We start from the raw sequence: 273226 nt of genomic DNA, 5'->3' as shown, positions 1-273226 counted from the left end.
GTGAACAAAAAGTTTCGAACGAAAACAGGAAAAAGAAAGGGGAAAAAAAACCATTTTCAACCTTCTCCTACTCACAGCCTCTTCTTGACTCTCTCGTACACAGTTAACATCTGCCAAAACTCAAAATCCATACAAAAAATATATAGGATAAGCATCTTTCAAAATAGAAACATAACAAAGTGGATGAAACAAATTAATTAAGGGATATAATTAACTGCAATCATTAAGTTTTACTAAAGGTTTGGCAAAATCTGGAAATCAGGAGATTGCAGTCGACAAAAGTCTCTCTTCCAAAAGCATAAGCAAATATCATTTAGCCTTCAAAAAGGATAGAAGAAGTTTCATAATATTAGAAAATCAAAAAGAGAATTTAACAATTTGTCGATTGTTACAATGGTTTTCATGGTCACAGGCTGCATGTAGAATTGGGACAAAAAAAACTTTTGAGAAATTAGACAGAACCTTTAAGAATTGGCAAGACAACTTGTCATACTTTATACCAATTACGAAATTTATACTAAAAGTGCAATTACTACTAAGTAATTATAAAGGCAAAAGTAATAGAAATGTTCTTTCAGTACATGGTGTACAACCCTCACAGATGCAAAAACCATAATAAGTCTATAATCTCAAGCTAATGTCAACCTATTTATCCCTACAATTAAGGCTGAAGCAGAAATCATCCTTAATAGATAGCACGTATAGACTCAACAGAAAATAAAATCTCATATGCCAACAACCATATGAGAGTTTAGGTCATGAGATATAAATCAAATTCAATTCTTATTTTAGGTCATGAAAATGAAAGCATGCGTACATTATTTTGGAGCAAAACTGTCTTCAATATTTTTATTTTTTTTATAAGAGAAACGATATATTGAAAAGGTGGATAAGGCATCCACAGCCAAACAAACAAAACACAGAAACAGCCCTAAAAAGGCCAAAAGAAAGAAAGAGAAAAGAAGGGAAATGTGATGAAGGCTGCATGTATAATTGGGACAAAAAAAACTTTTGAGAAATTAGACAGAACCTTTAAGAATTGGCAAGACAACTTGTCATACTTTATACCAATTACGAAATTTATACTAAAAGTGCAATTACTACTAAGTAATTATAAATGCAAAAGTAATAGAAATGTTCTTTCAGTACATGGTGTACAACCCTCACAGATGCAAAAACCATAATAAGTCTATAATCTCAAGCTAATGTCAACCTATTTATCCCTACAATTAAGGCTGAAGCAGAAATCATCCTTAATAGATAGCACGTATAGACTCAACAGAAAATAAAATCTCATATGCCAACAACCATATGAGAGTTTAGGTCATGAGATATAAATCAAATTCAATTCTTATTTTAGGTCATGAAAATGAAAGCATGCGTACATTATTTTGGAGCAAAACTGTCTTCAATATTTTTATTTTTTTTATAAGAGAAACGATATATTGAAAAGGTGGATAAGGCATCCACAGCCAAACAAACAAAACACAGAAACAGCCCTAAAAAGGCCAAAAGAAAGAAAAAGAAAAGAAGGAAATGTGATGGAGGGACACATCCTCGGTTCAGCCATCACCAAATCCAACATAATGATAGAAGGGAATAATCTTAAAAAGCTGAAGTAACTGAAGCCCAGAATCTAGCCACAAATAAACAACAACAAAAATCCTTCAAACAATCTAAATCTAAAGCAAAATCATCAACCAGTCCAATCAAAAGCATCAATCAAAGGCTGAGATAATCCTACAATACCTTAGTTCTCGATGCCAATTTCGCACCTAGGGTTGAAAGCAAGTTGGGCTCCCTTGCAAAATTCAACAACAATCTTCAAGACACTTCAATTGTTAAATCAACATTTTCAATCCTAATTGTATATATCCTGGCCTACAAAAGATATTTTCAACATTTTCGTTCCAATTTAAGGCAGAGATGTAATCGACTTATTGAGGGAAAAAAAAAAGGAGGATGAGAGAACGATTGACAAACCTCTTTGCTAGACCAAATGCGGAACCCTACGTTTTTTGTAGCACCTTCAAAGTCAGTCAACATTCTGTGTTGTTCTACAAAAGATATTACAAACACAGAACGTCATAGAACACCTTTATTGTAAATTTCTTCAACAAAAAAATCCAGAACCAAAATATTTGATGAAATTCTATTAAAGAAAAAAAAAACTGAAATTAAAGAGAGGGAGATAGAACAATGCATACCGTAACTTATATATATATATATATATATATATATGCTGGCTCTCCACAACAGCAGTAAGGGCAATGGCAAGCCTTTGTTCAAGCACAAAGAGTCACCTCCCATTACCAATTCAAAAGCCTGTTCAATCCCATCACAGGGGAGAAATACAATCAAAATTAATAAAAGGGAAAGAAATTGAAATATAGTGGAGGCGATGAAAAGATGCAAACCTTGTTTCTATTTCAAGGTCCACGAATAGATGTAATTGCGCCATTTAAAAACACTGTAAAGGCACAGGAAGACGGCTGTTTAAATGATCCTAGATGCATTTGAAACAAAGAGTATACGATCAAAAGTTACTGGCCTAAACAATCAAAAGTTACCTATGCAAAATCCCAAAACAATCAAAATCCCAAAACAACTATCTCTGCATTGTCGTTGTCATCAAAGATTGGAAAATTCTCTCTCATAACCCTACACCACCAAAAACTCAGAATCAGTGCTAAACTCAAAGAATAAAAACTAAAATTAATAGAGAAAATTGAACCTGATTTGAAGCTTACCAATATGTTGTAATCTAGCTATAAATACCTCAGCTCTTATATAGCATTAGTGATTACCCAAGAACCTGAAATCAAATTAACCAAATAAATGAAGCAAAATTTGTAAAAAAATAAATCAAAAATAAAAATACCCAAAGCGAGACAGCGAGACAGAGAATGAGAGAGACACAAAGATGGAAGATGCATGACACCAACGCTCTACATTATAATCAATTTCTTTTCGAACTTGATTTAATCTCTACTTCATAGTTGTTGCCTACCTTCACTCTCACTCTCTCTCTGTCCCAATAAATTTATAAGTTTTTCAGAAAGTGCCAAGAGGTGCAATTTAAAATAGCAAAACATACAAAATTAAGACTAAGAACTTGTTGACTGTAAAGGAAGGGAACATAAATGTAGCCTTAAAGCTCGTAACTTGCCTATATAGATGTGAAATAGATGCAGATACTTGACTGAGCTCATTTCTCTGCTAGGGTGTTAGGACTCTTTCTTGCCATTTTAGGTTAAGTAAATGGCTCTTAGAATTATAGTTGTTCACTCTCTCCCCAAGTCTTTGATTAATATAGGCCATACAAAATTCAAAGAAACATATAAGTTCACCTGCTTCAAAACAAACAACCGTCGATCAGAAAGAGTTGGTGGTATGATATCACCATATACACGTTTTGCCTCCTCAGCATACAACTCAATAAACCCAGCCCCGTAACTCACCTGTAATATGAGTTTGAAATTTGAATCACATGATGAAAGTAAGATGCAAAGCTACAGCTAATTGCTTAAATCTCTTAAATAGAAGTCTGAAATAGGATACCTCACCAATGGCTTCTTTTAGAGGTTTCCCTTGCTCCAAGGTAATGAGTTGTCCAAGCTCTTCTTTGTGGGAAATTAGTAGATCATACCTTGAGAGATGGGAAGGAATATAAATATCAAGAACAAATAAATTTTTTTACAAAACCAGATATAGAATCACAGGACAGCAATTATACCATTTCCTTAGACATTTGATTACTCCAATTCTTTTTCCTTCGATCTTCCTCTGTAAGAACAAACCAAACTCAATTTTTGATTTACTTCTCAATTTTCAACATGACAAATGAATAAACCAACCTAGAAAACCAAATGAACGTTAAAACCAACCTTTTTTTACGAAACCTAGAAATAGCTAAACCCGTGCGATGAGGATGAAGGGCAGCTGGAACGGCAACACTCGAATGCAACAAACAAAAGAAGCAAAGAGATAAAGCCAAGAAGCAGAAATAAAATTTCAGCCTTCTCCAATATTAAATTAAAAAGACTAAATTTAATGAAGGACTTACGGATCAAATCCCCTATACTCAATGTCGCCACCATCATCTTGCACTGCTGGTCGGATGTGAGTCTCCAACAATTCTTTGATCATTGCAACGATTTCTGAATCATCCTGCAACAGAAACCGCCAACATGGTTGTATATTTGAGATTTATGCACAAAAGAATTGATAAAACAAACACTAAAGAATGGTTAAATATATTCTCCAAAGTTCCAGTTCTAATTTCTGATCTTTCAACTTGACCAGCTTTGTCCATCAGAGCCACATACTTGTATACAGCATGCCTCATCACTGAGGTTTCCACAGAATTTTAAAAAGTGTTATCCATTTTGATGACTCAGCCCATATTTCTCTAATTACACCAAAAAGAATCAAAGGCCTTTGACATTCAGTAAGTGCATATGAAGTTATTGTAGTTAAGCTTAATTAGTGGCTCTGTTTTATGTGGGGTTCAAAATAGAAAAATAAGCATAGGAAGCTGGATATTATTTACTTTGGCTTGCTTATGAAGTATACGATTTAGTATGCAGTCCCAGCCATTTTTGGGGTGAGAAAACAAATGGATCAACCAATCATTCTTTAAAAAACAGGTGATATCCAGTGTATGTTGATTCTTTTGTCTCTCTTTTCCTTATCTATCAGTTTCTTGATTACTTCAACCACATAATTACATAGCCTCAAAATACAACCAACCAACCAACTTTAAGCAAAAACTTAAATTTCAGGATTCTAACAGTGTAACTACAAATGAATTCTAACATTACACATCACGAAGCATGAAACTTAAATTGAATCCATACAACCAAAAACTAATATGAAATGCACAGTGAAATCCAAGTACAAAGGAAAACATGATTAGACATTCATGAAACCCAGAACTGAAATCAAAGCGTTACCTAAGAAAAAAAAAGGAAGTGCAGGGTTTCTTGCAAGTCATATTCATCATGTTCATGCTTTAAAAAATCATAAACTAAAGTGAAACAATATGCAGATGCCATAAAAATAAATGCAATTTAGGTAAGAGAAAACTGAGATGGAGAGAAAAGGAAATTTGTTAATTTATTTTGCTTTGCTAACAATATCCAGAAGACATACAACTAAATTAATAAAATTTCAGATGGCAGTTCAACTATTTTGAGCTTAAATATTCAAGGAGAATAAGCACGTAAAATAATAATGAAAAAAAAAACTCGAGGAGCATGCCACTGATTTGTGACATGAAAATAAGAAAGAATCAATATCTTCATAAAGACAGTTAGAAATCCAAAATGGTTGAAACTGCAAAACAAAGATATAGTTCTTTTTCTTCAAAAATCCCAACTTCAGTGGTATTTAAAAAAGAATTTATTGCACCCTTAATCTTCGTATCAGAACAATCAATTGACAGGCATGATTAGAAAAAGGAAATGCCAAGCCAACAAAATTATGCATACATGCCATATGAATAAACACATGGTGGCACATCAGCACTTTGAAAAAGGTCTGTTGCATCTTAACTTTTCCCACTCGAATATTCAATCGGTATTTGAAAAGGCAAGTCCCCAATTTTTAGATGATCATTAAATAGATTGAAAAGAATACTTCTAGCCATCAAAATTCTGCATCTTTAACCGAATAATTGACTATAACTTGTCATCCTCACTTATATTACAATATACCAGAAGCAATGGCAGTAATAATTGAACCAACTCAGTAGTCAATGTTTTCCCTAAAACAAATCATTAGCAACGCATTCAATGAGTGGAGTATGAGACCCTCAGTGTAGCCAGAATTGGCTGCAGAGAGATTGTGAAATCAAAGCAACAGATGGAAAAGCCCCTTTTCTAAAGGTGGCTAATAATCAAAAGGTATTAAAAACTTAAAACGAAGGTTTGGTTTGAACATTTCATATCAACTATGGTATTTCATCAAGAAACATATATAAAAGAATTGCCAAAAACCATCACTATATCAATCAACAAAACGATTCAAAAGGAAGATCAAAAGAGAAACCAAAGAATTTCAATACTGTGCTAAACTCAAAAAATTCCAATTCTCAGCATATGTCTGTTAATTGATAAAATCAAGACCAAAAAATAGGCTAAAAAGGTGAGGAGATACATACCCGATGACAAAGGACGCAAGAACTCGTAGAAAGGTGCCTGAGATGAAGGTTGCAGAAACAATGGAAGATATCACAACGAACAGACACAATTTCATAAACCAAAGGGCCGCTGGATTCGCATCTCGACTCCCAAACGAAAATCAACGGCCGCCAAAGCATCTCCAAGAGGGAACGAAAATCTTCCATCGCTGCCCCCCAACCAGCTAGTTCGAAATCAACGATGAACTCTCTGCTCACTGGGAACAAACACAAGGAGAAGGGGCAAAAAGGGAAGAGCAGAAAAGGTATAGTGGAGGGCATTTTTGGAAATTTACTGTGCTGAAGAGAAAATAGAACGTATTTCCACAGTTAAATGAGGGGTATTTCCGTCATTTCACTGTGCTTAGGAATAGTGTTTAGTTGGATTGCGCTTTAGTATATATATAATTTCTCCACTATCATCAAGGGAAACGGATGCACTCTTGATACCTTGTCAGGAAAACAAAATTTAGAAAACATTGATCTCCTCTTTCTTCTTTTTCGTTTGTTTATAGGTGCTTAGCTATTACATGAGATATTTAGCAGTCTTAGCATTGACTGCATGGAACTTCCAAACAGAAAGAGAGAGAATTGGTGTTCCTTTCCATCCAACAATAAGGCCTTTCCCATTAGTATCCAATGTGCAACAACTCCCACAAGCAAACTGTTTAGCCACAAGGTCTGCTTGGTACAAGGATGACAAGCTGAGCTCTGCTTCTACCATTCCACATTCTGCAAACAAAGTCCTCCAGGCATCAATTTTCATGCACCGGATTATCCTCTCTTTGCCTTCGCTCGCAATGATATTTTTTATCTCAAGGCTCAAATATGTTTCCTCCAATTCCATCCTGTAGGCGCTGCCCCTGTCCATGCAGACATCAAGGCACTCAAAATAAGCACTATAGTACAAGAGTGCTTCATTGAAACGATTTGTGAAAGTTGGTGAGTTGTGATTTGCTTCGATTTCGGTGATCACCATCAGACGGGGATTGAGGTATCTGAGTACTTTTATTAGAGATTCTGAGCAATTGGGTTGTCTCATTGTGCTGCATAGCAGTAGAGGGCAGTAAACTGCAGCAGCTTCACCATCCTCTAACTCAAAGGTGTCTTCATTGACATCTTTGATATCTTTCACCATGGCTACTTTGAAGGAAAATGGTAATTTCAATGCCTCGGCAAACTGAGCCAACCTTCTGCCAGTGTCCTCAATCTTTTCTCTTGATGTCACTCCAACAGCAGTAACTTTTAGCAGCTCAATCGGGCATTCGTATCGAGTTGCAAGAGCTTGCATCAACACTATGCAATGCCCCCCAGTTCTGATTGCAAGGTCAATGAAGTGAATCTTTTTGGCTGATGCTACACTTTCAACAATTGCTTGGATCCCTGCAAACTCAGTTATTTGATAAAAGGGAACTTCTAAGAAGCATGCCATTAAAGCAGGAGTCGAACTCGCCATTGCTTCTTGGAAATACATTGCAAGTACATCTCTGCTTTCTGAGCCCTCAGATGCGTTTCTGCCAGTTTCTCTATCAGTCTTCTCCTGAAGAGCTTTGGTAAAATAGTAAACAACTCTTTGAACTGAATTTCCACAGCTGGAAGAAAGAAATGGCATAGGTTCTGTAGTTTTCTTGCACAACCATATTGCTGCTTCGCAACCTTTTCAGCAAAAGCTAAAAGAAGGTGTGCAAGCTCAACATCTTTGGTTTCCTGGTCTGAGAGGCCAAGCGGAGCACTGCCTAAAACACGAGCAGGCATGCAGTCATCAGCGTATCTCCAGGAAGAGAACTGGATGAAGCTTGCTCTTGCTATTCTCATTACTTCAACAGTTGACAAGCCAGGTACACAACTCATGGTTCAAAGTGTATAAAGCTGGGGGTTTTTCTTAATGTTTAAGTGTAAGAGTTCTCAATTCTCATCCTGTGTATAAACAAGCTGACCTCTTGGTTGTCGAAAGCTAAGCTATGACTTTTGACATGGTTTGAAAAAATTTGTAGGATATTCTAGGCTTGGCCTTCCATGAAATTTCAAGGAAAAAACTGTCAACAGCTGTATGGAAAACTGAAATGGTTAAGTAACTTGGTTGGATTGGACAGGTTTACTAAATAAAAAATTAGTACAATACAAATTATTCTGGTTTTCACCAAATGATTCTTGTTGATCCACAATAGCCTGGCCACAGTTTAATACATCCAAAAGCTACAGACAATATTATTTTTGCAAGGAATATGGGACGACATGATCCAAGCGGATAGCTAAATTATTCCTTTTGCTGATATAGGTTTCTCCATTACAAGGATCTGGTATATCTTTAAATAAATTTTCTTAGAATGTCAGCCGGCTTATTATGCAGCAAAAGAATAAGGGAATAAAGATAAAGAATAAGACAAGCTAGAAGACCACACAACAGAGGGAAGAAAGTACAAACTGGAAGCATGTTTTCATGAAGCACCACAGCATGGCATCAAGTTGATGGAAGGGAAATAAAAAAGAAATAGTAGAATTGTAATAGTAATAATACAAATCGAGAGCAAATCGACACCATCTAGTTTGAGTAATATGCACAGCACAATACACTCAATACTAGTTTGACACAGAAGACATCAAGAACAAGACTGACGTTCACAATTCTTGCAGGGTAGCTTTCATGATAGTTGAATTTAGATATTAAGTTGTGCAAAAATTTATAGAGCAAGTGTGTTATGAACTTATGATCCATGGCTGGAGAGACATGTTTTGTGGTTGCCCTTCTACAGCTTCAGTGTGATGAGGACATATGTCTATAGTTGAAATCTTTCACTAACAGTTGCCTCTCTTAATGGCTTAGTTTTCTTCACACAGGAATCCATCAGTAGATAAATAAAGCAAAGTGATCATCTCCTTGCACAAGGAAGAAAATTCAGAGAGTGTCATAATTTGGACTTAATCTTAACATATCAAAGTGAAGTTCCTTTTTAGATCATGACCTGATATCATTGAGGCAGGAATTCACTCATGAGAACTTGTGAGACAACATAAACTTCAAAAGAGTAAATGTGGAAGCAAACTATCTCAAATCCTAGGTCAAATAATTAAGCCAATCAATTTGGGAATTATTTGACATAATTGGGAGTTACTCAATTTAATTGGGAGGTTATTTGATTTAAATGGGATTATTTGATTTAAATGGGATTTATTTGATTCTTGCCTTAATTAGGGATTTGATTCAAATCAAATCCCTAATTACATCGATCTTGCCAAATCAGGGAAGAATAATTCCTTTCCATATGTGGAATTATACTTCCGAAACCCTAGCCTCCGAGGCTCCAATAAATACTTGGCTATTCACAAGGGTGAGTTACGTCTAAATTTCTATTTGAAACTCTGCAGAAATTCTCTCTCACAAACCCTAGCTGCCATACTCTTTCTCTCTCACACACAAGGCTCCGGCCACCCGGTTCTCACCCTAGAGATATCTCCACCATATTGTTAGCTATTGTTTTCCTACAAACACTTGACCTAACTTAGGTATCGGAGGGCCTTTGGCCAACACCTTTCGGGTGTGGTCCTCTTATTTCCATTTGTTTTGCATGGAGAAAGAGAAGCGAAGAAGAGGACAGAATCTTAGACGAATATTCTTGTGGGACGAAAATCGCTCCCACAGTAAACAAAACAGCATGAGAACTTGTGAAACAATATAATCATCACTCATCATTATGCATCATATGTGCCAATCAATCATTTCAGTTGAATAAAGCAGAAGGTTAGCAATGGAAATGTGAGGTGGGCTATGCATGAAGCATGCTTCAATCAGAAACTGGGTTGTGATGAACGCATCGATGATGATTAAAAAATTAATAATAATAATAACCTATAAAGATCCTGATCATAGTTATAAAACAGAAACTAAAGTTTGAAGCTCAACCAAGAAAAGAATTATATATGAGGGATATAAAACCACATGCCAACTCCATTTCTTATTATTATCAAAGAAATTTCCAAAGAGAAAGAGACTGGAGAGGTGTGCCCTTCCACCCAACAACAAGGCATTTCCCATCCATATTGACTGTACAAGAACTCCCACAAGAAAAATTCTTAAGCACCAGGTCTACTTGATACAAGGATGATGGGCTCAAATCTATTTCCTCCATTCCATACCGTGCGAAAAATGCCCTCCAAACGTCAATCTTCACATTTCGAATCTTCCTTTCCTCTCCTTCAGCTGCCACAATGTTTCTAAGTCCATTCCCAAAGTACTGTGATTCTAAAATCATTCTGTTTGGATCATTTTGTTCCATACAAGTTTCCACGCAGTCGAAGTATGCGCCAAAGAAGAAAAGGGCCTCAATAAAACGGGTCACAAAGACTGGAGAGTTGTGATTTCCCTCAACTTCAGTGACCACTGTTACACATGGACGGATTTTTTTGATTACTCTCATTGCAGATTCCAGTCGATCTGGCTGTGCAACCATGGTTCTCATTGCGAACTCAGAATAGACAGCAACTGTTTCTTCAGAATCTAGCTCAAACATATCTTCTTTGAGATCTAGCATGTCTGGTACCATCACTAATTTGAAAGAAAAGGGTAAGTTCATGCTTTCGGCAAAACTCTCCAACCTCTTACCTGTTTCCTCAATTAATTTTCTGGAACTAGTTCCTATAGCACTTATCTTGAGAAGCTCAACTGGACAATCAGAACGAGATACTAAGGCTTGCATCAGACCTGTCCATTGCACCCCATTCCTGATTTCCAGATCAATTACATGTACCTTCTTAGCCTCAGCCACATTTTCCACAATGGCTTGAATTCCAGCAAATTGTGCAACTTGGCCGAAAGGAATCTTGATTTGACATGCAAGGGAGGTCTCATTTGGTCTCTTCATTGCCTTATTAACATCAAATGAAGGCTGTTCCCCAAACCCTTTGGTGTGACTCTTCCAGTTTCGCGATCAATCTTCTCTCGAAGAGCTTCAGAAAAATAGTAAACTACTCGTTCAACTGAATTCCCGGTACTGGAAGACAACAAATCACATCGATTAAGCAATTTGCCTGCACGCTCATACTGCTGATATCCTACTTTCTCAGCAGAAGCCAGAAGGAACTCAACAAGCTCCACATCTCTAGTCTCCTCAACTGAGAGGCCAGAAAAGGAGAATTCATAAGGATGGCTAAGCATGGAAGCAACACCAGACGCTTGGGAAGAAGTCCGAATGAACCTTGCTCCTGCCACCCTCATGATTTCTTCAGTTGATAACTTCCTGCCTGTCACCTGATCTGTGTAATTGCTAGACTCAAAAATCCTTTCCCCATTCAACCGTTTAAACCCGCTGCCGTAGTTGTTCAAGAGATCAAGCCCTGCTAAGGAGGAGAAATCTCGCTTCTCTTTCTTGGGTTCAACATGTGGAACCAAAGTTGGGATATCTTCAAGCTTTGCAATCTCCTCTAAGCATGCTTGAAATGGTGGAGAGAGAGCATCAAACTGCATGGCATCAAATAATCCATAGTCTGAAACCAATGGTTGCTGCTCTTCTTGTTGTTGGAACTTGGGGAAAAGGAGCTCTGAGGAGTAGTGATTATTGCCATAAAATCCATAATCAGAACCAAGGGAACCAAATCCCCCTGAGTCCCCCCAATTGTCAGCTTCATAAGAATGAACTTGTTTCCCAATTTTTTTCACCTCTTCCATTATAGTATCAGAACCTTTATCAGTGGAGCTAAGTTTATCCTGAACTCCACCAAAATTGAACTCCCCGAAAGAAAACATAGCATTCGTCATCTCGAAAGGGAAACTAACACACACACAATTTGTTCTCCAGGTTCAGATATTAAGCAATAATTCAAGATAGACATGAACAAATTAAACATCTTCTGAGTTTCTTATTCCAAGTCGGTTATATATGAAAATCACTTTGTAAATAGAATAATATTTCCCTTTTTGACACAGTCGCACATGGCTCATCATCAAGTACAGAACAACGATATTGATGTTTTTGATGCTATGAAGATGGCCTGCATCCCATAATCCAAATATATGAATGCCATTTGGCCCAATTAACAACAATAAAAGTATAATATAATTCCTTTCAGGATCCAAACGAGGTGTCAATGACAGCCCCCAATCATCAAAACAATTATTATACGAAGTTCCCAAACAATGCATCTCCTAAGAAGTTCAGCCAAGAGAAATGAAACAAAAGGAAGACAATATAGAATGTTGTTATAATCAAGGAGCGAAGAAGATAATGCAATACAGGTAAGTTAGTTGGGTGCTTACAAAGCAGCCTGCCATGTACAAAGCTTGTTATGCTTTCAATCCAAAGAGCTGAGGAGGCTCTGAGAGCGACAGCCGACAGAAGTTGGACGTTATTGTGTGTATATTTCACCTGTCATTAGCTTGTAACAGTACCTTGTCGGATTCGAGAGCAACAGCGACAGATTGTACACATCATAGACCTAATAGCTGGTGCAGACCGTGGCCGGCAGGCATGCACGCCTTGATAAGCGCCAGCGGCTGACCAAGATCAAGCAAAGCAACCCCAGCTGGGTGCAGGCGAATATATATATATATATAGCATGGAACACAAGTAGCCCTTCAAATTTGTATGTGTATATATACAAGGACCATCAAATATATATTTATATGTCAAAGGTGGAGAAAGAGAGAACGTACTCTGTATCTTCAAAATGTTCAAAATCAACCACCAATTCTCTATGAATGGAAAGCTTAACAAAAGAAAGAAAGAAAAGAAGAAAGAAAGAAAAAAAGGAACATTAACCAACATGAGCATCAAGTATGAGTGAGAAGCAGTTTGTCTTGTGATATAGTCGATTATAGGTAAGATTCTATAATCAAGTTCTTTTACTTTTTGTTTGGAAGGGGGAATTTAAGGGCTAAGAAAATTTAATAATGATGGAATTTATAATGTTGGGCTTAAACTTCTTGATTTCGGAGTGTTAAAATCATCACCCTAAATAAATTGAAAGGGAAAAAAATTTAGCAATGCCCCTTAACCCTGGACCAACTTTTAATTTGATTTTGAGTCTCCTTAAACTTGCATTACGTACCAATGTCCGTCCCAACCTGTGAGAATTGTCATTCACAATAAATAACTTAAGCCCTAACTTTAAGGGCATGTACATCAATTGACGCCTCAACTAGGCATTGACCCCCAATTTTGAGCCTTGGGATCTAGTTGAGCGAGGATAAGATTTTAGGATCTGATAACAAGCAGGCTTAGGACTTGAATATATCTGAAGTTAAGGCCCTGTATGGTATTAGGCCGAGTGGTGTGCCATTGATTTAATTTACCCAATTAATCCATCAAGTCACTTTAACATAAAACAAAGTTAGTTCCACGGTATCCAGTAATATTATGACACGTAAGCAAACGCACATCGGATGACGTGGCGAAGAACGAACAAAAATCAACGAGTGTATCTTAATCACACCTATAAACACCGGCAGGTCTCATTCCTCTCTCCGCTTCGTATAATAATTGTAAATTTAAAGTTTTGTTAACCGGAAGAGGTGGTTGTGGATCGGGTCGGATCTGTGCAGATCGAACAAAATCGAATCGGATCGGTTCGGAGGGTGATGGCGGAGGACAAGTACAACCTGAAGAACCCAGCGGTGAAGCGGATTCTACAGGAGGTTAAGGAGATGCAATCCAATCCCTCCGACGATTTCATGAGCCTCCCCCTCGAGGTTACATTTACTTTTCCCATGCCCTTCCGTTTTTATTTTATGTAATTGATCTTTGACTTTTGGTTTAATTTCACATTGATGGGTAAGTTAAGATTTTGATAGGTGAATTTCAATTCTATTTAAATTTTGAGTATTGGGTTCGAGCTGAATTGGGATTTTTAGCATTCGAATTTGTTCTAAGATAATTTTTTGTGGTTTTTTGAAGAAGATATTGGGCATAATTGGTCACTTAGTTTTTTCGCTTTTCCGCTATTGGAATTGGGCATGTTTTTTGGTCAAAATGCTAATTATCAATCTGTCGATATCTGTAGTTAGCTCATTGGTATTTGTTTTCAGGAGAACATATTTGACTGGCAATTTGCAATCAGAGGCCCTAGTGAAACCGAATTCGAGGGTGGGATTTATCATGGGCGGATCCAGTTGCCGGCGGAATACCCATTCAAGCCTCCTTCATTTATGTTGTTGACGGTAATATGTTCTTGCTTTTTGAGGTTTATGGGCTCTTTTGCTGATTGGGTTAGTTTTCAATTTTGTTTTTATTTTTGTTTTTTTTAAAAGATCACTCATGATGTGTTGGCTTATTTACTTTACTTGCAGCCAAATGGTCGCTTTGAAACCCAAACCAAGATTTGCTTAAGCATATCGAATCATCATCCCGAGCACTGGCAGCCATCATGGAGCGGTGAGTTTCATTCTTTCTGAGAGATTGTGTATTCTAGTAGTATTGTATAATGCTGACAAAATTTCATATGATGTTTAAATTTGGAAGCTGATTACTAGGTAGCTAAATATGGTTCACTCATGCTGGATAGGTTTAGCAATTTTCCAATATGCATTAGGAAGGGCATCCATATTGATTAGCCCAATCGTGCACACCTGAACTCATAACATTTTAATAGATAGATACACCACTAAACCATGATTGGCTTGAAATGGAGTTGGAACTGGACTGCTTAGTCCAATGACCAAATCACTCTAAGTCCATGCTGCAACCTGAACTAATTGTCTTGGCTGCATCCATTGTTTTCTATAATGTGACGTGTTTTGATCTTTTCCTATTTTTATTCTTAATGTGTATTTATTTAGTTATTGACATTTTAAATCGGGATTGGGAATATGGTCAGTGTGCTAATTGGAAAGACAGCTGAAATTTGAGTTGTGACATTTTATTTTCATCTTGCTAACGTACTGTTGCTGTTTGCAGTGCGAACTGCTTTAGTTGCACTTATTGCATTTATGCCTACCAACCCAAATGGTGCATTGGGTTCAGTAGAATACAAGAAGGAAGAAAGGCGTTCCCTGGCCATCAAATCTCGTGCAGCAGCCCCAAGATATGGCACTGCTGAACGTCAGAAGCTAATTGATGAGGTACCTTACCTACTAAAAGTTTCATTGCAATCAACACAGACTAGCATTTCATGACAAAAACTTGCTAACGGATATGTTAATTTCACAGATTCATGAATGTATGCTAAGCAAGGTACCACCTGTTCCTCAACTGAGCCCCTCACAGGATTCCAAAGAGCATCCTTCAAACAGGGAAGGCGATGTTCAGGTGAGTTCCCAAAATGATGGAGCCACACCTGCTGGGGAAGCTGCTGCAGAAGGGTCTCCAAACCCAGCAGTAGGAGACAGGATTGTTGAAGAAGTACAGAAGCCCCTTTGAATGGTAACCCAGGCCCTGAAGTAGCGAGGCCATTGAATGCAGCTCCTTCCGGTGGATCAAGTCAACTGCTACAAAGGCCAGAAATGAAAGTACAAAAACCGGCCGATGATCGCTTGTTCACATGGGCTGCTGTTGGACTTACCATTGCAATTATGGTTCTTCTATTTAAGAAGTTTATGAAATCTAGCGGACATGGTGCTGTTTTCATGGATGGATCTTAGATTTAGAGATGATTGGTACTGCCTTGGTTACAGAAGATGCCTTTGCCTTATAGTAGCTAAAAGACATCTGTTTAAAGTTTTACATCTATTTGGAGAATTTGTGATCTATTATGATCGTCTTATTGTATACAATTGTAAGTATACTTAACCTGTTTTGCATTTGTAAGCTTGGTCATCCCAGAAACATATTCATGTCACAGAAATTGACAAATCTTTGATATATGAAAATTCTGGTGACCAGTGACCACCTTTATGCGTATGATGCATTTATTCATTTTGGCCAGACCTTGTAGTTGAGGTTACTTTTGTTTTCTTCAAGTCTCAAATTACTATAATGCGTCCCCGCCTACGGATCAATCCAAATTTTTCATCTTATTTATTTTCAATTAACGTACTCATTTTCTCCAGTAACAAAACAACCATCACAAAAGACTTTGTTATATGGGCATAGGAAGTCAAAACGTGAACACGGTGGCCATGTTTTTGTTTGGCAACAGAGGTCCACGTGGATTTTTAGTGGTGCATATGCAGTCAGAAAATAGTATTATTTGATTCAAACATGTTTCCCTCGCGCCAAAATTAGCACAAGCCACTAATTATAATGCAGCATTGAAACACATCCGTTTTTCATATAACTATTCTAATTAATTGCACTTACAGCATAATTTGCTTATCCTAACAAAACATTAGTGGTTAGTAGACAATTTGAAGGGGATGATCTAGCGCAATTCCAGCATGACTTCAAAATGATGAGTTTCCATTATCCGTCTGCCTACATCAAACATTTCAATTGGTTCAAAATGATGTGCAAGGGGAGATGATATCAGCAAGCAATTAGAGGCTGCATCATTTCTTGTATTGCCCTGTAACAATGAAGACTGCATAGAGGAAGCTTCGACTTGGAATCCCGATACTTGTATGCATTCGTGCAATTTGGACCCGCACATTTTTCACGTGGGGGAGGATAGCTAAATAACACAAATCATCAAATTTACGCGCCAGTTACATGAAGCAAAAGCAACATTTAAAGATTAAAAACAAAAATTGGGAATGGTAAGAAGGAAGCAAATGCCGTACCTGCAGGGCACTGGACTGAATATACCTGGCAGACCAATATCATCAGAAAATGTAACGATCGTTCCGTTAGGACCAATGACCCATCGGACAGTGTTCGGTGCCAGTGTGACAGCACTGCCAGTCCTTCCCTGCATAATATTATAGTCAACACTGCATCATAACAAATTCAAACAGCCATGAGAAAGAAGAAAAATATTCTATAATTTCTCAAATACCTGAATCAATTCATCCCTCTGCTGCTTCAGTTTTTCTTCCTTTTTCTTCTTCTTCGAATCTTGACCAAGTATCTTTCTGATTGCCTCAGCCTAAAAATTAGAAGTGAGACTGTTTCTACATTTGTCACCTGAGATAATATTATAAAACCTGATATAAAGGCCAAACCTCAGCTTCCCTAGCTGCCTTCTCTGACTGTACTTTACGTCTCTGTGTAGCCTCAGCTTTCTTTAATTGTCGTTCCACTTCAGAGACTTTTTCCTTTCCTGCGGTCAACCAGCCAACAGAAAAACTGAAAACAAGTTTAGCAAACATATGCATATAAATATAACCATAATTACGCGATAAACAAAGAGAGAAGAAGCGCACTTTTAGATGGGGCAGGAAGCAAATCAGTTGCAAGTTCATGAAAACCTGAACCAGAACCAGTTAAAATATCTTTTCCAGACTGGAGGGCACGGTTACGTGTAGTGGGGGGTGATTCTTTCCACCCTTGTAGAGGTAAACAAAGAGATTTCTTTTTCAGCTTCTTCCCATTTGGTTCAGGCTCATCATCAGATGCCAGTTCCTCTTCTTCCAAATAGTCTTTGTCCTTGTACTTTTTCTCTGATCTTGACTTGTTTATTCTATCTTTTCCCAATCTTGATGATTTATATTCTCCATTAGCATCTCCATGAAAGTCATCATTCATTTGAATTCTCTCTGAACGAGCAACGTTAGAAGCACTTAGTCCTCCAAGGAACCGGATTTCCTCATCTTCATCATCATCTTCATTCGCATCTAAGATACATCTCTTAGGAACCCGCTTGCTCTTACGAACTGGTTCATTATCCATTGGAGCACTTTCCCTAAAGATTTTTCCTTTTGAAGAATACTCCTTTCTAGAACTAGAATCAACTTTCAAGTGGTCTTTGCGTTTAACTCCAAAGCCATTTCCCCCATCAGAACAGAAGGGACCCCCACCTACATCATCCTGCATCAACAATATTACTAAACAAGCTCTCATCTAGGTGAAAAGTAAAATGACAAGGCATCCATATATTGGAAACATGAAAAACGGAACAAGTCACATACAATTTTTTCTAAAAATGGGATTTCTTTCTCTAAAGTAACTTGTGAAATCAAAATAGCCATCATTGGACTACAAACGTTTTAAAGAGTTCCTTGTCATTACAGTTGTGATTACACAGAAGAAAAATCAAATTCATTGGAAAATCAGACAGGTTGAAAAAATAAATTCCACTTATACAGGTGGTCCAGAATGAGACATATTAACAGTTGCAATAATTACAAGAATCAGAGTGAGGTACCTGAGGAAGGGGCTTCAGTTGGGGTGTGAAGGCATCGATCGAGCTTGAAGATTTAGTGACGGAAGAGCCACTACCACAGCCAAAATCTGCTGTATACTTGGTGTGGATTGTATGAGTTACACCTCCAAGCTTAAGCTTTAACTTCTTCAGCTTGTTCCCCCTTCCCAATCCATCAAAAATAACTACTTTCTCCTTATTATTCTGATCCTTATCAATATTTCCAAAGGGTGGAAAAATATTAGAGCTCTGTGAAAATATGGGGGGATCTAAGCGAGGTTTTTGTGCTACAACACTCCTCTTCTTCCTCACAATGCAACCTCCAGGTGAAAGCCCAGCTCCAACGAAACTTTCCATTTACGCGAAAATAGCTGCAGTGCTCTTATGCTTCTACCTCAAATATAAAAATAAATAAATAAAACAAATCCCTGGGTAAGAAATAAATAAATATGACAGCACAAATCTAATGGCACCAACAAGTGGTTTATGACAGAAAACGAAAAGCAGCAACATACTGAAGCTTAAATATTTTCATTGCCGTGGTTTCGCCATGGATTTTTAAGTTCTCTGAGACAACATTTTCGTTTCTAAGCAACCAAACGGAAAATTAAGGCCGCACCAACGTCCACTCTTACTCTACTTTCAAGCTAAGAAGAAGAAAAAAAAAAAAAGTACCTCCTTACAATTTAGCTTCTTTTCTTGAGTTGGTGCTTCAGATTTTCTGTCAAACCATTCTCCGTGGAAACGAATAGAGAATTGAAAAAGAAATGTGGAAACTGGAAACGAAGACGACATGAAAAGCACTTACTTACATTGAAGAAGGCAGGGAGTAGCACGAAGCATGAGCGATGAAGCGAATAGAAACCCTAGGTTGCTGCAAAGGAAGACTCCAGGAGTTAATGCTCAGAGTGTGAGAGAGTGGAGTTTCGCCATTTTGGGACTAGTTTTGGTAAAGCATGAAAATGGAACTCCATTATCTGCTTCATTTTCCTCCATTTTTGTTTTTCCTTCATTTAGTTAGCACAGTTTTTTAAGCAGGTCATATGTGCATGAACCAGTCATGGGCTTGTGGACAGGCCTCAAGCCCAAACAGAAAAGGTTGTTGAAGATAATGACCACCAAAGGCTTGAGACACCATTTCTTCTTGATTATTTGAAGTCCATATTATCTTAAATTTATTAAGTGGTGAGATATATGTGGATTTGATTAAGCGATTAGTATTTCAAAAATCTCATAACACAATCTTATAATAAGGGAAACCGTTATTCGCCACTCCAGAAAATTCATCATGCATTCTTTTAAATATAATTTCTTCCTTATATTTTCACAAGAGACTTTTTTAAAGTGCCGATAAAAACTCCCTAATGCAAATTCAAATATTCAAAATCCTTAGTTTGAATGCAAAGATGCAAATTTATGTGTATATTTTGCATAACATTCTTTCATAACCAAGAATATATATGTCTATACAAGTAATTCAAAATGATACATGCTGGTACTTGTTTAACATATTCCTACATCTACTCTTCCCAATTTGCTAGCTATATATATTTGATGTTTCTCTTTTACAAATTAAAAGAGACAGCACAAAAGCAAAATGGAAGCAATTGAAGATTTATATATCATGATCACTTGATCAAGGAAGCAATGGCAAGGCAATTGCTGGCCATCTTGTGAAGCTTGTCATCATAATCCCCTAATGGAGAATTCTCTCCTTCAAACCCATCCCCGCATGTCACAGCATCTGTTACCACCCCGCTGAGCATGCTATTGATCGTGCCAATGTCACGGCTCTGGATTGCATCCATTGCACTCTGAAGGCCATCCAAGGCATCACCGTACATGTCCTTGCAATCGCTTAGCGCAGCGGCTGTGCCACGGGCAATGTTATTCATCAGCACAAGTTTTGAGGCCGCGGCTAGCGACAACTTGGCATGCGTCGTGGCTGCCTTGATTGTCATCTCAAGCACAGCTACAGGGTCCAGCTTGGGTACTAATGGTAGGAAAGGGGCCACAGATGAGACGCAAATATCAGGGTAGTCAGTGTTTTTGCATATTTGTTGGATTGCTGGGTTAGGTGGGACAAAAGATGAAGCTGATTTGGGATATGTAGACTGTGTAAAGAGGTTGCTGCGCGGGCTGTCTTTGGGATTATCAGAAGGGTGGCGAAGAAAGGATGTGGAGGAAGATGAAGGAGAAATAGAATTGCCAGCAGGAGGTGGTTTTTCTGGAGGCTGTGAAGAAGGGTATGGGGCTGATGCAGTACGGCTTGGTGGAGGACCTGTTGGGCGCCATGAAGGGAAGAATTGACCCGGCTGTGGCTTAGTAGGGGACATAGCCGGCTGCGAGTTTGAAGGAGAATTTGGTGATGTCGAGGGAATAGTTAGGTACCTCAAGTTTAAATTCCGAGGCTTGCAAACGGCTTGTGCAAAGTTGAAGCAAAAGAGGAAGAAAAATAAGATGAAAAGAGGTGATTGAGTGTGGTACTTTGGCTCCATTGTTGTTTCTGAATTGTTTGCAGGGTGGGAGAAACTAAAAGAGAAGAACATGAAGGAATGAGAGCTTTTGAAAGAAGATTTATGTTGGGAGTTGGTTTGGTTGGTCATTCATGCAGAGGACTACCATTAGCTTGGTTTGCGGATTTTTTGGCTATGAATGGGATTCACTTCTTTTAGCTCATTCCTTTTTCCTTTTTCCTTTTTTCACCATTAGCTTTAGAATGAGAGGACTGCAATTCAATCTCCTATAATAGGTGGATGGTCTCTACTCTCTCTCTCTCTCTCTCTCTCTTCTGCATACTGCAAAACCTGTTAAAGGCTAATCTTCTAAATGATCTACAGTTTAAGCTCTTCAAATAAAAATAGAAAGTGGACATTCTAAAATAAAGGGAGAAATTAATGTTCACGGTTAAGCAAACATGGATTGGTCATCTTTGGCCTTTCTTGGTATTGCTTAGTATTAATCAGAGCATGGAATGGATTGTCAATCCAAAAGCTTTAGTTTTTTTTTTAATGTTTTTTTTTATACAAGGGATATCGGGGTAGGGGAGAATCAAACCTAGGACCTATAATTCAGAGTAAATGCTCTTGGTCACTTGAGCTACAAGCCCATAGGTAAATACCCTCTCTTCCAAAAGCAAAAGACTCTTAGCCTGAAGTTCCAACCCAGGTGCATGGCAATGGAGAAACCTTGTATACAAGTTAATTAGCCCTTGAATTCTAAGAACAAAATCACCATCATCGGCCACAAGCTGAACTCACATATATACGTTATACGCATACACAAACTCCAGCACATACGTACATGAAATCTGTCCAACTTCAAGATACAGTAACAAAACAGTTGAAAACATAATTTTAACTAAATCTTATGCAAACTAAAAACGGCTTGCAGTTGCAGGAAAGGAAGCAATTGAACCAGAGGCAGCATTGCACTTATTTGCCAAGCAAGGCATTGGGGGACAAAGGATTTAGCTTTCCTGGTCCGCATTGTTCTTCACTACAGTAACTGGACAGGAAGCATTATTTACCACAAAGTTGCTGACACTGCCCATGATGACTCTGCAAAACAACAAACACATCCAGATCCAATCAAAACACAAAGAAATTAGATGAGGATTTTTTTAATTTTAATTATCCAAAGTGGTTTGATTCACAAACCCGCGTTTCATAACAGTACAAACAGTATAACAGTGAAGAAAAGTCTATGGTAGCCATTAGATTATTATTGCCGTCATTGGCCCCAAGAAGTCAATAGGAACTTGGTGATAACCAAAGAAAGCAGCCAACCACGAACTGGAAAACAATGGCAGCCTCCCTCAACCAAACTCAAAAATTCCAAAACAACAAACATGTTGTTGTAACACAAACTCAAATTCATGCATCAAAAAATAATTGATTTGAGTTTGTGATTGGTACCTCTTGAGCTTGCCAAGGCCTCTGTTTCCAATAACAAGGAGGCTCAAGGGAACCTTGTCAATAGCCTCAATGATCTTCTCACGGGCATCGCCCCAGTAGATCTTCATCACCACCGTAATCTGCTCCAAATCACAAGGTCACAAAACACCACTTCATTATTCAATTGTGCAAGAACATCATTGAAACAGAGCTCAAGTAGTATGATGAGCTGAATAATTAATAAAACCAAGTTGCAGCCAACCTCTTTCTGCTTAGCCGCAGTGTTGGCGATGTCCAAGGTTTCAGGGTCAGGATTCACTTTATACTTCTTCATAACGTTGGCATCAGAGAACTCAACCACAGGGATCAAAGCTGCAAAGTGAGTCAATTTATCACGTATCCACTCATAACAAACAAAATCCAGAAAAAAAAAACTAAAACTTTAAACCAAATAAGCAAAAAAAAAAACAGAAAAGTTTCGAACTTTAACCAGAAAATCTTGATCGGAGCTGACAATTAACAGAGGAGAGAGAGTTAATTATAAAAGATCTATAAATTTATATGACACGGAGAGAGAGAGAGATAGAGAGAGAGAGCATACGGGAACCGGTGACTCCCCAGAGCTGCATCTCGCCTTGCTCATAGTTCTCTTCAGGACGAACGACGACCAGGATGAGGAAATCGCCCTGCCGGGCAACGTTGTCCACTGCCCATTTCAGGGCTGCCCGGCTGCCCGCCGAGAAATCCACCGCCACTCCAATTCTCCTTTCTCCCATCTCTCTCCGTGTTTGTGGGATTTTTTTGATCTGAAAACTTGGTCAGAAGAAAGAACACCGAAAGTTCAAAGGGTGAGAAAGAAGAGCTCTTTATGCAATTGGCTATGGCCACCAACATAATAGAAAGTTCAAAGGGTGTGTAGTTGATGTGATGTGCCACTTGTTGTGATATTTTGTTAGTTATGTGAACCGTTGGATGGTTCTCTGGGTGGGGTCCTGAGGCTTGTGATGACCATCCGACGGTGGATGTTTAGGAGATGCAGTGCTCATGTGATGGATAGGAGGTTTAAGTCTTCGCTTTGAATAATGAGCACAAGACACGACAGAGTAATGCCCGAGTCAAATATGCAAAGGGTACGTGTAATTGTCTGCGTGTCACTCTGTCTGTCGGTCTGTTGGCCCCAAAATGCGTGCAAAAAAATAAATGAAAATCCAGACAGTTGAAAAGTAAAACGCTTCATTAGATGGGATGGCTTGATTGCTTTCATAAGATTGAGCTTGAAGACAAGATACAACTTGATCTAAAGGCTTTACAGACGGCTTTTTTTTTTTTTTTTTTTTTGGTTGCCAAATTTGATGTTTGATTATAATGTGTATAGCCAAATTTATTTTGGAAACCACTTGCATCATCGCGTTTATTTATTTTATTTGTGAGAGGCGTTATTAATAATGTGATTATTAAATACGATACATTTACATTGTATTTTTTGTAAATGCTATGTTGTTTAAAGTTATAATGCATTATTTATTGTTCAAGCTATATTAAAGAAATATTGAACCCAAAATCAATCATTGTGAAATCATATTATTAATTAATTATTGAACAATCGTATAATATATAAATGAGGTTTCGTCAAGTGTGTATAGATAGGGGTTGTTTGTTCTAAACATGGTGGAGAGCAAAGGAGAGTATGGAAAAGCAAGCTCCAACAAAGGTGAGAAGAAGAAGCAAAATTGCAACAACGAACACCATAACTGAAGTTGGAGTTTTGAGATGTGTGTCCAAATTCTGCCGCTTTTCATGCCAACTTTTGCTTTTGTATTCAGCCACTTCTTGAAAAAGCCTCTCATAGTAGAAATCAGTCGGCTTGATCTCCTTGCAAAGCTTCTCGAACATTTGAAAAACCTCTTTATCCTTCTTCTCATCGTGGATGAGAATCTGTCTCCGCCGAAGTAATTTCACATCCTTCTCGGAGGTGATGAGGCACCCCATGAGGAAGGCATAAGATGTGACATGCTGTATGGTATCATCAAGCTGACGCTGCTCAAGTGCAATGAGGTTCCTAAGAAGTGTTTCTGTGCAATGATGGACTTCAAGAGGTGGGATTTTGAAAACACCATGAGCGAACTTGATGTCCAAGAAACTATGGCTTGTAGCCGTCTTGAATTTAATGCCTGCACTTTTAAGCTTTTTGGCACAATCCAAATTTTTAGGAGGCACATCTTCTTTTAGATGCAATTTCGGATATGTTGGGAGGATACAATGCCGAATTAGATCAAGTAAATGATACCCTTCTTGATTGAATTTGTCTTTGATAACATGCTCATCATCTCCTGGTATTATTCTTCTGTAGAACCTGGACGCGAGCTCATTGAGTGGCTCGTTGCATTTTGGAGGAAGTGGTACTAATTGAAATAGCCTTTGAACAACAAAGAAAGGAATTTGGTTTTCTAGTAATGCCATGTCACATCTCAGTTCGAAAAGCATCCCAGGCTTGGTGAATATAGGGTCTCTCCGGGACCTAAGGCTCTTGTAGGCAAACTTCAGAAATAGCTCAATGATGAAGCAGCCATCAATTAGCAACACTTGAACAAAGTCATCACTGCTGCTGATATCAATCTCTCCCTCATAGCATCTTCTTGCTTTGTGCTCCAACTCTCGAAGAGCTTTCACGCAGATGCTCAAGGTTGCTTCTAAATTCGGTTTTCGATTGAGGAGTGCGTAACAATAGCGCCACTTATCATCTTGCGGCACTCTAGTCTGTTTTGCACGATGCAAAGGACCAATGGAAACATGATCAGGAGTATATTTCTTTTCGTTATGCTCGCGAAGTTCCTTGGGGACTCTGAAGATACAGACTGATACAGCAATGTTTTCCATCTTTTCCTTGATAGAAGATACAAGTTCATCATGCTCAGGAGTGATTTCAATCGAGACATGGTCTCCTAATTGTGGCTGTCTCCCTGATATCTTGTTGTTTTCCATCTTTCAAAGAGAAGTTGTGGTTTGCTCTATGCAAAAAAGAAAAGCCCTCAATTTGAGTATTGGGAATTCTCAACAGAAAATGCATTATGCCATTCTTCTCTAGATGAATACAAGCATGATACAGAACTAGAGTCTCATATGTGCACTATTCATATTAACTTTTCTCTTTCTCCGGGGAGAAAAAGGTTTTTAACAAATTCCTTTACTTTGGTTTCACGATGTTGGTATAAAACCTTGAAATAGCACAACAATTAGGCAACAATGGGTAAGGAGGGTCTGGTATTGTTTATCAGATAAGCAGCAAACATAAGATATCTTAATTTAAATGTAACGGACGTAGTGTCAGTTTAGCATTGCTTATTTATAGTGATAAATGATTTTTAAAAAATTTGGGAAGCTCAGCTCGTTTGGTAAACTATAAGAAAATTACTTATTGTTAAAAATTGATGTGAGAGAAAGCTATAATGAAAGCAGCTAATAAGGTGCTTTCATTTTTTGATTATGCAGGAATCAGTTTTGAAGAGGCAATGAGTTTAATGATTATGCAACAATCATTTTCTGATTATGCGGAAATCAGTACCAATAACATTTTTAACAAAAAGTTTACCAAACACAAACTGGTTTCTCTCACAAAGAATCTGATGATTATTTTCAAAGCACAACAATGTCAAACTGGCCTATAGTAAATGTGGTAAAGTCTTGGATTTGTTCTTCGAAATATTTCGTTATATACTCATTCTTAGCGCTAGTGATATAGATAAACATTACACCATTTAATTTCTATAAATAAACCCGAAAAATTACATCTAACCCTATTGAATTTAATTTTGGTTATTAAATTACTTTGATGTCTTATTGAGTATTTTGGGTTTATGATGTTTTTGGTTTGGGGTTGTTTTAAGAAATTGATGACAGTTTTGTAATTTTTAGGAAGTTCGAAGCCTCTTTGTTATGTTGTAAATGACCTTTTGGTGTGTTTCTAAAACCCATTTTATGTAGTTTTTATTAAAAAAAATTTAGACGCTATATTAGATATAATATTTAATGTGAGCTGATTTTCTCACTTCTTTTTTCTCCACTTACACTCCTTTTTGCTTTTTAATACTTTTTAAATCAATTTTATTCTTTTTTGTTTTTTCTCTTTCCTATTCTACCCTTACCCTACATTTTCTTCTGCTCCCATATCCCAATATGCCTAAATTAGCCATGGAAACCACACCTTAAACAACTCCTAATTTTCACTCACTCTGACCCAATTGCAAAAAAAATTTCCCTTTGTTTCTTTATTCATTTCAATAGCAGCTTGCCACATTTTTTCCATGGCCACCTATGCTTCCAACATGATTTGCTATCCACACCCATAAAACCCAGTAATCAATGGATTGAGAAAAATCCATCACCTCAATTTCTTTTACTTCACTCTTATATTATTTCTTTTTACTGAACAGTATCTTTAATACGGATGAGATTGCTGAAATATCAAAATTTTTAATGTCAAGGTAATGGTATATTGATATTCACCCAAAATTGATATTTGTTCTATTATAAGTGAAGAAGATATGATGACTGGTTATTGGGGGAAAAAAATTGGTGTAAAAAATCAAGCAATTAAGCATAAAGTACTCATGCCATATCCAATATTACATTTTTTTAAAAAGAAAAAAAAAACACATTCGAAATTACCCTTCTGAGATGCTTTCGATGATAATAAATCAACATCTCAACATAATGTACGTGTTCATATAGATTTACAACCTAAGCATGGAAAATCACAACATTTTTTTATACAGTAAATTGAGTGAGACCAACTTGAAAAGCTAAAGTCAGGAAAACCCATTTTCTTGATATACAAAATGAGTGTTTCTCTGACCTGCAGGCAGAACAAACAGATGCCACAGCAGAAACTATTATATTTGGCTCTTACCACTTGGATGGAATAATTCCAATATAATGTACCTTGTTCATATAGATATACATTCATGGCAAACATTTCTAAGACAGAATATACAGAGAAAATAATAGCAGAATGGTTCAGGAATCAGTGTACCTTGCTGTAATCAACAGGAAAATGTAGCTGAGCTGCTTAGATGGGGCTATTTTGCCCAGTCATTAGCATTTCCATTGTTTTCACAACAAAACTTGATGAGCATTTCATGGTTGCAGGAAACCAAGGAGCTATTTATATGTAAGCCCAAAACTTTCACCACAATCTGGGTGGAAATTTTTGGTCTGACGGTACAGGAATCAATGTTAACTTGAGCAGTTTGTCATACAGACCCAAAACAGAATGCAATTAATTACAAGGAACTGCAGTCTGCAGAGCAGTATTCCTTTTGAAAAAAGAAATGTGAACACCAAAGCATAGCTTTGTCCAAAGATAAAGCTAAATATAATTGCTTAAGAGTAAATTTAGGTATTAGTTTATAGTAAATTCACTGTGGCTTTAAATATGAACGCATCAACAAGGTCTCTCTCTACTTCGTTAGCTTTTTGTTTTGGCTTAATGTCATTAGCCTATTGAGGGGAAACACCGGTATGAATCGGAGATAACAATATTTTCTATTTCCAACCAATTATGGCATGCTATGTTTTAACATGATAATCTGTAAGAAGATGATTAATTAATAAATAATTCTTGTAATATGATGAATTTCCGTTCACTTTACTTATAAAAATTTTAGTGGTATTTTTATGTGTGAAAGAAGATATCCAAAACTTTAGGAATGAAAATAAATGTAGTATGCATAGAATTCAATTCCCGTATATAGATTCTTACCCTTAAAAAAACAAAAAACCAGTATGTGGATTTTAGATATCACGTGCCATGCCAAGGGATGTCACGTGATTGATCGGATATACACGAGAAGTTGTCTAAAACTAAACTAACCACCCCTCGTTTCTCTCCCTCACTTCAGTTCAGTCTCAGTCTTCACTTGTAAATTTACATCATTATCTGAGGAGATCAAGTCTTCAAGACGCCATCTTGGCCGTCCATATTAAATTTCTCGACGAAGAAAGTGGAATACCCAATAAAAAAGGTAAAGTCCGATCCAAAGCCAAGTCCGAGAATCTGTTTCCATTGCTTTTGTTTTTGTTCTGTTTTCATTTTTGTTTTCTTTGAAAACAGAAGAAAGAAACAAAAAACGCAACTTTACTCATCTGTCTTCTCTTGAGCGTTGTCTCTGATTCTCATTTGCAAGAACACTATAGGGGTTCAGCAGAAAAAGGTTTTGATTTGTGTTCTGCTTCGAAACGATGGCGTTTTGGTGGCCTCTGCTCGTCCTCGGATTCGCTTACGCCATTTGCAAATTCCTCTTTATGCTCATTCCCCCTAATGTGCCTTCCATCGAAGTCGATGCTTCTGATGGTACCTCTCTCTCTCTCTCTCTCTCTCTCTCTCGCCATTTATATGTTTCTTTTGTATTGGTGATTGATTGGCGCGGTTTAATCAATGGCAGTGTTGGATGATGGGAACCAGACGCAGGAGAATGGTTTCATATATGTGAGTTTTTCTCAAAGCTTTTGTCTTTTGACTGTAATTTTTATTAAAATCTGTATCTTTTTGTAAGCATTTCTCTTCAATTCTTGATTGTAGTTAAATTCTTTGCATTTGTCGATGTTACTTACTTTCTTATCAGTTAAACTTAGGTAATTATAGTTGTGGGTGTACTTAAATTGCTTATAATTAGATTCAAATTTGCTTTTCACTTTGTACTGTTTCTTGCTAGTTTATGGGTGCTTAAGGTTATTACATTGTTTGAGTTGTATGAATGTGATCATGTGCAGCATCCAGTTGGCTGCCTCTCATTGGTGTTTAATGTGCAGGTACCTCCGAGGGGAAGGACGCCGCAAGCTGATACAAAGGTTCAGTGCTATGAACCTGCAACCATGAAATACTTGGGATATTTCCCTGCACTGACACCAGATGAGGTTAGTCATGTTATGCATGTTTGGATTTGGGGATTGGTGAATTGAATGTGTAAGAAACTGTTATATTGTACTCCTCTTTGCTGTTTGGCATTAAAGTGATGAACTTGATTTTGTGCCTACATAGCGCCTGGTTTGGCATTTTGGCACAGAGCTTAAATGATATATCACAACTACTGGGAAATTCGCTTTGTACATGTGTATTCTCAGGTCAAGGAGCGGGTAGCACAAGCAAGGAAGGCACAGAAAATATGGGCAAAGAGTAGCTTCAAGCAAAGACGCCAGTTTCTCCGGATTCTTCTAAAGTATATAATTGAACACCAAGAGCTTATATGTGAGTAAGTACTCTATTCCTCTCTCTCTCTCTCTCTCTCTCTCTCTCTCTCTCTATGCATGAGCCTGTGCATGCTAATTTGAAATCTATTTTTCATCCTTACTGTGACCTGAAGTATTATGTAGGGTTTATCTTTTGTTAAAAAAATTAGTAATCTATTTACATGGATTCCACCTTTATTGTCTTTTTCTATATTATTTTGTGTACTTACATATACCATTTTCGTTAGAATATCTTCACGTGATACGGGGAAGACAATGGTAGATGCCTCTCTAGGGGAAATAATGACAACATGTGAGAAGATCACTTGGCTCCTTTCAGAGGGTGAGCGTTGGCTAAAGCCTGAATACAGGTATTTGCTTGTTCCTTATTGCATTTTCTATATCTTATTTAATCACTATTAATTCAACTGACATAACAAGGTGTTGTGACGTATATCTTGTTGTCTTGATACATCTCAGTGGCAATCTACATTTTAATATTTGCATTGCTTGAGCTCTTTTACTGTACTCTTTTCTGGATATGCACCATCATTAAATAAGTTTTACCGTTTCCTATCCAATTTTTGGTTTTCTTTCCCGATAAAGAGTGTTTACCTTTCCTTACTTTTCTCAATACTGTATTGTGATTATTTTGTTCATGAACAAAATTTCAGATGTTCTGGAAGGTCAATGCTTCACAAGAAATCCAAAGTGGAATTCCACCCTCTTGGCGTCATTGGTGCCATTGTGTCATGGAATTATCCTTTTCATAATATCTTTAATCCAATGCTGGCAGCAGTTTTTTCTGGAAATAGTATTGTGATTAAGGTAGTTATTGTTGGAATGTCACTGTTGTTTACTTTAATCACTATCTGTACTTTGTGTCTTTCGTCAGAATTAGTCACCATTGCACCTGTTTTATATCCGTTGTAACTCATTCCTTCCAGTTTTGGTAGCTGTTGTTGGTTGTGTGGTTTGAGGCTATGTATCATTAAAAAACTGGCTTCTAAGGATTTGTTGTAAAGCTTGTTTTGTTAATTTGTCAGAAAACCGTAAACTTCTAATTGTAGGTTTCAGAACATGCAAGTTGGTCTGGTTGTTTCTACTTCCGAATAATCCAATCAGCCCTTGCTGCTGTAGGAGCACCTGAAAATCTAGTTGACGTCATAACTGGGTATTTTATTATTTATTTTTTATTCTTTTTTGGGTGGGATTTCTCTCTAGTCTTGTTTATTTTTCTCCCTATAATCAAACCTTTTTCCTCACTAGGTTCGCTGAAACTGGAGAAGCGCTGGTGTCTTCTGTTGACAAGATAATATTTGTCGGATCACCTGGTGTGGGTAAGATGGTATGGTCTTCTTTTGGCTGATTGGTTAGATTTCTTGTTTTTGTTTAATTCCTGAAACATGCTTCTTACTTCCAAACTTCTAATCCTTCTTTCACTCTAATAGCTCTCAAATTATTAGTTAATTTGTTTCCTTTGCTCCAAATATTCTGAAAGTTAAACCGTAAACTTAAGCCCTAAAACCCGACTGTGCAGCCCTAGATTAATAGCCCCGGCCTAATAGGGAAAAAAAACTTAAGAAAACAAAAAAATATATAGGCCATTTGATCTAAGCTCTCACTTTCCTCGTAAAATTTTGATAAGTTTTGAAGAATTTATAAAATTCTGGTTAAATCATACATTAGAAATGATTTCTAACTGAATTTTTCTGTTTTTCATCTATTACACAAGTTTTATTTCAGTAGTAAATTCGGATACATCATGTCATTTTTGAAATTATTATGTCTGCAGATAATGAGAAATGCTGCTGAGATGCTTATACCAGTTACACTAGAACTTGGTGGAAAAGATGCATTTATTGTTTGTGAAGATGCAGATGTGGAACATGTATGAATTTTTCCCACCTTTACTAGTGTTTTATGATGTCTACCATGCTTGGACATTCAATTGGAGAATGACATTTTGAATTAGATTTTTTTTTGTATTCTTTAACACTATGTGACCTAATAGGAGACTAAACTACTCAATTTAGGTTGCCCAAATTGCTGTGAGAGCTGTTCTTCAGTCAAGTGGACAGAACTGTGCTGGGGCTGAGAGATTTTATGTTCATGAGGACATTTATTCTTCATTTGTCAGCCAAGTTTCCAAGATTGTAAAATCTGTTACTGCTGTAAGTATGCCCCTTCATCATGTTTTTTATTATAAGGAAGATGAATCTAACTGCTTAATATTTAAAATTCATGATTCTTTCATTTATCTTATTTTCTAGGGTCCACCACTTGCTGGAAAGTATGATATGGGAGCTATATGTTTGCAAGAGCACTCTGAAAGGCTTCAAAACCTTGTAAATGATGCCTTAGACAAAGGAGCAAAATTTGTTGTTCGGGGAAGTGTTGGCCATATAGGTGAAGGTGCAGTTGATCAGTTTTTCCCACCTACTGTAATAGAAAATGTAAATCACACGATGAAGTTGATGCAAGAGGAGGTAGCGAAAGTCGTATAGTTTGTTCAACATAGCATTTTCACATGTACCTTTAATCTTCAATTAGTTACATGGAGAAATTCTTTCTACATTTTTGCAGGCATTTGGACCAATCATGCCAATAATGAAATTTAGCACTGATGAAGAGGCTGTCAAGCTTGCTAATGACTCAAAATATGGACTTGGCTGTGCTGTTTTTTCTGGCAGCCAGCGTCGTGCAAAAGAGATAGCTTCCCAGATACATTGTGGAGTTGCTGCAATCAATGATTTCGCATCAACATACATGTGTCAGGTAATAATTTTTTCAAGTGGTCGGCAGCTGATAATGTGTATTGTTTCTCCTTTTTTTTTTCCCTCTTTCTCTGGGTCCTTTTAAAGTCTTATTGGGCCTGTGGGGTATAGAACTGGAGGTAACCCTCCCCGATCTCATAAAACCCCTCGAACATTGGGGAAGGTGGGAGTCTATCTCAGGGCTCATGCAAGAGACTTTACTGATATTTTTTGGATAGACAAGAGACTTTACTGACTTAACTAGATGATACATTGTTTCTTCTTTTAATAATGAACTATAATTTCCTGCTTTAGAGATAGCAGAAAGACTGGATGTGAACTTATAATAAAAAATTAATGTGATCATTGATTTGTTTTTCTTTTTATGAAGAGAAAGAAAATGCTTTCATTGATTAGATTAGACAGTTTTTCTTTTCTGAGGTCTGAGTTAGACAATTCAGCGACACAATATGAAGCTGATATCATATATCTCAAAGAAATGCTTTCCATTCATGAATATTCTTCAGAACACAAAAGAATTTTACTGCCATATTAATCAGAGATCGCTTTAGTTCAAGCGTATCCTCGTTGAAACATCACTCATTATTATTTCTTTTAATGAAAGATTTTATATCATGGTGACATTGTTAATCCAATGAACTAAAGATGTCTCATGAATTTCCAGTCCCTGCCATTTGGCGGTGTAAAAGACAGTGGATTTGGAAGATTTGCTGGTGTAGAAGGATTGCGAGCTTGTTGTCTTGTAAAGTCAGTTGTTGAGGATAGATGGTGGCCGTACATTAAAACCAAGATACCAAAGCCTATTCAGGTCAGATTTCAAAACTAAACTGTAATGTCATCTCATCTCTCTCTGTGTCTCAGAAATTCTACAAATCTGGCTGATTTTCTTGCTTGATCAACTGTAGTATCCTATTGGGGAGAATGGTTTTGAGTTCCAGGAGTCACTTGTTGAAGCACTCTATGGCATGAACATTTGGGACCGTTTGCGAGCATTGGTTAATGTTCTAAAGATTCTTACAGAGCAAAACTCTCCTGCTAACAGTAAGAGAAGAGATGACTGAGTGGGGCACATGAGGATTGGAACATTTCATCAGTTAACCGAGTTCTAATATATTGTGGATTTTGAGTTCCCATAGATCTCAGAATCATGGCTATTGTTGAGCATCAACCTAATGGCGTCTGTTTTTCCTTCTGGTTATTTTTTAGTTACAGAATGCTTCTGCGTCGAATGTCTTGTCAAATCCTTTCAAGGAAATTCTGATTTTGAATATAGAACAGAGTTTTGTTTGAAGCAACGATCGCGGCTGGTATTTTGGGTCTCTCTAAGACTTGTAGAAATACTGATTTTGTAGATTCTTTTGAACAACTATCGGGTCTCCGGGTTCCCCGGTTGGTATTTTGCTGTTTGGGATTAGACGTTTTAGTTTGGGGTTTGGGTCTTGTGGAGAGTTTTGTGTTGGCCAAAACCCGAACCTCAAACTGGTAAACCTCGAAGTCAAGCCGTGAAACTCGAAAACGCAAACCCCAAATGTCAAATCCCAAAACCTCTAATGCTTAACTCGAAACTCCAAATTCCAAACCCAAAATCTAGAGATGTTTGCTCTCTTGAATAAATTAACAACATTCCAAGCAACCAAAATAAGAATATACGAGTACAATGATAATAGCATTGATATGTTGATTAGCCAGGGCTGTTTTTGGAACATTGGCCTAGTAATGAACCCTAGAATTCTCTTGGATCAACAAACACATTACCTAGTTGTCCCTTCAGCAGCAGTTCATCTTTTTCATCAGCGTGGCTAATCAAGCTTTTCACATACCAGACATCATTGATACATGACATATTGGAATCCTTGGGGACATGCTTTATGAGAGGATCACACAACCCCAGCTCAGTTAAAATCAACTTGCTGTCCTTCACATTTTGTCCCAACCGTGATGCGAAGTTCCACACAGATTTCATGAGCTCCCCGAGCTTCTCTCCCTCTCCATGAATCCCGTAGAGAAACAGAAACCCGAAGGAGCTCTGCATGGAGACACGGACAGGCAATTTTAGGCAGGACAATATTTTCTCCCTTGCATGGCTTAGGGAAGCATGAAAAGACCTTAGTGGATGAGACTTTCTTATATGAAGCTTGTAAGCTTCACATGTATTCCATATGCTAAAGATTACCCAAGAGCTTTGAGTTTTACTGGTGATGTCCTTACCATTTTCCTCGGTGTTTAAGTTGATCCAACCCTGTTCTTCGAAATAGCAGACCCAAGTGCCGAGGCTCAGCTTCTCCTTCAAGATCACATCGATGTCTGTCGGATACATGTCTTTGCCTCTTAGCTTATTTTTGTACAAGAAAATTGCCTGGTCTATGTGCAGCTTCTCTATTTTTATCTCTTGGGGAAGCAGATCATCAATAGGGGAACAAATAGGCTGAACAAATATGACTAGTGAGCTGAGGTTCACAAAATTGCATTTGAAAGTGAAGAGATTTGTAGAGGCGATGTTGCTCTTTTCGGTTGCCAGGAATGTGTACTGTGCTCCCTTCCTCAGCAGCCACTCCTCCACCGAGTTCATGAGTTTCAATCCAATTCCCATCCGCCTAAACCAGACACATATAAAAGTTAATCCATCATAAAAAAAAATTATGTATATTTATACTTGAGATCTGCTAGAACTTATTAATCTTATTCTTATTTAGATCATTTAGCTTTTCCAATATGCTGCAACTCAGTTCAGAAAGAGTCAGAGCTTTTACACTCAATTTCAGCAGATTGTATTGGCAATTCAGAAATGAAAACTTGTTGCTTAGAGAAGAAGATTTCTTCCAAACTCCATTCTATCTGATAAACAAAGTGGAGAAATACCTGTGTGTAGGAGAGACGCGAAGGCCTAGTACGCAACCTATCTCATAGCTTGCCCCAAAACCAGTGCCTACATGCTTCATGCATCCTCGAACCACTCCAACAAGCTCCCCGTTTTCGAGCAGCTCTGCTACCTGTAGGCCATTTTAATGCAATGATCATTTTACATTAATAAAGTCCAGAGGGGGACAGGGGTTTCCATATAGAAAAGCAGTACAAAATAATATAGAAATCATGCAAATGTTATTGCTTATTGGAGGAGACATAAAAATGATTATGAGATATGAAAAAGTGACCCTAACCCACCAACATAACATGAAGGGGATAGAACCTAATCCTACAACAAGGGTCACCCATCATGTTAGTGAAAATGGAGACCCCCCTTTTAGACCCTAGGTCACAGTTCCTCTCTAGCTTCCCCACCACTTCACTATCTGTGTCTGCATTGAATTCCCTTATAAGAACCTTGTTCTCTGCACTGTCAACCATGTCTTTTTTTTTCTTTCTTGATAAAAGAAGCAAAGTTATAAGATTTGAAGTGGAGAACAATCTTCAATTTGGTTTGCTGCCACAAGTGCCTCTTATTGCATTCTTATATGCTAGGCTAGGTTAGCTACCTATGTTATAATTTGTTTTTTCTTTTCTTTCTCTTTTTTCTTTTTTTGTGGCTGGTTACTTCTGTCAGCAGTCTCAGTACCATAAATCACATTGGACCAGAACTTGAGGCATTCATAATTCACAAATAAAAAAAATACCTGCTATCTACATGAGCTGCACCAGAAAAATGGAACAATGATATTGCAAAGCGATTCAGGGAATATTTGTAATCATTTCTGTATTCTGTGTTTTTTGCTGTACATTTTGTGTGCTCATTTATTAGTTTCAGATCAGGTGCTAGCTGTTGTTTGAAACTAGTCTTCCCATTCATTATTGTGGGTTCAGTGTCCTTTAACCTTTGCTTCAACAATTACAGCATGCATTATGTATGCATATATATATCTAACATGGGACAGTTCCTGGTAACTGGTGGTTCCAGTTTGAAAGTAAAAGAAGAAATTAACTGTCTGACAGGACCTCTAGGACTAAAAACAGCAAGTGCAAGAATTATTACTTGAGCTTTCAACATGATAATGAGTAGGGGGTCAGGTTTCCTTTAACTGTGCACCACAATCACAAACCCAAGTGTGAATCGGTGCCAGAAGGGTTCCAGAAATATGTGTTTGAAGTTGTGAATGAGCTTGTTTTCAGTAAAAGTGTACATGACCAAGCCTCACTTAGTGTCACATGGTCACACTCTTGGTTTTGGTGGCTTCCCATTATTGATTACACCGCAACATTCTCATGTTTTAGTGCAACCCCACCTCTACTTTCACCACCACCTAGCTTACAAGTTTTTTTTTTTTGGTTCGAAGGGTTTAGCAACATTTTCGTCTTGTTTAGTTTTACACTGTTAAATTGTTAACTCCAACTATATGTCAAATTCATGTAAGATTTGACTATTCAGTTGCAATAATTTTATCTTCAATTCTTATCATTTCATGTTCACATACTAATTTGACATATCAGTTAAAGATGCTTTAACACATCTCTAAACTTATGCCAATTTGAAACACCACCTAGGATTTGACAACTCAATTTAAATAATTTTATCTTTAATTCTTGTCATTTCATGTTCACATGTCAATTTCACATATCAATTAAAGATGCTTTAACACATCTCTAATCTTATGCCAATTTGAAACACCATTTTCTATACGTTTGAGAGATTCATGAGCACAAAAGCTTATAAACTTTTTTATTCACATGTTCAAATAATTTGTGATGCATAAACATAAGTAAATGGATTAATGTAAAAATAAATTAAAGTAAAAAGATAAGACATTTACTTAAAGGGTTATTTACTCAAATGGTGCTCACACTTAAACCCAAGTTGCATTTTGGTCCCTCAATGTGTATTCAATGTAGATTTTAAACATCTCTGGGGAAACAAAGATTTTTCATGGCCTAAAATTATTCTATAATCAAACGAAATCCACTACTTTCTGTATTTCCTTTGAAATTAATGAGTTTTTTTTAATACAATCAAACTTTTATGAAGTCTTTTAAAGTCATGATTGAATACATCCAAATTTGAATGAAGTTTAAAAAATTCAATTGAATACACCCAGAATTATATAGACTTCTATAAAATCGTGATTGAATACACCTGAACTTTTAAACTTCTTCAAATTATGATAGATTGAGATCTGATTTCACCACTTCTATTACCACCATCTTATTATGGCTATCACCACCGCCGCCACCGCCATAGTCATCTTCATCGCAGCCACCACCCCCAGCACCACCATCGCCACCTCCACTACCACCCACCGCCCTCACTACCACCCCAACCACCCACCCCACCGTCACCACCACCACCCTTACCCCACCTCCACCACTACTACCTCCCTACTATCAGCTCCACCATCACCCCACTATCACCACCACTACAGCCACAGACAACATCATCACCATCACTGCCATTGTCGCCACAGCCACTCCCACCGCCACCACCTCACTCCTACCACTACCACCCCTACCTTCTCCACCACTACCTCCCCCACCATCACCCACAAACCACCATCGCCACTGCCATCGCCATCACGACCTCCTAAACTAGATTTTTAGTGCTATAAACTCCATTAAAATCAATAATAAAACTATAACTTAAAATCTATACACGAATTTAGTTAAACTCAATTAAATTCAATTAAACTCCATCAACTTTATAACTCTTTAAAATCATTTAAAATCTAAATTGAATACAACTTCCTAAATTATTCATTCAAATAGTCCACCAACTTTTTATTAATCAGCACATTGGTCCTACCATTACACTCAATCAATATTGCCATTAATTTGAGGGTTAAAATCGTCAATTTATACTAAAATATTAATTAATTAATTAAAGCAGAGATAGAGGGAGGACTTAGAGGGGTGGGCAGTGGGTGTAGGCTGGGCCTAGTGGTGGGGGTGACTCTGCCTTCTTCTATTCTCCCATCAATTTCTTCATTCTCTTAATTAAGAACATATAAAATAACAAGTGATAAGTAAAGCAAAAAATATCCCCTTCATCTCATCCCATATATATCCTACAGAGCAACAAAAGAGAAACTACTTTTTTCTTTTTCCATTTTTGCAACTCCAGCGAGAGGAATCCAATACCATAAATTGATTAAGGCACCCATGTGCCTTCTCTCTCAATCCTCTGCTCCCATTTCTTACGATTTAGTGGTGCAACAAGCTCGCTCCACCATTGTAACCTATCACGGAGCTCAACACATGCTGCCACTTTGGCTATCGAAGTCGGACAAGTCATGTCTTGTAACACCCCAACTCCAAATTTATCCCATGTTTTAATTAATTTGAGTGAAATTAAGAATTTACCCGTGGGATAGGGATATTTTAGTTCATTTTCTTATCCGGAAGGAATTTGGGAATTCCGGATATACCATTGCGTAGAGCACGGCGAGATAAGTTCGTAGAGACGTAGTGGGCTTAAATCGGAGCTGTAACGAAGAAGTTACGGGCAAAACATCACCAATGGCAAAATCATAAATATTTTGAAATGAGTTTTGGTTAAAAGACAGAAAAGCCCTCAGCTCTCTCTCTCCCAACGGCAGCTCCTCCTCTCTCTCTTCAAAACTCCGCCACCGTCCATGGCAGCGGACGGACCGGTGCAAAAGGACCGGCTCACCCGCCGTCAAGACTGCCCTTCCCGACATCGCCGCCGCTCGGTCGTCGAAAAATGCGTGTTTTGGCGGTTTCGCTCAAACTTCGCCGGCTCGATCTCCCTTCTCCGGCCACCGTTTCTGGTGATTGAGGTATGGATTTCTACCTATTTTTCAATGATCTAGCTGATGGTTGGTTAGGATTGCATCAATTTTGAGTGTAGGTAGCTCGATTTTCGAGTTGGATTTCGGCCGGATTTCGGGATGAAATTCCGGCCACTTCCGGTCAGTTTTTGGGGTATGCCCAAGAACAAAAGTGACTCCAAATAGGGTGTTTTACCTAGGGTAGGAGTCTTGAGCCATGATTTTGGGTTGTTCCGGCTATGGGTGATCGCTTTGGACACCCACGCTGCCGGCGTGTGGCGGCGTGGGCAAAAAGGGCTTTGGGTCCCGATGTGATCTCCTGGTTTTCATGAGCGCGTGGTTCTTTCGGATCCCAATTCGGTTGACGTTTGAACCCCGAACGGATTACGCATATTGTGGGTTATCCGGATTCGATAGGTTTGGACCGTTGGATTGACTCCAATTTAATATATGTTGATCTAGGTATTCCTAGGATCGTGTAGGATTCGACGGATCGAGAAACGGAGTCCCGGATACTCGAAAATGCCAACCCTAGGGCTAGGGTTTCAGTGACCGTCCGATCGTGAGCGATCCGACCGTCCGATCTGGACCAAACTTGCAGGACATGTGTCTTAGACCCTGTAGAACCTATAGGAACTTTCAGAATGGAATTTAGAGGTCGTGGGCCCCACGGGCTTGTTTGACATGGGGTGGGTAGTTTGACCCCGGGATTGACCGTTAGACTTCCTAGGTAGTGATACCTTCCTAGGAAGATTAAAATGACCGTAGTGACAGGTCATGACCATTAGTCGAGTTATGTGGATATTGTGGGTTTAGGATATAAATTGATGAATTTAAATGGGGGAGTTTATGGAATGCTTTATTGGTTGAGGTTTATATAAGATTAGAAATTAGAAATTATATATTTAATTGTGTGGATGTATAAAGGCATATAAAGGGATCGAATGTTAGTTTACAGTGCTATACGCACTACCCCACGTACCCCCTATATTGTGATTATGTTGAGGCCTTTAAACCTGTGCGGCTGGTGAGAATGTAGCCAGCCCAAAGCGAAAGATGATGGTGGTGAGAATGTAGCCGAGCCCAGTGTTGAGGTCGACGTGTCGTAGGAGTAGCCGGCGTGTTGACAGACTCCGTACATGGCCGGGTGCGTCCCGACGTATGAGGAGATATGATTATGTGTGGGCTAGTGAGAACGTAGCCAAGCCCGATGTTGAGGTCGCACGTGTCGTAAGAGTAGGCGGCATGTTGAGACCCCATACGAGGCCGGGTGCGTCCCGTCGTATGAGGGGAGCTATGTGATTGTGTTTGGTGTGTTGTGATGGATAAATCTTAGAGTGTATGAAATTGTATGGCTGTAATGGTTTAGTTGATATTAGGAGCCAGGATTAATACGAAAGAACTACGTGTGGCTTGATCCCTTAGTAGGGCGTAGGCAGCCTGAAGTTACTAGGTGCAGCCACAGATTAGACTCCACTTAGGTGGTCTTATTGAGATTGGTTCGGACCTCATTGTTGGTCCCGAAACTTGGTTGAATTGAGGCTTGTCCTGGGGACTAAGTGAGTGAAGGTGTGCATAAATAGATTTTGAATTTGTTATATGCATGTTTGATGCATTAAGTTATTTTAAAAACACTGTGGGTAGTTCTGCTAGAATCATTTGAAGGCCGGAGGCCATTTATGTAAATTACATGAGATTATATTGTGCGTGCTGCCAGTTAGGTTATAAAATGTGTTTTATGCATGTGGAAATTTTGGGAAATGTTAAATTTACATGGGAGACTCACAAATTTCTGCAGAAAGTCTCGTGCCCTTAATCCTCTCTGGTAAATGAGGACATAGTTTTAAGGAGTGAACCCGATGTGGGTGTGATGCCGGGTCTCCGCAGGTTCGCCTCGCATTCGGGAAATTGGGCGGGTCTGTCATGTCCGAACGACGCCGCCGTTGATGTCATCTCTCTCGCACCGATGGTTGTCTTCCGGCGCCGCTGTCATTTGGTTGTACATGAAGGGAATAAGAAGAAAAAAAAATGGAAACGATAACTCCACTATGAATAAGTCGCATTTACCCTTCCTATTTTCCTCACATGTAGTTCACATGACTAAAACTCATGGAAAATGTAATGATGGACCAATTCACCGAATAATAAAGAGTTGGTGGACCATTTGAACGAATAATTTAGTTGAGTAACCAAAATGCAACTTGGGTATAAGTTTGAGGACTATTGTAGTAAATAACCCTTTACTTAAATGTTTATAGTGGAAATAAGGCTATAAGGGGAAACAAAAAACAAGGCAATGAGCAAGCCTATTCAAGCTAGGCCGGATCATGGGTGGGCCTTGTTAGACAAGAGGTTCAAAACCTAAACCCAATCCCTACCCAACCTTAGAACGAGCCGGGACAAACGGGCCTAACTATTAGAGTGGGCCGAACTTTGACCCATCAAACCTCGAGCTACATACTTTGGCCCTCGCGGACAGTGGGCCAAATGATGACCCTTAGTCCGAAGGGTACCAAACAAATTTTCAAATATTTTAGCCATTTTTTATTGTTTCATTTTTTTTTTACATCTAAGTAAGCATCATCATATCTTTGGTGCTTACAATTTGTATGATCGTAAAACTCTTTGCATTGCAACATGAATACATGATGATGTGAGTGTGACGGGTAAATGTCATGCCACTACACCTCGGAAGGATGACATGATCAACTCATGACAATAGCCTAAAAAAAGATATGAACTCTTTATATGCTATCCAATTCACATTGATGTATGTACTCAAAATGTTCTAATTTGCTTGTTTGATTTGTGTTGGTTAGCTGATTTGTTTATGGGGCCTTACTGCCCCTTCATGAAAAAGAAAAGAAAAGAATGTTCTGATTTGTATAAAATGGGAAATTTTAGAATATGCATGAGACTACCAAGAGTTGCATGTACTTAAAGTGTTCCTATTTGTAAAGTATAAATAGATTTATGTTGCTTCCAAGGGCAAAGAAACTGGTGGGAATGGGAATTTTACTTTAACAAATTTTAGTTCTTACCAATGATCAGGGGCTTCTAAGTTGTTGCAGCCTATTCGGTCCACTGAGAGAAGGCTCTGTGAATTCTACTTCCGCTTGTGTGATTTCTTGAAGCCCAATGCATGTACGCAAATTACGATTTTGAACATCATACTCTTTCTCTTGGGATGTCTAAATTTCTATGATACACACATTCAACCTAAACACTACAAGTTCCTAAGATAAGTCAATGCATACTTAAGTTGAACCTAAACAAATAAGATAAGTCAATGCATACTTAAGTTGAACCTAAACAAAACAACAAACCAACCCACCACAACCATCATCCCAAATGCCAACCCAAGCACTATAATTAGCTCCCAAATTTAGTCTCTTTTTTTCCAACCATCTCAATATCTCTCACCCATTCCCACCATATTCTGGTACTTTTCTCTCTCTCCTTCTTTGTTTTTCGTTGGCAAGGTAGGTGGCCCAAACACAGAAAGTAACCAAATGCGGCCAAGTCACGGCCTTTTGAGTCGCAAAAATAGCAATTTGCATAGGACTCTCCTGCGATCACATCCTTCCATGATTCCATTTCCTTCTGTATAAATAAATCCCTTTCCAATTCTGTCACGCAATTCCAACCCCGTAAGTTTTTCATTTTCAACAAAAGTCTTCTCTCTTTTTCTTCGCAACCCCCAAAGTCTCTATCTTTCTATATCGCTCGCTCCATCTCTCTCGTGGCAATCCAACCACTCTGGTCTATGGTGGTTGGCTTTCAGATGACGATCCATTGCAAATTAGTGTCTGGGTGGGATTCTGAAACGTCATTCTCACACTGATCTGGGTAAGAGAAAAATAAATCATAAACAGAGAGGGAGGGAGAGAGAGACAGCGAGCGAGTGATTGTGCATTAAAAAGAAGACAATGGAGGTTGAGAGGATTAGGCAGCTTTTACTTCTTTGGTGTAGAAAATCCTTCGTGGCCCTCGTGGGTGGTAATCACACCGCCGCTAGGTTCTGTGCCCGCTAAATCTCAAAATGTTCTTAGTTGTTTTACCTTCGATTCCTTCTTGAATACATTGCAAAATTTGCAATCTTCGGACTTTTTTCGCATCTGGGTACCCGCCAAATCGGCTCTTCGAGCTTTTCTTCTTGACCTGCAGATCGGATCTCGCGTTTTCACAGAGCTTTTATCGGATTTTTATTATTACGGAAGTGTTGAAAAGGAAACAGATAAATGGAATTGGCTGGTGGATATACAGCCAAGGACCAGAGCAAGGTGAAGCACCTTCATGGTGGAAGGATGGGATTGGATTCCGAGACTCATTTGGTGATCAAGCTTCCTGATTCCAAGGTATTGCGCATTATTTCAAGGTCTGTTTTTCTGGGTTTGGTTATTCTCACACTGCCCTGCATTGGGTCCCTTTTGAGGGGAGTAAGTGTTTCTGAATTAAAATATGATACTCAATCTGAAATTTTCAATTTTGAGCAATTGGGTCAGCTTTTCCATGATTTAGCTGGTGAGGGCCTTCGCAGAAAAAGTGACAAGGCTCTCATTGTGAGCCCTTTCAATGTTGGTATGATTCACAATCTTCATCCTTTTGATTATAATGTATTTGACATTGTTATGGATTCGGATTTGGAGCGAAAAAGCTCATTCTTGGACGAGTCTTTGGATTTTGTCTTCGCATTCAACTTGGTTGATGCTAAATTTGTAGATCGCATTTTGAAGATTGGTGGCATTGTGGCTGTTCCATTAAGCAATGACCCTTCAAATGCTTTTAGACCGAAACCCAATTACAAGATCGTGTATCTTCGTCGATATGCTTCCACGTTTGTGGCAATGAGGAAAACCAGCCCGTCTTATGATTTGGCGGTGAAGTCTAGGCGGCTTTGCCAATTCGAAACTGAGGCCAAGAAGACAGTGTTGAAGGGTCTAGAAGATGTGGTGCTTGAGCCACCGAGACGTGTGTTGGCTAAATCAAATGAGTACTTGAAGAAGATCAAGTTCCTTCCTAACTTGTTGGGTGATTCTCTTCAAGGTTATGACCGCCGAGTGTTTGTTTATGTGGACTTAAATGAGGACAACAGCGGCGTGACTGAGTGGTTTCAGCAAAACTATCCAAAAATGGATAAAGAATTTGAAGTTTACAACCTCGAAGTAGAGCCTGAAGAAGCTTCAAGCACAGCGGTGGCACCGCCACGAAATGATGTATCGGATTGGCTAAAGAAAAATGTGAGGGAAGAGGACTATGTTGTGATGAAAGCAGAAGCAGAAATGGTTGTGGAAATGATAAAGAAGAAGACAATCTGCTTGGTAGATGAATTGTTTTTGGAGTGCAATAATGGATGGTGGCAGAAAAATGGAAAGACGTATGGGAGCAAAAGGGCTTATTGGGAATGCATTGCTTTGTATGGAAGGGTGAGGGATCTAGGAGTTGCTGTGCACCAGTGGTTTCTATGAGAAAGATAAATTGATATAAGTATATAAAGTTTGCTGCTTTCTTCTGTCCGTGAATATTATTAGAGAGAGTGATATTTGGGTTGGTTTTTCAACTTGTGGTAGATTAAGTAGTTTGTTTATGTTTTTTGTTGGTCTTGTATGAAGCTTTTGTTTCTTTAGGTGTGTGTTCAAAGGGAGAAAGACTTTGATTCTCCTTTTGACCAGTGGTGTAGTCTCTATTTATTTGAATAATAATAATAATAATAATAATAATAATAATAATAATAATGCGTATTTGAATTTCCAGGTGTTGAAAATTGAGGTATTCACACACCACCGGAGATCACATATTGTCAATGCATATTGCAATGCAAAAGAAAGGAAACGTCCCACCAAGGTAATTAGGTGCATGGGTTCCAAATTGTGAGATTGTTGGCAATATGCAAAGGGATGCTAACAATGCTAAGAACTAAATGTATTAAGTGTTCAAGTGTCTCTCATTTGGTGCTTTAAAAAGGTGGAACATTTGGAATCCAGGACAAGAGTACAAGGTGAATCTACCCTTCTGTTTTAAATTTTTTTTTTTCCAAAGAACAATAATCTTAAGATTATATTCATGATTGTGAACACCAAGTTGGTTTGATGTTAAGTGAGCTAAACAACATTTTAAATATGAATAAGCGAATCTGAAAATTAAAAAGAAGACTTATAATAAGCGAATTTTAAGTTAACATTCTTCTTCTTTGTTGTATTGGAGGGAATCGAACTCTTAACCTATCTGATGATCACAAATTTCATACCACTAGGTAGGCACTAACATCAGGAGCTTGAATAACTATCTTATAAGTAATGTTTCTTGACTAATTCGCTTTCTTTTTTCTTTTTTTTTAAAGACTAATTCGCTTTCTTTGGGTTAGGAAAAAAATGGGGAAGGAAAAGGAAGAAAGAAAAATATTAATAAAAAAATTAAAAAATGACATATCCCGTCCAGGTGGGAAAATTGACGGGTTTAAAGGATAGAACCAAAACCCGCGACCGGGTGTCACAAACCGAACGCCAAGCTCCCAAAAATCAACACGCTAATCCAATCACGACCGTCCATCACGCCATTTGGGAAGAAGAGCTAGAGCTCTGCTCCGGCGTATAATCTCACGTGGGCTCCACTCCCCACCATTTTTAAAATTGAACGTTAAAATGGGTCCAAATCCAATCCAACCGAGAAGAAGATCGACCAGACTGGCGTTAAACTGAAATCACCCACCAACTGTACTCTCTCTGATCCAACTACTCAACGTCACTGAAACCATAAACCAAAACCACTCCGTCGATCTTGAATCACAGCAGATTCAGAGCCCAAAGCCCGAAGGTAGTTCCTCACCAATTTCATTTCTTTTTCTAGGGTTTCGCTTCCAATTATTTTGGGGATCGAGGCGCATCATCCAATTTTGTTCTTTTGAATTTCGTGGTTACAGTTTAAGTGGAAGGTCATGGCTCGGATAAAGCCTCAGGCGCTGTTAATTCAGAGCAAAAAGAAGAAGGGCCCAACTCGAATCAGTATTACTACTATAGTTATGTGCAATTTAATCATCGCTTTGATCGCCTTGTCCTTAGTTGCCACTTATCGCTATTGGTCTAGAAGGTAGCATTTCTTTTTTTTCTATCTGTTGTAGTTTTCATATCCTTCGTGATTTTCTTTCTCTGGAAATTTGAATTGTAGTGCTAATTTGGATAATTTCAGCCTCTTATTTTGTTGTGCGCTAATTTGCTCGTAGGTCGCTGGACCAATCTGGGTCGGACTTATCTACTCTAGAGGTATTTATTTGAAATGAGTTTTTTTTTTTTCTTTCTTTTTCATTTGTGTAATTATTAATCTTCCTGTTTTACAGTAATTATGAAAATGCATATTTGACTAAATTTATTAATCTTTGTTGTGTAGGATATTGGTGGGTTAGTAAAGAAGTACGATCTTCCCGGTTATGCTGTAAGTGTCTTTGTTGCCAACTTGCCTTTTTATGTTAATGTGAACTGCAACTGCGACTGCTAGAACTAAGAGGGTGCGCTTTTGGTTGTGGTGGTGTGGCTAAATTAGTTATGACGTGAATGTTTATCGATCAGTTTATGGCTCTAAATGAGCACATTGAGCAGTGTTTTGCTTTGTGTTTTAGATTTTATCTTGTTATATTTGGAATACACAAATAATCGAGCAACTATTACTACTGTGCAAGAAGTCACTTAATGTAATAGGAAGCAAATTTCCACGCCAGTTTTGAGAATGAATTTTCGTTTTACAGAAGGTTCATTTATGGGAAAATTTAATGCATAAGGATTGCTGCACTGGTTTCGTTTGGAGACATTTTATTCCTATTCTGCTGATGTTTATGTTTAGTGGTTTAATTCGATGTAACACTGAACACTCCTATCTGCTTCTCTATATTGTTAGTTATTCACTCTCCTTCTCCTCCCCTCCCCTGTGTTTTTTTTTTATATAGATTCTAAATACGTCAAAAGGTCCTATCACAGTGGAACTTTTCAAGGATGGTTCTCCAGAGGTTGTGGATAGATTTCTTGACTTATGGTGAGTATTCAACAGTGCATATAAATCTTACATACATACATGCTCTAGTTATCGAAAATCTCATATATATATATATATATATATATCTCTCTCTCTCTCTTTCTCTCTCTCTATTTGAGTCCTTTTTCTTAAAGATTGAGAGAATAAAGTTAAAATTAGGGGATGGGCGGATCTTAGTGCATAGCTGTTACCAAATTACCAATAGCCAAACCAACAATAAGTTTCCCATTAATTTGGGTTCTTCTTGAATTTCCTTGTAATAAAAGTTCTCTATCCTATGTGTTAATCATTTAGATATTTTATATTTTTATAAGCCATTGTCATATATTTTGTTGTAGCTCCTTTGTGAAAGGGTTCACCAACGAGTTAAAGGGTTCTGTGTTATTCTAGAAGCTTGGTGATGCAGTTACCTGGTTGACTTATATCTTGACAACATTTAGGTCCTAAATGTAGGCTTGATTAGTACAGTAATTGCAAATAAAATCAGAACTTTGACAATTGGAAAGCATCCCAGTATACTGACTAGCAGTAACATCTACAAATAGACGTGCTTGGTTTGTGTGTTTGGTAATATTGTGTTATGCTCTCAAGAAACTTCTAAGGCATTAGTTTTGCAGTCAAAAAGGGCACTTTAAGGGGATGCCCTTCAGTCATGTGATCAAACACTATGTTATTAAAGGGGGAGGTTCCCAAGGACTTGGAGCAGCTGAAGATTGGATATCAAAAGGAAAGCTTCGTAGTCAACTAGTTATGAGGTTAGCTTTAAAAAAAAAATTTGAATTGGTTGGTATTTCATCCATTGTCACAAAACTGATAGCTTTATTCCTACCTGTGAGAAACATGAAGACCAAAGCATGAAGCTTTTATGCTTGGAACTACGAAGAATAGACTAGATGACAAAGGATTTGAGCTTGTTATCACAACTGCACCAATACCAGATTTAAATGATAAGCTGATTGTGTTTGGACGGGTCATTAAGGGAGAGGATGTGGTGCAGGTATATATATTTTTGCTTCTTGAGAAATATTTTGTCATGCCTAGACTTGGATAAGATCTAATGTATAATTCTTTGCATATGATCTCCCATTCAGGAAATTGAAGAGGTTGATACAGATGAACATTATCGGCCTAAATCTTCTGTAGGGATCACTGGCGTGATTCTGAAACGTGAGATTTAAGGGCAATTCAATACAATCTAATGTGAAGTATTCCTGCATAGTATAGTTGCTGGTTTGAGTATTTTCTTGCCGGACTACCCTTGCAATGTACAACAGTACATCTTAGGTTTCAGATTTTCCCTGTCCAATTTTCTCTTCTTCTACTCTCTTGATTTGGCTTGTGATTTAGTGGGGAAGGGGGGAGTTTTGATACTCATTTTAGGTGTAGGTTCCACATCTGGGGTGGATAAAATACGACAATGAAGCTAATTTGATATGCACTTTTTTTGTCTTGTGTTATGATTATTTGATATGATTCATTTTGTTCTTTTTATGGCATTTCCACTCTTAAAATTATTCTTAGACAATGTCGTGGACTGTTGTTGCCATCACGGAATCACGGAGGTTAAGGTTTCGATTTGCACAATTTGGTAACTGAGTTGATATTTCACCTTGTTAGACGTCTGAATGGGTTACCTTATACTTCCAAACGATTGCCCAGCTTCTTGCTTTGCCCCTTTTATTTTATGTCGTCCACGTGCTGGCCTAAAACTCTTGGTTGAAATTGCTCTCATGTAATTGGATTTGGTGATCAACTTTGTTTATGCATCTATTGGGGAAAAAGAAGGGGTTTTTTTTTTCCTTTTTTAAAAATCACAATTGGTCCTTGAACTTTTTAGAAGTCTTCATTTTAGTCTTTCAAATCTCAAAGCAATTCACGACTCGTGTGAGGTCCTTCGTCTTTTGATATGCGCATCAATTTGGTTTTACTGTTTCATTCCGACAAAATTTTCACTAAAATTGATAAAGTGTCATTACGTGACCAATTTTAAACAAGAATTTTCATCAAAATATGGCTTATCATAAAACCTCATATTATTGCTCAACGAAGCCATCTGCTCTCCATTTTAGGGTTAGTCTTGTTAAGCAAAAATAGTGAGTTGTACTTTGTGTCATGGGTGGATAAGCTGTATTGTGACACAAACATACCTTTAAAGTTGGCCATGTGCTATCACATTACCCCACATTATCAATTGGGAGATTTGCTCTTATATCCAATATAAGAGCTCAAATTATTATATATAAAAAATCATATAAGAAATGTAATTTAAAAACACTCAAAATCCATTTATAACACAACAAGAAAACTCTTAACTTTTTTTAAATTATAAAACTGTCATTGATTTCTTAAAACAAACTCAACCCCAAACCTCATAAAAAATCTCAAAACACTCAATAAGGCATCAAAGTAATTAAATTAATAGGGTCAGCTGTCATTTTTTGTGGGTTTTTTTTTTGGTTTGTTTATAGAAATTAAACTGTGTATGGTTTATCTATATTATTAGTGCTAAGAATGTTAGTCATTTATCTTATCAATTTTTACAAAGATCTTCAACTAAATGCGACAAAAGGGATCAATTTGATGTGTGGACCAAAAGATTAAGGACTACATTGTCAAGTTATTCTATAGGAAGGGCCTTATATATGGTCTTTAGGTGAGGTTCTATCTCTTAACCGTTGAATCAGACTAACCATTTTGATATAATGGCTAACCAATTTAACCGAACTATTAAAAAATAAGATCTCACGTAATGGCTTCACTATAGAATTCTTGCTGCATTGCCAGGCGCATACTAATCATTAAGTACTCGGCCCAGTCCACCACCTGTGGCTCAATTTTCAAAACCCGCGCCAAAAAAGCTGTACGAGTTCTCTTCCCTCCCCTTTAAAATCCCAAAATGTGTATTATATTATTACACAGTGCAGATTGGTAGGGCTTGTGAACTCGGTGGAAATGAACTCGCTCAACTCGGTCACGGACATTGATCAGCCAAAAAATCAAGAAGATCCGTTTCTCAAATTCATTGATTACGCGAGGTCCGCTCTCTCGCCTGAACCAGACGAAAATTTGGATCCGAATGAAAACGGGGCGGAAACCAGTACTGGACCCAGCTGGAATTGGATAGCGTCTCGGATTCTCAAGACTTGTAGCGCCTACTCCAGCGGTGTCACTGCGGCGATTCTACTCTCTGATATATCTCAGGTACCGTTTTTAATCGAATTCGTCTCTGTTTGGTTGCTGAGAAAATGTGAGAAAATAAAAGAAAGGAACCTGATTTGAATTGTGTTGGTTTTTGCTAGGCGTGGAGTGAGCAACATAGGGACAGGCCTCCAAAGAAAATGCCGGAATGTGTGAAGCAGTCGAGAAAGAAGTACAAGAGAAGGAAGCTTCCGAACACCGTGACCATCGACTCCATTTATGAAAAGAATTTCTTGTCCTTGAATAGTGTTTTGGAAGCCGTAATTGTGGAAGCTTTTGTTCTCCCAGGTAGACTTTCATTTTGAAAATTTGGAGCTTTAACATAATTGTTATTTTCTTTATCGGTGATATTAATTGCTTCTCTTTTCTCAGGTACCAACATCTCTATGCTTTCCTTAGGAGATTATTGGAGCTCCAATACTATTGACATTTATCTCCACCAAAGGTATATGTTGTTCTTGGTGTGTGTTGCTTTTATGTGTATTTACAACTACATTTAAGTTTCTTCTGAAACCCATAGCATGAGATTTTGTCTGTGCAGATACTGTGACTTGACTCGTAATGGACTTCTCAAGAAAGGGAGGGAGATCTTTCTCACTGGGTGCTATCTTCGTCCTGCAACTAAAGGAGGATCCGCTTATATGCGGCTGTTACCAACAGAATATCTGACCATATTGTTAGATGAGGTAATTTTCAGATTTGACTACTGCCCAGCCTTGAGATTAGGAAAAGGATTTGGGGTGTGTCTTTTTACTTTTCTTCTTACATGTCTTTTTTGCTTTCATTAATATAGGCTGAAGATGGTGATTTAATGCTGATAGGAACTAAGTTTTGTTCAGATCCATTCTCTTCAATTTCTCTTGATGCCGCTTATAAAGATGTTTGTTATTCGTTGTACGCAAGGTAAGATAAATTTTTTCTAATAACCAATTTTAAGTATGCGAGGTATTTTATAAATATTAATTATTTTCAGATGTCCTGATGAGGTGGGGATGTGATAATCAACTGAGATCCTATAAACATGATATATCATATGGATGTGTCTCGAACTTAGAAGTTCATAACTGGAATAATGCTGATTAGTGAGGTTGAATTTTACCTGTGGTTGAAGTGGTTACCTTGCTTTCCCTATTTATGTGTAGAATTGAAATTATTGGGCCACTGGAAGTACATGGTACTTTACAGAGTAAACAAATTACTCTTGTTGACAATGATGGTGTGAAGCTACAATTTCTGCTGTGGGGTGATCAGGTTGTCTTGGCCAATCTTTTGAGGTAAACTCTACAACCATTTTTCTTTTTTTAGATACTTTCTTCCATTGTATGTTCATAATTCAATTTCTTCAGCGTGGGAAGTATGCTTGCACTGGATAGACCATATATCGCTTGTTCTGTAGACAGAGGTATTGAAACGAGTAATGAAGTTTGCCTTGAATTTGGTAGTACAACGCAATTGTTTTTGGTGCCTCTGATTCAACATGAGGAGCAAGTAAGCCATATATCACAGTTTGGATAATTGGGTTATCATTTAAGATATGGAGTTAATTTTCTGTATGAATCAGGTATCTGTAGCACTGACACCAAATCGGTATCAAGGTTCAAGACTACAGGGCACAATAGATCCCAGTCAGGCTCCACAAGTTTCTCAAGTTTCCTTGCCCTGTGATTCACATGGGTCCATTGACTTCAGTAGTTATCCTTTTCAAGTGAGTTTCCTTCCATTACACTTCCTTATTGTGTGAACACTATTTAGCAATGTCTATAATTTAATTTGTGTAAGAAGCTATGAGTACCATGATTCTAAAGGGATGCATTATCATTAATTTCTTGAATATGGTTTATTGATTGAATTTTGAAGCTTTGAGCACCAAAGAATTAACTTATGCACTGATTCCATGAACATCTGTCCAAGTCATATTATGTAGTAGGTTGTTGTCATTCTTCAGCAATCACACACTAATGCATTTATGCAATTATTTAAAAACTTATTCCGTTCTTATCTACTTGCTCTGCGAGGATCCAAGTTTGTGTGAAATGAACTGCCTGAATGATTCATACCTGAGTCTTCTGTTAGCATTTGCATAGCGTTGTTTTTATTAATATCTCTTACTCCTGTGAAGTTTGCAGTCATTTGTGACCGACCTTCATGACAAGATGACTGGTGTCAGCCTTTATGGTGTTGTTACCAATATTACCAGAGAAAGAAGTACCACAGAAGCTATCTTCTCCTTGAGAGTTGAAGATACCACTGGAGCAATTTGGGCAAAGTTGCATTTTGTGAAGTGTTGGTAAGGATAATAAGTTAATTTGGTACAATTGGTTTTATGATCCATTCCCTGACTATAAATTTCACATTTTTAATAATATAATTTTGCTTTAAAATGTGTATTTCCTAGGTCATTAAGAAGATTAAGCATTGGTCACACAGTGTACATATCAGGCCTGACATGCTCTATGACAAAGCGGAAGGGGTGAGCTTATTCAAGCATTTTCAATTAGTCATTTTCTAATGTCAATATGTCGGTGGTTAAAGCAAGTTCCAATGTTCTCGACCAGTCACTTTCAGTTATAGTTCAGACACTTTCTGGTTTGTTCCTAGTTATGTGGTTTGTAGTCTGATTTGGAATTTATAAGGGTTCCACGAAAACATTTTTTGCTTGACAGCCTGGAAGCATTATGGTTCGAGAATACTGCTGGAGCATCTTTCTTCAACCTCAGTTCCTTGCCAGCGTTGCTAAACTCATCTTGTCTTCATAAATTGTCAAGCCTCTCTGATCTATCTAGCCAGACTAGCTGTATGCAGGTATGGGTTTCCAATAGATTTTTGTTGTGACTAGTTATCATGATAATCTGCCATGATTCCTTTATCTATACTTCTGCTTTTTATGCTGTAAATCTAATATGTTCACTTGCAAAAGGGCAAAAAAAGAAAGAAGTTATCATGTTCCGCTTCTCTCTGGATGTGCAAACGTTTGCCACTTTATCATAACCTTGTTTCCAAAATATTATTTAGAATTGAGGAAGAATAGTAGGCCTGATTTTTTTTTTTTGGTGCTCCTGACAGCTTACACACACCCAATCACTCACACATACCCAGTAAAACAATAATCCTGAAATTTATGGCACAGAATTACCATGTCTTCCTTCTCTGCAAGTTTGTCTGTCATGATGTGTATTGTGGTAAAACTCTCTTTCGCATTCCTTTTGGTGGAAAGTGTGGGGGAGGGCATGAAGGAGCCATGTTTTCTATTCCTTGCAATGTTGTGCTTTTATATCAGTTATCTACTACACTGGGTATGTCTTGCATTTTATAGCCTGTAAGTTGGGATATCTGTTCTTCTATAATTATATACTATCATGTGGACAGATAGTTCAGGTTTGGCTGAAAATGAAGATGGTTCATGTCAGTAAAAGATTTTCGCATGCTATATGTGGCCATTTTGTTACCGAGCAGCCCAATGATGTTCTGGAATGCAGCTTCTGTAACACCAGTTGTGGTGCTGAAGTTATCCATACTTTCTACCTGAAAATTACTCTTGCAGACGAGAGTGGGGAAGTTTCTGCATGGTGTACTGGTCACACTGCTACAGAGTTGCTGCAAATATCTCCTGATGAATTCTTTGAACTGCCTGAGGTAATATGTGAAATCAACTTATTTTTCTAGCTACATGGAAGTAGGTCAAAATGAATGCATGTACAATTTAAACATTATCATTAACCAAATTACAATCTAATTATGAGGATCTCCATTGTGTCGCATAATTTTTTAGATCTGCAACGTTATTTTGCTGAGAAGATGCTTCTACTTGTTTGCGTATTTCATGTCCTTTTTAGTCTAACTTTTGATTTGTATTCCAGGATGATCAAGCTATGTATCCTACTTCATTAGAGAAACAGAGATTCACGGTTGCAATTGTTAATTGTAAGCAGCAGGGCTGTGGACCCAATGATGCTCTTCGTATGCTAGAGACTGAAGGGATCTCATGGGAGATAACTGGAGCATTGAAGAGTGAATAATGATGGCTTGCAAATGTAATACTGAGGAGGCAGCTCAAATTATTATTTGTGTAAAAAAAAGGTAAAATATATGATTATCAGTCAAGATACAGTAGAAATTCATATTTCATTCGAACAAAACAAATCCAGTAGTGATTTACAAATTTAAATCCTATTATTCAATGTTTTGATCACAACTCCAATCAACAGCAGCATTTGAAAAAAACAAAAATTATAAATAAAAAAACCCCCCAATCATCCACAAAAGAGTCAAAAGGACACCCCTCTCCTCGGACTCCATAACAATGATGAGATGAAATGTACTGAAAACCTTGGCAACAGTTAAAAAGGAGCAGGCTTGCCAGTCCTGAATTGAGATGAATTTGAAAAGCCAAGTCTCCAAGTTCCTTGTATTGCTTCTTAATAATTGATTTATCTGCAATCCCAATCTCCAAGCCCTATGGTCAACAGATGAACCACAGCTACCAAATCATCAGGCTTAGTACCGTCCTCAGCATAATTGGAATAACTGGGATTTGAAGAGCAACTGGATAGCAATTGGGAGTTTCCTTGGGTTTAGGGTGTAGGGTTGGTGGCGACTCGAGTGCCGGACATGACGGCGTTGAAGGCTGATGGGCGAGAGCACATGGCGGTGGCGGGATTGGGGAGAGGGAAGTCAGAAAAAGTGGTTTGAGTTTTTTGGTTATTTTTGGCGGGACAAAATTTAGGGAGTCCAGCGAGGAAAATAATGCAATAAATAAAACAAATAATAAGTGGCGGTGTGCTAGGGTTTAGGGGTTCAGGGTTTTCCGTTTTTCTTTTTTTTTTTTTTTTTTTTGTCAAAAGGGTTCAGGGTTTTTGAGGGGTTTTTGTCACATTTTTAGCATTTCAAGCTCGAGGCTTTTTCAGAGCAAAAACAAAAGCTCGAGACTTTTATACATCGGAGCCATCCAAAGCTCCTTATCATTTCGTTACCAATGGAGGTTCCCTACCACTAGCAAGAAAAACCCTAGGAGATTTTCCGCTCTTAACTTCCAGGGTTCATAGGCAATGGAGGATTTCGACGATGATTTCGGGGAGCTATATGCTGGTGTTGAACCGCAGGCCAACTCAGCCATCAATGGCGTTCCGAACTTTGCTCACCTTTATACGGAGCCAGAAGAAGATATAAATGATGATGATGATGATGATGATGATGATCACAAGGCGAAGAACGCTAGGCCTGCTTCTGAGGAGCAATTTGTCTCTGATTCTAAGAAACCCGATTCTGTCTGCCAGGAGTTAGGTGAGAAAGTTTCGGGTTTGGAGGCAAATGAAGACTACAGTGGAAGTGACAGTGAGGATGACTTGAAAATAGTTTTGAATGATGTGGACTGTGATGGTCAAATGTTTCCAGTTGCAGGCCGAGGGAGCATGAAGAATGATGAGGATGAGGATGATGATGGTTTTGTGGCTACAAAAGAGTACAAGGTATTCTAATTGTGCCAGACAAATTTAATTTTTAAATTTTCTGAACTAATTTGAAACCAGTAATTTTCATTCACTGGTTAGTTATAGAAACTTAAGTATTCAGGAGAAAGATGACAGTGCCCTGTAAAATAAATATATAATCGGAATGTTTCCGGTTACAGAACTGAATATGGATAGATGATGAATACTATGTTTGATTTTCTACGTGTTTAAGTATTTCAACTCCAACACTGATATTTTTCGATACGAAATGTTATGTTTCTTTAGCTGCTGTCTTGTTGCCTACTACTTTTCTAACTGAGGGATGATTACTGATTTGTGCAGTATGTAAGGACTCAAGGATATACTTGTCCAAGCAATGGAAAAGCCAATGAGGCTGTGGGCTTGGTGTCTTCCATGTTGATTAGAGGAGACCATGATAATAATAATATGCGCAATCAACGTAAGGGGTCAAGCTCTTACATTGCTTGTGTTCGTGATACACCCCATCCAGTGCTGACTCAAAATAGATATGGTTTCAGGCTTCCTTGGTATAGGTTAGTAAATTACAAAAAAAATTAAATCTGCACAAACCCAATTTCTGTAATGGTTAACCTGTCAATACGTCAAGTTTCCTGAAATCGAATACCAAAAAAGACAACAAAAGAATTGAGAAGAACTCTGACTCTGTAGAGAATTCTAGAATTTATCTTTTTCTCAAAAAAATGATTTTATAGTAGTACTGTCCAAAGTTTGACGCAAAGCATCCTTATTTTCTTTCTTCCAGGACCATACTTGATGTAAATGTTGAATCATTTGAGGAGAAGCCATGGAGGTATCCTGGAGTTGATTTAACAGATTACTTCAACTTTGGTTTGAATGAGGACAGTTGGAAACAGTACTGCAACTCCCTGGTAAATGAAATGGTGCCATACTTATCATCAAAAACAAATTTATCACATAAAAAAATTTCTCTAGGCTAGTCTTCTAGATCCCATTTGGATGTTATGGCAGGTTTAAATGGTCTGGCCTTATGACCAAACTGGTTCTCGATGGTTTTCTTTGACACAGCAATATGTAAATACAATCCTAATAATAATGCATTGCAGGAACAACTTCGGATGGCATCCATGCAGTTTGGGATCCCTGTCCCAGACTCCTCAAAACTCTATCAGGTTATTTATTTAAATCTTTTGGGACTCTTAATATATCACCACAACTGTTGTTCAAATTTTTGGTGTTTACATGTCCATCCGTATCTTGCTTATTAGGCTAAAGAAGCTGGATCTGAATATGATAAATTTGCTCAGGAAACTATTTCTAAAGATATGAATCATGCTGACCCAAGGAAACATGGTCCTCCATCAAGATTTTTTGATTCCAGAGTGAGACAGTTGGAACTAGTATGTCAGAATTTATTACTATTCTGTGATGATTGTATTCAGAAACTAGTTTGAGATAATTATAACTTGTTGGCTTTTGATGTTTCAGCCGAAAGGCAGAGCAATTCAGATTGAAGATAGTATTATTGAACGACAACCATCTTTTGATAGTAGGCATCCACTTAGTTTAGATTCTGATGTTGTGATACAGGTGTGTTGTCACTTTGAATTGTCTTATGGATTTTTTGCATCTACTTTATATTATGCTATTACTAATCAGTGTCACATGATTGGGTAGATTACTGTGCAGGGCCCCACTGAGGAAACCTCTGATTCTGGTGAGGGACAGGGCTGTACAAATGGCACTGTACATGAGGCATTTGCAAATGGGGAATTTGTTATTCCCTCTTCTAATATTGCCAAAGAAGACGATTTATCTGTAGGAAGTCTCAAAGGAAACTCGAGAAGATTAGACAGGTCTGTATTCTTGTTTGATGTAGGGCCCTAAATATTCCAGTTATTATACAATTTCTTATGGCACATGTAATGCATTTATCTTTCCTTGATATGATCAGGTGTTCCCAGCAGATCAGTCCCATGGTAATAGATTCTGATAATCACAGAAATAACCAGGCCTTTGATCAGGACGGGTATGACCATAAGCAAGGGAATGCTATCTCATTGGAAACCATTGAAATTGCAAATCAAACAACAGAAAGTATTGGCAGGAATGCTGTCTGTGCTGATCAAAGCATGATGGAAGCACAATTATCACTTGGTGATGATGATCAACTTAGCCCCACCTCATCCTGTTTTGTAAGTGATTCTGAAGCATCCAATAATAGTGATCATTTTGATCCAGAAGATATCCGTACTCCTGTAAAGTCAACAGTGAATCCACACATTGAACTATGCAAGTCTGTCAGATCATCTTGTAAGAACTCAAAAGACATAGTCATGAAGAGAAAAGTAGTTGATGTCAAAGATTATCCTGCACGTGGAAGTCCTGCTCCAAAGAAGCGCAAGCATCAGGATAGGAGGCTTGACAGTGTAGTTGAACCAAATGTTCACAGAAAAGATGAACATGATGCATCCCCCACCTCGGAAACAGATGACCTGTATGACAGGGATCACTATGTGAATTCTCGCAGACAGAAAAAAAGGCTGCAAGATTTCAGCTGTAGTCACAGAGAAGATATTTCAGATTATGAAGAATCAAGCCATTATGGTATTAGATATACTGATAACCATGTTCAGACAGCTAATACAAATTATTGGAATAGAAAAGGTAGACAGAAGTCCCAAGACACACTAGATCCATATGTCAGAAAAACCTGGAATGAAAGGGAGTATTCTTGTGAAGAGCGGGATGCAGATTGGCATCATTTTGGAAGAACACAATTCACTAAGGAGAGGAGTCCTCTCACCAACAGGGAGTCCAGGGGGTTGCATTCTAGGTATTCCTCCCACACTGCTGAAGAAAGGGATGCTCCATGTAGAAGGAATAGCAGCAAACTGCAGTTTAAGAAAATACCAAACCCTAGTGGTGGTTTTAATTATAAATGCGAAGATGACTTTGTGGGAGAAAAATTTGGGAGATGCGTCTCATTCACTGATCAAAAAAGGAAATTTCCCCAGGTTAGGAGAGAATTAAAAAACTCTAGGGGAAGGGGTGGACATGTTGACAGTCCCGTTTTGTATTGGGATGATTCATGCTCTGGGAAAACTAAAGATCAATATTGCAGACACAGAGAAAATCGATATTTGTCCCATCAGTCTTACACAGCTGATGAACAAAGGTGGAATGACTCCCTATCACCAAGAAATGATGTTTCTTACTCAAGAGCAACTGATGAAAGATATTGGAGGCATGCGAGCAAAATATACTCTGATGAAGCCAAAGAGAGTAACTGGTTTGATAGTCATAATACTGATGAAATTGATGATATCATTTATCCTAATGATCATTTAAGGTGGAGAAGATCTAACTGGCGATCTGAAGTGCTGCACTGGACAGAGGATCAGTTAACTGTCAGGGATCATGGTGACAAATTGTATTCTAAGAAGGGATCTGTTTCTTATCAGAAATATGTAAGGAATGAAACCTTTCATGTTAAATATGGTTCTTCTCATGATGCTATGCATATTGATGATATGCTACCAGAGCAACATAGATTGAAAATGATGAGAAAAAGAAGTAGTGCTAAGTGTATGAATAGAAGTTCTATGATGGGTAAGCATGAGCAGACGATCCCGAGGTGCAGAGATTCGACTGACTTGTTTGTTGGGGAAGGCAAGGTAAAGTTAAGGGAACAAAGGATGAAACCTATTATCACTGTACTTGTATATATGAGTGCTCGACATGAGTTCAGCAAGCCTTATTTATTTTTTTCAATTCTATCCCGTTGCATGTTTTCTGTTTCTCCTTTTCCTTTTTATATAATATTTTCACTTTCCCCTCTCCAGGTAATGTGTTTGTGAAGCTCTTTAACAATTTCTGCTTTTGTTTATATGTTCTTGAGTGTTAAGAGTTTCCATTCAGATCAACATAAGGCCTTCTTAGATCCAGGGTGTGAAGCATGTAATGAGGGGGAAAATGTTCCCTGTCGATCATTGATCCATTAATTTAAGTTCTTCTAGCAACGTCCCTAGTAGCGGAGTTGGTTCATTGACCTTCTGCCGCATGTGTTGAATCATCTACTTTACCCATTTAGTGATTGATATATTATATATGAGTGACATTTCTTCTTCTGACTATACACTGCAGTCCTCTGGAAGATGCTCCAAAGGCAGAACTTTGATGTGCAATGATAGGCGTGAAAATATGGACCCAGAGATTGGTGGGGCACGGACAACTTTAGTGGGTTCTAGTGAATCTGAGAAATGGGCAGTCCAATTTAGCATCCCAAAAGTTCGACGCAACCAAAACAATGAGAACAGGCTTGAAGCGTTTCCAGTTACAGGTCAAAATGATGATTTGGATATGGAGGATGGCCAGATTGTAACAGAAGAACTGACCACAGCACATCCCTTACAGAGAAAACATGCTTCTGAATATGCAGTACCAGCTCACAGTGTAAAAAGGAGACCGTTTAATAATGGGAGTGCTTCCCATGGGAATAAGGTTGTAGAAGGATATGACAACCAAAGGATTCTTGAGACAATGGCAAAAATGGAGAAACGTGGGGAGCGCTTTAAGGAGTCAATCACCTTGAAAAAAGAGCCAGATAAATTGTCCAAGCCTGAGGTTGATCTTCTAGCTGAAACAGCTGAAACAAAGCAACATAGGCCAGCCCGAAAGAGGCGGTGGGGCGGTGTATAGGTTGTTTAAGAGCAATGCCATGTCTTTTTTTTTTTTTTTTTCTATATATAGATTTTTATTATAGTAGTCTCAGATGTGATCTCATGGCTTGAAGTCTTCCTCAGAATGACTTAAGCTATTTGGGGCAGGTCAATAAAAGCTTAAACACAGCAGTTTGAGATACAGAATCAGGTTAGAGTTTTTGTTATTTTTCACTTCTTTCAGAGAAATTGGAGGGAAGATTTGATATTCAAGTGACCTATTACCTATTCCTACCTGCAAAAGACTTCATTACGATAGCAATCTTCAATGCAGATTCAAGTTTGAGAAATAAGGGTGCTTGTGTTGCAGCAAATGGCCAAGAATCATGCTCAAGAAGATTGGTTGAATTTGTACCACTTTTGACAGAATTCGGACTCATTTAATTCACTCATATCCTGTTGTTGCCTGTATGCATATTTTATTTTTATCCCACTTTTAAAATTAAAAAAATTATAATATTGATATAGTATACGGGTCAACTGATTTGACTGAATATTTTCTTCTGTCCAAAAATCTCCGAATTTGTTGTGAGCTACTGTCCTGATATACTGAGGCTTCGGATTGAATGGATTGTTTTTGGTCTGATAAACTATCTGATCTTGATGGACTTCCAATAAGGAGCTTCCACGTGGCATAAAAATCCGCCCTCTAGAACCACAGAAGAAAAAGAAACAAAAACAAAAACAAAAACAAAAGTGAAAACGTGGCAAAGTGTACGCCAATTATCCTCTCAATTGAAGGAAAATGCCCTTCGGTGAATGACCGTTAGTTTTGAGTACGCTCTCTGCAATTGACTAAAATATCCTCTCCAAATGAGATCATTTTCACACTAAAATAAAAAGAGAGCATGAAAAATGTCTTATTCTGTATATTAGAGTAATTTAAAATGTTGTTTTATAAAGAAGAATTTTGGTGTTTGATAAAATTTAAATAAATAGATAAAACTACATCTTACTCTAAAATAATTGGTATAAAAAAACTACTAGTTATAACTTTCATATAAAACTTAGTAATATCGTGTCTATTTAATAATTTAAAAAGAAAAGACAAAGTTAAAGGGTTTCGTCCAATGAAAAATGATCTTGATTTACGACTAGAAGTATCGATTCGAACCCCATGATATTTTAGTTGTATATGTGTAAGAAACTCCTCTATTTATACTATCGCTTGTACTAAAAAAAAAAAATAGACAAAAGCACATATTATTAAGCAAAGGAAAAAAAATTCTCTTATCATACATTAACATCTTTGGACTACTTATTATGGAGCTTTTTTCCCCCTAAAATCTCAGTTTATTTCTTTGTCATTGTTTATTACTATACTCACAAAACAAATAGTAGAGAAATTTGTCGGGTCCAAAAGTGCACACGTCGTCCTACAGCTTTTTTGTAAAATCATTGAAAAGCAAAAATGGTAGAGCTGTAAGGCTATAATGGTAATTGGACAAGCAGTGGTTCTTCCTCTACCCGCCTCACATTCGTTTCAACATGGATCATACAGTACAGTTTAATCCGTTAAACACAGAGAGAAATGCACCTTCTCTCTTCTCCTTCTCCTCCTCCCTCAAACCCCAACTTCACTGTCTTCTCCTGCACCTCCCAAAACCCTAACAACCACTCCAAGTTCGCCTTCAAAATCCCCACTTTGTCCCTCCACTCTTCCCCTTATTCCCTCTCAGCCCCTCCACGCTGCTCCTCCCGGGACTCCTCCGCACCAGTCCTCGACCAGACCCCGCTCCCAGGCTCCTCCAATGGCGCCGTTTCGAACGACCAGAGCCAAGGCAATGCCGTGCTGCTCGAGGCAGAGTCGTCAAAAAGAGTGCTCGCGGTTCGCCGGCCGGCCATGGAAGTCTCCGGCGACGGAGAAGGTGGCGAGGAGGCACCTACAGCCCTCGATGCAGGGCTTTCCGAGTTGGCGAAGAAGATGCCGATATTCGAGCCGGAACAGAAGGCTGAATCGGGTGTGAAAGAGAGGCCATTGTCGGTGAACTTGGACTTGGCGTTGTATAGAGCTAAAATCTTGACCAGAAACTATCAATATGCTGAAGCAGAGAAATTACTTGAAAAGGTATATAATCTTCCAGTATCAATTATCAATTGTGTTTGCGGTTATGCATGTCTGAATTTTTTGAAGTGTTTAAAAATTAAAATTAGTAGTGTTCTGTTTCACTGAGAGTGGCTTTGTTTGCAACAGTGTATATATTATTGGCCTGAAGATGGAAGAGCGTACGTGGCGCTGGGGAAGGCCTTAAGCAAACAATCGAAGACGGCTGAAGCTCGAGCTGTTTATGAGAAAGGCTGCCAAGCTACTCAAGGAGAAAATCCATACATTTGGCAGGTTTGGTTTTCTCTGTTTTCCAAATTGAACTTTGTGCAACTGGTTAACTGGTATGCAAAATTGAAATTTTAAAGCGTGGGGCAGGCCTTTGTTAATATGAGTGAGTGTACAAATTTCCCTACGAGAATATTCGATTGGGAAGATTCCCCTTTCTTCTTCGCCGCCTCTTTCTCCCTGCAAAATAGAACCCATAAGAGGACCACACCCTGGGGGTGTTGGCCAAAGGCCCTCCAATGCCTAAATTAGTTCAATTGAATCGTATAGAAAACAATAGCTAATAGGGTACGGAGATGTGTTTATGTTGTAAACCGGGCGGCCGGAGCCTTATGTAAAAGAGAGAGAGAAAGGAGGTTTGAGAGGAATTTTCTGCAGAGTTTCAGTAGGGATTTCCAACATACCTCAACCCTTGTGTGTGGCTATGCTTTTATAATGGTCTTGGAGGCTAGGTTTCAGAGGAATAATTCCGTAGATGGAAGGGAATTATTCCTCCCCTTTTTGGAATTAATTTGACTAATTAGGGATTTGATTTATTAGGGTAAATCAAATCCCTAATTATGGTAGGTATCAAATCAAATCCTAATTCAATTAGGTAACTCCTCATTTAATTGGGAATCGTGGTAATTAATCAAATCAATTTTCAACCCAATTAGGTAACGTTCAATTTAATTAGGTAATCCCCAATTAAATTGAGTAACTCCCAATCAAGTTAATTAATTCCCAATTAGGTCAAATAATCCCTAAATGGAATGAATTATTTGACCTAGGGTTTTGATTTAATTTGGTTACCACAATGAGTACCACTTATTTTAAGATTTGGTATTGGAAAATGAAAATATATTCTTCCATTGATGAACAAAATGGTGAATCATTAGTTCTGGTTGATGATTTTTAACCATGAACAAGTCAGAAGTCCGAAAGAAAGTACCTTGTTAGGAAGTCATATGTGGGAATAGTTCTTGTTAGGACTGATTGATTGATTGATTTAATTGAGGTGGTTGTTTACAGTGCTGGGCTGTTTTGGAAAATAAGATGGGAAATACAAGGAGAGCAAGGGAATTATTTGATGCGGCCACGGTTGCTGATAAGAGGCACATTGCTGCCTGGCATGGGTGGGGAGTTCTAGAGCTAAAGCAGGGAAATATAAAAAAGGCAAGGCATCTGCTTGCTAAAGGTCTAAAGTTTTGTGGAGGGAACGAGTACGTATACCAGACACTCGCATTGCTGGAAGCTAAAGCCAATCGCTATGAGCAGGCTCGATATTTGTTCAGGCAGGCTACCAAGTGTAATCCCAAAAGCTGTGCCAGTTGGCTTGTAAGTCATCATTCTCCTGCACGTAGGCCTCTCTGTTACAAGTTAACTTTCCATGTCTTTCTGGCTGCTGAAATGTCTTTTTCCTGGTAGTAAATTGTCCAATTCTTATGATTCAGGCGTGGGCTCAATTGGAGATGCAACAGGAGAACAATCGTGCTGCCAGGCAACTCTTTGAGGTGATTGTTTATTTTACTGTGATCATGCATGACTATCAGTTTCCATTTCCTTGTAGATTAGGACTTTGCTGCAGTTCTTCTCTTAGAATGTTTCAGTTACTAAATTGGATATGTTTAGTTTATTTTGTTTTATTTTCTGTATTTACAGCGTTGATTGTGATGTTTTCCACCTCTATTTGTAGAAAGCGATACAGGCAAGCCCCAAGAATAGGTTTGCATGGCATGTTTGGGGAATGTTTGAAGCTAATATAGGTGACGTTGACAAAGCAAGAAAGCTTTTAAAGATAGGTCACGCGCTCAATCAAAGGGATCCAGTTCTGCTTCAGTCCCTTGCTTTATTGGAATATAAAAACTCAACTGCAAATCTTGCTCGACAGTTGTTCAGGAAAGCATCTGAGTTGGATCCCAGGCATCAACCAGTGTGGACGGTAAGACTCGCTTATCCGTACAGAGATCTGAGTTGGATCATAAATCATAAACCTGATGCCATTTATTTGTTTGAGATGACGACCTGATAAATTATGTGTGTGGATGATGCTTGTATGCTGCTAATTGTTTGAAGTATGAATGCTCTTCAACAGTACTAAAAGCAGAATTGGAATTAGTCAGACTTAGCGATGATAGAGAATACGAGAACATTTATTGGGCGTTTTTTGTTGCCTACAGAAAGTGATGGACTGCACAGGCCATTACCTTTCCTTGTTGCATACCATTGATATTCTTCTTATCAAAGTTATTTCATACCACATCATCATTTCTTACACCAAAAAGAAAAGTAATTTCCATCCTTTATGCATTGGCCACTTTCTGAAATAACCTGACAGATTTATCTTCGGGAATTACAGGACTTGTTTGTGTATGCATGCATCATTGTGAATTCAACAGAAAACTAATTCTCTAAATGTGAAATATTCGGGTATTTAGGCTTGGGGATGGATGGAATGGAAAGAAGGAAACATAGAGACAGCAAGGAAATTATACCAAAAAGCATTGTCCATCAACTCAACTAGTGAAACTGCTGCTCGTTGCCTGCAGGTAATGACCGTAGTTGGGTGTCTGGTTTCTTATACTTTGAAAATGTTCAGTTATGTTATACTTGAAACAGCAACTTCCTTAAGGTCTTCTCTATCATGTTTCTTATAAAAAAAGATTCGCGACAATGGCACATAACAAGCCATATTTTTAAGGAAGAAACTTAGATCGATACCACAGCAAACATTATCCACATGTATGATTATTAAGGCTTCTTGCCAATGACCATCTGTTTCTGTGGTAGGCTTGGGGAGTTCTAGAACAGAGAAATGGTAACCTATCAGCTGCCAGGAGATTGTTTAGGTCCTCCCTTAATATAAATTCTCAGAGTTATGTCACATGGATGACATGGGCATCATTAGAGGAAAACCAAGGAAACTCTGTACGTGCAGAGGAAATTCGTGAGCTCTATTTCCAGCAGGTTAGTAATTAGCATAGTCACTGCATTTTACATGTGAGAAAGCTATCTGTTTGGGATATTTGTCTTGGAAGGCTTCAAGCCCTCAACTTTTTACACTCGTTTGTTTCTCGCAACAGCGCATTGAAATTGTGGATGATGCTTCATGGATTATGGGATTCTTAGACATTATAGACCCCGCGCTTGACCGTATAAAGAGTCTCTTGAAGTTGGACCAGAATTCACAACAAATACAACAGGATTCTCTGAGAACAATAACAGGAGCAAATGAAAATAATACCGATGAAGAGTCGGCTGGCCTTTCCTCTAAAGGAAATGACATGGAAAGTGAGACTGGTTTTGATGTGGATGCTTTTGTTACAGAAAAATTATCTCTAGACCCATCCAAGCTAGAAGTTCAGATGGAAACCTCACGGCCTTTTGTACTAAACAGAACAAGAGCGAAAGTATTATAGTGATTTGCCAAATGGAGAAGAACCTGTTACATAGTACAGAAAACATTAGAGCATTTTAATCGTATACATGACAGGGCCTCTTGTGGGTTTTGTGGTTTGTATCATGAAATTTGAGGCTGAGGGCTCGCCTTGTATATTTCATACCTCGAAGTAAGGTAACTTGATATGCAAGTAAAACTTGTAATTTACTGGACAACACAGAAAAACCATTTGCATTGGGCTTCAGCCTTCAATGATTAAAGAAAATATTTTGGAATGTAAACTCTTTTCCTGTTTTTAGTTAATCTCGTTTGCATTTCATTTGTTAGTAGCTCACGTACGGACATGATTTCGATTATGGTTTTAACTTCTAACAAACAATTTGACAACATAAATATCTAGTGTCAGATCCGATAAAACGCTACTCCAATGCTCTCAAATCTCATTAAAGTTTACTATAGTATGATAAAGTTAAAGTAAAGATAATTTATGAATTTAACTATATTATAAATTATAATCAAACCATGAATTTGGTTATGATGTTGATAAACTAAACACAACTATCACCATGCATACGAGAAATTCTTCCGTGTGACAGTCCCACTACATAACTACGTAGTAATACTAATTCACTCATATTACAATACATATATAAACTTATTAATGTTACTCTAAGATATCACACATATTATATATTAGCCTATGTGCACGCATTTCCGAGATTGCGAGAGGCTTTTAAAAAAAATTAAAATTAAAAATGTATTTTTGAATTAAAAAAGATAATGGTAGTTGTGTTTCATAAAAATAGGATCCATTATTTGATTTTTCTTTTAATTTTAATTTTTTTTAAATATGAAAAAAGTGAATTTACCATATTATCCTCATTTAATTAATAATTTCAATTCTTAATGTTTGCATTAACCAATGACATTTTCTGGTATTTTGAATATTTCACCATTCTTTGCCTTTTATTTTATATATATAGATAACACATGAATAACACCACATGATAATGTGACTGTCACACCTAAGTATTTTTTCAGTGGAAAATGATAAACTAACCCCCATGCTGTCATCTATGCAAAGGCAAAATAAATTCCTATGCTTTACCATTTGTGCATCCACGGATACCTCTTACTGGCCTCACACAACACATGCACTCAATGCCATGTTAATGTTAGCTTAGCTAGCTTCAACCAACCGGCCATAACCAAGTCGCAACGTTTGAAGAAAATCGTTACCGCCCCTCTCACTCACTGGAACAGTCGCATGAGTGATTCTGGTTCTTCATCTCTAGTCTTCAGTCTTCCCCTGGGATTATAGGGACATGCACTTACGAGCACTTAGCACCATGAAACGGAAGTACAGCTGCAGCAGCAGTAGTAGTAAAAGGAACGCAACATACCTTGCTAGCTTTAGTTTGTCAAATTTGTCCAATATAATTGTTTAAACAAACAAGTTGGTCGGCATATGCACTAGTCTACAACTGGATCCAAGCCCTTCATCTGTTAGTTTCTAGAATTTTAATGTCGGAATTTTTGTTTATTGTCCTCGACCTATGCGAGGGAGGGAGATGTCAAAATTCAAATAAGCATGTCTTTTATGTAAATTTTTAATTATCTATAGGAATTAAAGAGCCCGTTTGATAGGTGACGTGGAGCACGTATGGCCGTTGAGCTTTCATATATTGGCTAACCTATTTTGATATCATGAAGGAAGTTGAGATTTCACCCTAAAACCAATTATAAGTCCTTGATAGATTTCTCAACTTTTAATATAAGACTCTTTACCTTCATATTCTCACAGTTCAAACTATAAATCAAAATCGAAATGAAAACACGATTACCTTTTTGAAATAATCCATGTAGGATTTTCAATTTTCGTAGGATATATAGATTCTAATTTATATATCCTACGAAAGTCACGAACTTTTGTCTTTTCTCTAGATGCTGGTTCCGTCTCTAAGTCTTGAGAAGACAGAAAGAAAGAAGAAAATTTTGCTTTTTGACCGAAAAATGGTTCCATTAACTGGAGACATTAACAGAGTATGAGCTGCAGAAACTGACATAGTGAATGACTCTGATTAGATGTAACAGGCATCCCACAGAATTAACCCCTATATCATTATAATTCTCAACTGGTGTAGGTTTTTGCTTTTTGGAGACAGAAGATCAAGAATCTCAATTTCCGAATGTTAATGAAATTATTAATAAAGGCATACATGAGTTTAGTCAAATTGACCAAAACGGATGTATTTTCTACTATTCATCCGAGTTTGAATCTACTTTCTATAATTTAGAATAGATTAAAATAGAATATTGTCTGTATAAAAAAAAATGAAAATATTGATAATGAAATACCCCTAAACATCATCCAAGAGTAATATAAGGAAATTTAACCGAAGATTGTCAGTTTTTATAGAGCCGTTTAAGGGTTCGAGTTTCCAGGCTTGTATAACCAATGAGTTGTGAAGTGAAAAAATAAAATAAAAACACTATTTTGTATTTAGCCTTGTATATATGTGAAATGCTGCTCTATCATTCAGCGAGGGGGCAATATATGGGTAAAAAGTGATTTTGTTCAAAGCTGGTAATGAGTTATGGCATTGGTTTAAAAAAACAACTAAATATTTGTACTTAGGCATGGTATATCTGATTCTTGATATAGATAGTGTTTTCTTTTATTCTTTTACTCTTCTTTTTCTTCTGTTTTTGTCTGTTTTGGGAACAGTTTTGTGAAAGCTATAATATGGGATGGACCGTACGGTCATGGTAAAACAGGTCTTGCCATTGTGCATTGAATGGCTGCTGCTGCTGCTCCCTGTCATGGTAAAATATAATTTGGTTGTGGGAGGAAATATTTCGGACTTCCAATCACAAGGTGCTATGTGGACAAAAAGAATATCTTCTAGGTCAATAATCAGGCCTATTTATTGGGGATTATTTAGGCCAAAATTGGGAGATATTATCATCAATTTGGGATTTGATTCTGATTGAAATCCCTAATTTACTCAATCTCTCCATTTAAGGGAAAGAATATTTTCCTTCCAAATAGAAAATATTCTTTACAAAACCCTAACAACGAGGTGATTATAAATAGATGGCTACACCAAGCATACAAGGTAATCTGAAACTCAACTGACTTGATTGTTGGGGAAGGCAAGGTAAAGTTCAGTGAACAAAGAATGAAACCAATTATCACTGTATATATGAGTGCTCGACATGAGTTCAGCAAGCCTTATTTTTTCTTTTCAATTCTATCCGGTTGCATGTTTTCTGTTTCTCCTTTTCCTTTTTATATAATATTTTCACTTCCCCCCTTTCCAGGTAATGTGTTTTGTGAAGCTCTTTAACAATTTCTACTTTGTTTATATGTTCTTGAGTGTTAGAGTTTCCATTCGGATCAACATAAGGCCTTCTTAGGTCCAGCGTGTGAAGCATGTAATGAGGGGAAAAACATTCCCCGTCGATCATCCATCCATTAATTTAAGTTCTTCTAGCATCGCCTTATAAGGGAATCACTGCAGTCAATGCAAATCAATGTCAGGGTGTTGATGAAACCCTTTAACCACCAAACGGGCCTTAGAGCACTTCCAACAATAAGGGATGGGGGGGTGGTTTAGGCCCAAAAACAGTTTCCAGCAGCAAGGGCTGGCCAGGGCAATTGCTGGGCCCACAAAACCGGCCACTCAGGCAAGATGAGCTCGAGTTCAAGTCCGGGTACAAAAAAAACAAAATTTTCAGTTTTTTTAAAAATAAATAAATAAATACTTAGTTATAGTTTTCACTTCCCACACCAAACTCTATACAAATTTCTCTCATCATATCTCATATGAATAGTTGTTGTCATGGCAATTGGTGAAAACACCACAACATTTTGCAAGGGCAGCCACCCACTATTCACGTGAATAGTGGTTGCCCTAACCTCCCCTTTGCCATGGCAAAGAGCAAACTACTAGAAGTGCTCTTATATCGGTCAATAGCGCCATCAGGATGGCATTTGATGCGGAATACCCATTTGCACCCAATAAGATTATGATGAGGATTTAGTGATTGATATATTATATAGAGTAATGCTACACTTACCACATTATTATCCCACATTTCTATACCACATGATGTGGCATATCCATATCATATGTCACATCAATTAAATGAATGAAGTGTATTTTAATAAATAAAATTAGAAAAACAAAAACTAGTATTTTACATGATGTGGTATATACACATCAGCTGCCACATCATGTGGTATAAAATTGTGGTATAAAAAATGTGGTAAGACTAGTATTATTCTATTATATATGAGTGACATTTCCTTGTGACTATACACTACAGTCCCTCTATAATTGTCTTGTTGATTGGTTTCTATATTAAGCACTTTTGAAAAAAGCGACATCATGAGAAGCCAATTCTGTTTGCAGGCTCACTTTCTGACTAAAAAACCATCATGGCCTCTTTTCATTTGTGCTTCTCCTACATGGTGATGATGCTCATGGTTATATCCTGCAATCTATATGGAGCACATTCTGGTACTGCAAACCCTAGCTCTGCTTTCTACATCAAGATGTATAATATATATCCATGTTAATTTTCTCTTGTTTAATTGTTGCTTTTATTAATTACTCTTTCATTAAATATTAGGGGGTTGCAAAGCCAGAGACATAAGCATCTCACAAGGGAAAATTTCAGAGACTGGGATCCCAAAGTACAGCGTACAGATTGCGAACGAGTGTTCTTTTGACTGTGCTGCTTCAGACATCCACGTCCACTGTGGTCAGTTTGCCTCTACAGAAGTTATGAACCCAGCTGAGTTCAGGAGGCTCTCTTTTGATGATTGCTTGGTGAACAACGGACAGCCTTTGAAGCCCCATCAGCTCATCAGCTTTACTTACTCCAACACCTTCATGTACCCCCTTGCTTTCAAGTCCGCAAAGTTTATTTGCTAATTATATTTTAGCCCTCGCAACTATCACATTCTACTTAGGGTGATCATTTTGAGACTTAGCCACCAATAGTTTATGTTATCTCTCTCTCTCTCTCTCTCTCTCTCTCTCTCTCTCTCTGTGGCTTTGGCAACCAGAGCTCAAGTACAGATAAGTAGAAAACAGAATGAATGTTGACCTAAAAAAAAGCAGAATGAATGATTGGAGATACTCTTTTATTCTTTGCCTATAAATGGGGTATTGAATTTTGTACAAAAAAAAGGGGTTTTGAAAATGCCCTTCTTCATGCTAGTTGTGATGGAACAACAAAAAGGAAACCAAATTGTTATTTTTGTAATCATTCTGTAAATAGTATTATGCAGTTCAGAACATTTGGTGTCTGTGTTTAAATGCTTCCCCTGTGCTTACTTTATGTTTGTCTTCAACTTTATAATTTACAAGCTTACATGCTTACATGAGTTGTGTTGTCATTTTTCCCGTATCTGATTGGTATTGGCATATTTAACACATGGTACTTGAAAGCCACATTATTTTCCTTCAAATACAGAAACCAAAACAAGAATTGAACAAGAATTGACAAATTCCTTAAATAAATAAAAATAGGTATTTACCAGGTGGAGAGATGGGATCATGCCCCAAAAAATTTCTGCAATAGTTTCCATTCTGTCTTCTTGTATCTACCAAGGTGAAAAACAAAAATTTGAAGAGGCATTATATCAATAGACAGCCTACTTAAAGAAAGTTCCTAGCCAGAAAACAAAACAATATAGAAAAAGAGGTGACCGAGGCATAGTTTACATGATTGGCCTCATCTTCCTCTTGGATTCACTATTTGTGAAAAAACTGCACTTGTGTTTAAATCTTCTACAGTAGCCTCACTTGCAGTGCTTTCTTCCTCGATGGTCAATGTGGAATTGTGAATTGCATAAGCATCATTTGCTTTATCTTGAGCAACAACTGCTTCTCCATCAGGGTTTTCATGCAGTTGAAGTGCGAACTCGAGGTTCCAAAGCACGTCACCCATTGAAGGACGTTCAAGTCCATGATCAGCTAAGCACTTCTCAGCTGTCTCTGAAAACTTTTTCAGACACTCAGGATTTATAGGGGGTCCTGCCTTAAGATGTGGATCGACAATTTCGCTGAGAATTCCCTTTTTTCGACAATGTATAGCCCAATCTGCTAGACTAACTTGTTCCTTTGGCAATGTAGCATTAAGCGCTGGCCTTGCACACAGGACTTCAAACAGAACCACCCCAAAAGAGTACACATCAGATTTTTCTGTCAATTGTTGCCTGCGGAAATATTCAGGGTCCAAGTACCCAAAGCTCCCCTTCACCACTGTACTAACATGGGTTTGATTTTGATTAATATTAGGACCTGTTTTTGATAGCCCGAAATCAGACACTTTAGCTACCCAATTCTCGTCCAATAGAATGTTTGTGGTTTTCACATCTCTATGGATGATGGTGTACCTGGCACCAGTATGAAGATAATGTAATCCTCTAGCAGCTCCAATGCAAATTTCCAACCTTTGCTTCCATGACAAGGGAGGTTGGTTGCTCTTGTATAGGTGTTCCCTTAGAGTCCCATTAGCCATGTAATCATAAACAAGAACCATCTCGCCGTCTTCTTCGCAAAAACCAATCAAAGAGACTAAATGCTTGTGTCTAAGCTTTGAAAGCATCTCTATTTCAGTTTGGAATTCATTAACTCCTTGCTCCGAAGATGGATTCGATCTTTTTATAGCCACTTGGGTCCCTCCATCAATAATGCCTTTGTAAACCTTCCCAAACCCTCCAACCCCAATAACTTGAGATTCATCGAAGTTCTTGGTACCATGTTTTATCTCAGACAATGAAAAATGCCTACATAGACCAGCAGCCAGACTTGAAAGGTGGCTGCTACCAGTGTTGCTCTTGCCAGAAATAGTTGATGTGTGAGAGTTACCATAAAGGGGCAACCAAGCACCCATCCCAGACTCCATTCCATTCTTTCTCTTCTTCTTTATGTACACGACAAAGCACACTGCTGCAACTACAGCCGCACCGCCAGCAGCCCCACCAGCTATTCCAATTACTTCACCCTTGCTCTTGGATTCCGGCGGAGGAGAAAAATTACTAGCTGCAGCAGCCTCGGCTTCTTGAAGCATCTTCGAAGGCTCAGGATTTGGGCCTGCCAAGTTCCCACGTGTGTCATTGAGCTTAAAGATCTCCAAACCATTAAGAATTGAGTCATAATACTCAGGCTTCTCTGACACAGATGGATGCAATGCCACCCATATTTCCTCATCACCATCTCTATCATTAACAACAGTTGCATAATCTTTATAAACTGGCACTCCTATGGACCCTGCCCAAGCAATCGCATCCGCAGATTGCTGTGCTGTTCGGTTGTTGAGGAAAATATCAAACACCCTCTGATTAATCTTGGTAAGTTGAAGCTCACAAAAATGGAACCTAACAACATATGTAAAATTGGCATCAACAGAGAAAACCCATGTGAGATTGTAATTCTGATTGATTTTGGGGTCCGGTCCCATTGACCTAGCCGTGCTGTACACATTCAGAGGTGCAATATAGCCTGGCACTTCAGGAGGATATTTAATGCTAACATTTTTACCAGCCTCAGATGTGACCCCAAATGCTGCACCAAACAAGTATGGCGAATCATCGTACCATGTCCTTGTAAGCCCTGAATCATTGGTTGTAGGAATAAACTGTCCACCAACATTGAGCCTGAACATGGTCTGAAGGGAAGAGCTCTGGACCTCGACATTTTGGTCCTGGAACCCGATCAAGTTTGCAGGCTTGAACATATCAGCAGGCATTGAGATGACCTCAACCCCATTGACAAAAGCATAGGATTTATCATGCTGTGAAGAGGGTATGAATGTGATGTTGAGATTGCCAGACTGGGGAGGAATGAGTGAGAATTCTCTCATGATATAGGCCTGTGTGAGAGCTTGGGCTGTAATGGAGGCACTGAAATTGTGGAGGAGAGTAAACCCATTTGCAACCACGTCGAAATATGAGTTGGAAGGCTCGAGGCTGTTATAGGAAGTTGGATAAAAATGGAGCCTGACCAAAAGGCGTTGCTTGGGTGAAACAGAGAACTTGTACGACGATGCAGAGTTGAAAATTCTTGCAGACATGTATGGAACTTGAGAAGGCAGAGAAGGGTCTTGGTATTGGGCCGTTGCCGTGTTCGATTTATCGGAGGACGTAAGAAACTGGGAATCTGAGGCCCATTTGCGGCCATCGGAATCGGTGCCTCCACTTGAAGAGCCACAAGAAATGACGTAAGAATCAGAGTCTTTGCCATGAACATGAACGGTGTTTAATGAGAAAGATAACAAGATCAGAGAAAATAAGATATGGGTTTTGGAGATCATTGCTGAAAAGAGAAACCCTTTTGATGGAGAATTCAAGAGCTGAAAGGTTAAGGAAGAACAAGATCAATATATATGTATGGTACAGGGGAAAACATAGTACAGGAGAACAAGAACAATGAGAGAATGTTTTCCTGTACTTTCCTGATGTTCAATTACAATAACTGTATTAAATCCAGATGGGTTCTTCTGGTTTTCATGAAAAGTAAAGATTACAAATTTACCTGGGAATTTCAGGATGATATGCAAGAATTACGAATCAAGATGTGTTTTTGCTTTCATTTTTCTCTGTTGTTTATTTTTTTTTTTTTTGGGTCCAGGGTCTAGGGAACGTTACGATAGGAGGTAGTTACTGGTTAGAGAGTAATTGGGTTAGAGAGAGAAACGGTAAATGGTGTTTAGCATTGACTGCCTTGGCGTTTCTTTAGGTTTGATTTTGAGTGGTGATTCATTCACCGAGTGGATTGATGAATGAATCCGAATTATACTTTGGTTTTGTTTGTGATATGTATGCTTGCACTGCATGGGTCAATTGAAATCCCAATCACAAGGCATAACATCCGTCACACATTTTTTTTTTATATAGAAATTATGAAATTGCATTTATAATATAGCAAAAAAAGTCACTAACCATAAATGGCAAATACAAACTAGCCACAAAGGGTCATTATAATAATGAAACGGTCTAACATCAAAATTAAGACAATCTAAGGCTCCTGCACGCAAAATCATATCCATGACACACTAAATTCGTCTTTTTGGTAATTTTATAAGAAGCTAAGTATAATCCTTCTCTACACAAAAGAAAAAAACATGTATAATCCTTTTTTTCTTTTTTTTAATTAAGATCATATTCAAAATCAGATCATTTGGAGACCTATTGGATTTTGCGCCATTGTCTAAGTTTCTACACATATACAATATTCATAAATAAATAACTATATAAGACAAATTATATATTATACTAATTCATATTTATAATCCCTATTTGATTTGTTAAGGCACTTTATATCACATTAATTACATAGAACTTAGGTCAGATCTTGATAAAATTGTGTAAGGTAATAGCTCATCTTGGCATTATAATTATATATAAATTATAACAAAATATGATTACATAAGGTTCACCACTATAATAGTGCAAGAATAATGTTTAACAATGTATAAAAATGATTACTGTAAATCATTTTTTCTTACATAGGGGTGTAGATGAGTCGAGTCAAACCGAATATCAAGGTTCACAAGCTTAGCTCGAATGATTTTTTTCGAACTATGAGATTTTGAAATACACTTTTTTTTGTCACACACACATAGAATGTTGCATAGAGTATTAGAAACATCATAAAAGGGCTTTTCTCATAAGAATGGAAGCTAATGCCCATACTCCCATGCAGTCCACTTTTAAGTGATTGTGCTGCCTTTTTTCTTCGGTTGTTTTTATTATTTCTTGTTAACAAGTAATGTAATTGGTACTCAAAGTACCTCACAATCAAAAACTAATTAAGGAAAAACACAATTACAAGTACTCAAACTTTTTGTGTCTTTTAAAGGGTTGCAATATTGTTATTAAGATAGAAACAAAGGATGATGATGCTTGTTTCAATATATAGTTCTTTGTCACCAAAAAAAATAAATTATGGTGCAAATGAAAGAGATTTTACTATCATAGTCGACTATTGTATGCTTGTTTTTTACATGTAATGTAGCCGATAAATTGCATTAAAAAAAAGTATCACACTTATATACTTTGAAACCCTGGAAATTTGGAATCAAAATAGTTGAAGTTAAGTATATGAATCAAAAGGGGATCCATTTCCAGAAAATCCCCCAACATCAAGGTCTAGAGTAAGTTTGGCATAAAACTCCTGGCTGCAGCGTCAGCGTTAAGAAGCATCTTTGAGGGCACAATATTTGGACCTGCAAAGTTCCCATGGGTGTCATTGACCTTAAAGATCTCCAGTCCATTAAGAATTGCATCATAATACAGAGGATGCTGCTCCCGGTTTGGATGCATGGCCACCCAAAGTACCTCATCTCCCTCTTTATCATTAACATGAGTTGCATAATCCTTATAAATTGGGGTCCCTATGGACCCCGCCCACTGAATCACATCTGCAGTGTCCTCTGCTGTTTGGTTGTTGAGAAAAATTTCGAACGATCTCTCATTGGCCTTGGTGCTTTGGAGCTCACAGAAATGGAACCTAACCAGATATGTAAAATTTGCATCAACCTGGAAAACCCAAGTGAGGTTATATTTCTCATTGACTTTCGGATCGGGCCCCATGGATCTTGCTGTCCTGTACACACTGAGAGGTGCAACAAATTCTGGCACATCAGAAGTGTGTTGAACTGTGACATTATTGTCAGCCTCAATTGCAACACCAAGAAAGACCCCATCGAAAAATGAGGCCCCGAAAGCTGCGTTTAACAAGTAGGGTGAGTCATCTAGCCAAGTCCTGGCCAGCCCTGAGTCGTTTATTGGTGGAATGTAGCCTCCGCCGACATTGAGCCTGTGCATGGTCTGGAGCGAAGAGCCTTGGATGTCGATTGATTGGCCCTTGAACCCGATCAAGTCTGCGGCCTTGAACGTGTCCTCCATGGGGATTATCTCGATGGAATTGACGAAAGCGAAGAAATTTTCGTGTTTCGAAGAAGGTGTGAATGTGATGGTAAGAGAGCCGGATGGTACAGGGACGAGCGAGTACTCTCTTATGATGTAGGCCTGCGTGAGAGCCAGGGCTGTGATGAAAGGACTGAAATGGCGGAGCAGAGTGAGGCCATTCGCCTTTACGTCGAAAACTGCTTTGTTGTTTTCCAAAGACCCGTAAACAGATGGGTAAAACTGGAATCTCAAGAGAAGGCGCTGACTGGATGAAACAGAGAACTTGTATGATGTTGCAGAGTTGATGATTCTTGTTGTCATGTATGGGACTTTGGAAGGCAGAGCTGGGTCTTGGTAGTCCGTTGTTGCACTCTTCGTGTTGTCGGAGGAGGTGAGAAACTTTGAATCCGAGGCCCATTTGCGGCCATACGAATCAGTTTCGCCATCCGGGGAAGAGCCACAAGAGATGAATTGGGACTCGGAGGCTGAGGCTGGGGCTGGGGCTGAGGCTGGGGCTGTGGTTGGGGCTGGGGCTTCGCAGAGAACATGAATGGCGTTTAATGAGAAAGAGGAAAGCAAAATCAGAGAAAACAAGATTTGGGTTTTGGAGATCATAGCTGAATGGAGCAACCCTTTACAGATGGAGAGATTTCAACAACTGAGATGTCAGGGGAGGACAAGGCCAATTGTTGTCACAGGGGAAAAGCAGAGTACAGGAAAACTGGGAAACATTCCTGTACAAGAATTCAATTGCAATGGCTCTATCAAATCAAACTTTGTTTTGGTTTAAATTGAAGAAAAGATTACAAATTTACCTGAGAATTGAAGGAAGTGATGCAAGAATTAGAATTCCAACTGTGTTTTGCTTTCATTTCTCTGTAATTTTGTTTTGTTTTTCCTTTGAATTTTTGTGTCCTTTTCCGGTCCAGGGTGGAGGGTCGTTAGGACAGGAGGTCGTTATGTGGTTGGAGAGCAACGGTAAGAGAGAGGCGCTTAATTCTCTATGGCCTTGACCGAGTCGAGGAATGATCCCAAATTATCTTTTGGGTTGTAGATGTTTTGCATTGCATGGGTCTATACAATACATCTATTCCTTTTACCTTTAGTACTTTCTATTAACTTTATATATATATATATATATATATATATATATAAAAGTCGATTTTAATATAACATATTATACAAAAATTTATATAGAATCTATTTGAAGTGAAAACCCCAAAATTAGCAAACACTAAATCAAAATGGAGCCTTCATCAATATTAAATTTTAACACGTGAATTAATAATATTATGTGAGTGTGAAGTTTCCATCCCTTTTTTTATTTTTTTGTGTTTTAATAATAAACAATACTTCTTTAATGCATGTACTAAGGTAGGCACTGCCTTCATTTACCTGAAGAAAGATAAAAAGGAACACTACTTTGCCAGTGAGCTTGTAAATAATACGTGAAAAACACGTCTTATGTATAGCTCTTTAATTATTCTAGTAAGTATATAAAAATTTGGGAATTGGAACAATATTGAAGATTTAAGACCGACCACCCCCCCACCCTATTAAAAAGGAAAAACAGTTATCAACATTTCAATGTGAGCTGGTGGACGACGATGAGCAGCCATGGGTTTCTTCATATGGCTTCGGACCATCCATCACAAAGCTTCCTGATCCTTAGCATGACTCTATAACATACATGTGTCTAGTAGATTATACCAAAGGCACAAAAATTTGTTTAAACGTTTGAGAACAAATTAAGTCATAAGTTTCTAGTTTGAATTTATGAGGAGGGAGGAGAGAGAAAATGGGTTAGTTCAAGGCATATTAATCATATATAGTTGAGATGATATTGATTTCTTTTCGAATGCAATCTCAACCATTAAAAGTTTAAAACTACTTTAATATCATGTGAACCATTTACCCACGTATCAGATAACCCTAAACTCTAAAGAAGAGATACTACACTTGATCTTAGCCAAAAGGCCAAGAAAGGTATGCTTATTATTGTCTTGGGCTGATTCTTTTACACGCACACCTTTATTCATTTTCTTTCTTCAACTTGTCGATGTGGGATTGCGAACACACTCTCTTGAATCCCACCAAAAATAATTGTGGGCAGCCAAAGGCAAGTAGTTAGAGCACTTCCATTGGTTACCTTTTGGTCTGGCAAAAGGCAGCCTAGTCTTGAATTAATGCCCACAACAACAAAGGTTTGACTAGGTAAGAATGGGCCATATTTACCCACCAAAGATATTTCACATGTCCAACTTGCGCCTATAGATCCGCCAGTGAATGGGTGGGAAAGCAAAATTAAAAAGGGTAGGTGAATGGTATTTTTGTCCTTACTTGCCATTGCCTTTTGTCATGGCACAATGGGTGGAAATGCATTAGGTAGGCACGTATATATCATGTTCCCAAAACAACATCAGTTCATGTGTTTGTACTTAAAGGTTTCGTATACAAACTCATTGAAAACCAACAATGTTTCAACAATAAGTAACTAGAATTAAAGTGTCTAAATGTGAGGAGATGGTGTACTTTAAAATTCAACTTTGTAAATTGAGAATTTGTTTGTTTGGTGAGTGTGTTAGTTTTTACCAACTCTCTGAGTATGTTATAAAAAAAATACTATTGACATGCCCTTGCCAATTAAGAACATCAAATTTTCAAAGAGAAAATTTCTACTCATAAAGAGTTCTCAACACTAGCATATCATCATAAGCCCTTCAACACCGTACCAGAGGGTGCACCTCCCCCAACTACCCTATCCTCTCTCCTTTCTTCCCTCTTCTTTTCTCAACCTTTTTATTTTTTTATTTTATTCATCTTTTTCTCTCTACCCTCACCTTTTTTCCCCTAAAATTTGGGTGAATATGGAAACCCTAGATCTACAACTTCTTCCTAATCTTTCTCTTCCACCCACGACCTTTAGTTTTCACCATACACTTCTTACTTTCATCCTCTATTTTTCCTCTATATGTTATATTGTTCTCTACCCATCGCATGCAGCTGCATCTCTGCGTTAGATCTCCACCACCATCATTTGCTCCTCAACTCCACTGATGCCTCTTCCGTCATTTTGCACTTATTTTTTGGGATTGTAGTAGCACTCTTTAAAGCTTTGGTGGCTTGTTCACCACCATTCTCCGTTGGAAGCTTTGGTTTTATTTAACAGTTACTCCTTCACAGTTGTAGACGTACTTTGGTGGTACAGTAGTTTCATGTTCTTAGGTTTAGGGTTTTCTTTGTTTATGTTATTTTGGGCGGGATCTTTGTTTTTGGGACTCGCCAACACTCCCCCTCAAGTTGGGGCAAAGATATTTCACATGCCCAACTTGACAAGTGAGTCATAAAACACCATACTCGACATTAACTAATCAAATAACTGTAGAGAAGGCCTTCTCATAAACCACGAGTGAAACAACTGACAAACCCGAACAAATAAGGCACATAGAAGAACACATAAAAGCATAACACAAAAACCCTATGAGCACTTCAGTAGGTAAAGTAGAACACAGAAACCTTATGAGCACGACAGCAGGTAAGTATGAAACATATTCAACATGCTGATTTTTTTTAGAAGAAAAAACATGCTGATTTAGAATCAATTCTTTGAATTAAATAATGGATGTATTAAACAATTATATCAGAAAAATTGAGAAATTAAGCCTATTTTGCTAGCCATCAGCATAAAGTTGATATTGAATTGAGGTAGGGGCCGCGCGAACGCATGCCCCCACTGCAACAAATTATGACGTTAGCTCTCCTACGTTGAGGAGACCATAGGCAGGCACCCCTCCTAAGTGCAATGGAGGTCACCAACCTAGGCCATGAGTCTTCTTGATCACCCATAGACCCCGTCCAGGTAAGTATGTTTCAAAATGTTTCTAGTTCCTCTTTAATACATGAGTCTCGCTTTCCACTTCTTGTGCATTTCCGATGTGGTACTTGAAGCTAGATATAATCACAAGCTAAAATGATGGGAAAAGTGCCAAAGATACATGCGATTTGACAAGATTGATTAAACTAGAGAAACACTTCTAATTAAAGTATTTATTATAAGTAAAATATTAAGGAGCATATACGAAAAGTAAAACCTTAGCAGTGAAAAGTTGTACGTTTTCTCCTGGTCCGACACAAAATAATAAAGGAAATTAGTCATATATAGTCTCATAGACTAGGAGTTTTGTAGAATTAGATGTGCAACTACAGTATAATTGAAAAATACAACAGCTGCATAAGTTGTACTTTGAGAGCTCAATTGAATTTCACAATGAATGGTTTTCTGAGTCATAAGTTTCTAGTTTGAATAATGGGTTAGTTCAAGGCATATTAATCATATATAGTTGAGATGATATTGATTTCTTTTCGAATGCAATCTCAACCATTAAAAGTTTAAAACTACTTTAATCGAAAGGTTGAAAATGTGTGTATAAATTTATGGCTTTTGGGCAACACGCGAAAGCCACAGTAGCGACCTTCTCCCTAAAGAAATTAATTTAATATCATGTGAACCATTGACCCCACGTATCAGTTAACCCTAAACCTTAAAGAACAGATACTATACTTGATCTTAGCCAAAAGACCGAGAAAGGTATGCTTATTATTATATTGGGCTGATTCTTTTATACGTACACCTTTATTCATTTCCTTTCTTCAACTTGTTGATGTGGGATTGTGAACACACTCTCTTGAATCCCACCAAAAATAATTGTGGGCAGCCAAAGGCATGTAGTTAGAGCACTTCCACTGGTTGCCTTTTGGCCTGGAAAAAGGAAGCCCAGTCTTGAATTAATGCCCACAACAGCAAAAGTTTGACTAGGTAAGAATGGGCCATATTTACCCACACCTGCCCAAAGGCAAGAATTACATGGGTTGCTGCCTGGGTTTGCTAATGTCAACGTGACATCAACAACCAATTTAAATACCCAGCAAAATTTAAGAAAAAATACATAGCCTTATTCTTCACTTCCCACACCAAAACTCCATATAAATTCCTTTTCTCATATCTCATGTGCATAGTATTTGCTTTTACTTTCCATGGCAATGGGTGGAAAAGCAAAATTAAAAGGGGTAGGTGAATAGTGTGTGCCTTTACTTGCCCTTGCCTTTTGTCATGGGACAATGGGTGGAAATGCTCTAGGCAGGCACATATTTATCATGTTTCCAGAAAAACATTAGTTCACGTGTTTTTACTTGAAGGTTTCGTATACAAACTCATTGAAAACCAACAATGTTTCAACAATAAATAACTTGAATTGAAGTGTCTAAATGTGAGGAGAAGGTGTACTTTAAAATTCAACTTTGTAAATTGAGGATTTGTTTGTTTGGTGAGTATGTCAATTTTTACCAACTCTATGAGTATGTTATACCAAAATATGATTGACATGCCCTTGCCAATTAAGAACATCAAATTTTAAAAGAGAAAAATTTCTACACTGAAAGAGCTCTCAACACTAGCATATCCTTATAAGCCCTTCAACATCGTACCAAAGGGTGCACCTCCCCCACTACCCTATCCTCTCTTCATTCTTCCCTTTTCTTTTCTCAACCTTTTTTTTGTTCACATTCTTCTCTCTACTCTCACCTTTTTTCCCCTAATATTTGAGTGAATAAGGAAACCCTAGATCTACAACTTGTCCCTAATCTTTCTCCCCCACCCACCACTTTTGGTTTTCACCATACACTTCTCATTTTCATCCAACATTTTCCCCCTATATGTTATATTGTTCTCTACCCATTGCATGCCGCTGCATCTCGGCATCAGATCTCTACCACCATCATTTGCTCCTCAACTCCACAAGTGCCTCTTCCGTCGTTCTTCCTCAATGGCACTTTCTGATATGTGAATATATTTAAAGTGCATTTTGTACTTATTTTTCTGGATTGTAGTAGCGCTCTTTAAAGCTTTGGTGGCTTGCCCACCACCATTCTCGATTGGAAACTTTGGTTTTATTTAACTGTTACTCCTTCGCAGTTCTAGACGTGCTTTGGTGGTACAGTAGTTTCATGTTCTTAGGTTTAGGGTTTTCTTTGTTTGTGTTATTTTGGGAGGGATCTTTGTTTTTGGGACTCACCAACACTCCTCCTCAAGTTGGGGCAAAGATATTTCGCATGCCTAACTTGACAAGCGAGTCATAGAACACCATACTCGACATTGACCAATCGAACAGCTGTAGAGAAGGCCTTGTCATAAACCACGAGTGAAACAACTGACAAACCCGAACAAATAGGGCACATAGAAGAACACATAAAAGTAGAACACAAAAAACCTCTGAGTACAGCAGTAGGTAAGGCAGAACACAGAAACTTTGTGAGCACGATAGTAAGTAAGTATAAAACATATTCAACATGCTGATTTAGAATCAATTCTTTGAATTAAACAATGGATATATTAAACAATTATACCAAAAAGATTGAGAAATTAGGCCCATTTTGCTAGCCATTAGAATAAAGTTGATATTTAATTAAGGTAGGGGCTGCGCGAACGCATGCCCCCACTGCAACAAATTATGACGTTAGCTCTCCTACGTTAAGGAGACCATAGGCAGGCACCCCTCCTAAGTGCAATGGAGGTCACCAACCTAGGCCATGAGCCTTCTTGATTGCCCATTGACCCCGTCCAGGTAAGTATGTTTCAAAATGCCTCTAATTCCTTTTTAATACATGAGTCTCACTTTCTACTTCTTATGCATTTCCGATGTGGTACTTGAAGCTAGATATAATCACATGCTAAAATTGTAGAAAAAGTGCCAAAGACACATGCGATTTGACAAGATTGATTAAACTAGAGAAACACTTATAATTAAAATATTTATTATAAGTAAAATATTAAGGAGCACATATGAAAAGTAAAACCTTAGCAGTGAAAAGTTGCATGTTTTCTCCTCCAAGTCTGACACAAAATAATAAAGGAAATATGAAAGGAAATTGGTCATAAATAGTCTCATAGACTTGGGGTTTTGTAGAATTAGATGTGCAGCTATAGTATAATTGACCAATACAACAACTGCATAAGTTATACTTTGAGAGCTTGATTAAATTTCACAATGAATGGTTTTCTAAGTGTGATTTAGTTGCAGCTCATCAGAAGCTTTCTCTCCACTCATCATAAACACATTTAATCTCAACAATTGGACTTAACAACATCAATTATTTTTAATGGACACATAATGTCATGGTGAAGAGAGTAATAGAAAACTATATTACTTCAGTTTCTGTTGGATTCAAAATTTTCCTTTATTATAGTCGAGAACATATCCGTTTGCATTCTTTAATAGTGGACTAAGATCTCCACCACTTTCCCCCTATATATTATATTGTTCTCTACCCATCGAATGCAGTTGCATCTCAGCGTTAGATCTCCACCACCATCCTTTGCTCTTCAACTCCATAGGTGCTTCTTCCGTCATTCTTCCTCGGTGGCACTTTCTAGTATGTCAATGTATTTAAAGTACATTTTGTACTTATTTTTTGGATTGTAGTAGTGCTCTTTGAAACTTTGGTGGCTTGTCCACCATCATTCTCTGTTGGAAGCTTTGGTTTTATTTAACGGTTACTCCTCTATGGTTGTAGACATTGGTGGTGAATTAGTTTCATGTTCTTAGGTTTATGGTTTTTTTTGTTTGTTTTATTTTTTGCGGGATCATTGTTTTTGGGCCTCAACTTTGTTTTTTAATGGTTTGTTTTTAAAATGGGATTATTATCTTCTTTTTTTTTTTTTTTTTTTGCTTTTTGTTTAGGTTTTTTGCCAATGTAACGTCTTAAGTGGGTTTTATGCGTTTGATTGGCGTTATTGGCATAGTGAGTTTTATGTGGGCTTGATGTCTTTTGTGTTGCTTTTCTTGTTTTCAGTTTTCTTTTATGTAACTAGCTTTAGCTTTTTATATTAATGAAACTTGATTCCGCTTATTAGAAGAAGAAAAACATCAAATTGCATATAGAATAAGGCGGTAAAAAAATTGGCAACTTTCTGTCATCCTCCACATTCAAGGTGGATGAATAATTGGACTCCGTGAAAGTTCACATAATCTGAATACTGTACAAGTACTGGTAAATGGTACTATTGTTTTGACAACCTTAGCACCTTACAAGCAAGTTGGAGTAAATGGAAATAATGATTAAATGGTTCAATGGTAACTTAAATCACTGCTAGGTGTTCAAAAGCTGAAAGCGGAGATGGTGGCTTAGCACCAGCAGTTTGGAATCCGAATGAAAATTTGTTAAATGGGCACTGGATCATAAAAAATCCTTAATTTCCACATTAAAAGGTTAGCTTCCATTGGGGCTTAGAGTTGGCTGGGCTGTGAAAAAATTGAACTTGTTTTAGCGGGTTGCGCCAGGCCCATGCAGTAGTGCAAATACTTGGGCGACGCTCGAGAGCTGCAATAGCAAGCTACTGTGGTAGACCCTCCCCCAAAAGAAATTAATTTAATATCGTGTGAACCATTGGTCCACGTATCAGATATTAAACTGATAAGAACAGATACTACACTTGATCTTAGCCAAAAGGCCGAGAAAGGTATGATTTTAACTGTCTTGGGCTGACCTATTTATACAATCTCCGTTCTCCTACTTTCTTCAACTGGTCGATGTGGGAATGCGAAAACACTTTCTTGAACAACTCTCTCTTGCCGTCTCTGATACTTGTTTTTTTATTGTCAATTACTGCTGCATCCCTTGACACTGGGCTCTACCTGCTTTTAGTTTAATTGAACTGGGCCTGTCACAGCTCTTGGGAAAAGATGAAAGCCCAAATTGTCCCCAACAGACTAACAGGTGCTTGGGATATTTCAGTGCCAAATTCTGGTACATTTATCCATTAATGAAAGTCTCTGTGCCTTGTTCGTTGAGATGGCTTTGAGCTTTACCTGCAGTGCTTCTATTTCTACTCAGCACCAAGGTTTCTCCTTTCTCTTTCCCTTTCTGACTGCTTTTGTGTTATGAGCTTTTCCTGCAGTACTTCAATTTCTCCTTAGCATCAAAGTTTCTTCTTCTTGCTTCTCTTTCCATCTCTGACAGTTCTCTGTCTTAAAAAATTTCAGCAAGAGTGAACTTTAAAACCAACAAAGGCCTTGAAGACGTGAGGAATCTCATAAAAACTGTTGGGGTTCCATCAATAACGTGCTCACCAGTAAAATCTCTTCAAAATGGCAACTGGGTCAAGCTCATATGTGGTGCAAGCTTTGAGGTAATTACAGCAACAAGGCCCTGAAAACCCCACCAGCCGTCCATTTCATTATCACCTCCTGTCACACTAATTTAACTTTTCTCTGTCTCTCTCTAGGATGTGGTTGATATAAGGAATCTTTCTCTGGTTTACACTCTTGCAGGAGGTAATTAATTAAACACTCTTTTGAGGAGCTTCATTTTAACTCTTTTTGATTGAGTGAGTGAGTGAGCGTATATTTTGAAGTTAAATTAATTAATGTTACTGGATGAACGGTTGCAGTTGATTGCATAGACTGTGCAGCAGATGTCTCAGTTGTGAATGCAGTAAACGAGGGGATTGATGCAGCAATTGAGATTCTCCCCCTTCGAAGGCCTTGGGTCATGATCAGTGTTAATGATGATGAGGATCTTCACTTTCGCAAGGCCGGTAAGCGCCTTCTTCTTTACTTTAGTTAGCATCATAGACATTGCTCAAGTGCCTATGGAACATAACTTTTAGCTCAGATTCTTGTGTTATTTCTAATTATTAATTATCTTCGGTGAAATTTGCATACCTTCATGTTTTTGGGTAGAATTCCAAGCCTGAATTGCTCATGTTTTGTAATTTTATGTATCAATATATCAATATAACTTTGTGATCTTGAGTCTTAATGATTGGCTGCCTCAGCTGTCATGAACACAATGCTTTCTTGGATTCATCTCAGTTACCCACAATTTTTTTAAGGCTTACCGAATTGATTACCATCTTAAAAACAGAATTTGATCCAGAGGATTGTCCCCTTGACTGTTCAAAGCCTTGTGAGAGAGTTTGTCCTGCTGATGCAATATCATTGGAGGCTCAAAATTCAACAACACAACTCTCTTTTCATACCAATGCACCTGGTGCATTTAAGGTGTTTTTTTTCCTTTCTTAAAGCAATATCAATGTTATGAGGCTTCTATATCTTTGTACATGGTTTTCATCAAGGATCTCTTTCTAAAACTTTTAACTAAATATGCAGGGTGGAGTTCTAACTGAACGCTGTTATGGCTGCGGCCGTTGCATTCCAGTTTGCCCTTATGATAAAATAAGTATGAATCATTTTACTGAAAACGTAATATGCAAAAGATGCATACTTTTTAGACATCAACTTTTATCATTTCTGTGTTGGATACAAAATTATTTTATATGTTGATGTGAATATAGGAGTGACCTCATATATAAGAGAGGCTGCTACAACCTCTGAACTTCTCAAAAGAAATGATGTTGATGCTGTAGAGATTCATACAACTGGAAGGTACAGTTTCTTGATTGAGGGAAGAACGTTTACTATTTCATGGATGTTCTGTGCACTTAATCTAATTGAGTTTATATCAATTCAAGCGGAGGCAATCGCACTGTACTAAGCCTTAATTTCTGTAGGCAGATTGCTCCATTTAAAGAACTTTGGGATGGTTTGGCTGACTCGATCAAATATTTAAGATTAGCAGCAGTAAGTGTGTCACCTACTTCTTCTGTTTAATAATTCACAGGGACTATTAAGCTGTAAACTCGCTGGGTGTCTGTCTAGTAGAATTTATTGGGAGTTCTGCAATAATTTTTGCCATTTCCAGGTTAGCTTACCTGATATTGGGGAGGCAACTGTATCATCAATGAAGGATATGTACTCAGTTATGGAACCAGATCTATGTTGCTTCAATCTATGGCAGGTGCACCTCCTGTAATTTGAACCCAACATAATTGCTTAAAATATTTTCAAAATATATCATCACAACCTCACTTAGTTTTTTGGCTTTCTACCTGCATAAAAAACCTGTAAACTGAAGTTGGATGGCCGCCCCATGAGTGGAGATATTGGTCGAGGTGCCACAAGAGAATCGATTGCTTTTGCTCTTCGTTTGGCTGCAATAAAAGATAGGCCTCATGGTTTGTACATATGATCTGCTATTCACCCTTGGTACAGACTACAGAGCTTTCTTTTGATCCCTTGACAATGGCAGGTTTTCTTCAACTGGCGGGTGGCACCAATGCTCACACAGTTGATGGGTTGAAGAAAGTCGGACTTTTCCAAATGACATCCTTCCATAGTAACAGAATTCCTCCTCTCATCTGGTCAAGCACTCTCTGTTCATTTGCAAATTTTTTATTCCAATTTTTTTTACAGGAAACTCAAGGGATGAAATATTAACTGGAACGTCTAGTTCGGTGCATGCTATAATCGGAGGTGTTGCTTATGGTGGCTATGCACGAAAGGTCAAGTCTTATTCTATTCACATTGAACTCTATCCTTCCTAACACGTTCAGTTATCATTTTTTCACTGCTGTTTTGAAGTTTTTGCCCAAAAATTTGTGGCTAGGAGACACATTCTAGTTTTGGCAATGTTACTATTTTCACGGACAAAGGTTCATATTTTTTGTTCAGATTGTGGGAAGAATCCTAAGTAATATGCAATCGCAGCATGGCATTGCTAGTATGGAGGATTATCCAGACCATCTCCTTCAGGCACTTAGAGAGGCCCTTTCTATTGTCGGAACTGTCAAGTCTTTCCCCATTACAAATTCCCTCAGCAATGTCATAACAAATCAGTAATTAACATTATAAGTTCTGTTTTAGGTGGGTATTAATTTTTCCACTAAATTCTTATTATTAGGCTGGTAAAAATTTGAACTTGCTTTGGTGGGGTGCGCCAGGCCCATGCAATAGTGCAACGCTTGGGCGACGCTCGAGAGCCCCAGTAGCAAGCTACTGTGTTGGGCCCTCCCCCTAAAGAAATTAATTTAATATCGTGTGGGCCATTGGCCCACGTATCAGATATTAAACTGATAAGAACAGATACTACACTTGATCTTAGCCAAAAGGCCGAGAAAGGTATGCTTCTCCCTGTCTTGGGCTCATTATTTTATACACATCTCCGTTCTCCTCCTTCCTTCAACTGGTCGATGTGGGACAATGGGATTTCAGTTTCTTGAAGAAATCTTTGCTGAGTACATATGTATATCGCAGAACTCCCAAGAAATTCTACTAGACAGAGTACATATACTTGCTGTTTTTGTGCGTCAATGCAAGTACATCTAAAACCTCTCCACAGCCTTGTTATCATCATAGGTATAAATCATCCGGTAATTATAAAATATTTTAGAAACTGAACCAATTTATTGATTTGCTAAAAGGCCGTTTGATAATCATTTCAATTTTAGTTTTTATTTTTTATATTTTATGCTAGAGTATAAAAGAAAATGAGAGGGAAGATGAGATTGAGAGAGATGATGAGAGGCCGAGAGTAAGGAGTAACAAAGTGAAAACAAAAACTTGAAAATAAAAACAATTTCATAATAGATTTCAGTTTTTAGTTTTTATTTTCGCTTTTGTTACTATTCTCTCCCATCATTTCCTCTTATCTTCCCTCTCAATCCCATCTCCACTCTTATTCTCACTTCCATTCTCTCTCTTTTTCCTCTATACTCTAGCACGAAAAATGAGAACTAAAAACTAAAATTAAAATGGTTATCAAACGGGCCCTAAGGTGCTAAAGATGAATATTCAACCTCATTGTCAGCATCATTCATGCCTTGCTCTGCCATCTTTGAAAGCAGGACAAAGGGTTGAAAACTTTGTTGGCTATGTTCCAATGTTGTAACGCCAATGAGCTCATAGTCTTGCACACAAAACCAAACCAAACCAAAAATAAAGGAGAAAAAAATTGTTCCGCCACCAAATGTTAAGTGGATAATTGTGGATTATAAGCAAATCCGACTTGATTTTATTTTACATAATGGTTGTTTTTACTTTAGCCCAAATAGAGCACACAGGAAATTAGAATTTGTGTGTCTGTTTGCACCCCATTTCTGCACCTTCGGCCTAAGTGGTTTCAAGCTGCCGTTCGACTGAACGTCAGAGATCACAAACCTGGTGGATCAAGAAAACCCTCGCAAAGATCGTAATTTGGTGTTTTCTTGCCGTTGGGAATAAGATTATGCAATGGAATATTGGAAGGAAGGCAATTTGAATGAGAAGTATGAGTGTTAGAGATTTTAAACTCTTCATCTTTGGAAGCAGGAGGGTTTGAAAACTGATCTATATTCAATGCTGCACATATAATATGCTAAGGTTTGAGTGATTGCCATTATACATTTGGGATTAGGTGAGTAGTGCGTGTGAGACTTGGCTGGCTTATTGTGTATGGAAATATTATATTATGCCAATTTTTCCAGGTGTGTATGAGTTCATAGATTCTCAGAGAGAGAGAGAGAGAGAGAGAGAGAGCAATTCTAATATGTTCATCACTATACCTTCTATGGTCAACTATAATATTCCTATGTCTTAACATGGTTTTTGAAACACAGAAGTGGACAAATTTTCATGAGCATAGGTGTCTTGATTCAAGGCATATATCATCTGGTAGCTTAATGTCTTGTAAATTGATTGTATGTTCTATATTCTTCTCTTCTAATTACTACCCTTCTTTTCAACACAAATCTAGCTTAAATGTAAACAGATGTGTTTCAGTTTTGTGTATGTTTTAACACAGTTTTCTTTTGTAAGGGGTTTGTTAAAACATTTACCTTTGTGTCCGAGGTCTTTTAGGCTTAATTCCCAATCCAGTATCGCTTATATCAAAAACATAGTTTTGCCTTCACTTTGATAGTGCATGAATCTCATCATCATTTCTAACGTCTATCCGATAAGGATGTAAATAACCAACATGGACCCCAAAATTGACACCAAATTAATATTAGAAAAAACTGAGTGATTATGAGGACATGGGAAATTAACAAAAGAAATTGTCCAAAGGCAAGGGCTTATGACAAACCCATGACCAAATCATACAATGGTCACAAGGGCTCAAAAGCCCAAGTAAGATTACTAGTGGATCATCAAGGTGATCCAAATGGATTCACTTTCACGTTTCGTTTCGAATTTCCAAAGTAAAGTCAGTCTTTAGTATTAGTCAAGATGAAAAATAAACTTTGATATTGTCTGAGGTCTTTTATGTTCAATTCCCAATTCAATATTGCTTGTATCAAAAATATAGTTTTGCCTTCATTTTTTCGGTTAAATACCACAAGGTGTCCTCACACCCAAATGGTGAGATTAATCCCCGCTCAAGGTTCTACTTGCTCGTGGCCGCAAAATGCTTTCAACAAATTTTGAACTCCTACCATTGAGGCACCAAGTAACTCGCTAGCTGAAGGTGGTAGTTTTGCATTCACTTTGATAGTGCATGAATCTCATCTTCATTTCTAACAATTATCTGAGGATGGAAATGCTATAATGAGGGGAATTTTGGTGAGGGGTTTAATGAGGGTTTAAAAGCCAAAGCTCAAGTAAAATTATTAATGGACCATTGATCTAAATTGATCCACGTTCAAGTTTCCTTTCGAATTTTCAAAGTAAAGTCCGTCTTAGCAAGAAAACCAAAACTTCTTTCTTATGTTTGATATTTATATTTCATTTTTAGAAATAAAAAAATTTGCGATGTAGGGAAATTAAAAAGAGAAAATGTTGGTGCATTTGCTATTTATTTTTTTAATTTAATAATTATTTTTAAGGGGTTTGGGGTAGTCAATGACATAAATCATTAACAACATTTTCGGCTAGGCCGTAAAAACTTAAACTTGTTTTGGTGGGGTGCGCCAGGCCCATGCAATATCATTAACAACATTTTCGGCTAGGCCGTAAAAACTTAAACTTGTTTTGGTGGGGTGCGCCAGGCCCATGCAGTAGTGCAACGCTTGGGCGACGCTTGAGAACCCCAGTAGCAAGCTACTGTGTTGGGCCCTCCCCCTAAAGAAATTAATTTAATATCGTGTGGGCCATTGGCCCACGTATCAGATATTAAACTGATAAGAACAGATACTACACTTGATCTTAGCCAAAAGGCCGAGAAAGGTATGCTTTCTTCTCTGTTGAGCTGTTTGTTTTATACACAGCTCCTTCTCCTCCTTTCTTGAAGTGGCCGATGTGGGATTGCAAACACTCTCTTGAAGTACTTTTGCCGCATCCACAGCCATCTTATCACCAGAAACAGAACGTAGCAAAAGCAACGCTTCTACTCCATGGCTTGGCTTAGCTTTGAACGATAGAGTGATCTGCAAATCTTTCTTTTCCTAAACAAGGTTATGCTTCTGACTCACTGAAGAGATTGCTGAATGCCATGGTTGATGCATGGCGGATATCAATCATACCATTTGAATCTGTAATTTAAGACCTTTAAACTTTCGCTTAGGAATGCGAAAGGTGGCTTTGCTCTAGTTAGGATATGCATAAACATTTAACCAACAAAAATATAGTGATCAGCAACTATGTATGGCTAATTGTTGTTATCTCAAATGAATTGGTCCCGATATCTAAACTCGGAGGCAAAGAAAAGGAAAAAGGAAAAAAACAAATACAAGTCGACACCAACTATGCTGAAATAAACAACTTAGCATCATTGATTGGGTGGCTTATAATTAAAATAGCATTGCAATATGGATTTAAAGGGTTTCAAATTCTTTTTATAAATCTATTCTCGATCAAATGCTCTACACGATACAGGTAACATCAGTCCAAAACTCCATATATATGCTCTAGTCAATGATGAGGGGCTGCAATATAAATATTATAGTGTGAACCATTTGGTTTATATTATTCATGCAATGGAATTGTGTCTTAGCGTAGAGGAATGGCCATAATGATTTTCATCAAGCCAACTGAGGTTGACCCAAAAAAGTAATTAAGCCAACTGAGAACACCAACTGGGAATAATTCAAACTCAGAAAAAGAAAAAAAAAATTGAAGAATATGAAGCAAGGACACTTGGTTTAAGTCAAAATGGACCCATCTTCATCTTCATCTTCATCTTCATACTTGTTTAGTTGTGCAATCATTGTGAAACGCAGAGTCACATTGTTGGTTGTGACATCAGTTTCTCTGCAACAGTATTGTCGCAGCTAATTTTCATGGCCATTCATTTAGAACCCACCCCAACCGATTGTGCTGCTTTTCAAAGCAGAAAAACTTGTATAACAGAGATAATACTATTTTGTCATTTCCGATAAATCGCATATTACTACATAAAAAAATAATCACGTGTGACATATCGTAATTGGTCAAAAATAACAAAATATTGATATCCCCATTTCACACAAGTGTTTCCCCCTTCAAAGACAACGGATTTTTTTTTACAGTAATTTGCCATTTCATGTGTGCGCTCAGGGGCTCGCAGCTTTCAATCATTTGTCTCTTATGTTTTTCTTTTCTTTTTGTTTTTCAGTTTGAAGAGCAGATTTCTGATTGTAAAATGAAGAAAGAAAAAATAAAAGAGAGTTAGGTAACAATTCTTCTTTGGACGTTGGTATAGTTACGTATACCGATATTTTAAATTCCAAGAAAAATGGCATACATGCATGAATGTCAATTGGGTTAGAGTGACATGGCCAGATGTTGCTGGAGAAATTTGACTAGGATTTACTATGTCCAAATCAAAGAAAACAAAATTTCAAACGCATGTTGTAACTTGTATACATTTTAAATGCGCAACCAAGTGCAAAGAGAAATGTTCAAATGTGTCATAGGTCATATGTATATTCGATTGACATTTGGTTTCAAAAACAAAGAAGAATTTTTCAACCAGTTGTTTAACTTTGTTGGCAGTCTATTTTTGTTATCTATTTTGTAGAACCTCTCCTTAATAATATGTTAACGTGGTGTATTTGTTGATACAATAATATTTTAATATATTATGCACTCGAGGTCTTAGATTTGATTTCCCTAATATTGCTTAAAAAAAAAGAAGTATATATATTATTAAAATAAAAAGAGAAATTTGAGAAGAAAAAAAACATATGTTATTTCAACCAAGAATGAAGGTATAAATTCCTAATTGATAATTTTGAATATATATATATAGAGCGTCAGTTGAGGGATTTTATAAATAAACTTATTTGAGGGACATCTTTGTAGGTCCTACTTCGTATTGTATTTCACTAATCCAAACTATCTATTTTGTAGATATTCATTTAAAGATCAGCTCTACAAAAAATCACTTGAATCCGATATCATTTAACCACTCAATTGAATTATTGAAAGTTTAGTGAGACACAATTAAATGTCGAAATAATTTCCAATTTGTCTAATTTTTTGCAAAAATAATCTATTAATGTAGACGTAAGAAATAGATAGTTTTGATCGTTAAAAAAAATCATAGAGGATCTTAAAAGGTGTCCCTCAAATAATTTTGAGGAATCTCTAAATAGAATTGAACTGTATATATACACATAGATATAAAAGTCCATGTTGAGGAAAAAAAAAAAAAAGAGGCAGCTCAGACCAAAAAAAGGAAGGAAAAAAAAAAAAAAACGGCAGTTGACTAGTGTTGCCGCTGGAGTCTGATCACAGTAATGGTTGCAGAGTATCGTTTATTCTCTCTGAGTTGATGAGAGATACTGTTTTTTGTTAATTTTGACCCACTGGGTTTTGGCCACTTTCTTTGAACATTTACAAGCCAACAAAAAATATCTAAATATCCTTCAACGTGTAGACTTTAGAGTATCTAAATGCAGGCAAAGACTTGTTCAAACTTGGCATAATGCTTCACTCAAGTTTTACTTTATTTAAACTTCAAAATAAAAGAAATTATCCTTCTCTTGAAAGCCTCGCTAAAAATATTTAACTTATTAGAGAAAAAAAAAATTATAGCCTCATAAGTTAAACGGATCTCGAGATTCTATATTTTAGTCATTATATATTTATCCGTATTTTACAAAATTTTAACTATTTTAATAATCTAACGACTAAGATATGACATATTAATTTTTAACTTTTGACATATACCTATTTAATTAACTCCAACTTAACACCGTTAAGTTTTTTTTTTGTTGAGAAATTCTAGGATTGCATTCATAATTAAGCCAAAAAAATAATTAGCCATAAGGAGCCAAAACAAATTAGCCACAAAGAGCGATTATAATAATGGAGCGGTCGAACAACAAAATTAAGACAATCTGGTGCGCCTTCACTAATGATCACGTAGGATCAAATAAACTCTAGCATAGGCATCCCAACTAAGATTGCAAACTCAGAATAATCAAAAATAGACAAAGCTTGAAAAACCAAGCCATAACAATACAAATAAAACTCTCACAAAGGAGACGTGAAAAGCTCTCATAAAAGGAGAGGTGAAAACTCACAGAGAACTCTGAGTCTTTGTGACTTATTCCGAACATAAATAAACCACAAAAAGATGGTATTAGAGATCCGACGTCAAAACGAAGGTAGAGATCCAACGCTGAGACGCAATCGCCTATAATGGTTGGAGGAAAATCAGAACAAATCACAATCGCCTATGAGAGAAAACCATTTGTCTCTGGAGAAGAGAGGGAGGAAGAGAAAGAGGGGAGAGGAGAGGAAGATCAAGGGCCTCCTCCCCCCTCAAAGTGAAAACGGCTTTAGGAGGGTTTTTTGGGAGAGAGGAATGGGCGTTAGTATCTACTTAACACCGTTAAGTTTAAATAAAAAATAAAAAATAAAAAACACTAAACTTAGTTGTCAATTCGTAAAGAACGAGAGAGGAATATGTTAAAAACAACGAAGGTCTAAATGGTATGTCCGCACTCTAAATATATAAATGATCACTTCATTGCATTGCATGTGGAAAAATTGGTTTAGTAGAATGTGCATTCAAGCACCAACACTGACTGAGGTTGATATTTGAAAGTTGAAACTCACTAACAGGGAGCTTTATATTGTTTTGGACCACAATGGAAATTTTCCTTTCAGGACTTTAATCGAGCACAAGGAGAGCAAAAATCTCAATCAAGAAAAATACATGAATTGCACACATGCTGAATGTCAAACCCATTTTGACAGCTATGGCACACTTATTCCATTCCTTGTTCATAAGGACGCATTTGGTTCACACCGTTTTGAAGTAATATCTATATTTTAAAACTATGTAGAGGGAAATATAAATTGCAATTTCTTCCGGAGAAAGAAAAATACCATTAAATAAAAGGGACATTTTGGAAAAAGCAAAAGGAGAGAGAAAAAATTTAAAAGAAGCAAAAATGGACAAAAATACCTTATTTATTTTAGATTTCTAAGGAATTCAATGTCTTTGATTTGAAAGTTGAGTAGTTTTTGTCTTTTTGAAAAAGCTTTGGCTTTTTCCAAAAGTGAAATTTTTTTTATGTCTAAAACCTAAAAAACCTTAAATAAAAAGTTGGGTGATTGCAAATGGGCAGTTTATAAATCACAACACAAACTTGTTTGGATCGTGGAAAGAATTTGATGAGAAATAATTTCCCATGACTTTTCCCAAGAGATGAGAAATGGAAGATTCATTTCCTATGTTTGGTAATGCTAGGAAAGTAATAAGGAAATATCACTTTATTTCATTTTCCATGTTTAGTTTGTGGAGGAATGTAAAACAAAATTGATTTAATTTTCCAATTATACCCATATGAAATCAAATAAAGAATAATGTATTTATTGCTATATTGTAATTCTAAATTGTTAATAGGGACAAAATGGTCATGAAAAATGTGCATTTAAATTTAGAGTGGTGATTTCTCCACTCCTTTTTATCTATTTTATCCACTTACACTCCTTTATAACTAAAAAGGAGTGTAAGTGATAAAATAGTGAAAATCATTTAAATTTAATGTTGGTCCATTTTCCTAAAGTTTCCAATGGGAAAGGAAAATAAAACCCAATGGGGAAGAAGGTTACATTTCTCCCTTATTTTCTCATGTGTCAGCAAACATTTACCATGTCGGACTTACCAAACATGGAAAAACAATTGATTTTCACCCAAGTCTCCTTTCTCATGAACAAAATGCAGTTATTTAATAAGAAATATTTCAATATTTTGTACTCACCGTCTACACTCACCAATTATGAGACGGAGTTAAAATTTTCCAACATAAATTTACCAAACAAACCATATTAATATCTTCCAAATTTCCAATACTTAAACTCCCATAATGGGCTTTTACCTCAAGTGATTAAGAGCACTTACGTTTAGGATTGCTTTGCTTAACTTTAAGTTAAGCAAAATGTTTAGTAAAATTAAAATATCTCGATTATTTTAAAATTTTCCAACATTTAATGAATTTTTAATTCTCAAAATATCATCATTTATTTTAAAAAATGACATCACCTCCACTTTTACATCTAACTCCACCACTTGCACCACCACATTTACTACCTCCACAACCACCGCCACCACCACCACCACAACCACCACATCCTATCATCCTGCCACCACCACCACCACCACATCCCCACCACCACAACCATCAACTTCGCCTTCATCTTCACCATCAACTCCACTCCATCACTATCACTACCATTACCACCACAAGATTAGTGTATAACACTTTTAACATCATGTCTATTTTAGTCATTATTCACAGAGTGTTTAAAGAGCACTTAGCTCTCCAACCGAGATCTTAGGTTTGATCTCCCCTCATACTATATTACTTGTATTATAAAAAACCCATTAATTTTTTGCTAATATATACATAAATCTTATGTATAACATTACTTGGACAAGGAAAACAAAATTGTATTGAAATCCTTGTTTTCCTTTTCTTCTTGGGACCGAAGCAGAGGGAGCTTCATTCATTATAATAATTTATGGCCGTGGTTGTTGGCATAAAAAGAAAAAGAAAAAGAGTTAATGGTGGGTTTGCAATTTAAACTTATTTAGAGGGTAGTTTACAAGTAATGGAATTGTAGAAAAGAAACTCGTGTGAAATAAAATTGTCCATTTTAGCGGTCAAGCGCCAACCCTAGTCCTGGATCTACCAACCTCCCCCCAGCCCACCACTCTCTCTCTCTCTCTCACCTCGTCACATACAATAATGAACGAAGCAAGAGGAGTAAATTTTGTACAGCGCCAACCAACCAGTATGATATAAAAAATAAAACCAAAAAAAAAAAAAAAAAGTCACAGTCAGTGAGCTAACTACCCAGCGCCACGTGACCAGCTCACCCCGCCCTCCTTCCCCACTTCTCTCTCGTTGGTAGCAACCTCTCCGTCTCAGTGCCTCAACCCAACCCCTCTCTCTCTTCCCTTGTCTTCTCTATATATGTCTCTCTCTATTTAAACACTTCCTCTATCCCCCCTAAATTCCAGCATTTACATTTCCCCCAAATCCCAAATTCCACTCTCACAGCCTCACAGGTAAACTCCAATTCCTCTCCTTCTTCTACTATTTCCGATTGACCCTCCAACTAACAGCCATGGATTACAAGATCCGCTGTTTGGTTCCGTTTCTGGGATCCCATTTCTTGTCCGTATTTGAAACTTCCCCTGGTTTTGATGTCGTCGAGGAAAAATTGATCCTCTGTTTTGTTTTGTTTACGTTGTTTAGTGATATAAATGGAAATAGGAGTTTAGGAGGAAGCTTAAGATCTGCTTCTGCTTCTCCTGTCTTGGACAATTGGGTTGGTTGGGGTTTGTTTGGGTTGGTTGGTTTGTTAGGTGCATTGCGTAGAGATCTGTTAGGTAACTATAATTGCGATCTGGTTGGCTTTAGGTGTGCTTTAGCTAACAGAAATTTGACCAATATTGTGCCTCTAGATCTACCTAACTGGATGATTTCATTTTGATCTACTTAATTCTAAATGCTTCTGCCTAAACCCATAATTATTGAAACAAGAGCTATGAATTTGTATGAATCATGTATTCATGTGTGATGCATCAGTGTCAGTAGTTGACAGTTTTGGTTTCTTGTTGTATGTTCAGAAACCGGAGGTTGCCTTGACCCGAAACCATGGCCACCGGACAACTTTTCTCGTGCACCACTCAAGCGTTGTTCTACAACTACAAGCAGCTCCCAATCCAGCGCATGCTGGATTTTGACTTCCTTTGTGGTGTGTATCAGTTCCTAATTTTGATCACGAAAGTGATCTTACTTGTATTCTTTTAGAATAAAAAATGTAATTGTAGTAACTGAGCTTTGTAATAGGGAGGGAAACACCGTCCGTTGCTGGAATCATTAACCCCGGTGCTGAGGGATTTCAGAAACTCTTTTTCGGTCAAGAGGAGATCGCCATACCAGTGCACTCAACGTAAGTCACCATTCTTTCATTCTCTTCTTAGATTTCATTTGTCTTTTTTGGCTGCAATCCACCTTGTGTACATGTGCAGTTAGTCTTAACATAACTGAAGCATGCCAATTAAGTTATTAATCAAATTTCATTGTTGATCTGTTGTTATTGATATTTTTTTTTTACTTTCTGAGTTTGAGATTGCCTGACCTTCATTTTGATAACTGTTGCAGCATTGAAGCATCTTGTGCAGCACATCCTACTGCCGATGTCTTCATCAACTTTGCTTCCTTTAGAAGGTCAGTGCTTATTTCGTGAGTAGTTTATTGGAGTGCAGAATTTCGATCCTGAATATATGTTGACTTATCTGCAGTGCTGCGCTTCCTCCATGGCTGCTCTGAAGCAACCAACGATTAGAGTTGTTGCAATCATTGCTGAAGGTGTACCTGAGTCAGACGCTAAGCAATTGATCGCATATGCACGAGCAAACAACAAGGTTAGACAATAGATACAACGTCCTCTGAATTGCACTAACTATGAAAATGAACAGGCAGTACTCACTCGAATGATCATATAATTTTCAGGTTGTTATTGGCCCAGCTACTGTTGGAGGAATTCAAGCTGGTGCTTTTAAGATTGGTGACACTGCTGGAACAATTGATAACATAATTCACTGCAAGCTGTACAGGCCTGGATCTGTTGGTTTTGTCTCCAAATCTGTATGTAGCTATTCCAGTGCTTTTTTTTTTTTTTTTTCATTTTCGTTCTTGCATTCTGTTTTGTTCCATTGTTGAGCATTCTTTATGCCCACTCAGAAGTCAATATCATAAACTTTCGGATAATTTTGGTAAATGTATATGTCAAAATGTATATACATTAAACATCTAGCAAATTACATTATACTTTTGTATTTAATGTCTGATCAAGTTTATTCATTTAAGTCCTATGCCCTTAGTTTTAGAAACTACTGAGAATAGTTCTAGTTCTGCAATGTGCCATGAGTTTCCACATATTTATTCAAACTGCGTTGCGGTGTGCATTGTCAAGAAACTCATATTTTTGTTTAGAATTCTTAAAATAATAAAATATGTTGCAATTGCAGGGTGGGATGTCTAATGAATTATACAATACTGTGGCTCGTGTAACAGATGGGCTTTTTGAAGGTATCTACGTTTGGTCTGCTTAATTTAGTCTTCATAACTGATTTAATATTTAAGCAAGGTTGTAAAATTTGGGTGTGTTCTTGAAACTCTTTAGGTATTGCTATTGGAGGAGATGTGTTCCCAGGTTCTACTCTTTCTGACCATGTTCTGCGGTTTAACAATATCCCCCAGGTAAATTTTGCTTTCAATTACTTCTCTTCAGGGCCTGTCCATTTTTGCATTTTGTTTGGGGGCATCAGCATCCTGAAATTTGCAATCTGATTTCTTGATCTAATGCAGGTTAAACTTATTGTTGTACTTGGGGAACTTGGTGGGAGAGATGAGTATTCTCTAGTTGAAGCTTTGAAACAGGGGAAAGTTTCCAAACCAGTCGTTGCTTGGGTTAGTGGAACTTGCGCAAGGCTTTTCAAATCCGAAGTACAATTTGGTCATGCTGTAAGTTGTCATCTCAGTTGCTCTTGACGAATCTCTTCCCAAGAACCTAAAAGGGTTAAAAATTCTAAATCTTCCTTCACAATGTTTAAATCAGGGCGCAAAAAGTGGTGGTGAGTTGGAGTCTGCACAAGCAAAGAATCAAGCCTTGAGGGATGCTGGAGCTGTTGTTCCCACTTCATATGAAGCTTTAGAAACTGCCATCAAGGAAACCTTTGAAAAATTGGTAATTTACAGCATGCCTTGAGGATAACCACCACAAAGATTGCTTGAAAAGTTCTCTAATTCCATTAGTGTCCGTGGCTGTCTAAGCTTACATATTTGGTTGATTTCCACAGGTTGAACAAGGGAAGATTACACCAGTGAAGGAATTTAAGCCTCCACAAATACCTGAAGATCTTAACTCTGCAATTAAGAGTGGAAAAGTTCGGGCTCCAACTCACATTATATCCACAATCTCTGATGATAGAGGTATGTATTAAATCCAACGACATTCCTATATATTACTCACATGTTTGATATTTAGACATCAGTTTCATTGACTTCTTTTAATCCACTTTGCAGGTGAGGAACCATGCTATGCTGGTGTACCTATGTCCTCCATTGTTGAGCAGGGTTACGGTGTGGGTGATGTTATCTCTCTTTTGTGGTTCAAGCGCAGCCTTCCCCGTTATTGTACTCAGTTTATTGAGGTAGATTCCTGATTACTATGGAGCTGCTTATTCATACTTCTTCACCCTTCTGTTTAACTTTTGTTTACTGAAAATCTAGCTGTGATTGCTCTAGGAGCAAAATTGTGTATTCTAGCCTCTTTCACTAATACATATGACATTCATTTCAGATATGCATCATGTTATGTGCTGACCATGGTCCTTGCGTCTCTGGAGCTCACAACACAATAGTAACTGCTAGGGCTGGCAAGGACCTTGTTTCCAGCCTTGTCTCAGGTAGATATTTTACCACTGAATGTTCTATACTTTGTTATAAAATTTTCTACTTTAAGGACTGGGCTTCTCAGAGATGATTTGGTTATGGAATAATTATATATGAGCCTTTGAAACAGGTTTGCTCACAATTGGTCCCCGATTTGGTGGTGCCGTTGATGATGCTGCTCGATACTTCAAGGATGCATATGACAGGGTGAGCTTTATTGGACATTTTGTGTGTAATAACTCAACGCTTAAACGTTAAAATAATGTTTTAACTCTAACAAGCTATCCCTCTGCTGTGTTTCATCAGAATCTTACACCTTATGAATTTGTCGAGAGTATGAAAAAGAAAGGCATTCGTGTGCCAGGGATTGGGCACAGGTATTGCGAGTTTTCAATATTATGCAATAGTATAAACTTGGGGTTTCAATCTTTAATGCATTTAGTAGTTGCATAAGAAATCTTATTGTTGGAAGTTCTTGTTTCTTTGCTGTGGAAAAGGATCAAGAGAGGGGACAACAGAGATAAGAGAGTAGAGCTGCTACAAGCGTTCGCACGCACACATTTCCCTTCTGTCAAGTACATGGAATATGCAGTACAAGTTGAAACCTACACACTCTCGAAGGCAAACAACCTGGTCCTTAATGTCGATGGTGCTATTGGAACCCTGTTCTTGGATCTTCTTGCAGGCAGTGGACTGTTCAGCAAGCAAGAGATTGATGAGATTGTTGATATTGGCTATCTGAATGGGCTATTTGTGCTGGCACGTTCCATTCGGTTTGATTGGGTGAGTATTAAAAAAAATTCATTGGCTAGGTAGACTCAAATTCTGGATATAGACACTTGAAGAATTGATTCTACATAGGCACATAGCTTCTTTACACCAAAGGAAAATGCATTTGGACTTAAAAGGTCGGTAAACAGATTAGGTGGTCCTACGGTCCTGTTGTGGCTGATGCAGATAGGACTTATTAATAACTCAAGTAGTCAATTCTTATTTGTTGGGTTTATATATAGGTTTAGATACCCTAGCTTTGTCATTGAGAGTAATACGAAACAAACGATTGTCCTTGATGACAATGAGGTTCTGTGGTGGGTCAGATAAACATAGGAGAGAGGACATCATTTTCTGCTTTATATATGATGTAGTCCTTAGAATTTCTGTAAAATATCCTTTTACCTGACTGATTACTCCCTGCCCTTCATCTCAGGCACACTTTTGACCAGAAGAGATTGAAGCAGCCCCTTACCGCCACCCATGGGAGGATGTTCTTTACACCAAGTGAAAGGCTCTCAGATAGCAGGTGCAAAGCCGACTTACCTGCTTTCGACGAGCATTGTTGTCTTCAAGGTCCTTGAGTTGTTCAGTTGTTAGAATAGTGTTTGTATTGCTAATGCTGGAGTTGAGTATCTTCATTTGTAAGTTGTATCCAAAGTTCATAAAGGGACAAGCCTCGATCAGTTTACTAAACAAAGTTATGTTTTCCTATAAAATTTCTTGGTTTCACTTTCTGGGGTTTTAGGAGAGAATAGAGTAAAGTGGGTATTCTCTTGGGCATGTTTTGTCCTCTCCCAAAAAAAAAAAAAAACAAAAAAGGAAAGGTCAATGAATAAATAGAAATTTGTCCCACACATACCGTCTTCTTTTTATTCGGTTTCTTTGGTCCATATTTTGTGTGCCGGTCTGTATTTTAACAGCGGCTAATGTTTTGATTAACTTCTACCGGGCAATAATGAACTATAACTTGAATGAGTAACTTGAGCTAACCAAAACCAAGGATTGCCCATGGGCAAACATACTTGTATCTCCACTTTTACACCTCAAACCAAGTCAATTATAGCATTTGTAACACGATCTATAAATGTTGCAGCAGGTGTGAATTTATCCACTTCAGGAATATCAATACAAGCTATAGACAGAAAAAAACGACCTTCATAAGCTGAAATTAGAAAGGACAATGGTTTCTTCCTTTCTAATTTCTTATTATATTATATTTGTGAAGAAGGAAATTGACTTGACGGAAGAATATTTAAATACGTCGACTTGAATGACAGAAATATTATAAAGAGGAAAACAAAATCTGCAGCATCAGAATTATTGTGATTGGCCCAATTCCCCAAACGGACACGACCACCAATCGGATGGCCTCCATTATATTCTCGCCACCACCGTAGCTCTGTCCATGCCCACAAGTATAACCCCCGAAAGAAAATGAAAATGAAAATCCAAGAAACGGCCAGAAAAAAAGGGATAAATCAGACAAACGAAAAAATAAATGAGAAAAAGAGAGAGAGAGAGAGAAGTGTCATTCTCATTTCTCAGTTCTCTCAGAGCACAGCAAAAACAAAAAAGAAGATCAAACCAAAAGAGCGTTGCTTCATAGGCCCCCCTCCCTCCCTCTCTCGCTCTCTACCCATCTCACAATTGAGCCACATAAACAACTGAAAACCAGCCTCCACCTCCAACAAGTCACAAGCTTCACAGCAACCCATTTTCTGATCGACCTCAAATTTTTATGGCCAGATGGGTTTTCGGCTTTTATTAGCCTCTTTTCCTCACTCGCTGCAAATTTAACACCTCCCAAAAAAAACCAGGGAGAATTGTGTCAAACAGAGGAAGACCCAAGTCAGCAAATGGCCTCAGGTGCTCAGTCGTCGGGCACAGGCCATGCCAAAGCTCACAACAATCCAGAGTCTGTAAGCAAAGCCATTGCTCAGTACACCGTCGATGCTCGGCTGCACGCGGTGTTTGAGCAGTCAGGCGAGTCTGGTAAGTCCTTCGACTACTCACAGAGCATGAGGACCACCAAAGACTCAGTCCCGGAGCAGCAGATTACAGCTTACCTGTCCAAAATTCAAAGGGGTGGCCATATTCAACCCTTTGGGTGCATGATGGCTGTGGACGAAGCCACCTTTGGGGTCATTGCGTACAGCGAAAACGCCCGAGACCTGCTCGACCTAACGCCGCAGTCAGTTCCGAACCTCGAAAAACCTGAGATCCTCACTATTGGGACTGATGTCCGTACACTCTTCACGCCCTCCAGCGCAGTTTTGCTCGAGAAAGCATTTGGAGCTCGGGAGATTACACTTTTGAACCCAATTTGGATCCACTCCAAGATTTCTGGAAAGCCCTTTTACGCAATTCTGCATCGGATTGATGTTGGGGTTGTGATTGATTTGGAGCCTGCTAGAACAGAGGACCCTGCGCTGTCTATAGCCGGCGCGGTTCAGTCTCAGAAATTGGCAGTGAGGGCAATTTCACAGCTGCAGTCACTGCCTGGTGGGGACATTAAGATTTTGTGTGATACTGCGGTTGAGAGTGTAAGGGAGCTTACTGGTTATGATAGAGTTATGGTGTATAAGTTTCACGAGGATGAGCATGGTGAGGTTGTGGCTGAGAGCAAGAGGCCTGACTTAGAGCCATATCTTGGGCTGCACTATCCTGCCACGGATATACCTCAGGCGTCGAGGTTTTTGTTCAAGCAGAACCGGGTCAGAATGATAGTAGACTGTCATGCCACACCGGTCCATGTAATTCAGGATGAAGGGCTGATGCAGCCTCTGTGCTTGGTTGGATCCACACTTCGTGCCCCTCATGGTTGTCACTCCCAGTATATGGCTAATATGGGCTCCATTGCTTCGCTAGCTTTGGCAGTCATCATCAATGGAAATGATGAGGAAGCTATAGGCGGGAGGAACTCAATGAGACTATGGGGCCTGGTTGTTTGCCACCATACCTCTGCTCGGTGCATTCCGTTTCCCCTTCGGTATGCTTGTGAGTTCCTAATGCAGGCCTTTGGGCTTCAGTTGAATATGGAATTGCAATTGGCTTCACAATTGTCTGAGAAACATGTTTTGAGGACCCAGACTCTCTTGTGTGATATGCTTCTTCGTGACACCCCAGCTGGCATTGTTACTCAAAGTCCTAGTATTATGGACCTTGTGAAGTGTGACGGGGCTGCACTATACTACCAAGGGAAGTACTACCCAATAGGTGTGACCCCGACTGAAGCGCAGATAAAGGACATTGTGGAGTGGCTGTTGGCTTTCCATGGAAGTTCAACAGGTTTAAGCACAGATAGTTTGGGTGATGCTGGATACCCTGGAGCTGCCTCTCTGGGCGATGCTGTTTGTGGGATGGCTGCTGCTTATATCACTAAGAGGGATTTTCTGTTCTGGTTCCGATCCCACACTGCAAAAGAGATCAAATGGGGTGGAGCAAAGCATCATCCAGAGGACAAGGATGATGGACAGAGGATGCATCCACGCTCTTCATTCAAGGCATTTTTGGAAGTGGTTAAAAGCCGTAGTTTGCCGTGGGAGAACGCAGAAATGGATGCAATACACTCTTTGCAGATTATTTTGAGAGACTCATTTAAGGATGCAGAGACAAACAATTCAAAAGCTGTTACGCAGGCCCAGCTTGGTGATCTGGAGTTTCAAGGGATCAATGAGCTCAGCTCGGTAGCAAGAGAAATGGTTAGATTGATAGAGACAGCAACTGCTCCCATATTTGCTGTAGACGTTGATGGATGTATAAATGGGTGGAATGCAAAGGTTGCAGAGTTGACAGGTCTCTCAGTCGAGGAAGCAACCGGGAAGTCCTTGGTTCATGATCTTGTTTACAAAGAATCTGAAGAAATTGTTGACAGACTTCTTTTCCGCGCTTTAAGAGGTAGTCTTTCTAGACCTGATGTCTTTATTTATACTTAATTCGAGAAGTTTATTAATGGGGTCTTATTGACATTGTTTCCAGCTCATTCTCAATTTCAAGTAAAACCGCAAAGCTAACCTTGGCCATATAATCATTTCAAACCAAAATAAATAAATAAATTCGCTTCATTTGTCTTATTGAAAGTTGACTTACTTCAAGTTGTGAAGTTCACTGAGACGGTTTCATTGTGATGCCTAGGTACCTTCTATTTGATTAAATTTTACTGTAAATATCTACATATGTTATCCTTTCTTGAATTAGCAATGCAATTCTCATATTGTGGTTATTGCTCTTATTGTGTTGTATTAATATATGCATTTCTTATTCTCTCGCGTGACTATTAAATGATCAATTAGGTGATTGCTTAGTAGCAATGGAACATGGACAGAACATGAGTTTTGATGTACCATATAGGTTTAAGTTTCTGAATGCTACCTTAAAAAGAAAAAATGAACATGACATTAATGCCAGTATGGGTTATTATGCCCAAGAGAGGGGACTAAACAGTTTTTATTTTTTATACATTTTTGTTTCATTTTTGATGATTTGGATCACATGTTTAATGTTTATTTTGAAAGCAAGTCTTTTTTGGTAAAAATTGAATATTTTACTATATTAGTATTTTCAATGCAGGAGAAGAAGATAAGAATGTAGAAATAAAAATGAGGACATTTGGCCCAGAGCACGACAACAAGCCTGTTTTTGTGGTGGTTAATGCTTGCTGTAGCAAGGATTACGCCAGTAATATAGTTGGAGTTTGCTTCGTTGGTCAGGACGTAACTGGTCAAAAAGTAGTAATGGACAAGTTCATAAAAATACAAGGTGATTACAAGGCCATCGTTCATAGTCCAAACCCTTTGATCCCTCCTATATTTGCTTCAGATGATAACACATGTTGCTCGGAATGGAACACTGCCATGGCAAAGCTCACTGGATGGAGCCATGGAGAAATCCTTGGAAAAATGTTAGTTGGAGAGGTCTTCGGCAGTTGCTGTCGACTCAAGGGTCCGGATGCTATGACAAAATTCATGATTGTCCTACACAATGCCATTGGAGGGCTAGACACAGACAAATTTCCCTTTTCATTCTTTGACCGAAATGGGAAATATGTACAAGCCCTCTTGACAGCCAATAAGAGGGTGAACGCAGAAGGTCAGGTTATTGGAGCTTTCTGCTTTTTGCAGATTGCAAGTTCAGAACTGCAGCAAGCTCTTAAAGTTCAGAGGCAACAGGAAAATGAATGTTTTTCTAGGATGAAAGAATTGGCTTACATTTGCCAGGAAATAAAAAATCCTTTAAGTGGTATACGCTTTACCAACTCACTTTTGGAGGCTACAGACTTAACTGAGGATCAAAAGCAGTTTTTGGAGACTAGTGCTGCTTGTGAGAAGCAAATTTTGAAGATTATAAAAGATGTTGATCTGGATAGCATTGAAGATGGGTAAGTAGGTTTTAACAAAATTCTTCTCACATGCTCCAGTTTAATATCTTCAGCTAGGACTGCATTATTAATACCTGTATCCAAATTTCTTTATAATTGAAAATAGGAAAAACACAATTAAGTTTTTTTTTGGTTGGTGAATTAGATCACTGGAGCTTGAGAAGTCAGAGTTCTTTCTTGGGAGTGTCATAAACGCTGTTGTTAGCCAAGTAATGTTATTGCTGAGGGAAAGGGATCTACAATTGATTCGGGATATTCCTGAAGAAATCAAAACATTGGCTGTTTGTGGTGATCAAGTGAGAATTCAGCAGGTCTTAGCTGATTTCTTATTGAATATGGTACGTTATGCACCATCTCCAGAAGGTTGGGTGGAGATTCATGTTCTTCCAAGCTTGAAGAAAGTACCTGATGGAGTCACTCTGCTTCATACTGAATTCAGGTACTTTGGCTTCTCAGTATTTATATATTATTAGTTGAATGTTGATGGTGACAAGATAATTATGTACGCAAGTTGTCCTTGCAACCTGACTTTACCTGATGTCCCATGGGCTCAAATTAAGAACCTCAACCAACCAGGAGGCGTTGTTGGGTTGGACTGTGGCTGTCTTGTTGAACCCATAGGTTTGAAAACTATCTGCTATGTTTTGTAGGAGCAAAATTGCAATCATGGTCTCTGAGCCTTGACGTCTGTTGAATAATTTGGTTGGGTGATTATGGGTCGGTAATGCAAAGATCTGTTTTGTACTTATGGTCCTCTTGCATTCTCTTGGCATAGTCTGCCCAGAATGATTATGTGCTTAATGGCATACAATTGTAAAATCTCTGTCTGCCAACTTTTTTCATAGTCCATTCAAACATCCCTTGGCTAGTCTTGTTGGGCATCACTTGCAAATTGCAATGCACAAAAGCAGCGCTTTTCTTCTTATATTGTTATTGCCTATTGGCATGGATATTGTTTTTATATGTAAATGACTAATACAGTGTTTATGGTGAAGGTTGGTATGTCCTGGTGACGGTCTTCCTCCTCAATTAGTTCAAGATATGTTCCATAGCAGTCAATGGATGACTCAGGAGGGCCTAGGACTGAGCATGTGCAGGAAGATTTTAAAGCTCATGAATGGAGAAGTCCAATATATCAGAGAGTCAGAAAGATGTTATTTCTTAATTATTCTTGAGTTTCCTATGCCTCGGAGTACAAAGAGTATTGACTAGGTCATTGGATATCCAGGACTTTATAGTCTCAGCAGGAGATGCTCCTTCTCCCAGAACAAACTGCACCGGGCACCAAAGCTACCAGATTCGTTTCAAGGGTACTTGACAAAACTCAAAACATGTTTGCGTTATCCAAGATTGCTGTTCGACTACACAAGTTCAAATGACAAACATGCTTGAGTAAGGTAGCCGATAGTCTACGTGCAGTCTTAAGATTTCTCTAGTGCAGTTAAGCCAAATCTTAATGCATTAGTGTGCTGCCCCGTGTTATTCATTGAAAAGGACCAAGTGGGTCCATTTGAGGTAATTGTAGAGAGGCTTCCACGATCAAAAGCTCTTCCGTTAGGAGACTTGTTAGATTGAGTCACATCTTTCTTTCGCATGTTTCTACTTGATTGCTTGTACTAAGTCGTTTCCGCTGCATGTTCTCAAAGTGCCCACAGCGAAAGCTTTTTGGCCTTTACCCTTATAATGTATAATACTTCTTCTGTGTAATAAAGCTGATACTGATAGTCATCTTCTAGTTGCTGGATTTAATGAAACATGGATGACTTGTCTGAGTAATATATGTTTTTGTCTTGGCGAATATATACTTTGGATCACCTCTGTCTGTCAACATCGAAGATAGACTTCCATAAAACAGGGATGACACTATTTTGCTATTTCTGCTAATAATGTTATGACACCCGTGATAACACTTCCATGTAGCATAGAATTATTAGCCGCGGATCACCGGTGCAACTAAAATTTTCTGGTATAGCAGAGTGCCTTACCAGCCTCATTGATTATATTAGTTTTTATTATTATTATAAAAAAAAAATCCCATTTTTGCTGTGAATTGTAACTTCTTTGGGCAGGTGGGTGTCTACAAGAATAATATTATACATTACAGTTGCCCATTTTTCTTAGAGCTGGATGGATTTTAGAACTTGCTTGTTGTCTTGTCTCTCATCTGTCAAAATCGTCCCCATACTTAGTTTATTGTAGAATTGGATGTAATGCGCCTAAGTCAACTTGATAGGTCACTATGAGCTTACAAGATGCTTGGGTTTGGTATGAGATAAGGATATTTTATGGTAAAGTTTAGCACTTAAATGGTAATAATGGAAGTGTCACTTGCTTCGTTTGTTAATGATAATATTATCCCATAACATTTGGAGAGAGAACAAGAAGCTTTGTTGCTGCTGCTCTTTGTCTCTTTCACTCCAAAAGTTGTGTGCTTGCACGCCCATTGTAATGCTGTGCACGCAAACTGAGTTCTAGTTTTAGTGTAAACACTTTTGTTCTAGAGGCAGAGAGACAGGGCAACTTGCCGCTTGCTTCCAAAGTTGAAAGTGTCCCATTACAAGGAAGAAAACGTTTTAACTGAAAAATAAAAGGCAAATGTTCACCGACTCTCGCGCATTCCAGCGATTACGAGACACACGCAAAATAAATATAAGACAAATGGCAAATATTATTCATGATTCTCGCGCATACTAGCGATTATGAGACACGCACATGTAAAATAAATAAAAGATAAATGTACAATATTATTCATGCGTGCGTGGACAACAAATAAATACAAGAAAAATATTAAACTTGTTCATGCACATACAAGATTACCAACTAACATTTATCTACACCAACGTTGAAAGCAACGCTCTAAATACAGAAAAGAGAAAGGATTGAAGAATACAAGAAAAATGTTAACCATCTCTCACATGCATGAACGATAAAAACGAGTGTAAAATAAATATGAGATGAATGTTAACGTTATTCATGCACATAAATAATGAATTTTTTTTACTGGGGGATATTTTTTTAAGTACTATAATCTAGATAGAGAGATTCGAACTTGAGTACAATAAGACCGATGCATTGACCTAACAAGTTGACATAAGCCGTATATGTGCAAATAAATAATGAATAAATATAAGACAAATATTAAACGTTATTAGTGCTTATAAAGGATTGTCAAGTTGTCAACACACATATTACCAACTGGCATTCCTCTATACAAATGTTGAAAGCAAAGCTCTAAATACAAAAAGACAGATAAGGGTAGGAAGGAGAAAGAGTAAACAAAAAAAAGCCACCCAATAATGCAAAACTCAAAGAGGATAACCGAGTCAAACCCCAATTGGTGCTTATGTTATGTGTCTTCTTTTCGAAAAATTATAAAGTAATACAGATATATTACGTCAGCTTATGATATTCTCATTCAAATATTATCATGTGTTTATTTTTTAAATTAAATAATTTACTTTTTTTACAGCTGGACTTCTCAATTTTTATATTTCAAGAATTAGAAAAATAAAAGACTTGATAATAAATTTATATTAAAAAGAAGGAGCATTGCCCCAACAGCAATAGCACCCCAGCCCAACCCCTCTCCCTTCCTCTTTCTTTGTACCCCTTATACTAATTTTACGTAGTGGGATTGGGTTTAGAGGGAGGATGATTAAACTGGTATTGATGCTATTAGTTGGGAAGTAGTCTTGATAATTAAAAATGGGTTCATGCTTGGGTAGTAAGGATCGGCTAGTGGCAATATAAGAAAGGTCGAGGTCGAGAGAAAACAGAGAAAGGTGTAGGTGCATTATGAAAGATAACTACATTGTTTGAAAAAGGAAGAGAAAGAGAGAGGGATGGCGGCTATGGTACTTTTTAATTTGTTTTTATTTTTCTAATTCTATTTCAAAATATGAAAATTAAGTAAAAGTCCAACTGTGAAAAAGCAAATCATTTCTTTTTCAAATTGGACAAGTGGCAATATTTGAGTGGAAATATCACATGATGACGACGTGATATAGTATAATTTCTCATTCTCCTCTCCTTCAATTAAGCCAGACCATATTAAGCTATTTTTATTTATTTATAATATAAGCGATAGTTTAAATTAACGGGAAGAGGAATTCCTCACATACAACTATAACATAGTGAAAATTCAAATTCAAGATATTTAGTCTGCGAGTCAAGACCCTTTTCAACCACCTATATCATGGCCTTAAAGGAAGCCAACCAACACAAATTCTTCTCCATTTATGGTATGCTACCATTGGTAAATCAGGTTCCTAATAAGTCCAAAAACATATGATTAGACAGCTTTTAGAGCACAGAATTGCCCCTTTCTCATGATATGTATGAACGAACCTCATGAGCTCATTAACCTAACCTTATCCCTCCCTTTATGAAATAGTTTCTCATAGAACACAATTTTCATACCATGAGAGAGCTGAGGGCAAAATTGTAAACTCATTATAGGTGAACTACAAGTCAGTCCAATGTATATTATGTGCAAATGCAAATTAAGTAATCTAAAGCCTCAAGCTAACCCAATCCCATCTTTTAAACATGACTTTGATAATAGACCAATTAAATTCCAAAAAAAAAAGAAGAAGAAATTTATGGACAAAAATGGACATTGCCTTGCCCACTTGGAATTTATGACGTACAATATTATTATTTTGCATGGCCTCCAAAAAAAGAAGCAAAGTTAAAAAAGATGGGGGTGGTAGGATCAAAAAGAGGAGTGGAAATAGACTAACTAAGAGGGCCTTTTGGCGGAAAAGGAAAAGCCTTACTTGCAGAAGATAAACGCAGCAGCTCGGGCGGTGAAGACGCCCATTGCTGATTGGAGTTAAAAGGTGAAAATCAGGAAGAATGATTGGTTAGTCTAAGTACTCGCTTATTCCGCGCGTGGGTAAAGCATTTGCAGAGATTAAGCATGTACATAACTTATGGTCTAAATAGTAAGATTCAGATGATGATGATGATGGGATAAAAAATTAGAGAAAACAGCAAAACCGCCCGAAACAAGAGAGTCTGAGAGAGAGGTGACAGCAGAAAGAATACGCTAAAACCTAAAAGAGCGAGAGAGAGAGTAAGAGAGAAGAAGAAGAAGAAGAAGAAGGTGAAGAAGATCAAAAGCAGAAAACAAAAAAGTAAACAGAGATGTTTAGTATGCTATTGACCTCTCAAATCAGCAAGTAATTTGACTGCACTTATTATAGGAAGCAAGCAAAGGAAAGAATGCAGTTATTTTGAGAAAAGAGGGACAGAGATTCATCAATCTCTCTGACTCTGTCTTATCAATTTCAACCCATGCTTAGTAGTTGCTTATAGGTAGCTTTCAAGATCATCAACTGGGTCTCCATTATTTTCTCATTTTGGGTTATTGGAGAAGCAAAGAGAGAGAGAGAGAGACAGACCCATGAATCTTCTTCTTCTCGAGCTTGGTATAATACCATTTTCAAGCCAAGCTTGTTCATTTCATTGAAGACTCTCAATTGGGTTGTTGTGTATTGCTTCAAACTTGGAGCTTCTTTCAATGGACAGTCCACCTCCAGAGGAGCTTCTCAAGAAGATCCAAGTACTTGAAGCAGGTCACGCCCACCTCAAGCAAGAGATGTCCAAGCTCAGGCACTCTGAAGATGTCAAATCAGAGCACCAAAGGGCTCACTCCGTTTCGCCACAGCGCTCAAGGTTATCGTCTGTGCCTAAAAGGAGAGTCGGTGCCGGCGCTGGCGGTGGCGGTGGCGGTAGTGGAGGTTTCGATGCGGCGGCTTGGAAGAAAGGGTCTACTTCGTTTCGGCATTCGTCGCCGCTTCAGAGGGAGAGCCGCAGCCATGATCCTCCAACTGGAGGCACCTTCCGTGGTGTCGGTGGCAGTGCTAGCAGCGGCGGCGGTGGAAGTGGCAGCGGGCCGTCAGCTGTGAACTTTACTGATAGGCAGTATCTGAACATATTGCAGTCAATTGGGCAGTCTGTGCATATATTTGATCTTAATGGCCATATAATTTACTGGTGAGTAGCTCAATTAAAGTGTTGGTCTTGCAGATTTTGAATTTTTTTTTTCTGTCGAGGTTTTTTTGTATGGGTGAAATTTGTTTTGGGATTAGTATGGATTGCTTGTATTTTTCTTTTTGTTTTCATTATTTGTTATATTATTGGGGGGTCATTTGATTTCTCGTTGCAACTGTTAATTTGTGGTGTTAAAATGAGATTGAGTATTTATGCTTTGAAGTTTGGTTTCTGTGTTAGAAAGTTTCAGTTTGGTGCATTTGGGAAAATTTAATTTTGCAGGAACAAAAGTGCTGAAAACCTATATGGTTTTTCTGCGGCAGAGGCCCTTGGAAAGAGTCCCATTGAGCTATTAGTAGAACCCCAGGACGTTGCTGTAGCAAATAATATTATCCACCGTGTCACCAAGGGGGAGAGCTGGACTGGGCAGTTCCCTGTCAAGAACAAGTTTGGGGAGAGGTTTACTGCCATTGTAACGAATACTCCATTCTATGATGATGATGGCACTTTTATTGGGATTATTAGTGTGTCAAGTGATATACGGCCCTTTCAAGAAACGAGGATTCCATTGTCAGGTGCGAAGCACCCAGAATCAGATTCAAGCTACAGCCGTTCTAGAGCTAGTGTTACAGCTAAACTTGGCCTTGATCCTCAGCAGCCTCTACAAAATGCAATTGCATCAAAATTAACAAATTTGGTTAGTCTTATAGTTCCCCTTTTCCTTTGATTTAGTATTGAATGGCGCATGCTGATTGTTAAGAGTCATGAAACAGGCATCCAAAGTGAGCAACAAAGTGAAGTCGAGAATTCGGGCAGGAGAAAACAACATGGATCGCGAAGGTGGGAGTGAAGATAGTCATTATTCGGATCATGGTTCAGATTCTCTTTTCTCTGACCAGCGGGAGGATGCAAATTCAAGTGGGGCTAGCACACCTAGAGGAGATATGCCCCCATCTCCTTTTGGTGTGTTCTCCCAGATTGATGAGAAGTCTCCAGGAAAACCCTCCAGAGATTCTGGCGATGAGAGTGAAGGAAAACCTTCAATCCAAAAGATAATATCAACAAAAGCAGAAGCATGGATGGGTAAGAAAGGATTATCATGGCCATGGAAAGGGAATGAGCGAGAAGGGTCAGATGCTAAGACTACTCGTTTTGTTTGGCCTTGGTTGCATAATGAGCAAGAAAATGATTTGGTTCATCAGAAGAGTTATTTTGATTCAAAACCAGAGAGTCAGGTGAATGAAAATAATCGGACTGCAAATAATGAGGCTTCTGGATCTTGGACCTCCTCATTTAATGTGAACAGTACAAGCAGTGCGAGCAGCTGTGGAAGTACCAGCAGTAGTGCTGTGAATAAGGTGGATGTGGACAGTGACTGCCTGGATTACGAAATCCTGTGGGAAGACTTGATAATCGGAGAACAGGTTGGGCAAGGTAATCATCTTTCAAGTGACCAGTGCATGCTTTTGAAGAATTAATATTCTTCATTTCTTGAAACTGTTTGATTGATGCTGGTAAAACATGTCTGTAATCACCCAAAGGACCAAAGGTGATTAAGCGGGTTGTCCATTATGTATTTCATCGTTCCTGAATCATCTACTGCGTTGAATCATTGGTGACTCTGATTATGGGACATGCTTGATTGCCAAAATGTCCATCTAAGGGCCAACACAATTTCTCTTGTGACTTTATTCTTGGTTTATTTTCATTTTGATATCTATTTACCGTTTCCTCTTTCTGCAGGTTCATGTGGAACTGTATACCATGGTCTGTGGTATGGATCGGTATGTTCTCTGACTCTTTCTTTAGTTAACTACAAATTGAAGTGGATGCTAATTTTTTTTTTTCTTCCAGATTTAACCGAAGTGATATGTTCAAGTGATGATTTCCAATTACCTTTCTCTTCAAACAAAAAAATAAATAAAAAGAATTCCAATTACCTAACGAAGACAAAATGCAGTTCAAATTGCAAGCAGTAACACCGCTTGCCCAGAAGAAAAAAAAGCTCGTTAACTGTCTTGATGACCATAGTGTTCCATGCCTACGTGTTATGCCTAAAGCATAAAATTGGATGAAATGTCAAACATATCAAAGTCTATATAATATGGTTTTGTTCGAGAAAAAGTCTATAAATATGGGTGTTTGCAGTATCAGTGAACAACTCTTCTTATTCATGCGAACTAGGTGTGGTATGATGATGATGCATGTGGGATGTTTATACTGTTTTAATTGTTTAGAATACGGAAGGTGAAGAAGCATTAGAAGTATTGCGAGCATATAATGTTCATATGTGTTTGACTGATATCTTTGCTGTTACAGGATGTTGCTGTGAAGGTATTCTCCAAGCAAGAATATGCAGAAGATGTGATACTTTCCTTCAGACAAGAGGTGTGCTTTCTAGCTGCATATGATTTGCACTTGCTTATGTACTTAGGAAGCAGATGAGAGTTTGACTGGAATGTTTGAATATACCTTTTGGAGATTTCTCTTGATGAGTATGGGATTATGTAATGTACATTCCATATTAGAAGGGACTTGTGGGTGTGACAATCTTGACCACCCAATGCCAGACTGCAAAAAAATATTTCTATGGCATTCCTTTCGTCGTTTGTCTTTATGGTTAATTTTGTAGTTATTGATTTTGTTAAATGCTGATGTTACAATATGGTATTGTTTATCAAGGTGTCTCTTATGAAAAGGCTTCGACATCCAAACGTTCTGCTTTTTATGGGAGCTGTGACTTCACCTCAACGTCTCTGCATTGTAACAGAGTTCCTCCCACGGTTGGTTCTGAACTTCCCTTTCTGGAAGCTCTATATTTACTAGTGTCTGAATTTATGTTTATCATTTCTGGAAGTTCATATATCCTTTTTAACGTACTTCGCGAGTTCACTGGTGCCACTCATGTCAATATTCTCTTAATGCAGTGGAAGTTTGTTTCGCTTACTACAGAGGAACACATCAAAACTAGACTGGAGACGACGTGTTCATATGGCAATAGATATAGTGAGTATTATTGAGTAATAGTACAAAAACGATATATATTAGAGTAACCTCATCAAGAAATACTGAATTTTCCACAGGCACGAGGCATGAATTATCTTCATCATTTCAATCCACCTATCATTCATAGGGATCTAAAGTCTTCAAATCTCCTAGTTGATAGGAACTGGACTGTCAAGGTCTGTTGCTGGTCATGTTTCTATTTCTTAAATCCCTCTATTTGAAGTTTTGTGGTCCATCAGTTTTTTCTTCTTTGGGTTACACAGCAGTTCTATCAAGTTAAACAATGACCCATTTAATGTTATCTGAACAGGTTGGTGATTTTGGTCTTTCGCGTCTCAAGCATGATACATTTCTCACAACCAAGACTGGGAAGGGGACGGTATTTTAACTCGTCTTTACTAATTATATTAAACCAATCAGTCTAATGTCACTATATATGAGCCTGCATAAAATTTTGAAATTCTCACTTACATGTGGCAATTTTCTTTTTTGTAGCCTCAATGGATGGCACCAGAAGTTCTACGTAATGAACCCTCAGATGAGAAGTATGTAATTGTTCATCTGGAATATTTACCTTAACAGTGTCTTGGTTCCTTCTATGGTTTCTATAACTAAATTTATATCTCTTTGTGCTGTTTGGATGGATGTATATAGGTCTGATATATACAGCTATGGGGTGATATTGTGGGAGCTTGTTACTGAGAAGATCCCTTGGGACAATCTAAACTCAATGCAGGTATTGTTTTCTTTGATAAAATATCCAGACACTATTCAAGAACGAAAGATAGCACAACATTTTTGTAAACTTACATAAATTAAATTCTTTTGTATTTGTTTATTACCTTCTTTTAGAGATGTAATATTAAACTCAATATCCTCAGTTCTCCCACAAACCTTATTTTTCAATGGCGAGAAATGAACCAAGCATTCTTAGTAGTATCTCTTCAATATGCCATTTCTTTTGATAATAATAACAAAAGGGGCCAGGACATATTGTGTGCACATATGAACAACAATTTTTTTAGGAGACTTGCAGGTGATTGGAGCTGTAGGGTTTATGAACCAAAGGCTAGAGATCCCAAAAGATGTGGACCCTCAGTGGGCTTCTATGATTGAGAGCTGCTGGCAGAGGTAGTAATTCTTTCCATGCTTCTTAGTTGATTTCATATTTTAGATCCAAGGATTAAATTTAGTATATGAAATGCTACCCCTCAACTGGGATCAGTTCACATGTGATAATCATCTCAGTAGTTGGTCAGTATGCTTACAAAATAGTCCGTATGATAGTTGCGAAGTACATGACCCTTACTTTCTTTGTTTTGACATGCTGCTAGAAGCATATCTTCATATCATTTGCTGCACTTGTTTTACCAACTTGCCTTTCTAGCCAGAATTAGCCTAATCAATAGGGCTTTTGCATTAACCATCACTATATTGTGGACTGTAGCCAACTGCAAGTAGGCGTGTATATGTTATATATGTTATTATTTGCATGTGGATAAGGATCATATTATCCTAGGAATATTTTATTGTCTTCAAAAGATGTGTAGTCTGATTTTTGTGGTAAAGGTAGTTCGGCGTGCGTTTGTTGGGTCGTATGGATATTTGATAGGGACATTGATGGCATCCGAAGGTCAGGCTTAATTGTATTATCCTGTAGTGTCTGGTGTCTATAATTCAAGACTATTCTATTTTGTTATTTCTTCTAACTGTTATGAATCAACTTTGGTAAAACGGCGGCTAATGTGCTGATTTCAACTTCATCAAAACCAGTGATGCAGCTTCTCGGCCAACATTTCAAGAACTGCTGGAAAGGCTTAGAGACATGCAGAGACAATATGCTCTTCAGTTTCAAGCAGCACGTTCTGCCGCGGGTGATAGCTCCCAAAAGGAATTGTAGCTCAGCTTTGTGTGGCATAGCATTGGGTTTCTTCATCTACCACATTGTTGGATGAAGAAGCAAGGCACTCTCAGATAGATGCTTTTTCACTTGTTGCTGGAAAAATGGTAATTAGTCAGAGATGGCCACAAATGGCAAGTGGTATTTGCAACCACAAAGTTGAAAGGCAGATAGATAGTAGCTGAGAGGGAGCTGCCTAATTTTAGATGGTGATGGGTTTGGTTGTGTGATGATGGTTGTTTATTCACTCCACTGACATGACATCCTACAAAAGTAAAATTATGGGCTTCAAAGTACGCTGTGTCATGCAACAGGGCGCCACATGCCGCCCATTTTGTGATTCTATATTGGAAAATTCCAAGCACCATTACTCAGAAAAAAAAAAAAAAAAGGGTTGTACAAAGGGGCGGAGTCTATATTCATTTGAGTAAATAGAGAGTTACCAATCTCTTTGCTTTATCATTTCAATTTATTGGGTTTTTATTAGAGATATTTAGCCATATCCATTCTTATCACTAATGATATAAATAAACCATACATTATTTAATTTTTATAAATAAATCCAAAAAATAACAGCTGACCCTATTAAATTTAATTTTGATTATTAAACTACTTTGATGCTCTATTGAGTGTTTTGATGTTTTTTTTAATGAGGTTTTGAGGTTAGGCTTGTTTTAAGAAATCGATAGTAGTTTTGTAATTTATAAGAAGTTAAAAGCCTTTTGTTATGTTTTAAATGTGTTTCTAAAGTATCTATTTCATATAAAGATATTTATTTGATAATTTAAATACCACTAGGATTGGGTATTAGTAAACCCCCTTTATTATTATTGATCCCTCATAGGCAATTCTGCGGCAATAAAGCTTGAAAATTGTTGTGTGCTTATGCTTTGCTGATATTTTATCACATGCACTGGTTGTTATAAAGCACCTGGCACTTCACTTTGTCAATGTGTCTCTCTGCAACCAATATCTGGGTCCAATGCATTGGATTGGACGGCCATCGCATGCCGTAAGAGGAATTCCCTAATTTGTCCAACATGCATATAAGTTGATAATATCCACTGCAGCAGAAAGGTTTTGGGAGACAAAAATATCTTTAAAGATGGTGTTAGGCCAACCACATATTGGTAACAGACAATATGGACGGGCAGGAAAATGAACACTTTCCTCTTGTCATGGAATCTTATCTTAGGAATTAGGACGGCCACTTCTATTTGGTATAATCTACCATTAAATGCTGAAACAAATCTGAGTCAATCCAAGCCAAACATGTAACACTCACAAACCTGCACGTTTCTTAATAATCTATCCTCATCACAAATCACAATACAACAATGTGAACATCTGATTTAACATTGAACAATGAAAATAAGATGAAACCCAAGTTCTTGTCATCTTCATTTTGTCAAGGGCATGATTCTAGTGAAGCAAGTGTCGAATGGCAGCAACGGCATCACCTTTGTGCTCCCGCAAGGTCCTCTCAGCAACCTTCTTGTCCAACTCTAGTTCATTTGCAATTATGTCAACATCAGCTGCATTGATCTTCACTGCAGCCAATTCCTTCTCCCTGTAAATTGTGATGAAGCATGGAGAGCCGTGGAGCTCTTTCAGAAAGCTAAAAACTTAAAATATGGGCAGGCCCAAGTCTTAAACAAGCTCATCTTATGCTTATGTTTGGCATCAAAATATAATACAAATATATAATTATTGCTACCCCAACTTCAGTTTGCCAAAACCCCAAATCAAAGTTGACAACTTTATGCAAATTTCATGACAAAAAAATTGTGCTTTAATCGCATACGTAATTCAAACTCAATTAAGTTAACCCTAAATTGAAATTTTTGATAGAAAGGAAAAAATAAAGAGTGAATCTGAACAGTGACCTCAATCGCATAGCATTCCAATCGGCTTCGGAGGAGGCAGCAATGGAAGCCATGGCCTCCTGGACTCGGGTAGAGTCGAGCTGGCGATCTTCGACGCGGTCAGTGAGCTTATCGAAGGCTTTGCTCTGCTGCTGCAAGTCCTTCGAGTCCTCCACCCTCTCTACCTCTCCTTCTCCACCTCCCTCCATTTTTTTCTCTTCTCTGATTCTGCTTTCGATTTTGATTGCGTTTTCTTTCTGATTCTCACACAATTCAGAGAAATAAAGAGAATTAGAAGCCTCTTTTTTTTTTTTCTGAAGGAATTTCCTAAAACCCTAGATTTTGTTGAGACTTGAAGTGGTGGGTGAGTGCCCACTTAGAAAGTTGAGAATTGACTGAGGAGCCCGTCACTACTGGGCTAGAATGAGAGAAGGCCCAATCAGTCCGTTTTAAATTGGCTATAATCATAGCCTGCTCAGCCCTAACTTGTGTGCAAAGTCAATGGTAAAGCCTAGGCATGGCCCACGAGGGTGGCAATGGTCAACTGAGAGAATTAATCGATTTTATTTTTCTTTCTACTCGCTAACGGCCTTTTTTTTTTTTTTTGAACAAGCAAAGGTACAACTTAGACCCCCTTGGAGTCCTTACACCAATTGTATCGGCTAATATGACAAAGTACAAAGTCGTAGGAAAAATGTTAAGTTTAATACACTTGTCTTGAAGAATTTAGAAAAATCTAAGAAAAAAATAGAAATTTTAAGAAATATCCACCAACCTCGACAAAGTCAAACTTTAAGACATAATTGTTGTAGGCGTTCTAAAAAGGTTAATAAAATTTTTTGTAAACTAGTGGCTATGAGAAGAAAGCCAAGTCCACCGACTTGGACAATGGCGGCAGCCTATAACACTAAATAGGTGTTGCCCCTTGTATAAGTGAGCTAAGAGGGAGGGAGGAGGCCAATAAGCCGGAAAATAAGAAAGTGTCCAATAACATCACACACCGCCTAAGAGCAGTTCCACCAAGCAGCCCAAGCCCGAGGCTGGGGGGGCTGCACCAAAAACCACATTCCAGGTGGGCCAGTCTTGTCTAGTAGGAGATGGGGCCCACGAACCCAGGCTGGCCCTCAAGCAAGATTTGCCTTAGTTCCAACCCTAGTTTTGGCGTCATCAACAAAAAAATTTAAAATCTTAAAAATCTTAAAAAAATACCAAAAATTCAGATTAAAAATAAAAATAAATACATAGTCATATTTTTCACTTTCCACACAAAAACTCTATACAAATTTCTCTCCTCATATCTCATGTGAATAGTTGTTGTCATGACAATAGGTGGAAACACCACAACCTTTGCAAGGGAAGCTACTATCACGTGAAATAGTTGCTCTAAATTCTAACAAAAACTAGAAAGCCACATACTCCTAGTTTGCTTAATATTAGCAAATCCATCTGCAGCTCTGAAAACATGTCGAAATAAGATCTCTTGAAAATCTTCAGCAATTAACTGGATATCTTTAATGATTGTAGCAACATTTCAACATTTCATGGACATTGACTCCTTTTACATTTAAAAAGGATGCCCATGTAAAATTATTGATAAGCCCAGTTCATTTGATGCTCGTGCTCGTGACACTCGGGCCCAAGAACCAATCCTTCACTTCATTTTTTTTTTCACTAGATAATTAAATATCATTAAAAATATAATTAGAGGCCTGAAAACATTAATCAATCAAACATCCAAACAATATGAAAATGGCAGAGGGCAAAAAGTGTCAAACTCTACAAAGTCCACTTCAACTTTTCATCTTTAAACAACCTTGCTTTGATTATAAGATAAAATAAACATATGCATTGATATCAAGTCCAATATTGTTTAATTAATTTGAGTGATATGAGACCCAAGTAATTTCTAAAAGAAATACATCAAATATATATTTATGATTAAAAACATATAAATAATGACATTAGATGTCAAATTAGCATTTTGACAGAACAATAACCAATCGGATTTTTGATCGCAGCTGCTAACAAAACGCGTGCAGGACTATCTCTAATGAGAAAACCACCAGCCCCTTTATACCATTTCCCAACCATACATTACCCTATGATGCTTCCTTTTCCTTTTAGAATTCTTAACATTTATACTTCAGTACGAGGATAACATGGACCTGAATATCTTCAACTGCCTTGTAACACGAAGGCTCAATGTGTTTAAAAATTGATGTCGTAAAATAATTTGTAGCTGAACCTGCCATTTGGGGAAGGACCCAGACAAAACTATCCTCAGTATCTTGAAGAGGTGAATTAATGGGTGTGTGATAAGACTTGCATCAGCTCAGCTTTATTCCAATGATTATGAACGATGTAATCAGCAACAGAATCATCAAGATTTATTTCATTTAAATTTGTTGAAAAAGTAATGCATATTTGTGTTGTAACTACACAATTCTAGAAAACTCAAGAACCTACAAACTAGATGATGAAAATATGCGAAGAATATTCTAGATGAAGCCACTTGTGGCTATAGATAAGAGTGAATGAATAGCTCTTAATTTTTTGGCTGAACCTAAAGAAGTTCACAACCTAATTTCAGTATCCTCCCTTCCTAGGCCTAACCAAACACAAATTACATGAGCCAAACAGAGGCTCGAAACCGTTATATTATATGGAGTTTTGAAGTGTAGGCCTAAATTTCTTCCGGCTTTCAATTTGGATTTAAATTGACACTAGAACTAATCATTTAAGATCATCTCCTTCAATGCTTTAGATGATGTTTACGTGCAAAATCTCACCCTTTCATGAAATTTTGTACCATTACAAAATTGTTGTCGGTGGTCCATATAATTAATTTGATTGAACTAATCACATGGATTTCTTTCTTTGTGCTAGCAAAACCACATGGACTTACCTTATATATGATGAAAATTTCAATGTATTTATAATAAAAGCGCTTTTGTTAGAAGTATGCTTATTGAGTAGAAATACTTAATCCTAAAGAAACAGCAGTCTCGAAACAAGCCTCTCAATTGTATTATCACTACCTTCAATGCTTTAGATGATGTTTACGTGCCAAATCTCACGTTTTCATGAAATTTTGTACCTTACAAAATTGTTGTCGGTGGCCCATATAATTAATTTGATTGAACTAGTCACATAGATTTCTTTTTTTGTGCTAGCAAAATCACATGGACTTACTTTAAGGCATTAATTAGTGATAATACAACTGAGGGCTTGTTTCGGATTAGTTCAATCAAACTTCTAGTCAAAAAAAGTAGACTTTCATAAATCTACTATTAATTATTTTTCTAATTCAATTCTTAGACATAAAAAGGATAGAATTGCTAGTATTTTAAATATTCCGCATAAATTATCTATTGGTAAATATTTAGGTATTCGTAATATTATCTCCTTGAAAGATAAAGAAAATTCTAAGGAGTTTTTCTACTCTGAATTCAAAATAAGCTGTCTGGTTAGAAGTCAAGTTTACTGTCCAGAGGAGGCAAACAAGTTCTGGTTGGAAATATATATATATATATATATATATGTGTGTGTGTGTGTCAAGTGCTTCCTCAAAAACACGTATAAGTGCTTCTATGACCCATAAGTACTTCTACATTTTTCTACCAAACACAGTCATAAACGCTTTTGATTATCAAAAAGCGCTTTTAGCCCTTTGAAAAGCACACTCAAACTCAACTTATAATATTAAAAGTTAACACACATATTGAGATAATCACGTTCTTTGCTAGGAAAGATCGTCAAATTTGTTCACCCATTTTTGCAATGTTGTTTTTTGATTTTGTTTTTAAGATGAGGCTTAAAAATTAAGCCTCATTTAGTTATTTTACCTTCATCACTTGGGTTATAACTCCAAATTCTTGGATACGAACATATTTTACTATAATTCTCGAAACACTAATAAGTAGAGTTGGACTATTTCGTACGCCTATGCTTAGTGGTTGAGCACAGGCACAGCTGGGACACCACTGAGACGGTGTCAGGGACTACAAGATTATGGTTGCGCCGGCTAATTATGTTCTTTGTCAAACAGGGTTGAATTTCGCACCATTTCATTAATCAGGTTTCGTAAAAAGTCCACAATCGTAAGCGTCTCTCAACTGTACGCATTTATGTATTGACATCTTCTGACCTTTACTTCTACAGTATCAATACTTGCTATAGCACACTATAAATAGTCGATGCCCATTACCAAAGTTAATCAAACCAAACAATTACCAGTCCCGCTTCCTCTATTCTATACACACTTTATTGGGGAAAGATGGGGAAGTTTTCCAAGCTTGTTGGGTTGTTTGCTGTGATGTTTGTAGTGGTGCTAGCAATAGCTGAGTGTCGCAAACTTGAGAAAGAAACATTCACTGACGGCGGTTTGGGTGGTGGTGCTGGCGGAGGTGCTGGCGGGGGATTCGGTGGGGGTGTAGGAGGCGGAGGCGGTGCAGGTGGTGGAATTGGAGGTGGCAAAGGTGGTGGTGTAGGAGGTGGTGCCGGGGGTGGTGCCGGAGGTGGAGTTGGTGGTGGTGCTGGTGGGGGCTTTGGTGGTGGCAAAGGCGGCGGTGTAGGAGGTGGCAAAGGTGGCGGTGTAGGAGGTGGTGCCGGGGGTGGTGCCGGAGGTGGAGTTGGTGGTGGTGCTGGTGCTGGTGGGGGCTTTGGTGGTGGCAAAGGCGGCGGTGTAGGAGGTGGCAAAGGCGGCGGTGTAGGAGGTGGATCCGGGGGTGGTGTAGGAGGTGGAGTTGGTGGTGGAAGTGGAGGTGGTGTTGGTGGAGGAGCAGGCGGTGGTGTAGGTGGAGGTGCCGGAGGAGGCCATGGCAAAGGCGGCGGTGTAGGAGGCGGAGTTGGTGGTGGAAGTGGAGGTGGTGTTGGTGGAGGAGCAGGCGGTGGTGCTGGTGGTGGTGCTGGAGGAGGCTTTGGAGGTGGCAAAGGCGGTGGAGGTGGTGTTGGTGGTGGTGGTGGTGCAGGTGGAGGTGCTGGTGGAGGCTTTGGGGGTGGGAAAGGTGGTGGTGTTGGAGGAGGAGTTGGCGGCGGAGGTGGTGCCGGTGGTGGTGCTGGTGGAGGCTTTGGGGGTGGCAAAGGCGGAGGTGTAGGAGGAGGAGCTGGCGGCGGTGCTGGTGGTGGTGGAGGAATTGGCGGTGGATTTTAAATCCCAAATTCAGCTATAGCCCTAGTTGGCATGCAAAAGTCGTGTGTTATATGCTATCCTGCATGAAAATGTATTGCCCTTAAACTATGTACAATAAATGAAGAGCTGTAACGTGCTTCACCATTAGCTTTTATTTACATCTTCCATGCAAGCATTTTGTGATCCCAAGCTTTGGCCTAAACGACTACCATCACTAAACGTAAGAAGGCAAGAACAAAAATATTTATTAACACTCAAATAGAAAACCAACACCCAAAGTTGGAACAAGCTACTGCTGACATTACTTGGTAGTACAAGCTAGAATCTGAATTGAGTAATAAGCTTGAAAGAATTAACATGAATTAGATTGTAGCTAGCAATTGATGGGATAGTGGATTGGATAGAACCATATATCTGAATAATGTAAGTTTTGATTATAATACAGAGTTTTACATTTGTATGGAAAGATATTATAGGGATTAATCAAACATATATGAGCCTCTTGCATTGCATGTTCGATCAATGTCGTAAACTCCTGGTTAATGATCTAATGATCGAGGTTCATGAACAAACAGACATCAATTAATTCATAGCCACACTGGGAGCCATTCCTGGCCATTGATGAAGTCGATAGACAAGAAGGGGGCAGCTTCTTTTTCAGTGAGTTGTTTGGCCCATTCAGCTCGCCCTCCAGCCTCGGCTCCCGGCCCTTTGCATTTATATTCCGCATGGTATAAGTTTCTGTACATTTTCATAATCATCCCACAACATTCTGTGTTAGTCGACCAAAACTTTGGCATAATAACAACCAATACAAGGAAACAAAAAACTACATGTTAGCGTGTGTTTGAGAAACATAAGTGATCTCAAGTTCGAACCCCAATAACACCTTGTTAGTGTGTGTGAGAAATTCCTCTACCCCTCATAGTTTAAACGATCGCTCGTATTAAAAAAAACAAGGACATGTTAGTTAGTTGGTTCTTACTCTATGCCGCCAGAATAGCTCCAATTGGTCCAGCCTTGAGGCACGACGGTCTTGGAGAGGTACATGTGTGCATAAACTACTCTGGAAAAGGCACCCTTGGCCCTGCCAAGATACACAGTGTCCCCAACACCATACAGCTTGCCCTTGTTGAACACAAACCCACTGTTCTCCTTCTCGCTCTCCCTATTTTGAGCTGTCACAGACCCCTTAATTGACACCCTTTTGTCTCCAATCACAAAGATCTCACAGGCCTGCATTAATTGTATACATTGATATTAATTTACTCCTGTGAAATTAACAATATGAAAACCCCAAAAATAAAAATAAAAATAAAAATAAAAAATAAATTGGAGTACTAATACTTACGTGGAAGATAGATTTACCACGTCCAAAGATGAAGTCGATTGAGCCTTGGATGTAGCAGTTATCATAATAATGCCTGCCCCTATAATCGAAGAGGGTGTTATGGGTACTGTAAAATGCACAATGGTAAAATGCTACTTTGTCTGCTGCCACAAATGCTGCCACTGACTGGTTCTGCGAGGTGTAAGCCACGCCTGTGGGAGCCTCATTCTGCACATTAATTCATCATTCAATTATATACAGTCAGAAATTTAATCCTCGCTTGTTTCACACTCCGATAAGAGAATGATTAAGTTTTTCTTGCTTGAGAGTTTCGTTTAGATTATCATATATGTAGAAGGAGGAAATGATGATGAACCTTGAAGCTAATCCCAAAGGCAATGAAGTGGGGAGCTTCGACGCTGAAAGTAGCAGATTCGACATTGTCCGAAGAGCTTTGGGACCAGACAATGGCGGACCTTCCCTTCCCATTTCCTCTCATGAATATATAGGGCTTACTACGTGGTACGATCACCTTTTCTCTGCCGGCCAAAACATGTAATGCATTAGATAATGTAATACCTATAAAAAAAACTCATTAATTAATTCCAAAAGAGGCTCTAATTGATGGTGAATTACCTGTACACCCCTTTCCTAACATGAATGATGATCCACTTATTATTTCCTTCAGGAACAGAATCAATGGCAGCCTGAACTGATTTGAAATCTCCCTTGCCATTGACATCGACCTTGATGGTGCGGTTGGTGTTAATCTTTTGGGTCAACAGGGGAGAGTCAATTACTTTTTCCGCAGTCAATCCATCGACAACATTTGTGAAAGTTACTGCGATGGAAAAAATGATTGCCAAGGTAATGAATGTTGTGGATGCAGACCCAGCCATGTTTTAGGGAGAGCAAAATCTTCAATTTGGGTCAAGAGTTTATATAGTGGGGTTTATTGTTGGCTAAACGAAATTCCATCTATTTTAGAGGGCCTCCGTTGGATTCTTGTCTGGTTTTTCTCTTTTGATTTGCTTAATTTCAACTTCTTTGTTTTTCATGAGCAATTGAGGGTGGCCAGGTAGGCACAAGTTCTAAAATGGGGAGAGAAACACACACTGGCGTACAAACACCGTTGTTGGTAGGTTTTAGCTCGTCCGTGTGTAACCGTACAATATATGGCATTCTTTTTTATTTATTTATTTATTTAGAATTAGCGAAAGATACATTGCATTGGAGAGAGGGGCACTTACCCTGAAATTTGAACACGAGACCAAGAGGAGAAGGGGGAGGGACCTCACCACTGAGGTGAACCCCTCGGTCTATATGGCATTCTGAAGATGATGACGTGGTTACAAAATTTTCTTTTGTTCTTTAACATACAACTGCATGCATACCATTAAATAAATAAAAGATGCATACAGTTTTGGTTCATAGTTCGTCTAGAATTTTTATAGCAAGAAACGTTAATTCTATGTTGTGGGTCGTGCATTCAACATTCAACATAAAAACAATATAAATATTTGCAGAGAAACAATTGGTTTATATTACCTTTATTTATTTATAATAATAAATCAAATATAAATTTTATTAGATAAACTTCAATTGTACAATCAAAGACATCAACAATACATTTAAAATATTAATTCTAAGAGGGTAACAAACTAGCATGTTAAAAGCAAAACTAACGCTGACAAAAGTCGCACTAAAAGTATTAGCCCACATCACCACAATTAATCATAAGCCCAAACAAAACCCACAAACCCAACATAACCAAAACCTTAAAAAACCTCATGAGCCTGGATGAACTCTACCACCACCACTTGAAAAGTGTTGTTGTGAACACAACCACCACCGCATTCGTAACAGATATAGGGAAAATATGATTTCCAATGACTTACCTGCGCATAAGAGCGAACAAATAAACGAAAATAACAACATCGCCGAAGAACAATTGGGTGATTTGTAGCAACCTCCGTTAACGACGATGTAGAATCAAATTTAGAAAACATGAGTGATGTTAGAAAGTAGGTTTTGGGAGCATGATTTGATTGAGAACATAGACTAAAAGGGTGATGATGAACTTCAACCTAACCATGACTCAGAAGAAACCACCACAAGAGGCTTTTTATTCAAAACGTCACAGTGAATTTATTCACTAATCTAAAAGGAAAAAACGAGAAGAGATAAGGGGAGGAGGCGTGTGATTCTTCCTCCTCCCCCTTTATGGAGTCATATACAGTTATTCTCTAATGCGGACGTTCAAACATTATTATTCGTGCAGACTTCATTGTAAATATAGAGGAGAGCAAGGAGGGTAGTAGAAAAAATACATATATTTATTTAAAAACTCATTTTAGCATGAACATATTATAGAAAAACTCATATAGAGCCTATTTGGAGAGAAAAACCCAAAATTAGCCACTTGTTATTAATTGGTTTGGGGGGAAGGGGGTTGAGGTTGTATTCAATTAAGATTTTAAAAGAGTTTAAAAATCCAGGTGTATTCAATTAAGATTTTAAAAGAGTTTGTAAAAGTTTGGGTGTATTCAGATTCAGACTTTAAAAAATTTCAATTGACTTTAAAAAAATACATCAAAATCTAGGTGTATTCAATTATGACTTTTTAGAAGTTAAACAAAGTTTAAGTGTATTCAAAAAGTCATTTATTTTGAAGGAATTAATGAGTTGCACGATTTTGTTAGAATTCAAAGTGGTAAGTATAAATACAAAAGGCTCTAACAAATCTTATGTCAACCCTAGAAACTTTGAAAGTACTCTATGCTTTCCAGCATTTGAATGTGTGTATTTGTCAAGTGGATGTAAAAAATCTCCTCCCTTTTCACTACGCTTTCATATATGTACGATCTCTCATCAATAATCTTCCCAATAATTGTGGAGTAATAACATTTGTACGGTATAACATATGCAATACTTAAATTCTAAAGCTTAATAATTTTTTTGATGAAAAAAAATGGTAGTAAGTAGGCTACCACTCAGAGTCGGGTCGCTGTTTACGGAATGCTCTCCCTAAAAGGTTCCTTACAGGATCCAACCCCTGATATTCCTAAAATGGGTGCTCAGAAGCATTACCAAACTTGTGAACCTAGTCGGCTTTTATTAATTAATTTCAATGTCAATTGGTTTAAGTGGAGCCTGCCTGATGAAGAGAGCTCAGACTTCATAAATAAGATAGGAGCGTTGGGTTGGGTCCAAAAAATACAGGTTGCATTGCAGTGATCGGTCTATTCTTTTGCACAGAGGTGTTGACGTGCATTCCTCTATGAGAATAAGCCACCCAAAGTCAGTGAAACCCATAAGATCTGCAATGGTACTAATAAAAAAAAGATCTACAATTGGAAAACAGCCTCACGATATTCCTGATGAAAGCGGTGTGTGATCAGTCTCTAGAATTATCCACTCGACACGTGTATCTACTTTTGGCATTACATTTCTCCTCTGGATATTTGAATATATATATATATTGATTAAAAATTTAAAGCCATGCTTGCCTTTTCTTTTGTACAAAACAAAACAAAAAACATGGCTTTGCCATGAACATGTGAATGATGCCGTGTTCGTTTACTTCGGCAGTTGAAGGTCATTTTCCAAACCAAAGCACCAAACCATATGCAGTGTGCATTTGAGAGGAGCGATATACTAAACTCATGCATTTGAGAAGGGCGATATACTAAACTCACACACCGTGTATAGTGTGTGATCAAACTCGAAGACAGAAATACTCAAATGCAGGGAGCAGTAATGCCTCAAATCCAATTAAAGATACAAGAATAAATATGCAATAAACATTTAAAATGAGGGGGGGTTGGATAAGATCAACCCATCAAAGGCATTGCAGATTTGATTTTGACAATGCAAAATGCCAATCAAAGTTTGTGGGAACCACCACCAATCAGCCATGGAAAAGCTTAACTTCGTGATATAGACCAGCATATAATTAATAAGTGGGCTCCTGTGCTCGTCGAAGTTTTTCTTGTTTTGTGGCTCGTATGCTTCAATCTTTTTCTTTTCCTAACAAAATCTCGTGTCTGATTTTTTTCACAATGAAATGGAAATGAGCCTTGAACTTTTGCCTGCTGCATTATTTAGATTCTGGTTGGAATTTTAAGTCCAGTCCACCACCGCCAGACTCAACTGCTCATTATGAATTAGTCAGACACATGCTAAGCAAAGCCTATATGCTCTCACCCATTTTTCTTTTTGTGTTTTTGATGAATTATTTATGCACATGTATCAAACCGTAATTAGAAAAGGAGGCAAACAGTATCCTTAACATGAAGGATGAACTTGACATTCACCATGGTAAAAGGGAAGGATGTAAATTGTAATTAGGGTAGGGTTAGTTATAATTACTTACCAACTGGGTTTTGTAAACAAAATAAAATTTGCAGAACAGAATATTAGTGGCAAACTATAAGTAGAATTCTAGCATTTACTTCACAGGATAAGCTGCCACTGGAAAAGGACAAATTGTTTATCAGATAGATGCCAATCAATCAATGTATTATAAATCATAATGAATAGAAAGCAATTTTTTTCCATGGCATTGTCAAGAACAATTCGACATCAAATATTTAATCATCCATGTATTTAATTTCCATCACTGTTCTTATTACAGTACCTTTTTCTTTTCACAAATTACAGCTGTTTTGTATTAGCAATTACTAAAAGCCGTACAAGTTCACAATTGCCTCACAATTATAAAAGAAAATTGATCCCTCCACTGGAGGTAAATTGGACTGGCATCCTTTAAGTTCACCTACTGCTACTGGAGGTGGCAGAGTCCTCTGTTTTCTGGGAGTCATAGCAGCAGCATTGAAGTTCACAAAGGATTTTATGTTTAAACACTCCAGCCAATCATCACAATGGATCTGAGAGCTGTAGTGGTAGGCATATCTCTGTTTGTGTTCAGCATTGGAGCTGAAGGGCAAGGGCTTTCCTATAATTTCTATGAGAACTCATGCCCACAAGTTGAGGCCATTGTTAGAGCTGCCCTCCAACCTATTTTTCTCACTGATCCCACTGCTCCTGCAGCTCTGTTGAGGCTCATGTTCCATGATTGCCAAGTTCAGGTCTTCTCTCTCTCTCTCTCTCTCTCTCTCTCTCTCTCTCTCTCAGTTTAGGAATTTGAGACATGGGTTAGTTGAGATATAAGCCCAAACATTGAGGGTGAAGTGCATGGCTTAAAAATGGAAACTCTTCAGTCTATTTTTTATTAGTTATATTTTTTCAATAAATGATGGTTTGATTTTGTAACAACAGGGCTGTGATGCTTCAATTCTTGTGGATCCAAATGAGAACACTGTGTCATCGGAGATGGCTTCAGGGAAAAACTTTGGTGTCAGAAAGAGAGAGTCAATCAATATTCTCAAGTCAATGGTTGAATTAGAATGTCCCCAACAAGTTTCTTGCTCTGATATTCTTGTCTTAACTGCTCGGGAGGCAGTGTCTGCGTCAGGAGGGCCAAAGATAAAGGTTCCTTTGGGAAGAAGAGACTCTTCTGTTCCTCCAAGCTATAAGCTTGCAGATTCTTTGCTTCCTTCTGCCACCATTGGAGTTGATGGCATGCTTCAACTATTTGCAAAGAAAGGGATGACAGTCGAAGAATCTGTGGCCATAATGGGTAACAAGTACATGAACTTGTTCTATTGGGTTTCTTCAAAACAGTGTGCATTAAAATTCTTTTTATGAAACTAACATGTCCAAAAACATATTATTGCAATTTTGCAGGCGCGCACACACTAGGGGTGACACATTGTTTGAACATTCTAAAACGTCTAAGCGGACTTGATCAAGGTGGGCGTGTAGAAGGCATGGCGCCCATGTTTGAAGCATTCCTAAGGATAAACTGTCCTCAAGGCTCTTTGACATCAAATGCAAGCTTCGTTCTTAATGACCCTACAACACTTACATTCGACAACCACTACTACAATAATGTAATTAGAGGCCATGGGGTACTTAGAGTTGATGCTGAAATGGTGATGGACCCGCGCACAGCTCTCGCTGTCAAGCGATTTGCTGCCGATCAGGATGGTTTCTTTCAGGCATTTTCTTCTGCCTTTGTCAAGTTCTCTAGCTCTGGTGTCCTGAGTGGGAATCAAGGTGTTGTTAGAAAGATATGCAATGTATTGGACTGAGAGTCAGAGGCGTTTGTTAATTTAAATTGCAATACCATTGTTGTTACCAAAATTATTCAGTTCATGTTGAATTCGAATCTTCAGTGCTTTCCAAACTTTGGATCAAGAAGATCTACTTTTTATTTTTCAATACATACATACATTTATTTCTTTTCGGCTCGTTTCATGTTCAAATCTTCTGTTTTGTTCTGATTAAAATACGATCCATTAAGCCTATGAGCAATAAAAGGCCCAACAACACATGCTTAAAACAAGAACACAAGCCCGAAACTCAAAAGCAAAGGCCGCGCACCGAAAATTATACAAAGCAAAACTAAAATTTGAGTAGCAACCTAAACCCAGCATTTCCTAACTAAAGCCAGACTAATTTCCCAACTTAATTTTATGTCTCCCCCTAATCCTGTAATGAGACTCCAGCGTCAACAAATGCGAAACTTAAACCCAAGCTATGACTTTTGAAGAATTTCAAGAGAATGTTAGAATTATAATGTCACATTTGGTGTATATATATATATTCTCTTCTAATCAATTCAAAAGAAAATTGTATGTAGTTGTTGGAGTAGAAAATTTCGGGTCCTCCAACAAGTAATTTGATTTCCATGTTGAGAAGTCGGACACTATTTCGATTGCCATCAGTGAAGGAGGGGGGTACCTGCAAAAAAACACTCCGACGCTCAAGTCAATAAGAGTATAATTGCAGGAGAGTTTAGAATAGTATTGCACCTCATTTTTTTGCCCCGAGATGTTGTGTTAATTGACCTTTTATAGGCAGTGGAGTCTTAGGCTCCAACTCTCACATCCCTTATTTTCCTCCATGATTCAGGATAATGGATGTCATGTTACTTGATTTTCTCCATTCCCCCAAGTTTAGGATGTATGAGTAGTGGGTTATTGTTTACGGAGTAAAATTTGCTCCCACACATGCCCCCTTTTCTCTCTTCAGATATGCTTTGTTCTCGGGTGTGAAGAGATAAAATATTTATTGTGGGAATTCGTTCCATGCGAGATTTCAAGAGATATCAAGTAATATAATAAATACATTTGTTAACTAAGGAACATGAGAAAATATCTTGGAATTTAGAAGCAAACTAAATTTGTTACCTCTTGACCACAGCTAAACAACGATTCATGAGTAAAGCACCGCCCTAAGAAATCCTTGATCCACAAGTCCTTGAGTTATGATATGTATTGTCAAATTTGGTGAACCTTGGTTTGGATCGGCAAAGAATCCAATTGATTAGGATTAACTAAGGATCCAATTGATGGGCTCGAGAGGATTGATAACTTTGAGATGATGTAAAGATTGGCTTGGATCCGATTGATGGTTCCTAGAGGATTGATAACCCTAAGGTGATGTAGGAATCGACATGGATCCAATTGATTATCACCAGGGGATTGGTAACCCCTGGGGTGATGTAAGGATCGGCATGGACTCAATTGATTGCCCTTAGAGGATTGGTAACCTTAGGGTGATGTTGGGATCGATGTGGATCCAATTGATTGCCCTCAGAGAATTGGTAACCCCCAGGGTGATGTAGGGATCGGCATGGACCCAATTGATCGCCCCTAGAGGATTGGTAACCTCAAGGTGATGTTGGAATCGGCATGGATCCAATTGATTGCCCCTAGGGGATTGGTAACCCCCAGGGTGATGTAGGGATTGACATGGACCCAATTGATCCCCCCTAGAGGATTGGTAACCTCAGTGTGATGTTTGGATCGGCATGGATCCAATTGATTGCCCTAAGGGGATTGGTAACCCTCGGTGTAGGGATCGGCATGGACCCAATTGATTCCCCCAGAGAATTGGTAACCCCCGGGGTGGTGTAGGGATTGGCATGAATTCAATTGATCGCCCCCAGAGAATTGGTAATCCCCGGGGTGATGTAGGGATCGGCATGGATCCGATAATATTGTTAGGTAATTGATATGAACCAAAATAGTTTGTGGAGTTCTGAGGCATCAGCTCATGGAGTGTCGTGGCTTTGGCACACACACTTCTCCTTATCTTCAATTTATCATCAACTTAGTTGATTTTTGTTGGCTTTTGAAATATAATTTGGATATGCTCCCTGCTTGCAAACCTTGTTTGACATTCTCATTACACCTGCCTATGTCACGCTGAGTTTCAAATTGTATATATATATTTTTGTCAATTATCAAAATCATAAATCGTGGTGACTAAAGAGGCATAGAGTACAATTTTCTTAGATTTGTAATCATTTTTCAAGCAAATTGGAAATTGAACTTAGGGTTAACCAAATGAATATAAAAAAGACATATAAAAGGTCTTCCACGAGATGAACAATTAATTCTTGCAAGACTCAAATTGGGTGCATAAGCACTTGATGAGTACACGATTATCAAATTAGTATAGAAAAACACTACACTAAGAATTTCAAGAAAAATAATAGTTGAGCTAGTCCATATGTGTAGACAGTATAAGCTAACTATATTGAAAAGACAACCAAGAATTATTAACCTCCGTGATAGACTTAAGCAATAATATATGTAGCAGAGAGAATAAACCATTGCATTGGCAAATATTTGACAGAAGTTGTTGTTCACACAGCTAACGTCATATAGAAATCTTTTAAAAAGAAACACAGTCAGAGTAAATTATATCTCGACTTGGAAACCAGCCAAGTTACTTGCACTAGGCATATGTAAAAATTGTTTCACTTGTTACTGTAGCAATTAGTAGCATTCAATTTAGCTATAATTTTACTTAGGCAAAAGCCAAGTTAATTGACTAGGTGCATACTCTTTGAACATCTTTCAATGAATATAAAGGTTCCGAATCATGTTAAACTGCACTTGACATAGGCATCTAATTGGTATGCACATAAGTATAGATAATAACATGTCTGTTAATGACCATTAGAAATGTGTGAAATCATATTATGTGAAAGTCAAAGTGGATTGAGAGAAGTTGAGTGAGTGGCTTGCATCGGTTATAGTAGTGGCTGCTTCGTTCAAATCATTCAGGGTTGAAATGATTTTCCTTCCTTTTGGGTCTGCATCAATAAGAACATGTAAATTAGTGGCTCAACGTTTTTCTCTTTTTGTCAAAGAGGAACTAGGAAGTCCATTTAATTCTAAACTGATCAAAATGAATGAGATGGTTCTTATCTGTGTAGTCCACATCCAAGTATCAATTTGGCATTCTGGCTCCTCATTTTCAAGAGATGCAGTTTAGTCTGCCCCTCTCCCTTTGAGTTTCCCTGTTCTCCTGGCGTCCTTGATCGTTTATAAATCACAACACCCCATTGTAGTCGGACAAGTGTGCACATATGAGGACAACATTTCAACCAACAATTGTATCCTGTATTTTGAGCAGCCAAAACATGTTAATTGTGTCCTGGTTTTTAGTAGGGAATCAAGTGAGAAACAAAAAGTATCATTTGAAGCATTTAACCGCATGCCCCATCTCATCACAACGAAAGAATTGGGTTGTCATGAGTACGACCGTGAGAATGTCAATTGAATATACTCTTGTGATGATTAATGTTTTTGAGATAATAACAGAGAGATTAAAATCTGGCACCCACAATATATTTCACTACGTAGATAATCAAGTGGGAATGAAATATTCTCGTTCGAAGGATTTAGCATGTGCCCCCCAATTCAATCCATTTGTTACATGATGCAATAAGCAATCTTAATAAAAGACTTTGATAATGCCCGCATAAATCTTCCAGAGTGTATGAAGAAGTGCAATCATAGAATGCAATATTTTCATCCATCGTTGAATTGTGAGAGATAAAGAGACTCTTAGAAATTTGCTCCCACAGTAGTATATGTCAATGAATTTGTTGGGTTAACAATGATAATCACAGCCCTATTTCCAAGACCAAACGTGATTGGAATGGATGCAAAGGGAGGCTGACAGATTAGAGGAGAAAGATATATAACATAAACTAGAATGAGGTTCTTTGGTTAATAATGAGAAGATAGACCAAAGAAGAAAATGATGAACATGAACAAAGTTCATAAAGGTGAGTTGGGCTACTTGAGACATTAAATTAATTAAAGGATGAGGATTAGCCTAAATTCATGAAAATGCAGACAACCTAAATACTCATAATCCTGGAAGATGCCCTACTTTGTAGAGATATTTATAATAAACCTCATTTCTTCCATTGACTTTATATATAAACACTAAGACCTATAAATTGAAGAAAAAAAAACCCAAAAAGGACCAGATGTACCAATTTTTAATTTGAATGGTGTGTGAAATACCATTATTATCCTTGCATTATGATTTTTAAAAGGAAAAAAAAAAAAAACTTTCATGGAGTGTTGTAATTTTTAGGTTTCTAATAAAGGCTTGTATTGTATATTTGGTCATTTTGAAACGTCAAATGGATTTTTTCTTAGAGTTTGAATATTGTAAGATTTTTCTATATTTTGGGACCTATTTATATGAGCTTATATGTGAAATACCGTCATTTGTATTCTCCTCTCTTGTTCGTGTTGATTAAAACATTTGAAGTAGAACGAATAAATTTCATGACATTAGGCACAGGCCAAAAGCGATGAACATCCAATTCCTAGCCAAAGCCCAACTGAAAGATGAGTGAAATCCCCAAATATGGGTTCTTCTGCTGCCTTCTTCCTTCCTTTGAACCTATGAAACTGAGCTCAGAAATCAGAGTAATGGCGCCCGATACCATTGGCTGTACATTAAAGTCTGACGCTGCTACTATTGGTCACGCAATTTTAATGAATTCAATCTAAAGGTAATAACACGTGTTAGAATAATAGAGGCAAAAAGAACAAATGGAACTGTGGCCGGCGGAGAGTTAGGCACAAATTTAATCAATTACAGAAAGGAGGGAATTTCACAGACCAAGTTAGGCATAGATATATATATACAGAGAACTTCCATTGAGGGATCCCTCAAATAAGCTTATTTGAGAGACACCCTTTGTAGGGTCCACTCCGGATTGTATTTCACTAATCCAGACCGTCTATTTTGTAGATACTCATTCAAAGATCATCTCTATAAAATCACTTGAATCTGATATCATTTGACATCTCAATTGAGTTCTTGAAATTTTAATACTTTCTTGAAGTACTGTGTTCATTGATTTTGTAGGACACAATTGAATATTGAAACGGTTTCCGATTTGTCTAATTTTTTGCAAGGATGATCAATAGATGGTTTGGATCGTTGAAAATAAATTCGTATGGTACCCTAAATTGTATCCCTCAATAGAAGAGTATTGTATATATGTATATATAACCAACCCCCTTATCAAAAAGAAAGAAAGGTTAATATTATTTCATGAAATGGGGATTATATTCCAAATTCTTGTAGTCTACTTCTTGTTGTTGGTTAGCTGCTCAGCCAACAAAAATGTTCCTGCCTTTTTCACTTTTGGCGATTCCTTGGTTGATGTGGGAAACAACAACTACCTTCAAACCACAGCAAAGGGAAATTATTTTCCCTTTGGAATTGATTTTGGGAATAATCCAACAGGACGATTTTCAAATGGGAGAACAACTTTTGACATTCTTCGTAAGATACGTTTTGATGATATTCATACGACAAGTCTTTGTGATTTCAATTCTGGCAAATTAGTATTACAATTTATATTTGTACACTATTTTTGCAACAATGTAGAGATATGTACTTAAATTAACTTCACTACTTTCTCATTTTGTTATGACAGAACAGGAATTGGGTTTCGCAAATTTTACTCCTCCTTACTTGGCACCAACTACTGTTGGAGAAGCACTTCTGCAGGGTGTCAATTATGCTTCCGCTGGCTCTGGAATTTTCAATTCTACTGGATATCTGTTTGTAAGTTTTCTCCCAAACCTACAAGTTTTTGGATTTAAGGAAGTTAGCTAGTCTTAATTCAGAACTAAACGAGTTGTATTATGCTTTCAAATTAGCTTCCTGATGATGAGGAAGCTAATTTTAACTTTAATACATACCATACTACGGCGTGCAATTTACTTTTATTAATTGTAAGTCAGAATATTATGTACGTATATAATAGGGTGACCGAATCAATTTTGACACGCAAATGAGTTACCATGGAAGAACCGTGCTTGCTATCATGTCGAGGATTGGCATTCCTGCAGCTCAGAAATTGTTGAGAAGAGCCATTTATGGGGTTGCAATTGGCTCTAACGATATAATGTTCAAGGAGTCTGCACCCGTGGCCATGTCCGAAGAAGCTTATTTGGATTTCTTGATTTCAAGACTCAAATCAGCACTCACGGTAAGTAAAATTCCTTAATAATTAAGACTATTGACTCATGTAAACTAATCACATTAATCTTTAGTAGTAGTTTTGTACAGATTAATTTGACTATTTTTTTTTTTGTTCCTTCTTTGCAGACACTCTACAACTTGAATGCTAGAAAGATCATCGTCACCAACGCTGGAGCTTGTGGGTGTATTCCATTTGAGAAAGATATACATCCAGTTCCAAAGGGAAGTTGTGTTCGTCTGATAAATCGTTTGGCTCAGACATATAACGACAAGTTGAAGGGCATGCTTGCCGAGCTTAACAAAGATCTTCAAGGGGCAAAGTTTATTTACGTAGATATTTACCGAATAATACTAGATCTCACAAACAATTATGTGTCATATGGTGCGTGTATATTCTATCTTTTGAGGCATTTATTTGTTTATTTATAATGTAATAACTATAACAATATTAACCTCTGCTGCTGCTGCTGTTGTTGTTGTTGTTGTTGTGTTTCACTGTATGCAGGCTTTGAGAATGCAACTTCTGCATGCTGCTGGTCTGCCGTGGGCCGAGGGGGACTGGTGCCATGCAATCCTTTATCTAAAGTTTGTCCCGACAGATCCAAGTATATATTCTGGGATGTGTTTCACTTAACAGACGCTGCTAATGTTATTGCAGCAAGGCATATGATGGATGGTGGCTTAAATTATACATCACCTATGAATTTTAGGCAACTTGTTCAGTCTTGAGCTAGCATAGCAGTCCCTGAATAAACTGCAATGAGACGCCCATGTTTGTTTTTCAAAAAATCAAGATGGTTCTGTGATGAAATAGACTTTGGAACCAAATCCAAGCCAGTTAGCTATTATGGGTTTTGAGGAATTTCACATTTCAATGTCATTATTTGAAGTTTATAAGATTTTCACTAATAACTTCAAGAACATTCAAACCTCATCCTAAGTTCAAAACATACTCTTCATAAACATGGCATTAGAACATTATGGGAATTATAATAAGAACGTAAGTATCTTATGCTCTGCAAGGGGCTTGTAGCTCAAGAGCATTTATCCATGCACCTGATATCCTAGTTTCGATTCCCCCCTCCCTCCATATTGCTTGTATGAAAAAGAAAAAGAAAATAATCTTATGCTCTCTACTCAATCAACCAGTGATATACTATCGGTTTCTGACTTCTAATTTTAAGTCAAATTTACATTTAGGGCATTTGGTTGGACTTTATTTTTATGTATTTATTTTCTGGTTGAACGGAGGGCTAACGCCCAAACAAAAACGAATTAAGCAACACCCAGTATAGGTCCAGTACGACCATCTTTATCATCATAGAGGCTGCTCAAGTAACTGATGAAAACTCAGCTGGCTATCCAGACTTGATTTAGGCCGAGTACCATTCGGTTCGATTGTTTCAAAGAAGAGTAATTTACTAGAAAGACTGGGACTTTGCAAATTGCAGGTAAAGGATTGCAAGAAAGAAAACAAGTTTAAAAAATTGAGATTATAAGGAAAAACATTTACTCCTCATTACTTAGTACAAATTTGTTGAGATTAAAAGGTGCAATCGATTGGTAGGTGTGGAGACGCCAAACTAGTTGAGAAATATGTATGCTGTCATGATCCGTTAGACAAAAGTTTAATGTGATTATCTTTTTTTCTTTTACAAACACCATACAGAACCTTAACATTTAATTTAATTTGGGAGACAATATATAGGTGGTCTTAAGGCAGTAAATTCCATACAGAACCTCGGGTCTTAGGGTCAGGCCACACAGCTAAGAAATCCAATTCCTACCTAAATACAACATAAAGAGAGTGTATTAAGCTCTTAAATGGATTCTCCGATCCCTCTTTTCTTTGGCACCTAAGAAACTTAGCTCAGAAATAATGGCGTTCCAATATCACAGCGGCCGGCCTAGACTGTATAATAGAGGAACAAATCCAACTGTGGCCTGTGGCCTGCCTAGGAGAGTTAGGCACAAATTCAATGGTGAATTGAGAGGGAATTTCACAGACCAGTTAGACACAAGTTTTCCCATAGATATCAAAAGTTGTATATAAACAACCCCCTTATAAAAAAGAAAGAATGGTTATTATTATTTCTATCTTAAAATTAATGGGGATAAATATTATATTCCAAATTTTTGTAGTCTACTTGTTTTTGTTGGTTAGTGTTAAAATTAATGCACATTTATGTCTTGAATAATATAGAATAATCTAGAAAAATTGAGAGAAGTTGACAAGTTTAAAGTCACTAGAAACATCATACTAATTATAGAATGTATTATAACTAGAGAAATCTAAAATTAGAAGACGACTTATGACTGAAAATGACTTTGGGAAAGTCGGTTACTGTGCAACCGACTTGTCCAAAGCCAAGTTGCCGACTTAGCATCCCTATATATATAAGCTAGCAGCCCACTTATGTATTCAAAGCAAAGGAGGTTGGTTAAGAAAAGTACATTCTAATGAGGTGGAGTGAATTAAGGTATGAAATCCAATTCCTAGCTAGATACCACATAAAGTGGAGTGAATAAGCTCTTAAATGGGTTCTCCGATCCCTCTTTTCCTTGGAAGCTATGAAACTTAGCTCAGACATAATGGCGTTCCAATATCACCGGCCGGCCTACAATGTGGATCATAATAGAGGCAAACATAACAAATCCAACTGTGGCCTGCCGGCCTAGAGAGAGTTAGGCACAAATTCAACCAATATATACTAAGAGGGAATTTCATAGACCAGTTAGGCACAAAGTTTCCCACAGATATGGAAAGTTGTATATATATAAGGATAACAACCCCCTTATAAAAAACGAAAAGAAAGGTTACTATTATTTCTATCTTAAAATAAATGGAGATAATTATATTCCAAATTTTTGTAGTTTACTTGTTTTTGTTGGTTAGCTGCTCAGCCCAAAATAATGTTCCTGCTTTTTTCACTTTTGGCGATTCCTTGGTTGATGTGGGGAACAACAACCACCTTCAAACTTTAGCTAAGGCAAATTATTTCCCTTATGGAATTGATTTTGGGAATAACCCAACAGGAAGATTTTCAAATGGGAGAACAATTATTGACATTATTCGTACGTAACGTTTCAATGGATATTCAATCATTCATAATACATATATATATATATATATATATATATAGCTGCCTCTTTCTCTTTGGGAATTCAATTCTGGCAACTTACTACTGTTTGCAGAAACGTATTCGAGTATGGACTCAAAGTTTTTACAATTTTCTTATTTTCTTATGACAGAACAGGAAGTGGGTTTGAAAAATTTTACTCCACCTTACTTGGCTCCAACTGCTTCTGGAGACAATCTTCTACAAGGTGTCAATTATGCTTCCTCTGCCTCTGGAATTTACAATTTCACTGGATTTTTCTTTGTAAGTTTTCTGCTAAACTAACCTCCTAGAAGTTTTTGGATTTAGGGAAGCTATCTGCAATGCATGCATCATGCATGAGTCTGAAGAATTATGTATATATGTGTATGTCTATGTAGGGTGATCGAATCAATTTTGACACGCAAATCAGTTACCATGGGACAACTGCGCTAGCTATCATGTCAAGGATCGGCATTCCAGCAGCTCAAAAATTATTGAGAAAAGCAATTTATGTGGTTGTAATTGGCTCTAACGACATAATGTTCAAGGAGTCAGCACCCATTGCTATGTCAGAAAAAGCTTATATGGATTTCTTGATTTCAAGACTCAAATTAGCACTTACGGTTAAATTTCCTTCTTTAAGACTTACATATGTTGGCTGAAATAAAAAAGTTAGAAGCACACACACTAAGAAAATTCCTTTGCAGACACTCTACAACTTGGATGCTAGAAAGATTGTGGTGAGCAACGCTGCACTTATTGGCTGTATCCCATTTGAGAAAGACATACATCCAGTTGAGAAGGGAAGTTGTGCTCGTGTGCTAAATAAGATGGCCCAGATATACAACAAGAAGTTGAAGGGCATGCTTGCAGAGCTTAACAAAGAGCTTCAAGGGGCAAAGTTTGTTTACGCAGATAATTATCGAATATTGCAAGATCTCACCCAAAATTATGCTTCATATGGTCTGTATATTCTATGAGTTGCAGTTAGTCATGTAACAACTAACAATATTAGTAAGGGAGTTTCACTAAAACACCCAAAATGGAGGTTGAAATTATAAAAAAACCCAACACCCAAAACACTTTATAAACACACCCAAAACCCATCATTACACACACTCAAAACCCATTTATAAACACACCCAAAAAGTTGACTTTGGGGTTGATTTTGGGTGTGTTTCTATGTTTAAATAATGCTTGGGTTTTTTTATAAATACATGTCTAGGATTGGGTTTATTTATAAATTTGTATATTAACCTCTGTTATGTTTGATAGGATTTGAGGTTGCAACTTCTGCATGCTGCGCGTTTGCCGGGAGACGAGGGGGACTGGTACCCTGCAATCCTTTATCTAAAGTTTGTCCCGACAGATCAAAGTATGTATTCTGGGATCCATTTCACTTGACGGATGCTGCTTGTGTTGTTGCAACAAGGCATATTATGGATGGCGACTTAACTTATATGTCACCTATGAATTTGAGACAGCTTGTGCAATCTTGAGCTAGCAATCCATGAACCTGAAATGAGCTGAATATGATGTAGGACGACCCTGTTTGTAATTCAAAAAAAAAAACAAGATGGTTCATTGATGAAATAAATGATGGAATCCAAGCTGCATATGAGTGGGTTTTGAAGAATTTCAAGCCTTGTTTGCGCTGTGTCATCTAGGCTCAGTATGATTAATTCCAGTGTAGTTCTGTTTTGTTGGTCTTCCACCCTCCTTATTTGGTAGCACCTCCGAAATAATTATTGGTTCTCAGTCTTTAAACCTATATATCAAACTTTGCTATGAATATTTAATGGCCTTTCTAAAGGAAGTTGAGGTTCCATCCCAAAACTAATTGACAATTGAGGGAGTAGCTCAATATCTTATAAGCTCTTGTTAGATTTTTCAACTTTTCAATGTGAGATATTTTTACCTTCACATTCTCACACGCCATCGCACGTATGACGAATTTTCAAGTCTAACACATGAACAATACATATTGACATAGAGCATATGTGGCTGTTGGGCTTTCACACAAAAACAATCCCCATGAAGGAAGTTGAGGTTTCACCCCAAAACCAATTGGCAATGGGCAGAGTAACCCAACTCCTTATAAGCCTTTCCATTCCATGCCATTTACTAAATAATTAAAGTTCAAAATCTGATCTTCTGCTTGTGGTGGTCATGCAAATTTAATTAAGTTAATCTAGCTAATAGGTACTAAAAACATGTGTTAGAACTTAGAATATGGAACAAATCGAGCTGTTCCTGGCATAGAGAGTTAGGCCACAAGTTTCCCATAGATTTAAAAAGTTGAATATATTACATAAGGCCTCCTACCAAAAAGAAAAGAAAAGAAAAAGGTTGTCAATTATGCTTCCTGTGCCGCTGGAATTTCCAATTCCGGTGGATTTATCTTTGTAAGTGTTTTGTGCTAAGGAAGATTTCTCCTCATGAAGTTTCTTGTTTATTTGTTTCCCTTTTAAAATTCCCATGAAGTTCCATATTTATAAAACAAAATTATGTGAATAATTGATATATAGTACATACATATATGGATAGGGTGATCGAATCAATTTTGACATGCAAATCAGTAATCATGAGACAACTGTCGTGGATTGGCGTTCCTGCAGCTCAGAAATTGTTGAGAAAAGCAATTTATGCAGTTGTAATTGGCTCTAACGATATAATGTTTAGGGGGATATTATCACCCGGGGCTATGTCAAATGAAGCTTTTTTGGACTTTAATTTCAAGACTCAAATTAGCACTTGAGGTCAAACTCAGTTAACTACAGTACAAACATATTATTTGTGCAGCTAGCACATCCGTCTTCCTTTGTTACATGACGAGTTTTGTATCGGTATGTTTTGTTATTCACATATTATCGATAATAATATTAAGGTTTTATTAATATCATATCAACAGTTCGTCCTTTAATAAAGAGTAAACGTCTTGTTCATAAAACATATATGTATATATGTATCGGAAGAAACACATTAATATCTGTTTGGGCCTAATTTGACACACACACAGCCCACTTCTCAAAGGCCCATGAAACTAAAACCGGGCTTCAAATTATCGGATTGAGAGAGAGAAAAAGCCTAGCCCACGTCTTTTTCAAAGGTGATAGGAATAAAAAAATACCAAAGGGATGGCAGTTATGTTTTAGACAGATCAAATAGAAAATTTGGATTGGGCCCAACCTATTACCATCTCTCAAAAAGGCCCGGCAGCAATTTCTCAAAAAATCCACGTGAAACCTTTCTTCTCAGACTTTGAAAAATCAACAAAATCAACTATCACATAGTTGATTGGGAATTTAAAAGAAAGGGTCAGTGGCTGGCAAACTAGGAATGGACATCTCTGAAAATACTGAAGATCAAATCCTCTCTCACACACATATATATATATATATATATATTCTTCTTTTTTCTCTATTCCAGAGAATGTGATTCTCCCAAGAGATAAGCAAACTTCAATCTCAGAAAGAAATAAGCAGGAAAGTAGGGAGTTGTTTAAACTGAAGAAATCAAACTAACCATCACAGTTGAAATCTCACAAGGGGCAGTTAAATTGGGAAAAGGGACTAGGTTTTCTTTTAAAGAAAAAACAGAGAGTGATCTTAAGAACTGATATTGATGAAAGCCTACCTGACTGAATTAAAATCCCTTCCTCTCTCCTGAAATACTTTGTAGATCCTTTTGAAAAGACTTGCCGCCCATTATTTTAAGAAAAAAACTCCACTCCTAAGCATTTCTTGTAAATATAAGAAGGAGTGAACATGGCAAAGTAAAAAAACAACAAAAAATTCATCAACCAAACAAACAACAAGAAATAAACCAAAAGCTCACTCGAACTCCAAGAGAAACTAGCTTTAGGTCAAAATTCCCAAAGTTCAGGCTTAGAAAATAAATCATCTAAAACGAAGATCTCTTCTCTCGTTACAAATTTGGTTCAGTAAAAGCCAAAACAAGCAGAGTTTGAGTTTTTCCCAAAACCTCAACAAAATCTTACAGCAGTCCCGACACTAAGTCCTCAAGAACGCGCCTTCAGATTGAAGAAGTAGCATTCTGCTAACTCAAAAGCCTCACAAAGCTTGAAGTAGATTAAAGCTCTGCCAAAATTGAACTTGGTATCGATTTACAGCTGAAGCTTAGTAGTTGAAGTTGTTGACACTCATCCGGCCGAGACATATCCAGTCCGGATCAGAGCCTTCTATCTAGGCAGAAATGGAGCTCCAATTGTCTTTTAATCCTTCTAGCATTGATATGTATGTTTATAGTCTTGTAAAGGGCAGTTCTGCATAAAACAGTCCAATTTCTATCAACTATTCTGGCAAGAACAACCATTTTTATACTGAGATAAATTATGAAAGTCCTCACCAGTCTGAGGCAAGAAAAGAACTTACTTATGAGATATTCCTCACCCAAATTCACAATCGTTTGTTTTAGGGAGCAAGTTATCTATTCTAGAAGAAGTCTACTAGAATTTTCATTGCCAGGAGTGGCACGCTCAAACACTAAAGAAAGCTGACTTGTTGACCAGTCAATGGTTTCCAAGGCAGTGGGGAACTTTGTCATTCCAACTCAGGAGTAAACACCTAAACGGGTGAACAATTTGGCACGCCCGGTGGGACTTCTTAGTATACATGCTCTGATAGAATTATTTTCAAGTTTATGAATATTGGAAGCTCTAGCTAGAACCCGCGCCACGCCATGGAAATAAATCAGGTAGCTCTCGGGAAGGTCCGAGTCAAAAGAAAGTGACACCGGATAATCAGCCCATGGCAAGATCGAAGGCGATCCAGACCGACTCTAGGATGATGAACCAAATACAGAATCAGGTGCTCGGCAGGATGTCACAACACAAAGAAGCCAGGATACTCTCAATAACATGACGGCCATGATGCAATGGCAGTCAATAGGCAGTTCAGAAAGGATCGTGAGGCGCCATTGCCGTAATTCCAAATCCGGATGTTGTAGTCCGGCTAGACCTCCCTATGGTCCTCCACTAGGATTAGCATGGTCATACCAGGAGAACCCTCTCATTGCACAAATAGCTTGGATGCGGGCATGGAAGAGATCCAGACTGGACAAAGGAGAAGCCATTCCCGTCCAAGAACGTGAGACCCCAATCACGCCAAGAGGCCCTGCACGATTCAGATCTAGCGAACCGCCGAACCTCAACCTATTCCACAACCTGTGGCCCCACATAATCAACATTTGGCACTTCGCCGAAGCCACCGGCAATTTTGCCATATAGGCCTATAAGGATGGATCCCAATACATTCCCTCCACTGCAAGAGGCGAAGAGGCGGGGAAACAACCTTTGCTAACAATAACAGGGACATGTCAGGCAAACGGAGGAACCATCCGGACTTAAAGAAGAGGAAGAACACATGGAGGAAGTTCGCCGGTGCCATATAGGGCGGAACCGTGATTGATCCCATCCGAGCAGGACCAAACTGCACCTGTCAATGCTTTGAACGACGTAGGGCATTACAAAGAATGATCGAGAAATGATGGAACCGAAGCCGAGAAGGGAGAAAGGCCCACGATAGGAGGCCATATCCAGCTTATATCGATCAAATACCTCTATCCCCGGACTTCAAATGCCAAACTTCACCTTGTTCAATGGGGAGAACCCCATGCTTCGTTGGTTGAGCATATAGGCAGGTTTTCTGTCCAATGCATAGCCATAGAAAATAACCCCTGTTAAAACCGAGGCTTTTTGGCAATTTTCTCTTTGGACAAGCTTTCACCGTACATTAGTCGCCACCAATTCAGACTTGGGAGCAAATGGAAAGTGTTTTCCATGACTATTATTACTGGATTCACGAAGTCACCATCAATGATCTTGCCGCCTTAAGCAGAGTGAAGATGAACTCGCTCAAGATTTCATTACCAGGTTCAGAAAGCTCAAAATTAAGTGTTAGATCTTTATGGAATAAAGACACTTCATCCAAATGGCTCAGGCTGCCCTCAAGATCTCTCTGAGAAAAAGATTTGATGGGATACTGTTTGGAGATCTGGCAGAACTGGCAGATAAAGCATCCAAGTACAAGGAACCGCTTAGGGAAGAATAACAGAGGAGAAACTCTTCCAAAGGCACGTATTACAAGTCCCTTCTTCTTCAATACACCTAGTTCAGATAGAATCAGAAGAAGAAGTAGAGGGCTCGAAGGAGGGAGAAATTGTAGTAGCAGAGATGGCAAAGTTGAAACATCCCATCAGCTGCAAGGCACTTACAAAACCACCAAAGGATCAGAAGCCGCCATCATTCACAAGAGGGTTTGTTCCGAACAAACCAACATAGAACAAGGTTTATTCCTTTGATCTGACCAAGGTGGATGCTTTATTTGATGAAATGTTACTACAAAAAGCAATAGAGACACCCCACAGGATGCCCAAGCCAGAAGAACTCAAGGGCAAGCAATATTGCAGGTGGCACAACTCTTGGAATCATTCTACCAATAACTGTGTTGTTTTCAGAGATGTTATACAAGAAGGAATAATAGCATGAAGGCTAAAGCTGGCGGAGAAACCTCCATCAGTCACAACAGATCATTTTCCCCGCCACAAGTCAACATGGTCAACCTAAATTGGCTGAGCAGAAGAGAGCAGATCGACGACACAAGCTAGCTCTATCAGAGGCAGAATAGTCACAAGGGAAACTATTGAAATGCCAAAAGCAACTATCTCACTGGGGTAGTGCTATGCAGCAAGTACAAGTGTGGAAAGAGCTAGAAGTGGTCTGGACAGGCAGAGTTAGCCCATTCCGAGTGTTTTTACAGATTGGAACCTCATCCCGAGATAGAGCCAAGCGGAAAGACTATCCAGGCCTGTAGAGAGAATGACATAGCAGCCCAAGAAGGAAATACCAATCAAGATGCCCGGAATAAAAACTCTTGGCAACTATCATAGAAGAGATGGTATTCTGTGGGGAAAAGTGGCAGACCAACTTTGGAGATAACTGAACTCAGAGGAGGGTTCAAAGACAATACTACACATTCCTCAAGAGCAAGAGTATATGCACATGTGTACTTCCGAAACCAGTTATGTCAGAAAAGGAAGGAACCAAAAGTGCCTCCTCGTAGAACAAACAACCTGCCAGGCATAAAAGCTGGTAAAAATAGAATCTCCAGATATACCTCCTATCCATCATGCCCCATCCTCAATCAATCAACTCGAGCCTTCACAAGTACAAGGTGAATCTAAACCTATCCCAGTAAAAGAACAAGAAGATTGGACTGAAGAGTATGAAGAGGAGCAGCTGGATTATGAACCATCTGCAGACGATCAAAATGGACTCCTCGAAACAGGAGAACAAGAAGACTAGACAGAAGAGTACGGGGAAGAGCAGATGGAATATGATGGAGAATTAGATGAAGAAACTGAGGCTTTTGGTGCATAATTGGAAAACTTGTTGCAGGGAGATCTAGGCATTTAACATGGTGTTCATCCTGCCAGAGAAGTTCAGAGCCGCAGAAGGAGAAGAAAACACTGGAAGGAGATGTTTTCTCCCAGAAAGCTTTGAGTGCAGGTTGGCGAAGTAGAGGAGACACTGAACAAAGCAGGCAATCCCAAGACTGGTGGAACTGCCAACAAACCGGTTGTAGAACAACTTTGCTTCTCCAAACCAACCAAAGAGATGGCCAATCACCTCAGACCCTTGTTTATAACAGCAAACTTTTGGGGTATTCCTATTCCCAAGGTCATGGTAAATGGAGGTGTAGCCATTAATCTTTTGCCTCAAAAGATACTGAGCAAGATGGGCAGAACAAAGAAGGATTTGATTCCAACACGCTTAACCGTCACCAATTTCGCTGGGGGCATCACCAAAACCCATGGAATCTTATATGTGGATGTTATAGTTGGAAGTAAAGAGCTGAAGATTGCATTCTTTGTGGTAGACACCACTTCTACCACTTATAATGCACTGCTTGGCAGGGAACTGGATTCACCGTAGTCTATGTATTCCTTCACTCTCCATCAGCAGTTAGCTCTGTGGAATAAAGAGGGTTACATGGAGATAGTAGAGGCCGATACACGGCTATTTCTACCTTCTGCCATGTGTTTTGAGGCAAGGTATTACCATGATGACCTTGGTCCTTTCACTTTCCTTAGAGTTAACCAGAATGGCCACCCCCATGGTGTCACGGCGAAGAGGCTCATTGAAGATGGTCTAGCCAGTTCCCTAGAGGACTGGAATAGACCTTTTGTTCTAAACCTCCAGAACTCTTATGTTTAGTCCCAATCAACAGGAAAAGGATCGAGCTGCAACAATATGATCCATTACAAAAAGATTGTTGATATATTAGGAGGAAAGAAAGCTCTTCATGCAGAATCCAGCCATCAATATGGCAGAATTCACCTATGAAAGCACGGAAGATCAAGAGGAAGAGAGTTTGCAAGAGGAAGTATTAGATTTTGCACCAGCAGACTGGATGATTCTCTGCCAGAAGTGGAAGATCCTTTGCAAGAAACAAACTTAGGGACAGAAGAGAATCCAAGACCTACTTTCATTAGCGCACTGTTGAAAGAACCACTTAAGAGTGAACTAATTGCACTTTTGCGGGAGTTCAGAGATTGTTTTGCTTGGCATTATCATGAAATGCCAGGGTTAGACAGGGAATTGGTAGAACACAAGCTGCCAATTAAAGATGGCTACCTTCCAGTTAAACAGGCCAGAAGAAGAATGTCTATGGACACAGAATTGAAGGTCAAAGAAGAAATAGAAAGGTTGCTTAAGGCTGGATTCATCAGCCCAACCATCTATGTTGATTGGCTAGCCAATATTTTACCGGTTCTCAAAAGAAAAACAAGGGCAGTTAGAATGTGTGGATTACAGAAATTTGAATGAAGCATCTCCCAAAGATGAATACCCTATGCCAATGGCAGACATGCTAGTAGATGGAAGCTACTTATAACTAGATGCTATCTTTTATGGATGGCAATGCAGGTTACAATCAGATTATGGTGGCAGAAGAAGACATCCACAAGATAGATTTCATGTGCCCAAGACATATAGGTGCTTTTGAATATACTGTAATGCCTTTTGGTTTAAGAAATGCAGGAGCTACTTATCAAAGAGCAATGAATTCTGTTTTCCATGATATGATAGGGCATTCTTTGGAAGTGTATATGGATGATGTGGTGATTAAATTCCCAGAGGAGGGAAATCATACATCAAATCTGAGAAAGACATTCCTAAGAATGAGGCAACATAAACTGAAAATGAACCCCAAGAAATGTGTTTTTAAAGTTCAAGCAGGAAACTTCTTAGGATTTTTGGTCCACCAGAGAGGCATAGAGATTGACAAGAACAAAGAAAAATCCATCATAGAAGCTCTACCATCTCAGAACAAGAAAGAACTGCAGAATCTCCTAGGAAAAATTAATTTTCTAAGGAGATTCATATCCAATTCTGCAGGAAAGATCAGCCTTTCTCTTCTCTGTTAAGATTGAAGTAGGAACAGACGTTCAAGTAGGAAGAACAGCACCAACAGGCTTTGAGGAAATCAAGCATTACCTCTCAAATCCACCGTTATGTCTCCGCCAAAGAGAGGCAGACCACTCAAGCTCTATGTGTCTGCATTAGAAGTGTCCATTGAGAGTCTGCTAGTCCAAATAACAAGGAAGGGAAGGAACAGGCAGTCTACTATCTAAGCGAACCCTGACAGAAGTAGAAAGAAAATATTATGCAATTGAAAGACTTTGCCTAGCCTTGTACTTCACTGCTGTGAAGCTCAGACACTACATACTGCCATATATCATCTACATAATTGGCAAGACAAATCTAATCAAATTCATGCTAACAAGACCAATGCTGAGAGGCAGAATTGGAAAATGGACTCTGGCCTTGACAGAATTTGCCTTCAGATATGTTCCTCAGACAATTTGTCAAAGGACAAGTTGTGGCAGATTTCCTAACAGATCATACAGGAGAAGAAGATTGAAAACATAGGCTCTTTGGACATAGCAAATGTGGATCTGTTGACTAGAGTTCACACTTGCCTTAACAATCATATCTATTCAGTTCATCTCACACCTTGGAAGCTGTATTTTGATGGGTCAAAAACTGATGTAGCTTAAGGTGGATTGTATTGGAGGAACCGTTGGGAATCAGACATTGCTTTTCTTTCCAATTAGATTTTCAATGCACCAACAACAAGGATGAATATGAAGTTCTAATTATAGGCCTAGAAATGCTGGTGGAGTTAGGGATCCAATATGTGGAAATCTTGGAAGATTCCATGCTTGTCTTGAAGCAGATTGCTGGAGAATACAAGTGTCTAAGTCCTTTCCTAGCTGTCTATTTAGTGGCAGCTAGGAATCTTCTGACAGAGTTTAGAGAAGCTACTTGGGAACATATCCCAAGGAAGGAAAACTTTGCAGCCAATGAACTGGCTCAAGTAGCAACAGGTATACAAATGCCGAAGATTGCGTACTGAGAGGATTATCAAGGTGGGAAAGAAAAGCCGCCATCGTTCGACCAGAGGATGGAGATAGATGTCAATTCTGCCATAATCACTGAAGATGATTAGAGAAATACTATCATAACCTACTTGCAGTATCCAACCTTACCTTCTGAAAAAGAGTTAGAATCATGGCTTTGAACTACCTTATGTGGAATGGAAATTTGGTCCGAAAAAGCAAGGATGAGGTGCTATTAAGGTGCCTTGGGAAGAAAGAATACATGAAAGTCATAGGAGAGACTCATGAAAGGATCTGTGGAGCTCACCAAAGAGGAAGAAAGATATGCTAGTTAATCAGAAGGTATGGCTACTTCTGGCCAATCATGATAAAAGATTGCATTGACTATTCCAAGAGGTGTGAGTCTTGTCAAAGGCACGGCCCAATCCAGCATGCTCCTTCAGTTCCCATGAATCCAATGGTAAAGCCATGGCCTTTTAGAAGATGGGCAATGGATCTCATTGGCAAGATTTATCCAGCCAGCAGCCAGCAACACTGTTTTATTATTGTTGCTACAGACTATTTTACCAAATGGGTGGAAACCAAGCCTGTTAAATCCACTACATCTCAAGAGATCATTACCTTCATAGAAGAGCAGATCATACAAAGGTTTGGCAGAAGCATTGGATAGCTGGAGAGATGCTAGATATGGCAGAAGCATTCAAATTCAAGCTGCTTCAATCCACAACTTATTATGCTCAAGCCAATGGACAGGCAGAATCAAGTAACAAGGTGATCATCAACATTATCAGAAAAATGCTTGAGAAAAATCCAAAACAATGGCATGAGAAGCTATCAGAAACTCTGTGGGCTTATAGAACTTCAAAAAGAGAGGCAACTGGCATGACCTCCTATGCATTAACCTATGGTCATGATGCAATTCTGCCTATGGAGATAGCTGTCCAGTCCCTAGAATTTCTCATCAACACAATCTGGTTGGAGAAGACTACTCTCAAGCCATGCTGTTAGAATTGGAAGGATTGGATACAAGTAGGATTGATACCCTCAACAAACTCTTAGCAGGAAAACAAGTTGTGTCAAGGGCCTACAACAAAAGAGTCAAGAACAAGAGTTTTGAAGAAGGATAGATAGTCTGGAAAGCAGTTCTGCCCCTTGGAACACATGTAGCTGGTTATGGAAAGTGGTCACCTACATGGGAAGGTCCTTTCATAATTAATCAGATCCTTGGGATGGGGACATACAGGTTGCAAGATCGAGATGGAGAAGTACATAATGCCCCAATCAATGGCAAGTGGTTGAAGAAGTTTTATCCAACTATGTGGGATTCACAGGCTGTACAGACAGATCCTGGGATAGAGAAGGAACAAGACTGAAACTATTTGTTTCAAATTCTGTTCAGAGTTATTTTTGCTCTAAGTTGTTTAAAGTTTGTTTACCTTTCACTTTTTACTTCTGTTTATTTCATCAAATGAAATTAAAAACCCAAAAATTGCAGCGAATAAATAAACTTTTATAAAAAAAATAATAAAGCCACTATCATGGAAAATTATTCAAACATAAAGCCGAAAATTAAAAAAATTTAAAACCCTAATTTCCTAAGGGTTTCTTGCAAGTTCACTTTCTTGATGGAGAGTTCCTTCAAGCAGACCCCCTGGTAGATTGAAGCCTCTGCAATTTCAAGGTGGCCGAAGCTACAACCATGCTCAACAAGGAAGGTAGCCTTGGTCTTGGAATTCATCCGACCAGAGCTCTGCACCTCTCTGCACTCCGCCAATTATTTTGGAGCTCTTCAATCTGCTTCTCAGCTTGTGCGGTGGCCTTAGCTTCCTTGTATCCTGCCACTATCCGGTCAGTTCGCATACGCTTTAAAAAATCAGCCAAGTTGGCTTCATGAGTGGCCTTGCGAACTCGAGTCTTGAAGGTGGGCTTGAGATCCTCATAACGATCATGGAGGTTGAGCACATCTCTTGCCAAGCCAAGACTTATCTCAAGAATGGGTTTGGGGGCCATGTTCTGTCTATGCAACATGTCCAGATCTTTCATCACCTGGTCAATGGCTTCCTTATCCTCATCCGGCTCCGGCTCGATGCGCAGATCTTCGATCTCTCCATGGCCTCCTCCATTGCCTTGGATTTTGCCTTGCCTAGAAGGGAGCGAGTTTTCCAATCATTGGGCATCCAGTCCATGGCTTCAAACTCTTCGATTCTAGATCAGCAAAGGAGGCCATGGTAGATGAACTGGAAGGGAATGAATAGGCATCTGCAAAGGAGCATAAGTTAGAACCAGAAAGTAAAAGAAAAAGGCTAAAAATATAAAAAGCACTTACAAAGAACAATTGGGGCTGGTCACCATCGCTGTGGCACCAACAGATCTAGGCACTCCTACCGGAAGGACTACAGCGATTAAAGAGGCGAACAAAGTGCAGGAAAATGTGGAGAATGAAGAGAAAATTACCACAACGCAGGAATAGCAGCAATGTTTCCACTTCACTTCTAGGACCGCAATAGGTAATTCTACTTACACAAGCTCGATTGCGCTTGTTCCTCATTCTTTGGAACGGCAATAGAGTGCTTTGCCTCTGCATCTTCAAAGAGGGCCAACTCAATGGTTAGCTCGCCCTTGTGCTCTCTTGCCGCTGCGCCAAGGCAATGCTCTCTGCTATTACCTCAGAAATCTCCTCCTGCAGAAAGACAGAAGTTAGAATAGAGGAAATGAAAGACATAAATGACTAATATAAAGAACGAGACTTACCTCTTCTTCTGTTTCTTTTGTCTTTTCTTTAGATCTTTCTTCTACTTCTTCTAGCTCTTTCTCCCGTTCCACCGCTTCAAAAGCCTCCCTAAGTTCTTCATCTGTACCAGAAGTGGTTGTGGGAACCGCTGCAGGCTCTTCTGTAGCCACATACTCCACTTCAGTCCTCTTTCTAAGTCTTTTTGACTTAGTAGGAGGAGGATGGGGACTTTCAGCTGGACAGAACAAAGAAATGAAGGTTAAATGGGAGAACAACTTTTGACATTCTTTGTAAGATACGTTTTGATGATATTCATACGACAAGTCTTTATAATTTCAATTATGGCAAATTAGTATTACAATTTATATATGTACACTATTTTTGCAACAATGTAGAGATATGTACTTAAATTAACTTCACTACTTTCTCATTTTGTTATGACAGAACAGGAATTGGGTTTCGCACATTTTACTCCTCCTTACTTGGCACCAACTACTGTTGGAGACGCACTTCTGCAGGGTGTCAATTATGCTTCCGCTGGCTCTGGAATTTTCAATTCTACTGGATATATGTTTGTAAGTTTTCCCCCAAACCTACAAGTTTTTGGACTTAAGGAAGTTAGCAGTCTTAATTCAGAACTAAACGAGTTGTATTATGCGTTCAAATTAGCTTCCTGATGCTGAGGAAGCTAATTTTAACTTTAATACATACCATACCACAGTGTGCAATTTACTTTTATTAATTGTAAGTCAGAATATTATGTACGTATATAATAGGGTGACCGAATCAATTTTGACACGCAAATGAGTTACCATGGAAGAACCGTGCTTGCTATCATGTCGAGGATTGGCATTCCTGCAGCTCAGAAATTGTTGAGAAGAGCCATTTATGGGGTTGCAATTGGCTCTAACGATATAATGTTCAAGGAGTCTGCACCCGTGGCCATGTCCAAAGAAGCTTATTTGGATCTCTTGATTTCAAGACTCAAATCAGCACTCACGGTAAGTAAAATCAGTGTTTTCAAAGGCATGCCTAAGCGCGCGTCGGAGCCCGCGTCGGAGCAAGGCGGAGGGAAATCGCCTTAGGCGTACGGTTGTTTAGCTTGTTGCCCGCTTAGCGTGGTGAGGCGTGGCAAGGCGTGCAAGGCAAGGCGTGGAAGGCGCAATGAAGCGCCGCTGTCTGCAAGCCAGAGCGCTAGGAAGAAGACGACCTGGCTTGAAATTTTTTTGTTAGGGTTTGTTTTAGTGAAACGACGTCGTTTCATGTAGTCAACTGTTTTTTTTTTAAACTGAGGTGACTAAACGTACGTTTTGGTTTTTATTTTTTAAACAAACAGCATGCCTTAAAAGGCCCCCACTGAAACAAACGATATTTCCTTTTTTTTTTCTTCTAAATAAATACATTAATGGATCTATCAATATATTCTTAATGCGATAATCTCCATCAATTTTAATTCTTTCCATAAGTTCAAGCGTCTCTCTCCTTCAGTATGCAATTCTCTTTGTACAAGATTCATTTAAATATATATATATGCTTTTTTTTTTCCAAACAACACAATAACCAACTAAAAATAACACTCAAGTCCACACATAAATACCGAAAATTATAGTATTTTATGTTTCATAATGAGGAGTGGGATGCATGAATTGAGTTTTTTTTTGATGTTGAATAAGTATTTTATGTTTTGAGATTGATTATTATGCTTGAATGACATTTAGTACTTATATTCTTTATAGAATATTCTGGCTCAATAAGAATTAGCAGTACAATTAATCTGTATTATTATTTATAATTTTTTTATTAAAATAAATTAATATTCGAAAGGCTTACGCCTCGTATAGCGGACTAAAAACGCATTGCCTCTATGCCTCGCCTTTTAAAACATTGAGTAAAATTCCTTAATAGAGACTATTGACTCATGTAAACTAATCACATTAATCTTTAGTAGTAGTTTTGTACAGATTAATTTGACGATTTTTTTTTGTTCCTTCTTTGCAGACACTCTACAACTTGAATGCTAGAAAGATCATCGTCACCAACGCTGGAGCTTGTGGGTGTATTCCATTTGAGAAAGATATACATCCAGTTCCAAAGGGAAGTTGTGTTCGTCTGATAAATCGTATGGCTCGTACATATAAGTTATAACGACAAGTTGAAGGGCATGCTTGCCGAGCTTAACAAAGATCTTCAAGGGGCAAAGTTTGTTTACGTAGATATTTACCGAATAATACTAGATCTCACAAACAATTATGTGTCATATGGTGCGTATATATTCTATCTTTTGCGGCATTTATTTGTTTATTTATAATGTAATAACTATAACAATATTAACCTCTGCTGCTGCTGCTGCTGTTGTTGTTGTTGTTGCTGTGTTTCACTGTATGCAGGCTTTGAGAATGCAACTTCTGCATGCTGCTGGTCTGCCGTGGGCCGAGGGGGACTGGTGCCATGCAATCCTTTATCTAAAGTTTGTCCCGACAGATCCAAGTATATATTCTGGGATGTGTTTCACTTAACAGACGCTGCTAATGTTATTGCAGCAAGGCATATAATGGATGGTGGCTTAAATTATACATCACCTATGAATTTTAGGCAACTTGTTCAGTCTTGAGCTAGCATAGCAGTCCCTGAATAAACTGCAATGAGACGCCCATGTTTGTTTTTTTTCAAAAAATCAAGATGGTTCTGTGATGAAATAGACTTTGGAACCAAATCCAAGCTAGCTAGCTATTATGGGTTTTGAGGAATTTCACATTTCAATGTCATTATTTGAAGTTTATAAGTTTTTCACTAATAACCTCAAGAACATTCAAACCTCATCCTAAGTTCAAAACATACTCTTCATAAACATGGCATTAGAACATTATGGGAATTATAATAAGAATGTAAGTATCTTATGCTTCTGCAAGGGGCTTGTAGCTCAAGAGCATTTATCCATGCACCTGATATCCTAGTTTCGATTCCCCCCTCCCTCCATATTGCTTGTATGAAAAAGAAAAAGAAAATAATCTTATGCTCTCTACTCAATCAACCAGTGATATACTATCGGTTTCTGACTTCTAATTTTAAGTCAAATTTACATTTAGGGCATTTGGTTGGACTTTATTTTTATGTATTTATTTTCTGGTTGAACGGAGGGCTACCGCCCAAACAAAAACGAATTAAGCAACACCCAGTCTAGGTCTAGTACGACCATCTTTATCATCATAGAGGCTGCTCAAGTAACTGATGAAAACTCTGCTGACTATCCAGACTTGATTTAGGCTGAGTACCATTCGGTTCGATTGTTTCAAAGAAGAGTAATTTACTAGAAAGACTGGGACTTTGCAAATTGCAGGTAAAGGATTGCAAGAAAGAAAACAAGTTTAAAAAAAATTGAGATTATAAGGAAAAACATTTACTCCTCATTACTTAGTACAAATTTGTTGAGATTAAAAGGTGCAATCGATTGGTAGGTGTGGAGACGCCAAACTAGTTGAGAAATATGTATGCTGTCATGATCCGTTAGACAGAAGTTTAATGTGATTATCTTTTTTGTTTACAAACACCATACAGAACCTTAACATTTAATTTAATTTGGGAGACAATATATAGGTGGTCTTAAGGCAGTAAATTCCATACAGAACCTCGGGTCTTAGGGTCAGGCCACACAGCTAAGAAATCCAATTCCTACCTAAATACAACATAAAGAGAGTGTATTAAGCTCTTAAATGGATTCTCCGATCCCTCTTTTCTTTGGCACCTAAGAAACTTAGCTCAGAAATAATGGCGTTCCAATATCACTGCGGCCGGCCTAGACTGTATAATAGAGGAACAAATCCAACTGTGGCCTGTGGCCTGCCTAGAGAGAGTTAGGCACAAATTCAATGGTGAATTGAGAGGGAATTTCACAGACCAGTTAGACACAAGTTTTCCCATAGATATCAAAAGTTGTATATAAACAACCCCCTTATAAAAAAGAAAGAATGGTTATTATTATTTCTATCTTAAAATTAATGGGGATAAATATTATATTCCAAATTTTTGTAGTCTACTTGTTTTTGTTGGTTAGTGTTAAAATTAATGCACATTTGTGTCTTGAATAATATAGAATAATCTAGAAAAATTGAGAGAAGTTGACAAGTTTAAAGTCACTAGAAACATCATACTAATTATAGAATGTATTATAACTAGAGAAATCTAAAATTAGAAGACGACTTATGACTGAAAATGACTTTGGGAAAGTCGGTTACTGTGCAACCGACTTGTCCAAAGCCAAGTTGCCGACTTAGCATCCCTATATATATATATATATAAGCTAGCAGCCCACTTATGTATTCAAAGCAAAAGAGGTTGGTTAAGAAAAGTACATTCTAATGAGGTGGAGTGAATTAAGGTATGAAATCCAATTCCTAGCTAGATACCACATAAAGTGGAGTGAATAAGCTCTTAAATGGGTTCTCCAATCCCTCTTTTCCTTGGAAGCTTGAAACTTAGCTCAGACATAATGGCGTTCCAATATCACCAGCCGGCTACAATGTGGATCATAATAGAGACAAACATAACAAATCCAACCGTGGCCGGCCGGCCTAGAAAGAGTTAGGTACAAATTCAACCAATATATACTAAGAGGGAATTTAATAGACCAGTTAGGCACAAAGTTTCCCAGAGATATGGAAAGTTGTATATAAAAAACGAAAAGAAAGGTTATTATTATTTCTATCTTAAAATTAATGGGGATAATTATATTCCAAATTAATGGGGATAATTACACTCTCACACGCCCTTGCACATGTGGCGAATTTTTAAGTCTAACACTTGAACAACATATATTGGGTGACATGGAGTACATGTGGCCGTTGGGCTTTCACACGTAGGCAATCCTCATGAAGGAAGTTGGTTCTACCTCAAAACTAATTGGCAATGGACGGAGTATTCCAACTCCTTATAAGCCTTTCCATTCCATGCCATTTACTGAATAATTAAAGTTCAAAATCTGATCTTCTGCTTGTGGTGGTCCTGCAAATTTAATTAAGTTAATCTAGCTAATAGGTACTAAAAACATGTGTTAGAACTTAGAATATGGAACAAATCAAGCTGTTCCTGGCATAGAGAGTTAGGCCACAAGTTTCCCATAGATTTAAAAAGTTGAATATATTACATAAGGCCTCCGACCAGAAAGAAAAGAAGAAAAAAAAAAAAAAAAGGTTGTCAATTATGCTTCCTGTGCCGCTGGAATTTCCAATTCCGGTGGATTTATCTTTGTAAGTGTTTTGTGCTAAGGAAGATTTCGACTCATGAAGTTTTTTGTTTATTTGTTTCCATTTTGGGTGTTTTAGTGAAACTTTTAAAATTCCCATGAAGTTCCATATTTATAAAACAAAATTATGTGAATAATTGATATATAGTACATACATATATGCATAGGGTGATCGAATCAATTTTGACATCCAAATCAGTAATCATGAGACAACTGTCGCGGATTGGCGTTCCTGCAGCTCAGAAATTGTTGAGAAAAGCAATTTATGCAGTTGTAATTGGCTCTAACGATATAATGTTTAGGGGGATATTATCACCCGGGGCTATGTCAAGATGAAGCTTTTTTGGACTTTAATTTCAAGACTCAAATTAGCACTTGAGGTCAAACTCAATTAACTACAGTACAAACATATTATTTGTGCAGCTAGCACATCCGTCTTCCTTTGTTACATGACGAGTTTTGTATCGGTGTGTTTTGTTATTCACATATTATCGATAATAATATCAAGGTTTTATTAATATCATATCAACAATTTGTCCTTTAATAAAAAATAAACATCTTGTTCATAAATCATATATGTATATATGCATCGGAAGAAACACATTAATATCTTTAGTACTTTAATCCTTTTCCACATATTTGACCATTTTCATGAGATAAAATTATATGGAACCTAATCCAAGCTGCATGTGTGAGTGGGTTTTGAAGAATTTCAAGACTTTCTTTCTTCTGTGGAACTTAAGACCTAGGCTAGCTGAATGGTTTTTCCTTGTTGCCTGTCGTGCACGAAAGAACAAACTTTTCTAGTGCTCTAGCTGTAAGTTTCGGTTGGGGTTGCTATTTGAGGAATTAGAAATTATAAGCAGAATGGTTTACTCTACTGCGTCAAATTTCGTCCATGCGATAGGTTACTTGCTGGTTTCAAATATGTACAGGCCTCCTCAGGCCTTTAGGTTCGTTGGTAGTTGAAGAAAGAAAGAAAAGACGTCCTAGTCTTTTTATTTTTCAAGCAGTGCACGGAATCTAGTACATTTGGGTTGCAACTGTTAGCCGCTTGAATCTGCTTCTTTTGGCCACTTGAAACTCTAAACCAGATTTCTCCTCACGAGGGGTTGCTGAATTTGCAGGGCAATCAATAGTCAAACAAAGTAAGGAAGATATTCAAATATGCTCATATATGTTCATATTAGTTTATCTCAAATATAGAGGTATTTATAAAGAAGTACAACTCTAAATAAAATATGAAATATATCTAAATTACAATATGAAATAAATCTCTATTACAATGGAACTAAATAATAATTGGTAAGTAACCAAAATTCTAACTAAATAAGGAACCAAAATCCTAACTAAGTAAGGACTCGCCAACATCAATGTTGTATACTTCACCTTATGCCATGCTTTGAAAATTTTACAAACAAAGGTGCTTCATACATAAAAACTTAAACAGGGTATGTTTTATTTACCCTAAACTCTTCTTCTACTTAAAGTCTTAATGATCATGATCACAATATCAAAACTGGGTTAATCTTCTTGTGTAATTTTCTGGTGAAGAAAACAGCTGGTTGATCAAAGTACTCGAACTTAGCAGCGCCCGAAACTAATCCCTCTCACTAATGCTGTTTACACTCTGATTATCTAAATGGAAAATAGGAATGGGCAAAAAGTACCGTTATATGTTGCTTTCCTACACCAAATTCAGAGTTTTTATTTAATAAATCAGAAACATCTCACTTCTAGCTAGGCGCTGCTGTTTATTTAAGATTTGTCACATTCTTTCATATCTGAATAGCTGTTGTTGCCTCCTTACGGCTGTGAAATAAGTGGCCAAGTAATTTTAACAAGGTCTGATCTGATATTCTACATTGTTTCCTTACATTCTTTTTGTAATGGGTGGCCTATCAGATAGAGCAACCATTAGCCTTGGCCTTGTTTTCCAAATATCAACAATTTCTTTTGTACTTTGGAAAATATGCTTGGCACAAGATGTTCCTGCCAATTTTGTGTTTGGGGATTCTCTGGTTGATGTGGGAAACAACAACTACATTGTGTCACTCTCCAAGGCCAACTATGTCCCCAATGGAATTGATTTCGGAAAGCCAACGGGACGATACACAAATGGGAGAACAATTGTTGACATTATAGGCAAGTTCTCCATTTTCCCAATTGAATGCTTCTTCTTCTTTCACAGATTCAACAAACAAGGATGGCTGATTAGTTTTAGCCTCAACAGGTCAGCAGCTGGGTTTTAAAGTTTTTCCTCCTCCTTACTTGTCTCCCTCAACAACTGGACCTCGAATTCTGCAGGGTGTCAATTATGCTTCAGGTGGAGGTGGAATTCTTAATGACACAGGAAAAATATTTGTAAGCTTAAAAATGGAGCTTTGATACTTCAAATAAATTGATACTATTGTGTGCCTTGATGTGATGAAAAATCTCATGTGATCGTTAGGTGGGTCGAATAAACTTGGATGCACAGATAGATAACTTTGCTAATACCAGGCAAGACATTGTCTCCAGGATTGGCCTTCCTGCAGCTCTGAAGCTATTCAGCAGGGCTCTCTTCTCTGTAACAATGGGCTCCAACGATTTCATCAACAACTACTTGGCGCCGGTTATCTCAATTCCTGAGCAGAAGTTGATATCTCCAGAAGTGTTTGTGGCCATTTTGATTTCAAGATACAGGCTGCAACTTACAGTTAATGTTCTTTTTTTTTTTCTCTCTATTTTTTCTTCTTTATATGTTGTGATTGTTCTTATGAACAAATCCATGATGCTTGCAGAGGCTGTACAATTTGGGTGCGAGGAAAATTATTGTGACAAATGTAGGACCTATTGGGTGCATACCTTTCGAGAGGGAAACAACTCTAGCTGCAGGAGATTTCTGCGTTGAAAAACCGAATCAGTTAGCACGATTGTTCAACATCCAATTGAAGAGCCTTGTGAAGGAGCTTAGCACCAATCTTGAGGGGTCCAAATTTGTTTATGCAGATGTTTATCGTATCGTAGATGACATTATCCAGAACCACATATCATATGGTGAGATTTAAATTTAATTCATTCTAGCTATATGAGTTGATCTTAGAATTGTAATTAAAATCAGAGTGATTATGTTTTGTTAACTGCAGGTTTTGAATATGCAAATTCTGCATGCTGCTATGTTGCTGGGCGGTTTGGGGGTCTGATTCCATGCGGTCCTCCATCCAAAGTTTGTAGGGACAGATCCAAGTATATATTCTGGGACCCCTACCATCCATCCGATGCTGCTAATGTGATCATAGCAAGGCGTCTCTTGTATGGTGACACTAATGATATTTCACCAATGAATGTTGTGCAACTTTATCAATCTTAATCTTGTAAAGCATGCCCAGAAGAGCCTGCTAACTATTGATTAGGGGTACCGTAATAAGCTTTCATTATGCCTTTATTTAACCAAAAACCATTCAAGGCTTTTGAATTTCATTACAGCCTTTTTTCATTTAGTAACCTGAACAAATAAACAAGGTGTTGAGTCCTCAACTAGCTATTAGTCTAGTATTACTTCTCTTCCCTATGTTGAAAGAGATCACGAGTTCAAATTTCCTCTTTTCTTGTAACCTTTAAAATCTATGGCATATCAATCACGTCCGCCATCAGTTTGAATTATTATTATTATTATTATTATTGGTAAGTACTATGAGGTGTTCAGGCCAGCTTGCGCACACCTTGACTAATCCCCACTCGTGGAATTAAGCATATTGTTGGTCACCAGGTATTGCAACTGCTGGGACTTGAATTGGGGAGAAATTATTTTTTTTTTCAACACAAACGATAGTCTAAACTACAAGGGGAACAAGAGTTTCTCATACACTACCAAGGTGTTTGGGTCCGAACCTAAAACCAATAGTCGGCAAGTCAAAACCATTTTTCACTAAAGCTAAACCCTGAAAATGCACCATATGATAGTAAAAGCACAGTTGGGCTGGGCCTTTTATGCAATATTCAGGCCTATGAAGCATGTGATTTTATTTTCAGGCCTGTGAAGACCATGCTCCATTATGTGGTGGGGCCACCGTACCCCAACACAACACTCAATAGTCTATTTTATCCTGGCGGCAAGTGGCACCTGAACGTCACTAACCCATCCACGCATTCCAACGCAGAAACGACGCATTCAAATATCCGTTCTCATCCGATCCCTCTCCAATCCAAATCCCAAATCGAAGTTGATCATTTTCTGCTAAAACGTCGACGTCTTGGCTCCCAAGATGGCCAGCCACCAATCCTCGCCGGAAAATCTCATACTCGTAAACCGCGAACCCAGCGGAATCGCATTTGTTACGATCAACCGTCCCAAGTCGCTTAACTCGCTGACCCGGCCCATGATTATAGACCTCGCCAAGGCCTTCAAGGCCCTCAGTCAAGACGAGTCGGTCCGGGTCATCATTCTATCCGGGTCGGGTCGCGCCTTTTGCTCCGGAGTCGATCTCACGGCCGCGGAGGACGTTTTCAAAGGGGACGTGAAGGACATGGAGACCGACACGGTGGTGCAAATGGAGCGGTGCCGAAAGCCCATCATCGGAGCCATTAATGGGTTCGCGGTCACTGCCGGGTTCGAAATGGCGCTCGCTTGTGATATAATCGTCGCCGCAAAAGGAGCTAAATTCGTGGACACTCATGCCAGGTATGTAATTTTGTCGGATTTCATTTTTTATTTCGGATCCAGACCCATCAGAATCGGTACGACCCGATCCGATCCTAAAATCTTTTAACTGTTTTTTAACAGGTTTGGGATATTTCCGACATGGGGTTTGTCTCAGAAGCTTTCGAGGATTATAGGGGCCAACAAAGCGCGGGAAGTGTCGCTGACAGCGACGCCTTTGACGGCGGAGCTGGGTGAAAGGTTGGGGTTCGTGAACCATGTTGTTGAAGAGGGTGAGTTGCTGAAGAAAGCTCGTGAAGTAGCTGAGGCCATTGCGAAAAATAACCAGGACCTGGTGTTGAGGTACAAGGCTGTTATTAATGACGGGCTTAAACTGGACCTGGGCCATGCTCTTGCACTAGAAAAGGTAGCCATAAATTCCAATTCAAAATCTCAGATGATTTTGACCATTTGGCCCACCCGGCTATTGATTTACTTTTTATTGAAACTGTTGGGTTTAAATTTGGGAGATTCACTAAAACACCCAAAATGGAGGTTGGTTAACTTTATTGATTTTGGGTGTGTTTCTATGTTTAAATAGTGCTTGGATTTTTTTATAAATACATGTCTAGAATTAGGTTTATTTATAAATTTGTATTTAAATTTCTACAAAACATATGCTCAGATGATTTTGACCATTTGACCCAGCTATTGATCATGTTGTTTAGCAGAAAAACTTGTATGAAACGGGTATAGCACTGGCTGTCTATAAGTGCTGCACTTTCCCGTTTCATGTAAGTGTTTCTGCAGTGGCTGCTCTTCTTCTTCTTTATGACAGAGTATGTATGTGATTGTTATTTTCAGGAGAGGGGTCATGACTATTACAGTGGAATGACCAAAGAGCAGTTTAAGAAGATGCAAGAGTTTATAACAGGTCGGGGTTCGAAAAAGCCTTCTTCCAAGTTGTAGAATTTACTGCTGTAAGCACAAGAATGTTATGTTAAGCTCTAGAAATCGAAAACGTAGGAATGAGCTTAATTTGCCCCTCAAGTGGCCAGCAATCAACATGTTTAGCTGTTTTAAGTTATTGGGCATACATGTAACTCTTGTTAATAACACATTTTCCTTTGTTCAAATTACAATTCGAAATTTTGTTCGAGTTTTATCAGCTTTCTTGAAGTCCAGAAGTATGGCCAATTCATGAATTATGGTATATGGTACATGGAAAATGGTGGAGCTGGTTACCATTTTGTTACAATTTTGAAGTGATTTGTTGCATTGGACAAGAGCTGCTTTGTTTGATGTAAGTTAACCATCGAGCTTTATCTTCAACAGTTCATCTTAAGGGTTAATTAATACGACTTTCCATTTCCTGTCACTTTATTTATTATGTCGTCTGTGTTCAAATTAGGACGTTCTGTTGTTCTTGTGACGTCTTTCTGCAAATGGAAATGGTAATGGAGGCCTTCTTGGCTCTTGCTCACCCTTAATAATTTAGTAGTTGCTACTTTGAGCTTTCTTACAAATTAGAATTCAGATGTGAAACAAGAACAAGATATGAAATGAAGGAATAGTACCAATTATGATGGGTTTGTTACGGCGGGGAGAACTCGAATTATAGTGCAAAGGAGCGGGCTCGCTGCCCTGATGATTTGACAAACTTACCTCTACTTTGATGGATTTGTTTTTATTGTAATAAAGGGCGATATGATCTTATTATTGATTTGCGTCTGCGAACATAATTTAATGCAACACTAGAGATTTGCCTTTGCTTTACAGTGTCACTGATGAAAAATCAATGCTGATGGTGACTGTATTTGCTGGTTCCTACTAGTAGGTCAAAATGGCCGCAGGCGCTCAACCAAATAAGCCTCTGGTGGTTAAAAACGCACATGATGACAACGTGTCAAGGAACAGAAGACAGAGTATACGAACATGCTAAAGAGGCTCACTAGTGAAAAATAATTAATAAGATATGAAGGCATTGTTTAATTTTAGTGTGTTGTGAATAATGGTTTTTTCTCCCTTTTACCAACAAAACAATCCACCCTTTTGACTTTGAGGAATGCTGGTATCTTTATGGTGTTTGTCATGTACTTATGTTCTAAAAAACTATGGGGTTTTAGGCTTATCAATAGAAATTCAAATTACCAAACCCGAAAGTAAATGTTTTATCCCTTATCAATCAATAGAAAACTCATTATAATATTTGGTTAAAGACATAGCTCGTGCTTTAGGGCCCTATGATATAATATTGATAAATAAATACACGCTTTATAATATGAATGAATTGTAATATTATGCGGCAGTGTGACGATTACATTGAAGAATTCCTCATCATACGATAGGATAAAAGTTTGTTAAGATTGTGTTAATCTTTGTTTTATGTCGCTCTTCTTTGCCAAGTTGGCTGCTTCTACTTTCCATATTCCCCTTTTTTCTTTTGGATTAAAGATTCATCCAAAGATTTTGCATATTTAAAAAACTTGTCAAATTGCAAGTCATTGATTAAAACTCTAAATTTGTTTCTTCACTTTTTCTCACTTTGTTACATGTTGAAGTAAGGGATCTCCTGATCAAAATCAGTATCTAAGGAGTAGTAATTAATGTACAACATAAGCAATACTTATAAGGAATTTGCTTAAATTCTTCCCCACGTAAAAAACACGCACGAAAGTATAAGCCAAAGCCACTCACCACAAGTCACTCGGCACTAGGCCACCCCAACCTAATCCATTATCAAGTCCTACTCCTACACCAATAACTCATTACTTGTTCACCCTAAATCAGACGAAAAGCTCTAATCACCGCCTATTACGCCATAATCCGAGTGCGCCCGCAGCCTTGATTATTTATTTTTATTTTGTTTTTGGTATCAGTGAAAGCACAGTCGCATCAAAAAAAATATATTGAAAGCATAGTCACAACAGTCCACAGTCCGTCCAATCACCAAAAAGTCTTGAAAGAAAACGGAACGGTAATGGCCCCCTCTTCTCCTTCTTCTTCTGTGACGCCAAAGACGACGACGTCGAAGCCCAACGTGTTCAAGCGATTCGACGTCGTTTCGGACCACTCAGACCACCACTACGTCAACAACAAAAACTGCTGCTGCGGCGGCGGCCGGGTTCAGAAGAAGATCATGCAGGAGTGGAAGATTCTGGAGAAGCACCTCCCGGACTCCATCTACGTGCGCGCCTACGAGACGCGCATCGACCTGCTCAGGGCCGTCGTCGTCGGAGCCTCCGGCACGCCCTACCACGACGCGCTCTTCTTCTTCGACATCGCGTTCCCCTCCGATTACCCGACCCACCCGCCCGAGGTCCACTACCGCTCCTTCGGGCTGAGGCCCAACCCGAACCTCTACGCGAGCGGGTACGTCTGCCTCAGCCTGCTGAACACCTGGCCAGGAAAGGGGAAGGAGAAGTGGGACCCATCTCAGTCGACGATCCTCCAGGTTCTGGTGTCGATCCAAGGCCTGGTTCTCAACAAGGAGCCCTACTTCAACGAACCGGGAACCGGGAACCGGTTCGGATGCGAGGCGTCTCGGGCCTACAACGAGAAAGTCTTCGTTTTGACTTGCAAAACGACGCTGTATTTGCTCTCGAGGGCGCCGCTGAATTTCAAGGCTTTCACCGCCGCGTTCTATAGGCAGAGAGCGGGCGTGATACTGAGAGCGTGCAGGGCCTACGCGAACGGGCGCGTGGTGGTGGGACACTACAAGGATGAGGATGCTGGTGTTGCGGTTACGAAGGTTAAGCGGAAATTCGTGGCGTCGATGGTGGAGTTGTACCCTCAACTGTTTAAGGCATTTCAAGGAACAGGGGCTTCTTTGGAGGGTTTGCTCGAGCACCTGACGGTGGAGACTCGTTATCCGGCGCCGTCTAAGCCGCGGGGGAAGTGTATTGTGAAAAGGGCGTTTGACAGATTGAAAACAATTTTGGGATTGGGGGGATCGAAGAAGAAGACGAAGGAGGGGGAGGAGAATGAGAATAGTAACAACAAGAATGACGATGGCACGAAATGGCGAAGCTGGGGGGTGCTGCTGCTGCAGCAGCTGATTGAGATTGGATTGGGAGATGCAGGGACACATTCGAGATTTAGGTTTGGTTCCAGGGGTATTTTTGGGTAAATAAAAGTAATAGGGGATTTATTGATAGGATTTAGGATCGGCTTCTTTTAGTTTTGCTTTGCTGGTGTGATGAATGGTTACGTTACGCCGGTACAGGACGTTAGGATTTAACACTTGAATTTGAAGTTTAAAAAAACACACATATACTGAATGCAATGGGACGTAAACAAACGTGAACTTTTCTCCACTTTATTGTCCTTTTTTTTTTTTTTTTTGCTTTAAAATATACTTATCTTTAACAAGTTGCTTGCGAAGATGATTATATTGCGTAATTAACACGTACATAAGTATATTAAAAGCATAAAACACATAAGTATAAGATTAGACATAACTCATTTATTAGTGAATTTTTTTATATTTTTAATGAGAAAAAGCTTATGAGGAAATTGGCTACTCTCACCACTGATTTACCTTACATTGAGCAAAGTTTTGATTATAACATGACATCCAATCACTGCCCATACTTTTCTCTTTTTTTTTTTTTTTTTGGTCTGAAGCCCTCTTTTCTCTTAGATACTCTGCAGTTGATCTCTCTGGTAATTTGGAGCAATCCCCAGTCTCCTCCTTGAGTTTTTTTCTTTTGCTTTGCCAACTCTACGATTTCTTGAAACATTTTGTCATGCTTTTGTGGATCAAATTTTGGTGCATCTGGTCTCAGCATGGTGCCTGCTTGTTACTTGGAGAACTTCTGATTTTCTTTCAACTGGTAGAGCCTCTGCAAAGCACTTGTTGTGACCCAAGACCAGTGAGATCCTTAGAATCCTCAATTGGGTTTTCATGTTCCATGTTTATGCTTTGCCATCCAAATCATCTATGACAAAAAAATCTTTTAGTGGAGTGGAGGGTGTGCATTTACCACAAAGGTCTTAACAGAAGGGTTTTTTACTTCTGTGGAGCTACTCTCAACGCATGGAATGACGTATTTGTTCTCCCCTGGATGAATCGCCCTCCGAAAGCTGCCTTCTATTACGGCAAGGATGAGAGCATAAGAGTTTAACTCAGGGACTTGTAGAAGGATCAACTTGGTGTCTGCTTTGTATATCATAACCATTTGAACCAACCCACATTGTTGACCACCACGTCTTGAACCGGAAAATGCTCAAGAATTTACGATATGCTAGCTTCCCAATTGAGTTCAGAATCCTATTACTTGCAAACCAAGAAAGGAGCCGTCTCTGAGTTTGCATTAACGAATTTCTACGTGTATGTCAGTGTTATGAAGAATTGAAGAGCAAGCAGACACTCTTACATTCTTAGGACATGAGATCAGAGAGAAGTGTTATGCCATCATCATCCAAATAAAGATTACCATTGAGGGACAGAAAAAATCTAGATTTGGAGATAGGAAAGGTCTTAGAGATTACGTTAGGAGGAGGAGAGCCATATAGACTTATGAATGAACAAAATGAAACAAGAAATTGGTGATGCATGCGCAGAAAAAAAAATTCAGAACCAAATGAATAATTCTAAAAAAAAAAAGGAAGCTAGTGGAGATATTCAAAAGCTATAACATGAGGCAGTAGAACTGAAAAGCATTGACATGTTCAGTCAGAGGCAATTTGGATTGAACAGCAACCAGTGTGGGGTCCTAATGAATGATCAAATGGGCCAGTGCTGAATTCAACCACATTTATCATAAGTATTGCAATCACATCAACTTCGGGACAGTACGTACTTTGATTTTCTACCATACTGAAGCAGAAATTTCTGAAATGTTAGCATGGATCTTATTCTCTTTCAAGATTTTTGCCATTTCATAATTAGTCAAGCATTTGCCAAATTATACTACTTTTTATCTTTATCTTTTGCTAATTGATCGGCATCGACGTATTTTTAACATCTGAAACGGAAGCGACCAAGATCATCAGCCCAAACCTGGAAACAAGCTGCATTATTCAATCCAGTTTTCTCCTCGATTTCTTTCTTTTGTCGCTTACTCTATGATTTTTTATTGCAGGATCAGAGATTCATTTGATTGCAGATCTAAGATTCTCCAAACACAACCAAACCGATATGGGATCTCATATACAACTTTGGATTGGTAGAAGCTTATAGATCAAATGAAAGTTTTTTGGCCTTGATGTGTACTGCAAGAAAAGATTTGGGACCAAGTTGACTGCAAGTCTGCAAGATATATGTACACTACATGTATAAAAGCTTGGTCTCTTGTGCAGGAATTGACAGCGGGCCTAGTAGTGTCTCATATTTTGGTAAAAATCTAACATGCTAGAAGATAGGGGCTCCCATGGATACCAGACCAAACATAGCCAGCCACATTAGAAATGTATATCACTCCGGCCACAACGAACTGATCCGGCCGATTTTGTTTCTGATTGACAATTTGCTACCGTAAATGTCATCAAATCGGACCCATTTTCCGCATGGCTATGTTGTGCGTTTGTTGCTACTTGCAACTTGCAAAATTCCTACCTAGAAGCTTTTTTGGAACATTATAAATGGTGGAGCTTAAAATTGGTTATCATGTTCCCTATCCTGCCACAGTTAGACCAATAGAGGGAAAGCTGATGACGATTTTCTGGGTTAAATCACCGCCCCCACTTGAAAATCCACAGCAACAAGATGTCTTGTTTCTTTCTTCTCTGATGAGTTGAAGCTGAAATTTTGAGTGCCCTGCGCAGTAAGCCATGCTTCACGTTCATAGTTGTACAATTGTAATTAATGATGGGCTTAAATCCAATATGTTGGGCTGAATTTGTACTATACGGTCCCTTGAAGAATCCCGGCAACCGATCACATAAACAATTCACAAGGGAAAAAAAAAGAGATCGCATAAACAATTGAGGGAAAAAAACAACATACACAAATCCCATTTTTCCCAACAGATAAAAAAAATCTTCATCCGTATCTTCCTAAAAACTTCTAAAGTGATTTCATATAAAAAATTTAGAGGAGGAATATGAATGTGACGAAGTTTAAAAAATATTTTTAATCATTTAAACAGCGTTTTAATGCAATTTTGTTCGTTTAATGTTTTGAGGGGCACATTATTAGTAGTAGACATTTTCATTCATATTCACAATCATACTACAAAAATTAGATTACCAAGTGTCCAAGATGAGTTTGATTTTTTCATCCTCTTCCCAAGCCTTGACACCTTTATAACCAAAATTGAGAAGAAGAAAAAAAAAAAAAAAAAGCGAGACATATACTTAGCATATTTTAAAAAGAAATTAATGAAAAATGAAAAGACATTGAAGGGTGACACCCAACAAAATGCTTCCCCACACCATCTTCTGCCCACAAGACAGCCGAGAACGAGGCCTTCCCTGTTCCTCTACCACCGAACACAACCCTCCCATCACTTTTCGCTAACATACGCGTCCCCTCTTACCCTACGCCCCATCCCTTAACCTACGCACCCCCTTTCCCCTATCTATCTATACCTTCCCCGACCCCAATTCCATTAAGACCTAGGGTTCCCCTCCCAGCCTCTTCCCCCAAATTCGGAGTCCTCCAGGGTCTTTGGGTTTAGGGTTAGGGTTTTTGAGAGATGTGGGATGCTTCAGGCATTGATGAATCTGCTCTCTCTGTGCTGGAGGCCATTTGGGCGAGGCAACGGTGAGGGACTCGACTCTGTCGGAATTGTCGGTGAAAATTTCCGGGGCGGTGGACGAGATGGCAAAGATAGCTTGCTTTGGTTTCGAGATTTCGGAAAGTACGCGTGGGGCGATTTCTCCATGGCTGTGGTTCAAGCCAACCAGGTGCTCGAGGACCAGAGTCAGATCGAGTCTGGACCCTTTGGGACCTTCGTCGGCGTTTATGATGGCCATGGTGGCCCCGAGGCTGCTCGATACGTTTGCGATAATTTATTCAGACATTTCCAAGGTTCGTGATCCCCGACCCTCCCAACCTGTAGCGAAAGCTCTTACATTCTTCTTAAATATGTATGCCTTTTTTTTTTGGGCTTTGATTGGCGTGGTTTTGAATTTGCCACGTTTCGTGGATAATATGTGATTGTTAATTTGTGGATTTGAATTGTCAACCGTGATGTTTTCTGGTTCATTTTTCGTGCTTTTTTTTTTCTTTCACTTTTTCGTGTGCTTTTGTTAAAGTTGTGATTTTGATTGGTCATTTGAGTTTGGATCACGTAGTATCTTTGCATACAATGCCTATGGGAATTGAATTTATACTTCCACCAACAATTTGCTTAAGACTTTGAGCCCTTTAGAAATATATTTTTTTTGGGGACACTCATTGTAATGCAGTGTTTTCATTTCCTCTTTTTATTTCTTTGTGGTTGATTTTGGGGTTGGGTTTCTTGTTTGACTATTGAAGAATGAGCCGCTCTTATGTTGGCTATCTTAGGCATTGTGTTTATGCAGCAATATCAGCAGAGTCAGATGGGGTTGTGACAGCAGAGACCATTAGAAATGCTTTTCTCCGAACAGAGGAAGGGTTTACTGCTCTTGTTTCGGAGTTGTGGAGTACTAGACCCAATGTAGCAACTGTTGGGTCATGTTGTCTGGTTGGAGTGATATGTCAGCGGACCTTATTTGTGGCAAACCTTGGAGATTCCCGTGTTGTGTTGGGGAAGAAAGTGGGAAACACTGGGGAAGTTGCTGCGATTCAGTTATCCACTGAACACAATGCAAATCTTGAGGAGGTTAGGCACGAACTGAAAGATTTGCACCCACATGATCCTCAAATTGTTGTTTTAAAGCATGGAGTTTGGAGAGTAAAAGGGATTATCCAGGTAATTGTCAATGCTATTGTTCATGTAAGAGCTCATTGATTAAGGTGTGCATTAATTTATAACTGCTTAAAGTTCTGTCATGGGTGTTTTTGTTTTCGTACCTGTTGATTTTGAAGCCAACATGCAGGGCAATGGTGCAAGGACACTAGTCCTAGCCTCCTGGGTATTCTCTAAAATTTTTTTTAAAGCAAGTAGTGTTTAGTTCGAGCGTTGGTAGCCTCTGCCCATAGGATCCAGCTTCTGATTTATCTGTTAGCTTAGCTCTGTATTGGGGTTAACGTGACTAATACCCCATTTTATTTTTTGGGGGAAAGGATTTTTGGGCTCTGAAATGCTTCTCTGCAAACTTTCATAATTTTGTTTTTTCTTAAATGGGGATTTCTTGTGAATAACTCCTTTATTGTATTTAGTGCAGGTATCGAAATCTATTGGTGACGTATATATGAAACATGCACAGTTTAACAGGGAGCCAATTAATGCAAAATTCAGACTTCCTGAACCAATGCACATGCCTATCTTGTCTGCCAATCCGACTATTCTTTCTCATCCTCTCCATCCAAATGATTCTTTCCTTATATTTGCATCTGATGGTCTATGGGAACACTTGAGTAATGAAAAAGCTGTTGAGATTGTCCACAAGCATCCACATGCGGTAAGATTCTGGCCTTTCATTTTATTCGTGTTTAGTAACTCGCATTTGCATGCACGTTTGTTTCATAATTTCATTCCTACCTTGCCTTGATGTAGACATCAAATGAACTTAAACTATTAGTACAATATATGAAGTATTTGATTTTTTTACTGGATACTTGGACGAAAACCTAAACATTTCAATATTCTTGAAATTGTTATTCTTTATTCCTTGCTGCCATAATTTATCTGATAGCAAGATGTTGATGATGATTGTGCTTAATTGAGTTTATAGGATCTAGAACGAGTTAACAGAATCTTTTGAACAACTCTTTCTGAAGACTACCCATCCAAGGAAATATGAACTTAAGGATAAACACTTGTCTTTTTAATTTGCAACTAAGGTTAAAAAGAAGATGGAAAAATAAGCATAGTTGTTTTGAGCCACGGTCAATGCAATGACTTGGACATAAAGTTTCAAACATTTGCTGGTATATGATGCTTTATTCATATTTCTGTTTTAACGTGATTTTTATTCCATTCTTGATCTCTAGTTTTGACTATTTCTCTTAATATAGGGAAGTGCCAAAAGGCTTGTAAAGACGGCTCTCCAAGAAGCCGCAAGAAAAAGAGAAATGAGATATTCAGATCTTCGGAAAATTGACAAGAAAGTCCGACGCCATTTTCATGACGATATAACTGTCATTGTTTTATTCTTAAACCATGACTTAATATCCAGAGGCACAGTGGAAGAACCTCCAGTCTCAATAAGAAGTGCTGTTGACCACTGATACTTTTCTGGAACCAAACGTGTCTCCACCACCCCCGATTTTGGTCCATGCTTCAAAGATCGTACCGCACTCGGAAAGAATTTTTATTATGCATGGCTAAGAGAGGAGCACTGACAAACCACCCGGATCCTGTGATCACGCTCGAGTGAAGAGGCTTGAAAGTCTTAAATGTTAGAAGATTATTTTAATAATGCCTGTTGTAGTTGGTTGCCTCCCAAATACAGAATGTGAGAGCCGCAATGTTCTATTTATTTTTGTCATTTTTAAAACCACCAAGTGCAGATGCCCCTTGTTTAATTTATCCAACTTCCCTGGAAATTTGTATCTGGGAGGTTCAAAATCATAGATCCCAAAAAAAAACATAATCTTTAACAACATTTTTGCAAGAATGAGTAATTTATAAGCACACAAAACTGTTTCATATAATTTTCAATCTTTGCTTCAGTTCAAGACCGAGCAACAGCCGGGCACATGAGGTCATGTGTTTGATTCTCCCTTATACCAATGTAGCACATAGATGCCTATAGATGCCTTCCTCCTCTCTGACCCAAATTTAAGGCCTAGCTTGAGAGCATTTGCTCGTGATTGAATTTTCAAAATGCACATTGCACATCTCTCTTGTCCCATTTACGACCGTCTCACAAAAGAACCGCATTATTTGGTCCAAAAACTCATTAAAACCCCGCCAACCCAATTCGCGAGTCCATTATTGTATTAAAGCGCAAATGTAGGGGCAAATTTTGAGAATAACAATTTAGCATTTTCTTCTCTTGCTCATCTCCTCAGGCTGAGAGTCTCGTTCTGAGTCTCGCCCAGCTGACCCAGCCATGACAAAGTCCATCTTCAACCATTAGTATATGTAATTTCTCATACTCTTCGCCTACATTTCAATTGCCCTTCGGGTTTAGCTAATTCTTCGACTGAGCTACCGCAGCTATGGCTGCCAAATCAAATCCAATATCAACGCCAATGATACATGCCTTTGTTTTCGCACTGAGCCTGTTTGTGTTTCAATCCGAGTCGGCGCCTCAGGCTTTTCGGAGAGATCCAGGTCACCCTCAGTGGCACCACAGTGCCTTCCACGACGTCCGAGATGGCGTTCGATCCGATGTTCGCCGCATGCTCCATTCTCGCGCTGAGGTGATTTTATCATCCGCTTAATCTATTTCTTTCTCAACAGCAATTGGAAAACAAATAGGAAACTCACACAATTTTGAAATTAGGTTTTAATTTTTGAGAAATTCAACATGTTCCCTCATGACTGTGACTGTGAGTGATTCTCCTGTGTGTGTATGTAGGTTCCGTTCCAGGTTCCGCTCGAAGTGAATGTGGTGCTTATTGGTTTCAATGCTGATGGAGGCTATAGGTACTCGGTCGATGCGCACAAATTGGAAGAGTTTCTGAAAATCAGCTTCCCATTGCATAGGCCTTCCTGCCTGGAGACAGGACAGCCTCTCGACATCGAGCATCAAATTGTCTATAATGCCTTTCCTGTAAGCTTCATATCCGACTGTAGCATTCTCGTTTAGATATTATTCACATAATATTCGATATATGGATGCATATGATATGATATGTACATTAACTATATATTTCATCCAGTGTTTGGATCTTGTATTTGTTCTAATTACAGGCCGGGCAGCCAGAACTAATAGCTCTTGAGAAGGCACTGAAAGAGGCTATGGTTCCTGCAGGAAATGCAAGAGAGGTGACTCCCATTGTTTGCCTGCTGTACCTTGTCTTCTGGAGAAAGTTATGAGTATTATTTTGTCTTTTGGAGAATGAAGTTTTAAATTGTTGTTCAATATTTAGGCTGATTTTGGAAGGGAAGTACCTCTGTTTGAAGTGGATGCAACTGTAGTGGAGCCTGTATTTCAGAGGTTATATTCCTACATATTTGACACAGAGAGTGCTGCTTATTCCACTGCTGATGATATGGATCGGCAAGTTCCCAGTGCAATATTTATAGTCAATTTTGATAAGGTATGGTCTGCAATCATCATAGTTAATGGTCTCGCTTTGTCTACCACATTAATCCTTCAATTTATGTGTTACTTTACCATATGATTTTGCACATGTGAAGTGCGAATTGTTACCGCAAAAGAAGAAAGAGGGGAATGTGCTTATGAAGTATTTCTCAAACCATTCGTTAATAGTCTCACTCAACTGTACTTATTATTTCTGTGTGTTCACTTGTTTTGCAGGTCAGGATGGATCCGAGGAATAAGGACATTAATCTTGACAGCTTAATGTATGGCAAACTTACACAACTCACTGAGGAAGATATGAAAAAACAAGAGGGAGACTACATTTATCGCTATCGATACAATGGAGGTGGTGCATCTCAAGTTTGGCTTGGCTCTGGCAGGTATAGTTAACACAGTTTTATTTGTAGAAGAAGCCCGATTTTGGTATACCAAATCAGTTGCATACTACTTTAGGGTGTAAGTAATCCATTTGGTTATGCACCTATCTATTGTGCTCTTTGTTGGAGTAGAAAGAAGGGCAAGCTTAGTACGTAGAGTAATGTGGACTGATGAACATGCAAACATGTTGCAATGCAATAATACTTCAAGTATGTGGAATGATGTGCTTGAACATGTGAAGTATTGGGTAGTCTGTTACAAAGATTTTCTTGAAGTCTTTTAGGTTGTTCTGAGTTATGGTTGGTGTGTTATTTTTGTCTCTATATAGGTGGTGTAGTTATTTGTGGGAGAGTTGTTATTTTGTGTTTTTTTTTCATTATAAATTTTTTACATTGGGGATAGCACGTGAATAAAAGATTGCATTATACTTTGCAGTTTACAATGGTGGTTAGAAACATTCATATGTTCCGTATCACATTGAAGGGGTTGATAGATTATATGCTGTGTTTTAGGACTATGTTATGTTACTCTCTCTAACCATCTGTCTCTGCATTTTTTTCTTTTTAAAATGAAATTAAAAATCTAATTTCCTGCCTGTGCTGTTCAGATTTGTTGTGATTGATCTCTCAGCAGGCCCATGCACATATGGAAAGATTGAAACTGAAGAGGGAACTGTCAGTTCCAGGACATTGCCACGACTTAAGAATGTTGTGTTTCCAAGAGGTTTCGGTGCAGCTAGTGATCATCCTACACATGATGTATTTGTTGGACAACTTGCCTCTTTGGTATCCACCACAGTCGAGCATGTTATAGCTCCAGATGTTAGGTACTCAGTCTATCTTATGGCATGTTGATTTGACACCAAGCATGGTGTTGTTTATAACAATTATGCACTTTTTATTTATGGTTGTTAATCATGTGTTTATGGTCTTAACTCAGATTTGAAACTGTTGACCTGACAACAAGGCTGCTTTTACCAATAATTGTCCTCCAAAATCATAATCGCTACAACATTATAGATAAAGGCCACAACTACAGTATAAATATTGAAGCAATTGAGGCAGAGGTGGGTTGTTTCCTCTGGGATAACTCAACATCTTCATGATTGCCTATGTTAACAAGTGCCAGAGTAAAGAAAGAATAAATCTTTCACTTTTAGGATCATGCAGTCGCAGCAACCCTCGCCCATGAGTAATTCCATATTTGTGATTTGAAATACATAAACCCAAAATCACTTCCATTTTTGTTTGATATGTCCTTTTCAGGTGAAGAAAATGGTTCATGCTGGGCAAGAAGTTGTGATTGTTGGGGGTTCACATTCGTTACATCGCCATGAGAAGTTGTCGATTGCTGTTTCAAAAGCTATGAGAAGCCATTCCCTGCAAGAAACTAAGAATGATGGGCGCTTCCATGTTCATACCAAGACATATCTGGATGGAGCTATTCTTAAAGAAGTGGGTACTTCTTTATTTATCCTAATGTCATCAAATTTCGTTACCCGGTGTTTTTGGTGTCAAATTATTCATTTCTATTTTATATTCCATTTGCGAGGTTCTTGGTGAAAAATTGTGTCATGAATGTCTTTCTATATGCATTTCTGTGTACTTTTGGCCCCATTTAGATGTCATCATATTTTGAGTTAAAAATTCATGCTTCTTTCCTAGATGGCATTTGAATTAGTGAGATTATATGTACGTTCTATTTTTCTTTTCTCACTGAGAAGTGCTCATTCCAGGAGATGGAACGTTCTGCTGATGTGCTTGCTGCTGGTTTGCTTGAGGTGGCTGACCCAAATCTTTCAAGTAAATTTTTCCTCCGCCAGGTTGGTCAAATCTGATACAGTTGTACATGTTTTGCATGTGGTGCAACAAATGTTCACATTGATTTTTGTTCTCTGAGACTTGTTTCTTCTGTAATTAAGCTCTAAGTAGATTTTTCTTCCCTTCTTGTCTTCATTGTCCTAATTTTTGTACTTTTTGTTCCCCAGCATTGGGCAGATGAATCCGAGGCTTCAAGTGATTCTATTCTAAAGCATAAACCTCTTTGGTCCACTTATGAATCAAAGCACGGAAAGAAAAAAAAAAGAGTAGAAAGGAAACAAGGAGAGTTTTACCGAACTTATGGAACAAGAGTGATTCCTGTGTGAGCATCCCACCTTGAGTTCCCCTGCAGTATAATTTTAGTACTATTCTCATAATGGTGTCCTCATTCTTCTTTCATATAATTACATGTAACATGCTTTTGTTGAGTCCGTCTTGCTTAACTATTTCCGCATTTTTATGTATAGCCTGCTACCAAGAAATTTAGAATGAAGATATGATCATTGAATTTTATAGTTAATTATTCAGATTTCTGTTGCATATAACTTTTCAAGGCTTGCTTCCAATTTTTAATGACATGTACTGTCACCTATCTCTGGTAACTAGAAGTTTGGAGGTAATTCTGGGTGTCCTTACCTGTTTTTTACTACAGTGCTAGCAACATATAGCTTGCATCACTCATCAAATTAATCTGTAATGATTGCTGTAAATAATTGTTTGATATCTTTTTTTTTTCCCACAGTTTTGTGCTATCATTGGCTGATGTGGATCCACACCTTATGATGGAAGACGAAAGTCTTGTATGGACAAGCAAAGATGTAGTGATTGTACTTGAGCATCAAAATGAAAAGATACCTCTTAGGTGAGGAAACAGTGATTTATTGCCAGGCTTCCAGCATTGTAGCATCATTGAACATGTACTGTTTGTGTTTCAATCACTATAATGTATTGGTTAGTCACAGCTATTTTGCTAACTTTCCCTAGTTACAACATATGTCATGTGGGTGGGTAAACATCAAAGAAGAGTATTGAGTCAAATCTGTTTTATTTTGAAGTCTGTGCAGGGTTCAGCATAGTACATTGTGGCTTTTCTAACTACTTGAAACTATCTTGTCATATTCTGTAACACCTTTAACTTAGGCAATGTCAAGCCCTCCTAGCATTTAGTTATACTTCTGGTAAAATTAGGACATCATTCAACCAGTGAAATTGTCTAAACTCTGAAGTATTGTATAATTTATTACATTTCTAGGATCTATGTGATTTTTCTTAAGAACCAACTACAGCAGTTCCTTCATTGCAAAATACAAGTTTTATGTTTTACATTATGGTCTCTGATTGACTACGCCACTCATGTTTCTGTGGCTTTCATTTAGAGTGGATTTTGATGTGCTTCTCCCCCTCCTGTTCCATAAGATTTTTTTAACTGTTTTGTTGAAATGTCTTGGTGCGCAGTTATGTTTCAGAAACTCAGAGAAGGCATGCCTTTCCATCTCAGGCGCAGCGCCATATATTGGCAGGACTTGCTTCCGCTGTTGGCGGGTTGAGTGCACCATATGAAAAGGCTTCTCATGTACATGAAAGGTCAGTTGTGAATTGGCTTTGGGCAGCTGGTTGTCATCCATTTGGACCATTCTCTAATACTTCTCAAGTCAGTCAAATGCTTCAAGATGTTGCATTGGTAAGGCCAGTCTTACAATGCCAAATTCTGCACAACTATCATAAATGACACTTCAGCATTTGCTTCATGATGACCGTATATTTGCAAGTTGGCACACCCAGACAGACATAAAAATGTATAGATACATTCTTTTAAGATTGTGATATCTAAAGTAATTGTTAATCTTTTTGGCAGAGGAACACAATATATGCACGTGTAGATTCTGCTCTCCACAGAATTCGTGAGACGTCAGAGGTAATTTGGTCTTTCATTTGGCCATTTATTAGAAATTAGTTGTATGATTTTATGCTTATATGGTTTCCACTATTTTCTGCAGGCTGTACAAACTTTTGCAGCACAGTATCTAAAAACTCCGCTTGGTGAACCAGTGAAGGGAAAGAGGAACAAAACAACCACTGAACTATGGGTGGAGAAGTTTTACAAAAAGACAACTAACTTGCCTGAACCGTTCCCACACGAATTAGTTGATAGATTGGAGAACTACTTGGATGTAAGTCATTCCTACTTTTAAAATTCCTGTGTTTCTCAAACATCTTGAAGATTATTAACACATGTAAGACAATCTAAACAACAGAAACTTGAGGAACAGCTTGTAGAATTGTCTTCATCGTTATACGGTCATCGCTTACAAGATGCACATTTGAACAGTTCGGAAATTCTCCAGAGTTCCATATTTACCCAGCAGTAAGTGGCTGTATTGTATGGGTTTAGTTTTGTTTCGTATTGTGATTTCCCATGCAGTAAAAGGCTATCAGTGGTTTTTGGAACCTGAAGATCAGTGGAGCAGGGTTTCTCTCATTTTAATTGTTAATAATCATTTGCACGATGCAGGTACGTAGACCATGTTCTGGCCAATGAGAGGGACAAGATGAAATGCTGCGACATTGAGTACAAATATCCTGTGCAGGCATCTCAAACTTATATCTATGGGGGGATTCTTATTGCTGGATTCGTTGTATATTTTGTTGTCATTTTCTTTTCATCTCCCGTGCGCTGACTCTAGTTTAGATATTTTATGGCAAAACGGATATACCCATCAACCCTGATTCCCGAGGCACAGATGTCTCTTACACTGAAGAAATGCAGGAGCAAAATGTTAGAAACTTAGAAAATTTTGCAGCACGCTGTGTCACTGCGTTGTTCTAGCCAAGTTAGTTAACTAGAACAGATTACAGCATGAAGCTTTTGGCCTTGGAATTATGACTGACCAGACTGTATCTGTACTTACCTTTTAAAACTTGGTTTTAAATACGCATCAGGGATTTCTAGTTTTGATCTTTGGGTACAAATACACTGCTTGCGATAGCTTTCTTGATTCTATTCAGCTAAAGTCTGGAACTAAGAATATTGATTTTTCTCCCAAAAACATAACTGAGTATTGAGTTTCATCATTTTATTTTTATAGTATTTTTACACTTACCACATTTTTATCCTACATTTCTATACCACATGTCATAATATGCCACATCAATTAAATAATTGAAGTATATTTTAATTAAGAAAATTAGAAAAATAAATATTTGAATAAATCATAAAAGAAAAGAAAATTATAAAATATTTTAAAATGATGTGGATGTCCACCTCTGCGATATGTGAATGTAGTATACAAATGTAATAAGAATAGCATTAATTTTTGTTTCCCTTTAATATTTACTAGAAGTTTTTTTTTCTTTTTCTCTATTTGTTTTTTCGATTCCTAATCTGTCTAATTCATCAAAATCTTCAAAGTGCAGAATTCTGGGCTCTTAAGTTTCCAAAAGAATTTCTGTCGACTTGATAATTTAGGATCGCCCGATGACAAACAACCATAACTTTAAATGGAACTCAAGACGTCAATGCTGCATATTTGCTTGCGGTATGTAATCATTCTAGTATTTCTCATTCTGAAACATTCCCCTACCGGATCAATATTAGGATCCTACAACATTTTTCCTCCTCTTTTTGGGTACAAGTTGCTTCTTTCATTTCATTTATTTTAGTGTTCTAAAATAACCACGTAAATTTATCTTCATTTGTCTCCGAAACATTTCATTTACTTGATAGTTCGCAGATTCCAGTGTAATTTACTGCCTTCCTCTGGGTTTGTCAATGAATTATATAAATCATAATTAGTTTTTATAAAATTGGGTTGGCTTGCTCAAGTACGGAAAAGGGTAAATGAATTTTGAACAAGACAGAGTATATCAGATTAGCTTTCTAGGCTGCAATGTCCATCAAAAAGAAGCTCATAGAGCTGCTCAGAGCCCAGTGCATACTTCATCATCTATACTTGCATATCATCAGTCCAAAATCCAACACATTTTTCAAAGCAAAATACGAAATGCCCATCTGAGTTTTTTATGGGGAAAGTTTGAATTTCTTAATAACAGTAATAAGGGATCCTCAGAAACCATGCTTATAGTTATCATCAATTGGATGATCAGGTCTCAAAGATTTCATGCCATCATCGGAACCCCTATGCAGTGAATATTTTACAATCAAACTGAAAATATCAATTGCCAAAACAACAAAGAAATTCAAACTCGCGCAAAAATAAAATTGAAATGGGAAAATTCAATAGAAATAGAGGAGGATGTGGCAGGGTGTTATTCACTGAGCCTGGTAATCGTTCAAAGGCGAAGTGACTCAACATTCCTGCTCGAAATTTACCTCCTATTCTTTATAAGAATATAAAACCCTGGCTCCAAATTAATTAAGACCCAAGGCTTCATCAAGAGGCACTATACCAATCACCACAAATATTTCTTCTTCTTCTAAATGAAGAAAAAGAGAAGAGGACAGAGAGAGAAGCGGGGAGGAAGAAGACGGAGGGAGGTTGCGACCTAAGGCTACTGGTGTTTGTTAGGCGTGGTTGTGTTTAAATACCGGAATTTAGAATTAGGGTTTTCGCCCATGAAATATTTGAGGTTTATGAGAAGCCCATTCATATCAATGATATTACGAATTTGCCATTGTTTCGGCTCGTTTGCATGCAACCCATGAACCACAACCCAAACCTTCCCTGGCCTCATGGGCCCAAAGAGAAAAAGGGGGAAGAAAACCCAAAAATCGTTCTGCATAGGCATCTCACTTAAGGGCCAAGCCATTACATGTCCCATAGTAGAAAGTTTTGATTGCATTGGGAAATAACACTATTTTGTTAATCTCAGTTAATAATGCTATATCATATGAAAAAGTTATTATGTATATTATAGCGTTATTAGTCAGGAGATAGCAAAACAATAATATCCTTGTTTTCGTGCAAGTGTATCTCGTCCCATAGTCAGTAGGCTCTTTTTGCTCAGTTTCAAACTGCTATGAAACCCTTGACCATAGTCATAAGGGTAACTCTGTGTCACAGAAATTCAAAAGACACTCTCTTCCCAGAACCAGCATGCTTTCTGTTGTGGTTTTTAGAGAACAAAAGAGTGATTTTATTTATTCAACAATAGATGGGTACAAGGCTATAGAGGATTAGGCTTATTGGCCTTTTAACAACTAGAAACTTTTTGCTAGGCTTATTGGCCTTTTGGCTTATTGGCCTCATCTCTCTCTTATCTCACTTGTACAAGAGACAACACCTATGTATAGATTAAGGCTGCCGCCATTGTACTTGGCTTCTTCTCATAGCCACTACTTTACAATATAATATTACCTTATTACAAGATTTTTATTAGAACTTTTCTAGAGTTTCTACTTTTTTTTTCTAGAAATTTCTAAATCCTTCAAGTGGTGTATTAAATTTAACACTCCTCCTTAATGCACACTTAGAGCTATATTGCTAGATATTCTGATCTTGTTGATGCCATATTTTTTGCTTTGCTGATAATTGAGCTGCAGTCTCTATCTTCCGGTCATTGCCATTGCTATTGATATGCCAATTTGTGTTGTCTTTTTCTGATAGTGCTGGACATGCATAGAACACATATTCGTACTTATCATTTTCTTTTGTGTAGTTAGCTTGATAGTTTTTCTTGAATCGACAATCTTTTTCTATATGCCCAAATCTTCTGCAGTTCCAGCATTTTGGTATGCCTCGATACCAACAATCTTTCTCTTGGTGGCTTGTCTTTTTGCATACCCGACAAGGAGGATAGTCTTTCCTCCCTGCAGTTTCTCTTTTATTTTCCCAATTATTGTTGGGTTCATTTTCTACTTCTCTAGTTTTTTCATCATCTTTAGACTTCTGAGACCTTAAATTTAGTTTTGACTGGAAGGCACTTTTTACAAGACTTTCATTTTGCCTACTCAGTCTTTTTTCATATGCTTCCAAAGAGTCCTTTAATTTTTTCACTGACAGACTAGTTATATCTTTTGTCTGTTCAATGGCAATTACTAGTGGATCATACTTATTAGTGAGACTAATAAGTATTTTTTCTACAATTCTAGAATCATAAATTTTTTCTCCATAGAATCTTTCATTTTTAATGTGTGGTTTCATTTTTTCTACAATTCTTGAATCATACTTATTAGTGAGACTGATAAGTACTCTTGTGTGGTTTCAGAATCTTTCATTTTTAATGATTTCAAAATCTCCTCTCAAAGTTTGTAGTTTAACTGCACATTGTAGAGGCTTTTTCGTTCCGATAGCTATTGATGGGCTTAGGCTGTTATAAAGAGCCACATGTGTGAAATTGCTCCTAGGTCTAAGTTCAAGAATTAGACCTCAAAAGTGCTTCAAAAGGGTCGATGGGCCTTAAGAAACACATTGGTCTTCTTCACCAATGAAACCAACAGTTGCTTACAGATAAATTTTTAGCTTAGCTTGAGAGGCTTATGGTATGGAAGCTAAGCATTTATGAGTTTAGCATGAGAGAGAGAAAGACCAGATTTTCTACAAGAAACAGAGGTTTAAAGCAAAGGATTTCATGATAATTTGCTGAGGAGAGAGAAAGACAGAGGTTAGGGTGGAAGAATAGATGCTTTGGGTAATTTTCCAATAGCTCGACAAAGGGTTTGTCAGGCTTTGGAATGGCTTGCCAGAGGAGAGGATGGGGAGAGATGGAGGAATATGGCTCGAAATTGAAGGTTCCAATGATGAGAGGTGAAGCTTGCTCTCTGGATGTGGGTTGGTTCTTATGGGTAGAAGATGTCCCTATTATAGCCGCTGGAAGTTCCTCCTTCCCAAGAAACCTTAATGGGTTCTCTCTAATTTTGCCAAGTCTTCCCTTTCATTTCTCTTCTCTCCTTTTGATTCATCCCATTTTGTGAAATCTCCCTTTGTCCAAACACACAAAGACAAGATTTTTGGGAGCTCTAAGGCCTTCCCGCAGCTGCTTCAGTGTTAAACTCCTATTTTTGGCTACCACCTTACCTTCTTTCCTCCCCTCTTCCATGGCAAGAGCTGGTGGAAGAAAAAAAAAATAGGTAAGGGCGTTGGTTTGAAGGGTGCCTTTTCTCCTAGCAACCTACTCACGCTAATACCCTTTGGTTTTTTGGACGATCTACTTTGAAGTCTGCTTTTGGCCACATGTTGGAGCCTCCCGGCAGCCTACCTTCGTGAATGGCTTTTGGCTTCTGTCGTTGTTTTGCCTCCATTCATGTGCTGGAGACTTTCAGATATTTTCTTGGTCATTTGGGCCTTCCTAAGATGGTGGGTTAGTGTACTAAAGGAATAGGTCAACCTCATAAAGTGATGTACCATTTTTATTATGGTGATGAGCCAATTTTCTAAAGTAATTGGCTACCTATTTCTCTCCTTATCATTTCCCACATATTTGTGCTCAAGAAATGAGCTCGAGTTTTGGGGCTCCCAAGTAGCCCAAAACTTCCATTTCTAAGCTCATCAATGAGTTTCATGAATACTCGTTACCATCCATACCACAACTCACTCTGCAAATCTCGAGCATTTGCATGGCTTTGGCCCACTTAAGTTTGTAGCATGGCTATGTGTAAAAACAATGATTTTCTACTTGGCATTGCATGTCGATTGGCGTGCTTGAATTTTATTGTCTTTGAAAATGGATATGATGCTTGGCGGGATAATTAGCATGAGCTTGTAGAGCCAATGCCTTTTTATAGGCTTATTTCAATTCTTAGCATGACATATTGCATATTTATTTGGCATGGCACGTGATCGTGGCTCGTGCAATCGTGCATGATGAATTTCGCGTGCTCTAAACCGGGTCTTTTCTTAATAAGGTGTCGCACTGGGCCGAGAATTTATTTAGGCCCAAACCTGAATTTTTTGGGCCTCAACACATGTACCTTGGTTTTTCCTTGAAACTCCTCCCTCAAAGTATCTCATGCTTCCTTTGATGTTGTGGCTCCCATAATCCTTGGAAAAATATTGTCATCCAAAGCTTGTTGCAACGCAAATAAAGCCTTTGCATTCTTCTGCTAATCTTTCTTTAGCTGCTTTAACTGTTTCACAGTTGAATTTTCTGGATTATTGAAGCAACTATCAACTATATTCCATAAATCTTTAGACATAAAATAGATCTTCATTTTGATGCTCCAGAAATCATAGTTTTCTCCAAAAAAGATTGAAAATGGATAGAAGTTTGGCTAGCGGTAGACATGATGGAGGATTGTATCGAACTCTTACGCCCAAGATGATCCAACTTTGCTCTCATACCACTTATTGGGTTTTTAGAGAACAAAAGAGTGATTTTATTTATTCAACAATAGATGAGTACAAGGGTTTATTGAGGACTAAGCTTATTGGCCTTTCAACAACTAGAAACTTTTTGCTAGGCTTATTGGCCTCTTCTCTCTCTTAGCTCACTTGCGCAAGAGACAACACCTATTTATAGATTAAGGCTGCCGCCATTGTCCAAGTCGGTGGACTTGGCTTCTTCTCATAGCCGCTACTTTACAATATAATATTACCTTATTACAAGATTGTTATTAGAACTTTTCTAAAATTTTCTACATTTTTCTAGATATTTCTAAATTCTTCAAGTGTGTATTAGATTTAACACTTTCATTACTTGATTGGCATCTGGACATGTAGCATCAATTCCAAGTAACAATATAAATTATACGATGAGCGTTTGCCTAGAGTGAAAGCAGTGGAGAGAATTAGATACCATTGGAATGCATAAAAGATATTTGCATTTGGTATCGAAATGCCAAATGCTAATTCAAATCTTGATACTTGATTAGTGACGTCGTGTTCTCAGCACAGATTTTTTTTTTTTTTTATTTTGTTGGGGTGAGATGGGGCCAAGAAGGCCAGAACAAAAAGGACTAAACAACTACTCTAGGCCTAGCTAGGCTGCAAACATCAGCAATAAGGCTATCACAAACGCAAGGAGGCGCCAGCTCAAACCGATGAAAGCCAGGAACCATATCATGACTCATGTGAGCCAAAACATCGGCCTCAGCACAGAATTTTGAATTGGTAAAGAATAAGTAAGTTGTCATGGATCAGACCAAAAAAAAAAAAGTAAGTTGTCATGGAATAGAATTGATGCTGAACCACACTAATGGTTATGGAGGAGATACAGACACCTCGTTCTAGGCTGGTTCTGCAGACCTTTTGGCCATGGACTGTGTCAAAGACCAATAATAAATGACTAACCTACCAGTCAGTCTCAGTCCCCCATACGAGAAAAACTTAGCTACCCCACCCCGAAACTCTTAACTACGTCACTCCATACGTAGCCTCTCAATCAAAACCTTGTGAACCAAGCCATTGTGGGCCCCCCCTCCCTTCCATCTATAAATACCACAAGGCCTCTCTTCTGCAGCTCGATCAATAATTTTCCTCCATACGAGCCAGTCTACGACTCGATTCTTCGTTTCTAAACACCAACCACACGCCGCAATTAGCATCACAATGTGTCCCTCTGGCCGCACCCTCTGCGCAGAGACCGCCACGACGACGACCATGACCTCAGATTTCAAGCCAGCCTTCGACGTCCTCGACTCCGACCGCGACGGCAAGATCAGCAAAGACGATCTCCGAGCCTTCTACGCCGGATTTTCCAGCTCAGGCCCCGACGAAAATCTCATCGGATCGATGATGTCGGCCGCCGATTCCAACAAGGACGGCTTCGTCCAATACGACGAGTTTGAGCGCGTTTTGGGAGGCGGCGGCGGTGCAAGAAGCTCGGGGGGAGTGATGGAGGAAGCGTTTAAGATTATGGACAAGGACGGGGATGGGAAGCTTGGCCATGAGGATTTGAAGAGCTACATGAGCGCTGCAGGCTTCGCCGCCACTGATGAAGACATCAAGGCCATGATTATATTGGGCGGCGGCGATGAAAACCAAGGCGTGTCTTATGCTGGCTTGCTCAAGATCTTGGCCGTTGATCATGTCGGCTAGCTAGAGACTTTGTCCTCTCATTGAGTCGTAGGCCAGTTGCCAAGTCTTAATTATTGTTTTATTAATTATTTACAAGGAGGATTTTATTTGATATTTCCCAGGCAATCCGAGGTGGTGGGAAACAAAATTATGGTTTTGTTTGAATTTGAATAAAGTGAGTGATGCCAGAGCAAAAATTTGTATGGGATTGGGTCCTGTTTCGTTTCCGTCGGGTTTGTTTGAATGCGTGTTCGTTTTGTTTGTTAGCACTTGGCTCCATAGACACATATCACATGCAGGGAATCTTTTGGATTTCCTTTTATCACATTGTGCGATATTTTCTTCTAAAGACATCGTGGCATATTAAGCACATACTACAGTACAGATACCATATCAGCATATTAGCATATTTGTTCTTTTCTTCTACTATAGATGGCACTTGATACCTGATAGGATGTGTTCCTCTTTCTTGCAGTTTAAATTATCGATTATATTAAAAAAAAATAGAAAAAGGCAAAAATTCACTTTTGATCTTTGTAGTTTGTCAATTTTACCACTTTAGTCTCTATAGTTTAAATTTTATCATTGTAGTTTCCATTTAGAGCAATTCAAAGACACATTTCAATTTCTATTGAATTCTGCCAAATTTCATTACATTTTGACCACGTGCCCTCACGTGGAGGTGGAGGGGTATTTCAATTCACTCAAGCCCATCTAACTGTAAAACACAAGATGAAGCTCTTCCGATTCACTTTAGGAGCCATTTTTGGGGCTTTGGGTTTCAAATTTTTTTGCATCACAGGGTCACAATTTGATTGAACTGGGACGAATTTGGCTCAAGTGGACCAAAATACCACTATACATGAAGTGCAAGTGGTCAAAACTTAATGGAATTTGGAGAAATTTTAATAGAAACTCAAACGTGTCCTTGAATTGCTTTGAATTGAAAACTACACGGATAAAATTTACAAAATTGAAAAATTACGGGGACAAAATTGACAATTAAAACTATGGAGACCAAAGTGGTAAAATTGACAAACTACATAGACCAAAAATGACTTTTACCTAAAAGAAACGTAGATAGAAAACCATTCAATTCAATGTTGCTCGGAAACTCACTCCCATGACTTGCCATGTTAATAGTTTCTCAAGAAACCGGTAAGGCAAAAGGTGGGGAGATACAATGACATCATATTTTGAGATAGAGGAGGTCTCAAAGCTATTTACCCCAAGATGCTGGATACTCAGTATAAATCAATCTTCCCTTCCTCTACAAATTTCTTCACTGCTTTATAACGTACAAAGTATAAAACATTGGGCTCCATCTCAAAAGGCTCCTCCAGTGGTTTCTGGCTCCCACTGTCATATGGTGAACTGAAACCAGTAAGCAAAAAAGAAGAATACAAACATTTTCTATGAAAGTAAATGTTTATGAATAATAAGTTACCTGCCATCTGGTTCTCCATCTGCATTGTCCTCAAGCTGGATATGTCCAAGATAATACTTGGTTTTGCAGACAACAAATGTGTCCAGTTGCGGTTTTGCCACTGGAAGTCAAACATATACAGAACACTATTTGAGTTCACATGTCCAATCTACAAATTGCCTACCATATGCATAATGAAAAACATATGTCTAGAAGAAATAGTACACAAAAATGATTGTAGAAGAAGCAATGTGAAGTGTGAGATAATTCTATGGAGTTAGATCAAGACACCAAGAGCATTAAGAACTCATCCAAGAAGAGACAGACCAGGACTACATGGGAAGCTAAGCATTTCAAGTTGTCAAACAAACTATTGCATTGTTTTCTGATAAAAAGGGTTTAGGGTTTAGAGGGCAAATAGTTCAGAAGAATTTGGAACAAATTCTCAGCCCCATACACTAGCTTGTCACTGGTTCCCTCACAGCATGCAAATGCACAGTATCACATTTTACAAGTTTCTATTAGCACAATTCCAAACACTAATCACATCAAACTTTAAAATAGTTCCGCTGCAAGTTATATGAATCTGCCAAACTAGATCAGAAAATCTAAACCTCTCAGGTAAATTGTACAAAAGGTCACCACACAACTAGATATCTTGGAATGAAAAATTCAAAAAATAACCACAGCACTGAGCACCTTATTTTGAATTGATTTTGGGTCAAGGATAAATAGTTCGCAGAAAATGATACAACTGTTCCCATAACACATTAACATACAAGGGAAAAAAACAGAGATGCATCACCAAAATCTGAAAAAAGATAACGTGACTAATTAAAATAATGTGAGTCCGTACCCATGTCAGTCTCATCATTAATTACAGATTGCTGAAATATAGACTGATAAGTATAAGGCAATTGCGACAGGACGCTCTTTTCAAGATGCGTCTGCAAATCAACACAGCACCTGTAAGCAATAACCATGTCAACTCTAAACCACAATAAACCTAAACTATGTGCTGTAACTAAACGAGCACAAACTAATAAAACAGCTAGAGTCCTCACCTTTCAATAAACCACTTCTCCTCTTTAGATAGACGTGTTAGAAGTTCAGCAGTAGCAAAGATGTGAAACATGTATTTCTCAATCTGCAAAAGGAAGTTACTTGAAATACGAACAGCAAAGTTCAACCAACATGTTCTTGAGAAACCTTGTCGCATTTAACATCTAAAACCAGTGGAAAATTTTCGGGCAATTTCATAATACTCAGAGCAAGCAACTTAGAATTCACTATTGGACTTTCTTTTGATCAAATTATCATCAAACATGGTGAGTGCTCCTGTTTCTCTAATACCAAAAATATAATCAAAGAACCAGACAGTTGATTTCAAATGCAATGAAAAAACAAGCATGCACAAATTAACAAAACAAGGAGAGAAGATGGCCACCTTCTGCAAACGAATTCGTAGATAAGATCTCAACAAGAACTGAGTCCTGTCCAAATCCATCTGGTAGAGTGACACAGTAAGTGGATCAAAACCACTTTCAGTAAATTCCTCCACGGTTTCTTCCTGTAATTATATGCATCTAATTGGAGTGAGCAATAACACAACCGCAAATAATACTAGCACAAGCATTTCATCTACTTGCAAAAGCTTGTTTGCCACCCAATAATAGCATCTAGCACCCTTTCCAACCTAATTGAGATCCTAAACTAAACATTTTCTTTTCAAATTTCAGAATTATAAATAAAAAAATAAAGAAAATAAGAAAAAAACACTAGTAATTTTTCTCAGCTAGTCATCATTTCAACTAAAATCCTGATTGTTTTACGGCTACATATACAATACAACATAAGCAGGAAAGTTAGATTAGAAATTTCCACCGTGAAATTGAATTTTCCTATCAATTTCTGAGGAACCAAACAAGGGAATTAGGGTTTTTTTTTTCCTTCCCTGTTTTTGAGTTCGGGAATTTACCATCAGTTGGATCTGCTCTCTGACTCTCTTAATCAAACGACTCTCGAACTGAAGAATCTCCGGAGCGGCCTTCTCTTGCCGCCACGCGCTCTTCAAAAGCTCCACATCGGTCATCGACATCAACGCCTCGTAATCATCCAGTTGACCCTAAATCCGAAGCTGAAGCCATCAGAATTCCCAGGATTTTTCCTCTGTTCGCTAATTCGAATGTCTTCTCTTACTGTGAGTCTGTGACTGTGAGTGAACAGATTAATTGAGAGGGAAAATGTAATCCGAATTGGCGCCAAAAGGAATGGTTTTTTTAATTTTTGGAAGGAAAAGTAATTGGAAAACAAAAAGAAAAAGAAAAAAAAAGGGAAATAAGAGAAATACGGCAGTGTTATAAGGAGGAGACATATCACGAGTTTGTGCGTGAATCTAACACCATTGGATTGAGTTGACAGCGTGATCATAAAGATGGACGGCTGTGATGGGGTTCGATTCACGCACAAACTGGAGATGTGTCCCGCCTGAGAAAAAGAAGATACAGGATTGCTAATTTGCTATGAATGAATGAGCCTACAATGAAGAAAAAGGGATGAAATGTTGCCTTTTATAGAAGGCTTGGAGATGGAGATCGATCGTCACCCTCACCCCCATCGCAATTTGGACCAAGCACTTGTACGTTTTCCATAAAAAGACGTGGCACCCCACTTGGGCCACCGTAAAACCACTTTAGTGTAGAACCTTTTTTCTTTCCCAGTAGAGATTTTCTATATATTTTATAGAAAAAATATTACTTTTTTTTTTATATAATTAATTGGAACTTGAAAATGAGTTTCTAAACCTTCCAACTTTACTAAGCACCATGGCTCAATTCACAAGTAGGCGGCAAGTCAACTCCACATAACAAATTGATACGAGATGCTAACTTTTTGATATTAGGGATAAAGTGAATTCCACAAAAGAAATTAATACGAGATGCACCTAAATTTGAATTTTCTTTCCGCAACTAGAGAGCAAGTATAAAAGTTGTCTTTTTTCATAGTAAGATCATCATGGATGCGATTTGTTTTTGTTGCACCACTGGTTGCAAAACAGTAGTTCATGCCCTACGAGATTGCCCAACTATTCGTCCCGTGTAGGAGTCTTTGAACTGCCGACAATTTTTCTTGGTTTGACTCGGGACGACACTGCTACTTGGCTGTTGGTGGCATGAAATTTAATCCCAATTGCTCAGCAACCTTTTTTATTACTGTGTGTGTGGCTATTGTGGAATGATCGGAATGCTACCTTTTTGTTCTAATCCTATGTATGCAGAGCATCTCCTTTTATGTGTAAAGAACTATGTTGCAAAATATCATCAATATTAGTTACTACTTCATAGGTGTATTTCTTTGCCCACTTCAGACCAACATTGGCGTCCTCCTCAAGCTGGTTTTTTTAAGCTCAATGTCGATGGATCTTTGCCAATTTCAAACCAACATTGGCGTCCTCCTGCATTCGTTTTGTCCCATTGCCAACATTGTGGCTCATTGTATTGCACGTTATAGTCTTCGAGCGGATGAGCTTTGTTATTGGTTGGGTGATGGACCTCCTTGGCTCCTAGATGGTGATAAGTAATAGGTTTGTTGACTTTTCTATTTAGTCATTAGCATGTGTTGTGCTCTTTCATAATCAGGGGTTTTATCCCTTGTGGTTTTCCCTGGGAAGATTTTAATGAGGTCACCATTAACATGCTCGTTCTTATCATGTAATGTTTATTGAGGCCCAAAAAATACAAGGCTAGGCCTAAATATATTCTCGGCCCAGTGCGATATCTTATTAAGAAAAGCCCATTTCTTAAGCCCAAATATGTTGGTAAGCCGCAGAAAATTATCCCATCACTTAAAATTAGCTCAAATGGGCTAACTCATCATAGCAAGGCCTAAGCAAGCCAAGAAAAATATCTATAGCCAGACCACTTAGTTGGAAATGCACATGCCAAATAAATATGCAATCAAAGATCATCGTGCCACGTAGATCCATGTCATGGATGCGTAGAGATCTTTGTTTTATTGAATTTCACCGGTTAGTTCATGCCCTACGAGATTGCCCAACTACATAGGAACTCAAAGTCCTAAACAATGTTCTCTTTGGGCTACCCTTTGAAGCATTCTCGGGGCCTAATTCTTGAACTTAGACCCATGGGCATTTTCACACATTTAGCTATTTATAGCAACCTAGGCCCATAGTAGTTAAAGCCCTACAATGTTCTCTTTGGGTTGAATGCAATACCATTTTCTCTATTAAAAATAAAAAATAAAACTAGGGAGCAAGTATTATGCCATAAATGTATGTACTTCGGGCTTTAGCCAATTGTTTGTTTACAATTGGAAAAATCCCAATGCAGATACTTCTATACAAATTTATAAATACAATCCTTGTATTTATAAAAAAACCCAAGCACTATTTAAACATAGAAACACACCCAAAATGCAGTGATAATTCTATTCGCTCGTTCTCTTGGCCCAAAATAACGCTCATGGCATTGGCATGTACGGGATAACCCATTCATACAGACTCTTGTCTTGTCCACATAGTCATGTCCAGACCAAAAGAACAAGCCCATTGCTAAAATTGGAAATGGAAGCCTGTAATATAATTTTCTTTACTTTTTTATTAAGTAATTAGGTGGCACAAAGCCTAAATGGAATTATACAAACGGCACTTGCCTTGTCCTAGCAAGATCATCTAAGGGCTCATTTGAATTACACAAACGACCTTTACCATACACGTGCTTCTCTATATAATCATCTTTAGTGATTTTTTAAGTGATTATAGGAAAAAATACATGGGAGGTCCTTCTCCATTAAAATCACTTAAACTGATTATATGGAAGTGATTCTCCACAAAAGTGATTATTGACCTTTTTCATAATCACTTTCAATTTCCAAACGAGTCCTAAGTCACATCTAAGACGATTGAAATAACTTATGAAAGACGGAGGGGAATCATATATCATCTCTTTGCGAAAAAAAGGATCTCATTTTTGTTAGAGTAATTAGATGGACTATATATTCTTTCTTATTCTTTTAAATGCTTTTATGATTTGCTTAATACATATAATTTGTGTGTCTCACACGGAAACAAATGAAGTATGCGCAAAAGTACATGATGATTTTTGAAAAACAATATAATGAAAATGTTTCTTGAAATTAGGTTTTCAGATTTCTCAAAATTCAATATTATTTTGCACAAAAAATGCTACACTAACCATGTATTTATACCTTAATATATGGAATTTTATTAGATGAGCTTAAAATCACAATACACGACATGATTAATCCTAGACAGTACAATCAATTGTACACACACACACACGTATATATAAGCAAACTGATTGCTGTCTAAGAATATATGGTGAAATCAAACACATGTGCCTTAGATATCTTTTGGATATAATATGGCGACATGTTAATGAGTTTCACTTTATTATTAATTACAAGCCGAACATATATTTTACCTATTACACAACCTTGATTGCTGAATGCTTGAAGCTTCCTTTTACAAGCTCAAGGTTTGGATCTATTCTAATTAATGGGGGTGAAATTGGTCATCAACAAAATAACGGTGAGAATCACTTTCAGAAGAACCATGTCCGAATTTACCATAACTCTCGTTCACATCATCATCATCATGCTTGGCCTCGTTGTTGTTGTTGTTGTTTGTGGTTGGACGCTGAGATTGATCCTTTGTGTCACTAGCAACAGCCTCATCTGTGCTTCGACCTGCATATTTGGATCATTTTTCCGTTGAGCCAGGTGACGTTCATGCAAATTGTACCTTTTAGCATCAGCTTGCAAAGAAGCCAAGATCAAGGAAAAGGCAACACATAGTACAAGTAAGGTCCTCATGCCGATCAAACTCAAACTTAAACCCTGAAATTAATTATAAATTAAAGAGAAGAGGTGCATGCAAGTACTGCGAGTTAGTAACTAATCAAAGTGTTAATAATTAACAAGACAATCAACAAACAAACCAACAAAATAAAAATAAAAATAAAAATTAGGGTTTGGAAGAAGATACCCTGAACGTTTTGCTAAGTGAAAGATCAATGTCTGAAGAGGCAATGACAAAATGGATTTCGAAGGCCACGTTTTATACGCGATTTTGGCCTCTGTTATAGCTTGGATTATGGGAAGGTAGTTAAGATAATTAAAACTGTGAGCACTAATAAAGCAAACGCAGTGCGGGGTGTGGCACCATATCTGTCGAGAGAGGCCACCAAAGAAGCAATTATGATTATGAATGATAATTAAGGCGTTTAGTTGACTTTTAATTATTTAATCTAATGGTTTGATATTCAGTATATGAAAATCTTTCGTCTTTCATCTCAAGTACATGAAAATTAATACTTACAAGTTACACCACTGCATGCCATTCATTCAATTCCAATACACAATTCTCTGTGGTAAGTTTGACCTCTCTGAGTGTTCAGCAGCAAGGAACCAACAATAGCAGTGCCAGTACTGTCATTATTCGTTGAATTGGATGCTAATATTAAGCCTTCCATCTCCTATCCAGTTTTCTTTTGTCAAGAGAAGTGCACGCATTGTTTCTCTAGGGCAACCCAACAATGTATTTTAATGATAAGAACCGTCTATATCCTAAGTTATTTTTTAAGAATTATCCTTGCAAAAAATCATTTAGATTGGAAGTTATTTTATGATTTAAAAAATTTGTGTAAAAAAATGTTGTTCTTTTGATAAACCTAAACAGAAATATGAATAATTAAATATGTATATGTGAGGAATCCCGATCGAGCATGATAAATTCGAATTTGTCTACTAACAATTTCCTGTTTTTTCTTCTCACCAAGATCTGTCTCCTCTCCATAAATATGTTGGCGTTGCTGCATATATAATGCGCAAGCCAAATAACATGGCGTTTAGTCTGTGTCATTTTATTTATAATTAATATATCTTAAGAAAGTTTTACGTCAAGGTTTACCCAACTTGTGATGATCAATGATTATATACCCCACAGATGGCCAAATTCGTGAGTTGACTGTACTAACTTCTAGAAATCACCGAGGCTACAGTGATATATAGTGGCCAATGTTACCGCATTAAAATTAAGACAGTTAAATTCATTGGTAGGCAACATTTCGCCTTCAATCATTTTTACACTCTTTTTATGGGGGGCGTGCTTAGTGTGATTTTACAAAATAAACCAATCACTTTAATGCGTTCTGTATGATAATGAGTTGAATTATGGCATCTATCATAAGTCAACAAACCGCAATTTGAAAAGTTTAGTTTGAATTGACGGTTGGCTTACTAGCCAAGGCATAATTGATTACTTAAACGTGGTGAAACTGAACATCTGCCAGTGAAATGCATACGAGTCTAACACCCTCGTTCCACTTTATTTCTTATAATTAAAAAAGCTAGCCACACAAACACAAGCTCCTTACAATAGATCGGTTGATCTCCTTTGAAATCTCTTAGAGCCTGGGCTTGCGATCGTCACCGGTCGAATAGTAACGGTGGGTGTCCGGCGATGAATCAGAACTCGAACCAGCTCCATATTGCCCAAAAGTAGGGTTCGCATCGCTTTCGTCATTGTCATCCGCCCAGTATTCTTTTCCGCGGCTCCAGATTTCCCTTGGTTTTGATCAGTGACCGCATCCTTATCATTCGTGTCTTTAGCACCATCAACAACACCCGTTGGGACAGCAGCTGGTTTACTTTCTTCCTGATCAGGAGTGAGCTTACGATCATGGTGGGCTTTCAGCCTCTGCTTCTCCTCCAAAGTCAGCCGTTTTGCGTTGGCTTGCATGGATGCAAAAACCAAGACGAACGCAAAGAACAGCACAAGTGATGATGATGAGGTCCTCATGTTATAATCTTAGTTTCATTCACCCTGAGAACAAACAAAAATTGTAGTTATTCTCTAATCAAATTGTTAAACAAAACACAGCGAAGTAATTAGGGTTGCGGAAAGTATAACCTACGTTTTGGTAATTAGAGATAAATATCTTTGAGGGATGGGAGCAGGGTGGCTATTTATACATAAAACTATTTCACTTCCTATTTCTTCATGAGCAGTTGATTAATTACCACTATAAAAGCAATATCCAGTGGAGATAACACAAACGTTAAGTTGCCCACCGATATGGGTTGATCGAGGGTGTGGTCATTATCAGTGGCCACCGAATAAGTAATCATGGTATTAAGCTTTCATAATTACGGGTTTCTCATCATTTCAATGATTTAATAATTAATTTATAGTGCATTGCGGTTCTCCCGTTGGAGGAGATACGCAGGTTGGGTGTTGATGAAGCGAAAACTTTTTTTTTTTTTCCCAGTCCAGATGCAATAATAACGAGCAAATCGATCCTTCAATTTTTACTTCATGTAATAAAGTTCGTGCGCGAGAGTGATGGGAGACTTCCTTTTTTGGGGAAGATAATGTCATGCGCCATTAAGCATTGGATTTGCGTGGTTAAAACATATGAGCAATTACTATAATATTTTACGATGCCAAGCTAGGATGGCAAAAGCTAGAAAATGACCATGGTCATCTCGATCAATTCATGCACACATCAATCAACCAAGTGAATTAGAGACTTCTCTAAAAAAATTAATTTGATATATATATAACCGTCGTATCTCCATGTGATGTTCTTATAGTGGATGACAAGATTTAATCTAATATAGTATTAATAATAAATATACATATTATAACACGAATGAACTATAACATCATGTCAACATGTGACGGTTGCACTGAAATATTTCTTCATATCATTGCACTAGATAATGGAGTATTTGAGGAGAAATGGATGGATTTTGATGATCAATTATTTTCCGTAGTGGATAGAATATTATGGCTTGTTTGATATTTAACTTGAATCCAAGTTTTTAAACTCAAAAATAAAATTTGAGTCTAAAACAAAGAAAACTTATTTGGCAGCCATATTTTTAAAAACTTGAACTCAAGAACAACTCAAAAACACCCAATTATTAAAATACAAATTTATAAATAAACTCAATCCTAGACATGTATTTATAAAAAACTCAAACACTATTTAAACATAGAAACACACTCAAAATCAACCCCAAAGTCAACAATTGTATATTTTTTGGGTGTGTTTATAAATGGGTTTTGAGTGTGTGTAATGATGGATTTTGGGTGTGTTTATAAAGTGTTTTGGGTGTTGGGTTTTTTTATAATTTCAGCTCCCATTTTGGGTGTTTTAGTGAAACTCCCCTATCTCCTCTCTCTCTCTATAATTTCCACACTTACATTTCCAGCATAATCAACATTGCAATGATAGACGGTTTGGGTTTGAGATTTTCTTTATACCTGAGTCGACGACCAAAAGTGACCGGAGAAAACCCTTGATTTCTCCGATGTTGGTTTGGGTTTTCCAGCAATGTATGGGCCAGACCTTTGGGGGAAAAGATAGAAGAGATGTTGGGGAAACTTTTTCATGAAGGAAACCCGGCCAAAGGTGGCCGAAGATGGTCGGACTGAACTGAGAAAGTCCGGCACCGGCGGGGTAATTTTTGGGATGTTTTTCCAATTGAAAATTTGAGCTATCCTTTGGCTAATCGGGTCGAATTTTTTATGGGATTTTGTAGAGGAGGGTGTGAGGAGAGTTTTTGTGAAGGTTGCAGTAGCAACAGAGGTCGACGACGTCGGAAATGGGCTAGAAGTGGCGGCACCACTGTTCACATCGAGAGAGAGAGAGAGAGAGAGAGAGAGAGAGAGAGAGAAGTAATTGATGTTTTTGAATTTTCACTTTGCAAAAATTACGATTGTGCTATACTTTCATAGATCATAACTTCTTCGTTTCTAGTCGGAATTGAGCACTTGTTTGCAAACTCTCATCGACAAGCTTCGTGCAACGATGCAACTTAATTTTCCAAATTCCTTTCTGAACAAAAAGTGACCAAAATACCCCTACCCTCAAGGACAATAATGTTATTTGAAAAGAAAATATTTTCAAGAATTCAACCAAAAAAGTTCTCAAATTTTTAAGATTTGAAAACCGTTTTCAAGTTGTATACCAAACAAGTTTTTGAATCTTAAAAATAGATTTGAGAACTCCTTATTTAAAAAAAAAATAAAAAAATTAAAGTTCTTGAATTCCCAATAGGATACCAAACGCCCCTTATCCACCATTTATATTAGCATCTTTTAATCAGCTCTAATATCTGATTTTGAGTTGGGTTCCCTCTCATAATGGACTGGGCCTCTAGTTTATTAGTTTGATTGGGCCGGCCTGTCATGGACTTCCTTTATATCAGCCTCTTCCTTTATATCAGCCTCTAGTTTGCCTTTCATTCTCATCCCACGCGGATATATTATACCTTCTATTTCCCAAACGAGCTCTAGAAAGGAATCAAAATTCAGCACTCTCCCGCCAAAATGAGAGAAACCCAAACACCACTCAAGGACCAAGCGCGACCTTCAAAGCTCGCGAATCGCGTATCCAAAAAGAACGTATGATTTCGAAACCCTAGTTTTCTCATCTCAGTGATTTCCATTTCTAATAAGCTTCGATTTCCTTGCAGATTCCAAAGAAGAGCTTAAACACTGTTTTTTCCTCAGTTTCCGAGGATGTAACAGTGGACACTTCAAAAAAATTTCTGGATTCTACTCCAATTTCTGAGATTTCCGAGGTCAATGATGATGGAGACATCGCCGAGGTAGACTTGAATTACAATCCGATTTTGATTTTGAATTTCTCGTTTCAAATTTTATGCAGATATTTATTTCGATTTAGTGTATTTATTTTCTACAAGTATGCATGAGTTTTAGCTTCGATTTACTTCTCCGTTCCTGATTTCGTATATTTAGCTCAGATGGATTTGCTTTGGATGAGTTTTGATGTTGTGAAGCTTTAATTCGATCTTAATTTTCACCGTTTGGTTACTGAGAAAATGTCGGAAAGAATGACATGAAGTATCTGCGTGATGCTGTTTGGTTGATTAGACTTTGATTGTTGTGATTGTGAGGATTTTAATTGTATATTTACTCTTTCAGAGTCTGATGCTTTTTTCTTGGACGAAAATTTCAGAGTCTGATGCTGGTGCCAGATCAAGCTCTCTCAGCTTCATCAGAGACTTCCTTCTCCTCTGATCTCATTCCGTCTCCAGAGGCAAGTGTTGATAAGGACGAACCAGACCATGTCTCCCTGAGTATTGGAAACTCAAGCGAATTCGTTGCCTCAAACTTTGGTTCTGTGGAGGCTGAGATTGTAGCGGGCTTTCTCAGGAAAGCTCGGACTCAGGTCTTGAATGCCGGCTTGGATACCAAATCTAAGAAGCTTCTGGATGCACTGCTTGAGATTGTCATAGAGGACTTCCACACTTTGCCTGTAAAGAGGGACCGGGCTGCAGAGCTTCTGTCAGCAAAATCTTACATAATGATAGTATGTTTCTTGCTCTGGATCATTGCATTAGGTGTATTGATGTTCAGCTCTGGAGGCCGAAGCAATTTTCGTGGACCTCTGCCTACTTGAGCTCATATGTAGATGTGCATTAATTATCTGATCAAGCTTGAGCGGTAAGGCCTTTTTTCTTGTGCTTGGTATGTTTGCTTTTCCTCGTCCATTAGATGTTTTCCAAATTCTGAGCTGATATGATACTCTTCTTCTTGGCATTATGCTGATGGATGTGGAATTTCATTTTGCAAGGAATGGCTATATCAATCTGAAAGATTAGTTTTGTGTAGAAATGAAATGAAAGTAAATTGTACTAAATTGTACTGCATACTTCTGTGGTGTTTATGTGGTTGACTAGTCTGTGTTGCATATCTATGCCAAGGCCAACTCCATGGACAAACTGTTTGATTACCATACTTCACTGGACTGGAGTTGTAGGCCCCAATTGCTCTCCATAGCTATGATATTTAGTCCAGCTCCAGACAAGCTATAGGCTACTTGGTTGATTTACAAAACTTTGAGAAGACGTTTTCCGAGTTATCTTATTTAAAATGCTGTCTTTGGTCATCATTCATAATCTACAGTTTTCTGGGATAATTCATTGGACTATCCATCTTGCTGCACCCATTACATTCTATCACCTCAGGAATCTTGTATTCTTTAACTTTCTAATAAATATCTAGTAGTCACTCTGTTCGATCCCTTCCATCATTTTTACAAGCACATGTTTGAGCCATGCGCTTCAAGTCACTGTTTCATTCAGATCAAAGGAAATCAGAGCCTTCTGCTATGCTGTTAGTTACCCTTCTTTTTGGCCCATAGAAATAGGTTAACATGTCCAGATCTGTGTACTGGATTGGGCCCCGATTTGGGGCCATATTACAAGTTTAAATTGAACTTATTCGGTGGTCAAGTCTAGATCATCTACTTTGGGGAGTTTATAGAACTTGCATGGGTTTTATCTGGAGTTCATACGTACGGATGGCCCACATTTTTGCAATCATAGCAATGCATGGAAGAGGACATAGAGGCCCTGATGTAAGTATTACTTTAAACAGAAGAAACAAATATAGGTTGATGCTTACGTTACATGTAAGTAGTAATATGATCATCTGGTTTTCCGTGTTCACCTCGTCTGGCAACTGAGTCTGAAAACCAGTTTGTCCAGCTGTGAGACGATGTTAAAGGCTCTAAAGCCACTGTTACAGCAGGGTGCTGATTGGTTAGGATAATGGCATGTACACAATACTTTTGCCTTCACATGTCCCTAATTGAATTAATTAATTTATTAAAGTTGATTGATTCTGTCTGTTGTCCAGAAACAAATATTTGCCCCAATATGAAATTCCAAAAAATAGAAGCCTATTATGGATAGAAAATTAGATCTATCAATTATATATTTAATGATATGATGTGCTTGAAGACATACCATATGAATATACTAAATTGATTTTTATCTCAGGAGATTATTGGTCATGTGAAAACCGATTGCTTGGGCATGCAGGTTTATCTACCAACTAGTTTGCGTAATTTGTCATTCTATTAGAATGGCCCTGTAATGATACTCATCATTTTGTCTGTCTAAACATATTTGGAAAGGAGAGGGTGGAGGGTGTATTGAATTAGGGATTTAATAAATAACTGAATCTGAGCCTCAGTAGTAAAATATTATATATTGAAATTTAGACAAAGAAGAAAAAAATAAATAAATTCACTTATTGATAGGCGGGTTTTGTTAATGATATGGACTCGTTTGGTGCCTAGGATTGAATTGGATAACTCACTAAATTTGGAGTATGTCGAAGGAGGAAACGAATGTAGATGTGAATGATTGTTCATTTTGGGGGATTAGGAGGAATAAGTTAAAAGGTGTTGATATCCTATCATTTTGTGGGGATTAGAAGAGATGAGTTTTCTTCATGAGTAATCCATCCTCTACCTTCAAGTTAAACGAAGTTACTTCATTTCTTCTTTCAATATGCCTTACATTTAGCAAGTTACCCAATCCTAAGCACGAAACGGGCCATTGTTTTCTTCCTGAATTTGGTAGAACACGTCCTTGAATGGTTTAAATGATCATTCATTACCCAGCTTAGGTCTGTCAATGCTTTTGTAGAGATGTTGATGATGACCTAAATAATGCAATGACATCCTTCTAAAGAAACTAGGATGGTAAGTTGAATTTCAAAAGGAAGTAAAACTGGTCAAACCTAAGAGTCAAAGAAATGTTCCAACTTACAGCAGAAAATAACCTAAAGAAAAGACTAATGGATCAGAGATGAATTTTTTATTTTTATTTTTTGGGTCGAAGGGAGATGAATGTTTAGACAGCTATAAGTTGGTTTTTCAAAAGCATGTCGTCCGTCCTTCACAGTTATTTATTATATCCTTGTAGTTAACTTCTATCTTTTATCCTCACAGAATGACCGCATGTCCTAATTGCTTAGTTTTATATAATAAAAGAAGACTTGAGATCGATTTGGTGAAGGGATACGTCAGAATTTAATTGGTCCATTATATTATCACAGCTCAGTAAAGCCTGAAAGCTCGGTAGTATGACTATGAACCAGAGGTGCCAATCAAATTTTGCCGACTAAAAGGGAGGAGGGAGGGCGTCTGTACCAAAAGGTGAATGACTTGTTGTTCGTCTTGAATTAAAGTTTATTTTAGTGACATAGTGAAAGGAAAGAAGGGGAGCTAGCTGTACTTAAAAGCAAAGATTCTGGTGGGTAAACCACAAAGGAAGAAGAGTTTGTTGTTCATTAGATAAGTGATTGGCATAATCAGGGAAAACCAAGTGCCATGGATGAAGAGATTCTGTGGTGCAATCATTGGTTCTGTTCTTCAATCTTCCCATAGAACCCCCCCCAAAAAAAAAAAAAAAAATCATTATGCCAAACCTAGTTTAATCACATAGTAGGGCAGGTCTAGGTGTCCAATAAAGAGATCATAGGTTTGCTTTTATTTTGCTTAGCATTTGAAGTCACCGATCTGGATTGAATTGAAGGTGACTTGTTTTGTTTTCTGCAGTATTTGCTACGGAAATCTGAGATAGATAGATATTTAGTGATAAGATTTTTATGATTTTTGGTCAGGATTTATTCAGAATTATTGATTGAACCCATATTACTCTTCATCCTTCAACATTCATATGAATCTCTTTAATTTCTCTGGTTATTTTCAATGCCCTCCCACTTTTGGGTGCTTGGTTGTTTGATTGTGTCTGTGACAGGGGAGGCAATGTCCCTGGTGCATCATAATGCCTTGTGGTGTCTTTAGTCTTTCAAAATATTATTTTAAGGTTTCTCAATACAATGCCTTTGAAAGGTGTTTTGGATATACACATGCCACCATGATTTTGGTGAGAATGAGGATTAGGTTCATGATTATCAAAACTTTAAGCATAAACTAAGTCCAAATCACAAGTGATATGCGCACCTGGACCTTCTTTTATCTCATGGTCAGGTTGTGCACTATTAGTCGTTTTAAAATACCGTTTCTTTATCATTGATTTGGACCGAATAATTGTTCATAGATTTCCCCCTATTGGAAGATGTTCCCAAGTGGCTCCTCCTTCCTCCCAGTTTTGCCCAATGAAACTTCGGACGTGATCGTAAGATTAAGACTAAACCATTAAAAATTACAAGTTACAATAAGAAAAAAAAAAAGTTAAGTAGAGTGGAGAGAATGTAGTCTGTATTAGAAACAAATGACCGAAATCAAACAAGAAAGCATGACTTCCCTCTATGTGTCTTTTGCAAAATAGGGTGATCTAGTTGTTAGGGAGAAAAGGAAGGTTTTTTTCCTTCTCTTTGAAGGAAAATAGCTTATGCCTAAAGCAACCTCTCTTGATAATTATGTTTTGCAAATTGCGATTATAGTAGAATAAATATCTCTGTCTTTTTATTATTATTATTATTTTGTTCTTTTTTTAACACATTGAGGAGGGAGGAGGGGGAGGAGAGGTAGGAGAGGTAGGAGGGAGCAGAGGAGAGAGGGACCCGTCGTTGGCAGGAAATGTGGAGGTGGAGCATAACTGTCCACACCTCAGAGAAGAGGAAAACTCCAAAACCCCAACAAATAGAAAACAAAGCCTGGGATAGAAAAGTGCCAGAGAAACCAACCCACATCGCACATGCATTTTCTTTTCTTTATCATTTCTTTTCTGGATCATCACCCCGCAATAATCATTGCACGGAATGAAAACAAATATTATGCGGGCCCCGCCATCTGGTCAATTAGTGGAAGCCAACACCACACCCTCCTCCATCCAATCACGTTGCAACTGTTCTTCGCCTCCCCAGTCCCTAATAATCTTTTCATGTCATGTGGAGATTGTTGTTCTCATTCTTCTAATTTTGCCCCCTCTTCAAATGCTAAATTGTGCTATTGGGATGGCTTTCCTTTTCATGGGCAGGTGTTGCGTTTCTAAACTGATTGGCTTTGTTGTCCATTCTCTTATTTTCTTTTCATTTTGGTGAATTATCTTCACTAAAGTTTCTTAGGATTTTGATATTTATGCGTCGACAAGATTCATCACTAATTAGAAAAATATAATCCATTGAGTATAGTTCTATAACAAAAATTCTTCTGGTTTAGATGTTACATTTCGCTAAAAAGCTTGATTGTAAAAGGACAATACAAATCTTTGTTTGTCACAGCATAACAAATGGAGGACATGTGATATGTCATGCAACTTTGAGGACATTTTTTTGTCATGTTTATGGCCTAATAGCTTTAAAAGAACATAAAATGGACATAAACAAAGAAACTGCAAAGGTTGAAGACAATGCATAACTGATCAAATTTGTTGATTTATGATGATTTCTCTTTTGTCCCAAAAAAAACATGATATCTCTATTTTGATATCGATATAAAATGTTATAGGGCAATGATTTCCCCACTCTTATTTTATCCACTTATACTGTAAATGGATAAAATATGAGAAAAATGAGTGGGGAAATCACCACTCATGATATATCTCCCTCAAAATGTTGAAATAAGTTTAAAGTTCAAATTTCCGATGTTTCCATACAAGTTAATGAATTAATATATGAAAATAATCATAAAACGTTTCAATGTACAAAATTGTCCGCAGACGTTTATAAAGGTGAAACCGTTGTATTACGGGGTATTAGATTATAAAAATACTCAATGATTTAAATTTAAATTTAGGGGATTTATAAGAACATTTAATCCTTATCAGAAAAAGAAAGAGAACATTAAATTAAAAAATGACATTTCCCAACAATAAATAGTAGGGGTGTTTAAGGAAATGACGCGTGCTGTCTTTTGATTCCTTTATAAGTATCTTCCCACCGTTCCTCCTCTTCTTAATAGTGTCCTTCCTCTTCCTCAACTCCACACCTCAACCACCTCCGTTCCGTTTATCCTTTCTTTCCCTCTCTCTCTCTCTCTCTCTCTCTCTCTCTCTCTCTCTCTAAACATTCCAATTCCATTTCTCTGTTTGCTTAACCTTTCCAAACAGCAAAATCGAAAACCCCCTCCAGAATCCATTGATTCACAAACCCCATCACCAAACATTCCAATTCCATTTATGTGTTTGATTCGGAATCCTCGCTAATTAAAGAGAGTGAATCTCTGCACCTCTGCGTCTTCTCTCCATGGCGTCCACTCTGATTTCCATTCCTATTACAAACTCCGATCGAGCTCGAGACTCTTCTAGAAGGAAAAAGAAGAAGAAAATCCAAGCCAAACAAGACCACCACCAGCAGCAAGAAGCCCAGAGCCACACCAAATGGAAATCCGAGGCCCAGCAGCAGCTCTACTCTTCCAAGCTCCTTCAAGCGCTCAGTCAAGTCTCCATTAACCCACCCAACACCGCCAACACCAACACCGACACCAACGCCAACGCCAACTCCTCCTCTTCTTCTCCTCCGCGCCGCGGCCGAGCCGTGCGCGAAGCCGCTGACAGAGTTCTCGCCGTCGCAGCCAAGGGCAGGACCCGCTGGAGCCGCGCCATTCTCACCAGCCGCCTAAAAATCAAGTTCCGGCAGCATAAACGACAGAGATCCGCTGCTGCCGCGTCGGGTACCGGTTCGACCCGACCCAGGAAGCCCAAGTTCAGCGTTTACCGGCTGAAAGGCAAGGGATTGCCAGCTGTGCAGAAGAAAGTCCGGGTTCTGGGCCGGTTGGTTCCCGGTTGCCGAAAGCAACCGTTGCCGGTCATTCTAGAAGAAGCCACTGATTACATCGCAGCTCTGGAGATGCAGGTCCGGGCCATGAGCCGGCTCGCCCAGCTGCTCTCCGGTTCAACTTCTGGCGCCGCCGGCTCCACTTGATTAGACGCCCCTGGCAAGTTGCCATGTGTCTGTCTGTCAATCGTTTCTTCTTCTTTTTTTCTTTTTTTCCCTTCCTTTTTTCTTTCTTTTTCGCTCCATGTGCAAGTAATTGTCATTTCTCCTGTTAAATACATGTCTAGTAGCTCTTTTTCTTTTTCAAGTAATTCTATTTCTATCTCACACACTACTTTGGGAAAAGAAAAAAAAATGAAGAACCCTAATAGAATAACTGAATTATGATTGGATAATTACAGTTAGGTACTTCTTCTTTTTGGGGTTTATGGTTTGGCGGATCTGGTTGAATTCTTTGGACCTCCAGCTACCGAGTGAATACTACAATTTTCAATTGAAAAGAATATTCTGAATTCATGAGAGGATAATCTTATCATTACAAATTGTACCTTGATTTTTGGGTTTAGAATAACTTGTTTGTACTGGTTGTTTTGTTTCCATATGTTGAAGGCCGAAAAACCGAGCGAAGGAATTAGAAAAATACAACTGTTACTGGGATAATTATATTTTCATAACTATTTTTATTTTAATTAAAGGAGGGGAGGAAGGGAATCAAACTATTGCTATGACTAGGTAAGTATTAACATGCCTAATAACTTGTGTTCATATAAGTTCTTATGCTAGAAGCAATGCTCTTATTCATAAGCAGTTTTGTTAAAAGGGAGCTATCATTGCCAAGGGACTTATAGTTGACGTGGTTAATTGTATATACCCACACACTCGAAATCCTAGATTTGCTTTCCTTTTCTTTAATATTGTTTGTGTAAAAAATAGAAAGAATAAAAAGATAGCCGTTGAAATTTTATTAGTGAAGGCTGAAGCTATAAGTGTGTCCACAGTGATTGGATTGGTATTAGATGGGGATGAGATGAGATGAGATGACTGGTCATTTGGAAGTTTTGGGGACACACATTCTAAAACACTTGGAATGACAAGAGCTTTTTGAATGTGGGTGTGGGGGCAATACGAACAACAATGTTACAAAAATGTATGATGAAGAATATAGTGGTGGAAACTGTGAGTGTGAGAGGGGGGGATTTTGGTCATGCATTACATTTAGATATATATCTGAAACAGCAAAATGCTTAGCACTGTAGCAGACTGTACGACTGTGGAGGGTGTGAAAAGAAGAGTGAGGAAAGTTGCCGAAAGCGCCAATACATTAATGTGAGAGAAGAGAAGAGAAAGGGGGTACAAACTACAAATATCATGTGGCTTTGTCGTCCCCACATCCAGTATACCTGTGCCCCCTTTTGTGCTCTCTCACCTGCCTTCCCTGTTCCTGTTTCTACTTCCACAGGGTTTTTTTTTGGTTATTACGGTTTTGCTCACATCAAAGTTGGAAGGCTTGATTTGTAAGCGAGTGATCTCGAATCCTCGTGATATCTTGACAATTTGTGTGTGTGAGAAATCTCTCCTTCAATATCATAGAAAGTTTCCACACACTCAACTACTGATTAGTGTCACTCTCAAGGCTTGCCACTTGTCTTTGTCTCCATCCTCCCTCCCCATTTGAAATAATACGTGTGAGCCTTCCTTCTCCACACACAGACACAGAGAGACCCAAATTCAAGACATACACACGAGTGCCTGGGTTTCATCGCTATCAGTGGGATTGGGTTTTGGAGGGAGAAGAGAAAAGCAGAAGAGAAAGAAACTTTGATGGGATGGGATTGGTTGGGGCTAAAGTCCTTGGATATCGTTTTAAAAATAATAACAAAGGACCACAACAATAACAATTTGCTGAATAGTCATAGAGATGGTGTTTTGAAAATGAAGCGTGTGACGGTGTTTTTTTTGTTAGGAGGAGCAGAGAGAGAGAGAGAGAGAGAGAGAGAGCAGAGCAGAAGATGCACATGGTGGCATTCATTTCAATTGACATACCAACACCAGGCTACACATGCAACCCATGTGCCTTCTTTAATCCTCCTCCTTCTACTCTCTCCTAATTAAGCAAAACTTCCATAAAATGGAGATATCATATGATATTCCGGTCAATAACGCTATAATGCACGTTATAACATTTTTACATAGTATAATATTATTGACTGGAATAGCAAAACAGTGCTATATCCACCGCAACTAAGTTTTTCTCCTCCTAATTCCTTTCTCTCTATCTCTGTCTTCTCTCTGTATATCCCTCACTCATTTAGTCCAAGTTTTACACCACAAATTTTCCACAACCAAATGCGTAGTTTTCTAGGGTCAGGTATTTTTTGTACGGGACATGCAACTGTCAAGAGTAGAAAACCCTTTTTCTTTGTGTGGCGTTTTGCAATTTTCAATAACCTAGCTAGCTATAAGCCTATAAATATCCATAGCCCCATTACTCTCCAATTAATAAATAATAATGACGTATTTCTGACTTCAAATATCTTGATGGATGGATCAACCTAATTAACCTTAAAACATGGTGCTTATTGAGTGCTAAGCAAACATTGACATTGTGTAATCAATCCGACATTCAACAGCAAACTGCCTTTGCTACAAAGTTTAGAGGTTTTTTCCCACCACCCACCAGACCGCATGCATCAATCTACTCATATGCATTTGACAACATCAACATATCTTGGGTTTCATATTGATTTAAAATTATCACTAATATCATATATCGTCTTATCACATCTTACTCACACGATTATCGTAGGCGAAATTAGATTTCACATGCGTCAATTGTCATAAACCATCCATACATGTATGAACAACAACCGACCGTAAAACAACTCGTTACATTATACATTTACAACTCTAAACCACAGCCGTTCATGCCTAAACTAACCATCGACATGTAGATCTCATTCAATTCAATCATCTTTGTATTGATCTATGATGACAAAACAAAAGATGAGTAGCTTGTAGATGGTGCATATTAATTAATCCCGGCCCACTCAAAAATAATGATACAGAAAATACATGTTTAACTTAGCCCAAACTCCATGAAAAATCTAATCATAAATTTATTGATGCGGGCTCCACAAAGCATCGTATCATTACTCGCAAGCATGTGATCTTGTGGTGTATATATATATATATATATATATATATATATATATATATATATATATTGTACTTGGGCCAAGCATGCATGTTCGTGCTTTATCAACAATAACCACATTTAACAACATTAAAGCAATTTGCTTTTCAACGATAATTGCAGATTAGTTTGATTGAGTTGAGCCAGCTATCCTAGTAACTATACTAGCTAGTTAGGTGAAAAAATAAAAATCTTTGTTCCTTCCAGCTAGGAAACAGGAGCAAATTACATTATTAATTCTCCACCGTTTTTATTTAATTATATCTTCATTTTGCTCACTTTGTCTAAATGAAATCAAGTTTAAAAAAATAATTACTATATATATATATTATATACGTGATATATCAATAGTGAAAAATAATTTTTTTTTCTTTCTCTTTCACACGTCTTAGTTCAAATACATAATTTCAAAGGATGAGATATGATAGTTATTAGATTTCTACACTTCTTGATATAAATATCATAAAGATATATGTTATCGGGAGTTGTTCTTATGTAATTGTCAATGATGAATACGTGTTTTCATCAACATAAACGGTTGAGAATTGCGCACTGCTTGCAAACGAATAGTAAGCCCTCAATTTGTCTACAATTTAAATTAGAGAAAGAAGAGAGAATAATTCTAATTAATCTATGAAGGCTAATATATTATCAGCAAAATGAAGCAACAGAGAGATATATAGTGGCACACATGACATGAGGGAAAATGATTAGTCGCATGTGTCCTGACTCATGGCATACTCCAACAGAATATACAGATGGGTATTTGCATATATCACCTTTAATTTTCTTGGCCACGACATGTAATGTAATGTAAGCAAGCAAGCAACCCTCTCTCCATCCAACCCTTTATATAATTTATCAACTTTTTTCATATGGGTCTGCTGCGCCATGTGAGTACAACAAAAGCCAGGAAAAGAAAAGGACATGCATTTGAAAATCGCATTCTCTTATACTAAAAAGTTTTTAGACCACATGGAGGGGTCATGGCTTTGTCCATTAAACTCCAAGAACAAATAAAGTAAAAGAGAAAAAGGAAAAAGGTCGTGTAGATTGATGGCAAACCCATATGGTCAGCACTAGCTATCCATTCACACAGAGAGAGAGAGAGGGATGTTGTTGATTCATATATTTATATATATATATATAATTCAACTGGCTTGTCGTAGCGTAGCACATCAGGTTCGTCGTCTTCCATGGTGACAAAATCTCTTACAATTGTGAATTGTCCATTGAAGGCAATATTAGGGTTTTTAGGTATGACAATTAAAACTGCTGTATATGATGGTATTACCGCATGACATATTAATACGATGAATTTAATCATGTAGTTTTAGCATAACAATTTGAGCTCAATTAATTAGGGATCTTCTTTTCTTAGTGGAAGAGCCTATATTATATGGTGTATGACATGCACCAGGATTTATGGATAGGTATTCCTTTTCATATGATATTATTCGAGCTAGGGTTTATTGGGATCGCCACTTTGATACTAAAAATGTATAAAAAAGAAGAGAAGAATGTTCTTGGTGCCTAGCTAGACATGATTTATTAAAATGCATACATAGTAACTCCAATTATTAATATGGAGGGCAATTTCATAGCTTGTAGATTAGGCGTGGGCACATTAATATTTACCATAAAGAAATAGGTCAAGTTGAGATGCTTGTTGTACTCTTCTTTTCCTTGATGCTGGGTTACAATAGGATTAGACAAGTCTTTTTTCTTTTTCTTTTTTGTTTTGGGTGGGTGGGTGACAAGTTTTTTCAGAAGCTTTCAAAGTTTGATCCAGTGTTCTACTAGAACCCAAAAATTGATGGCTTATGATTTGATCGATGAACATCAAGACGCTTGTTTCACACACACACACATATATATATAGTCTCATTCTATTGAGGGATCTCTCAAATAATTTTATTTGAGGGACGCCTTTTAAGGCACCCTACAATTTTTTTCCCAATGATCCAAACCATCTATTTTATAAGTTTTCATTCATAGATCATCTTTACAAAAAATTAGATAAATCGGAAACTGTTTCGACATCCAATTGTGTCTTACAAAATTAATGAACACAGTACTTCAAGAAAGTACTAAAATTTCAATAACTCAAATGAGTGGTCATCAAATGATATCGGATTCAAGTAATTTTTTGTAGAAATGATCTTTGAATGAGTATCTACAAAATAGACGGTTTGGATTAGTGAAATACAATCCGGAGTAGGGCCTATATCTTGTCATAATCAAGCTCATAAATGTGTCAAACTTTCAAGATTAATTAACTAGCTAATTATTACAATCTCAAACAAAAATTCCCAGCAGAGTAATTGATGACTTGAAGAAAAGGTAGGAAGGAGGGAAAGCGAGCTCTGATGAGGTATTTTCATCTAGCTAGCCAGCTCGCATGCAGCCATATCATATGTTGCAGATTCTTCTGACAGGGAAGTGTCATTGGCTGTAATTATTTTACGTCCTTGTTTTCCTTAATGGATGCAGGCACAGTTTAAAAATCTGCCAAATTGTTTATTACCCTTGAATACAAGAAACAAGGTAATTCAGATAAATGGGGACCAGGCTAAACCCTAGTAGCCCTCCCCACACACACACACACATAGATGACCAAAATATTTCAAACTTTGAAGTACAGGTAGTAGGTTAACATATGGATGTCACTTTGCAATTTAGGCTAGATGATACTACTGATTATGTCTGTTAGAAGAAGGCATACATTTTGTAAAAGAGGATGTAAAACACAGATGATTTCTTATTAGTGTTCAAACTTACATGTTGCACATGGTGTAATTATGGTCAAATGCAAATAATTGTGATAATGGTCTCATAATTGATGGGTTTTAGTTGTCATGCAATGCAAATACATAATTATAAACTCATCTTCTTGCGTGGACCAAAGTGTTCAATCAAGAGACTCCTCCTGCCACAAGTGGATAGTATGTGATTAGCCAAGTTGATCAATTTTTAATGTAGCTGGCCTGGTCTTTTCCCCCATAATGAACTATAACGTTGTTTTTTGACCTTATGGGATACCTTCTCAAATATTTGAGAGGCCCAAGAAAGAAACAAGTGCAAATTTGCTTTATTCAATCTGAACAGAAATTTGGGTGTCGTTTGGACTCAACTATGATGCATAAACCAAGCCTATATATATAGCTTTCAACCATGGCCAAAAAGATGAAGATTCTCTTGCATTATCCAAGTGCCTCGGCCAGCCGCCGCTTTGACCCCCGTATGTATACATGTTGTAATGAGGTCTTCGTGTTCATCGAACGTACATCAAGCTTGGAGAGAAAATAATCAAGAAAGGAACAGCAGTGGGCCATTGACAAAGAGAAGAGGATGCTTTTTCCCAGTTTCAAGGATCACACCATGAATTGAACATAGATATTATCTGAAAGTTACATACAAAGACACAAGAAGGAACACGCAAAGAATTGTATTTGTCATGACCATATATATATATATACCAAACCCCACCATACGGATCTAATCTAAGATTTTCATTCATACCCGATATTCGGTTGAATTTGAAAAGGATAGGAGCAATCAATCTTGTTCTAGTGGCAATAAGGATAAGGGTTGAATGCTTTGGACCCCAAAAAAAAAAAGGGTTCAATGCCTGACGAATCATGAGAAACATCACAAAAACGTGAAGCAAATTAAATATAGGGGTGTCATTTACTGACCAAATATGAGTAAGTACTGAAATTACCTGTAGGATGACTAAGAATGCCTAAAGGAGGTGAATCGGCCAATTTAAAATTATAATCAATAAATAAAAATAAATTTCAATAGCAGGATTGATATTGCTTATCAATCCTAAAACGTGTTGAGCATAAAATAAAGGAACACATAGATAATTATTTTACGTAGTAAAACCCCACATATGAGGAAATCTATGGGACTCTTCAGTCCTATACAAATCCACTATAGAACGATGATTACAAGAAATACTCACACTTTCTAGACACATTCTATATAATGTTTATCGACTTCTTCGTAACACAACTTCAGTCACGTGATGATTTTTAACACTCCTTATATTGAACGCAATACTGGTCACGATTGTTTCAAGCTCGCCAGAGAAAAACTGCCACCACGGTCGACAAATATTTTTTTCTTTGTTTTGATTGATTCACTTAGAATGCTATATTCTTTCTTTGCTATATTAGGAATGAATGAAACCGCTTTTTTTTTTCTCTCTTTTTTGGCGCCAAAGTTAAGAAGGGGAGATTGATTTTCTCACATATAGTGCCAATATGCCATGAGAGTTTGAATCCAAAATCACTAGTCTTCAAGTTAATACTATTTTTTATTGGGTTAGACCCGATCGCCGAAGAAACTCTTCATTTGCTTCCAATTCGATTTTCCACCATTTTCTTCTAATTGGACCAACCCAACGGCTTATGCACTATGGGCTTTTCAGATTGTAGAGAAACAGAAGTGTGCCAATATGTACAAAACTTGGAATGTTTTTCAGCATAAAGCCCAATATCCCTCAGCTTTGTGTTGGCCCTAAAAATGAATGGGCTCAAATTTATACTGAAAAGGTGAAAAGGTTACAGCCCAATAACTCATACCCTAGAGCAGAAATGACGTCATTTGAGTCTCCCTCCTCCTCTGCACTCTGAGCTCAGTTGAACTTGAAGCATCAACAACTACAAGTCGTTTCTCTGTGGAATTGGTCTGAGAAGGAGAAAGAGAGAGAGGATGGCTACGGCATCATCATCGTCGTCGTCTGGGATGGTAACAGAGCGGAGAGGAATACCAGGAGCTCAGTTTGTAGAGGACGTGCAGACCTATCTCACTCAGGCAGGCCTCGACGTTAACTCTGCCCTTGCCTTTCTCCAAGAAAGGTATGCCCGTTACTATTTACTTCTCAAACCTTTGAAGTGATTTAATTTAATCGCCGGGTTTTCGATTCATATGTTCTTAATTGATTTCACAAATTCAGAACTTTGCAAAAAATTAGGTAAAAAATGAATCTTTTGGTAACCCCACGTTAAGTTTTTGTTTTAAGGAAGCTTAATTAGATGATGAGTTAGTTTTGCACAGTGATAATGCTCTTCCAGAAGACATGAAGTTGAAATGGATGCTTGTTAATGTTTTTTTTTTATATTCCTTTTGTTGGCAAATATTGGTTGCAGACTTCAGCAATACAAATTGGTTGAAATGAAGCTTCAAGCTCAACAAAGGGATCTTCAGGTTTCTCAGCAAATCCCTTTCTTTGGATCATGCACATACTTTTCTTTATTATTGATAAATTAGAGTGGCTCCATGTTTTCTTTCAAACAGTACCCAACACCATTGCATCTGAAGTATTTTTTTCAGCCTATTTACAGCTTTCGGCTGATACTTATGAAGTTTGATGCTACTTGGCATAGTACCCATATTGGAGTTTGCATTTAAAGGTTTTTTACCTATGGGATGGAATTTAGACTAGGACCCGTATTCATGCTAATTTGGCTCCTTTTCACCATTCTCTTTTAGGCTAAATACTAGATGTGAGAGCAAAATGGTTGTAATGATTCTGTCATCATATTCTCAGTACCTACCTATACATGTCATGGAATTGTTTCACTCATGATGGCACCTGTGACTTAAGTATCTGACAAATTGGATTGCCTCAACTGCATTTCATATCAATTTGTACTGTTTTTCCAACTTTTGGATGCCTATGGTTTAATTTTGGATTATGATTTTTCCTCATGTTGATTATCAGGCAAAGATCCCCGATATTGAGAAGTGCTTAGATGTTGTTGCTACTTTGCAAGCTAAGAAGGGTACTGGTGAGGTTCGTTTTTTGTGGTTTTCCACCCTTAGAAGTATGTTTAATTAGTAAGCACACTATACTTGGTCTATCTCTATTTGAATGACATGTTTAGCAGTATGATTTTCCCCTGCAATGTTCCCCATTTAAGATGTTTAAGCTCCTTCAGAACACTTGCAGTTTTACTCAATTCCTGACTTGAATTTTGCTCGTATACATGAGCAAATTTGAGGCAAAAAATAAATTACGGGCTCATGACTGATGCTTATTTTCTTCTCATATGGCTTATTTATCTTTCTCCCTTTCCCTTTTTGGGTTTTCATTGAGGATCTCCCTTGCAATATCTATTTCATGACTAAATGACTTAAATCCCTAAATCTTTTTGCCTTTATTCCCTCCAAATAGGTGTTCTTGTGGAACTAACTAATATCTGTGCTATGTAAGGAGAAACTTATAGGTCAATATTACATCTTTGAGGATCTGAGTTGTGTCCCTTATACAAAAGTGCTTTACAGAGAGTGGGTGTGCGCGTCTCTGCGTGTTTTGGGGGATGGTTTGCATGGGTGGGTTGTGGGGATGGGAGAGGAATGATGTTTCTGTACTATATGTAACCTGTAGTAAAATCAATATCTCAATATAGTATGTTCTCTGGGTCTTCCTGAAATCGAAGATAATTAATTCTGAAATTACAGAATGTCTTTGTATTCTGCCTTGCGATTGGGACACTTGGTCATTCTAGCGGTTACAATAAGAACAGTTGAAGCTGTAGTCACGAGTCATCAAACATGAAATTTGGGTTTCTAGTCCTTCCACATGTTAATGATGTCAATCGATCACAAAATGCAGCATACACATCAAATCCTGAAATATCAAACTTTTCAGCATTAAATTAATATTTTAACGTTTTTATGCTTCATTAGATATTGGTTCAATCAATGCAAGTGTTCTTAATTTGATAAATTTTTTTTGGTTCTGTATTGGGGTTACAGGCACTTATTACAGATTTTGAGGTATCTGAAGGGATATATTCGCGAGCTAGCATTGAGGATACTGATTCAGTGTGTTTATGGCTGGGAGCGAATGTCATGTTGGAGTATTCTTGTGAAGAGGTATGCCTCTTCTTATAATAGCTGTTATTACTTTTGAGTTAAGGACATGAGCATCATTTTTTGTGTAACATTTTGATGCAGGCCACTGGCCTTCTACGAAGAAATCTAGATAATGCTAAAGCCAGTTTAGAAGTTCTTCTTGCTGATCTGCAGTTCTTGAGGGATCAAGTGACAATAACCCAGGTAATGTCTTTTAATGAATCAGTTTCACATAATCTGGGTCTTCTATGCATAGAAGCGTGCTATATATCTTGTAATTGTTGATATTAAAGAGTATGAAATTTGAAGGGCTAATGTGTAAGGTCTGTAACAGCATGCCAGAGCTTGAAAGCATTCAATTTGTAACTTATTTGCTTTGTTCTCATTGGAAATTTGCATCTAACAATCCTAGTCTGTAATGTGCTTGTATTGTTTAGATGTGTCGATTTAGGAACCGTTATATGTTCTTATTAGTGGAAGTCCTTGACGCTTTGACTACTATTAATCAGGTAACTATTGCTCGGGTGTACAACTGGGATGTTCATCAGCGCAGACTTCGACAAGCTTCCCCTAAAGACTCATGAATTGAATTTTCACTACCACCCAGTTCGGAGTATGGTTCAATTCTGAATTCTCTCACGACTGAATTGATCGTCATCCTTTTGTTTGCAAGAATTGTATGTGCTCTCTTCAAATTCGTGCTTCCAGTTCCGTAGTCTGTTTTGTCGGAGAACATGTATTGTGGTAGAAAATGTTATATTATTAGAGGACCATTTTTGGTACGTCAATTATTTCAGCTTATCCTGTAACGTGTGGTCTGACTCCAATTTAGGTTGATGGGCGTGTTTTGCTGTGTAGTAGATTGGTATTGAATTTTCTTGTTTAAGGCTAAGTTTCATTTCCTTGTTGTCTAAATCACATCAGTTGTTTAAAATCACCGGTTGGCTGGCACCGGCACTAAGCAAAGCCTACTAACTTAAAGCGTGTTTTAAATTTGAATTTTTGGGATGGAGAAAAAAATGCTCATGGACCCACGGAAGCTTCGATGTGAAAGTAAATTGTCGGTAAATCTAAACCAAATGGGGTGACAAAGGTGTGGATTTGCCGGGTCTGTGGTGATGTCAGTGCCCATCTTATCCTTCCTCAAAAGGGTCGCAGATCTGGATGCTTTCTCAAGTCAGAAATGGCATGATGTTACACCTTAATGTGTGATCAAGTCAACTAATGCAATGATTTAATTTTTGAAGCAAAACCTAGGTGCTATGTTACCTTTAAACCAGGATAATTTATCCTACTGTTTGTATAATAATATAGAAAAAGTTTTCTTTTCGGCAAACATGGTTCAGTTAATTAGAATAGATGTGTTTTCTATTCTGCATCCGAGTTCGAATCTCTCTTCTCTTAATTTAGATTATATGAATAACGTTCGTATAATATAGAAAAAAGTCATATTTTCAGGCAGTGCACATCCGATTGAATTTTCATGTTAATTGTTGACTATCCTTAGATTAAGTTGGTGGGTTTGCACTTAATGTTTAGTAGCTTGACAGAGAGTTGAATCACGAAATTGGCAGGCATTCAGGCAGAAGTCAGAGTGATGTTCTTATCGACCTTGGTTTGAGCATAATCAAGCATGTCAGTGAACGCCGAATGTGAAAAGCATTACCGATTTTTAAAACAAACCCTCTCCTTAAGTTAATATATTTAATAAATAGAACTGCTAATGGGAAGTCGGTAACGCGTAAGTAGGTCTCACTCACTCACATACATCAATCAATGTCTAGAAAATTGCTCATCATTCGCTCGCGAAGGACTAACTGAATCATAGCTCATTTGATACATGAGAGATCCAATTTTGAATTTTGTACAAAGAGTCGGCTGATAAGCCCACACAAATAGGCAGCGGGTTGGGTAGGGGATGGGGACGCCAATACTATCCTCTCTCTACACTCATTTGGGATTTTTCAAGTTCGAAGATTTCCGTACCCGATATCCGTTTGGCCTCGAATTCTCTTCCCGTTCGGGTTGGGGACCCGACGGGAACCCACCCTTGCAGGGATTTTTGCCATCCCTATCTGCCTATCTATCTCAGTTTTCTCTTCGTTTGCATACTGAGTTTTCTAATTATAAAAAAACAAAAAACTTTGTGTGGTCTTGTTGATTAGCTTAGCATAACAACCCAGAGGACCTACATAAATTCCAGCGGGCCACACAGTTAAGCTCCCGTGAACCACCATTACCACGCAAATTAAACATCTCCCAAGTTGGACCTTGAGGATAGTCCAAGTCAAGATTCCATGTCCATGGATGATGAACCAAGCTTTCTTTTTCTTCTTCTTATTTATTCTTTCATTTGTGGCAATTTAAGCATGAAAAGAACCAAGTTGGAAGCATTGGTTGATTTCATGGAGGGTCAGTTTTCACGCTTAGTTGACCTTGCAAAGTGAGGGACCCAAATTAAATAAATGGTCGTTACCATTGTTGATTTGAATAGTCCACCAACCAACCAACAACAAATCTCACATTCTTTCTTCCTCCCGTTAATTCTAACATTCTCTTCCTGCTGCTTAATTATATGATTGTAAATTGCAATATAGGAAACTAATTAGGGTCCATTTGGACTTAAAAACAGGTTGATTCTTTGCTACTCTTGTGTGTTATGATGACTTACGAATGTGGAGGTTTGACTCCATGAAAATCCGCATTCCGGCACGGGTTACTTTTTTCTTTCTCTTGCTCATTTGGGAAAACTAAAATCAAGTTGCAAAGTTAGACTGACGACCAAGCTCATTAGTGTAGAGACACTTGCTTAATAATCCCCAAGGACATAACCCGATTTTTTTACTAGTTACTCATCATTTTCCTCAATAAAATGCTACCGTTTTTCTATCGTCTTAGCATCACTACACAGTGTGACATATATCCTTCATACCCTAGTTTTTGTATCTCTCTTCTTTTTTCATTTATTTTGATGGCTAAGATCTTTCACACCCACCACGTGTACAGTTTCCTTTCCAGTAACGTTTTGGCCTGTAACTGTTTGATTTATTTCTGGATTAAATTTAGTAATTGAGATTTGGTGAACGAGTGTAAAAACAAACAATAATTAATTAAGATTGAAGAAGAGCGGGAAAAAGAAAGAGGGGTTTTACGTGGCAAGGGGGAGGGAGGGGTAATAATAATATGCAATGCAATCATGGCTCGAAAAGGAGAAGAAAGGAATTACACACCTCATTTGAACAAGAGGCGTGCACGCAAACCGGGGCGGATTTGTCCTTATTGCCTTGTAATTAAAAGTTCCTTTGTCGTTTTGCTCTAGACGCGTTTTAGCATATACTTATATTTGAATAAACAAAATTGTTGACTTTGACCTCCCATGTGCGGCCAAGATCTTTTAAATACAAAAACCTAAAATGAGTCTAAAAATACGATATAAAATTAGGGGGATGTGATTAAAATATTTGCAAAGAGGGATTAGAGTAACCTCAAATTGCCGCAATCATCGTTGGGAGTGTTCACCCTTTCAGACTGTCTAGAAGTATATAGATAGACAGTCAACGGCTTGGATTTGGCTCTTCCCACCCACACTATTAACCAATAATATTTTATCTTGCATTCTTTTTTTATCATCGGAATAGGTCGGAGTGAGAAACTAGGGTTTTTGTAAAAGCGTATTTGCGATCAATAGTTAAGTATTGTGTTTCTACTATTCATCAAAAGGAAAAATTTATCATTTTATATGAAAATTTGAAGGAGGGTTTTGTAAGCTCGTGTGTTAGGGTTTGGATAGTGTGTCTGTCTCTTTCCAGTTAAGTTTGAATCTATTTCTAAGGGGGAGGGGGTTTTAAAAAGTTATTTTTGAGAGCGATTCTCTCCCCGGTTTAGGTATAGGAATGACATGTATGTGTTTTGGTATGGGAATGACATTTTCTTTAAGGGCTTTAACTCTGGTTGATCATTGGTCCCGGAAAAAGCAGATGACTTTGTGGATGTCTACATCACCAGAATTTATGATATTGTTGGTCAAGGGTCGTTAGGTGGACTATCAAGACCTCTAGACAACAGTCGTCTTCTGGTGGTGTTGCGGGGGTTTGGAGGAGAGAGAGAGAGGGAGAGAGTTCTAAGAAGCTATTGACCTTGTGAAAGGATAAATTCAGGGTCTACAACTATATTTTAATTAGTCATAATGATTAATCTAATATATGTGTTTAATAAAAGAAAAATATTTCAAGATCCTACTTAACTAAGCAATATATATAATGAAGGAAGAATAAATGGTAGTTCACTGTATGATTAAAAACAATGGTTTTTCGCCAACAAGGGTTGGTTGAGTTGGTAAGGATCGTTCTTTTTGCTATTTAGGCTTGGATTTAAGTTCCGCTTCCGACAATCATTCTTAGTGGGTAATCTGTAAAAACCAAGAAATGGGCTAAGACCCCCTCTGTGAGTCCTTAAAGAGGAACCTTGGTATGCCCTGGTCATGGGATAGGATAGCCTCTCCTCGTCATAAACTTATAAAAAATAAAATAAAATAAAATAAAATAAACAATGGTTTTCTCAAGAATCTTATTAAGCTCCAAGTCTGGTTTGCTGCGTAATATTGGTGGTCGATGTCAACATTAATCTAGAAAACGAATCCAAGAATGCGACATCTAAACCAAAAAAATATGATTTGGGTTATGCCTAAATGATCGGCATTAGTCATAATAAAACATTTTATTTAAAGCACCACAATGATTTACTTTGATATATTTTTATTCTGTCAAATTGGGAATCAAAAGGGCATTAAGAAAATTGTAATTTAATTTCATGGACGTCGACAGACTAACCTAATTAATAACCTGATTCCAAAACTTGGATTTTGAAATACATATGTTCTGTGACTGACTGACTGTCACAGAAAAAACCAGAACCATTCATTTCCATATATATTCGAAAAAATATGTTATAATATATATATATATATATATATATATATATATAAACTGACGGTCGCCCATATGCATGTCAATAATTCAGTCGAATAATCTATCTGCAGGCAGAAAAAGAAATATTTTAAGCCATACATACATAGCTTATGAAAGTTCACACCTTAGCAGCAACTGAAACATATATATATATATATATATATATATATATAAAGATATGAAGTTTAATAAAGTGGTCGGTGATAAGATATATGTTGGCCGTTTTGATAGAGCTGAAATGGGGCAGTTGGAAGTTATAATTTTAGACTTCGATAGACCCATGCTCCCTAGAGAAAAGCAAGACAGCCTCAGCCTCAGCCTCAGCCTCAGCCCTTTTTGTTTATTTATTTATAAATCTGGTTACTGAATCCTCCTCTTATTCAAACGGCCAACTGCATGCGATATCTGATGCCTCACAAGTAAAGTAGTTGAAGATAATGAAATTCATTATTTTTAATTTGGGCAAACAAAGCTTGTTTATTGTTGCTAATCACGTACATCCATCCTAATTAATAAGAGAATTTATACCTTCTGGAATTAAGAAAAGTCAAATATATCATACATTTGTATGATCAAATCGTAAAACGTTTTAAAGCTTTTTCACTCTTTTTTGTGAGGTAGGACAGTTTTCAACACACACACACACTTCTTATGAATACTATTTCGACACGCAAAAGTTCTTATGCATTTGTTATGAAAATTCTCCAACTACATACCTCTTTCCAATTAAAGAGCACTTGTATTTGGACCAGTTACATCATATAGCTCCTTTTTTTAAAGGAGCCAAGTCATGCTCTTTTTTTACGACAGTATCTTTCATTCTCCTAATAAATTTGGTCAAGGAGGACCCCAAAAAAAAAAAAAACCAATATATAGAGAGAGCATGACATAAAAGTGATGTAAAAGGCATCAAATATTTTTATGCCTGCGACCCAGGAAGCACATTTAACTCAAGGATACACCCCCAGGAAGCTGGTTTGTGTGTAACAAACAAAAAATGAAATGAAAAGGAAAGGAAAATATAAAAGGGACTACGCTGTTTTGTGTGTAACTAACATATGTTCAAAGGTTTGACTATTGACCTCTGCGTTTTTTCTTTGAGATTTTCAGATCCCCACACCCGACATATCGGCCGGTACAGCACCAGACTCGGAAACCCCTAAACCCTCTCTCTCTCTCTCTAGTCAAAATTTAAATTATGGGTCGCCTTCCCCTCTTCGATATGTCCGGGGATAGGGAGTTTATGAACACCACGCCCCAACGCATCTCGTGCTCTGCACGCTCTCCAAATAGCAAGGATGGATATGGTATGTTTCCTTCCTTATTGAGCTGCATGTGATTCAGACCAAAAAAAAAAAAAGAGCTGCATGTGAAAGGAATATAAGGACAAAAACCAAACCTACTCTCGTAAGTTATTTAGGAATTTACCTCTGCTTTTTCTCACACGTACTCCCAAACTTACCCACCAAGCAAACACACAGTCAACTTCAACTCAAAATATACTAGGTTATTTAAGGTCCGTTAAACTCAAAATATCCAATTTTATAAACTCAATAACAGATTTGTCCTAAACACTTTTTTTGGGTTTATGTCTCACATCTTTTTTTTTTTTTTAATAATTTCCATTTGGGGATTAGGTTTTCTGATTTTCTGCTTTTAATTTCAATTTTTTTAAATCTTAAAAATAGTTTGGAGTTCAATACCAAATAAGTTTTTAGATCTTAAAATCACTATTTGAAAATTCATGTTTTAAAAAAAATCATAGTTTTTTAGTAGGATGCCAAATAGGGCCTTAGCTTCTCACTTCGAACTTCTTCGCGGTTATTAGAAAAAAAAATACAGTCTATAAAATTATTTAATGCTAAAAAGACGAGCATGTAGACAAGATGTAAATTCAAACGTATTAAATACGAAAGTTAAATAATTAAGTGTGGAGTGTTTTAGTTACCAGACAAACACAAAAGCAAGTTTGGAAACCTTGTTAAGTAAAAGGAGATCTATAACGAGGGTAAATATATTAGCTATTACTCTTTATGAAATGATGTTTTCAGTAGTCGTAATATCTACCTTTTTGTTGCTTGATCCCAAGCCTCAAAGGACCACAACTTTTTATGATCTCTCTTATGTCATAACTTTTTAACTTGGCTAATAAAAAGTTGGCATGGCCCTCCTTGTAACAATTTTGTTAGAAGCATATATACACGTATGGCATTGATTCTGGATAAAGATCTTAAGCCTCTGCTGCAACCATGGTTTTGAGTTCTATGCTCACTCGAAGAATGAGAGTCTAACATATTCAATTAATTTTGAGTCGAATGTTCAAATTCTAATAATTTTCGTACGTACCTACAAGAATTTCTCATCATATGCACGTTAGAATAAACATGAAGTCGTCGTTGCGTAATAATAACAAAACTCTAACTAATAGTCAGTATGTGGGAATGGTACACATCATTAATCACATTCGAGGTAGATTCATTAATGTTTGCATAGTCTAGATGAACTTAAACGAAACCCCGATTGTCATACATAATGATTCATGTATGGAAGAAACGAAAAGGAAAAGAAATTCCTCAGAAGACTAAGAAAAATATTCTAGAAAGTGTGACATATCTAATTAAATACTGAAAACTAGATTGATATGGAAAAAGCAAATGCAAAGAAAAATGAAAAAGCTGTATCCAGAGGTACTAGAGGGCGTGTAATGGAAGCAATCGTAGAATATATATTACTGAAACCGCGTAAAGTGCATGTGCTTTCAAACTCAAAAGCCTGATCGGATAAAAGTGAACCTTCCGATTTGACACGTGGGATCCCAAAGCATCTGTTTTTTATTTATTTATTGCGATTTTATGGAGATAAATTATAGGAAAAATCCATGTTTATTTATACTATTTTCCACCGTGATATTTTAAAGAAAAGAATCCAAGAAATCTTAGTATTTGCTTTATTCAGTTTTTTTCATGTATTTATTTACGCGTATAGAGGCAGAGGGACCAGCCTTCATTGTCTCACATCGACTTCTGAACAAAGGGGCCCTATGTCGTCGTAAGGCTGGTTTCACGACAATAATTAAATTCACAATGAAGTTCCTGCAATATTTTATTTTATGTAGCTTGAGATTACGACACTTGTTCAAGCTCTGAGCTATGTAAATTAACGTCCGGTCCGGACGTCTGTATATGAGAAAATCTGTATCTAAATTATGGACGTTTCGATGAAAATGTATCTAGTGATTGAAACAAATGGAAAAGAAAATAGCATGAATGGGCCACGGTTCTCTGAGGAAAAGGATTTAACCTTACCACCAACCAATGCGAGCATTAATTTCTTCAAAGAAAAAAGAAAAGAATAGTTTGCGCACAAAAAGTAAAGAAATCTTCGACTTTGTCTTTTAATCAATAAACAAGACAACAAATGGATTCACACCAAAAAAAGTACAAGTTTTCTTATTATCATAAATGTCATATAAACTGAGGGTGGAAATTGATGTTCGTCGTACAATCTATATTCTTGACAGTTTATTTATTATTATAATTAATTTGCATTATTTTCTCCAAAAATAATTTCAGAAATTAATCAGGGTGATAATTAAATAATCTATTTGCCAAAAATTAACCCCGAGTCTCCGAGTATGAAGGGATATCCTTAAAGTTTTAGGTTTGATGGCATTTTGATTTGTGGGAGGAGGTGAGAGACACATGGCTCATGTGCCAAATTATAAACAAATAAAAACGTAAGAATTGATGGCGTGAGCCATGAGGACAGAGACATCCATGGAAAATAAATAAAATAGAAAACAAGTCATTAACGAAAAAGACATGCATAAAATTAACAAAACAAATTATATTATTAATTACAAGCAAAATAATAATATTATTATTTACTTTCATTTCATGGTCCTCACTCCTCACTCAGAGGTCATTAGGCATGCATCAACCGTTGAGTCCAAATTATTCAAACATGTTAAGAATTCCTAAATTTAATTAAAATTTTATATTTTTTTCTTCGTCGAAGCAGATGCTCTATAAAATAGAACCACCGAAAAAAGATAGCAAGAAAATTACCCGAAAGAAAACTATCCGAAGGCTTTGGCGTGAAAAGTTAAAAAGGCAAAAGCCGCGAAATAAAATTGAAAAGGGTAAAGGATTGAGAAAAGATATATGCACATGCATGCAGAGAAGCAGGACCTTTTTTAGTAGGCCACGTGTACTTGCAGAGGCCAAAGCCCTCGTCCACATTCCAAATTCCACATTCTACACACAGACACAGACTCAGCCGGTTCACCGGTCAAAAACCCGCGTTTAGCGAGGGTGGGCCCCCACACCCGGCGGGCCCATCCATGCACAACAATTAATGCTCGGCACCGTCCCGTCGACAGGTTCCGTACCCTTGAAAGATAACCGACACGTGGCGGTCGTCTCCGTCTTCTGGGTGGGAAACGCCTCTGAGCCAAGCTGTTTTCCAAAAATCCCAGCCCAAGTCCATTCACACTTTCGAAAAACATTTCCATTCGTTTTATATATTAAACCAGAAAAAAGAGAGAAAAAAAATATCACTCACTTTCTCTCCATCTGCCTTTCTCTCTCTCTCTCTCTCTCTCTCTCTCTCTCTCTCTCTCTCTCTCTGTCTCTCTCTATCTCATCGCTCAGACTTGGAGAACAAGTTCACAAATGAGGAATATGTGCTCTTGATTTAAAAATCCATGGATGGTAGAGAAACAGGAGAGCTAAAGACGACCATCGATCAAATTAGCATGGCGAATTCCACCGTTTTTTCGGATGAGATTATTCCAGGCAGCAGCTTTGCTTCTTTTGCATCATCAGGCGGCAACATATTTGACATGTCTGATAATAATCAGAGAGGCTCTGGGTTCATGGACTTGCTTGGATTTCAAGACTTCAACATGCCCCCTTCTTTATTCGATTTCTCCTCTTCCCAAACGACGTCGTCCTCCTCCTCGATGATGATGGTGATGATGCCACCTCACCACCAACAGCAACAACAACCACCACTTGCCTCTCCGGCCTCCACCCCTACTGCAGTTGCTCTGCCGGAGAGGGAGAGTACGACGTCGGAGGTGCTGAACGGTAGTACGGCTCCAACGACCCCCAACTCCTCTTCAATCTCTTCGTCGTCCAATGAAGCTGCTGCCAATAAGAATGAGGACCAGACGACGACCAAGGCTCAGGATGAGGAAGCTGATGAGCAGAACCAAGATCCCGAAAAAACCCAGAAACAGTAAGAGTAGCTAAGGTTTTAAGTTGTTATGTCATTTTTTGTCCTTTTTTTGGTTTTATGAAAATCAAATGGATGAATCAACTTTTTTGTGTGATGTTGTGTGTGAACTAATTAAGCATATGGGAAGATGATTTTCTCTTCTTTTTTGATGGGGTCAGTTCATGTTGTTGTTTCCTTTTCTGATTTTGATGAATTTTGTTTTTGTTGATGAGATGGAGAAAGTAGTAACAAGTTGCGTTTGCTTTTTGTGTGATTGAATCACAGATTGAAGCCCAAAAAGAAGAACCAAAAAAGGCAAAGAGAGCCGAGATTTGCGTTCATGACCAAGAGTGAGGTTGATAACCTAGATGATGGCTACCGATGGCGCAAGTACGGCCAAAAAGCTGTCAAAAACAGCCCTTATCCCAGGTCAATATCCATACACTCCCAAACCCCATCTTCATTCCCATCCTCCTATTCATATTCAATCAATCATTCATCTACTTATAATAAATACAAAACTTGTATATCGATGCAAATTTTCTTCGTTAATTTCTTATGGGGCACGCAATAATTATAATTAAAAATGTTAATATCTATATGTTCATGTGTAACAGGAGCTATTATCGTTGCACCACTGCGGCCTGTGGTGTGAAGAAGAGGGTGGAGAGGTCCTCCGACGACCCTTCCACTGTGGTCACAACATACGAAGGCCAGCACACCCATCCAAGCCCCATTACGCCACGTGGCACCATGGGGATTGCACCGTTGCCTGACCAGCCTTGTGCCTTCCCCTCATCTCCTTTTGGTGTTCAACAGTTATTACCTCATCATCACTATCAACAACAACAACAACAGCAGCAGCAGCCTCAGTATTCGTATATTTATAGCTCAGCCCCTTCTTTGAATATTAGCTCACCTGCTTATGGGGGTGGTTGCTTTTAACCCCTCCTCATTTTCTACGGGTTTACTTCAAGAGAGATATAATTTTGGATCACCTTCTTCTTCTTCCTCTGCGGCTTCTAATTTGCTTAGAGACCATGGACTTCTTCAGGACATCGTGCCACAGATTCGAAAGGAGGCCAAAGAAGAAGATCATCTTCATCAATAGATCCCCATCATAATATTGATTGTTTTATGTGTTAAGTGCTGCTGCAGGCATGGTATGTAATTTTCTAACTGACTAGACTACTACTTAATTGGGTTCATCTTTAGAAAAGAAGAATTCACTTCATCACCATTTTGGATCGAATAGCTAGCTTAGCTAGTGTACCTAAGCTGCGCACCTTTCAGATTTTAATTCGCTTTGTAAAATCACTACTAGCCTTTTGGCCTGTTGGGGGACTGGTTTATTCGTACTTGAGCTTTTGATATTATTCTTTGTACTTGGAGATATATATCTTCATGGAGTTGTTAATTGGCTTTTGTATATCATTTTTCCTTCTGTTTTTTGTTTTTGTTTCTCCTCATTAGCTGTTCATCTGTCTTCATCTTCATCTACTTCTCTTCTTAGAATCAATTAATCAAGGGGGTAAATTTGTCACGATCACAACTAGGTTAGGGTTTTATTATTAATATAAGCGAAGCAATCAGGTTTGGAAGTTTTTACCTTGTATTCCATGTCTACTATTGTAGGACTTTATGGGAAAAAGGTAGAATCTAGAATGAACATGGGAACTTGATCCTACTTTTCGGTCAGTAATGGTGGGAAACCCTAAAGGTGTAGTATTAGGATGGTTATGAAAACACAGTCTAGATCGCAAAGTAAATGCAATTAATACCTTCGAGCGTGCATGGATATGGATGATAGATGATGGATGATGGATGACGGATGTGTGATTATATACGTATGTATATGCATCATGAATACTAACTTTGTTATTCAATGACATTCTCTTCCTCTTTGAGTAATAGATATGGGTATTGTCATTTAAGAAAGGAGTGAACTTCTTGGCAAAAAAATAGGATTTGAGAGGATGGTGTGAGATTTTGGTGTGCAATGTGGGTTGCTTTTAGGATTGCTGAAGATAATATGGGGTTTTCATACCAATTCTAGTTCATCAAGTCCTTGTCCATATCGCGCTGTCTTTGCTAGCCAGGGATGGTATTGAATTCTTGTGCTACTTAAAGCCATACACGACTTAAAGCCACAGTGTTTATGTCTCAGCTATATATATAAGAGAGATGAGCTTTATATGAAAAACTATTTTAATTGCACCATGCATGCATTATCTCAATATTCCTCCAGATGCCGCCGCATGGAGAAAAGTATAGGAAAATATACATATCAAGTGAAGATTTGGGCGTGGCCCAGTGGTTTCCGATTTTAACCATAAAAAAGAGAGTGAAGATTTGGGTTATGAAGACCATGATCTGAAGTTAACCTTTTCTTAGTGGCATCGCTTCGGATACAGCTGGGGAACCGTACGTGTAGCAAAACGGATATGTTGAAAAACTTGTAGAGGTCTTGGGAAAAAAAGTCTCACTCGTGCTTTTCTATGTGTTCAAACCCAAGAAATCAACTGGTGAAAGTTTTTGTCAAATTTACTATAGCTTTTATACAATTTTCCAAGTCTTTGAGTTTTGGTTTCATCCGGAATTGGACATATCCCCCAAGATTTTCTGCACCCGTTAGTACATACAGTACAGCGATTTCATGGGTCAAAAAATGTGGATCACATATATGCATGGTTACCATTGAAGACCAGCAACTATATATTCAATCTGTTTGCAATTTCTTAATATGTACGATATAGTATGAATTCGATTCCCCCTCCCGTACCCGGTATCGTTCGTATAAAAAAAAGATACAGTATGAAATGAAAGAAACATCTTACCAAACCAACCAAATATTATACGGCACGATTATAATTTTTACTACAGAAAAAACAGAAACCATATTTAGAAAAGTTGGTTCCTTAATTCCTTCCACATGCAGCCGCACGACAAGCTAAATGCCACCCAGATAATCAGATGCCTAAAGGAACCCCAAAAGGGGCGTCTGTATATGTTGAGAAAAAAAAGGCCCCATTGGAGATTCTTTGTGTAAATTGATTCAAACACCACTGGAATATGCTCAAGTCTGATCTCAGTTCGATGCCCATTAATTCACTGCTTGCCACCTTTAACCAATTAGAAGAACCTCTCGAATTTGAGCTAATTATTGTGAGTGCGTCTGCACAGTACAAAATCATGTCACAGGGGACCGATCATATCATATAGCCTTGATGCGTGACATCTTCTATTGGTATTGATTTGGAAAAGGAAAACCAAATGCTTTTTTCAAGTTACAATTAGTCAAAAGTAGATCCCCCCCTTATGCCAAATTATTGCATAAATATAAATACATCGTTGTACTTTATTAACTGTTGAAAATAAACAAGGGCAGGGCCAATAGACGATCGATATATTTGCCATCAGTTCTATTCTATATAGCAACAAAGAGTTCAGCTTTACTCCATCTGCACATATGTGCAGCTTGGCCACAGTCAACCAACCATTCTTTTTGCAAATTTGGGCAGGTCCTAAAAAATAAAAGCCCAAATTGATAACCAAATGAAGAGACAAAACATACAGCCCAAACCTACTACTGCTAGGTAGTGTCATTTGATGTTTCATAGTTGCATATTCATTGAAACCACTTTTCTTCCTCTTAGGATCCCATGAAAGGTCTGGGTTCGAGTCCTAATATCCGTGTAGTGCATATGAGTTTAATATATTATCGCCTCTCTCAATAGAAAATGTCCTTAAAAAAATGGTTATTCTAAACCTGCCTTATAGGGTTTCGTTTAGCTAAGAAATGTTGCCATGAAAGTTTGAAAATATCCAATTGGAATGCATGAGTTCATGTTTCCACTTCATGATATGCTTTTAACAGCAATGGAATGATTATACTTAAATTCGTAGATTTGTTAATTTGTAACCCAGAAGATGGTATTTCCATCATCCCAAAATAATGACATAAATTTTAGGAAACCTATACTGGACGATTGAGGAAACTCTACTGCCTCAGTTAATGCATGATATATCTAAGAATATCAGAGAGAGGCCTGAAAAAGGGAAAAGCAGCATGAAGAAGAAGCACATGGACCTCTTCTAAAAAGTTTAATTGACTATGTCTTCTTAACTACCCCTCTGCTCATTTAACCTCTTTTACCCTCTCGAAAACCAAACCTCAATGACCAAGTCTGCTTTTTGTTACTGAACAGATTCTCATTCAACTTCTATATAACGCAGAAACTTGTACCACCCTGACTCACATTTTCACTGCATACAAAGAGAAGAGAGTAGAAGATAGGATACAAAAATGGCCATGAAGAAGTTGGCCTTGTTTTCACTATTGCTGAACCTTGCAATGTTTCTTGCAATTGTTCTTGCAATCGTTCCGAAAACCACGGGTGAAGGATATGGTGGTGGTGGTGGTGGTGGTGATGATGATTGTGGTGACCTCTTGGGGAGTGATTTGTACAAAGATATCTGCCCGGAGGCAGAGGCCATAATATTTGCTCGGGTCAGATTGGCAGTGTTTCAGGACACGAGAATGGCAGCCTCTCTGCTTCGTCTCCATTTCCATGACTGCTTTGTTAATGCACGTTATCTCTTGTTTGCACTGTTTATATATGTGTTATGTTGTTATTATTATTATTTGAATGAGCATATAAATAATAATATTAATATGTTGTGTGCTGAATTGTGCAGGGGTGTGATGCTTCTGTGTTACTAGATGACACTGACAACTTTGTTGGTGAGAAAACGGCAGCACCAAACTTGAACTCTCTGAGAGGTTTTGAAGTGATTGATGCAATAAAACAGGAACTTGAATTTGTTTGCCCTCAAACAGTTTCTTGTGCTGACATTCTTGCAACTGCTGCCAGAGACTCTGTTGTTGTGGTGTGTGCTCTGAGAGTTTAGAATTTAGATATTCTTGCAACTGCTGTTAACATGGGATTCTGACTAATAATTTGAACTTCAATCTGCAGTCCGGTGGACCAAGTTGGGATGTCCAAATGGGAAGGAAGGACAGCTTGACTGCTAGCAAAGCACTAGCAAATAACATCATCCCAGGCCCGAATTCTACCATTGGAAACCTGGTTGCCAAGTTCCAGAACGTAAACCTTAGCTTGAAGGACATGGTTGCACTCTCTGGTACTCTCAACTTTCCTTTATTGATCTCTTGCATTGTTCTTGATTGGAAAACAAAACAAGATCACAATTTTGCTCTTGTTGTTTGGCAGGTGCACACACAATGGGGAAAGCCCGGTGCACCACCTTTGCTGCTCGCCTACGAGACTCCACCAACCCAAATGCCCCTGAGGCGTCTCTGGAGTTCATTCAGTCACTGCAGCAGCTATGCTCAGTATCCGACGGCAGCACACTGGCAAACCTTGACCTGGCAACCCCAGAAACATTTGACAACCAATACTACACTAACCTACTTTCTGGGGAGGGTTTGCTTCCATCCGATCAGAATCTCATGACCGGAGATGAGCAAACGCGTGAATTGGTAGAGACCTATGCACAGGACATTTCTACCTTCTTCCAAGACTTCAAAGATTCTATGATCAAACTGGGAAGGTTGGGACCAGTTACTGGGACGAAGGGAGAGATTCGTCGGAACTGTCGAAGTGTCAATTAATCTTTTTTGCCTACTGTGGAATCCACTTTCTACAGTGGGTCGCAGCAGAGGCATCTCAATGGTGTACTCAAATTAGGAAGCTTTGTATTGCTAATGGTGATAATGGAAATAACATTCTTAACCAAATGTTTTCCAAATGGTATTTGGTAACAAAGCTAGCGTCTTCCCCACCATCATAAAAAGGCATGGAGCCCATCAATTATAACTCAAATGACGTGACACCATGGCCACCTTTTCGTTTCAATATAGGCTAAGCTAAATATCTACTCATTATTGTATTTTATGTTATACAAATATATGCTACATCTCATTCGGTTGCCCAGTACTAATGGTACACGTGCTCAATTCAGTGAGCCAGTAACTGTTGCCAGTAAAATCTCACAAAAAAGATACTACGGGGCTGAAGAAAACGTTCCCATTACACATCCCACTGAGCATCTTCAAGCTCTAATAAGGACGCTGGCTGCCATCGTCGCCGCGCTCAGCTTCCTCCGAGAATAAATACTTTTGCCAGTGTGCCACCTTAGGCTCTGCTCAACCACTTCATGCCCCTGGAGATTGAACAGAAAAAAATGTTCACTGATTTAGAAAGGGATAAACAGTAATAAAAGATAGACAATGCTCACGAGTCTAGTGTTTCAGTTTGCTTTATGCAAAGCACAATCAAGCAGGGCACAGAAGACCATGAAGCATCTTAAAGGTCCATGTTTCAAAATCAAACATCAACCGCTCTAACGTGGCCCAATAAAAGCAGGTCTTATGACATACAACACAGATGAATTTTTAAGGGCACAATAAAAGCCCCAGGCCCCCAAGAAACCCCTTTCTAGAAACCTCCATTTTAACCCTTACAAACCCCTTTATCTTGCTAGGTCGGCTAGTAAACCAAAAACGGACATCATAATCTCAACCAGAAGAATTGATCAGAACCTGTTCGCTTATTCTTCCACATCCACTCCTGAGCAGCTTGAAGTCCCTGGGAAAGAAACAGAGAACTAAAATTAATTTGTGATACACAAAAAAAACTGAGCAATAAATTTAAAAACTCAATACCTGTTGGAAGCGTGTAGGATCACCAACTGAACTAGTTGTGGGTAATTGTGAATAACCAAATTCCTGGAGACCCAAATGATGAAAACAACTAATTACAAAACCTGTATATGGATTGTTTAGCGAGAATCATTATATAATTGCAATTTTCTTGTCAAATGTGAATATCCTGGTAACAGTAAGTGAAATTTACCTGAACATTTTGGTGACCTATAATTCCAGAAGCCTGGTACTGGAATTCCAAATTAATGAGTTATTAACGATAGAACTAAGTCTTTCATAAGTCGGAAACCATGAGAAAACACTTACCGATGAAGAGAAAGATGGCTGTTGTAAATGCAGGTTAGTTCGAAGATGTGGTTGAAGCTGAGATTGAAGATGCAGCTGTTGATTATGAGAAACTTGCTGCGCAGAGATATTTTGAGGGAGTGATGGGGTATGAGCCTGCTGAACTGATGCCTTTTGTTGCTGTTGCTGTTGCTCAAACAATATAAACTCGGCAGGTTTCTCCCACTACAAGTTCATATAAGCAGCATTAGCCACATTGAAGTCAAGAAACCAGCCAGAGGAAATGAAAAAAATCCTTACCCTGCTTTCACCAGTAGCATTATTATAATAGTACTTGTATCCATCCGGGGAGGTGTGCTCTGTCCAAATACATTTTGCAGGAGTCGTAGTTTGGGTTACAGGAGCAACAGATGTGGCTGAAGGCACATCTGCAGCTGGTGTGGCAGCAGCAGTGCTGGCCACTGTCTGTGGTACAACACCCGTCCACTGGGACTGCAGGAGCAAAAATAAAATTCAGCTTATGAGTTTAAGAGTTGATAAAAACAATTAAAAGTAAAAGAACATCACAGACAATTAGCCTTCTACAAATGCAAAGATTTTATAGGGCGAAAGCTTCTAAATTTGACACACAAGAAAGGAAGCTTAATATCAACAACAGCCAGGTCAAAATGTTTTATCCATTTGACAGGCAACCAACATCCATCAATCGGACATATGCATGGAGGAGCTAAGATCCACCACTTATGAGCCCCAGTTACAGATACCATATACATCCCAAGCCAAAGCTCACTAATGTGAATGTACATTAAGTTCAACTTCCACATCTACTTCTCACGAACTGGTCACATTTTTCTCAATCTATATAACATTGCTTCTGCAGTTCTAGAGCCACAGCTCATGCACTTGATTTGTTTAAGCAACTAAGGCAAGACCATGAAAGAATAGCTAAAGATTACATCATCATGGTATCACATCTAACACATCCTATTACCATATATTCCTACAAGATCACAATATAGTAGCATCTAATGTTTGAATACCTGTTGCTGTTTAGTAGCCTGGGAAATCTGATGCAGTGCCAAACCCTGATTTGATGGTTGCATTAGCTGCAACTGTTGTTGGAGCTGGGAGAATGCCTGCCGAGATGATTGAAAGCTTGCCTGCAGAGTTTGTGTCTGTTGTGATAGCATCTGAGCTAACTGAGACGGTGACTGCTGAAGAGGCTGAAGCAGCGGTTGCTGGACAGGAGGAGCAGAAGAAATCTGCTGCTGATTTGTTGTGGAGGACACAGAGTGGCGTTGTAAGTTAATATTCAAAGGAGCTGGTAGTGTTGTAGCAGAAGATGCATTCTTTGGGACCTCAGGCTGAGGGACAGACAACTGTCCACCCAAGCCAATAAACTGTTGTGATGGTAATGCTTGACTAAATGGTGTTTGACCAGAAGAATGAGAAAGTTGTGCCTGGCCAAGCTGCCTTACTGTTTGTGTGTGAGAGTATGATGCTGGAGTTTGAGGGTGCTGTTGAAGGGAAGGTGGCAAATGCTGAGGTGACTGAATAGGCTTCTGTACTGGAGATATTTTCTGGCCGACATGTGGCATAGACTGGTTAAAACTCTGAAAAAGATTCAATGTGTCATTTTCACGATGAAATACCCGAAAACTATAAGATCATTATTTTTATTTTTGAATCCGATGTAAATTAAAAGAAAATTTGATCACCTTATACCTGTTGTGATGTTAAAGAAGACGAAACTGGCATCCCAGGAAGAGGACCCTCTGCAGAGCCACCATGGCCACCCTAAATATTTAGGGAGCAAGTAATAAGACTTTTAAAAGCATAAAACCACAAATTTATAACTAAAATCATAAAAGAAACTACCATCATATACAACATGAAAATTATAAATTAAATAAAAAAGAAAAATTCAATGCCTCAGCAGCCATCCTTTCATAGCTTCAGCTGAAGATGACATGACCAGATCATTGTAATACTATTCAATCAAGACCCCATTTCAATGCCAACAAAGCACTTAATTTGCATCCCAATCATTACAGATAAGTCAAATACTATACGCCTTTGATGGAAGTCTAAGAGAACAAAGAAGAAACATGTACCAATAGATAATGGTTTCTCATGGCAAATTGTTGCAGGAAAATCATTGAATTATTCTTACCGAATTCGAGGGCAACGCCATGTCTCCAGCCCTAGGAAGAAAATGGCCCCCAAAGCCACGAATCCCAGCATTGGGGGATGGTCCCAAGTTTGGTGGACTCATTGGATGCCAAGCATGAGTTGGAATTTGGTCGTTCATAGGATCACCAAAGCTAGGGACTGGTCTGTTTGGAGTAAGTTAAGAACAAAGTATGTAAATAACTACAGCGAATAAAATGAGGAAAAAACGCAATAGCTTTACCAAAATATTCGGATAATTGTTGGGGATTACCTCGCCCCAGGGGCTTGAAATCGAGGACCAAAACCTGGACCTCCAAATGCCGGAACCCTGAACAAGAAAGATGCCAGAAACATTTAGGATTTTTTTTTTTTTGGGTGGAGGGGGAAAGGGGGGTGAGGGGGAAGGAATGAATCAATTAAACCACTCCAACAAACAATAACATCAAAGTTTACACTTCAAGAAGATTTAACCAGTCACCAACGAAAATAATAGAAGCCTTCAGGCAACGGTTAAGAAAAGAAGCCACGAAGAGAAGTAAACCTTGAATCTGTAGACCTAGGCCTTTTAGGATCAGCAAACCGGACAGTGAGTGGTTGATCACATCCCTGAGGTGCAGGAAAAGAAACATATGTGTCTCATATAATTAAATAGCCTATGATAACACAAAAAAACTGTAACATAATATTATATTAAAGTTATTTTCCAACAATAGAAATAAATAGATTTAAAATATAAAAAACTCACTCTCATTGTATAGCGCCCATTAAGACCATTTATAGCTGCCAACGCCATATCTCTTTGGGAGTACTTTACAAATCCACATCCTAAAAGATGAATTGTTGTTTATTCAAAGATGTATATATCTCATATAGAGGACTTTCTTTGTGTTTAAAAAATTAAATAGGACTAGAAAACAAACCGCGACTCTGCTTCAATTCATCACGCATGAGGTAAACATCTTCAACTCGACCATATGGTGAAAAAATCTGCAAAGAGAAATCAGCTATTGGTTTTTTCCTTTTTCTGATAGCATTTACAACTTCCATAAGTACCACTACGCTACACCAAAATAAATAGAAGTTAAAAGTAATATGCATTAAGCTGAGAGCATATTATTCCCTGCTGGATTAGAAAAAGTACATATCTTTATGCCAAGGGTAAATGAGTTTTCATTATAAAGTAAAGAGAAAAGCTTCATTTTGTGTCAAGATGAGAAAAGAATGGCGGAAAATACTAATCCTAGAAGATGACAGATAATTAGTGGACAACATACTTCCTCAACTTCCTTTTCCGTAGCTTGTTTGTTCAGTGATCCCACAAACAATTTGTACTCAACTGCACCTATCATTAAAGCGATGACATCAAAAATGACACAATGGAAGTTAAGAACATAATTAGTTGAGGATCACTTATATGGAAGTACGGTTTTATGAGAGCAAAAAAATAAATCAAGCACATGAGTATTGTCTGTTGAAAGAGGTCATTTTCATGTATCACGTTCTTTCAGAAATGACACCACTATTTGAGATAGTGTATCAAATCTTTTGGAAAAATAAGTGCCTAAAAAGGTTACAGATATTTCATGAATAAAACTTGCGAATAAAATGGAACAATCTAACATTCATGCCAAGATGATAATTACCAAGGCGTTCTCGTTCCCCATCAGCATATCTGACTTGGATAGGACCTAATCCCTGGAAAACAAAGTGTGTGAAACAACTATAGGTTAGTTAAGAACAGAACTGAAAATGAAACAGTAAAAAATAAAAACTCACCCCAGGAAGGGTATGTTGATTATGCAGAGCTCTAATGGCCCTATCAGCTTCTTCTGAGGTTGCATATTTTATAAAACAACAGCCTGCATATGCAACTTACACCCTTATAAAAATTCCACAGATAGGCAGCTAGTTCACATCCACAATAAATTCCCACTAAAAAATTAACATTAAAAACGTCAAACCTTATATTGGCAAGGTAATAAGCTATTAAAACAAACAACTTCCAAAGAAGCAACTAAAAAGTAAAACAATAAATCACACTCTATGTATTCCTTAGTGTGAGCACAACACAAGAAGGGAGAGCATCTGATAGAAGAATCTTCTGAATACCCATAACCTTAAGCCACACATATAGCAACAACCCAAAACTTGTAAGGAATCACCTTTCTTTCTAAATAACAGAAAATACCAATTCTTTGGCTGCAAACAAGATTTCCATCTTAATAATGTCGCTGGCTCATTCACAAGGGCATATTGATTGAACTGAGAGAGCATTAGCTAGATGGAAAAACTACAACACAAGGCTTCATACATTTTTCCATACGCTTCTCATATACCAAATTTGGCTCATAACAGCAGGAAGCTTGAGGAGCCAAAAGAAACCATAACATCAAAACAGAAGGCAAAAATTCAACCTTGATTTCAGGATCATTGCCTCTAATTGGAATAAAATCACAAACATACACACATCAAACCAATATCTATATTCCATTGAAATACACCATTTCTCAACAGTTTTGTGGATCACAGAGATAGATAAATATATATCCCATGCATATCACTTTACATAACATCCCTAGAAAGAAATATCCTGAAAAACAGCCAACCACACATGCCAGCTCATACTAGCTTGGCTACCACTCACTAGTAAGCACTTTCATCAGACCCACCATGTCAAATCTAAATAAATTTCAACGAATCAGCAAAAAGTTGAATTCAGAAGTGAATTTCAATGCTTATTCAACATTCTATTGAGTCATTATAAGCAGAGTCTGTAAAGGCCCCTGCTTAGTCTACTGAAAACTATCTGCCCATGTCTTGGCCCCTGCTTAGTCTACCAGAAACATTTACCATTGTAAAGGCCCCTGCTGCTTAGTGTACAATACTACAATGAACTAACAGACATGGTCAGAAACACGTCAACAAACCACATGGAGAAAGAATAAGACATGAACTCTCCTTATGAATAGTTTAGAACAATCAATCACAGGTCTCAACATACACATGTGTCCATACCATGATGGTTCGTGATGATACCTACAATTATGAAGCAGCATATGCGGAACTTAGAGGCTACACATATAATCTTCAGAAGCCGAACTATGGAAATTAAATGTTACATCAAATAAACTTGCACAACAGCTAGTTGAGTATTGCCCTGTTTCTATGATGCTGGATTAAGTCCAACCTCCCAGGTCAGGTAACCAGTCAAATCTCTCAGACAAGCCAACAAGGAGATAAGCCTTGCAATAGTAAAAGGTGATAAGATCAGTCAAGCAAAACTATAATTGTAAGAAAAAAAAACTCATTATTTGCCATGAAGAAAAGCTTTGTTCAATCATACCACCAATCCCACAGAAAAAGAGTTCATCTACACCTTAAACCAGCCAGCCTACGCACCATGACTAAATTCACCAAATACATGATAAATTTTCACATTGTCAATAAGTTGACGTATCCAGTGCAAATCTTGACATGAAGTACCACATAAATAAAAAAAATAAAAAGATAAGGCTGATTGATGCCCATTCACATAGCTGGAAATTTGCAAATTCAAAATATTCATGCATTCACCCACACTTTAAATAACATAAACAGAGAACAAAAACTTTCGACTTATAATAATCATAGCATCGGAAAGTGTAGAAGATTTGGCACAATATTCCAGGGCCCAAATCTTCACAAGGTAGTTTTTTTGACACTTGTGAATATATGAGAGGGGTAAAACTTCAACATAACAGAGAAGCCTCTATGAGGAAATTATAGAGGTTCTGACTGGTGAAGATTCAAACATACGAAATACTCGGTCAGTGACCCCTATCGTATGGGATCGTCGGGCACGAGATCAGCTCAGGAGTAGTAAACCCCCTTACTTGAGAAGGAATTCCATAACCTAAGCAACTCTGTTGAACTTCACACTGAGATACCTCAAGTCTCCATTTAGTTCTACAAAGAAAAAGAAAGCACTACGAACAAAGATAAATTAATATAAACATCCATAAGGACAATCAAAATACTTTCCCTAGTAAGTTCACATATCACAACCACTCAATTAAGAGGACCAGTTACAACACACAACCACATTTTCCTTACGATCGCACATCAGCATCACATAGAGGCAAATGGGTCAAATTTTCAACATAACACATCTAAATCGAGTCGGAGTCTATGCTCTAAAAGAAAGGAAGCATTAGCCCTGAATACAACCATCCGAGACCATGTAGCAGAAAAAAGTGAGCTAGTTCCGCAGCGTAGTCAAGCAAAAACAGACTTACCAACTTACTTAAACATGTAAACAAAGAGGGGGCCAATCACCATACAGAAATATCCATCCACGAGCACATCGCAATAATATCCGAAACTCAGATAGTGAAAGACATAAAACCAACAAACTCATGCAAACCATCACACCCAAAAATCATCCATCTCTCACTAACCATCCAACTTCACATCTATCACATTCAGTCAATCTCATAAAGTGACACGTGGCATTCCAAGTCATTCAAACAAACCACTCCCGCGGTCACCAAGATTAGAACAGACCAAAGAGATCCTCCAAATTACATTGTGATTAATACTATTGAAAAGCAATAATCCATGTATTTTTTGAGTCATTTTTCTGTACAACAGTAGCACTTCTTAATATCCTAACATAAACAATCTAAAGTTATGGCAACAGAGGCCCCACTGCTGCAGCCGCTATCAGAAGGGCAGGACCTAAGTGTCTTCCAAGATTCCAACTGCTATTCGGAAACTGGTTTTTAGTTGGTTTACATGTCTTGCCTTCTTCTTCTTTGAGAGGACGGACATGAAAAAAAGGTTGCAAGCAAAACCAACAAGTGTGAAACTTGTTGCAAAAACAAACTGAGATGAAAGATGAGCTTTCTCTTGCTCCCATCTGCCTCTCAGAGTACCTGAAATAAGATATTACAGATCACAAATATATCATAGAAATAAGCACACACACATACCTTGCTGCTGTCCTGTTTTCCTATCTTTTATTAGAGCAACCTCTATCACTTCTCCATGTTCTTCAAACAAAGGGCGAATCTGACATAAGTAACATACATAAACACCGTGAAGTAAATGTTTCAAGTTGATGTAGCACCATTTCTTAATAAAAAAAAGTCCAACAACAACTTATATCAGGCATTTGTACACTGTAAAAATTAGAATGACTTACATCTTCCTCAGTTGTTGTCCTGGGAACTGATCCAACAAAAAGTTTAGCAAAACTTCCTCTACCAAAACGATCTGAAAGGTATTCAAACTCATGAGTAATGCAGAAAGTAAATACGGCGGTTACAACCCATAAGCCCAAAAAAAAACATACTTGCAGCAATATTTATGGCAAAATCAAACATTAATTGCTATTGACATTAATCCGTCCATGAATTAAGCACCTTGAAATTACGTAATTAACTTGGCTGAAGCACAACAGAATATTAATGCAACCCAATTTCACCAACGCTGTAAAATATAATTTTCATTTTCACCTACTTCTAAAGTGTTTAGAGACTCGTAAAGGCAACATGCAATTTTAATTCAGACCATAAAAAATAACATTAAAAAAAAGGAAAAAAAAAGAAGAAGAAGCAATTTTAACAATAAATATCAAACAAATAAACAACAACGCACCTGGAGAGCCTCCACGAGAAAAGCCTCGTTTCTGACCCGAGAGAGGAGGCGGGTCCTGGTGGTTGGGGCCAAACCCTCCACCACCGGCACCCCCCAATGGCCGGAACCCGCTGGGAGAGTGACGTGGCGGGCTGTCGAAGGCACGGTGGGGAGGGGACCACCGCGATAGCTGGGAGGGCTACGGCGAGGGTGGTGTGTTTGATAGTTCATGGGTGCATCGGAGAAGCGAGAAGGACGACGGTAGGGGTTGGAGTCCTCGTGGTCGTCGTCGTCGTCGTTGTCGCCATAGCGGTCTACTCTGCACCTATCCAGCTTTGCGAAGCTTGAATACCCTAACCCTAACCCTAGAGGCAAGACTGGGGCTTGAATTTTGGAGCTGGAGGTTGAAGACAAGTGAAGTCTTCGTCGTGAGTTGTGAGCACGAGTAAAACTGAGAAGCAGAGAAAGCAATTGCTGTTGCTGCGTCGAGGCTTCCGAGTCAGAAAAAACATAATAAATGATTGGGAGGGAGGTCCGAGTCTGGCCGGGTCGGGACGAACGTTCGCAATAGATCCGACTTTGCCTCTAATGGGATCCAAACTAACGGGCCAACGGGGTGTGATTGGGCCTCTAACGGTGGGCTCGCCTTGGCCTATACTTGTAAAATTAATTTCCAATTTTACCCTCAGTAATATTTTACCTCTCTTTTTCTTGCATTCAAAAATACTAAAAGAAGTCAAAAGCTAAAAAACACAAAATCTCTCACTATGCACGCCCCCAAGTAATCCCTGACAAATCCCACTGCACCAATCACACCAACATCAGATATATACAACCATCATCTTTGGAGATTGCCACTAAACCCAAAATCTTTATAGTTTGCATATTTGTATGGTATTTATGTTTGCGTCAACCAATTTGGTATAGATATGTGTACTGATTTGTGAAGTTATAAAATGTATGCTATCTCCTCAAAAAGACTATGTTTACTAAATAGGAGCCTAGGATACGTGCTTGGAATATTTTGGGCATTTCTATTTATTACCGATTAGTTTTGAATTTAATGCGTCGATGAATTAAATAATTACCTAATTATTTAAACGATTTGACTTATCAATCGGGTTTTAATTCTCCTTTAAGAAAATCTGGCTGGCCTTTTGACATTCAGTTGCTTTTGCTATAAAAATATGGGAAATTAAATTGTTATTCTTGGATGAGATTGGATTGGACCCTCTCTAATATGTACAATACAGACTTTTATTTGGTTTGGTAATTAGAGCATACAAAGAAACTTACGTTACCAATACATATCCATTTACCATTAATTGTTTCCACACCAGGAGTTTAGAGATAATCATATCCAAAATCTCTATAAAAATGGAGTTTGCAACCTGAACTTCTCATTTCTCAAAAGATGAACAGCTCAACATCTCTCCTTCAACTTGTTTGTTGTACCCTACTTGTCTTTCTTCTTCCAGTAGCCCTCTGCAGCAGAGTTGTCTTCCCAACAGACGCCAATCTCATCGACCAAACCTGCAAACAGACACTGAACTATGCTCTCTGCGTCTCTTCTCTTAAGTCGGACCCTCGGAGCTCCACCGCAGACGTATCGGGCTTAGGCGTCATACTGGTGGATATAGTAAAGGCCAAGTCGACCGATACTCTGAACAAAATCAATACTCTGCTTAAGCAGAGACCTGGAAACCAGGCCTTGAAATCTTGCGCTCGGTTTTACGACACCGTTGTAGAAGCTTTGGTGCCTGAAGCGCAACAGGGTTTTAGCTTAGGCAACCCCAAGTTTGCAGAGCAAGGCATGAACGACGCTGCCGGTGAAGCCGAGACGTGTGAAGATGGTTTCTCTGGCAAGTCTCCTCTGACGGATAACAACAAGGCTGTGCATGATATTGCGGCTGTGGCTGCAGCAATTGCCAGGACATTGCTTTGATGTATTTGTTCAGATTGTTATGGTGTTTTGAATCATGTTACCTTGATAAATTAATAAATCGTTTTATTATAATTTTGTTTATTTACCATCCAATTTTACATTTCCAGAAAATATTGAAGGCAGAAGGTCTAAATAGATATTATGAAAGAAAATATTGAAACTAATAAAGGTCATTAACAACGTCGCGAAGAATGCTAACAAAATTTCGTGCCACTAATTCTTGTTCCAATCAAGTGTTTTGGCATTTGTATAGACGATGAAAATCGCCCTAACCCACACCTCTGTATTTTGAAAGCTAACACAGATTTTCGTTTTCCTGTCGGTGTCTTTGGAAAGATCTTAATTCTTTGGTTGCAAAATGTTGGTGGAGTAAAGGAAATAAAAGAGGGATCTATTGGAAAAAAATGGCAAAGCATCCGTAGGCACAAGGTGGATGGTGGCCTTGGTTTCAAGAATTTTGAATGCTTCAATCAAGCTATGTATGTAAACAGGCTTGGCGGCTGCTCCAAACTCAGAATTTGATTGTTTTTCGCATGCTTAAAGCGCGTTACTTCCCTAACTCAGATTTCATGCATGCTACTCTTGGTTCAATTCCTTATTTTGTTTGGAGTTCTATTTTGTGGGGAAGAGATTTATTAGATGCAAACCTTTATTGGTGTGTGGATGATGGTGAGATGATTGATGTTTACAAGGATAAATGGATACCTATACCGTCTACTTTTGAACTATATTCACCTCTTCTCTGACAGCGGGTTCTAAGGTTTGTGAATTTATTTCCTCTCATCCTGCTTGGAATGTTAGTCTTTTACAGTCATGTTTTTTTCCAAAGGAGGTGGAGTTAATTCAAAGCATCCCTTTGAGTTGCAATCCACGTACAGATCAGCAGATTTGGTTCTTTACTAAAAATGGAAAATATTTTGTTCAATTCGGTTATCAAGTTGTTGTGCAGAAGAAAATTAGTGATCTTAATAGTGGTGTTGGTGGTTCCAGTGGTGCTCAAATGGCATTGTATTGGAAATTGATTTGGTGCCTCCATATTCCAAATAAAATTAAGCATTTATTGTGACGTGCCTCTCATGATATCCTTCCCACTTGTGTCAATTTGGTAAGCAAGAAAGTAATCCCAAAAGGTATTTGATTTTGTTGCGGCAAGTCCAATGAATCTGTGGGAGCAAAAATGTACTACCCAAGTAATAACCCACTACCCACGCATCCTAAATTTGGGAGAGTGGAGACATTCAAACAACATGACATCCGTTATCCTGAATTATGGAGAAAAATGAGGAATGTGGGAGTTAGAGCCCAAGACTCCACAGCCTATAATAGGCCAATTAACCCAACAGTCCAAAGGGTGAAAATCAGGTTTACTACTATTCTAAACTCTCCTACGATTACACTCTTATCAACTTGATGTTTTCTTGCAAGTACCCCCTTCCTTCACTGATGGCAATTGAAATGATGTTCGGTGTTGAGGCCCAAAAATTCCAGGATTGGCCAAATAAATTCTTGGCCCAATGTGACACCTTATTAAGAAAATACCCTATTCGGAGCATGCGGAATTTGTCATGCACGCTTTCACGAGCCACAACCGCTTGCCATGCCAAATAAATATGCAATTTATCACGCTAAGAATTAAAATGAGCCTATAAAAGGCATTGGCTCTACAAGCTCATGCTAATTATTTTGTCAAGCATTATGTCTCTTTTCAAAGATTATAAAATTCAAGCACACCAATTGACATGCCATGCCAAGTAGGAAATCATTATTTCACACATAGTCACACTACAAGCTTAAGTGGGCCCAAGCCACGCAAATGCCCGGGGCTTGCTTGAGTGGGTTGTGGTATGGATGGTAACGAGCTTTCATGAGGCCCATTGATGAGCCAAGAAATGGAAGTTTTGGGCTGCTTGGGAGCCCCAAAACTCAAGCCAATTTCTTGAGCCCAAACACATGAGTTAGCATGAGAGAGGGGAGAAAATGATCCAATGCCTTAGGAGGATATCTAATAGTCTGCCATAGCACTTAGACAAAGCCAACATCAATAAAATGTCCAAAATTAAATAAGCTATTCCCAGCAGCTTGACGAAAACCCATTAAGCGCTGGAAATAAGGTGTTGACAGCCCGATATTGCACACGAGCCCAGCCCATCAACTTGTAGAAAAGCTGTCACCGTGCTCCACCCTTGTTAGGACTCAAAGATGGTCAAATAGGAAGCCATGACAGAGACCAACGGAAACCCATGAGTGTAGGAAGAATACCCATCGGACAAAAGCCTCTATCCATCTTCTTTTCCACTGCAAGCTCTATCTTGAAAAACCAGAGGGAAAGTAGGTGGCGCTTCACCCTTGGAGAAGACCAGCTGTGTCAAAACCTTGGAACCACAAAGGGCTTCTTACCCATGCGTCTTGGATAGGAAAATTGCATCAAATAGGATCAAGTGGGAAGGAGCAACGAAAAGGGAGAAGAAGGTTAGATGAAATTAGGGATTCTTTGTGCCTATAAAAGGGAGCTTCTTCTACCCAGCAAAATCATCATCCAAAGCCTGACCAAGCTTTGTCAAGCAAACTGGGAATTTTACTCAAGCCACCCAATTTTCGCCTTTAGTTGTTTCATCTTCCCGTTAGGAAGAAATCCTCATAATTTTCATCTGCCCTACTCCAAACCTTCGTTCTCTGTAAGAAATTCGAGCTTCTCTCTCTCTCTCTCTCTCTCTCTCTCAAATTACTAAACTTGTGAAAGCTTAGCTCCCATGCCACAAGCTCCTCATGTTAAGCCATTAATCAATCTATCATGTTTATTTGGCTATTGGTGAAAAGAACCTAATGGTGTTTTTCTAAGGTTTCATCAAACCTTTCAAAAACTCTTTTAAGAGCTTGGTTTCTGAACTCAGATACTTGGGGAATTTCTGTTCGTTTTCTTCTTACGGCAGCCCAAGCCTCATTTGTCAGGCTGCTGGAACAAAAAGACCCCCACATCCGGCTTCTCAACATGAAAATCATATTACTTTTTAGAGGACTCAAAATTTTCTGCACCAACACTTGGCACCGTCCGTGGGAACCGTACAAAAAGTCATATTAAGAAGCAATGGACACTATATAATCAAATGCTCACTTATGCTCCAATGGGCACACCAATCCATCGATCCGAACTACAATGGGGGCATGAAGACCCCAAAAAGATAAGAATTTCTATACTCTACCTTTTATGGTTTCACTAATTTGCATGAGATTGTGGCAATTTAACATTGCACTTCTTCGTTTCATATTATAAACTAAGAAAGAGGACCACCACAATCCTTCAAGGTGTTGGAGTTTTAGTGAAATACGTTTTCACAATTTTCAAGTTGTATGCGGACGTTATCCAAATTTTTATTGCAATTGCATATATTCTATAACAAACTGATTGAATTAGGTTGGGGGTCCAGACTAAATCCTTCCAAGAGGGGTGTTTCGCTTTCACTTGATTATCTACATAGCATAAAATAACTAATATAAATCTTTAGTATCAATTATTGATGAGACAATTTCCTTCTAAAAATCCTTCATGATTTTCAAGTTCCTAAATGTTGGTGTCAATTATTTATTTTATTTTATTAGTAGAGATGCGATCGTTTGGTGTAGGGAAACTCAGCATTGAGTAAATCTTTGAATTGGCTAGTACTTAACTTATCAAGTTGGGGGTAATTCACGAAGTGTATAGGGGCACCAAGACTTCAACCATCCAAATAAAAATGGTCCAATCTATCTATTCATGATCATGGGCTCGCAGCTGAACACAAGCAAAGTCTCCACACCCACTGATACTGTATGTGTTGCCAACAGCAAACAAAGCTCCATTGTATCGACCAGCTTACATACTCTATTTTTGAAATTACCTGTAGGATGACTAAAAATGCTTAAAGGGGGTGAATAGGCCAATTTAAAATTGTAATCAATAAATAAAAATAAACTTCAGTAGCAAGATTGATATGACTTATCAATCCTGGAAACGTGCAGAGCATAAAATAAAGGAACACATAGAGAATTATTTAATGTGGTAAAACCCCACCTCTTGAGAAAATCCACGGGACTTCTCAGTCCAAAACAAATATACTATAGCACGATAATTACAAGAAGTACTCACACACTTATCCTAGACACATTTTAGATAATGTTTATCGAATTCTTCGTAACTCAACTTCTGTCACAGGATGATCTTTCGACACTCCTTATGTTGAACGCAATACTGGTCACAATCGATACAAGCTTATCGGAGAAATAATGTCACAACGGTCTTGGTGCCCTCAACCGTATGAGTCACCGAACATGCAAATGAATGCAATATGAATGATAAAAATGTTTGATAAATCATCAAGTAAACATGGAACACTTGATGATTTATCTCAAATAAAAACTCAGCTTTTTAAAGTATATGGACTGAAAATATGATCTTTAAAGCACTATATGCAAAGAAGACAAAGGTCGTATTTTATAGAACTTTTTCTTCTCTAGGAAGAAAATTCCACGTCCAACACAAAATCAATTTCATTGAAGGCTAACCAAATAACCAAAGATATGTTTCCTAGTATGTATAAAACTCATGTGTACTCCAAGAAGGATATTCACAATCACTTTATCAAGATTCCTAATATTCTTGAATTAATTCCAAGAATATCCCAACCCTTTAGACACATTGATCTAATTAAAAAAGTAATTGCCAATTAAAGATACTTTCCAATACAAAGCAAGGTTACCCTTGAGGCCCAAGGAAATATCAACGTGATCTTCAATCAAAATATTTGAAAGACAAATTGGAATTTAATAATAAAAGGAAAGAAGGAATAAACAAAAGATATTGAAAAATATGCCTAAATGAAATGCACTCCTAAAGGGATTCTAATTGATTAAAATCAAGGAAGATCAAGGAAATAAAATCATATTAGATTCCAAAAAAACGTTCTTATTATGAGTGCATGAAAAATGACATGTCTTACCCTCTAGATCAAATGTCTCATACGTGTTAGACTCACAATTCTAGAAGTGGGGATTGCTGAACTGTTTCAATCTTGCAGTTTTTGAAAATCAGAGACAGCAATTTTGCTTCAACCTTCTAGCTAAATGACACTTCCAAACCTATTCTAAGTTCTAGGAAATGCCACAATTTCATACTAACACTTATCATTAGTCATTTTGAGTTATCTATATTAACTTATTTTGCCTATTACCATCAGACTTGACGAACCCAATCACATAAATTTACTATGAGCCATGGCACACGGTAATCAAGTGCAAATACATGCATGTTGTACACAATCAGTTGGGACTTGCCTAAACCATTCATTGAAGCTATATCATCAATATTTCTTTCTTATCAATACAATAAGGGCTATTGTTTGTTTCCACACTTTTGATCGTTCTCAATATTTCAATTCTTACTGGAGCATGCTTATATCAATCAATGTGTATCAGGATATATAATTTAATTGCAGTTTACTGTACATTTTTATATTACTTTAGTTAATTGCTTATGTTCATGCACTTTCATATCTCACCTCAGGCAAATAAAGAGTAAAAAAGAAAATTTTAAAAGCCATGGTTTCTGCTCTATACACTTGAATATTTTTAATTATTGTTCCTTGATTTAATATAAATGTCTCCATATGCTTAGATTTAACAAGATGCGGCCGGACTTTTGGGGTAAGAAAATCCTCTGATTCAAGGCTTCCAAGCAAGGAGAGTATCCAAAATTCTAATTCCATGGCAGATGAAAATTACTCAAATGTCGTCGGCGATAAAAATGATGTCAGGGGCAGCCGTTACTCCATCTAAGATGAGAAGGGAAGCACACATGAAGGATTTCCATACCCCTCTCTTTTATGCCTGAACTAACATCTTATCATTATAGACTTTGTGCAATAGCATTAAGTGAAAGGGGCTTAAAAGTTGTATCAATCCTTCACCGTTTTAAAACTTTTACAAAAGAGTTTTCCTTTTCCTATAACAAATCTTCTACATTTTCAATTTTCAAAGAGGTTTGTGTTGGTGTGACTTGTGGACCATTGACTTTCTTTCCTCACAATTTCCATTATAATTATATTTAATTTATTTCAATTCCTGATTTCCTACTATAAATAGAAATATGAAATTTGGCTAAGGCTCCGTTGTATTATAAATATGACCTCCTATGAGGAGAGGAATACACATAAAATTCCTACAAACAAATATTATCTTATAGTTCTCATATTTTGGCAGTTTGCATCTTATTCTGTTTTACAAATTTTTAGCACCAACAGAATCTCTTATCCATTGAGCTTCATTGATTTTTTTTGAGAAAGCTAAAATGGTTTTGTCTTCTATTGAGTTGGAGCAATTTGCTTACATTTGTTGGATGTTGTGGAAAACTAAAATGATAATTTTCATGGTCAAGGTGTGCATAGTCCTACCCATCTTCTTGAGAGGACTTTTGAGCTTTATGAAGAATCTCATAAATCTCAAGAACAACCACGTGCTTGTAGGGTTAATCAGAATGAGATTTGGAGATGTCCTCCTAAAGGTTTCTATAAACTCAATATTGATGGAGCTACTGACAACGCAACAAGCTTGCGTAGTATAAGTGTAGTTGTTTGAAATGATTCTGGAGTTTTTATGGGTGCCCTAGCCATGCAAAGCCCTCGCGGGGTTTCCATTCTAGCTACAAAATTGCAAGCGATTTATAGAGGAGTTTTTGTTGTTGCATGTGCTGGTTTTTCCCTCTCCTTATAGAAATTGACTCTTTTGAGGCTGTCATGATGATTGATTCAAGGGAGATTATTTGGGCTACTGTCGACAACATTGGGGATGATGTGAGTGTTGGCGAGATATCCTAGCCCCATTAGGATATTTCCTTCTTATTCTATTAGAATTTTATTAATTTCCTTTTGTATCGATATTATATAATTAGGACTTTTCTTATTTCCTAGTATAACCTTACTAGGGTTTGTAACTTTGTATTATAAATACCTCTTTTCGGAGAATGAAATATATCTGAAAATATTCTACCCATATTGTTTGACTTGGTATCAGAGCTAGGTTTCTAGTGACCTATGTGTGTTGTCCCCACTTGTGTTCTATTATGTGCCCTAATTCCTTTTAGGGTTCTTGTGCCCGTACCTATGCTGTGTTTGACGTATTTGCTTCGTGTTGTATTTTTTTTCCGCTGCTAGCATGGGTGATGATTCCAAAGTCGTGGTGAGTGCTAGTGCGTCTACAACAAAGGAGGAACGTCCCTCGCATGATTACTATACCCCGGTTACTTTTGACAAATTGGATGGCTCCAATTATGCCTCTTGGTATCATGGCGCGCGTTTTACAATTACTAGTCGTCGTATGACAAGTTGGATCAATGGGAAGAAGCCTGCTCCGTCTGCAGATGCCGCTGCCGAATGGGAAGAAGATAATTGCCTGGTGCAGTCATGGCTTCTCAATTCCATGACTAAGCCAGTTTGTGCCTTGTTTGAACATGGTGATACTGCTTTTGATATATGGGAGGCAGCCCAGAAGACCTATACTGTGACTCATAATAGTTCTTGGTTGTTTCAACTTCGACGGCAATCCATACTTACATGTTAGAATGGTGAATTTATCAAAGTGTTCTATGAAAAACTCCATGCTATATGGCAGGAGATTGATTGTTTGCATCCACATGAGTTTAAGTGTGTTGATGATGGGCTCGTCGTTTGAAAGAAATTGAAGCCGATCAAGTTTATTATTTTCTTGAAGAACTTCATCCACTGTATGATGGTGTCCGTAGTCCTATCCTTGCTCTTAGTCCTGTCGCCCCCTCTCGAAGCTTATGTCATGGTCATGGAGGAAGACACCCGTCAGTCCCCTATACTTGGAAGAGGTTCAATGGCCCTCAAAGTTGACCTAGCACGTCAACGATCAGTCGCACAACACAACACAACCGGTCGCTCCTCATCTAGAAAATTTTCTTCTCCTGCTGGGTCTCGTCCTTCTGGCTCTACCCCTAGCTCTCTTGACGGTCCTCCTAAGTGTCATCATTGTAATAGGAATCATTACTCTGCGAAGTGTTTTAAGGAGTATGGTTATCCCGATTGGTTTTGTTGACTACAAAGCTCGTATGTACAGTCCCAAGACGCTTGCACTGTGACTCAAGATGAAGCCCGTCCTTCGGCCCCGTTTGCAAATCTGTGTGCTTCCGATACCATGCCAAGTATAGGTTTTAATACTTGGATAATTGATACTGGTGCTTCTGATCATATGACTTATGATGGTAATATGTTTGATGAGTTGTTTCATAACCCTCATGACCCTTATATTACTAGTGCTAATGATTTACCTTCCCCAATTACCGGTGAAGACACCATCCACCTCACTCCTTCTTTACCTTTGTCCTATGCACTCTTGGTTCCAAATATTCGTTGCAATTTGTTATCTGTTGGACGTTTACTTGATACACTTAACGCGTCTGCTACTTTTTATTCTACCCATTATTTTTTCTAGGATCTCAAGACTCACGAGAAGATTGGGCATGATAAACGGATATGGGATTTATATTACTTACAGTTACCGACTGCAGCAGTTCGTGGTTGTGTCGCTAATAAAGTCCAGAGTGGCAGTATCAAAAACAAGCAACAACTTTGGCTGTGGCATCGTCGCTTAGGATATCTGTCATTTACTTATCTTAAACATTTGTTTCCTTCATTATTTAGTTCATGTGATGAGTCTAGCTTCAAATGTGAGACTTGTGTAATGGCCAAGAGCCATCGTACTATTTTTCCCTTGAGTAATATTAAAGCTGTATTGCCATTTTACGTTATCACATTCGGATGTATGGGGCCCTGCCTGTGTGACTTCTCATGGTTTTCGTTGGTTTGTCACGTTTATTGATGATTGCACTCGCTTAACATGGGTATATTGATGAAGCATAAACATGATGTTGCCTATATTCTTCTATGTTTTTTGTGTTATGATGTCTACTTAATTTCATGTCCATGTTAAAGTACTTCGGACTGATAACGGAGGTGAATATGTGAATCATACCTTGATCCAGTTCTTCTGTGATCAAGGTATCATTCACCAAACTACCACTCCATTCACTCATCAACAGAATGATGTGTTTGAACGTAAGAATCGTCAGTTAAAGTTGCCTACTCCATTATGTTGGATATGTGTGTTCCTTATCATCTTTGGGGATATGGTGTTTTAGTCGTTGCTTATTTGATTAACCGTACTCCTAGTTTGGTTCTTGATTTCAAGACTCCGCTTGATGTGTTATGTGCCCATACTTCTTCGGTTTCGGTCTCTAAGCTACCTCCGAATGTGTTTTGGTGTGTTGCTTATGTTCATGTCTACTCCCATCAACGGAGTAAACTTGACCGTGTGGTTTTCGCTGCGTCTTCATTGGCCATTCGACCACTTAGAAGGGTTATAAGTGTTATCACACTCATTCATAGAAGGTACATGTTACTTTGGATGTCACCTTTCATGAAGAAGTATTGTATTATGTCTCTTCCTCATCTCCAATTTAGGAGGAGAGGGGGAGTGAATTGAAGAGTTTTGGAATGGAAAACCTTGGACGTACAGAGGCATGTGAAGGGATTTCTAACGAAGTGCCAATGACCGGTCACCAAGTAATCATGGAACAGACCGGTCGCAGTAGAAGAAACGACCGGTCGACAAGTAATCTGCCTAGAACCAACCGGTCGAGTAGAGGGTGACGACCGGTCGCACAACTTAATGCGTGATGACTGCATGGAAACGATCGTCACCAAGTAACTCGAATCGACTAATCGCCTAGAATGTAACGACCGGTCGCCGGTTGAATTCTTTGATGAAATTTTCTTTTCGCCAGAAGAACGTGATAGTGATACTGGTGACTCTTGTGAAGATGAGATCGATATAAGACCCCCATCTGCCCTGTCACTACTCCAACCAACTCGTGATAATGATGAGGTTCTTTCTAATGATGTGTCAACTTATTGTCTATCTAAATCATATGCATCATATTTGTGTCAATTATCTAGTATATGCGTGCCAACTAGGTTGCAGGATGCCCTATCTAATCCAAAATGGGCAGATGCAATGCATTTTGAGATGGAAGCCTTAAACAAGAATGTCACTTGGGAGCTAGTTCCTTTACCAAAATGGGAAAAGGCAATTGGGTGTAGATGAGTGTTTACTTTGAAGCACAATGCTGATGGTTTTATTGACCGTTACAAGGCAAGGTTGGTAGCAAAAGGTTATACTCAGACCTATGGAGTGGATTACATGGAGACCTTTGCTCCAGTCAGCTTGTCCTTGTCTGCTCATCATGATTGGCCTCTGTTACAATTTGATGTCAAAAATGCATTCCTCCATGGTGACCTCAAGGAAGAAATAAACATGGATCCGTAACCGGGTATCTCTATGACCTTTAAGGGGGGTATGATGTGCAAACTACGGAAATCCTTATATGGATTAAAGCAGTCTCCAAGAGCTTGGTTTGGGAGGTTTCTGTATCTATGAGGAAATGTACAAAGTAATTCGGATCATACTTTGTTTATGAAGCGTCGCAAAGGTAAATTGAAAGCTTTAATAATTTATGTTGATGATATGATTGTAACTGGAGATGATTGTAAATGAAGTCTCGAAATATATGGCGTCTGAATTTGAGATGAAATCGTTAGGTGATTTGAAGTACTTTCTCAGGATTAAAGTTGTCAAATCTAAGCATGGTATTTTCTTGTCTCAAAGGAATATGTTTTGGATTTACTTGCAGAAACTGGAATGTTGGATTGTAAACCAATTGATACTCCTAGTGAACAGAATCACAAGTTAGGGTTATATCCTGATCAAGTTCCTATTGATAAGGAATGTATGCAGTGAGTGTAGTGAGAGTTTATGCACTCGCCTAGTGAAGACCATATGGGAGCTGTAATGCGTATTTTGAGATATCTCAAATTCACTCATGGCAAAGGGTTAATATTTTCCAAGTATGGTCATACAGATGTGGAAGGATACACAGATGTTGATTGGGCAGGTTCAACTACTAATAGGCGTTCTACGTCTGGGTATTTTACGTTTGTTGGTGGTAATCTTGTTACTTGGAAAAGCAAGAAACAAAATGTGGTGTCTCGTTCTAGTGTTGAGGCTGAGTATCGTGGGATGGCCCATGACGTATGTGAGTTACTGTGGTTGAAAAGATTATTGAGAGATCTTGGCTTTGGACCTAAGAAACCTACGGATTTATATTGTGACAATAAGGCTGCGATTGCAATTGCTTGTAATCCTGTACAACATGATCGTATAAAGCATGTGGAGGTTGATCGAAATTTCATTAAAAAGAAGTTAGATGTAGAGATTGTGGAGTTAGCCGATGTCTTTATGAAAGGTTTCTACAAGTATCTTCCTCAACTTGCTTGATAAGTTGAGCATGCATGACATCTTTGCTCCAACTTGAGGGGGAGTGTTGGCGAGATATCCTAGCCCTATTAGGATATTTCCTTTTTAGTCTATTAGGATTTTATTTATTTCATTTTCTATAGATATTATGTAATTAGGACTTTTCTTATTTCCTAGTATAACCCTGCTAGGGTTTGTAACCTTGTATTATAAGTACCTTCTTTTGGAGAATGAAATATATCTGAAAATATTCTACCCATATTGTTTGATTCTGAGAGACTTGCTCATGCAGTTTTCTTTAAAGGAAGTCCAATTTTGACCTAAGGAGAGTATAACAAAATGGCTCATGCTATTGCCTATTTTGCTTTACACGAACATGTCTTATTATTGGTTAGAAGAAATGTGTGGCTAATGAATTGTATTATTGATGACCTTATTGTAACCAATGCTTCCGGTTAATGAAATTTACTTATTTTCTATAATAATAAAAAAAAACAAGAGAAAAAGTTAACACAGATTTTTAAAGAAAAACGGAAATAAACAAGAAGAGATAAATTTGGAAGATGATTGCCAAATTTTTTTTTTCCTTCCTTATGGAAAAGTATGAATAGAAAGGATTAATCCATAGATATGGTGGTGGTTTTGCAGAAATAGGTGAAAATAGAGATGGGCACGATTTAGGGATGTAGGCTTCAAATTGCATACCGAACTAACAAAAACATTACCATTCAGATTGATTCGTTTTAGTTACCGATGTAGTTTGATATTTTCGTCCAAAAGAAATCGAATAATTGTTGATACATATATCAAAAGGAATTTGAAACTTCATAACATTTAAACAATAGTTGATAAATCTTCCATCACTTAAAGATAAAACATTTTGATACAAAGACGACATTAAATTTAAATAAGTTGCGTATTTAAGTGTTTATTCCCTTTTTCTCTTCAAACGGTGTCAATTAGAATAAAAGATAGTTTCATCATCCTGACTATCAATTAGAATAATTTTTTATGTCTCCAAGAGCTGGGCTGGTTTGGGACCTTGCTCGTTCCAACGGCTGACACGTGTTGCACCGGGCGCCCGATATGCTACTCCTCCTCCAATCTGATGGCAATAAAATTATGAAAAAAATTCTAAATTTTTTTTTCTTCTATAAATACCTATCAATACCCTTCACTTTCAACACCAATCCTCATACATTTTCTTATACTTCTACTATTATCCACTCTTACTCAACATTTTATTATATTTCAAATTGTATTTTTATTTCTTATCTTTATGGCTTCTTTTATCGAAACCGGAGGGGCGTGGAGTATGTCTTGACTCCAAGTTAGTCATTGTCACGTGTCAGGCAATGAGATGAAATTTTGTCATGTGAAAAAAAATTCATGTCGAATTTTGTGAAAGAATTCCGGGTTGACTCGTACGAAAATAACATTGTCTAGTAGGTATTCTCAATGTGGCAAAATGGAGAGATGCCTTAGCAAAAGCGAGAGACAACCATAAAAGCGGGGAAAATCCTAGTAACGAGGTAAATATTTTTTAATTTTCGTTTTATTAAGTTTAATGTCCTAATTTATATATATATATATATATATATATTTAGGTTTCTTGCATTTTCAATATTTTGTTAATATTTCTTGCATTTCCAATTTTGTCTTAATATTTCTTGCATAAATAATATTTTGTGAATATTTGTTGCATTTCCAATATTTTTGTAAGGTTAATTGCATTTCCATTTTTTTATATTTATGTTACTTCAATATTTGTTGCATTTCCAATATATTTGTAAGGTTAATTGCATTTCCATTATTTTTTTTATATTACTTGCATTTTCAATATATTTTAAATATTTCTTGCATTTTTTTTTTTGGGTTAATAGATTATACAAGCACAAATGTGATTTGGTGCAAATTGGGCAAGGCAAAAAACTTTCAACCATCATGAATGTTGGGAGGTGGTGAAAAATTGCAAATGCTTCAGAATTATTCCCACGGGTCCCCTCGTTATGTTAAACGAGACGCCACTCCATGATTTAACGACATCGGATTCACCTCTAGATTCTCCTATGAGTCAAGACTCACCCATCAAAAAGAAGTCGAGGCCCATTGGCTAAAAGGCTGCTAAGGCGAAGAAAGGGAGTACTTCTAGCACTAATAATACATCAAAAATTTTGGAGGAAATTGCAAGGCAGGCTGCCATAAGAATTGAAATGAAGAAGAAACACCAAGAGAATGAGATGGCAATTCGAGCAGAATATTTACAAGAAATGGAGTATTTGCGCAAACAACACATTGAGAAGACGGATCGGGAAACCATGGCCATGGATACAAGCCATATGTCCCCTGAAACAAAATAATTTTGGAAGCTAGAACGAAGGGATGTTATGAGAACAAGACTTTTCCGTGACGATGGACCTAGCAACACTGATTGGTTAAAATGATGAAAACCATCAAATTAGTCGGCATACCTTTTATTTATTTGTATTTTTCATGTTTTGTATTAAAGTTGTTGTAATTCATGTATTTTATTTTAGTAGTAATAATTCTTAATGACTTGTATTGGCTTTCTTTATTTAATAAACAAAGCATTCAATAAAATACATTTTTATTCAACATATTCCATACATCAAACAAAACATAATTAAAAGGAAAAACCACAACCAAAGCATAATAAAAAATTTAAAAAACTACAACCAAAGCACAATAATAATAACAAACCACAACCAAACCATAATTAAAAAAAAAATACAGCACAACCAAACCATAACTAAATAAAACCTAAGCAAAGCATTTATACTCTATCATTCACCTTCATTGCCTTTCATCGCCCATAGATGCTCCATCAAGTCAAGTTGATGCCTTTCATGAATATACGAAGATTGCATCTCTGTATATCAATCTACCATACAGGTCATGAAACGACCATCCCTAACCAACGGATCCAGCTCAAACGGTTCTCCACTTGGCCCCATGGGCCTTTCATAAATTCGTGTCAAGGCCGAGTTCATGGGATCCAGTTCGTAGACCTCCGCAGCATCGTAATCATACTCATCCTCCACAATCATATTATGGAGGATGATGCAAGTCATCATAATGCTTCTCAGGACCTCCTCATCAAACATACGCGCCGCACCTCGAATAATCAACCATTGAGCTTGGAGGATGCCAAAACACCTTTCGACATCTTTCCTATATCCTTCTTGATAGGAAGCAAATAATCTTTGCTTCTGGGATCGGGGATTCTGAATGGATTTGACAAACGTGATCCACCTCGGGTAGATGCTGTTAGCTAGATAATATCCAGTATGATACACTGTATTGTTGATTTGATAGGTGATATTCAGAGCTGCACCTCTCAAAACATCGTTGAAGACCGGGGATTGACCCAGCACGCTGAGGTTATTTTGGGATCTTGCAACTCCGAAGAAGGCATGCCAAACCCATGTATCGAAGCCAACAACGGCTTCAGGGATGATACTTTTTTGGCATTTTCTATTGCCGTAATCTCCTTGCAAGGCGTTGGGCAATTCTTCTATTGTCAGTGTGTGCAAGTCAATACTACCAATCATTCCGAAATACTCGAGTTTCGCTTTTTGTAGAAGTAGTTGGAGGTCCTGCGAGTAGGTCTGCGTAGGTAGTCCATAGTGTACAGAGTTTCAACTGTATCACAAAATCTTACGAAGGCCTCCAACATAGTGGACTTCCCTATCCGGGCAATCTCATCCACCTAATCAGCAGATGAACCATACATCAACATTCGTATAACAGCTGTAAGCTTTTGCTCCGGAAGAAGTCCCAAAGCCCCAACAACATCACACTTTTGAACAAAGTATGCATCATAATTGCAAATATCATGGATGACTTTATTGAACAAATGAGGTTGCATTCTATATCGCCTTCGAAAATCAACATCAGAGTACAAATGAGATGGGATAAAATAATCTTCCAAAAGATTCTTACCCCTAGAGAATGCCTATGTCTGTCCACATTCGGGCCACGGCCGACTTGTGAACCATGGCGGCGACCTTTGTTCTCTTCATCAAGCACAAGCCACTGCTATGACAACTTGTTCATCTTTCTTCTATCTACAACCTTTGCCTTTCAGCTTGTCTACGGGTTCTCTAATTTGTTTCTCGCTCTTGCCTCTCCAAGCATCTACTCAAATCTTCCATTGAGAATGAAGTATGAATTTTAAATTTTGAGAAATGAAAATATAGAAAGATGTGGTGTGAGAGGTATGAGCTGAGCCTCTGGTTTTATAGAAAATTTTGGCCAGATAGAGATGCCACGTGGCTTGATTTGATAGGATGAAAATCTTATCTGAAATTTGAAATTTGAAATTTATCTGAATTTTGAATTTTGAAATTCATCCGAAATTTTGAACCCAAAAATCTTATCCGAAAATTTTATCCGATTATGAGATATGAATAATCTTTATATAGGAACCCGAAAATATTATCTAAATTAATTATTGAGGTAAAAAAATTTGTGAAAAAAACAAAAAAATGAATAATAATTTATACAAATTTATAAATAAAAATAGACATGTATTTATAAAAAAACCCAAGCACTATTTAAACATTTATTTGCCATGACAACGGATGAAAACACACAATACTTTTTGCAAGGACAACCACTATTCACGTGAATAGTGGCTGTCCTCCCTTCTCCTCCCCTCAAGGCGTCATGACAAATGGCAAATGGGTGGAGTTGTTTTAAAAAAGCACAAATATCTTGGCAAAAAAAAAAAAAGAAAAGAAGAAAAAAGCACAAATATGGTTAAAGGCCCAAAATTGAAACCCAAACAGGAGCAGAGAGTTGAGCCCACACAAAATACAACATAACCAAATAAAAGGCCCAAATTCAAAGGTATAGTGTCGACGTTCGTCGTTTGATGATCGTTCTCAGTCCGTTAAACCCTAATATCCCAAATAAGCCAAATCATCTTGCTTCAAAACCTCGAATTTCAATCTCTGATATTCATTTTCTTCTCACGAATTAGTGTCATATAGAACTCATATATATCAAAGTCCACACACAGTCCTCTCATTTCCCTTTCGCGCAGCCCACACTCCCAGTCCTCCCTCCCATAAACCCCATAATCTCGTAGCAGAGCATAAGCGGTGCAGCCCTACTCTGAACGTCGACCACGACGCGCCGACCCAGCAACTCTCCTTCACTCAAATGGAGATTGATTCTGATTTCCATAAAATGAATATCAAACCACAAGAAGAAGGCGACACAACGATACCCATGGACTCTGAAGGCTCTTCTACCGTTCAGGTACTCATTCTCACCATGCACCAGGGTTTTGCTTTTCAAGCTCTCAATATGTTAAAACAACTTATTGGGTTTTAATTTTATTGGGTATTGAATTATTTTCCTAATTTTTTTTAGCAAAATATCAAATTAGTCTTACTTTTAGTTTCTGTTTTTGTTTTTCCTTTTGTTTCCTGTATTGTTTTTCATTAAGCTGGAGTGTTTGATTTTGTTCCGAAGAATGACAAGGGTAAAGAAAATGAGGAACTTACTAACTCAATGAAGAAACTGCAAGTTGAGGAGTCATCTTCGGGGCAGGCAGGGTCCAGCTTCAAGAAAAAACCAGTTATTATAATTGTTGTGGGCATGGCAGGTAATTTCATCAAGTTTAATCTGATTTTGTTCTGTTCATTATAGCAATAGGGTTGTATTATTGATACATTTCTTTTCCAGTTTTGTGAAGAATTATGCTATTGTCAACTGCTTGAAATCGAACTGTTTTGTGGATTTTCTTAGGGAGTGGTAAAACAACATTTCTTCATCGGTTGGTTTCCACACACGTGAGTCCAACATACGTGGCTACGTGATGAATCTCGACCCAGCTGTGATGACTCTCCCATTTGGTGCAAACATTGACATAAGGGATACTGTTCGCTACAAGGAGGTGATGAAACAGTTCAATCTTGGACCAAACGGGGGAATTTTGACCTCACTCAACTTGTTTGCTACCAAGTTTGATGAGGTAAAAACTTTGCTGTGAATATTTGCCTTAAATCATTTCATACTGTATAATGTTTGGAATGCCCTGTGGATGAGACATGATGCCATTTTTTACCATCGTAAGTCAGTGTTATAATCATTCAGAAGAGTTTTGTATACATAGCATGTAGCTTTTGTTTGTGGCAATTTCATTCAATTTGTTTTCAACATGCATTGCATTATTGGGCTTAGTAATGGTTCTATCCTTTTGATTTGTTTGCACATGTACAGTAGTGTTGGCTTCATATTGGTTCTATCCATTTGATTGCGCTCTTAATGTGTTCTTTTAGCTCATGCTTTGTGCCTTCTTTTTATTTTCCCTCATTTATTCAAAATGAAATTATCACAAAATTCTCCAATTTCAGGTTGTCTCAGTCATTGAGAAGCGAGCAGATCAACTTGATTATGTTCTTGTGGATACTCCTGGTCAGATTGAGATATTCACTTGGTCCGCTTCTGGTGCTATCATCACAGAAGCATTTGCTTCAACATTTCCTACTGTGATCGCTTATGTGGTAGATACACCTCGTTCAGCTAGCCCAGTCACTTTTATGAGCAATATGCTTTACGCTTGCAGTATCCTTTACAAGACAAGGTTGCCTCTTGTGTTGGCATTCAACAAGATTGACGTGGCCCAACATCAGTTTGCTTTAGAGGTATGCTTTATATATGTGTGTGAATGCATGTAGAACAAAGTATATAAACATGCATAAGCACTTAAGAGACATGCACGCGCATTCTGGAATATGCTTGAATATGGTGAGTCTGGAAGCTTTTAGGGTAAAGCCAAGTTTTGTAAGGTTAAGTTGACCAACCAGGAGTTACCCACCAAGCTAGCTATAGATGGTTCCAGAAATATACTGAAAGGAACCAGTAGAATCAGTCTCAAACTTGGATGGTTTATATGCATTCATTTGGTTGTGGACTTAATAAATCTTCAACTGTGTTGCATAAGGTGTTGATGCTTCATAGGATGTGCATCTCAAGATTAAATTACAAAACTGCTGTAGAGAATGGGGAAACAATGTTTATGAGGGGCATTTTGTCATGGCAAACTCTAGTAGTAACAGTGAGCAGAACAAAAATCAATGTGAAGAATTATATAACTGATTATATTGCCAAGAACTCTACTTTGCAAATTAGCCTGATTTCATGTGACATTTGTATTCTAGAGTTGGAATACCTTTTCTAATTTGTATATGTCCAGACTGTAGTAGTTTGATGAAATAATACATATGTATATTGTAGTTGAATGTATTTGTGAATCAACTTATTTTGGAATATTTGATTTCTTCTTCGTAACCATTTTGATTGTGATGATCCAAAGCAGATGTTTCTACTTTCTCCTTCACCCTCTTAGGTTCCAAAATTTTCTCCATTATCAGTGTGAAGTGAAATATGTAATATGCATTCTTTGGTTTTTTATATTCATTGTCTTGAAACCTTCTGTTCGTTCAGTGGATGGAGGATTTTGAGGCATTTCAAGCAGCAGTGAGTACAGATAGTTCATACAGTTCAACTTTAGCTCAGAGCCTCTCCCTTGTGTTGGATGAATTCTATAAGAACTTGCGGTCTGTCGGAGTGTCTGCGGTTTCTGGTGCTGGAATGAAGGATTTCTTTAAGGCCATTGAAGCAAGTGTTGAGGAGTACATGGGCAACTATAAGTATTGCCTGAACTTAATGAACCTACCTTTCTTCACTTTGTACTGAATAGGGATGTTTATGCTAGATCATGATTATGTTTATAATTAATCTGGTTTTCATAATTTTGCTGCTTCTTGTTACTTGTGTAGGGCTGATCTGGAAAAGAGACGTGCAGAGAAGGAACGTTTAGAGGAGGAACACAGAAAGGAGAACATGGAGAAGTTGAGGAAAGATATGGAGAAATCCGGGGGAGAGACTCTGATATTGAGCACTGGTTTGAAGGACAAAGATGAGAGGGGCAAAGCCATGATGGATGAGGACGAGGAAGAAGTTGAAGAAGAAGAGGAAGATGAGATGTTTGCTGAAGATGAGGATGCTATAGATGAAGATGAAGATGAAGAGGTTGGCAGGTTCACCTTTTAGTGATGCTTCGTTAATGGCAGATGTTTTTGGAACAAGACTTTGTGTAAGTATTAACTAACTGGTTATCAAGATTTTGATACTCGTTGGAAGCTAACGTTAAAAAAAAAATATATTCTCTTTCTTTTTCTTTGGGATAGTTTGTTTACCCGTAGATTGGTACATACATGAGTCATTAAAAGTTAAGCAAAGCCAGAAACCAGTAGAGATTCCATTTGGTTTTGCTTTATTACACATATATGAGTCATTGAAAGTTAACCAATGTAAAAAACAAGTTGAGAATTACCAACCAAAAAAGAAAAACAAATTAACAAGTCCTTTCTCATTAAAAAAGTAAAACAAAAATTAACAAATACAATAACTACTGAATAGAAAAAAACAACTACCATGTAATGAACAAACAAACAACTAAGCAAAGAATTAAAACCTAGTCCTGAACAAACATAACATGCATGCATTGCCACCATGTGATGAGCTTTTTCAGTCATTTATCTTTTCTGTCTCTTATGTTCTTCGAAGTCGGAATCCCACACAACTCCAACTCCTTGTAAAGGGCCTTGTCAAGACATTTGAGGTCCTTGTCATGAGATTCGAGTAGAAAAGCCAAAGCAGGGTGGTTCGTAGACTTGAGTTGGTTCCCTAGATCCTCAAATCTGCTTTTCATTTCCAAAAGCTCTGTAGCCCTTGCATAAAGCCGGGCTGTAAGAGGGTCGATGGACGGCCTCAAATTCAACCAGCCATACTGTAATTTAGTTGTCGCTGGGGCTATCAGTCTCTCCAAAAGAGTGAGGAGCCACGCGTAACCTGCAAGATTAATCGCCATGTTAGAAAAACGAAACTCAATTAGTGATTTAAACGAACAGAAAGGACTTACAATTTTGATCTATAAATAAAACATGACATATACTTACGAGCTACAAGATATATCAACGTTAAACTCGTCCGCAATATTGATATGTGAAAGCACAAAATTGGAGACACTAAAATCACCATCCATGACACCGAAATTTTGCAACAAACCACCAGTATCAGAGCCCCTGTGATTAGTAGGGGTAGGCTCAAAACCCTGCTGCTGCCAGTTTCAGCACCAAAAGCTTCAGAATCCATTGTTGAATATAGAATTAATCTCTCTAATTGGGGTTTTTTTTTCTTCTCTTGTTTGAATATGCAACTCTTTAGCCCTCTATATATATAACAGTTAGGTGTGCCACCGAAGTGAGGAGTCTGAAGATTGAAAGGATTAGCAATTCATATGAAGATCAAAAACCAAAAGCGAGGATTCCTAGTTTAATATGAATAAAAATTGAAATTTCTTTTTTCTATTTTTTTGGGGTCAGTTTAAATATTAAAAGAATTTTCTTAAATGATGTTCGACGGTGAAACATTATTAGTAGGAGAGTAGTATGAACACAACCGGCATAATCCTCCTCGTTAAGGATTATGTTTCTAAATCCTAGTATGAATACAATTAGTATTCATGAGTGAGTCCAAATCATCCTCATTAAGGAAGACATTCCCAGATTATGTTCCTAAATCCTAACTATAGGTGGCTAAGACAATTGGCATAATATCCATATATGAGATATTTCTGTCAGAATAGCTGCCATACCCTATATAACATAATCCAAAAGATATTAAGATTGTCTTAAAAAAAATTCGTTTAGCAATTCATAGCCTGTATATCCAAATAAAATGAAAAAGTTAGTTTCCTACACAATAAAGACCACTAAGTTTCCGTTTATCAATTAATAAATGAGAATGATATATTTAGGCATATACCCATTTTTAGCACTAATGATATAGATGAACCATACACCATTTAATTTCTATAAACAAACCAAAAAAAAAAACCCAAAAAATGACAGCTGGCCCTATTGAATTTAGTTTTGATTATTAAATTACTTTGATACCCTATTGAGTGTTTTTGGTTTTTTATGACGTTTTGGAGTTGAGCTTGTTTTAAGAAATTGATGACAATTTTGTAATTTATAAGAAGTTAAAAACCTCTTTGTTATGTTGTAAATGAGCTTTGAGTGTGTTTCTAAAGTTCATTTATATAGGATTTTTAAAAATAATTTGGGCCCTTATATTGGGTATAATAGTGAATCACACTCGGATCAGGTGAGAATGGCTATGTGAGAACCTTATATGAGAATCAATCCCAGCCGTTGAAATGCATATGAACGGTTTAGGAGAAAAAGGAAGCTTACGGTACAAACGGGTAGGCTGCAGTTTCCCCTTAGCCCATGTGTCAAGTCGTGCCTCTCTTTTGAAAAAAAATGCGCCTTTGTTCTTCATTAATTTTCTTTCTTCCTTACAACCGTGCCTTTCTTCTTAATTAATTTATGAATGAACTCTAATCATAACACGTAAAATTTCACATAATAGACATAAATTTGTGTATTCCTCTTCTCTTGTCTTAGAAACTCCCTCGTCTAGTCTTTCTCTTTCACTTCCTCTTATCTTGTCCTAGAACCTCCCTTGTCTAGTCTTTATATTTCTAGCCATCCAAAGTCATCTGAATGTCTAAAGAGAAAAAGCAAGCTTACAATACAAACGGGTACACTGCACTTTCCCCTTAGGCCACGTGTCCTGCCGCGCCTTTTCCAATCTTGCCCAATCCCCCGCCTCTGAATTCATTTTTGTCAGACTCCCTCTTGTTCATCTTAAAAAGATTTTCCTATCTCAATACAATCTCCTATTTTCTTTTGTCAGAATCAGTACGTTTTTCTTGAACTCTCTCTCTCTCTCTCTCTCTCTCTCTCTCTCTCTCTCTCATATTAAGGTTTGCATTTTCTATTGCATTCACTTAATGTTTAATTTTTTTAAAAAGGATTTTAGGGCTTTGATTTTCTGGCTAAGAGTACTCTTTCTCAGTAGTAGTTGTGTTTGCAAAACTATAAATTGGCTTCAATTGTTTTGTGTGTTCATTTTTCTAGTTTCTAGTAATTTGTTGAAGCATAGTAACTCTATATAAAGGTTGCTACGGTTTAAATATTTTTTCATTTTTTCCAATATTTTATTTTATTTTATTATTATTATTATTTTGCTATTGTTTGTGGTAATTTGTTGAAGTGTAGATTCACAGGTGTTGCTTCTTCCTAGTTAATCTGCATCATAGATCCCTCAAGATTTATAGCTGCTGCTTTGCTTATTCTATTTGTTGCTTGTATTTTCTTAAAATTTCAGGAACCTTTATTTGTTTGCTTTGACCCTCATTGTAATCCTTCTTTGCCCATCTAGTGGTGTGAGTGTAGGGCATCATTTTAGTGATTTAATAAGGCTTGAAAAATAAATATTAAGTACCATTAGAAGTAGAACGCAAAAGAGAAAATTGAAGATCTTAACTGTGAATATGAGATGATTTGGGATGCATAAGGATCAATGCATCCTGTAGCATGTATCAATTATGTATCTTAATATGTTGAAAATAGTGATTGGTAGGTGTCTGTTCAATATCTAAATGTGTTGGAGATAGTGTTAGTAGGTATCAATTCTATATCTTAATGTGTTGAAAATAGTGTTGGTAAGTATCAGTTTTGTATCTTAATGTGTTAAAAATAGTGTTTGTAAGTGAAAATTATCTATCTTAATGTATTGAAAGTGTATAGTGTATCTTAATGTGTTGAAAATAATGTATCAGTTTGTATCTTAATGTGTTGAAAATAATGTATCAGTTATGTATCTTAATGTGTTGAAAATAATGTTAGTAGGTATCAATTCTATATCTTAAGGTGTTGAAAATAGTGTTTGCAGGTATTAATTCTGTATCTTAATGTGTTGAAAATGTGATGATAATATTGTGAGTAGTTATCACTTTTATGTCTTGTTGTGTTCATAATATTGTGAGCAGGTATCACTTCTCTTTATAATCAAAAGGTTTCTGTTGCAGGTATAAAATGGAATTTGGGTTTGACCTTTGTTTCCCGGAGTCAGAGGTCTATTTTGCACGAATGAATAATATATGTCTAGCGAGTACAGTCTGTGTAATTTTGAGGGGCATTTCAGTGACTTATGAAAAGATTTAGAGAGAGCTGTTTTGGGCGCCTGGTGGGACTATATAAAATTGCATTTAGTGGTCAAATTGGGCATGCTCTGGCACTCATGGAGTTAGAGGACTTGGTGTGAAGGGCATACTGGGCCTTAGTTATGCAATAAGGTCCAGCGTGGCTCAATTCACTATAAAGGACTTTTGTTTGATAAGTGGTCTGAAATGTGAAACAGAGCCTTACATAACGTCTGCAGGGGATGCTTATAATCGATTTATGAATGTGCATTTTACCAACAGGAGTCACGTTACTTGCCATGACTTAGAAAATGCATTCCTAAAGTCTGAAAAAGTAAGCAAGGACTTGTTCAAATTGAGACTCTTGTATTTTGTGGAGTTTGTAATAAACGAGCATTACTTACATTTGGTTCATAAAATGGATGAATTCAACAAATATCCGTAGGGCTCTATATCGTTTGAGTATCTGCAAGATTCTCTATTGTTTGCTCCTGAGAAGAAAGAGATTGATGAAAACAATGATGGGAAGGGGAAATGATAGAGAAAGGGAAAAAAGGCATGTAGAGTTCAGTGAAAAAAGGGAAGAAAAACATGGCAGATGAGAAGCGTAAAAGAATTAACAGACTGCATAGAATATAAAGGGATTGAGCTATGCTTTCTAGGTATGATTTAGTTCAAAATTAGCGTTTGTAAAATTGAAGTTTGTAATTAAGTACTGACTTTGATAATCTATTTGGTGTAAATTTGGGCATATGAATTAATTGCTGAATTGAGAATTCCCCCCTTTAGATATTGTAAGTGGATCGAGGAACTTGCATTAGTCTCTCTAATTTGCCGGTGGGAATCCACAGATAAAGTGCATGAGTTTAGAAAGTTGAACACTTATATATTTCAAAGCAAACATGTGTCTAGTTAATAATTTATTTCAATAGTATGTTGGTTTCATGAGTAAAGTTGTTTAGTACTATATATGACGTGTTAACTCTATATTTTTAACAGCTTGTTATACTGCACCTTTTACGACCAAGTGCATCGGAGATGAGCCAACCATATTGGAGTTGGGGATAAGATGTTCCTGAATGTGATGCACCTAGTACAGCCCCGTAGGTATGTAATGACCTTGATGAGTTAAACTATGTTGTGCAATAATTGAGGTATGAGGTTGCAGTATTGCACCATGAGAAGGGAGAAGAGAGTTTTTTACACTGGAAAAGTGTACCAGTCATGCAAACACGAGGAAGACTTACACGCAAACACGAGGAAGACTGAGGATGCTGGAGAGGAGAGTCATTAAACTGAGGATGGTGAAGTAGCTGAATCGAGAGAGGAGATTATACAAAATAGGAAAGAAAAGGTGCAATATACACCCCTGGATATAAATTGGGATGATCTAGTTGTGTTATGTGTCACCCTTGTTAAATTTATGACGAATCCTCCTCGAAAGATTGAGATGTTCACTACGAAGGTTGATTGTGGTGAAGATGTTATAGTTGGGGTCTAGCCAAAGAGGGGTCGGGGAAAGAGTGAGACTCTTGGGCCTGTGATGAAGAGGCAAAGAGCAGTGGTAAGGGAAATTCCATGGCAAGGTCGGGAGATTCCCAATGTTTCGGAGGACACAATTAGTGACCCCCTAAGGCCAGTTCCTCGTGATTCCCTTCTGGAGGTGGCAAAATTTTGTTGGGAATGGGGATAAGAAGAAAAGTAAGTTCCATTTGCCTGTCCTTAGTGAAATGTAAATGGTTTATTATGATTACTTATTGAGTTATTGGTCAAACGGATTTGATAATAATAATGATTGACAAATGTAGTTCACATGTGTACTTATGTGGAGAAGAAGGTATGGAAAGTTCACATAACTTCTTTGTTCGGTTGTTGACCAAGGACGGTTGGTTGGATGACTCGGTAAGCATGATTGATTTAGGATTTTGTCGAAATGCCCATGCTATGTAGTGATTTATTGATTTAATAATGGAAACAACCCATTTATGTAGAATATTAACATGGCCTTGCTTTTGCTACGGGAGCGGCAAACAACTCTAGCAAGTGGGTGGGTTTTGACTAGACGATACTGGACACCACTTTTTAGGTCTGTATTATTTCATAATTATGAATTGTTATTTGGTAAATTTGGTATCCATTATGATGCATAACTCGTGTGCCACTATGCAGAATTGTGCTGCCTTAGATTACATGCAAATGAAGGCATATATGGGAAATGAGGGCAGGAAGCACAACAAGGCTCTACTGGGAATCATCAAGGGCGAAGGGCCTAAGTTGGCTAAATCTTGGTCATCTATGAATCACGTTTTTATTCCCCTCAACCTATAACGGTAGAAGCACTGGATCTTACTTGTTTTTGATTTAAAAGATTGTGAGAATACTGTGTAGAACGCATAAGCCATCCAACGGGCAGTGCAGCCGGTTGTGAAAATGCTGCCTCAATTGTTAGAGGAAGCAGGATATATTGGCAATGATTTTATTCGAAGAAGTGAGTGGCCAGTTAATTGCATAATGGATGAACCTCAAAAAGTTGGCATGTGAGTCATATCCCACCTAAAAACATTGTCTTATTAAATGGATTTGTTGTACAATGAATCACAGCTTCTTCACTATGTTTCAGGACGACTGTGGAATGTACATCCTGAAATACTGCGAGTTTCTAACCTCAAATGTTGACCTAGCCAAAATTTCCCATGAAGCCATGCCCTTGACAATATGAAGTTGCAAAGTTTTTAATTATGTGGGTGTAGTATATGAACTTGCAATGTTTTAACTGGGTGGGTGGTTTGTAATTATGTAGGTAAGAGTTGTTGAACTGGAAAGGGTTTTCTATTATGTTCAAATACAAGCTGTATGAAACCTGTCAACACATTGTTGATACTATGCTGAACCCTAAACCCTAAATGTTGCATGAAAAGAAATATGTTTACATGAATTTGTAGTCATTTTTCCAGAAAGGTTACCATTTTAATTTTTACCTAAAATGGATAAAGGCAAAACGCATAAACAAAATGGAATGTATACGAATGTATCTTGTTTAGGGCAAACATGATTGCGAAGTTAAGATGTAGACATATAAAATGATGAAAACTTAAGAGTATCATACACAGCTGACTAGGTTACAAATAATAAACTTTCTTTACTAAATTCATATTTGTAGATTGCTAAACATTTTTAATTTTTCATAGCTGTCTGGATTACAAAATTACAAAACATATACTTGAAAGGCCAAAAGATTTCCACATAGGCAAAACATTTCTTACTTTTTCATAAATTTAACTACCAAATTCAGAAATGATAAAACTAACAACAGTACGAGGATATTTTTAATGCCCTTCACTATACGGATTACTTCAGCAAATGCATTAAGTTCTTTCACATCCAGCTAGTTTTGAATGTGAGATTCAGTTGGTTTGTTGGCTGCAGTCACCCATTCATAGCCACTACACCTTGTCGATCTCTAAAAAAAAATAAAAAATAAAAAACTACATTTTTTCAGTTTGGGAATGTAAGAGCATATTCTTTTAGTCTGGAGCAGTTTTCATTGTATTAGGCAGTGCCCGATCTCAGTTAGTGTTAATGTCTGATCTCAGTTAGTGTTTTACATGTTAATGCCCGTCGTCTATTGCGATTTTTGTAGTAATATAAGTACTATCTTCACAAAACTCGTATGTAAAATCTAACGTATGTAAATGTGAAAAGAACGTAGTTATTACTCTATACGACGATGCCCCTATTTCACAACCGACGTCTAATTAATATAAAAAATAGCAAAAATAGCAACTTGGATAAGATTAGACGACGCTTTGTGAAACTTCATGACGTCCGAAGAGGTTAACATGTTGCAGCTTTTTCCCTTTACCACCTTAACATTGAGTAACCACGACCACAAACATCATGTAACGGTC

General features: G+C 37.9%; 40 protein-coding genes, 2 long non-coding RNA genes, 7 other non-coding genes and 5 pseudogenes across 72 annotated transcripts in view; 29 read left to right on the top strand and 25 right to left on the bottom strand.

The window, feature by feature from the left end:
* The window catches only part of LOC148920143 (uncharacterized), a 7393-nt gene extending 1006 nt beyond the window's left edge, over positions 1-6387 (bottom strand). The window contains exons 1-10 of one of the 6 annotated variants that reach the window (XR_016123916.1): positions 6164-6380; positions 4067-4170; positions 3888-3942; positions 3737-3786; positions 3562-3649; positions 3351-3461; positions 2751-2815; positions 2571-2661; positions 2418-2470; positions 2250-2325 (exon numbers count right to left, since the gene is read on the bottom strand). Coding sequence is in view for 4 of the 6 variants with exons in the window: in XM_089045538.1 (XP_088901664.1) it covers positions 3756-3786; positions 3888-3956; positions 4067-4170; positions 6164-6349 (390 nt within the window). In the remaining 2 variants the exon portion in view is untranslated. Of the gene's footprint in view, positions 1-2249; positions 2326-2417; positions 2471-2570; positions 2662-2750; positions 2816-3274; positions 3462-3561; positions 3650-3736; positions 3787-3887; positions 4171-6163 lie in introns of those variants that run through there. The other 5 variants (XM_089045535.1, XM_089045536.1, XR_016123915.1 and 2 more) reach the window with 5 other exon arrangements.
* Positions 6388-6707: 320 nt separating this feature from the next.
* On the bottom strand, positions 6708-8032 carry LOC103323155 (DELLA protein GAI1-like). The gene is made up of 2 exons (XM_089044552.1): positions 7654-8032; positions 6708-7564 (listed from the first exon to the last, which is right to left on the bottom strand). Exons 1-2 carry the CDS (start codon positions 8030-8032, stop codon positions 6708-6710), a joined length of 1236 nt encoding a protein of 411 aa, XP_088900678.1.
* A 2061-nt stretch (positions 8033-10093) lies between these two features.
* On the bottom strand, positions 10094-12280 carry LOC103323156 (DELLA protein RGL1-like). The gene is given in 2 exon segments (XM_008225123.2): positions 10094-11079; positions 11082-12280. Coding segments are annotated over 2 exon segments (1788 nt in total). The 5' UTR covers positions 11934-12280; the 3' UTR covers positions 10094-10143.
* Positions 12281-13616: 1336 nt separating this feature from the next.
* UBC32 (ubiquitin-conjugating enzyme 32) lies at positions 13617-16008 on the top strand. The gene is given in 6 exon segments (XM_008225125.2): positions 13617-13862; positions 14199-14330; positions 14460-14544; positions 15067-15230; positions 15319-15511; positions 15514-16008. Coding segments are annotated over 6 exon segments (921 nt in total). The 5' UTR covers positions 13617-13751; the 3' UTR covers positions 15750-16008.
* Positions 16009-16275: 267 nt separating this feature from the next.
* On the bottom strand, positions 16276-19360 carry LOC103323159 (PAPA-1-like family protein / zinc finger (HIT type) family protein). 9 transcript variants are annotated; one of them, XM_008225126.2, is made up of 7 exons: positions 19155-19360; positions 18350-18740; positions 17409-18012; positions 17208-17305; positions 17042-17131; positions 16827-16954; positions 16276-16717 (listed from the first exon to the last, which is right to left on the bottom strand). In XM_008225126.2, exons 2-7 carry the CDS (start codon positions 18701-18703, stop codon positions 16573-16575), a joined length of 1419 nt encoding a protein of 472 aa, XP_008223348.2. In that variant the 5' UTR covers positions 18704-18740; positions 19155-19360; the 3' UTR covers positions 16276-16572. The 9 variants fall into 9 exon arrangements, with proteins under 9 accessions (XP_008223348.2, XP_088901655.1, XP_008223350.2 ...); XM_089045529.1 differs by having other exon boundaries at positions 18350-18736; XM_008225128.2 differs by having other exon boundaries at positions 18350-18733.
* A 467-nt stretch (positions 19361-19827) lies between these two features.
* On the bottom strand, positions 19828-21093 carry LOC103323161 (Plant invertase/pectin methylesterase inhibitor superfamily protein). Its single transcript, XM_008225129.3, has one exon. The coding sequence runs from the start codon at positions 20950-20952 to the stop codon at positions 19975-19977; it is 978 nt and encodes a 325-aa protein (XP_008223351.3). The 5' UTR covers positions 20953-21093; the 3' UTR covers positions 19828-19974.
* Positions 21094-21562: 469 nt separating this feature from the next.
* Positions 21563-23124, bottom strand: LOC103323162 (Adenine nucleotide alpha hydrolases-like superfamily protein). The gene is made up of 4 exons (XM_008225130.3): positions 22844-23124; positions 22505-22614; positions 22264-22382; positions 21563-21906 (listed from the first exon to the last, which is right to left on the bottom strand). The coding sequence occupies exons 1-4, from the start codon at positions 23016-23018 to the stop codon at positions 21816-21818; spliced, it is 495 nt and encodes a 164-aa protein (XP_008223352.1). The 5' UTR covers positions 23019-23124; the 3' UTR covers positions 21563-21815.
* A 667-nt stretch (positions 23125-23791) lies between these two features.
* LOC103323192 (UPF0481 protein At3g47200-like) lies at positions 23792-27498 on the bottom strand. Its single transcript, XM_008225167.2, has 2 exons — positions 27272-27498; positions 23792-25250 (listed from the first exon to the last, which is right to left on the bottom strand). Exon 2 carries the CDS (start codon positions 25222-25224, stop codon positions 23902-23904), a length of 1323 nt encoding a protein of 440 aa, XP_008223389.2. The 5' UTR covers positions 25225-25250; positions 27272-27498; the 3' UTR covers positions 23792-23901.
* A 624-nt stretch (positions 27499-28122) lies between these two features.
* Positions 28123-33538, top strand: ALDH22A1 (aldehyde dehydrogenase 22A1). Of its 2 annotated transcripts, none has more exons than XM_089045003.1 (15): positions 28123-28262; positions 28435-28591; positions 28683-28726; positions 29050-29154; positions 29362-29489; positions 29715-29837; positions 30141-30294; positions 30537-30640; positions 30736-30814; positions 31262-31357; positions 31503-31640; positions 31740-31955; positions 32053-32244; positions 32908-33051; positions 33149-33538. In XM_089045003.1, the coding sequence occupies exons 2-15, from the start codon at positions 28480-28482 to the stop codon at positions 33302-33304; spliced, it is 1791 nt and encodes a 596-aa protein (XP_088901129.1). In that variant the 5' UTR covers positions 28123-28262; positions 28435-28479; the 3' UTR covers positions 33305-33538. The 2 variants fall into 2 exon arrangements, with proteins under 2 accessions (XP_088901129.1, XP_016648043.1); XM_016792557.2 differs by having other exon boundaries at positions 28352-28591.
* A 337-nt stretch (positions 33539-33875) lies between these two features.
* Positions 33876-35809, bottom strand: LOC103323164 (putative N-acetyltransferase HLS1-like). The gene is made up of 3 exons (XM_008225133.3): positions 35406-35809; positions 35103-35233; positions 33876-34837 (listed from the first exon to the last, which is right to left on the bottom strand). Exons 1-3 carry the CDS (start codon positions 35586-35588, stop codon positions 33967-33969), a joined length of 1185 nt encoding a protein of 394 aa, XP_008223355.2. The 5' UTR covers positions 35589-35809; the 3' UTR covers positions 33876-33966.
* Positions 35810-42597: 6788 nt separating this feature from the next.
* LOC103323165 (uncharacterized) lies at positions 42598-44702 on the top strand. Its single transcript, XM_008225134.3, has one exon. The coding sequence runs from the start codon at positions 43195-43197 to the stop codon at positions 44419-44421; it is 1227 nt and encodes a 408-aa protein (XP_008223356.1). The 5' UTR covers positions 42598-43194; the 3' UTR covers positions 44422-44702.
* A 735-nt stretch (positions 44703-45437) lies between these two features.
* On the top strand, positions 45438-48471 carry LOC103323166 (Cyclophilin-like peptidyl-prolyl cis-trans isomerase family protein). Its single transcript, XM_008225135.3, has 8 exons — positions 45438-45766; positions 45873-46039; positions 46173-46212; positions 46337-46381; positions 46890-46975; positions 47593-47730; positions 47822-47972; positions 48067-48471. Exons 2-8 carry the CDS (start codon positions 45888-45890, stop codon positions 48151-48153), a joined length of 699 nt encoding a protein of 232 aa, XP_008223357.1. The 5' UTR covers positions 45438-45766; positions 45873-45887; the 3' UTR covers positions 48154-48471.
* A 1319-nt stretch (positions 48472-49790) lies between these two features.
* Positions 49791-54365, top strand: LOC103323167 (Nucleic acid-binding proteins superfamily). Of its 2 annotated transcripts, XM_008225136.3 has the most exons (13): positions 49792-50176; positions 50275-50461; positions 50546-50618; positions 50715-50859; positions 50967-51076; positions 51316-51447; positions 51520-51661; positions 51735-51878; positions 52300-52460; positions 52569-52643; positions 52837-52975; positions 53540-53806; positions 54031-54365. In XM_008225136.3, exons 1-13 carry the CDS (start codon positions 49928-49930, stop codon positions 54187-54189), a joined length of 1983 nt encoding a protein of 660 aa, XP_008223358.2. In that variant the 5' UTR covers positions 49792-49927; the 3' UTR covers positions 54190-54365. The 2 variants fall into 2 exon arrangements, with proteins under 2 accessions (XP_088902527.1, XP_008223358.2); XM_089046401.1 differs by lacking the exons at positions 53540-53806; positions 54031-54365 and adding an exon at positions 53237-53415 and having other exon boundaries at positions 49791-50176.
* Positions 54366-54954: 589 nt separating this feature from the next.
* On the top strand, positions 54955-60804 carry LOC103323193 (fip1 motif-containing protein). Of its 2 annotated transcripts, none has more exons than XM_089046400.1 (9): positions 54955-55638; positions 55963-56174; positions 56405-56531; positions 56727-56792; positions 56928-57020; positions 57109-57210; positions 57298-57476; positions 57575-59297; positions 59767-60804. In XM_089046400.1, exons 1-9 carry the CDS (start codon positions 55219-55221, stop codon positions 60319-60321), a joined length of 3477 nt encoding a protein of 1158 aa, XP_088902526.1. In that variant the 5' UTR covers positions 54955-55218; the 3' UTR covers positions 60322-60804. The 2 variants fall into 2 exon arrangements, with proteins under 2 accessions (XP_088902526.1, XP_008223390.2); XM_008225168.3 differs by having other exon boundaries at positions 55059-55638; positions 56889-57020.
* Positions 60805-61823: 1019 nt separating this feature from the next.
* On the top strand, positions 61824-66355 carry HCF107 (high chlorophyll fluorescent 107). Its single transcript, XM_089046374.1, has 8 exons — positions 61824-62409; positions 62536-62679; positions 63685-63990; positions 64107-64166; positions 64349-64594; positions 65091-65201; positions 65443-65619; positions 65736-66355. Exons 1-8 carry the CDS (start codon positions 61873-61875, stop codon positions 66069-66071), a joined length of 1917 nt encoding a protein of 638 aa, XP_088902500.1. The 5' UTR covers positions 61824-61872; the 3' UTR covers positions 66072-66355.
* A 5193-nt stretch (positions 66356-71548) lies between these two features.
* On the bottom strand, positions 71549-74760 carry LOC103323196 (receptor-like protein kinase ANXUR1 pseudogene; annotated as a pseudogene).
* Positions 74761-76126: 1366 nt separating this feature from the next.
* On the bottom strand, positions 76127-77903 carry LOC103323197 (receptor-like protein kinase ANXUR2 pseudogene; annotated as a pseudogene). Its single transcript, XR_016124652.1, has 2 exons — positions 77798-77903; positions 76127-77716 (listed from the first exon to the last, which is right to left on the bottom strand). The product of XR_016124652.1 is annotated as a receptor-like protein kinase ANXUR2 pseudogene (transcript).
* An 860-nt stretch (positions 77904-78763) lies between these two features.
* Positions 78764-78972, bottom strand: LOC148920142 (U2 spliceosomal RNA; annotated as a pseudogene).
* Positions 78973-80687: 1715 nt separating this feature from the next.
* LOC148920141 (U1 spliceosomal RNA) lies at positions 80688-80849 on the bottom strand. Its single transcript, XR_016124849.1, has one exon. It is a non-coding gene; the product is annotated as a U1 spliceosomal RNA (small nuclear RNA).
* Positions 80850-81397: 548 nt separating this feature from the next.
* On the bottom strand, positions 81398-81574 carry LOC148920140 (U2 spliceosomal RNA; annotated as a pseudogene).
* A 1874-nt stretch (positions 81575-83448) lies between these two features.
* LOC148920139 (U1 spliceosomal RNA) lies at positions 83449-83610 on the bottom strand. The gene has a single exon (XR_016124857.1). It is a non-coding gene; the product is annotated as a U1 spliceosomal RNA (small nuclear RNA).
* A 1694-nt stretch (positions 83611-85304) lies between these two features.
* LOC148920138 (U2 spliceosomal RNA) lies at positions 85305-85501 on the bottom strand. Its single transcript, XR_016124886.1, has one exon. It is a non-coding gene; the product is annotated as a U2 spliceosomal RNA (small nuclear RNA).
* A 217-nt stretch (positions 85502-85718) lies between these two features.
* On the top strand, positions 85719-88765 carry LOC103323168 (uncharacterized). Its single transcript, XM_089047315.1, has 13 exons — positions 85719-85878; positions 86021-86166; positions 86263-86311; positions 86428-86574; positions 86904-87040; positions 87149-87218; positions 87334-87424; positions 87550-87619; positions 87741-87836; positions 87954-88053; positions 88128-88214; positions 88292-88380; positions 88550-88765. The coding sequence occupies exons 1-13, from the start codon at positions 85830-85832 to the stop codon at positions 88715-88717; spliced, it is 1299 nt and encodes a 432-aa protein (XP_088903441.1). The 5' UTR covers positions 85719-85829; the 3' UTR covers positions 88718-88765.
* A 39-nt stretch (positions 88766-88804) lies between these two features.
* Positions 88805-89000, bottom strand: LOC148920137 (U2 spliceosomal RNA). Its single transcript, XR_016124874.1, has one exon. It is a non-coding gene; the product is annotated as a U2 spliceosomal RNA (small nuclear RNA).
* Positions 89001-91825: 2825 nt separating this feature from the next.
* On the bottom strand, positions 91826-92021 carry LOC148920136 (U2 spliceosomal RNA). The gene has a single exon (XR_016124875.1). It is a non-coding gene; the product is annotated as a U2 spliceosomal RNA (small nuclear RNA).
* A 6035-nt stretch (positions 92022-98056) lies between these two features.
* ACLB-1 (ATP-citrate lyase B-1) lies at positions 98057-103197 on the top strand. Its single transcript, XM_089044799.1, is given in 19 exon segments — positions 98057-98297; positions 98862-98989; positions 99085-99187; positions 99400-99469; positions 99540-99662; positions 99751-99885; positions 100269-100329; positions 100424-100500; positions 100609-100764; positions 100859-100987; positions 101100-101232; positions 101326-101453; positions 101603-101708; positions 101825-101901; positions 102001-102071; positions 102192-102465; positions 102467-102477; positions 102902-102933; positions 102936-103197. Coding segments are annotated over 18 exon segments (1827 nt in total). The 5' UTR covers positions 98057-98297; positions 98862-98889; the 3' UTR covers positions 102977-103197.
* Positions 103198-103974: 777 nt separating this feature from the next.
* Positions 103975-109643, top strand: LOC103323170 (phytochrome B). The gene is made up of 4 exons (XM_008225142.3): positions 103975-106365; positions 107038-107845; positions 107991-108284; positions 108841-109643. Exons 1-4 carry the CDS (start codon positions 104325-104327, stop codon positions 109055-109057), a joined length of 3360 nt encoding a protein of 1119 aa, XP_008223364.2. The 5' UTR covers positions 103975-104324; the 3' UTR covers positions 109058-109643.
* Positions 109644-112815: 3172 nt separating this feature from the next.
* On the top strand, positions 112816-119216 carry LOC103323171 (uncharacterized). Of its 2 annotated transcripts, none has more exons than XR_016123714.1 (13): positions 112816-113845; positions 114125-114539; positions 114616-115276; positions 115586-115626; positions 116162-116230; positions 116525-116625; positions 116770-116848; positions 116926-117024; positions 117159-117227; positions 117344-117393; positions 117503-117584; positions 117874-117979; positions 118622-119216. XR_016123714.1 is itself a non-coding variant. In XM_008225143.3 (13 exons), exons 1-13 carry the CDS (start codon positions 113370-113372, stop codon positions 118746-118748), a joined length of 2364 nt encoding a protein of 787 aa, XP_008223365.1. In that variant the 5' UTR covers positions 112816-113369; the 3' UTR covers positions 118749-119216. The 2 variants fall into 2 exon arrangements, 1 of the variants encoding a protein (XP_008223365.1); XM_008225143.3 differs by having other exon boundaries at positions 117885-117979.
* Positions 119217-120023: 807 nt separating this feature from the next.
* LOC103323172 (DNA-binding enhancer protein-like protein) lies at positions 120024-120952 on the bottom strand. The gene is made up of 2 exons (XM_008225144.2): positions 120635-120952; positions 120024-120318 (listed from the first exon to the last, which is right to left on the bottom strand). Exons 1-2 carry the CDS (start codon positions 120820-120822, stop codon positions 120171-120173), a joined length of 336 nt encoding a protein of 111 aa, XP_008223366.1. The 5' UTR covers positions 120823-120952; the 3' UTR covers positions 120024-120170.
* A 3667-nt stretch (positions 120953-124619) lies between these two features.
* Positions 124620-125902, top strand: LOC103323173 (uncharacterized). Of its 3 annotated transcripts, none has more exons than XM_008225145.3 (2): positions 124620-125352; positions 125455-125902. In XM_008225145.3, the coding sequence occupies exons 1-2, from the start codon at positions 124890-124892 to the stop codon at positions 125763-125765; spliced, it is 774 nt and encodes a 257-aa protein (XP_008223367.2). In that variant the 5' UTR covers positions 124620-124889; the 3' UTR covers positions 125766-125902. The 3 variants fall into 3 exon arrangements, with proteins under 3 accessions (XP_008223367.2, XP_016647849.2, XP_088902985.1); XM_089046859.1 differs by having other exon boundaries at positions 124627-125190; positions 125329-125902; XM_016792363.2 differs by having other exon boundaries at positions 124621-125902.
* Positions 125903-126331: 429 nt separating this feature from the next.
* Positions 126332-127999, bottom strand: LOC103323175 (Pectin lyase-like superfamily protein). The gene is made up of 5 exons (XM_008225148.3): positions 127711-127999; positions 127451-127613; positions 127096-127302; positions 126730-126980; positions 126332-126485 (listed from the first exon to the last, which is right to left on the bottom strand). Exons 1-5 carry the CDS (start codon positions 127971-127973, stop codon positions 126332-126334), a joined length of 1038 nt encoding a protein of 345 aa, XP_008223370.1. The 5' UTR covers positions 127974-127999.
* A 3720-nt stretch (positions 128000-131719) lies between these two features.
* On the top strand, positions 131720-133324 carry LOC103323176 (Peroxidase family protein). Its single transcript, XM_008225149.2, has 3 exons — positions 131720-132164; positions 132355-132715; positions 132823-133324. The coding sequence occupies exons 1-3, from the start codon at positions 131958-131960 to the stop codon at positions 133227-133229; spliced, it is 975 nt and encodes a 324-aa protein (XP_008223371.2). The 5' UTR covers positions 131720-131957; the 3' UTR covers positions 133230-133324.
* A 5184-nt stretch (positions 133325-138508) lies between these two features.
* On the top strand, positions 138509-140325 carry LOC103323198 (GDSL esterase/lipase At4g16230-like). Its single transcript, XM_008225174.2, has 5 exons — positions 138509-138753; positions 138908-139038; positions 139241-139465; positions 139585-139840; positions 139964-140325. The coding sequence occupies exons 1-5, from the start codon at positions 138525-138527 to the stop codon at positions 140185-140187; spliced, it is 1065 nt and encodes a 354-aa protein (XP_008223396.2). The 5' UTR covers positions 138509-138524; the 3' UTR covers positions 140188-140325.
* Positions 140326-142263: 1938 nt separating this feature from the next.
* On the top strand, positions 142264-144326 carry LOC103323199 (GDSL esterase/lipase At4g16230-like). Its single transcript, XM_089046579.1, has 5 exons — positions 142264-142533; positions 142711-142841; positions 142958-143182; positions 143267-143522; positions 143835-144326. Exons 1-5 carry the CDS (start codon positions 142302-142304, stop codon positions 144056-144058), a joined length of 1068 nt encoding a protein of 355 aa, XP_088902705.1. The 5' UTR covers positions 142264-142301; the 3' UTR covers positions 144059-144326.
* Positions 144327-157327: 13001 nt separating this feature from the next.
* Positions 157328-158354, top strand: LOC103323203 (GDSL-like lipase/acylhydrolase superfamily protein). The gene is given in 4 exon segments (XM_089044549.1): positions 157328-157351; positions 157711-157845; positions 157847-157973; positions 158100-158354. Coding segments are annotated over 4 exon segments (510 nt in total). The 3' UTR covers positions 158324-158354.
* Positions 158355-162676: 4322 nt separating this feature from the next.
* On the top strand, positions 162677-164586 carry LOC103323178 (GDSL esterase/lipase At4g16230-like). Its single transcript, XM_008225151.2, has 5 exons — positions 162677-163096; positions 163185-163315; positions 163404-163649; positions 163735-163990; positions 164080-164586. The coding sequence occupies exons 1-5, from the start codon at positions 162841-162843 to the stop codon at positions 164301-164303; spliced, it is 1113 nt and encodes a 370-aa protein (XP_008223373.2). The 5' UTR covers positions 162677-162840; the 3' UTR covers positions 164304-164586.
* Positions 164587-165063: 477 nt separating this feature from the next.
* Positions 165064-166737, top strand: ECHIA (enoyl-CoA hydratase/isomerase A). Of its 2 annotated transcripts, XM_008225153.3 has the most exons (4): positions 165064-165614; positions 165717-165999; positions 166245-166336; positions 166437-166737. In XM_008225153.3, exons 1-3 carry the CDS (start codon positions 165199-165201, stop codon positions 166326-166328), a joined length of 783 nt encoding a protein of 260 aa, XP_008223375.1. In that variant the 5' UTR covers positions 165064-165198; the 3' UTR covers positions 166329-166336; positions 166437-166737. The 2 variants fall into 2 exon arrangements, with proteins under 2 accessions (XP_008223375.1, XP_008223374.1); XM_008225152.3 differs by lacking the exon at positions 166245-166336 and having other exon boundaries at positions 165066-165614.
* Positions 166738-168266: 1529 nt separating this feature from the next.
* LOC103323204 (putative ubiquitin-conjugating enzyme E2 38 pseudogene) lies at positions 168267-169701 on the top strand (annotated as a pseudogene).
* Positions 169702-173094: 3393 nt separating this feature from the next.
* LOC103323180 (Protein phosphatase 2C family protein) lies at positions 173095-176105 on the top strand. The gene is made up of 4 exons (XM_008225154.3): positions 173095-173547; positions 174045-174415; positions 174831-175067; positions 175624-176105. Exons 1-4 carry the CDS (start codon positions 173220-173222, stop codon positions 175834-175836), a joined length of 1149 nt encoding a protein of 382 aa, XP_008223376.2. The 5' UTR covers positions 173095-173219; the 3' UTR covers positions 175837-176105.
* Positions 176106-176343: 238 nt separating this feature from the next.
* Positions 176344-182976, top strand: LOC103323181 (uncharacterized). Its single transcript, XM_008225155.3, has 16 exons — positions 176344-176976; positions 177135-177329; positions 177470-177544; positions 177649-177819; positions 178041-178204; positions 178810-179028; positions 179142-179268; positions 179468-179656; positions 179938-180024; positions 180190-180344; positions 180765-180884; positions 181478-181703; positions 181878-181937; positions 182020-182193; positions 182278-182387; positions 182535-182976. The coding sequence occupies exons 1-16, from the start codon at positions 176773-176775 to the stop codon at positions 182698-182700; spliced, it is 2442 nt and encodes an 813-aa protein (XP_008223377.2). The 5' UTR covers positions 176344-176772; the 3' UTR covers positions 182701-182976.
* A 907-nt stretch (positions 182977-183883) lies between these two features.
* LOC148920135 (small nucleolar RNA snoR118) lies at positions 183884-183970 on the bottom strand. Its single transcript, XR_016124847.1, has one exon. It is a non-coding gene; the product is annotated as a small nucleolar RNA snoR118 (small nucleolar RNA).
* A 111-nt stretch (positions 183971-184081) lies between these two features.
* Positions 184082-184154, bottom strand: LOC148920134 (small nucleolar RNA R66). Its single transcript, XR_016124832.1, has one exon. It is a non-coding gene; the product is annotated as a small nucleolar RNA R66 (small nucleolar RNA).
* Positions 184155-189377: 5223 nt separating this feature from the next.
* LOC103323182 (Ca2+-binding protein 1) lies at positions 189378-190282 on the top strand. The gene has a single exon (XM_008225156.3). The coding sequence runs from the start codon at positions 189466-189468 to the stop codon at positions 189952-189954; it is 489 nt and encodes a 162-aa protein (XP_008223378.2). The 5' UTR covers positions 189378-189465; the 3' UTR covers positions 189955-190282.
* Positions 190283-190988: 706 nt separating this feature from the next.
* Positions 190989-193600, bottom strand: SLD5 (DNA replication protein-like protein). Its single transcript, XM_008225157.3, has 6 exons — positions 193338-193600; positions 192807-192929; positions 192424-192506; positions 192216-192325; positions 191381-191480; positions 190989-191292 (listed from the first exon to the last, which is right to left on the bottom strand). Exons 1-6 carry the CDS (start codon positions 193455-193457, stop codon positions 191178-191180), a joined length of 651 nt encoding a protein of 216 aa, XP_008223379.2. The 5' UTR covers positions 193458-193600; the 3' UTR covers positions 190989-191177.
* Positions 193601-196578: 2978 nt separating this feature from the next.
* On the bottom strand, positions 196579-197510 carry LOC148920133 (uncharacterized). The gene is made up of 2 exons (XR_016124423.1): positions 197385-197510; positions 196579-197236 (listed from the first exon to the last, which is right to left on the bottom strand). It is a non-coding gene; the product is annotated as an uncharacterized LOC148920133 (long non-coding RNA).
* Positions 197511-198602: 1092 nt separating this feature from the next.
* Positions 198603-199431, bottom strand: LOC148920132 (uncharacterized). The gene is made up of 2 exons (XR_016124390.1): positions 199315-199431; positions 198603-199223 (listed from the first exon to the last, which is right to left on the bottom strand). It is a non-coding gene; the product is annotated as an uncharacterized LOC148920132 (long non-coding RNA).
* A 2243-nt stretch (positions 199432-201674) lies between these two features.
* Positions 201675-205879, top strand: LOC148920131 (uncharacterized). The gene is made up of 3 exons (XM_089044328.1): positions 201675-201812; positions 201884-202018; positions 202390-205879. Exons 1-3 carry the CDS (start codon positions 201738-201740, stop codon positions 202831-202833), a joined length of 654 nt encoding a protein of 217 aa, XP_088900454.1. The 5' UTR covers positions 201675-201737; the 3' UTR covers positions 202834-205879.
* A 2198-nt stretch (positions 205880-208077) lies between these two features.
* On the top strand, positions 208078-209217 carry LOC103323184 (sequence-specific DNA binding transcription factor). Its single transcript, XM_008225159.3, has one exon. It carries the CDS (start codon positions 208380-208382, stop codon positions 209055-209057), a length of 678 nt encoding a protein of 225 aa, XP_008223381.2. The 5' UTR covers positions 208078-208379; the 3' UTR covers positions 209058-209217.
* Positions 209218-216713: 7496 nt separating this feature from the next.
* PFD3 (prefoldin 3) lies at positions 216714-219888 on the top strand. The gene is made up of 6 exons (XM_008225160.2): positions 216714-216971; positions 217263-217320; positions 217838-217909; positions 218875-218994; positions 219076-219177; positions 219483-219888. Exons 1-6 carry the CDS (start codon positions 216826-216828, stop codon positions 219555-219557), a joined length of 573 nt encoding a protein of 190 aa, XP_008223382.1. The 5' UTR covers positions 216714-216825; the 3' UTR covers positions 219558-219888.
* An 8624-nt stretch (positions 219889-228512) lies between these two features.
* WRKY48 (WRKY DNA-binding protein 48) lies at positions 228513-230432 on the top strand. Its single transcript, XM_008225161.3, is given in 4 exon segments — positions 228513-229181; positions 229446-229589; positions 229778-230095; positions 230097-230432. Coding segments are annotated over 4 exon segments (1173 nt in total). The 5' UTR covers positions 228513-228645; the 3' UTR covers positions 230272-230432.
* A 2983-nt stretch (positions 230433-233415) lies between these two features.
* On the top strand, positions 233416-234921 carry LOC103323188 (peroxidase superfamily protein). The gene is made up of 4 exons (XM_008225164.3): positions 233416-233748; positions 233859-234050; positions 234140-234305; positions 234395-234921. The coding sequence occupies exons 1-4, from the start codon at positions 233467-233469 to the stop codon at positions 234793-234795; spliced, it is 1041 nt and encodes a 346-aa protein (XP_008223386.2). The 5' UTR covers positions 233416-233466; the 3' UTR covers positions 234796-234921.
* Positions 234922-234968: 47 nt separating this feature from the next.
* On the bottom strand, positions 234969-244408 carry FCA (flowering time control protein FCA). Of its 3 annotated transcripts, none has more exons than XM_008225162.2 (19): positions 243943-244408; positions 243488-243558; positions 243276-243354; positions 240082-240164; positions 239949-240000; positions 239580-239647; positions 239226-239292; positions 239051-239130; positions 238847-238911; positions 238577-238633; positions 238307-238469; positions 237859-237930; positions 237174-237746; positions 236434-236625; positions 236155-236358; positions 236039-236077; positions 235849-235911; positions 235726-235771; positions 234969-235346 (listed from the first exon to the last, which is right to left on the bottom strand). In XM_008225162.2, exons 7-19 carry the CDS (start codon positions 239251-239253, stop codon positions 235339-235341), a joined length of 1590 nt encoding a protein of 529 aa, XP_008223384.2. In that variant the 5' UTR covers positions 239254-239292; positions 239580-239647; positions 239949-240000; positions 240082-240164; positions 243276-243354; positions 243488-243558; positions 243943-244408; the 3' UTR covers positions 234969-235338. The 3 variants fall into 3 exon arrangements, with proteins under 3 accessions (XP_008223384.2, XP_088903117.1, XP_088903116.1); XM_089046991.1 differs by having other exon boundaries at positions 239580-239641; XM_089046990.1 differs by lacking the exons at positions 234969-235346; positions 235726-235771 and having other exon boundaries at positions 235849-235949; positions 243943-244294.
* Positions 244409-245246: 838 nt separating this feature from the next.
* On the top strand, positions 245247-245947 carry LOC103323189 (cell wall / vacuolar inhibitor of fructosidase 1-like). Its single transcript, XM_008225165.2, has one exon. It carries the CDS (start codon positions 245336-245338, stop codon positions 245864-245866), a length of 531 nt encoding a protein of 176 aa, XP_008223387.2. The 5' UTR covers positions 245247-245335; the 3' UTR covers positions 245867-245947.
* Positions 245948-262124: 16177 nt separating this feature from the next.
* Positions 262125-265444, top strand: QQT2 (P-loop containing nucleoside triphosphate hydrolases superfamily protein). The gene is given in 7 exon segments (XM_008225166.2): positions 262125-262513; positions 262730-262862; positions 263006-263038; positions 263041-263231; positions 263614-263904; positions 264707-264912; positions 265042-265444. Coding segments are annotated over 7 exon segments (1227 nt in total). The 5' UTR covers positions 262125-262414; the 3' UTR covers positions 265316-265444.
* Positions 265445-273226: the final 7782 nt, after the last annotated feature.

Source organism: Prunus mume, linkage group LG2, assembly GCF_029339155.1.
Source record: "Prunus mume cultivar Tortuosa linkage group LG2, ASM2933915v1, whole genome shotgun sequence".
Classification (NCBI taxonomy): domain Eukaryota; kingdom Viridiplantae; phylum Streptophyta; class Magnoliopsida; order Rosales; family Rosaceae; genus Prunus; species Prunus mume.
Note: the sequence above shows the minus strand (reverse complement) of the source record. Positions and strands in the feature narration are given on the sequence as shown.

What these genes read in the sequence shown, in the direction of transcription:
- LOC103323175 (XM_008225148.3), bottom strand. Translation starts at nt 127,973, where the DNA reads ATGGCTGGGTCTGCATCCACAACATTCATTACCTTGGCAATCATTTTT. An exon ending in GTGGTAAATCTATCTTCCAC is followed by an intron (nt 126,981 to 127,095) that starts GTAAGTATTAGT and finishes CAATTAATGCAG; the next exon opens with GCCTGTGAGATCTTTGTGAT. An exon ending in AGCTATTCTGGCGGCATAGA is followed by an intron (nt 126,486 to 126,729) that starts GTAAGAACCAAC and finishes GAAAATGTACAG; the next exon opens with AAACTTATACCATGCGGAAT.
- LOC103323173 (XM_016792363.2), top strand. Translation starts at nt 124,890, where the DNA reads ATGGGGAAGTTTTCCAAGCTTGTTGGGTTGTTTGCTGTGATGTTTGTA.
- LOC103323167 (XM_008225136.3), top strand. Translation starts at nt 49,928, where the DNA reads ATGAACTCGCTCAACTCGGTCACGGACATTGATCAGCCAAAAAATCAA. An exon ending in TGATTCAACATGAGGAGCAA is followed by an intron (nt 51,662 to 51,734) that starts GTAAGCCATATA and finishes TGTATGAATCAG; the next exon opens with GTATCTGTAGCACTGACACC. An exon ending in TCTATGACAAAGCGGAAGGG is followed by an intron (nt 52,644 to 52,836) that starts GTGAGCTTATTC and finishes TTTGCTTGACAG; the next exon opens with CCTGGAAGCATTATGGTTCG.
- SLD5 (XM_008225157.3), bottom strand. Translation starts at nt 193,457, where the DNA reads ATGTCGATGACCGATGTGGAGCTTTTGAAGAGCGCGTGGCGGCAAGAG. An exon ending in GAGAAGTGGTTTATTGAAAG is followed by an intron (nt 192,326 to 192,423) that starts GTGAGGACTCTA and finishes TATTGCTTACAG; the next exon opens with GTGCTGTGTTGATTTGCAGA. An exon ending in GATGGAGAACCAGATGGCAG is followed by an intron (nt 191,293 to 191,380) that starts GTAACTTATTAT and finishes ACCATATGACAG; the next exon opens with TGGGAGCCAGAAACCACTGG.
- LOC103323168 (XM_089047315.1), top strand. Translation starts at nt 85,830, where the DNA reads ATGGCTTTGAGCTTTACCTGCAGTGCTTCTATTTCTACTCAGCACCAA. An exon ending in TCTTCACTTTCGCAAGGCCG is followed by an intron (nt 86,575 to 86,903) that starts GTAAGCGCCTTC and finishes TCTTAAAAACAG; the next exon opens with AATTTGATCCAGAGGATTGT. An exon ending in TTGCCCTTATGATAAAATAA is followed by an intron (nt 87,219 to 87,333) that starts GTATGAATCATT and finishes ATGTGAATATAG; the next exon opens with GAGTGACCTCATATATAAGA.
- LOC103323165 (XM_008225134.3), top strand. Translation starts at nt 43,195, where the DNA reads ATGGAATTGGCTGGTGGATATACAGCCAAGGACCAGAGCAAGGTGAAG.
- LOC103323198 (XM_008225174.2), top strand. Translation starts at nt 138,525, where the DNA reads ATGGGGATTATATTCCAAATTCTTGTAGTCTACTTCTTGTTGTTGGTT. An exon ending in ATTCTACTGGATATCTGTTT is followed by an intron (nt 139,039 to 139,240) that starts GTAAGTTTTCTC and finishes CGTATATAATAG; the next exon opens with GGTGACCGAATCAATTTTGA. An exon ending in AAACAATTATGTGTCATATG is followed by an intron (nt 139,841 to 139,963) that starts GTGCGTGTATAT and finishes CACTGTATGCAG; the next exon opens with GCTTTGAGAATGCAACTTCT.
- FCA (XM_008225162.2), bottom strand. Translation starts at nt 239,253, where the DNA reads ATGCGTGATGAATTGAAGCAGAGTCGCG. An exon ending in TGGCGTTGCCCTCGAATTCG is followed by an intron (nt 237,931 to 238,306) that starts GTAAGAATAATT and finishes CTAAATATTTAG; the next exon opens with GGTGGCCATGGTGGCTCTGC. An exon ending in CTTCTTTAACATCACAACAG is followed by an intron (nt 237,747 to 237,858) that starts GTATAAGGTGAT and finishes AATCTTTTTCAG; the next exon opens with AGTTTTAACCAGTCTATGCC.
- LOC103323178 (XM_008225151.2), top strand. Translation starts at nt 162,841, where the DNA reads ATGGGTGGCCTATCAGATAGAGCAACCATTAGCCTTGGCCTTGTTTTC. An exon ending in GATACAGGCTGCAACTTACA is followed by an intron (nt 163,650 to 163,734) that starts GTTAATGTTCTT and finishes TGATGCTTGCAG; the next exon opens with AGGCTGTACAATTTGGGTGC. An exon ending in CCAGAACCACATATCATATG is followed by an intron (nt 163,991 to 164,079) that starts GTGAGATTTAAA and finishes TGTTAACTGCAG; the next exon opens with GTTTTGAATATGCAAATTCT.
- LOC103323172 (XM_008225144.2), bottom strand. Translation starts at nt 120,822, where the DNA reads ATGGAGGGAGGTGGAGAAGGAGAGGTAGAGAGGGTGGAGGACTCGAAG. An exon ending in TGGAATGCTATGCGATTGAG is followed by an intron (nt 120,319 to 120,634) that starts GTCACTGTTCAG and finishes CACAATTTACAG; the next exon opens with GGAGAAGGAATTGGCTGCAG.
- LOC103323162 (XM_008225130.3), bottom strand. Translation starts at nt 23,018, where the DNA reads ATGGGAGAAAGGAGAATTGGAGTGGCGGTGGATTTCTCGGCGGGCAGC. An exon ending in CTGCGGCTAAGCAGAAAGAG is followed by an intron (nt 22,383 to 22,504) that starts GTTGGCTGCAAC and finishes GATTTGGAGCAG; the next exon opens with ATTACGGTGGTGATGAAGAT. An exon ending in GGCCTTGGCAAGCTCAAGAG is followed by an intron (nt 21,907 to 22,263) that starts GTACCAATCACA and finishes GTTGTTTTGCAG; the next exon opens with AGTCATCATGGGCAGTGTCA.
- LOC103323199 (XM_089046579.1), top strand. Translation starts at nt 142,302, where the DNA reads ATGGAGATAATTATATTCCAAATTTTTGTAGTTTACTTGTTTTTGTTG. An exon ending in AACAATTATTGACATTATTC is followed by an intron (nt 142,534 to 142,710) that starts GTACGTAACGTT and finishes TTCTTATGACAG; the next exon opens with AACAGGAAGTGGGTTTGAAA. An exon ending in CCAAAATTATGCTTCATATG is followed by an intron (nt 143,523 to 143,834) that starts GTCTGTATATTC and finishes TATGTTTGATAG; the next exon opens with GATTTGAGGTTGCAACTTCT.
- LOC103323159 (XM_008225126.2), bottom strand. Translation starts at nt 18,703, where the DNA reads ATGGAAAGTTTCGTTGGAGCTGGGCTTTCACCTGGAGGTTGCATTGTG. An exon ending in AGGCAGCTAGGGAAGCTGAG is followed by an intron (nt 17,132 to 17,207) that starts GTTTGGCCTTTA and finishes TCTAATTTTTAG; the next exon opens with GCTGAGGCAATCAGAAAGAT. An exon ending in AGAGGGATGAATTGATTCAG is followed by an intron (nt 16,955 to 17,041) that starts GTATTTGAGAAA and finishes AATATTATGCAG; the next exon opens with GGAAGGACTGGCAGTGCTGT.
- LOC103323176 (XM_008225149.2), top strand. Translation starts at nt 131,958, where the DNA reads ATGGATCTGAGAGCTGTAGTGGTAGGCATATCTCTGTTTGTGTTCAGC. An exon ending in TCCATGATTGCCAAGTTCAG is followed by an intron (nt 132,165 to 132,354) that starts GTCTTCTCTCTC and finishes TTGTAACAACAG; the next exon opens with GGCTGTGATGCTTCAATTCT. An exon ending in AGAATCTGTGGCCATAATGG is followed by an intron (nt 132,716 to 132,822) that starts GTAACAAGTACA and finishes GCAATTTTGCAG; the next exon opens with GCGCGCACACACTAGGGGTG.
- LOC103323182 (XM_008225156.3), top strand. Translation starts at nt 189,466, where the DNA reads ATGTGTCCCTCTGGCCGCACCCTCTGCGCAGAGACCGCCACGACGACG.
- LOC103323189 (XM_008225165.2), top strand. Translation starts at nt 245,336, where the DNA reads ATGAACAGCTCAACATCTCTCCTTCAACTTGTTTGTTGTACCCTACTT.
- LOC103323155 (XM_089044552.1), bottom strand. Translation starts at nt 8,032, where the DNA reads ATGAGTTGTGTACCTGGCTTGTCAACTGTTGAAGTAATGAGAATAGCA. An exon ending in AGCAGAGATGTACTTGCAAT is followed by an intron (nt 7,565 to 7,653) that starts GTATTTCCAAGA and finishes CTGAGTTTGCAG; the next exon opens with GGATCCAAGCAATTGTTGAA.
- HCF107 (XM_089046374.1), top strand. Translation starts at nt 61,873, where the DNA reads ATGCACCTTCTCTCTTCTCCTTCTCCTCCTCCCTCAAACCCCAACTTC. An exon ending in AAAATCCATACATTTGGCAG is followed by an intron (nt 62,680 to 63,684) that starts GTTTGGTTTTCT and finishes GGTTGTTTACAG; the next exon opens with TGCTGGGCTGTTTTGGAAAA. An exon ending in GTGAGCTCTATTTCCAGCAG is followed by an intron (nt 65,620 to 65,735) that starts GTTAGTAATTAG and finishes TTCTCGCAACAG; the next exon opens with CGCATTGAAATTGTGGATGA.
- ALDH22A1 (XM_089045003.1), top strand. Translation starts at nt 28,480, where the DNA reads ATGGCGTTTTGGTGGCCTCTGCTCGTCCTCGGATTCGCTTACGCCATT. An exon ending in CGAAGTCGATGCTTCTGATG is followed by an intron (nt 28,592 to 28,682) that starts GTACCTCTCTCT and finishes AATCAATGGCAG; the next exon opens with TGTTGGATGATGGGAACCAG. An exon ending in CACCAAGAGCTTATATGTGA is followed by an intron (nt 29,490 to 29,714) that starts GTAAGTACTCTA and finishes CATTTTCGTTAG; the next exon opens with AATATCTTCACGTGATACGG.
- LOC103323193 (XM_008225168.3), top strand. Translation starts at nt 55,219, where the DNA reads ATGGAGGATTTCGACGATGATTTCGGGGAGCTATATGCTGGTGTTGAA. An exon ending in TGGCTACAAAAGAGTACAAG is followed by an intron (nt 55,639 to 55,962) that starts GTATTCTAATTG and finishes TGATTTGTGCAG; the next exon opens with TATGTAAGGACTCAAGGATA. An exon ending in ATTCTGATGTTGTGATACAG is followed by an intron (nt 57,211 to 57,297) that starts GTGTGTTGTCAC and finishes ATGATTGGGTAG; the next exon opens with ATTACTGTGCAGGGCCCCAC.
- PFD3 (XM_008225160.2), top strand. Translation starts at nt 216,826, where the DNA reads ATGGCTACGGCATCATCATCGTCGTCGTCTGGGATGGTAACAGAGCGG. An exon ending in CTCAACAAAGGGATCTTCAG is followed by an intron (nt 217,321 to 217,837) that starts GTTTCTCAGCAA and finishes GTTGATTATCAG; the next exon opens with GCAAAGATCCCCGATATTGA. An exon ending in TGGAGTATTCTTGTGAAGAG is followed by an intron (nt 218,995 to 219,075) that starts GTATGCCTCTTC and finishes ATTTTGATGCAG; the next exon opens with GCCACTGGCCTTCTACGAAG.
- LOC103323184 (XM_008225159.3), top strand. Translation starts at nt 208,380, where the DNA reads ATGGCGTCCACTCTGATTTCCATTCCTATTACAAACTCCGATCGAGCT.
- LOC103323181 (XM_008225155.3), top strand. Translation starts at nt 176,773, where the DNA reads ATGGCTGCCAAATCAAATCCAATATCAACGCCAATGATACATGCCTTT. An exon ending in GATTGGAGAACTACTTGGAT is followed by an intron (nt 182,194 to 182,277) that starts GTAAGTCATTCC and finishes TCTAAACAACAG; the next exon opens with AAACTTGAGGAACAGCTTGT. An exon ending in AGTTCCATATTTACCCAGCA is followed by an intron (nt 182,388 to 182,534) that starts GTAAGTGGCTGT and finishes TGCACGATGCAG; the next exon opens with GTACGTAGACCATGTTCTGG.
- LOC148920131 (XM_089044328.1), top strand. Translation starts at nt 201,738, where the DNA reads ATGAGAGAAACCCAAACACCACTCAAGGACCAAGCGCGACCTTCAAAG. An exon ending in ATCGCGTATCCAAAAAGAAC is followed by an intron (nt 201,813 to 201,883) that starts GTATGATTTCGA and finishes ATTTCCTTGCAG; the next exon opens with ATTCCAAAGAAGAGCTTAAA. An exon ending in ATGATGGAGACATCGCCGAG is followed by an intron (nt 202,019 to 202,389) that starts GTAGACTTGAAT and finishes CGAAAATTTCAG; the next exon opens with AGTCTGATGCTGGTGCCAGA.
- LOC103323188 (XM_008225164.3), top strand. Translation starts at nt 233,467, where the DNA reads ATGGCCATGAAGAAGTTGGCCTTGTTTTCACTATTGCTGAACCTTGCA. An exon ending in TCCATGACTGCTTTGTTAAT is followed by an intron (nt 233,749 to 233,858) that starts GCACGTTATCTC and finishes TGAATTGTGCAG; the next exon opens with GGGTGTGATGCTTCTGTGTT. An exon ending in CCAGAGACTCTGTTGTTGTG is followed by an intron (nt 234,051 to 234,139) that starts GTGTGTGCTCTG and finishes TTCAATCTGCAG; the next exon opens with TCCGGTGGACCAAGTTGGGA.
- LOC103323166 (XM_008225135.3), top strand. Translation starts at nt 45,888, where the DNA reads ATGGCTCGGATAAAGCCTCAGGCGCTGTTAATTCAGAGCAAAAAGAAG. An exon ending in TATCGCTATTGGTCTAGAAG is followed by an intron (nt 46,040 to 46,172) that starts GTAGCATTTCTT and finishes ATTTGCTCGTAG; the next exon opens with GTCGCTGGACCAATCTGGGT. An exon ending in ACGATCTTCCCGGTTATGCT is followed by an intron (nt 46,382 to 46,889) that starts GTAAGTGTCTTT and finishes TTTTTTATATAG; the next exon opens with ATTCTAAATACGTCAAAAGG.
- ECHIA (XM_008225152.3), top strand. Translation starts at nt 165,199, where the DNA reads ATGGCCAGCCACCAATCCTCGCCGGAAAATCTCATACTCGTAAACCGC. An exon ending in TTCGTGGACACTCATGCCAG is followed by an intron (nt 165,615 to 165,716) that starts GTATGTAATTTT and finishes GTTTTTTAACAG; the next exon opens with GTTTGGGATATTTCCGACAT. An exon ending in ATGCTCTTGCACTAGAAAAG is followed by an intron (nt 166,000 to 166,436) that starts GTAGCCATAAAT and finishes TGTTATTTTCAG; the next exon opens with GAGAGGGGTCATGACTATTA.
- LOC103323170 (XM_008225142.3), top strand. Translation starts at nt 104,325, where the DNA reads ATGGCCTCAGGTGCTCAGTCGTCGGGCACAGGCCATGCCAAAGCTCAC. An exon ending in CTGGATAGCATTGAAGATGG is followed by an intron (nt 107,846 to 107,990) that starts GTAAGTAGGTTT and finishes TTGGTGAATTAG; the next exon opens with ATCACTGGAGCTTGAGAAGT. An exon ending in CTGCTTCATACTGAATTCAG is followed by an intron (nt 108,285 to 108,840) that starts GTACTTTGGCTT and finishes TTTATGGTGAAG; the next exon opens with GTTGGTATGTCCTGGTGACG.
- LOC103323161 (XM_008225129.3), bottom strand. Translation starts at nt 20,952, where the DNA reads ATGACCAACCAAACCAACTCCCAACATAAATCTTCTTTCAAAAGCTCT.
- LOC103323171 (XM_008225143.3), top strand. Translation starts at nt 113,370, where the DNA reads ATGGACAGTCCACCTCCAGAGGAGCTTCTCAAGAAGATCCAAGTACTT. An exon ending in ATGGTCTGTGGTATGGATCG is followed by an intron (nt 115,627 to 116,161) that starts GTATGTTCTCTG and finishes TTGCTGTTACAG; the next exon opens with GATGTTGCTGTGAAGGTATT. An exon ending in AATGAACCCTCAGATGAGAA is followed by an intron (nt 117,394 to 117,502) that starts GTATGTAATTGT and finishes GGATGTATATAG; the next exon opens with GTCTGATATATACAGCTATG.
- LOC103323180 (XM_008225154.3), top strand. Translation starts at nt 173,220, where the DNA reads ATGCTTCAGGCATTGATGAATCTGCTCTCTCTGTGCTGGAGGCCATTT. An exon ending in GAGTAAAAGGGATTATCCAG is followed by an intron (nt 174,416 to 174,830) that starts GTAATTGTCAAT and finishes TATTTAGTGCAG; the next exon opens with GTATCGAAATCTATTGGTGA. An exon ending in TCCACAAGCATCCACATGCG is followed by an intron (nt 175,068 to 175,623) that starts GTAAGATTCTGG and finishes CTCTTAATATAG; the next exon opens with GGAAGTGCCAAAAGGCTTGT.
- LOC103323192 (XM_008225167.2), bottom strand. Translation starts at nt 25,224, where the DNA reads ATGGAAAACAACAAGATATCAGGGAGACAGCCACAATTAGGAGACCAT.
- LOC103323164 (XM_008225133.3), bottom strand. Translation starts at nt 35,588, where the DNA reads ATGGTTGACAGTGCAGAGAACAAGGTTCTTATAAGGGAATTCAATGCA. An exon ending in ATCCCCTTCATGTTATGTTG is followed by an intron (nt 35,234 to 35,405) that starts GTGGGTTAGGGT and finishes AATGGCCTACAG; the next exon opens with GTAGCAGAGCTGCTCGAAAA. An exon ending in CGCGTCTCTCCTACACACAG is followed by an intron (nt 34,838 to 35,102) that starts GTATTTCTCCAC and finishes TGTCTGGTTTAG; the next exon opens with GCGGATGGGAATTGGATTGA.